Raw genomic sequence first — 288,358 nt, 5'->3', positions numbered from 1 at the left:
CTGAGTAGCTGACAATATTTCCTACCCTAATGCTAACTCAGAGACCGTTTGGAAACACAACAGGGCAAGAAATGATTCACAGATACATGCAATCTAATAATGATTGAATAAAGATACTCAAATTTAATATTTTTTTATCCACAAAGTAATCCTAAAAGTCAAAATCCAGACATTTAGAGACACTGTATAACCAAGACATCACTATAAACCAAGCTGTCTCCTCTGTGTGTGTGTGTGTGTGTGTTACACAGTGAGGTGCATTTATAGTGGAATGGACATGGGTAAGTGTAAACCTTCATAGGCAGATAAAATTCTCATATTCACTTAACATTAAATGACATCATAAATTTGGGAAATTGAGCAGTTTGTGTAGACAGACAGACAAACAGATAGACAGATCACAGACGGTTGCACAGACCTCCAAGTGCTAGCCGATGGTACCCTTATTGCTGTTAGATACCGGGATGAAATCCTCAGAGCCATTGTCAGACCTTACGCTGGTGCAGTGGGCCCTGGGTTCCTCCTGGTGCATGACAATGCCCGGTTTCATGTGGCCAGGCGGGTTTCGAGTGTGTAGGCGGTTTCTGGATGACGAAGGCATTGATGCCATTGACTGGCCCTCATGTTCCCCAGAACTGAATCCAATTGAGAAACTCTGGAACGTTATGTATCAGAGCCAAGTAGCACCACAGACTGTCCAGGAGCTCACTGATGCCCTGATCCAGGTCTGGGAGGAGATCCAAACACACATGGATAGCTGTAGTGCTAACTACACTGTGTAGCATGAGAAGGTCACAGCAGATGGAAAATTGATGTGATTGGTGTGATTCTTGACATCAGTCAGATGTTACAAATCGGATGTTAAACTGAGCCCATTCTAAGGATAATGTACACCAATCAGCCGTAACTTTAAAACCACCTGCCTAACATTGTGTAAGTCGCCCTTGTGCCGCAATAACAGCTCTCATCCGTTGAGGCATGGACTCCACAAGACCTCTGAAGGTGTGCTGTGGTATCTGGCACCAAGACATTAGCAGCAGATCCTTTAAGTCCTGTAAGTTGCAAGGTGGGCCTCCATGGATCGGACTTGATGACCAGCACGTCCCACAGATGCTCGATCGGATTGAGATCTGGGGAAATTGGAGGCCAAGTCAACACCTTGAACTCTTTGTCATGTTCTTCAAACCATTCCTGAACAGTGTGGCAGGGAGCATTATCCTGCTGAAAGAGGCCACTGTCATTAGGGAATACTGTTGCCATGAAGGAGTGTACTTGGTCTGCAACAATGTTTAGGTAGGTGGTACGTGTCAAAGTAACATCCCCGTGCATGCCAGGGCCCAAGGTTTCCCAGCAGAACATTGTCCAGAGCATCACACTGCCTCCGCCGGGTTGCCTTCTTCCCATAGTGCATCGTGGTGCCTTCTCTTCGACAGGTAACCGACACACACACACACACACACACACACACACACATACCCAGTCGTCCACATGTGTGTTCTAACACCTTTCTATCATAGCCAGCATTAACTTTTTCAGCAATTTGTATTACAGTAGCTTTTCTGTCAGATTGGACCAGTCAGGCTAGCCTTCACTCCCCACATCCATCAGTAAGCCTTGGGTGCCCATGACCCTGTTGCCGGTTCACCAGTTGTCCTTCCTTGGACCACTTTTGGTAGGTACTAACCACTGCATAGCGGGAACACCCCACAAGACCAGCTGTTTTGGAGATGCTCTGACCCAGTCGTCTAGCCATCACAATTTGGCCCTTGTCAGAGTCGCTCAGATCCTTACGCTTGCCCATTTTTCCTGCTTCCAACACATCAACTTCGAGAACTGACTGCTCACTTGCTACCTAATATATCCCACCCCTTGACAGGTGCCACTGTAACGGGATAATCAGTGTTATTCACTTCACTTGTCAGTGGTTTTAATGTTATGGACAATCGGTGTATATATAGTGTACAATCATTGGCTAGATGAGAGAAGAGACCTTTGAGATTTGTATCAAGTATTAGAAAAAAATGTAATTAAGTATTCAGTTCCAATAATACTCAACTAAAGAATACATATGCCAAAATAATACTTAAATATAGTAATGAAATGCAAGTATTCTCCACCCCTGCAGGTCAGTTATAAAGCTACAAAGCAGTAACTAACTGACAAAGCTAATCTGGAACAGAAAGAGCTCTCAGTGCATGAGTTGATTTCAGTTACGACAATTATTATAGATTATTATAGATAGAAATCAGTGTTTATGAAAAGCACACTGATTCTACATTGCTTCAGGCCCAGATCCAAACTGGAAACAGATTCTTAGAGCTTGAACTGATGGACAAAAATAATCTTGCAAACATCTTGCCATATTTGTAAGATTCAAAATGCATTTAATAAGAGATATACATATTTTTTCAGTGTTTAATAAATTAGAGCTCACCTCAGGGCCAATCTGACAGATGATGGATTATTCTACTTCATGCTGCTCAGCCTGATCTTGTTACTTTACTAAATCTGTTGGAGCCGGTCACAGATTTTGCAAATTGACTCCATGTTACCCAATTTGTTTTGGTTTGAAACATGGTCTCAAGTGAAGCATAAGGTACAATGTGCTTTTCATTTCCTAAAGCCTAATTTGAGTTTACATTTTTAATAAGAAGCCTTGCCAGATATACTGTCATGTTTTGCAATTGTGAGCTTCATAACTACTGTAACTACTGTACTTAACGCATGGTTTCGGTGTGAAGGCATTTGACAGCTGCTGATGTTTTAGTTCCTGACTATTAGTTACATCATGAACCCTATTGATTCAATTCCCTGTAAAATTAGATTGTTTCATGGTGCCAGGTTTATGTTTCTAAATAGTTTATTTCCATGGTCAGTAACAGGAATATAGCAAATGGGGTTTATATGCATTACTGTGGAGAAGAATAAGACCAGTGTTATCTGTACAGCGTTCTGTAAGAAGACGTTTAACATTTATGGAAGGAGTCTCCAGTGTTAGCGCATCGGACACAAGACTTTGAGCCTTCTGGTGTCTCAGTAACATGAAGTTGCATTTTTTTTTTTGTCTTAAAAAAAGAAAGCCTGGTGAGGGAATGACTGTTTATATGACCATGCTATAACATGACAGGAACTAACTTGTCTTGCAGAAAATTTCACATCATTAAATGTAACTATAATATATATTATATAAACTCTAAAGGCCATTAAGCAATAAGCCAAAAACACCTTCATTTACAATGCAGTCTGTAGTTGAGTCTGTAACAGACACCCATATTGATCAAGAGTGTACAAAGATATGTGTGTATGTGTATACATATGTTTGACAAAAACAATGCACACATTGACACAATGTTCTCAGATTTATTCAATAACGAAATGAATACCTGTCTCATTTTTTACAGAATGCACAAAAGAGAATATTCTAATAATAAAAACACACAAATGTACTTTCAAAAGATACATACGAATAATCGAAACCCGAGATTTAAAAATATATATAGCGTAATCATAAGGGGTCCTCAAGGTTGTTTTCTACGGTGCATGTCTTCCTGAAATGGTGCCTTTATGCGACGATCTAAAGCAGCCCCTGCCTCTTCAGATCCTCATAGGTCTTCTTGTTGACCACGTTTCCACTGGAGTCCTCATACTCCTCCTGAAAGAAAGAGCGTGAACAGAAAGGAAAAAAAAGGAATGAATGATGAGGGTAAGATGGGGGTGAAAAAAATTAAAACATGGTACCAGTGTCTGTAGTAGCAATCAATTCCTTCTGTGATTGGCGGATGTAAGAGAATAACTCACCTCTGTGTCCGGCTGCCATCTCTCTAATGCCTTCTGTGACTTCAGCTTTGACCAAACTGTGTGTGTTTAAAAGACAAAAGGGGGGAAAAAAACATGAATCTTCTTTTCATGCCATTCTTCTGGCAGTTCATTAAGCATGCATGTCTTGGTTACTTTCAAATTAAAACACTAACAATCAGGTATTAAAATTAAACAGTTGATCAATTTCAGTGTAACTGCATGTGTGTGGTGGTCTAGGAAAACCTGTTAGAGGCTGCTGTGTCTGATTTCAGGCAAATATTGAAAAAAAACTGGGTTTTTTTTTAAGCTTATAACATACTTTGAGACCTCAAACTTCAGACATTGTAAATATATATCACATTTTGCAAAGATCATTGCAGTGATTTGCATCATTGGGTCAGTCTGCCTAAAGCCTTACTAGCTCCTCATACAGCAAATGTCATGTTTTGATCATGTTTTGATCATGTGCATTGCAGTGAAACAGACATAAGTCTAATCATTTCAGTTTGTAATCAGATACCACGTGTTAAAATATGCACGATGCTTCTGCACCACAGCTGAAACAGAGTGAGGATTTTCTTCCTTTTCACTGCTGGGAGTAACCAGACTTTAAATTTCGACTTTTTTACATTCAGAATGTCTGTGTAAGCTATATATATAGTAGAATATCAAAATTTCACCATGTAAAGGGTTTTCCCAGGTCACCACACACACATATATATTCATCTAAACACAGTCCCTTCATCAAGGACACATTCAACTCTAGTATCTATTTTAAACAGTTAGAAACGTCAGTAATTGGACTCACGGGACACCGCGTCCTCGATCTGGGTGACGTTGGCAAAGTGGGCGGTGTTAGGGATGCCCAAGCAGCGCATACCATGTGCATGTCTCCACTCCTACGAGAGACAGAAATGATTATTTTGTTTTAATTCACAGTAAGCAGGAATGGTTCAGAAATATTACTGTAACACACAATGCACTGTAACAGTAATGTCTCAGATTACACACAACAGCTGCATTTAATTTCATTTGTAGCTAAATTACACCAGAAATAGGGCATGTTTTAGTAAAATATTACTTGCAGCCATCCATGAGACAAAAAAAAAAAAAAGACAATTCGAATATCCAAAAGAATTTTCATACAGGCATAAATTAAGTATTTAATATATATTGTACATGGTAACTATTCTCACTTCTGATTGGTCAGGAGGTGTTTTAAGATTTATTAATGAAGCTATACTAGAGGAAATAATGAAGTTCTTAAAACTGAAGTACGATGCTGCTTTACAACACTAAAGCTGAACAAACTCGAAAAGAATAATGAAAATTTTATTCCAAATCAAGCTGAACATAAAGCAGCTCTGTAATATCTTCATCAGAAATAAAGCAAAGAAGCTAAACTCTTCTGTTAACTTTTAAAACGAATCACGTTATTGAAATTAAAAGCAGTAAATTGCTGCGTCAGTGAGGTGAGACAGTGAAATAAGCACTCACTGCAAAGTGTCTCTGGAAGGCTTTGGGTCCTCTGTACGTGTAGTTCCCGCAGATTTCACAGTTGTAGTTGATGTTTAGGCCATGAAGCTTGTATAGCCAGTAAGGAATGGGCTAAAGAGAGAAGATCCAAAAAAATAAATAAATAAATCAGTATGAGCATGCATTATAAAAACCACAACATGCCTTAACACAGATATCTATTTATAACCAACAAACAATAATCAGTACATATCTTACAGCGCTATTACTTTGTTTGCTCATCCACAAGCAGCTCATTTCTATCAGATCATCTCGATGCAGATAACATTCGGGTCGGACAAATAATAAATCCGTTAGCTAGCCTAGTGGGCGAGTAAAAGCCCAGTCCCATGTATTGGTTGCCCAGCAACCTAAGGACGGCTAAAATGTGATAGCAAACGTAACGTAATAGTGCCATTAATACAGACGAGTATATGAATTCCAGGCAAGACAGCTATTATCCTCTTGGGATAAATTTTCAAAAGATAACTAAAATCAAGAGGACATAGGATTTATTTTACTTGTCCGCTGGGGAACTATAAATAAAAAACAAAAAAACTATTAGCCTTGATATGAAATGTGCTTGAATTTTCCAGCAAGCATGTCAGAAGATCTTCCGCTTTATTCCTCCGATCTGCAGTTACCTTGCCGTCCCAGCCCAGAGGCAGGTTTTTGGGATTGTAGATGATCTCGTTGTCCTCGTCTTCGCTCTCGCTCTCACTGGGCTGCTCTTCGTCGTCCTCTTCGCGCTCCTCGCCTGTCCGAGCCTGCTTCCTCTGGACGTTCTCGTGTGTCAGCTGCCTCTGCTCCTGCAGGATCGAGCAGTGATCTACATTAGACTACATCCAAAAGTGCTCCAAAAGTGCATGTTGTCCAAGTTAGGCATAAGCAATAGCATGTAATGACGGAAGAAAAGACAATTTCTCATTTTGCCATCCTTTCCGTACAAGGAAAATGAGGCATTGCTAGAGAGCACGTACCCCCAAAACCTCCACGTATTCATAAATTTGGGCCTCCAGGAAACCGATCTCCTTGTTACGCTCTGTGTCCCTGTAAACAGATGATTGTTGTGAATGTTGTATTCCATGTATCAAACTAAAACACAGGTGGACTTTGGGGAAAAAAATTGAAACACCTACTTTTTTGGTCCCTTGGCTTTTGGGTTTTTGGCAAACAGAGAAGGATCCAGTGACTCCAGAGATTTCCCTTTAGTGCTGAACAGTCTCTGTGCTCTTTCCTCAAGTGTGCTAAAGACGGAGAAGGCACACGTTATACACAGAATCGGTATAAATCACTGGATTCAGAACAGATGCTGGTAAGGAATGGATAGCGCACACACACGCACACACACACACGGACACACACACACACACACACGGGGACACACGGACACACACGGACACACACGGGGACACACGGGGACACACGGACACACGGACACACGGACACACGGACACTTACCCACCACACTTTAAGCCCAGAGCCATGAGAGCAGACTTTAACCTGTCCAGACCCAGTGATGCCAACTCCTGAAATCGATCACATGTTCTGTTAATAAAATAGTCCAGATGTCTCCACCTGCTGGTTGATTAAATCATTTGCTACAATGTCTTGCATAAGTATTCACCCCCCTTGAATATTCCCACATTTTGTAGTGTTACAACCTGGAATTCAAATGGACCTTTATCATTTGATTTACACAGTATGTTATTTTTAAACGTACATTTTGTTAGTGCTACAAAACTATTGTTATGCCACTGTAATTTAACCAAAAAAGCTGTTGCTAGACTCAAGACTCAAGTCTAAATTTGAGTGAAATTTGATACTTTTGGCTCATTTGCTATTTGCTTTGGTTTGGTTTTTCACTGCAGGTAATCTAACAAACCAAAACGCAAAAAAAAAAAAGTTAGCTGAGGGGCATCTAGGGCTGAAAACATCCACGTAAAACTCTTTCACTAATTGGTCAAAAATACAGCGATGGAAAAAAGTAAACAAAGCGTACAGAAATGATAAAAATCACCCAAGCATGGAGAACACAGCGCTCCTCTCAATATATTACTGAATAATATAAATAACTAGTTTAAAATATTTTGTGGGCCACATCCACTGTTTATTTTCTGTTTTTGTTTGTTGGTCCACGTCTCCAGAATGCGTGGCATTCCTGTAGTGCTACAGCTTCTGTGATGGCTGAGTTTAGCAGAAAAATGTCACACACGTCTCGTAATACACGTCACGTTTGGTACACTTTGTGCACTTCGAATTGGAACCGGACCCAGATCATCTCGCTCAGATTATTATCAGGACCGGTTATTTTGGTCCAAGTGCGATTGCTGTGTTCTCAGCTGCACTAACAAACCTCACCAAAGAAGAAAACACACCGGGGTTGGTTTAATTCAAACAAACAAAACACTGCGTATGTGAAAGCACACAATAATTACAGCTTCTGAGATATGTCTCTCAGCTTTGTACATCTGGATCCTGATATATTTGCAATTGTCACGCTACATAAAATAAATTAAGTAAAGGGCGTTAAGAGTGACAGAAACGGCTGTGTGTGAGAGTGAGTGCAAGCTTTACCTCCCAGGAGGAGAAGGCAGACAAGTCCAGATGAGCTCCAGCATGGGTGAGAGCACTGCTAGCCTCTTTCTGTTACACACACACACACACACACACACAAAGCAACAATTAAAACAATTCAAATTGTCTTTCCTTTACAGGATACCTACTAGTCACCCAAACCTTGTTTTGAAAAAGATAACTATTTTCCAAGATAAGTTATTGCAGCCCATCCTGCATATGAGAGGCATGTGAGCGGGCTGTGTGTCACCGCACTGCAAACGACCCCAAATACGCCACAGAGTAAGTAACATTACAATGACGGACTCCATTGTGCTGTACGAGAGCGCTTTTCTTCCTGTTTTCTCCAAAACAAAAAGTCGCATTGTAATGACGTAAGGCCCGGAGCGTTAAGTGCAATGTGTTTGCAGGCCGGCAGGAGAGTGGGAAGAGGGACAATCGTGCTTGCACATGGTACAAGGTAACCAGGTCTAGTGTGAGTACGCCCTAACTCAAACCCACCGGCCAGCCAGGAAAAGTGCCGTTCTCCCACTTCTTCTCAAAGTCCATCAGCACTTTCCCATACAGCTCGTTCTGATCCAGCAGGGGCTTCACTCGGTCTGTGTAACCCTGCAGGTAATCCAGCAGCATCTCTAGATACCTGCACAGATTCAAATCACAGGATTACACACTTAATCAGTTGTTTCTGGTGGAACTGTGCTTCAAAACATTGCCTGAAATCAATAAAAAACAATTAATATATATTACACCACAGCAATGCTGAATTCTCAAATTCTTCAGAAAGTGTTGAGTAATGTTCTTTAACAGCAACTCGGACAGTAGTGCTTGACGTAACACAAATCACGGGTAATAGATTAATAAATAACGATTCATCGTAATGTGTTAGCATTTCTATAGTAACGACTCATTCAGAGGGACTTTCGTAATCTCAGGCTACTAATAAACTTATAAAAATGAGTTGATATTTAAAAAAAGTAAAACAAGGTTTCTGTAAGGCGATGTTTATTTAACACTTAAAGAAGGAGTCTCCAGTGTCAGCGGTTAATATGCCTTCTGCCATGGGGAAGTCTTCATGAGAGATGGCTTTCAGGTTTCTCAGTAACATCACAAGTGTGTGTTTTTTTTGCACACGACTGTTTATACCTGCGATAACGAAAACGATAACAGGAACTCGATTTGTAGATGTTGAACAACATCGAATGTAACAATAAATGGTTAAAAAGAGTGACGTGTTGTGCACTAATGAATTAAAAATTGCGCTGTGGTACAACAGAAATACAAATCTTTAGAATGTGCAGTTATTGGAAAATAATCAACTTGGGTATGGTAACAGTAACTCCGCTTTGTGTCAGGCCATCTTGGATTATTTTCCAATAACAGCATGCCTCATTGTGTTTTATTCCTTACATCAGAACCTATTACTTGCTTACTTTTTTTTTTTTCCCTGACTCTCACAGATCCCAACACACCATTAGGGGAAAAAAAAAAAAAAAAAATTGCTGATGAAAGCGACTCACCTTTTATACTCTGCGTTCTTCCTGTCTTTGGAGATATCAAAGAGCTGATCGAAGGACGACAAATAGGAGACGTATTCCAGTTTCTAAAAACAGAGCATGAGATCAAGTCATCAAAAAAAAATAAAAAATAATACAGAAAACAGATGATTGGGAAAACTGAACTGAAGTCGTACCTCTGATCCTTTTAGATTGATGTACTTCAGGTAGCAGTCGTGGAGGTCCAGATAGCGGCCATATCCTTCCTCATCAGTGAACTCTACTAGATCTGTATAAAACCGAGTAATTAAGACTGGATAAACAAAAGTACGCCAAGAGCACCAAGAGAACTAGGATTTGTAAAATAGAGTCAAGCACAATAATCCAATCTAGATAACTAATGCTAGATAGCAAGGAACAGAGAGGAAGTACTAAGTTACTACTATCTAGTACCTCAAACTACCAACTCATTGTTCACTCTTCGTTTCAATCAAAACACTCAACTGCCTCGTGACTAGAATTGCAACCACAGCAAATATCATACGTTAGGAATAAAACAATGGTATTGGAAATTATACAACAGTCAGTTCCGCTCCACTAATCTGATTGGTCGAGCGGTGTTCCAAGAGTGTCTATATTTCCTATAACTACACTGGGATGTTTCACTGTGTGTATCACTCCACTCGTCTGTGTTCGCCACGTAAAAATTCCACTTCCTAGTTCGAAACGGTTACTACAGTAGTGTTAGTGACATCATCAGCAGACAAACAATACTTTTCAGGAATATAATTTTTGACTTAAAATATGAAAGCTCGTCAGATGAAGATGAAAAGGAAGAAGGGAAGCCAGTTTCACCAGAAGCACCTTTAACAGGAATGTACGAATTAATGTGAGCTAGCTAGCCGACATGCTATAAAGTGATTGTGGATTCTTCGGGATCTATTTCCTCTAGTGGCGCAAAAATAAACTGAACATTTGGCCATATTGTGTCTGAAATGTCACTTACTCGATATTAATTTCTTGTTTATAGAACTGTTTATAAAAGCAATATGGCACTCACAATCGTGCGATTATACTGATTATCAGCACTGTTGTGATTAACTACGGCGCTCAGCCTGCTGCTTCGTTCTACACAACACAGTATAACTGCACAATTGCGAGTGAGATATTGCTTAATTATATGGTGCATCTGCCATGTTTTTTTTTTTTTAAGTGTCTGCGAATGAGCTGTTACTATAGAAACGATAACACTTTATAACAAGCAGGTTAAAGTAAACCTGAGATTAGAATTAAAGCCGACGCTACTGTCAGAGCCACTGCAGTGTAAATCCAATTACTGACATGCACCTATATGAAGGCAGCCATGACTTACTCTGTGCTTCCTCGCTGAGGTTGTCTTTAGCCTTCATCAGCTCCTCAAACTCCACCGACATGGGCACACAGATCTGTGTGGACGAGAAAGTGTGTGTGAGAGCAAAATTCCTGATTTTGAAAAGAAAAAAAAAAAAAAAAAAACAATAACTGCAGATGCAACAGTGAGTGAAGGTGCAGTACCTCATTCGGATGTTTCCTGTGGAATTCCTTAATCTGTTTCAGCCGGTTGTAGAATTCAGCAAACTCATTTGGCCCGGATATGGCACTCAGCTCTTCCTTTCTCAAACTGGTGCGGAGAATTTGTGCAAAGAAAGAGAAAAGCAATGTTAATGCAGTGCTAGACACGATGTTACAGATCATTTAATCGTTCAGATGCAGGAAACACTTTATCCTGGTCGGTGAATCCGGGAATTATCCCAGGAACACTGAGTGCAAGGTGAGAATACGCCCTGGATGGGATGCCAGTTCATCACAGGGCATCACACACACACACACACACACACACACACACACACCCTGTGGGTCAATTTAGCATAACCAATCCATTAATCAGCATACTTCTGAAAGGTGGAAGGAGAAAAATAATAGACTCTTACCCATCTTTGTCCTCATACGCATCTCTGAGGTTTGCACTCACTTCCATGTACCTCTGTATAAAGAAAGAACAAAAAAAAAAAAAAAGTCAGTCTTCTTAATGCAATAAAAAGCATTAGTTCAACAATGGGATTAATGTTAGATTAAAAATATATATATATATATATATATATATATATATATATATATATATATATATATATAGGGACTTACGTCCAACATGGCTCGTATACGATGATCAGAATTAATCTGGTCACGCAGCTGGAATAAACAGACACACAAGTATTGACTGGTGGAACGGAAATAACAAGCATTTGCCAAAAGTGTGAAGTTCTTATTCAAAGAACGTCAGGAAAAACAAACTAGCAAATCGTCTAAAGTCTTGTCACAAATCGCACAGTCGTTTCCCATAGTGCTCTATAGTGCAAGTAGAAGCTAGTATTTGGTACTCTGTATGACAGACTTATCATTCTACTTCCATTCATTTTATATTCTTGTCACAGTGTCACTATGTCTATTGTACACTATATGGCCAAATGTTTGTGGACACCTGACCATCACACGCATAGGTGTTTGTTGAACATCCCAGTCTAGATTTAGTCCCCTTTTGCTCTTCTGGGAAGCTTTCCATTAGATTTTGGAGCGTGGCTGTGGGGATTTGTGGTCATTCAGCTACAAGAGCATTAGTGAGATCAGGTACTGAGGTCTGGGGTTCAGTCGGTGTTCCAGTTCATCCCAAAGGTGCTCAGTGGGGTTGAGGTCAGGGCTCTATGATTTCTTCCACTCCAACCTTCACACACCATGTCTTCATGGATCTCGGTTGGTGCACGGGGACATTGTCATGCTAGAACAGGTTTGGGCCTCTTAGTTCCAGTGAAAGGAAATTATAGATTATAGATAATTTTGTGCTTCCAATATGTGTGGAAATATATAAGCATCATAGTGATGTGTCCACAAACTTTTGGCCATATAGTGTATTTACATGTCTCTCAACATTTTCACACCTTATATTCTCACTTCTCTAACACTTTCATTTTCTCATGAGAGATGAATTAATACAAGTTTATCTTATGTTTCACCAAAACAATGTTTTCACTGACAACAAACAACTAAGCTCTCAGGTTTCACTCCACTCTAAAAGGTTTATTATATCATATCTTACACCAAATAGCTTTCTGTTACTAATTAATGTTCACCCAGGTTTTAGCAGTCATTCATCCTAACAGAAAGGAGTCCATTTCTATCAGCTACATTAGCCAGCTAGCTCAGCTAGAAATACCGTCGTTTTCTTGTGTAGCATCTCCTTTGTTTTGGCGTCCATTAATCTCTCCTTCTCCTCATGGTAGCGACGCTGCTGCTCTAAAATAGGCTCCATGATCACAATATTTACTTAATAACAGCAATAGGAGAAAGAGACTCGATCAGATTATACTGATCCACTCCAGTCCCTAACTAGCCGGATTATTTAGCTAGCTTACGCGCGTGCAACGACTCAGGAAGTTGGTCCGGCGTACAATTAAAACCCGGGTGGAAATAAGACGACAGCACTAACGTTCCGGTTTCATCTCAAACGTGTACGTGACAAAATATTTTAGATAGAAATATATTTGTAAGGATATTTTACATAAGTTAAATTTTGTTATTTTGCGAAAGATTAGCTCAGATATTAATAACCCTGCTGAAAATTCCATGCTATTCTACAGGACCAGCTGCCAAAACACAGGCCAAGCTGGTCAAGTTGCTAATTTAGCGTTAAATACTTACTGCACTGTAGATAAGTTTAATCATCTACATTTTTTTTTTCGATCAATCTAGTCAAGTAATCTATTCAAGGAAGCTGAGAAAATAACTTAAAATAACCAAATACACTACATGGTCAAAAGTATGTGAACACCTGATCATCACATTCATATGAGGATCTTCCTCAAACTGTTCCCACAAAGTTAGAAACACACAATTGTCTATGATGTCTCTGTATGCTGTAGGATTACAGTTTCCCTTCACTGGAACTAAGAAGCGCAAACCTGTTCCAGCATCACACTGCCCCTGTACACAAAGCGAGCTCCATGAAGACATGGTGTGTGAAGGTTGGAGTGGAAGAACTCGAGTGTCCTGCACAGAGCCCTGACCTCAACTCCACTGAACACCTTTGGGATGAACTGGAACACTGACTGAACCCCAGACCTCCTCACTTAACATCAGCGCCTGATCTCACTAATGTTCTTTTATCTGAATGAACACAAACCCCTGCAACCACACTCCAAAATCTAATGGAAAGCCTTCCCAGAAGAGCAAAAGGGGACTAAATCTGGACTGGGATGTTCAACAAACACCTATGCGTATGATGGTCAGGTGTCCACAAACATTTGGCCATATAGCGTACAACAGACGTAGTGACACTGTGACAAGAATATAAAATGAATGGAAGTAGAATGATAAGTCTGTCATACAGAGTACCAAACACTAGCTTCTACTTGCACTATAGAGCACTATGGGAAAAGACTGTGCGATTTGTGACAAGACTTTAGATGATTTGCTAGTTTGTTTTTCCTGACATTCTTTGAATAAGAACTTCACACTTTTGGCAAATGCTTGTTATTTCCGTTCCACCAGTCAATACTTGTGTGTCTGTTTATTCCAGCTGCGTGACCAGATTAATTCTGATCGTCATATACGAGCCATGTTGGATGTAAATCAATATATATATATATATATATATATAATCTAACATTAATCCTATTGTTGAACTAATGCTTTTTATTGCATTAAGAAGACTGACTGTCTTTTCGTTCTTTCTGCCTGACCTCACTAATGCTCTTGTGGCCGAATGATCACAAATCCCCACAGCCACACTCCAAAATCTAGTGGAAAGCTTTCCCAGAAGAGTGGAGCTTATTATAACTGCAAAGCGGGACTAAATCTGGAATGGGAAGTTCAGCAAGCACATATGATTGTTATGGTCAGATGTCCACAAGTATTTGACGTTGTAGTCTACATAACTAGCATCCTCAAGTGTTCTTTGTCATAACTGGCCTCTATTTAGACAATACTCTAAGTAGAATAACATTTGTGCATAGAATAACCCAAAGAGACAGATTTTAACATTATTTACTATAAGAATGAACTTGATTATACGGTATAGCTTACATGATTAGTTCCAGTTCTTAGCCGATTCTGCTTCCTCATATTTTTAATGAAAATTTTAATGAAATTTATCTTCCATTAATTTAATTAAAATTCATTCAGTTAGTTACTGGGAGGAACTGTGACTTCCTGTCTCGGCAGCTGCTTACAGTAAATGTAAATTATCTAAAAATTTATCTCAAAATGATGCTAAATCTCTTTAAGCTATTAAAGCTTTTGGAATTTACTACTGAAATTCCAAAACTCATCAGAGCTGAACTGAGAATTTTTAAATGTTTCTGGCTTTAAAACATATTTCATAATATGAGATGTGTATGCTCAATCTTGCTTAATTTCTCTTGAAATTTACATTGTTATTACTCAGTCTGATTATCCACTTAAATTAAAGATTGTAATATTTTTCCAGCCATATTTGCTTGTCTGTGAGATAAAATATTTATCAGAATAGAAAATGATTCAATATTTCAACAAAAGATTCATAGAGAGCAAAGAACAATACAAACTCAGTACCAGCCTGGACAATATATTTTGCTTAATAATTAAAAGTTTTAAGTTTAAGGTGAGTCAAAGTCAACACATTTAGGAAAATGGATAGAAAATCAGCATATTTGACAAGAGGTTTGTTTCAACTTACTGTTCACTGTTACCCCCTCTTGTGGTCAGTATCATATAGCCAATATTTTAGCACATCAATATGTAACAGGAAAAAAGAATGTATAGAGATACAAGCATGCAAACTCAACACGTGAATAAACACCATGTACATATTGTGATGTTGGTATTATAAGGTTCTTTCCCATTTATTCTGAACCCATGTAAAAGATTATAATAGTAAGCTCACGATATGTGTGGGAGTGTGGGAAAATCTCTCAGATGTCATTCTGTCTGAATTCTGGAAAACATGATGGGGAAAAAATGACAAAAATACTGGTATTGAACATTAATGATGTATATTTGACCAAATGACATCAGTGATCTTGTATAGTCTTGCTGCAAAGATCATGCTGAATAAGGATCCAGTTTCATAAACACTGTGGTAAAAACAGGCTGTCTAAAGATGTCTAAAACCTTGATAGCTACATGTGGTTTCCTAACATATATAGTAGAAGGTCAGGTTTTGTTCAAGTTGTTGAATGCCATAGCAAAATGGTTATTGAATGAATTCAGTTTGTAATCAGATACCGGCTGTCAAAATGTCTGTGATTTACCTGTACATCATCATCATTAACACAGAGAACACACTCTGTACTGATGACAGCAGACACAATTTTAAAATGCTTAAATATCATACAGGAAATGTAGCCAACACAACAAAATCAACTGAACTTATCAGTGATTATTTTCTCAATGATGTAAGATTGAACAGTGAAAATGCCTATCTGATGAGACAGATAAGAGGAGAATGGCCAAACTTGTTTGAGCTGAGAGGAAGGCTAAAGAATCAAATAACCACTCTGTACATCCATGGTGAGCAGAAAAGCATCTCACTATGTCAAACCTTGAGGCAGACAGGCTACAACAGCAAAAGACTAGCTCCGGTTCCAATCCTGTCCATCAAGAACAGAAAGCTACAGTGGGCACAGACTCACCTAAACTGCAGAGTTGAAGATTGCATTGTGTATTCAATATGTCTCTTTCTGATAAATGCTGATAAACGAACACATATAAGAGGAGTTGATGTGTTATTGGCCACTAAACTGATTCTTTTTTGGTCCGGCCCTCTTGACATTGGACCAAATGTAATGTGTCTCATTACCTAAAATGCTCTAGAGATTTGTGTGTGTGAAAATCCGAGGAGATCAGCAGTTTCTGAAATACTCAAACCACCCCATCTGTCTCTAACAACCATGCCAAAGTCTCTGAGATCACATTTTTCCCCAATCTGATGTTTGATGTGGACATTACCTCAAGCTCTTGACTTGAATCTACATGATTTATGTATTTATTTGTTTGTTCGTTCGTTCGTTTTGCATTGCACTGCTCCCACATGATTGTTTGGATAATTGCATGAATGATCTGGGGTGAAGATGTTCCTATTAAAGTGGCCGTATATACAGTGGGGACTAGTGAAAATGGTTGTATTTTGCATTCTTTTCTAATTTAATACAACAATTTTCATTACAAATTATATTATTGACAACAAATTGAGTGGAAAGTAGCAGCTTATTTATATTATAATTATATTTACATGAATTTCAGAGATTATAATCCATTTTAGGTCAAATCCATCCTTCTATTTATTTATTATTTTTTAATTTATATTATAATTTTTTTATTTATTTATTATTAATTTATCTATTTATTTTAAATGAAAAAAGAAATCCTACGTAGTCTCAGAATTTTGGAACCCACTATATATTATACTTATATATTACTATATATAAACATATATTACTATAAATAAAATATTATACTTTTCACTTTTGGGGAATAACCAGAGCTATAACTTTACTTCTGACTGAGAGTGAGAACAGAGAAATGCATTTCAGTTCAGGAAACGCATTCATATCTCTAAATATGACCATGTGAAGGGGTTTCCCAGGCCGCCACACATATTTTCCACTCTTATTATATTGTATTATATTCTAATGGCCTGATTATTCACTCTACCTAATGAGCAATCTCAGTAGCCTCTCATGATGTACTCACTCCTAACACCCCAATTCCCATGTGAGCAAAACGGTGAATAGCACGCTATTGCGTCCTTCGAGAGAACACTTGGCACCGTGTTAGAAAAGATATAGAAGAGATGAACGACTCGATAAAGTAATGATGGTGACGAGGAGTTGGATCCGAGGGGAAAAGCAAGAACAGGAATAATGTTGAAATCTGGACTGAGTGACATTCTGGCCAAATCATTCTTCAGGGACTTGTTTAGCTCGGGCCTCTCTGTGCTTAATGATACAAGTGTGGAAACTCGAGTGACACTTGAAGTGAAGTGGTGTAGTAACAGGACTGAGGCCTATGTCTGTCCTTTACTCCTCCTTGACATTTATTATTATTATTATTATTATTATTATTATTATTATTATTTGCAGTTCTACTATAGACATAGCATATGCACATTTGATCATGTTTGCACTGCATTCTCATTTTCTTTAATTACCGTCTCATTTTATTGAACCTTTCTCTCTGCATGTTTTCCTCATTTCTTGATGTGTGTATGACTTCTCGACTGTATGAAAATGATGGTCTAGTAACTAATTGTCTCCTTGGGGATGAAAACAGTTTATTCAGTTCAGATCAATATGTGAGAGGCGAAAAACTCCACTTCAGGTAAAGAAAAATATCTGTTTCAAATACCCGTGTGCTGCTCAAGACTTCATTTTGGGCATTTACATAGGTTTAATAAGCAAGGAATAATGAAAAGGAAAAATGAAAATGAGAAATGAAATGTGTCTTTCCATTCCAGGGTTTTTAGAAGTTTTTAACAATCCTAGGCCACTTTAATGTTAACAGAATGAAACAGGTTTAAGGCTTATTAAAAGGTGAGAGCTTTTAGCCTTCAGCAATTGAATGTCAATCATTCTGGCCTATTTCAGCTTATTAGTGATGCACTATTTACTACCTCTCCGCAAGTACACACACACACACACACACACACACACACACACACACACACACACGTTTGTCTTACTGTCCTTGTGAGGACTTTCCATTGACATCAGTACCTGACCTCACTAATGCTCTTGTGGCAAATAAATGCTATTTATTTATTTGTTTGTTTGTTTAATTTTAAAAGTCATAATTTTTTTAACAAAAAATTTTTTCTTCATGGGAACCAAGCTCAAAACTGTCATCCCTTCCTATCCTATTTATTTATTTAAAGCTGTGGCTTTTGTAAACAAACAAACAAACAGGAAAAACAAACAAACCTGATTTACTCACACATATGCGTTTGTCTTACTGTCTTTGTGAGTTTCCATTGCAATCAGTACCTGACCTATCTATCTATCTATCTATCTATCTATCTTTAAAGTCATAACTTTTGTAACAAAAAATGTTTTCTTCAGGGGAACTAAGCTCAAAACCTTCATCCCTTCCTATCCTATTTATTTATTTAAAACTGTGGTTTTTGTAAACAAACAAACCTGATCTCTCTCTCTCTCTCTCTCTCACACACACACCTCTTTCTCTCTCTCTCTCTCTCACACACACACCTCTTTCTCTCTCTCTCTCTCTCTCTCTCTCACACACACACACACCTCTTTCTCTCTCTCTCTCTCACACACACACCTCTTTCTCTCTCTCTCTCTCACACACCTCTTTCTCTCTCTCTCTCTCTCTCTCTCACACACACACACACACACACACACACCTCTTTCTCTCTCTCTCACACACACACCTCTTTCTCTCTCTCTCTCTCTCATACACACACTCACACCTCTTTCTCTCTCTCTCTCACACACACACACCTCTTTCTCTCTCTCTCTCTCGCTCTCTCTCACACACACACACTTGTCTTACTATCCTTGTGAGGACTTTCCACTGACAGAACTATTAATGCAGCTAATGAATGCTATGCTACACCTAGCTCTAACCTTAACCTCAGTAACCAAAGCGAAACATTTGGCCACTTATTATTTATTTATTTATTTATTTTTCAGTTTTTGTTGTATTGTAGTGACCAGCTAAATGTCCCCACAAGCCGTAAACACATCAGATATTCCTGTTCCTGTGTTTAATCGTCCGGATATTAACAGGAGCTTTTATTAGTATAATTATTAATGCGGCTAATGAATGCTAAGTGCTATGCTATGCACCTAAACCTTTCAGTTAGCCTTTTAGCTTCACTCACACACACACACACACACACACACACACACAGCGAGCGGGCGCGCGCTCGTGTGTGTGTGTGTGCGCGCGGAGGGAGGGAGGGAGGGAGGCGGTCCGCTTGCTTCTCTCTCTCTCTCTCTCTCTCTCTCTCGCTCTCTCTCAGCAGCAGAGTCTCCTCGCTGTCTTCAGCGAACTCGGACGCGCCGAACAACAGCCAGCGGATTTCCTTTTTTACATAACACACACACACACACACACACATATATATATATATTTCAGCCGTGAGGAGCTGCACACAGCTGAGCTTTAGCGCCTGACTGAGGAGATTTCCGACGCGCTGACAGGTAAATAAATACAGCGAGGTGTCGCGTGAGCAGGCTAGCTGTGTGGGGGGAGGGGGGAGTGTGTGTGTGTGTGTGTGTGTGTGTGTGTGTGTTGGGGGGTGTTTACGGTCTTGAGGCTATTAGAAGTGTTTATTGTTGTATTTGTTTTGAAAGCTAGTTAACAAAGAAGCAGGTCTGTGACCCTCAGTACACAAACATGATTTTGTCAAGCTGGAGGCGTCGGGTGTGTGTGTGTGTGTGTGTGTGTGTGTGTGTGTGTCTACGTGTGTGTATGTAATGAGTGTGTAATGTGTGTGGTGTGAATGTAATGTGAGCGCGCGCGCGTGTGTATGTGTGCAATATGTGTGCAACGTTTGTGTCTGCGTGTGTGTATGTAATGAGTGTGGTGTGTGTGTGTGTGTGTGTGTGTGTGTGTGGTGTGTGTATGTATATGCCTGTGAAATGTGTGTGGTGTGTATGTAATGAGTATGTGTGTGTGTGAAATGTGTATGTGTGTGTGATGTGTGTGGTGTGCGTTATGTGTGTGTGTGTGTGTATGTGTGTGTGTGTAATGTGTGTGTGATGTGTATGTGTGGTGTGTGTGTAATGTATATGTGTGTGTGATGTGTATGTGTGCGTTGTGTGTGTGTAATGTGTATGTATATTTATGTGTGTGTGTGTGATGTGTAATGTGTGTGTGTGTAATGTATATGTATATATATGTGTGTATGGTGTGTGTGTGTAATGTGTGTGTGTGTGTCATTGTTGGTTGGTGTTTTGATGAGAGGTTTGTTTACACCTCACGAGGATGAAATGTGTGTATAGAAGTCTGTGCTGTTCCGTTGCAGCGCACGCTACAAACCGGTACCACACGGATATCCGTTATAGATTCGGATAAAAACATTAAATAATAATAAAAACAACAACAACATCAACAACATCAACAACAACAACCCTGTGACGAGGACAGAGGGGGGGGGGCGCTGCTATCAGGGGGCTTCCTGATAATAATAAAACCCCACATCAGGCGCATTAAAGGTCACGTGACGTGATTAATCCCGGACTTGGTTGTGTCATTGTGTAACGATTCAGTCTGATCTGATCTGATCTCATCTGTATGTCCTGCAGAGATTTGACCCCCTTTCTTTCACACGCACGCACACACACACACACACACACACACACACACACACACACACACACACACACACACACACACACACACACACACCCCCCACCATCTTTTTCTTCAGTTCACACTGGAAACATCCACAGGTTATTTTTAACCTTTTAATGTTACATCAAACCAAGCCATGAGTTCAGAGGCGTATTAACAGATTTCAACAGGAGTTGATGCAATACATCGTAATGTCTTGTGCAATGATGACAAGCCGTTACAGTTCGTATTAATCTAAGAAAGTCACACTACGGAGAGTTATCACTCCTTTACTGAACTGGCCATGTCTTTATGTGTGAAGAGTTTTGTATTTAAACCGTGTAAAACACTGTATCATTGAAAGCTTTAGGACTGAACGCTTCACATAAACCTGCTGTCACTACAGAAGTCCAGCAAGGTGATGTCTATAGCAAGAAATCTGACTGAATGTGTGTGTAAAAAAAAAAAAGAAAGAAAGAAAAAATACTTTTTAGATCAACACTTGGTAGCGTTTCCGCTTTGCAGCTCCAAGGTCAGTGGTTCGATCCTGAGCTCAGGTGCGTCTGTGTTGAGTTTCTGTGCTTGTTCTAAAAACACGCCAGTATGTGAATTGGTTACTCTAAATTGCACCTAGATGTGTGTGAGGGTGTGTGTGTGAGGGTGTGTGTGAGGGTGTGTGTGAGGGTGTGTGTGAGGGTGTGTGTGAGGGTGTGTGTGAGGGTGTGTGTGAGGGTGGGTGTGTGTGCGCAGGTGTGTGTGTGGGGTGGCTGTGTGTGGGAATGTGTGCGCACGTGGGAGTGTGTGTGTGGGTGGGTGGGTGTGCAGGTGTGTGCGCGGGTGTGTGTGTGTGTGTGGGTGTGTGTGGGTGTGTGAGGGTGTCTGTGTGTGGGAGTGTGTGTGTAGGTGTAGATCTGCCTCTCTGTGTGTTCCCGAAGTATTCTCCGTCTCCGTCTCCACTGCAGCTCTGACCAGGATAAAGCGGTTAGTGAAAATGAATTTTCTGAAAACAAAACCAACGTACATTTTCATTAGTGTTGTTCAGAAAAGTGTTAAAACTCAGCAGATCCTGAATTTATGATGCGTGATGCGTGACAGAAATCACATATATAATTTTCTATTACTGGAAGCCACGACTATTCAGATACTCCAGGTCTGAATTAGCCTCTTTGAAATTCGGGTCGTGATAATTCAGGTTATAAAAATTCACGGAATAGGAGTTGACTTTCATTCATACAGGTCAACTGCTATAAATTCAGCAAGTGGAAATTCAGGGACATTTTCTGGCTTTCCTAATCAAGCTCAGTCACGATATCTGTCTGAGGTCAATGGTGTATTTGACACCGTTGTTTAAAAAAAAGAAGAAAAAAGTGTATATATTACATTTTGCATTAACATGTGCTTAACACTGTCATGTAGCACTAAAGATTTGCTGTTCAAAGCACTCTACAAATAAAAAATGTATATTTTGTATGATTATTTAACGAGACTTTATCTTTAACCAAGATAACATACTCAACTCTTGTGGAGTTAAGAACTGAAAATTTCACCGAGCAGCGTAACCATAAGTCTGTTTATCTATAAGCATTATTAAAATTCTGTTCTAATATAATCTTTAAAAAGTGATGCATTTTAAAATGTGTTATTATGCTTAGACTTTCTCTCGTGCATTCAACCTGGCGTGCAACTCCTCTAACGATTATTCCAGTGGCTGAAAAAACAAACACAAGTCCACTTATTCCAGCAGCGTAGCCACAGTTGAAGATTGGAAAAAGACCAGGAGATGTTTTTCTCATCTTCAGCTGGTGAGATTCGGTGATCCTGTGCCCACTGTAGCCTCAGATTCCTGTTCTTGGCTGACAGGAGTGGAACTCGATGTGCTCTTCTTCTGTTGTAGGCCATCCATGTCATTTGTGTGTCCTGAGATGCTTTTCTGCTCAACACGGTTGTAAAGAGTGGTTATTTAAGTTATCGTTTGGCCATTCTCTTCTGACTTTTCTCATCGAGAAAGCGTGTCTAGCCGCAGAATTGCTGCTCACTGGATGTTTTTTTGTTTTTAGACACAGTTGTGTGTGATTTTTAAAATTTTTTTTTAATACTCAAACCAGCCCCATGCCACAGTCAGAGTCACTGATATCAATTTTTTCCGCATTCTGATGCTTGATGTGAACATTACCGGAAGCTCTTGACCTGTATCTGCATGATTTTATGCTCCTAATTCGTGTTCCTAATAAAGTGGACGGTATTGGGCTAATATCTTTGATCACTGTGTCAGCTGTCAGCACCCTGCTGATTCAATACACTTATCCTTTTTCGTTTTTTAAAACAAAAGGGATCTCACATTTCCTCATTCAGGTTTTATTGCACGGAGCATAAGTTTTCCTCTTTTCACACTTATTCCCCCATGTGAAAACCACACATAATGTCATATGCGTCTGATTAATGCCATCACAGTGGAGTAATAATGAAAAGATTTGAAACGTGCCCTTTCTGTTCTCCACGGTTTGAGTTTATAGTCAGACCTTAGTGAGAAGCTCCTGTGTGATCATCTCCTTCTGGAGCAATATCCGAGCTTGTGACCTTTAAACACCTTACGCGTGTAAGGATGGCTTATTTAATAACACGAGTAGGCTACATTATTTTTAGAGCCATATCTGGTCCGTGACGACACGTTGATGACATATTGATGACACGTTGATGACACGTTGATGACAAGTTGATGACACGTGTCAATGACACATTGACTACTAATAATCATATTTGACCATTTGGGCAAGCGTTGCATTTTTGGCAGGATGTTTCATAACTCCATCAGCAGCTATTTTTAAAATCCCTTATCTGGTATTCAGATCTTGCAGCAGCTCCTTTGCTGCATAGACATTTTGCTTTCATATCTACATTATTTCTTTATATCTAACGTCTAAAAAATGTGTGTGAGCTCTGACAGGTCCATTTGCACACCAGTTTATGTTTGTATGTCATGTAATAGTGTATGTTTTAATACTAGATATTAGGACAAGTGTGAAACTTTGGTTCAAGGTGCTCTGGTTTAACTGTGTCAGTGAGTTTCATTTTAGAAAATGTCAATAATTTTTTTTATTTTTGTTTGTTTTGCTCTCCACCCATCAGAATGTCCAGTGAGGTCCAGCCGAGGCCCGATGACAGTCCCAATACGAGCGGAGGCAGTTCTGACGCCGAACAGAGAGACGTAGCCCCGTCGGTGCAGCCTGAGGAAAGGGAGAGGGAGAGAGAGAGGGAACAGGCTCCTCCAAAGAAAAAGGAGGCCAAGTTCTCCAGCAAGACACCTGCTAAACTCTCTACCAGTGCCAAGAGGTGGGTCACAGCTATGAGTATTTTCTAGAAGCATGTCAGCTAGATCACACTTTGTACAAAGCAGTGTTTCCCCATACAGTGATTAATACTGTATTAATAATTGATATGTTAATGCAGATATATTGACGACCATTGAGTCATGCACCTTCAATAACCACTCTCTCCTGGTCAGGATGACCATCTGAGTGTAGTTTGCTCCATTAAGCGAGAGGGAGAGAGGAGAGAGAAGATTGAGGAGAGTGAAAGAGATGAGTGGGAGAAGAGGGAGAAGGAGAGGAGAGTGTAAGGGAGAGGAGCGAATGTGAGGGAGAGAGAATGAGAGGAGAGTGTAAGGAAGAAGGGAGTGTAAGGAAGAGGAGGGAGAATGAGAGGAGAGTGTAAAAGTGAGGAGAGTGTAAAGAAGAGGAGCGAGAATGAGAGGAGTGAGAATGAGAGGAGTGAGAATGAGAGGAGTGAGAATGAGAGGAGGGTGTAAAGGAGAGGAGGGTGTATGAGAGGAGAGAGAATGAGAGGAGAGTGTAAAAGAGAGGAGAGTGTAAAGAAGAGGAGTGAGAATGAGTGGAGTGAGAATGAGTGGAGTGAGAATGAGTGGAGTGAGAATGAGTGGAGTGAGAGTGAGAGGAGCGAGAATGAGAGGAGGGTGAATGAGAGGAGAGTGAGAATGAGAGGAGAGTGTAAAGGAGAGGAGTGAGAATGAGAGGAGGGTGTAAAGGAGAGGAGTGAGAATGAGAGGAGGGTGTAAAGGAGAGGAGTGAGAATGAGAGGAGGGTGTAAAAGAGAGGAGTGAGAATGAGAGGAGAGTGTAAAGGAGAGGAGGGTGAATGAGAGGAGAGTGTAAAGGAGAGGAGTGAGAATGAGAGGAGAGTGTAAAGGAGAGGAGAGAGACTGAGAGGAGAGTGTAAAGGAGAGGAGAGAGAATGAGAGGAGAGTGTAAAGGAGAGGAGTGAGAATGAGAGGAGAGTGTAAAGGAGAGGAGTGAGAATGAGAGGAGAGTGTAAAGGAGAGGAGTGAGAATGAGAGGAGAGTGTAAAGGAGAGGAGGGTGTAAAGGAGAGGAGTGAGAATGAGAGGAGGGTGTAAAGGAGAGGAGAGAGAATGAGAGGAGAGTGTAAAGGAGAGGAGTGAGAATGAGAGGAGAGTGTAAAGGAGAGGAGGGTGAATGAGAGGAGAGTGTAAAGGAGAGGAGGGTGAATGAGAGGAGAGTGTAAAGGAGAGGAGGGTGAATGAGAGGAGGGTGTAAAGGAGAGGAGGGTGTAAAGGAGAGGAGGGTGAATGAGAGGAGGGTGTAAAGGAGAGGAGGGTGAATGAGAGGAGGGTGTAAAGGAGAGGAGGGTGAATGAGAGGAGGGTGTAAAGGAGAGGAGAGAGACTGAGAGGAGGGTGTAAAGGAGAGGAGTGAGAATGAGAGGAGAGTGTAAAGGAGAGGAGGGTGAATGAGAGGAGGGTGTAAAGGAGAGGAGTGAGAATGAGAGGAGAGTGTAAAGGAGAGGAGGGTGAATGAGAGGAGGGTGTAAAGGAGAGGAGGGTGAATGAGAGGAGGGTGTAAAGGAGAGGAGAGAGACTGAGAGGAGGGTGTAAAGGAGAGGAGAGAGACTGAGAGGAGAGTGTAAAGGAGAGGAGTGAGAATGAGAGGAGAGTGTAAAGGAGAGGAGGGTGAATGAGAGGAGAGTGTAAAGGAGAGGAGTGAGAATGAGAGGAGAGTGTAAAGGAGAGGAGGGTGAATGAGAGGAGGGTGTAAAGGAGAGGAGGGTGAATGAGAGGAGGGTGTAAAGGAGAGGAGTGAGAATGAGAGGAGAGTGTAAAGGAGAGGAGGGTGAATGAGAGGAGAGTGTAAAGGAGAGGAGGGTGAATGAGAGGAGAGTGTAAAGGAGAGGAGTGAGAATGAGAGGAGAGTGTAAAGGAGAGGAGTGAGAATGAGAGGAGGGTGTAAAGGAGAGGAGTGAGAATGAGAGGAGGGTGTAAAGGAGAGGAGAGTGAGAATGAGAGGAGGGTGTAAAGGAGAGGAGGGTGAATGAGAGGAGGGTGTAAAGGAGAGGAGTGAGAATGAGAGGAGAGTGTAAAGGAGAGGAGTGAGAATGAGAGGAGAGTGTAAAGGAGAGGAGTGAGAATGAGAGGAGAGTGTAAAGGAGAGGAGTGAGAATGAGAAGAGAGTGTAAAGGAGAGGAGGGTGAATGAGAGGAGAGTGTAAAGGAGAGGAGTGAGAATGAGAGGAGAGTGTAAAGGAGAGGAGAGTGAATGAGAGGAGAGTGTAAAGGAGAGGAGTGAGAATGAGAGGAGAGTGTAAAGGAGAGGAGAGTGAATGAGAGGAGGGTGTAAAGGAGAGGAGGGTGTAAAGGAGAGGAGGGTGTAAAGGAGAGGAGGGTGTAAAGGAGAGGAGTGAGAATGAGAGGAGAGTGTAAAGGAGAGGAGTGAGAATGAGAGGAGAGTGTAAAGGAGAGGAGTGAGAATGAGAGGAGAGTGTAAAGGAGAGGAGTGAGAATGAGAAGAGAGTGTAAAGGAGAGGAGGGTGAATGAGAGGAGAGTGTAAAGGAGAGGAGTGAGAATGAGAGGAGAGTGTAAAGGAGAGGAGGGTGAATGAGAGGAGGGTGTAAAGGAGAGGAGGGTGTAAAGGAGAGGAGTGAGAATGAGAGGAGAGTGTAAAGGAGAGGAGGGTGAATGAGAGGAGAGTGTAAAGGAGAGGAGGGTGAATGAGAGGAGAGTGTAAAGGAGAGGAGTGAGAATGAGAGGAGAGTGTAAAGGAGAGGAGGGTGAATGAGAGGAGGGTGTAAAGGAGAGGAGGGTGTAAAGGAGAGGAGGGTGTAAAGGAGAGGAGTGAGAATGAGAGGAGAGTGTAAAGGAGAGGAGAGAGACTGAGAGGAGAGTGTAAAGGAGAGGAGGGTGAATGAGAGGAGAGTGAGAGTGAGAGGAGAGAGAATGAGAGGAGAGAGAGGGAGTGTTTACTATGAACACTCATTCTGCCACTTGCCCTCCTCTTCACTGGAGCTGAAAACAGAAACAAATCTTTTTAAATCTTTCAGTGGTTTTTACTTGTGAGTAAGAAGTAAAACTTCAGGGTGTTAACCCACATCACACCAACCTGGTGTTGATTATTTTCCTGACGTTTTATTCCTCTTATACAGCAGCAACTTGCCAACGATTATAATGTTTAATTTATTAATGAATGGAACATTGTGCTTTTTAACAGTTTATAGTCACATTCAATGTTGTGGAACATCTGTGAAAGATGTTATCAGTTACAATAGAGCAGCTATAAACCGTCTCTCTCTCTCTTTTTTTTTTTTTTTTTTTTTCCTCGCACTCTGTCGTGTTACTGAGAAACGTGAAAAAGAAAATTCCTGTGCCGGAAAATGTAGTGACTGTTACAGAAACTTTCAATAATGTTGAAAGTTAAATAAATAAACCTTACCGAGAGCTTCACCATATTAACAATTTTCTGGCCAATCAGATTCAAGAACTCGGCAGCGCTGTGATATAAAAATAGACATCAGTTGACGTACTCTTTGGGTGAGATTGTTTGAAGCAGGCCATGGAAGCTGCACTGCGTGTTGGAAATGTGAGGCAAAGGGCAGCGTAATAAAACCTCATCATCAGCGCTCCAGCCGTTCCCCTGCCAGCCCCTGGAACCCAGAAATGTGCCGCCTCAGGAAAACCTGCTATCAAATTACACCCAGAGCAGTGCAGTTTGCAAAACGCCGCTCAAACCAGAGGTGTTTAATACAGTGCAGCGTTAAGCTGCCAAGCCTGGACGATTCCCCATCGGCTTTCTAGTGGCGTCTGGGCAATTTAATCCATTTTTATTGCTAAATATACAATCGATATCTCATAATGCATCAGATTTCTTATGTGTAGATAATGTTTAATAAACCTTATTGTTATGGTAGCTTATTATATCTTTACTGTCAAGCACTGTTTGGTAATAATGACCCTCATTGTTTCATGCTCAGCAGAGAGGAAGTGTGTGTGTGTGTGTGTGTGTGTGTGTGTGTGTGTGTGTGTGTGTGTGCGTGTGTGCGTGTGTGCGTGTGTGCGTGTGTGCGTGTGTGCGTGTGTGTGTGTGTGCGCGCTGCGGTAGTTTACTGCTTGATTATGTAAGCGGCAGATTTTGCTTGTCCCGTGTTCTTGCTGCTCTGGAGCTCGTGTTTATGTGCTCGCCTGCTGCCTTGATAAAGACCTGCAAGATTGCAAAAAAAACTCTACAAGCAATTTCTCTAAATGTTCTCCAGATTGGCATTTATGCCTCAGCTATTTCTGGGGTATTCCTGATCCACACCTTAATGTTATCCTGCTTTATCTAAAAGTCATATTTTTGAATGCTAGATTTATGCAAAAACTGGGAACAAAACACAACGAGCTGTATTGTAGTGAGAAAAGGTCAGAAAACCTCCTCACTCCAAACTCAGAATAATCAAATCCAAAGGTAGTTGTTGGGGCATCAACATAAACCGCTACACTTTAAGAATAACAGCCATGCTAGAATGTCTTAGCAAAGATGTTGTGCGGTGAATTTTCGAATCCGATTGGTCAGAAAGTGTTGATTAAGGTGGTTTTGTATGGCGGATGCTAAGCTTGTGAGATTGTGTGTATGTAATATGCCATCGTCCTATCGTGCCAACTAACGATCGCTGGTGGATGATAGTATTGCCTGTGGCTTTGGGTGGGGAGAAGGGGGCGTGGCCAGACATATACGTAACGCACGTCACATACAAGTTACATCATTACATCGTAAAAATACTGGAAGCTAGTTACGAGTCGGCTGTAGCTGCAATTGCTGGAGCTAGCTAGCTTTGAGTCGTGGTTTTTTTTTGTTTGTTTGTTTGTTTTTTGTTTTTGTTTGCTCAGGAATTCTGGGGAATTGGGACTGAGGAATTGGGACTGGAAATAAATGTGATAAGTAATTAGACTAAGTTCATTGTAAATAAAATTTATTTAAACTAATAGTATGTAATTATGTAAACTACATGTGCATGTGCTGCGTGTTGAACAGCAGCTTCTGAGAAAGAGGTTTTGTTGCTCTGCTCTGAAGTCTAAAGCAGTTTATTTCGGTTAGTATAAGATACAAACAGGCGAGAAGGAAACACTTGACACTTGAAAGACATGATGGCTATCGCGATAGTTGGAATCTAGCGGATGCTTCACATTGGGGTGCAACGCAATGCCATTATCTATATTTCTATCTACATATGTTTAGTGCTCAAAATATTACTGTCTATTTTGGATTTGGATTTAAACCCGAAGTGGGCGTGGTCTATACCAGGGATCCCAAAGCACACACCCAGTCTCAAGCTGGCAAACTTTCTAATACTCCATCTTACAGTTCGGCTCTGTATTCATATTCATTTAGGATGCATTATCTGTTTTTATTTGTATTCACTTAAACCACCCATACTCCACATAAATAGATTTAAAAAAAAATTTTTTTTAACGAGATCTTTATTTAGCATTTTTGGAAAGAATATCAGGTGTCAGTGCTTTGTAACAGTCAGAGGTGAATTTTTCCACCATGGGGAAGTCTGTAGGACAGAGCTATGTCTTTTTTTTTTTTTTTTTTTTTGTCTTATTTACTTCAAGAGAGAGAACATAAGACAGGCTGGTGAGGGAATGTAAGTGATAACAGAAACTAGCAACATTTACATGTAACTATAAACAGATAAAAAGTATGACATGTCACACTTTAAATAAAAATTGATAAATGTTGGCAGCTGTGGTAAAACAGAATGTGCTGTTATAGGAAGCTGATCAACTTTGGAGTGATAACAGTAACTCCGCTTCGTGTCGAGACGCCACACACCACCCTGTCGTTGACTAATTTCCTGTAGCCGCGTGTTCTGAGGTGTTTTATTCCGTATGTATCTGATTTTTCAGCACTGGTGTTAATACAGTAAAAAAGTCATTCTGGTTAATTACTCTTTTCGCTTATTTTTTTTTTTGTATTCATATCTATATTGGTATTCATATCTATAATGCTCAAATTCTGCTCTACAAAAATGAAGTTTTGCTGACGTTTGATGGGTAATGAGTTTTCCGTTGCCTTCTCAGTACAAGGAAACATGTTGAAATGACTGTGATAATGATATATGCAACAGATAAAGTGGATTAGGTAGAGAACGCTGGAGTATTACTGTAATAATAATAATAATAATAATAATAATAATAATAAGCCTGTTGAAACCAGGATCTTGTTTACAGTAGGACCTCTATGTATAAATAAATGTATTTGTTCTCTAAAACTTAGTTCTCTTTCCTGCAGGATTCAGAAGGAGCTAGCGGAGATCACTCTTGACCCTCCTCCAAACTGCAGGTAGGACTGCGTGCCTGTGAAACATTTAATGCTGTTGGTTTTACACCTTGGTGGATGTTTGGAAATTTTAGCAAGGTGATTTTTTTTTTTTTTTTTTTTTTTGAGCTGTATCAAGAGCTGTATCATGGCACGTCAAGATCTCTCCTCTACTTACTCATGAATATGCAGCGCAAATGAACTGCGAATATCGTCTGCAAGTCATATCTTCCACATCATCTGATTCAGTCAGTTCTCTTTTAGATGCTCACAGCATACATAAGTCCTAGTCACAGGCTATGTGGCTATAGCGTAATACATAGAAGGGAAGTGTAAAACAATGCTCTAGTTCTGGGGTCGTCAACTGGCAAAGTATTTTGGCGAACTGAAATAAGTAGGTGGAAAAAAACAATAAGGGTATGAAGGAAAAACAGCTGTAAGGCAGTGACTCTCATTTTCTAAACATGAACCAGCTCAGCTTCTGTTGCGGATCCTCTTTTCCAGCTTGTGTAATCTATCTTCCAAATTTCCCCCTGGGGAACAATAAAGTCTGTCTGTCTGTCCATCTATCTATCTAGCTAGCTTTCATTTAGCTGAAAGCAGCTCATTGGATCAGAGACTAGCTAACTCTAACCCTAGCTTCAGAGCAAGACATTAAGTCAAAAAAGCTGAGAGTTTTTACAGACTTTTAGAGATTTTTTTCATTTTCTGGTCTGAGAAGCAAACCGACAGTATAGCTTGTTTAAAAAAAAAAGCTGACAATGAAAACAATGTTTAAACATGAATGAACAGAAATATGCGTTTATTCCTTCGGCGCCAGATCCAGAATAGACGTCTCATCTATGGCTCTAGTCAGAAGTGGTAACGTGAAGCGTCACTATGAAACAAAACATAACCACTTCGAATTGTCTTATTTATAAGCCATAAACTGATCGTTATTGGCTACACATTGGAAGGTAGATGTTAGTTCCTATGTAAGCAAGGAATTTTATGTAACCGGACCCTTACGAGAGTTTCTTTTTGTATATAACCACTGACATGCTCAATTTCTTTTTCATTTCTGAGCGTTTATTTATGAGTTTATCACACACACATGATACCACATCAGCCAATTACTGCCTACATTCATTTGTGAAATGCTTCAGGCTTAAGAATTCTGTAGTTAAAGTGCCTCTCAGCTGTTTCTCTCTTTTTTTTTTTTTTCCTTCTTCGCACCTGAATGTTGACTTTGGTCCAAAAGTGATTAACCTCCATGATGATCTTATGTGGGCGGCGCTGCGAAGACGTGTAGTTGCAAGGAATAGCTCGCCACAATTTGTCCGATTGCCCTTACGAGTCCATTCAGGCTTAGGGTGTGTGTGTGTGTGTGTGTGTGTGTGTGTGTGTGTGTGTGAGAGGTTGTATTAGGCTGGGCAACAGGTTTGAGCTGTAAATTTGATTCGTCATGCATGGATACTGTTCACGGTCTGCGTTGTCTCTCACAGAAAGACGGGATGGAGAAGAATGCGCTTCTCTAGAGCTCCATTTTGTGCGATAATTTAATGTGAAGCTTCTCCTGGCCGCTCATAAGGATTCTGAGACAAGCCGCATGTCGAGTGCTCGCTGCGTTCACACAAGTGTCAGAGCGCATCGATGCGGCCACTCTGACGGAAGATATGTGTGTAATCTTTCTGACGCTTGTCTTTTTATATTCATATCCAACTGCCTCCGCTCCGGTGTGGAGAACGAGATTTTACACCCCGAGATGACACCAGAAGCCTAACTCATGAGGCTTGTGTATGTAGAAGGAATGTTAAATCCTCCCGAAAGTATGTGTTTAACCTATCCTGAAGATAGATCAGAGATTATATCATGACTGCGTTTAGGATCCTCATGACTAACAGCACACACACACACACACACACACACACACTTGCACACTGTATCTCCAGATGAGAAGAAGCCTCACTTAAGAGCTTCCGCTTGGATTTCCTCCCTCACCGTTAGGGTTGTTAGAGCGTCACGGTTTCATGCTTAGTCACAGTGTAGAATCTGACACTTACCTCGCAGTAACACTTAAAATGCAGTTCTGTCTATCACCTTCTACCCGATCAACTTCCTTATTCCTCTGATTCTCATCCCTTTTGTATCTGCCCAAAGATTTCACAACCTCCTCCGTCTGGACTCCTCCTTAACCAAACAACAGCAGCCTCCATTTCTTCACCACGGTCAAACCAGCCGCGGTAGATCCTAGAGTTCGCGTACAAGGATGCGGGATGCGGGTTTCGGAATTTGAATTCAAAAGATAATATTTGAGATAATATTCCTATTATACTACAGTGATTTGCCAATGCCTACAATTCTTAATTTATTAATGAACAACGACATTAATTTTTAACATTTTTTATAGTTAAATTTAATGTTACGGAACATCCCTGAGACTCGAGTCTTCAGGACTGGAGGTTCTTCTTTCTGTTTTTTTTTTGTTTGTTTTGTTTTGTCTTGTTTCATTAGCTTCAACAGAGAGAAAAAAGAGAGGCTGGTGAGGGAACGTCAGTTTATCGCTGCGATAAAGTAACTCACGTGTCTGGAAAATGAAAGAGCACTGCCACTCGAGACTCCCTCGAACAAATGTTAAATAAACGTCTTCTAACAGAAAACTTCACCATATCATTGATTATATGCTTTTCTTTGTTATATAACAAGAAGTTTTTAACAATAATTTTCAGTAATAATTCGTCTTAGATTATTTACCGAAAAGTCTTTCAGTAAACTATCTTAGTCTCTAAATTTAAATAGTTCAGTGAAAAGTCGATCTCGGAAATATCTCGCTGGGGGGAAAAAACAATAAGGGGTTTGAGATTTTTGTTTCTTTTTGGTTTTTGTTATATGTACAAATAGAGATGGTACAGAAACCTTGACTATCGATATCCATCTGATATTGTTTTCTTTAAAAACTACAAACCAAAAGTCAGTTACTTTGTAAATATAATCAAGTATAAATTTAATAAAATCTATTCTAACGAAAGTAAAAAAACAAAAAAAAAAACAAACAAACAGTCAAGTTTCTTTACATATAAATGTTTCCACTTCCAAAAAATACATTTCTTTTCCAAATCCAATTAAAACCTTTGCCATTTGTTACATGATCCGATATCCGATATGTTTTCTCTGATCTCATGCATGATTTATTTTTTTTTTTTTTTCGGGAGATATGGCAAAAATATCACGATTCCTGACGCCATTTGGATGATCCGTGATGTAGGTTTACTCACGAACTGACAGCAATACATCAGTGCTGCATTTTGGAAACTGTTATAAATATCATTATTAAACAAATTTATAATTTTTTTTTTAGATTTTAAAAGATACATTTTAAAAGATAGAAAAAAAAATTAACACTGAAAACAAAATTTTTACATCAGCTGCTTCCAGTTAGTTTGTAAATATATAAAAAACGTTTAACAAAAATTTAACAGTGATATTCCCATATCTCTAAAAAGCATATTGCAACATAATTGATCACAATCAATATTATTATATCGTTATATCACCCAGCCCTGTATACAAAAATGTGTGCAATGATTTTTTTTTTTATTTAATACCGTGAATTTGTGATATTTTTGTTGATTACTGTGAATATTTCAAACCGTAACACCCCTACTCAGCAGAAGGTTTGTTACGCTGTGAGCTTAAATACACTTTTTGTCCACGAGCGTCTGCTCTAATTACCATCAGAACGTGTTAATCTCTGTGGCAGAGTGAAACGGCGCTGTCTGTTAGATGGTGCGGAGGCGTTGGATGTGAGGTGAGTGTGTGTGAACCCTGGAATGCTCCTTGTTATACAGTTGGGTTTGATCCAGGCGTGTTTGCTGAGTGTGACATTGTTGAAGCGCAGCGCTGGCGTTTAACCCCCTCTCTCCCAGATTCTGAAGCGTGTGTAAAGCCCAATGGAAACGAAGGCTTTTGCTTTTTGAGAGGAATAATTTGGCATTGCACTGAAAGGAGGGCGTTGTTGACATTTCACAGCTATTTCCTCTCATTTTAATCACTTTGGTCACCCTGACGACGGCTAATTAATTGAACGCGACAGCCATGCTGGAAGAGTTTGTAAATAGCAGCACAGCAGAGACGTTATATCGGCTCCTCTGCTCGGCGTGCTCCACTGGTTTTTAACTGCCGTATCATTTCATCATGGCTCTGCTGCTGTTTGGATAAGAATCTCTCAGCTGGCTAAAGGGAAACAATGTGGGATCCCGAAAGGACATTTGCATATTCTCTCTTTCTTTCCTTCTCTCTCTTTATCTTTCTTAGTTCAGCAGTTAGACTGCTCATCACAAATAAGAAAGTGATTCAGTTGCACCACAGCGTTCTCGAATCTGATTGGTCAGAAGGTGTTGATTAATTTTCTGTAAGAGCAGCTCGGACAGTAGTGTCAGCTGTAATTCAGATGATTCTTTTAATGTTCTAATACGTTATCGCTTTTACAGTAGCTGCTCATTCACAGGGACTTGTATATAATGGACGCTCTACATAATCAAAAAGAACAGATTAAAAAATCGTGTTACAAAGAAAACAGACTCGGGAGTCTCGGGAGCCACGGGAGTCTTCAGGATAGAGGACGATGCACTTTCTGGTTTCTCATGTTTTTTTCCCACATAATTTATCACTTACTCTCGCTCTCTCATGCTCACTCTGTTCTCTCTGCTGCTCACGCTCTCACTCTGTCTCACTCTTTCACGCTCTTCCTCACTTGCTCACACTCAAGCTCACTGTCTCACTCACTCTGTCACTCGCACTAACTCTGGCTGTCTTTTCCTCTCTCTCATTCTCTTCCTCACACGCTCAGTCTTGCACACACTTTCACACTCACTAATGCGATCATGCTCACTCCTATGCACACACTCAATCTCATGCTCACTCTGATTTAGATCACTCTGTTCCGCACTCACTCACTCTCATGCTCTCTCCCCATTCACTCTGCTCTCTCTGTCGCTCACACTCACTCTGTCTCACTCTTTCACTCTCTTCCTCACTCACTCACTCTGGTTTAGATCACTCTGTTCCTCACTTTCTCACTCTGTTCCTCACTCACTCACTCACTCACTCACTCACTCACTCTCATGCTCTTTCACTGTCACTCACACTCTCACACTGTCTCACTCTTTCACTCTCTTCCACACTCACTCACTCTCATGCTCTCTCTGTCTTAGATCACTCTGTTCATCACTTTCTCACTCTATTCCTCACTTTCATGCTTTCTCCCCGCTCACTCTGCTCTATCTGTCACTCACTCACTCTCACACTCATTTTCTAGCTCAGTGTACCATGCACTCTCACTCAGTCACACTCACTCACTCACTCTTTCTCTCTTTCTCTGACATACTGTCTGTCTCTGTCTCTCTCTTTCTCTCTCTCCCTCTTCCCCCCTACTCTGCCTCTTCCAAGCCTATTCTGCTCTCCTCCTCCTGTTCTTCTCTCATACACACTCACAGATTTCTCTCCCTTCCTCCTCCTCCTCCTCCTTCTCCTCTCTCCTCCCAAGAACATACTGCTTTGCAAATTATATAACTGATATGTAATACAACATGCAATGTGGAACAACAACAGGCATTCTCGTATAAAAACAGGCATCTGATAATCTTCACGGTTACTTTCTGGTTATGATTTGCGGCGTAGAACTATAACATTGCTCATTTATGATCCTGGCAATTTAAAACATCACATTAAAAAGTCTCAGGCAAAGATTCAGATGATACGTTTCGCTGAATTGTAGTAAACACGCATGTTTTGGAAGATGACATGTCAAGACACGTCAAGATGCGTCGATAACTCCGGGAAGCACTTTGGCAATGATTTCATTAAATTGGTTAGTGAGACTGATGTTAATCTTGTTTAGACTTCAGACTTTTCAACCTTTTAAATGTTTTTAGCATCGAGATAGGGCTACACTCTAAATAAGGGATCGTTGTAGAGGCCTGGACTGTCTCTTCGACAAATGCGAGCATTCGCTTTGTCACTGTTGTCGTATCATATCATTAAGAGCTACCCTGGCCTTCACACACAGCATGGCTGTTTTATGTTCTCTTAATCAGCAATAAAAGGCAAAACATAAATCCCACACAGAGAAATGAGCCGATCTGTTTTTAGCCGTCATCTGCTAATGATAGACATTTCAAGCACAATTATTACTCTGATTTTCTTTAAGGGAATATACAATATAAAAAATATTTTAATATTTGTAACTGCCACACACACATGTAAAATGACATGTATAGCTGCAGTGTGTGTGTGTGTGTGTGTGTGTGTGTGTGGGGAGTGTGCTAGGGTGGTCATAAAGTTCACTGATGCTTTAAATTCCCTACAGTGAGCAAGAACTATCACATTTCACATTCAAATTTCATTTTACAACATCCTGGCGAGGTGGAGAAAAGTGAACTGAGCAAACAGGTGATGAGAGACGTTTTCCACTGAGAGAGAGAGAAAGAAAGAGAGAGAGAGAGAGAGACTGCTTTAGAGTTTACGCCTTTCAGCTGTAATTACAGTTTAATCGAACTCAAATTTATCCTTGTTTGCCATTTTCCTTTCAAAGCCCAAACCACTGAGACAAACAGCTGCATGCGATGGAGGAAGAAACGTCTCTGCAAAACCTCATCAAAGTGTGATTATTGAACAGACAGACGAGAGTTTGTGACCACAGTAAAGTTGCTCAGCATTTCATAATTTCACGACTTACCAATATGAGAAATGTTACCAACATTAAAAGCCACTCTTTTTGCGAATAAATGCAGGTTTAATCAACATTTTTTTCCTCACTATTTCGTTTATTTATGTTCAACATCCTCGCTCGATGTCTGACGAACTTCAAAACTCAATTCACGTCCCGCATCTGCCTCAAAAAGTTATTTTGTTCATTTAAATAGATTCAGATCTCTAACACGAACTGTGCCTTCTTCCAACAAGGAGCACATCGTACCAACGTATGAACAGATTCCGATAGAATAATAGATAGAATGTTTGCATGGCCAAAGTCATATTCAATTTAACGGATTATTAAAAGGACGCAAATTTAATTCGGATTGGCCTCAATTGGTTTAATGTATTCCGATTGAGGTGTGTACATGAATATTTTTATTCTGCTTGAATTGAGTGTAAACGTAGCTACTTGCACATTTACCCTGACCCTCGGCTTATAATATGTACAATCGAATATTCAGAAATATGGATTAAGTCTTAGTCGCTGCTGAAACGCGGTGGCAGTGGTTTCAGTGGCTTATTATCACAGGAAGTCCACTCTGCTCATTATTCATATTACGAGTATATTATGAGCCTGCTCCTGCAGTCATTTACCTTGTTCATATACAGTATATATTTTATCACTCCAGGTTTGTTTTGGTCAAAGTGGAGGTCTGTTACTGCTCCCTGCAAGTCCTGTAAAAGATTCAGGATGTAGAACTGAAGATTTCAGAGCATATTTCTGATTAACAGGCTGCGAGAAACAGGATGCTCCGTAGCTTTTTATGAAGCCCTGTTAGCAATCCGTGTCAGCAATCCTCAGGGCCCTTCCAGATGGTCCACGTTTCTGCTTCCTCTCACCTCCCTGCACACCTGAACCAATCAATCATGAGCACAAAACACCTGATTCAGGTGTGTAGGGAGCAGAAATGTGGACCATCTGGAACAGCCCAGAGGACTGGGCTGGGAAACACTGAGCTACCGGAAGATACGGCAGCAGGAACTTGTCCAAACGGTTTATAGAGTGTCCAAGCAATCAGGAAGTCTGGGCGTCATCAGGTCCTTCGTTTGCTGTCATAAACCTCATTCTGTTCTTTCGTCTTTGTTCTTGTTTCATGCAGCAGCTGGCACTCATGTTAATAACGCTTCATTTATGCGATTAGAGCTGAACCGAGAGATGGAGAAGGAAAACAGAAGTGAAGCGATTTATTTGAAGCAGTTCAGCAGTTTGATTGCTGATCTGCTTTGCACACACACACACACACACACAAGCTCTAGCTTCATCGTTTGCAGGGTATAGTCTTTTCGAATGGAGCCCTGGTTCGTTCGGGCAGGTGAGAACACAGCAGTAATGCCCAGGTGCTCATCGAAACCAGGCCCAAGTAAATTCCCGCATGGTCGACTGCAGTGAGAAAGTTTTGACCCAACAACAGGAAGTGAACCAAGCATGCTGAGTATTATAGGTTTCAGGCAGCATTTTTATGCCTCCGTCACTGACTGGGAGAGGCTTTATGTTTTCCAGTTGTCCATCAGTGCGTCCATCCGAGGTTATTGTTAGCGCAATATCTCAAGAGCGAGTGTTTGAATGTTTGTAGGATTTATATTGAATTATCATTGTAACCAGCAGAAGTATCTTGAAGTGATAAGATTTTGACATTTGAAGATTTTCAAATGTCTGAAATAGTTTTTCTTCCTTCCTATTTGTAATACAAAGATGTTGCTTACATCTTCACGGTCAGGAGCCCAAGGCCCGTTTTCATCACTGTCTATGATTTTTGCCATCAGTCCACCGATCCGTCCATTAAACCATCAGTGTATCTGTCCGAGATTCTCTTTAGTGTGATAACTCAAGGACGAGTGGTTGAATGTTTGCAGGATTTATATGGCATTATCACTGTAAACAGCAGATGAACTGATTACTTTTTGGAATTGATCCAAACAGAGTCAAGGTCACAGCAAGGTCATAGTTTTTCTTCAGTATCTTTCCTTCATGATTGAAGTATATTTTAAGGGTATTTGTTGGTGACGGAGGCATCCACGTTGACGCTGTTGCCATCAACTTCGACTTGTTTTGTCAATCCGAGCTGCTAAACTGACTCACAGAGCTGTAGCTGCAGAAATGTCATGTGTTCTGGATATTTGGACTGGCACATCAAGGGGGCTTTCGCATACTCAGTGTTTGGCCTGTTTGAATCGAACCCTTGTGCGTTTTCCTTCGAGACCGTCTGAGCGAGGTGGTCTCAGTCCAGTTTCAGTTGAACTCTTGTGTGTTTCAGTTGCAGTGAGAAACCGATTCAACCCTAAATTGACCCGAGTGCAGGAAGTGAACCAAACATAGCGTCTATTTTGGGTTGCGGGTGACTTTTTTTTTTTTTTTTTTGTGGACGTGAGCTGCTAAAACTGAGAAAGACCGAGCTGCAGAAATGTGATGTGTTCTGGAGATTTGGGCCAACAAAAAAGAGAGAGAGATAGAGAGAGAAAGTAAACAGCGGATGTGAAACCTCAATGTTTCTCCATGTTCTCTGACTTCTACGCACACTTTGCAAAAAGTTGTTTACATTTTTACGTTGTTTTAGTTTTGACCAATGAACGAAAGAGTTTTCAGCCCTACACACCCCTCAGGTTTGTTTAATTACATGTAGTGAGAAAACAAAAATCAAATAGCGAATGAGCTAAAACTATCCGATTTCACTCCTTTTCGGACTTGGTTTGAATATTGCATTCATTATTTTTATAACTATCTAATCATTTATCCAACTCCAGTACTATCTCCAGGTGATTTGTGTGCGCTTGTGTGTCTGTGTGTGTGTCTGTGTGTGTGTGAGACACACTTGGCAAGGCTCTGTTTGTCGTTTTTCCATAGCCGTATTCCTGTCCAATGAATGAAAAAGTTTTTACGGGTATGTTTTCAGCCCTACATGCCCATCAGTTTTGTTTATTCAGTGTGAAAGCAAACCCAAAAAGCAAATGAAACAAACGTATCAATTTCAGATTTGGACTAATAGATGTGAAAATGTGCTCTGAGACATCATACGACATGACGCTCGGATGTTTTATGCAGACTGAGGGGATGAGAGGGGATGAGATTTAAATTCTCACGTTTCTTTCACATGAAGTGGTGTGTTATGGTTTTATAGATTGCGTCCTGGGTCTGCACTGATCAGCCATAACATTAAAACCACCTACATAATATCTGGACCAGGCAGGCTGGCTTTCACTCCCCACGCGCATCAGTGAGCCTTGGGAGCCCGTGACCCTGTCGCCGGTTCACCGGTTGTCCTTCCTTGGACCACTTTTAGTAGGTACTAACCACTGCATACCGGGAACACCCCACAAGACCTGCCTTTTGGCCCTTATCAAAGTCGCTCAGATCCTTACGCTTGCCCATTTTTCCTGCTTCCAACACATCAACTTTGAGAACTGACTGTTCACTTGCTGCCTAATATATCAAACCTCTTGACAGCTGCCATTGTAACGAGATAATCAATATTATTCACTTCACCTGTCAGTGGTTTTAATGTTATGGCTGATGGGTGTATAGTCCAGTTCTGGAGGCAGAGAAATTCTGAGAAAGCTCATACTGAGACCCTGACAACCCTTACATTGGAGTCATGTGACTCCTGTACTTAATACACCAAGAATGCTAACTAGTAAGACAAGGTAAAGTAGATTTTCTGACTTTTTAAGTTAATCTGCTGTTGAAAACACACTACAGTATAAACGCAGTCTTTGCAGGTACATTAGGTAAGATTAGTCAAATTTAGATTAGGTAGCATTAGGCCTTTAACGGTTAAGTAGGTGGGTTTGACATTAGAATTGATTAAAAAAATCAGCCATAACATTTTTTAAACTCCTTGAGCCCACCCCACCCACGTTCACAAAGCTCCGCCTCCAGGATGTGCGGTGGCTCGTAGAGAAGAGTGTCTATAAAATGGAGGCCCATCCAAACACAAGCAAGCATTCCAGACCAGAATTCAGTTTTCCCAGCCAGTCAAGACCTTTGTTCAGAGATTATGGCTTAAACCATTATTTCTGATCATGTTGTACATATTTTCCGGGTTATTTGTACAAATAAGAAATACAAAAAAAAGACTATTGCACCTTTAATCTGTACTGGTGATTTGCAGGGCTGCTGAGGTTGCATTGTCATTGAAGGAGATTTGAGAAAATTGGCTTAAAATAGATGCAGTGTTACAAGATCACATCACATTCACATTTCACGTGGTCGAGATTTGTCTTTGTTTTACTCACCATACCATCCACCAACTTCCTCTCTCACTTTCTGATGTTGCCGATTAAAACATCCACCCCCATACGCGCCTGCATGCATGAGTGCACACACTCGTACACGCTTGCACAAAAATGCATGCACACACACTGGATATACACTTCATCAAACACATGGACGGAGCTGCACGCTTCCTCTCTCTCTCACACACACACACTCCACACACTCCACACACACACACACACACACACACACACAGCCCTGAATTCAGTACTGCTGTCTTATCAATCTCCTTAATGACTGTATATTTGCAAAAGATTATATCTGTTTCTTTGTGAGCTACAACGAGTGTGCTGTTGTATCTGATATTCACTAACTCATAGATGTTCATGTTGACGCTTGTCTTATATGCAGTATGCCACTGATTTTTTTTTTTTCAGTGGCCCGATAGAGTTACTGAATTCCTGAGCTCTCATTTTGACTCGAGTGCCTAAATGCTGTTTTGTTTTGTAGCACATCAGATCTCAACACCTAAATTTAATTAAAAATTACAGAAGCCTGAAAAGTTAAACCTTTTCATTTCTTTTAAGTAAAAAAAAAAAAAAAGTCTCCGTGATTCATTAGCTTGGAGGAACACTTTTAGAAGTGACCTGTTTTTTTTTTTTTTCTTTTTTATAAATCACACAACATTGTGTGATATAGTGTGTGTGACAAAGAAAATCAAATCACTGAGCCACTACTGATATATAGCACCAGATCAGATACAGAGCCATGCAGCTTTTATTATTTATTTCCTTTTGTTACATATATCACCGCAGCCTCCTTTCCCACACTCATTCTTTCATTCATCTTGATAAATGCTTTACCTGGCTGTCACATAAAAGTCAGTAATATCTGCAAAAGCTATGCGTCTGACATTTTCTGCTTTGTTGCCCTACTCAGGAACAGGTGAAGGGGCTTGAGCTGTTCATTTATTCACTCTTATTGCTACTGAAATGATTGACTGTCTCACAAAATGTCGGGGTTTTTATTGTTGTGCACTATACATGTGTTAAAGGTGCATTAGGCAAGATTTGTCAAATTTTAGATGGGGTTGAATAAAAGGTGAATGATTTTTTTTCTTTCAGTACTTGAGCCCGCCCCACATTCCTGCCCATGTTCACAAAGCTCCGCCCCAGAACCTACAGTGGTTCTACTAGAGTTTGCATTAAGCAAGGACTTGGGCTCATAATGATTTATGACGATGGGAAAGAGTCCTTTTGTTTTTTGTAATTAAAAAAAAAAAAAACGTGTCTGCTTGAATTGTTATGTAAAGTTGGTCATTCAAACAGTTCAAAGCTTTATATAGATTGTGTTTATGTACTTGTCAAGAAGCAGCGTTACTAATTCTGCGTCCAGCTTTATCACTTTCAGGGGTAATAAATTACTCCGTTTTGGAAAAGCACTGCCAGTGTGTATTCTGGTTTTGCTCTGTTTCTGGTTGTGAAGTGTTTTTCAAAGGACAGAGTGATTTTTTTTTTTTATGGGAGAATTATCTGGCTGTGCTGGGTGCTTGATGATTTCAGACTGAGATGGGGGCAGAGTGAAGGAGCGGTGAGGAGTGCCTGTAAAACGACTGAAACGAGATCCAGCCAAACACAGACAAGCATTCTGGACTGTAACGCAGTTTTCCAAACAGGTTTCCTCAGCCAGATAACATACTTGTGCTGAGATCATGGCTTATAATATTATTTTTTATTTGTTATTTGTACTAGTAAGAAGTATAAAATATTGACTATTGATATATTGAAATATTGAATATTGATATAGCACACCTTTAAAGGTTTAATCTATAGAGTGTAGCTTTACTGCTCAGACAAATAGATCCACATTTATCACTAGAATACTTTGGCATAAAAAATGGGTTCATAATGTTCTTGTGGCAGGAAAACAAGCTCATGTCATCACCCTTCCACCATCCAACAGCTGGTGTGAGGTGTTTTTGCCTTTCACTAACCATGACGTTGTGCGTATTGACCAAACACGTACACTCAGGTCTCGTCTCACCGAAGGAAAGCATACGAAAAAATCTTGCTCATTGCAAAGCTAAGTCTTGTTTGTTTTGAAAGCCATACTTCCTCTATCTTCTTCTGATAACGTGCTAATGGAGGCCGGCAGATCCCCAGACGTAGCTTTTTGGTCCCATGCGGCTAATTAATCCTAGTTGCATCTCTGAGGTCATTGCTGATGTGCTTTCTTCTTCACATGATGTCTTCAGACCACCAAACTGCTAAAGATTAACATATCAAGTACCTTTAATTAGAGAAACATGGCTACTACTAATCATAAAACCAATGGAAGCAGTGAAGGGTATACTCGATTTTCAGAATTGCTTGCTACATTTTGGCCTAGCTTTTGCTGAATAAAGACTGAAATTGTGAAAGCTTAATTATTTAAAAAAAAAAAAAAAAAAAAGGTGAGGACCAGTTGACATTATTATAATATCTGAAAACCATTTAATTAGGGAATCATCTTACTCAAATGACTAGTTTAGCAGCTACAAATTAATTCATGTAGTAATTTAAAGGTGCAGATTTTTTCAAGATTAGGTCTCTAACAGTTATGTGGGTGCATTTGAAATTTAATAGTGTGTTTTTTTTTGTTGTCGGTTTTTTTTTTTTTTTTCCCCTCCACCCTATTCCCGCCATAATCAAAAACCTCCACCCCCTGGAATCTACAGTGACCCACAGAGTGTCTATAAAATGAATAACAGGAGGTCCATCCAAACACTAACAAAGCATTCCTAACCCTGAAGTCAGTTTTCCCGAACAGATTTTCTCAGCCTCTTAATAAACTGGGTCTGAGGTCATAGCTTAAAATATATTTTTAAATCATGTTCTACTAATTTTGCTGGTTATTTTTATAAGAAAGAAAGAAAAAAATATTGCCTATTGCATCTTTAAGTAATGCATTTGCATGTAAACTAAGCTTTAGTTATGAAAGTGAGATTAATTTTTTTTATTGGGATGTAAAAGCTAAAACATAAAAATGTGTATGCAGAGCGCACAGAAAAAAATTATTTTTGGTTTGTTTTGATAACGTAACATGCACAGAAGGGCCATTAACCTGGAGGCAGGTTTTATTTTATGTAAGAGCATTAGCTTGAAAAGGAATAATTGTGACATTCCCATTGCTAGTTGTGAATGATTCCTTCTGCGGCTTGCTTTGTCAGTTCAAATGAAACAAGTTCACACCGGAGTGAATGTTTATGTTAAAGCCTTTGACATGCACGCTTATATAATTTTAGCTGCCACAGGTTTGTCAGCTCCATTTACAGCCTATCTGGGCTGTCAATACACTGATAAAGCTACACACTTGCACACAGTTCCTCTTTGTCTGCTCGACTGAGCCAGCCCTGTGTGTGTGTGTGTGTGTGTGTGTGTGTGTGTGTGTGTGACATACCTGAGAATAATATCAGTATTGAGCTGCTGGAGGCTTTCCTCTGGTTTAACAGTGACTTCAGGCTAATCGCCCACTGAAATCTTTATTGCATTTACAATGGCCTGTTTTCCACAAAGCAGATAAATATGTGAATACATCTTTTTTTTTTTTTTTTTAAATCATAGTAGTGCATTGTAATTTGTATGGATCAGTCTACACTCTCTTAATTAGGAACACCCCACCTTTGCTCTCAGAACAGCCTCAGGATTCCACAGTGTGTTTCTTTGAGATTCTGGTCCATGTTGAGTGCATCACATCATTCCTGCAGATTGGTCAGCTGCACATCTCTCGTTCCAGCACATGCCAGAGGCGCTCTGTTGGATTCAGAGCCGGCGGAAAAAAAGGGTATATGTAGTCAGTCAGATTTAAGAGAACATAATGTGTATTGTTTACATAAAAATACTAAGTTTCTTATCAAACCGTGATATAGTTGCGTATATTAACTTAATTTAAACAGCTTTCTATTTACCTCTTTCAGTTATGCAGAGTGAATGTAATCAATTCACGTAGTACTGATGTGATCCAGTGATATGTCGCTGTCTCACAACAGTAACGGCCCGGGTTTGAGTCTCTGCTCCGGGTGAGAGCCAAGGTTTCGTTCTTTTATTCAGGCGTTTGAAAATCCATGATCGAATCATGTTGGATTTATGAAAACACTTGATCATGCTGGAAGTAGCTGTTATAAGGTGGGAAGATTGTGTGAAAGATAGACTGTGACATTCAAAGATGCTCGATTTTCTGGTATTAAGGTGTGCAGTGTGTACCAAGAAAACATTCCCCACACCGTTACACCACCACCACCAGCCTGAACTTATGACACAAGGCAGGAATCAAGGCGACATTTTTTTCCAATCTTCACCTGTCCAGTGATCGCTGACTCTAGCCTCAGATTCTTGTTCTTGGCTTTATGATTTTATGAATTGTGCCGCTGACACATGATTGGCTGATGGGATAATTGCATGAATAAGCAGGTGTACAGGTGTTCCTAATAAACCGGTCGATGAGTGTAGTCTGAGGTCTTTCACTGTTTAAATGCGCTCCTTGTCTTGTAATGAATGTATTTGACTTTTTATAGGAATTATTATTGGCCAAGGCATTTTACAATGTTTAGTAGTTGTGCTGAATCTTATCTCCCACAATTCTCTCTCTTTCTGTCTCTCTGTCTCTTTCTATCTCTCTCTCTCTCTCTCTCTCTCTCTCTCTCTCTCTCACGCTCTCCTACTTTCTCACTCTCTCCCACAGAATGAGCCTTAAATGTGTTTTTCAAACAACAGTGTTGGCAAATCAATAGGTCTCAGCAGGATTAGAATCTGTCTTCTTTCTCCCTCTCCCGATTTATTTCCGCTCTCTTGAAGCTCCTCACCCATGTTTCAGTTCAGAGATAATGCATCCCTATCTGCAGGAATGCCCCGCTCTCTTTCATTGCTTTTAGCTTCAGCTTTTCAGTCCTTCCTTTTTTCAAAAAAAGCACACTGAAAATGTAGGAGTTTACCTTCTGTGACAAGCTAGAGTATACTTTCGGGTAAACAGCGTGTTGATGATCGGAGAAAGCAGAGGGATGATCCGCGTATGATCTTTGCTTGTTTAAGGGCATGTCTGATGAATAAAGTAGAAGTAAAGACGTGACACATGGCCTACTTTGATTGAAATGCCGAGAGGAAACCACTAACCTATATATACCAGTGCAATGCAGCATTTCGTTGATGTCGTTCTCTCACAACCCTGCATTGCTTTGTACAACCTTGATGAGTGTGCAATAAAACATGACAGAGCATGCCGTTATAGGAAAATAATAAATGATGTGGTAGGGTGAGGCGTATGATCTGTTACCACCCTGAAGTGGCTTGTTTTCCAATAACAGCAAGTGTTTTATTCCTCTTATAACCACAAAAAATGGTGAATGAATAAAATTTTTTATCCGTTTATAGTTAGTCCCGGAACGCCCACCGAACAAGACTCATATTATAGCAGCTATTAATATTTGTTCCTTCACCACCTTTTCTTCCTCTCTTAAAGTAAATGTCATTAAAAATTATGGAGAAACTGCACAAAAAAACTCTCCCATAGGGCTGGGAGATATAACAATATAATATCAACCTCGTGATATATTATGTCACGGTACACTCTTCCGAGATATTGTGGGTATTGTGATTTTTTTTAATAATTAAAAAAAACAAGTACAAACTCTGGAATTAGATTTGATGATCATTTTTTAGTGTTAAATTGATTTTTGTGCTCATTAAATAAAAGTATAATCAAACTAATTAATTAAAGGTCTGTTTTTAAATGCATGGTGGTTGTTTTGCCTTTGGTTTGGTAAGAAGCCTGTATATCATGATACATATCGGTCTTCATAGAAATGTCCTGAAACGTCATACAGTATGCTGAGCTCTGACACTGGAGACTCCTTCCAAAAATGTAAAATAAATTTAATCACATCAACAATTACACAGATTTTTTTATTTTTATAGAGTGTCTGCCATACAAGTCCTAGTGTAAGTAGTTACTATAGAAATGAATGCATTAGAATATAAAATTTGGATTTTGTTTGCAGTCGGCCATACTGTCCGAGCCATGCTGCTAGACAATTAATCACCTTCTGAAGAATTCAGCAGCTCTGTGTTGGATATAATTGATTTGTTTAGTAGAACAAAAAAGGAATAAATTACTCAAACCACCTCCACCAGGGGAATGAATAAACGTGTTCCTCTTTAGCAAAGGCCTGTTTCTCACTTCTGTCCTTTACAGCGCTTGCTCTCTCACTCTCTCTCTCTCTCTCTCTCTCTCTGTCTTTCTATCTTTCTCTTTGTCGCTCATTCTCTCTTTAGCACGTCGCACCCCCTATCTGTTTTATACTGGCTGTTGAATTCTTTATGTGCCCTTTTGTGTGTGCTTCCTGCCATGCCGTCCCCCTCGAACCCTGACCTTTATGGGGCTATCTCTCCTCCTGTCTTTCGTCCGCTTTGATGGCAGCAAACATTTTACAGCCCTTTTTTTTTTTTTTTTTTTAGAGGAGCTAATTGGAGCGTGCTTATAATCGCACTGGAGCGTAGCAGCACAGCTGTCGTTTAGCAGTGCTGCATTTTTTTGGGAAAGATTTTATTTAGGCAGGTTATTAGGCAGGTTGTAAGTGAGTGTAAATGGGAAACTCTTGGAGTAGAGAGATAATGACCATTGGCCGTGTCGGGTACAGGACATTGGATGTAGTAGTGTTGCTGAGACATGTGTTGGGTCAGTCTTGGCATTAGACGAGCACGCACACACACACACACGCGCACACACACACATATATATGTAACTCCAGGATACTGTGTATACATTAGGTGTTAGCAAAAAAAAAGTGTTTGAATGAAGTGAGAGAACGGATATTTCGCCATGTTGGATTTGTTGGAAAGCCGTTAGAATGAGTTAGGGAGTTAGGGAGTTTGAGTCACCACTGCATTGCTGTTTGTGTACCATGAACAGTTTGCTGCAGAGATTTCCTGGGAGTGTTACAGTAAAGATCAGCAAGACTTCGCTTTAGGGAAGATCTTGTTTATTTCAACAACTATGACGTTATCCTAGTCGTATAACATCCTGGCTGTTAAACATCCTGCTTCAAAACAAAATTAAGATACAATCAAAACAACACTATGCTTTTTTGGACCAAACACGACTAGTCATGACTAAACATGACTAAAAGTCATCTGTTGGAAATGCCAATTCACTGAAGGGGAAAGGACACAAGACACGTATTCGCTCCTGGTAGCAGTTATTTTTGCTTTGCACCAACTTTATCTAGCTGAACTTTGATCTGTGTGTGAGCTAATACAAACCAAGTGGGCGGGACTGTAGTCTGTTTGGTCAGTAAAAAATACAGAGCTGCTTATTACAAAAGTTCCCCTGAAATCAAAATTTCAGAGCTTTTTGTGCTTGTTCCTTAGTCTTAGGAACAACATACCATGCTAGAACTGAACAAATAGCTTTGGAGATAATCACATTTTAATTTAATCATTCGTCACTTCCAGGATAATTATCAAAAATGGTTTACGATCTAGTCAAAAGTTTGTGATCGTCCAATTAAATGTCTAGAACGGATATGTCCCGCCTCCGGAGACGGTTCTTGCTCTATAGAGGCAGCTCATTAGCAGAAAACATGGTTCTTCGGTATGTTTTTTGGCTTCCATCTTCTGACCATGGCTTAGGTGAAAACAAAATCATTGGAATGTATTCTTTTGGAAGACTGGTGTATGAGGTAGCGTTCGTGTGACAGAGGTTTTTCAGAGGTGTTTTTACCAGCTTGGGGTTCTTCAGTGCTGGAATATGGCGCTTCCTCAGACTGAGCGAGAACACAATTCCATTTTTATATACCATCAGGGTTTCTCCATCAGTACGAGTAAATAAAAAGCTCTCTTTAAACTCTTCACTCTTGTTCTCCATATTTATCTAGCTCGCCAAGTTCCTGTCACCATTTTTTTTTTTTAGACTTGGGGTGGGTGTGGCGTGGCGTAATGTCAAACACTGTTTGTGTTGGGCTGTTGTGTGAGTCAGTCAAGCACTTCAACATGGCATCACTCAGAAGAAAATACCTCAACATACAGAAAAAAATCACACCAAGAAGCCATTTCATGGTGGTTTTAGAGTAGCAGTTGCTTGGCACACATCAGGAAAAAATATCTTAAGGTAAAATTCAGGTTTTTTTCTCTCTCTCTCTCTCTCTCTTTTTTTTTTTTTTTTTTTTTTTTTGGGGCTGCTAGGATTTTCTTGGTAGCAATGTTGTTTTCTGAGTATTGGACAAACAGCTGCTATAATAGATTGTGGTGCAGTTCTTACATTTGTTTCCATTTGAATTCTCAAGTGTGAATGAAACTGAAGGTAAAGCATCATACATCAGGAGATCGCAACTTCTGTTTGTCCACTGTGCAGTAGGAATTCAAGCGTTCAAGCTTCCAACAAATTTCATCAAATGATGTGAGGTTTTTTTTTTTTTTTTTTTTAAACTTATATTGAATTTTTAACGTCAACATCGCATTCAGTACAGTACAGTTTTACTTTTTGGCATGCTAGTTTTTCATATTGCAGCTGCGTCGACAGTGATTCAGTTTATATCAAGTACATTATAGAATAAATGAAAACATTCATGTATATTTGATAATACATAGCCCAGAGTAAAAGAAGGTTTTTAAAAAAAAAAAGGGAAAATATAAAAATAAAAATCAGTAAATAATAATAATAATAGATAAATGAACAAGTAAAATAAATGAATAAGAGAAGGGCAGAGGACTTTGAGAACAAGTATGACATGGAATGAATTATTGCATTAATAAAAGCATTACAGGGGTCCTTCTCGTTAAAAATTTGGCCTCTGAAGCCATAGTGCATACGTGATTTGTTTCATTTCGTACAGCTCCCACACTTTTTGGATCCAAACATTGTAACTGATGTGAGTTATGAAACCCTGTGTAAGTTGGATAAGGTGTGTTAGGAGCAGGAAACTCTTTAAAAGGGGATTTAAGGACAACTCCTGCTTTAAAGCTGCCGTAATCCTGTTTTGTAGGAACACTTCTGTTGCATTCTGATAGCTTTCACTAAAACATGTTCTGTGGGGGGAAAAAAAAGATGTGTTTGTGACCACTGTGGGTTCTGTAACTAAACATCTGGACACAGTGTGTGGGACTGAAGTGAGGGCCCGGACCAGTTCAGTGGCCAATTCTGGCAGAAATGACCGAGATACAGGATACAGGATATAGGCTGAGTGTTCATACTTCAGGCCAGACAATTAATTGTCTTTTGAGAGCAAATATTTACACAGAATTAGACCTAAGTGTTGCTTCAGATAAACTTTTACTGCGGAAGATAAGTGCTTGTAGACACTTTATCTACACTGACCTTTTTTTTTTTTTTTATTAGACCACTTGCAGTGAGTGTAAATAAGGTAATTACAGCTTCAACGTTTTATAACAATATTAACTGCTCTCTTTTACGTGGAATTTAATTAAATGTTAGATTATCAAAGCTGTTCAAGTTCATATTATTTATAAAGACACATTCTTACAGAGCTTTATTATTTGTGAAGCAGTTACACATCTGTTGGAGGAAATTCATGAATATATTTAACAGAGAATCACTTTGAGGAAATGTAATTCATCAGCATTCTGGGATTAATTCTCATGATTAATTATCTGCTGGTAAAGATGAGCATTGGATGAGGGAAATAATAGGACTGCTCCATTATTCATGATAATATTACTGTTTTGATGCCAATATTTTAGAAATAACATTAATATTAAGCTTGTCTGAGGTAGCTTGATGAGTAGCCTACAGGGCCTCGGCAAATATTTTACTGTAATGTTTTATATTTAGAAAATGTCCAAGCATTTGTAGGAGATGTTAAGAATGCTTTCTGGACTATTAAATTGTTAAACCGTTTATTTTTTTTATTTTTGGTAAATTGTCAGCAGGAAGAATATTTTACAATATAATATCTATATTATACAAACAGGTGCAAATCTGTGTTAAGAATTGTCAGAGCATGTCTACTTTTTTTTTTTTTTTAAGCTAAATACGTTACTCTGCACTTCATTACATTGTATGTTATACGATCTTTGTCTCGTAAATTGTTTGGGAGTAGGAGATTATTCTGTGTGAATATCTCATTAAGGTGACAGATGGTCTAACGCTCTCAGAAGCGAATGCTTTACAGGACAAGAGCGGGAGCTGTAGAGAAAGCTTGTTGTGTCTCTCTCTCTCTCTCTCTCTCACACACACACACACACACACACACACGCACACACGCGCGATGTGATTCACCATTCATGGTCACCCATCTCAATTTATGAGAAACGTTAAAATCGATTCCCAGCACTGCTAAATCAATATTGCTGTTATTACCCCACATCAAAGATTTTATTTGCTTTGCTTACACCACCCCCCTTGCCTTAAAAAAAAAAAAAAAAGCAGTGTGTATGTAGAGAGGGAATGAAATAGATAGAGAATGAAGCATAGATGTAAAGCAGATGGTTTATTGGATCTATTGATGTAGTGAAGGTGCTTAGTTTCTTTTTAATCACTCAGCTGGCTAACTACTCTCCTTATAGAGCACTGTATTAATAGCTTCACCCCAAGGTGTAACACACAAGTGGGAGCTCCAGTGTGTTGCCCCATCCCATGTTTTGGTCACACAGAAATCTTTAAAAAAAACTAATGTAATGTGATGACATATGTCCAGCTAGTTAGCTAGTTAAGTGCATTGATGGAGACTCAGGGAAATGAGCGAGTGTATGAGGGGGCGACTATGGTGCCATAGTCCTTATCTTCCCCTGATAAAGTTGTTTGTGTAGCAAAATCTTGTTTGCGACCTCGACAAAAAATCGCCAAGTCATTGGCGAATGTTTCAGAAATGAGATGTTGTTCTGTCCTCGCATCGCAACTCAAAATATTATTGGCGTCTGGCTAGAGTAACTGGGAGGTGACTGTTATAGCCGGAGAGTTATATAACAGCTCTGCACTGCACTTCATGCTAATTAAGGTGTGCATGCTACTTAATCCGTCTAATAAAAATTGTTCGTTCTACCGACAGCCAGATCGTGGATCAGCCGATGTGTGTAGTGCAGGAGGCGTGGGGGTTCAGAAGGTATGTTCAAGCACAAAGCGTTCTCGTTACCTTTAAACATAGCTACATTCCAAAGGAAAACTTTTGGTTTGGCAAAAATCAGCAGGGTATATTTTGTAATTAGGGTTTATTTTGCTTGTCCACTGGGCAACTATGAATAAAAAACTAACAGTCTGAACAGGAAATCTGCTTGTCCTCGGTAACGGGCTACTCATTTGTCCACCTGTCTTCACTGCTGTAAAGACGGGACAGTGCTATGAATGAACCCATTCCTTTTGTCCTGCCAAATTCTCCCCTGGTCAAATAACCTCATGCTAATTGTGAATTTGAATCCCGACGAAGCCATGGCCATCCGTGTTGGCTCTAGAGAGCAAAATTGTCCGTGCTTTCTGGGTGGGAGGGATGGAATACACTCTCTCCCCTGTCAATCAAAGTGGCACTAGCCAATCATTGTGAGTTCATGTATGCGGAAGGGGGCGGATAGCGCTTTCCTCCAGCTGTGACACAGCATGAGCAGCAGTTTAAAGAGACTCGTTTGGCTGGCTTCACATATCTCAGAGGAAGCACATGTAAGCCTTCAGCCTCGTTAGTAGGTGTCGTGTGATAGGTGAGAGCTGGCTGGTGGGTGGGAATTGGCTGGTGAGCAAGTTGGGGATAAAATGGGGAAGTAGAGTGATTCAGCAGTAGAGGGAGTACGTGGATGCTGCTCTGGCATAGTGCAGTGTACTTTTTTTTTTTACATTTCAATTATATTTCCTGCTGCTACCAAATTTAACAATGGTGAACATGATTACATACTTGTTATAAGTGATTCAGTTGTACCTGCTGCTGGTGCAGTACATGTCAGCATGTCAGATTTTAAGGTAGTTTTAGAATGTGTCTCATTACAGCCTGTGCTACATGGTAGAATTCACTGCAGTGCAGGTTTTAATATTTTATTATAGTTTGGCTCTTAATAGAAGGAAATACTCCAGAAAACTAAAAAAGGACTAGATGTGTCATTCTGAATAGGAGACATTGCTTTGTAGGGGTGGACGAGTGATAAATGAATTACCAGCAGGCAGTAAAAGCTCCAGTGTGCGCCCCGATGTTTTGGTTACCCAGAAACCTAATTGACTAGGCTAACTAATGTAATGTAATAACGTATGGTGAGCTAGTTAACTAATTAAGTGCATTAACTACAGGAAGCGAACAAGTATATGAATGTATCAGGTAATTGTGTGTGTTTGTGACCTCAGTAAAATCTCAGCACATTGTTGGCGAATGTTTCGTGTTTGGTTTTCTTTTTTCACATCACACATGAGATATTATTCTTCCATAACAAAAATAATCGTCTTGGGGCAACCGGTGACAAATATTTCCTTAAATCTGCGTTCACAGTATCATGAGACCAGTAGCACGTGTCGCTTATTGTTTGTCTCTTGTGGACGTGTACCGTCTGTCCAGCGTTTTTCGTTCTGGCTGGTAGCCGAAATCTATATCTCGCGGCACACGATTTACTGTAGTATCCGATTTACTTTTGTTTCAAATGAATTGAAAATATATTCTAGTATTTTAGTGTGAAAATCAGGATAGGATGAAACAACAGTTATAAATTTTCTTCCATTTTTTGGAGTCAACCAAGAACTAATTGCAGGTTGGGACTAAAGTTGGGAGCGGGAAAAAGAACTAATGTCCCACCAAGAAATCCGAGAAATCATTCGAGACAGTCGTTTGGATTTGTTGCTTTACCGTGTCGTAGCTGAATTGCATAAAGTTGAGAAACTTTCAACTCATATGTTGCCTGCTGCTGAAAGTGTAGCTCTGTATCTCACACACACTCTCACACACACAAACACACACATATATGTGTGTGTGTATATATATATATATATATATATATATATACATATATATATATATATATATATACATATACACACACACACACAAACATATATATATATATATATATATATATATATATATATATATGTACACAGTATACAAAGTATGACGAGCAGTTTTGTCATACTGTGTGTGTATGTGTGTGTATGCCGTGTGTGTGCATATATATATATATATATGGCACCTCGCCTGATGTGTGTAGTGCAGCAGGCAGTGGGAACTACAGACCAAATGGAAAACATTTGCTTTTCAAAAGTCAATAAAGAGTTTTTTTTCCTTTTTGTTGTCTCTTTTTTTTTTTTTTCCTTTTTGTTAAGAACCTACTCCAGGGAACTATGAATTTTAAGAAACAGCTAAGAAATAGCTAGGACATGAAACCTGCTCTGTCCCGCACACCCGGCTTACAATTAAGTTTCAGCTGAGTTCTTCTGTGTGCCATATGAACATGATTCATCCTGCAGCTCAGATTAGAGAGCCGTCTTCACTGAAAACCACACACACACACACACACACACACACACACAGAGGTTAATAAGTAGAGAAGTGTTGTTTTCATCACTTGAACAACTTTGGAGATGCTTGTGTAGATGTATATTTAGAGTTCAAAGAGAGCTATGATACCAGTGGAGAGCCTGCTTGGATGTCAGAGAGATCTTTGAGTTCCAGTCATATCTGCTCGTATCCATGCTGCCTTTTTATTCTTGCTTTATTCTCTCGTCAAGGACTTCTAGCGTATAACTGTGTTGGATGACTAGAGAGGTTTTTTTTTTTTTCTTTCTGCAGGTCTCTAGAGGTGCAGTGGATAATTTCTGTCTGGTGCTCTCCACACAGTCTGTGCCTCATTCAGCCTGTTGGTCAGGGTTTAATCATCTTGATGAAAGGAGTGTGAGATGAAGGGAAGCATTCTGCCAGACAAAAAAGATCTTTTAAAGATGTATGTGGGCTGAAAATGAGAGGAATTAATCTTCTGTAGTGTGTGGTTTTGTGAGACTGTTTCTGAGGGTTGGAGGGATTCTTGGTAGCTGTGTGCTCAGTGTAGTGTGAGTTGCTGTGTCTGTGTGTGTGTGTGTGTGTGTGTGTGTGTGTATATGCTGCTGTGTTTGTGTTTGTGTGTGTGTGTGCATGGATGTATGGGCACATTACCATCCCTGGTTGCAGGAGATAGAGGAAAACGTCTCACACAGCAGTACAAGATTGTAAAGCTTGAGCGGTTTCACTGACTAACGCAGCAGAAATATGTGCGATAATTTGGGCTTAAGAACTATATGACAAAAGCACTAATGGAGCAGAAATAAAGATATAGACAGCAAGAAGTTGTTCATTTATTAAGCTGCACTGTTAAAAGAAGTAAAAAAGGGAACGTCATACACACTCTGGCTGCTGCACAATGAATTCAATAAATCGGTTTAAATAAATATTAGCAGATGGTGTGATAAACACTATAGGCCTTTTTTTTTTTAATAACCACAATTTATTTCTCTACCACTGCATGTGAAAGTCAGAGAAGATTTCCTCTCGAACATGCACCCTCTTTCTTTTCCTCACTCTGATTTTATTTCCTCCTGCACCAGAGTTAATGAATCAACTTCCCTATGTGTGGTGAGGACGTTCACAATAAACTTGTACACACTATATGACAGAATGAAAAAAATAGTATATATAATATTTTTTTTGCTCTGTCATTTAATAGATGATCAGATTGCAGTGCAATCAATGCAATGCAAGGTTGTGTGTAAAGAACAGAAGGACTCTCACTTGACTTGTTCTCTGGTTTGCAGTTTGCAAGAGTATGTTGTATGAGAGGCATAGATAGGGGGATTTCAGGTTCAGCAGTTGGAACAGTCATAAAAAATTAAAATATAAGTGTCAAATATAATGATTTTTTAGGCAGCTGAAGATTGGGGGAAAAAAAACACTGCCTGATCCAGTAGACCACTGATTCCTCAGATTCCTGTTCCTGGAACATGATCTGGCCTTCTGCTGTTGTAGCAAAACAAGATTTGACGTGTTGTGCGTTCTGAGATGCTTTTCTGCTCACCACGGTTGTAAAGAGTGGTTATCTGAGTTACTCTATCGCTCCTGTCAGCTCCAACCAGTCTGGCCATTCTCCTCTGACCTCTCTCGCATAAATAAGGCGTTACAGCACACAGAGCTGCTGCTCATTGGATGTTTTTTGTTTTCCTGTCTGGCACCTATAACCGTGCCAAGGTCAAAGATCACATTTCTTCCCCCTTCTGATGTTTGATGTGAATATTAACTGAAGCTCTGATGTGTATCTGTATGATTTCATTCTGCTACATGATTGGCTGATTTGATAATAGCATGAATAAGCAGGCGTATCCAATGGCCTGTGAGTGTATGCAGTCAATTATCTACTGTCTTTGGATTGCAGCACAAGGAAAAAACTTGAGTAGAATGAGTAAAGGGGTTTTCGGAGCCTTTTAATGCTCCTTTATTAGAAACTGTAAATGTTTTATTGTTGTAGATGAATATGAACAGTGAAGATAAACCTAAATGTTCACATCATGGTCTAACTAGACTGTATGAAAATAATCCAACAAAAGACGAGCTGTTTGGGGAAAGTGGTACCTGTAGCTACGTTAAATATGTGTTGGAGATGTGTATAATGAATGAATGTATCTGTATACATGCATAAGAATCTGTTGTGTTTACGGTTGAGTGCTGCTACATTGCTGGTTCCTTGTGATGTGAGAAGAGTGTTAGTGCCTCGTAATCCTCCAGTGGTTATTGTACAGCGTCCGATGGCAGCAGACCTGTCCTGTCGTGTTGCGATTCAGTGTCGTTTCCATGGAAATCCTCGCCTGCGGCAACACAGGGATAGCACATCCCCCCCTGGGAGGGGTTGCTAGGCAACGCCACCCGAGCCAGTGGGGACTTGTTACAATTGGTTTACTGCTTATCCAAAGGTCAGAGGTTGCCAGCTCTACAGCAGGGTCGCGTTCGGTTTAAAGGAGGATCGTTGAGACTGAGACACCGGTCTCAACGATCACATCAACTTGGACATCCTGACGAATCTCTCGCACTGCGTGTGTTGTACTTTCTAGCCTTCTTTGTTGACTAAATGAGGAAGGACAAAAGCTTGGCACAAGCTGACACATGGGTCTTTTAGCCTGAGCCACAAAGACCTGAAAAGAGCCTTTTCTCTGCAGGGGCCTGTGGGGATTTTGTCCTCTCTCCTCCTGCCTTTTACAGTGTCCACTCCAGCTCAAGAAGTACACAGGATCCCTGTCACACTTGTCAGGAAGCGAAGGCTACATAGCAGTGCACACGCTCTCTTATTAACCACCTTCAGCCTCTTCAGTGGCGCCTCAAAACAGTATCTGCCTGTTTTTTTTAACTACCATGAAACGGAGTATATTTCAGGACAGGCTTAATTAGTCAGAAATGTGTTTAATTAACTCTAGTCATTACATGCTAGAGACTGTAGTATTTAATTAGTCTGATTTGGGCTGAATTTGTGTTGGTTTCTGGTTATGAACTGATTTGATGGTTTATAGATAAGATTACACTTTGCACTTTTGTGTAAAGTCATGGCCAAGCTGTAGGGTCACTGGCAATGTCCTTAAAGGAAAAATCCGCTAAACTTATTTTTAGTTGGTCTATTTATACTTATACAATTTATTTATTTATTTATACAGTTAATTACCCGCAATGCTATTTGACTTCCTGCTGATTGTGGTGCCAGTGGGATTTAGCCCTTGGTTCATCTCTACCCAAAGAGAGTGATGCAGCAGCACTTTAGTCTTTTAGTCTTTAGTCCAGCTCTCTCACTTCCTCATCAGTACACTCTGCTCAGACAGATCAGCTTCCAAAACTTAAACTTTCATGAAAATACCGTCGTTAATGCGATTGTGCTCTTCTCGCAGATTGCTAACTAGTTGAGCCGAGTCTCTGTCGTAACTGCGTCGTATAGCTGCATTGCATTCTGAAATTTTAGCGTTTGTGGTCTCCACTACTTCTCTGTTGGATTTCTTGGACTTTGTTGACATTTTCTCTCCTACTGCAGATAACGTTAACTTCTCGTGGGAATTAAGACCTGAATCACTAAACATGTCACAAATTCTACAATATAAATATATGTAGTGTGTTTCAGGGGATGGTTTCCTTTAATTGAAACAAGTACTTTACATATATTTTATAAAAAATTTATAAATGTGAATTCAAATCTTTATCAGCTCATTACTCCTTTCATTGAGTATTATGGATATCATTACAGGCTTTTTGAGGTTATTACACAATTTCGTATCAACACTAAAATACTCAAGATTCATTTTGGCATTCTGCTTTTCAGTGTTAACTTCTTTACGTGTGTTTTATTTATATGAGTTTGTGTATTTGTTCAGGACGGAAACTTGGCTCGCCAAGATTAATTCAATCTGTCTTCAGTTAAATCTGACCTATTCGAGCTCCAAAATGAATAAAATCCCAGCTATAAATACAGCTTCTGTAACTGCCTCCAAGTGCCTGCACAGTTTTCTACCAGATTTTCAGCTTAAACAGATTTAAAAAAAAAAAAAAAAAAAAAAAGAAGAAGAAGAAGAAGAAGAGAAAAAGAAAAAAAAACCTACACCTACATGATGAGCTTACAGTAATTTCAGTAAGAGACAAACTTACTGGAACATCCTTTCCTACACTGAAGCTGTTCATTTATTGATTATTCTGTGTTTTTCCATTTTATGCTTTAATACCTTTAAGGCTTCCGCAAAAGAACTTTTTTTATTTGCACCAACCACGGACAGAAACAACTTTAACTCTACAGTTATAAAATGTTTCTTCCCTGATTGATTTACTTCTTTCCTCAGATCTTGGACAACTGTAGGCTGCTCTGCACTTTCCTTTTATTGGCTCGCTATTGTAACACCTTTTTAATAAATAAGGGCGATTATTGCCAGTGAATTCTTGGTTGGGTCTCGGCACTTGTGGTGTAAGGTGTGTCCAAGTGAACCAGAGCAGTAGCATTCCAATGTAGTATCATTAAGCATTTCATCTGGAATGGGTGGTATTATCCAGCTGTGGTGGCACAAACTGCTAAAACACCAAAGCCTTCCTAGTGTAGCTGTTTGCGCCATATACTGCGTACATTCGTTAGTGCTTAATTAGCGCTGTATTTTGACAAATCTTTTTGCAGGTGTTTCTACTCATCATTGCTGTGGAAGGTGTGAATGATGCTTTTCCCCTTAGGATAATATTCCCAGTTGTAGGACTGTAGTTATGTGAAAAGCATGTATTGTTTAGATGCAAAAGCTGACAGGTCTAATTAATGTTATTAGGCCTCGAGGCCCAACACGGAATTTTAAAGTGTTCGTCTGTCATTCATTAAGGTGACAGAAGCTGAAGTAACTAGTACCTTTAGTGGCAGTTACAGATTAGTCTCTCAGGGTGTTGTGGGGAATTTCAGTATCTTCTTCTATGCATATTCTTTTACCGCCATGGCATTTGGATTTGCCTGCTGGACTTGCCTGGTTTAGGTCCTGTCCTTGGCAAAATTGTTCGAAAACATATAAATGGCATCTTCCACCAGTTCGGTGTGTGTTTGAATCATTGCCTTTCGACTTACAAACTAGACATTGGCTTGATACTGCTTCTCCAATCCTGATACGGAAACCTTGAGTTCCGACTACCAATACCTTAAATTTTTTTTTTTTTTTTTTTTACTACTAAGCTTTAAAATGAGTATTTTTTAATTGGTGCACTTACTTCACTTAATATGGCTGACAAAATTCACTAAGTTGTTGACAATGTTTTGACTATGATATGTGTTTTTTATGATATGTTTCCTCACGATGGGCCTCGTTTGTCAGTTGTTGAGTAAAGTTTCGTGTAAATGTTTGCGTAAGCCAAATCAAACTAAAATCTTCCACTGGATTTACAAAAGTCTTTGGAAAGGCTGATTTTGTTCGTATCCTGTGTGTGTGTTGATCATCTGTAAATTGCAGAGCGTGTTCCTGACACAGCTGCATTTAGTGACGCCCACAAACTCCATAAAAGGCCATGTGCACAGACAGCTGGGAACATAAAATGACCGATCAGGGTAAAGCCTGAAAAACAGAAGTGGAAATTATTTTGACTCACATTTACCCCAAAAAAAAGTGTTTAATAATATACAATATTAATAATAATAAGCGAGCACTAAATCTTCCGTCAGTTGAGGCGTTTGTTTATGGCTTACGGCTCTGTGCAGACAGACCGGCCTGTCCTCCGTTTATACGGCATCATTTCTTTTGAATAATTGAGTCATTAGTTTTATTTGTCTTAATTTGTCGGTTTGTGTTGTTCGCTTTCTTTATTTTTATATTCTTAATTAATGCCAATAAAATAAAATGACTGGATTTCACAAAATGTTCTCGATAGTACTCTTAGTTCCTGACCTAGTGAACTAGCATGAGGATGTTTTTTTGATAAAGACTCCAAAGCACTTCTGTAAGTCACTCTGGATAAGGACATCTGATAAAAGCTGTAAACGTAATAAAAAAAAAAATCTATTTAAACTCGACAGTATATTCCATATATAAAAGTGCAGTAATCCATGCAACTTATATGATTTGAAGTCAATCAAATCGAGGTTTACATTAGTTAGTCTTCTTATGCATAAATTTACACACACAGGAGCACGAGTAGGATACGAACGTTTACAGGATTTTCATGAATACCAGTACAATTTCTTGTTTAAATGCACATATGAACGAATTACGAATAAATCTGTTCGGATCCAGCTTGATAAATGAGGCCCATTGCACATAAAAAAAAGATATTTTTCAAGTCTAGTTAGAATCTTTATTTTCTCTTATTACATTTAACTGTGAAATTACAGTGTATTGCGTCAAAATTGATTTTACTCCATTTCTTTAGAGTGTGTTCATTCTCTGGTTCTTGGACAGGATCTGCTTGTCTTAATAATAAAACTAGCCAAGACGCATAAATCATTTTTCGCAGTCGAGTGGTTTGTCCACCCCTGAGACACGTTACTCAACCCTGAGTTGGGCGGCTACTGTTACTGCTGCATGACTTACTTTGCGTCAATTAACGTTACGTTGTGCTACAAGTAATTTGCCTGATATGTCAGGCTACAAGATCTGATCAGATTTGTTCTTTTTTCCTCCAATATGCAGTCCAGAAATTTCTGCTGATATTGGCCTAATACTGGTGCCACCTCTATTTCAAAATTCTGCTGATGTTTTACTAGATAGAATTTGTGTTTGCTTCTGTAAAGGCAGCTTCTGGAGATCCAAATTCAGCAACTGGACCACTGTTGGCCCATCACTGAGCATACTGAATGGATGGTGCTAGAACTGGACAACTAATTGGTTCATCCAGTGCATTCAGCAGAGAATCATCAAGGGGGGTATTCAGTGTTTTAGATTTAAGAAGTGAATCTGTCTGTATGCTGATTGAGCTAAAGCATATACTTGTACTTTGTTTACTGCTGATGCTGTGGGCAGCCATGTTAGTTTGTTGTCACTTGCTGAACTCAGAGGTGGTGAGACCATCCTTAGTTCCTGAGTAGAAATTCTGAATTGAGGGGCTCATTGTTTTTCCTGTCATGTGAGAATTTAAAAAAAAAAAGTAATTGGTCTTTTGGACGACCTACATTTTATTTGGCAAAATAAAGATTACTAAAAAGAACAACTTCACGCCAAGCTGAGATGTCTTTAGGTTTCCTGCAAGGTTCCATGATAGACTGCGTGTTCTCTCAGCGTTCTTTTCAGTGAGTCTCAGACGAGCATTGCGTCTCACGTGGCAGCAGTGCTTTCTGCATCGCCGATCACTGCTTTTCTGATCATGAGCCCTGTCCTCAGTTGAGCAGTCATGACGAGGGGGGAAATACTGGGGTGACTCAGTCTTTATTTTTTGGCGCTCTGCTTGTCGTACGTGCTCAAGCCTGACATGAAACTGTACCAGATCCAGATGTCATTCTCGATTTCATGCCTGCTGTGACCAAGTGAGCAGTCAATCTGATAAAGGACTAGCTGACTGGGAGGAATTAATACATTTTTTCCTTCTTCACCTCCTTTCACAGTATTTGCATGTGTGAATCTGTTTAACATGTGCTCGAGACTTTCACGCCAGGGCCTGAGGCTCATGTGTTTTGGGTTTTGGAAGTTAATGACTTTCATTCACACATAGGCTCCAGGCTCCCCCACCACCCTGTGTAGGATAAGTGGGACGGAAAATGGATGGATGGATAGACAAGTTATTAGTGGTTAGTGTGATACCATTACCACCCCACAGTCTATTATTTTCATTTATACCACTGCACAGTTAAATGCTCGATTCTGATTGTTATTATGGAAATGATAACGTATGAAAATAAGCGCTGTAATGTTATAGCCAAAACATTCTGACCAAACAGACCTTCTGACCCATCAGATTCGAGAAATCAAGTGCGCTGTGGTATCAATTTCAATGTGCCTAATTGTTTGAATAGTTCTTTTTTTTTTTTTTGTCAAATAAATCTGGTGATTTTTTAAAAATTATTTAAATTGTCTTTAAACAGTAAAAGTTTGTGTCTGCCTTAGATGGTGTGAATGAAAAGAGCCTTTGTTTACAGCTGCAGTTTCGCTTAGGTGGACGTTAGATTTAATTTAATTTATTCTGGTAGAGGGATTTCACACAGAAATTAATAGTTGCTCATTTTGAACACGCAGTACCGGTTGTAATTCAGATCGCGAGTTTATATTAACGCGCTTGTCCTAATATGTTATCGTTTCCATAGTAACAGCTAATTCACAGGGACAGGTAATAATAAACGGCTTGTGGAGTCAGTAACTCTACCGATCTGTGATAATGCAGAGGAAAAAGGAATAATCATTCATTCGTCTCAGTGTTTTTGGAGACAAGTGTTTAGACTGAGTGTGTGTAACATGCTAAAAACACACACACACACACACACACAGCCTGAATGACAGCATGTTTATTATTCTGGCTGGTGAGAACTGGAACGCGGCCCAGACTGCAGCTGACGCACTCTGAGGACTTCACCAGAGACCTCGCTCTTTCTCTCTGTTTGTTTTCCCTTTTACTCTCTCACTCCATTTTATCTCTCCGTCTCATTCTCATTGAGTCTTTAGTACATTTGCGCTGGTTCATGTCTCTGTTTAATGATAATGCTTTCTAGTTTTCTGTGTGTCTTCCTCTCCACTGTTCTCACCGAACACTCACTTTTGGCCTGTCAGTGGGTGAGAGACTGAAAACTTGCTTTCTGATCCATTAAACATGCAAAACGTAAAGCAGAGAGGGAGACAGAGCAGGGCTGTGAGAGTGTGAAAGAGCGAGGTCTCTGGTGTGGCTGTGGCTGTGGGAGTCTTCTTGTGTGAGTGTGTTGTTTTGTGAGTGGATGCGTTTATGGAAATGGGAGTGGTGTTTTTGTGTGGGCGTGTGTTTTTGTGTGATTGGCTTGTTATTAGGGTGTGTTGCTTTGTGGAATGGCATGTGTTGCTTTGTGTTTGGGTGTGTATTGGCTTAGGGGTGGGTGTGTGTTGGTTTGTGGATGGGTGTGTGTTGGCTTGTGTTTGGGTGTGTGTTGGCTTGTGGGCGGGTGCACGTTGGCTTGTGGGTGGGCGTGTGTCAGCTTGTGGGTGGGCGTGTGTTGGATTGTGGTTGGGCTTGTGGTTGGGTGTGTGTTGGCTTATTGGTGGATGTGCGTTGGATTGTGGTTGGGCTTGTGGGTGGGCGTGCGTTGGATTGTGGGTGGGCTTGTGGTTGGGTGTGTGTTGGCTTGTGGGCGGGTGTGTGTTGGTTTTTGTTTGAGTGTGTGTTGGCTTGTGGGTGGGCTTATGGGTGGGTGTGTGTTGACTTGTAGGTAGGCGTGTGTTGGATTGTGTTTTGGCTTGTGGTTGGGCTTGTGGTTGTGTGTGTGTTGGCTTGTGGGCGGGTGTGTGTTGGATTGTGGGTGGGCGTGCGTTGGATTGTGTTTTGGTGTGTGTTGGCTTATTGGTGGGCGTGCGTTGGATTGTGGTTGGGCTTTTGGGTGGGCGTGTTTTGGTGTGTGTTGGTTTATTGGTGGGCGTGCGTTGGATTGTGGTTGGGCTTGTGGGTGGGCGTGCGTTGGATTGTGTTTTGGTGTGTGTTGGCTTGTGGGTGGGTGTGCGTTGGATTGTGTTTTGGTGTGTGTTGGCTTGTGGGTGGGTGTGCGTTGGATTGTGTTTTGGCGTGTGTTGGCTTATTGGTGGGCATTGGATTGTGGTTGGGCTTGTGGTTGGGTGTGTGTTGACTTGTGGGTGGGCGTGTGTTGACTTCTTGGTAGGCGTGTGTTGGCTTGTGGGTGGGTGTGTGTTGGCTTGTGGGTGGGTGTGTGTTGGCTTGTATGTGGGTGTGTGTTGGCTTGTATGTGGGTGTGTGTTGATTTGTGGGTCAGTAGGTGCGTGGTTGTTTGTTGGTATGTAGTTATGTAGGTTGTTTGTTGTGGTATGTAGGTTATTTGTTGCTGAGTTTGTTTGTGTGTATTTGTGTGTGTGTGTGTGTGAGAGAGAGAGAGAGAGAGAGAGAGAGAGAGAGAGAGATTAGCCCTTTATGAGGATCAAAATGTACCAAATGTCCTCATAATCACATGAACCTCACAAAAAACAGTTTTTAAACAGCTTTTATTTGAAAAACAAAAAGGTTTCCTTCTAGTTAGATATGCATTAATCATTGGCTCTATAGAAGGTCCTCACAAGGGTAGTCAAGTGTGTGTGAGTGTCTGTGTGTGTGTGTGTGTGTGTGTGTGTGTGTGTATTGAGCATTGTTGCACTAAGCTCTGACTCACTCATACAGTAATAATGAGAAGCAAATTCTCCATCTCACTTTCTCTTTACCAGAGGGGAGTTTCTGTGTCTTTCTGCGTATTTCGGTGTAATTCTCCATAAACCGGATACTTATGAAGACGCTCCTCCCTAGTGTTCACACAGACCATGATCTCTCAGGGCTATAAACATTTTCATTTCTATTTTTTTAAATTCCTTCCTCTGCTGTGACTAAAAATAACAGCCAGAGCAAGTTATGAGAGAAGAACTCTAGGGTTAGGGGGAATAAGAGAGAGACAGATGGCTGTAGAAATGAGAAGCGTTTAAAGGAAGAGGCGGAGGAGTGCTGTCCTCACGCATGTTGTGATGTGCCACTTCCGTAGTGGTTTATGGTTGTTTCTGTGTAGTGGGGAGCTTCAGGTAATGGAAACGGATGACTGATCTACTGTAAACCTGTGCTTCTGGGTTCTTTTGGGTCTGGATTATGTGGTTGGAGACAAATCATTTTTTCCATCTGGGCTGTTAAGTTCTGGTTTTCCAAAACTAAAACCTGTATATTTTTCTTTCAGAGTTCTTTAATCAGAAGACACATCGCTTCCTTTTTTATGTCGTTGGCGCCATCGGTCTACAACCAGCACTTCCTAAAAGCAAGCATTATGAATTCTCATGCTTCGCTGGAAGAACTGATTCACTTCTTTATTGTCTAAAATGTCCACAAGTAGATCTGTGATATGCTGACTGGGTTTAACATGGTGCCATTACATTTAGTCACCAGAGTTATTAATTGTCACTGGTGTCATAAGCACACGTCATTAATCACACCAGCATCAGTAAATTATTCTGTTAAATGCTTTTTTTTTTTTTTTTTTGGTAAAAAATATTTTTCTGACAGATGGAAAGGTATAATTCGAATGACACATCTTAATTATACACAAGAAAAAATAAAATTTACAAGTACATTCTTGTAATAACTTTCATAGTTTGGAGGGAAACTAGTGGTGCTGCTTGATATGGCTGCTCATTCTTTGAACTTTGACCCTTGAAGCACTTATCCACAACTTTTTCTGATTTCAAAATGCACGTTTTTAAAAATAGCTAACGCCAATGACATTAAATAGTGAATATGAAGTGCAGACTTTTAGCTGTAATGTGATTTGCATGCAAATCGGGAGAACAGTCCAGAATTTACAGCACTTTTTATATACTCTCCCCCTTTTTTAAGGGATGAAAAGCAAGGTGTGTGTTATTCCCTTATTATATAACTTACAAATAGGCAGATTAAAGGTGTAGAGTTGGTTTTGAATGTGGCATTTGCATGTGGAATCTGTTGCTGTTAACTCTCAATATGAAGTCCAAAGAGCTGACACTGCGGGTGGAGCAAGCCATCATTAGGCTGAAAAATCGAAACAAACCTATTAGAGAGACAGCAAATAAATTCGGTGTGGCCAAATGAACTACGTGGTAAATTCGTAAAAAGAAAAAAAAATGCACTGGTGAGCTCAGGAACACCAAAAGGCCCGGAAGACCACAGAAAACAACTCTGGTAGATGACAAGAATTCTTTCCCTGGTAAAGAAAAATTCCTTCACAACAGTTGGCCAGATCAAGAACACCCTCCAGGAAGTAAGTGTATCTGTGTCAAAGTCAACAATCAAGAGAAGACTTCACCAGAGTAAATACAGAGGGTTTACCACAAGATGTAAACCACTGGTAAGCCTCAAGAACAAGAAGACCAGATTAGAGTTTACCAAACATATCATTAAAAAAAAGCCTGTAAAGTTCTGAAACAACATCCTATGGACAGATGAGATATAGAATAATGGGAAGAGAAGAGTATGTAGAAGGGAAAGAACTGTTCATGAGCTGAAGTACCACCACATCTTATGCTGTGTGTGTGTGTGTGTGCCTGCCCATGGAACTGGTTACCGTGCATTTATTGATGATTGAACTGCTGACAAAGGCAGGAGGATGAATTCTGAAGTGTATATGGCTATAATATCTGCTCAGATTCAGCCAAAGGCTTCAAAACCCGTTAGATGTTGCTTCACACTGCAGATGTACAATGACCCAAAGCATACTTTGAAAGCAACCCAAGACTTTGAGCATGCATTTCATTGCTGAAGGCAAAACTGTAAGCAAAACACCAGAAGACCAGCTGCAGTAAAGGCTGTGCAGAGCATCACCAGGGAAGAAACCCAGAGTCTGGGGATGTCTATGGGCTCCAGACTTCAGGCAGTCATTGACTGCAAACAATTTGCAACCAAGTATTAAAAAAATGACAATTTAATTTATGATTGTTAGTTTGTCCAGTTAGTTTTAGTTCATTAAAAAGGGGAGGAAGACCCACATATAAAAAGTGCTGTAATTCCTACACCCTAATTGAATTAATTAAATTAAAGCTGAAGCTTAAATTGAAGCTTATATTTATGATTTAATTTCAGCCTCAATACACTGTGGTGCACAGCTGAAATAACAATAACTATGTCAGTGTCCAAATATTGAATCATGTGACTTTTTTAAAAAAAAAAAAAAAGAATCATCATTTTAAAAAAACTGTTTATCACTCTTTCTCACATCTCGTCTTTATTATTAGTCCACCTCATTTCCACCTCAGCCAAGCATAAAAAAACCCATTCCATTAAGGTTTTAATTTGCATTTTCATAATTTGTATAAAAGAGATAGATGGAAAAAGAAGCCCATGTTGTGATTTTTGCAGTGGGGCGTTTATAAAGCGTTGATAAAAAAAAAAAAAATGTTGTTTTGTGAGATGTTTTTGTGTTTGACTGTTCTTCTTTCATCAGTATGATTTTCACATGAGAGAGAGTAAAGTGCAGGCTTGGGTATCTGGCAGACATACAGATTCTAACACACACACACACACACACACACACACACACATACACACACACACACACACACAGCAGGGAAAAGAGAGATGTGGTGCCTGCCATCTCAAAGCGGCTCCAGATGTGCCGTGTGTAAAATGGCTGTGGTCAGTAGAAGGGAGCTCTGGGTAGCCAGTAGCAGTGAGGGGCATCTGAAAAAGTCCTTTCACACACACACGCACACACGCGCACGCGCACACACACACACACACACACACACACACACACACACACAGGGCTGACAGTTTGGCCCACTTTTCCAGCTCAGATCGAAAGAATAACGGATTGATGGAGAGGGAGAGAGGAAAAAATGAAGTGGCTGTGTTGTTTTGTAAGCCTGCTCCCATATGCCAAAAATACAAAGTGGTGTTGCTTTACACACAACTTCCTATCACACATGAGCACATTTATCAACATGTTTGACACACACACACACCCCTTTCCCCTTTTGCTCTGTCTCTCTTCTCTCTATCATTTCTTTCACTCATTCTCATAGTATCCTTCCTTTTATAGTTCTTTGTTCTTTTTTTCTTCTCTCCATTATTAGTTCCTGTCTCTTTTTTCTGTTCTCCTTATTCCTTTTCCTCACCCACTTATCCTTTCCCTTCACTGTCTCGGTCCACTCCACATCCCCAGCCATTACACTAAGCTGCTGAAAAAGCGAGTTTGGATCACGCTCAGCGTCTGTAGGAGGGGAAAAAAGGCCGGGGCAGCTGGCGGAGTCGTGTTTTGGATCCAGAATAAGATCAGCTGCTCCCTGCGGTGAAAGGAGGGAAAGAGAGTTGAACAGTGGTGTCCTTCTGGTAGCAGCTGTGCAGAGCTGTGTGTGTGTGTGTGTGTGTGTGCATGTGCGCCTCGTTCATTTTGTCACTATGATCTCACTTTTGGTTCATGAATAGCATGTGATGTTCAATTGGCTGTGTTTATAGGCTCTTTTCACATTTCGGCTGCTGTGTGAGTGTTAGTCATACGAAATTGCTCCAAATGGGACACGCATGGTTAAACATCGCAACAGCCCGAACACTTAAACCAAACAGGAAGTAATTATTGATACTTTAAGCGTACAGTTTTTTAATCTTAACTGAAGTTCAACACAGTTCAACTCTTTCACACAAAAATCACTCCCATTGTAAATATATTAATATATAATAAAATCAGTCCTAACAAAAGGAAAAAATAGTCACTTTATATGTAGCTTAAACATATCCAGTTCCAATTCTAATCTTTGCCATTTGTTGCAGGATCCGATATCCGATACTGGGCTTAGGATCGGTGCCATCTCTAGTCGTATATAACAAGATAAGATGCAACCATGGTACATTTTTCTTCCAATGTTGTGTGTCAAACCGTAAATCGGAGCTAATTTGAGATAGGAACTAAAGTTGTGAGTGGGGAACTGAAGAAACATCGGACCACACATGCCATAGGATTGCTCCGAGGAATCATTCGAGCCAGGCATTTGGATTTGTCGCATAACGGCGTCGTAACAAAATTGCATAAAATTGAGAAAATATCAATTCAAACCTACGTACCATGTCGCACACGTACGTAGAAAATGAACGCTCATGTGAACGCAGCGTTGACAATGCTCTAAATTCGCAACATGTTGTGTTTTCAGCGCCGGCCCAAAAGGAGACAACATCTACGAGTGGAGGTCCACCATCCTGGGTCCTCCAGGCTCCGTGTATGAGGGAGGAGTCTTCTTCCTCGACATCGCCTTCACTCCCGACTACCCCTTCAAGCCGCCCAAGGTGAGAGAGTGCATGCTGGCAAACCATTTCACTTTAACATCACTTCATTAAAAGCCATTTAAAAAGAAATTTCATTTTCACAGTTTGATCAGTGCTCACGGGTGCTTGTTTTGGGCTCTCACACAGCTCTGTGTGTGTGCGAGTGTGTGTGTGTGTGTGGAGTTTCTGACAGACCACTTCTTTGCCCGCTTATTTTTACTCCCATGTTTGCAGAATGCGGTCGAGAAGCAAACAGAAATCGTACACGATGAGTTATTAAGGATTAAAACGTCGTGTTTGTATAACGCACCACATGCAAACATTGTAGTGTATTTTTACATGCAGCTATTTTGGGCACCTGAATTTTTCAGTGGCTTTATTTGTGTTCTCAAGGTCAAGCACTATTAAGGAGTTCATTGGTAAAAGCATTTAGTTTCTTTTTGAGCTGCAGTGTTTGCATTTTAGGTCTAAAGAACTTTGAGTAATGTTCCATGCTGGAGAAAAAAGCAATCCAGGCACAAAGAAGATGAGAGGAAGAGAATGGATAGAGAGAGTGGAGAGAGAAATAGAGAGGAGAGAAAGGACAGAGAAATAAAGAGAAGGAGACAAAGAGAGGAGAGAGGGAGAGGACAGAGAAGTAGAGAGGAGAGAAAGGACAGAGAAACAAAGAGAGGGAGAGGACAGAGAAGTAGAGAGGAGAGAACTAAAGAGAAGGAGAGAAAGAGAATGGAGAGAGAGAAATAAAGAGAAGAAGAGAAATAGAGTGGAGAGGGGGAGAACAGAGAAATAAAGAGAAGGAGAGAATGGAGACAGAAATAGAAGGAGGGGGGAGAAGGGACAAAGAGAAATAAAGAGAAGGAGAGAAAGAGAATGGATAGAGGGCAGAGAGAAAGAATAAATGGCAAGTTGTTGACTGTTTGGCTGGACAGTGAGTTTATTCCTCTTCAGGGATGGCGGGTCACGCTGGTAAAAACAAAAACAAAACCTGCAGTACAGTACACACACACACACACACACACACAATAATTGAAAAAAAAAAAGCAATAGCCTGTTATTGTTTTTATGACTGAAGACAGCGGGTGACGTAAGAGCAATGCAATGAAGCTTTTGCTTTTACTGGAGTGTAAAGTTTTCTGCATGTGACTCCTAACTACTAAACACTGTTGTTTGTATATTGTATTTCACATTTTCTTTTCTTTCCGTTTTCTTTCACTGGTGTGGATGTTTTTTGTCTCCTCCATAAAGAACAGCGTCCAGACTGTTTGTTGTTTGAATTGTGCAGTGCACAGGGCAGTGAGGGTTCAGTGGTCAGGACTCTGTACTGATTTTAAATCCCTGAAACTGCCACGGATAAGCCGCTGAGCAGCACCCTCAACCTTAACTACTCACCTCAGCGTTCCTTCTCTCTGTCCTCTCTCTCCTCCCTCTCTCCTTCTCTTTATTTCTCTCTCTTCTCTCTCTCGCCATTCTCTTTCGCTCCTCTTTCTTTCTCTTTGTTCTCTCTATCTTTCCATTGTCCTGTCCTTTTTCTCTCCATTCTCTTTCTCACCTTCTCTTTCTATCTCTGTCCACTCTCCTTCTCTTTATTTCTGTCTCTTCTCGCTCTCCATTCTCTTTCTTTCCTCTTTATTTCTCCTTGTTCTCTCTATCTTTTTCTCTTTATTTTTCTGTACTCTCCTTTTCTTTATTTCTCTCTGTCTTCTCTCTCCTCTCTCCTTCTCTTTGTTTCTCTCTGTCCTCTCTCACCCCATTTTCTTTCTCTTCTTCTCTTTATTTTTCTTTCTCCTCTTTGTCTTTCTCTCCTTCTCTTTATTTCTCTCTCCACTCTTTCTCTTCTTCTCTTTATTCCTCTCTGTCCTCTCTGTCGCCTCTTTCTCTCCTTTTCTGTATTTCTCTCTTCTCTCTATTTCTCTCAAGGCGATTTTTCAAACAGAAATGTTCCATGAGCGCATACGTGTGTCTTGTTGTTTACGTGAGCTTCGAGCTCGTACTCAGCACGTTCCGCTCTCTTTGCCTGACCTCAGATCAGCACTACGTACCCGAGCTTTTAGCCTGACTTGGTCACCAGCAGTATAACAGAGCAGAGGCACTTGTTAGTGCACCTCCTCCATTCCAGTCCAAAGTAAGACCAGAGTTATTTCAGTAACTCATTTCCAGCTGGAGCTCAGAATACACACAGTGTGACATTAAGGTCTGTCATGCCTCCCACACTACAGCCCTGGTCATGACCCCAGTATTGTGTAAGTATGCTGTGGCTCTTGCTCTCAGTCACCTCAATCAGAGATGCTTCCTCTGCTGTCACGTCAGTTTTATTATTAGTCCATCCACATTGTGGAGTAACGTTCAAGAAATGTAGGAACTCTGTATGACTTTAATAGGAACACCTGCTCATTCATGCAATTATCCAGTCAGCCAATCATGTGGCAGCAGGGGAATGTATGAAATCATGCAGATACAGGTCAAGAGCTTCAATTAATGTTCACATCAAACATCAGAATGGGGAAAAAATGTGATCTCAGCGACTTTTTGTGATCCTGTGCCCACTGCAGTCTCAGTTTCCTGGTCTTGACTGGCACGAGCAGAAGCCAATGTGGTCTTTTGCTGTTATGCATTCTGCAGTGTTTTTCTGTTCACCACGGCTGTAAAGAGTGGTTATTTGAGTTCCTGTAAGCTCAGACCAGTCTGGCCATTCTCCTCTTACCTCTCTCTCTCTCTCTCTCTCTCTTGTTTTTTTTTTTTTCTTCCCCCGCACCATTCTTTATAAACTCTAGAGTCCGTTGTGTGTGAAAATCCCAGCAGATCAGCAGTTGCTGAAATATTGAAACCAGCAAAGATCACATTTTATCAGCACATTTTATGTTTGATATGAACATTAACTAAAGTAGTTTTTATTTAAAATTGTTTTCATTTAAAATTTAGTAGCAGCAGAGAAGAAGTACTATTTGAGAACTATTTGAGTGAACTATTTCCTGGGTGAAGCTAATCATGAAGCTGCACATGAAATACTCTTATAAAATATGAGTATATATAAAATATAATAAACGGAATATAAAATATAAAATTTAACACCTTTCTTGGTCATGACATATGTGTTATTTCCTAGTGTTTATGTGTTTATTTTCATTCTAAAACCAACAGAAAATAGTGAAACTAATGGGAAAGCCCCTTGTGTGTGCAGTGTGATTAAGATTCAGGATGAAGTCTGAGTGTTCAGAGCTGAGTAATCTGACTGGTTAAATGACATCAGACTGTCACAACGTTTTCAGTTCTGTCCTGCGACAACACAAAAACTCACCAAGGACAGACTGATCGACCCTGTGTTAAGATAAAAAAGGCTAAAGAAATAACTGTCAGAACTCGACAGTGTGCAGACTGAGAGTCTGCTCAAAGCACACTGTGAAAGTCTCTCCTGGTTATTTGTTTGAGCAACAAGAAATCAAAACAATACAATAATTCTATTCCTAAAATATCTCTCTTCTAATTATTCATAGTTATTCAGAGCAGCAGTAGATCTTTTATAAAGCCAGCGCTAATTCATTAATATGTATTAATCCTGTGTGTGTGTGTGTGTGTGAGAGAGAGATTTCCCTGTTGAAGGACTCTCTTTCTCTCTCTCTCTTTCTCTCTCTCTCTCTCTCTCTCTCTCTCTCTTTCTCTTTCTCTGTTTGCTCATTTCTGTCTGCCTCTGTTTGTCTCTCTCTCTGTCTCTCTGTCTCTTACTCTCTCTGTCTGTCTGTCACTGTGTCTCTCTTTGCCTGTTGTTCTGTCTGTCTCTCTTTTTGTCTCTCTCACTATCATTCTGTCTCTCTGTCTCTTTCTTTGTCTCTGTCTGTCTCTCTTCTGTTTTTCTCTCTCTCTTTGCTCGTGTCTGTTTGTCATTCTGTTTCTCTCTCTCTCTGTCTCTCACCCTACCTCTCTCTCTGCTGTATTTGTTTTTCTCTATCATTGCCTGTCTCTGTCTGTCTGTCGCTCTCTGTATCTCTCTCTCTCTGCTTGTTTCTCTCTCTCTCTCTCTCTCTCTCTCTCTATATATATATATATATATATATATATATATATATATATATATATATATATAATGTCTCTCTCTCTCTGAGATGATTTTTAATCATTTTCTTTTTGCTGGTCTTCTCCCAGGTGACGTTTCGTACCAGAATCTACCACTGCAACATTAACAGTCAGGGAGTGATCTGCCTGGACATCCTGAAGGACAACTGGAGCCCAGCGCTAACCATCTCCAAGGTGCTGCTGTCCATCTGCTCTCTCCTCACAGACTGCAACCCTGGTAAGATCCATGACCCCCTCAAGACATTCACATTATCCTGATTGTCCCTGTGATTTGTTATGAGAGCAGAATGTTTTAACTATGTGATCAGCTATTTTAAACATTAAACCTCAGTTTATCATAAGCATCTCTTAACCTTGGACTCCTTGAACTGTGAGCTGGAGCATGTTTAAAGCTACATATTCCGATGACTTTGAAGTCTGACTGCAATTCTTCATCATAAACCAAAACAGAACGCGTTTAACAGAAGCCAAAAGCCTTGAACTATTATTCACCCTGTAAGTGACTGCGATCCTGTATTCAGTCTGATTTCACACTGCTGGTGCTTTTAGAGGATTCGTGGTTCCCAGCACTGCCACTTTGCTGTTCTGAAATGGCTTTAATCCGTATTATGACTTGAACCTGATCGCTTTTTCGGCTGATTTGGAACATGAACATGTCTGTGATTTGGTTAGCCTGGAGTACATGGTGTTGGTATGTGGTTGAACTGAGCATAGCGAAAATGCAGTGCATAAGCATTATAACGTCATCTATGTGCAATCATGTCATGATGAGATAATCACATACGGTGTATCTGTTATTCAGTTAGTTTTTTACTAGGATGGGTGATATGATAAAGTAGCACATCACGATACTTTTCTAGGATACATGATATACAGTACTGTGCAAAAGTCTTAGGCATATGCAAAGAAGTGCTGTAGACCAAAGATGCCTTCAAAAGTAATGAAATTAAATGTTTCTACATTTAAAAAAATACTATAAAGAGCAGTAAACAGTAATAAATGAAACCAGGTCAATATTTGGTGTGACGATTAAAAAAAAAAGTACTCTCAAGTACAGTGTGTGCATTTTTATAAGGAAATGAGCTGTATGTGTTACTGAGCATCTTGCAGAACCAGCCACAGTTCTTCTGGAGACTTTGACTGTCACAGTCACTTCTTATTGGTCGCTTGTGTAATATGCTGCTTTCTTTACTTATTTATTTACTTTTTTAATGTTTTTGTACTGACTCGATAATGGAGAAGTCATAAAATAAAAATCTATGTAAGTGTATATATGTGTGTGTGTGTGTGTGTGTGTATATATATATACATATATATATATATATATATATATATATATATATATATATATATATATATATATATATATATATATATGTATATTAGTACACACACACTTTTGTTAAATACAAACTACCAGCATTTTTTTTATGTGAATTGTATTATAGGTTTGTGTAATATCTACAAAATAAATGATTTATCACTCAAAAAGAGAAAAAATATCTGCAATTAAATTTTATCATTGTAGTAATTATTTATTTTTTTTACTAGATTTAATGCAGCTCAGCTCCTTCCTGTAGTTTTAATTTATCACATATTATATATCGTCATATTGCCCAGTCCTAATGGACACCCTCTTACAGTTTTTTTTATTCAAAGCCTTTGGATTTAATAGTGAATGAACTACATAAAATCTGTCTCCATTTATAATTGTCATACAGTTATAACAGTTATACAATTTGCATTGTATTAGTGCTGCCTTGAAATGACTTTTAGATGCTCAACCTGTGGCCATCTGTGTAAATAAGGACCTGCTTCCCTTCTGGCATGCTAATCAATATGTGAGCAAGAGAACGGTGCAGAAACATACCATTAATAACGGCTAGCCTGCCCACTTCCGACACCATGCATTATAGCTGGAGGCAGATTAGTTCCGTCTCATTCTGGCCTCCAAATGATGAGACAACGTGGTCTCTGGCTCTGTTTCCACTGTGTACTGGCAGCGTGGCAGGCACGAGCATCTCTTTAAAAAAAAATCATCAAACAACGCTGTTGGGTCATAAAAGGACCCTGAGCTCCATATAAGAGGCAGGAGATGCATCACAACCATGCTAGTCATGTGCTAAGATCAGATTTTCACAGCAAAATAATACAGCATGACAACTTTAGACTCAGGGTTACTGCATGATTAATCCTAGACCTACGATTAAAGAAAATTACTACGTTCCAGTGCCATACTCAGTGCACAGAGATGCAGCACACAGTACAGATGTAGCTTTTCAGCTGGAAAGCATGAAATAGTTTCACGTTGTCGTAATAGTAAATGAACACGATGAACAGAGTGTCTCTGTGATGATTAGCTAGCTACATACCCGGAAGCTGTAATTCATCCTCTGTTTCTTTCCATGCCGTGTCCGTTTTCATTCGATCATGATATAACTGTGATGAGACACTCTGTCTGCTGCCACAAGTCAACAAACCGCTCTCCTTTAAATCATATATGTTGTGTTTACGTTTCGCAATCACCACTACCGTATTTGTAGCTGCCCTGTAAGTTTTGTCTAATCCTATGCTGTCCTCCTATTGGTGGTTTTTAGATGAATTTTGTAGCAGCAGTTTTACACCCTGAGATTTTAATCTAAATTTTCTGACATTTCCAGAACTTTCTCGTCCAATGTCTTTGGTCAGAGTGGCACTAAAGCGGCCACCGCTGAGCATGTCACATTGTGCGATCTAAGACTTCGTGTCTGTGACAGTAAAATCAGGCCAAAAAACGTACTGTGTAAAGCCGACTTAACTCAGGCAATTGTGACAGTTGTTAGCTCACTATTGTTTCCTAGACTATTCATGCTCTTATTTAGCCTAGATGAGGAAACTGACAAATGCATGCTACATATAGTTAGCTCCAGAGCCATTGCCACCCTTGGTAAAAATAACAAGCGTTATGAATAAATATGTATATTCTGAAGATTGAAGAGTGACCTCAGTTTCCTTGCTTTGTATTCTCCAGTCCCATCAAGCATTATAGAAGACTTGTTGGCAAAGGGATGTTAAACAAAAGTACTAAATGGAGGGCTGCCAATAATTGTGACACATGTGATTTTGTTTAAATATATATTTTTGATAATGATTATTTATTCTAATAATAGATGTACTTCAATTAGTGTTTATATTTCTGTCTTATTTCCAGTGTGAGATTAAGCTAATTAACAAGAAAAACATTTCTTCATAACCTTTTTTTTTTTTTTTTTAACCCATCTTTTACCAATAATTCTGGAGCCAACTGTATTCAGTATTCTGTCAGGCCCTTTATGATAATTAGTTACTTTTAACAAGTTGAATGAATTCTCAGAATCTATGAACATTAATGTTACTGTTAATCAGGTAAATTAGGTCAAGCTAAAAAAAAAAAAAAAATTAATGATTTAAAAAAAAGTGATTCTGAGAACAAAAAATAAATAAATAAATAAACATCTGTTGTTCATGAGCTGGTGAGAGTCGCCCTGATATTACTGTAGTAGTAAGGCTACGTTTACACAACAACGATGTAGTCAAAAACGGAAAAGTGTTTCTCTTGCATTTTCAAAAAGTTTCACGTGTACACGACAACGTTTTCAAAACGATTCGCGTTTACACATATCCGCAATAACGGCCAAAAACTCTGTATTACGTATGCCAGGCCAGTAGTTGTTCGCGCTTGCCTTTACAATAGACACGTACTACGCACGCGCATGACGTCACCGTTTCCAAAGATTGCCATATTGAGTGTTTACATGGAGACGATAACAGCGGCATTTCAAAAACTTGCACTTTGAAACCCGTTTTCAAAAATATGCGTTTTCAGTCCCCAAAACGCTGTTGTCGTGTAAACGAACGGGCAAAACGTATAAAAAGTTTCCCGTTTTTGGCTGAAAACTTTGTCGTGTAAATGGCCCCTCATTCACAATCAGTGCGGTCATACATCATATGATAGCTCGGATGCATAAAACGTAATCCTGCCCCAAATTTACGCGTAAATGAAGTCTGACTACACAGTGACAGATGGCGCTGACAGCCAGTCAGAGGAGAGAAAGAATAAGAGCATGAATGAGTAAACAAATAGGAGTCAAATTTAGGGCCAGGATATTGCAGTAAGAGGAAGACGGGTTTATCCTTGGAATTTGTATCTTTACCCAGTAGTGAAGTTGAATGAGCTAGAGAACTTAGGATAGCAGACTGGTGACTAATGGGAGGTGTTTGTGGGTTTATATGTATTTTTGTGTTTTAAACACCTTTATATTATGTGAAGAGTGAATTAATCAAGATGTCTGCTTACTCTTGGTGTTTGTTTATAGCTCTGTGTTTGGAGTAGCATGCTAACACTGTCCAGATCATTTTTGACAGATTAGATAAGAAAATACATTGAGAACACATATCAGGTAAAAGAAATACACACAATGGAAGTGAACAGAGGTGATAGATTTACTTTATGCTGCATTTTAAATAGCTAGCTAGAGTTAGCTACACGTTCTGTAATATTGTGTAATATTGAAGTAATGGCAGCATTTAATTACTTTCTCAGATTTGCAAATATTACCATATTTTGTCAGTACGCCGTTGGTGTCATTGGTATGTTGGCATACTATGAAGTGTGCATTATGCAGGTTTGGACACAGTTGTTGTATAAATGTGTACTGACTTATCACTCATAGCTGCAAGTTTGATCCCTGAGGAGCAGCATTATAACGTTATTATAGCGCGTTACATTATATCGCGTTATGAAAGTAGCTTGCAGTAGAAATTTCTACCACAGAGGGCAAAATTCCAAAGTCTTCATTCCTGTAACTGTTCGCTGTGAGACAGTTAACTTGAATTTGTAATTCGTAAACTTCTTCAGCCGGAACAGATGGTTGTTTGCAGGTTTTTCGCTCTTTCATAGAACTCTAAAACCGTGAAAGGAATTATGGGATGCTTTCCCTGAGAGAAATAGTCACACTGCTGCCTACATATGTGGACAAAATAAGGTCCATGCTGATAAAAAAAAAAAAAAAAAAATTGGATAGCCTTTTAGTACCCAGATGCTGTCTGCTCAAGCAGAGGGAGTGATATGTTCATCCTGATCGCGTACATGTTGAATGTTTAAGTGCTGGAACGCTCCCCCATTCCTGTTTCACTCCTTACTCACAGGGCATAGGCTCTGAGTGCAGGGTTGAATAGGAATATCCACCCTTCCCCCTGCGCTCTGTGCCTGTTCCCCCTGAAGGTGCTATTCATGCAGAAAAGATCAATGAGACACAGCTTATTAAAGAGGGGCCAGGGTGCAACGACAGTTAATTAACCCTCACAGGCCTTTCGTTCCCCCATCACACACTCCCTCACAGCACTATAGTGTGCTGCTGAGGAGCCACATTTGAGCACCTTTGATTTTTGAGGTCAGTGATTAGAGGTGTGGATTTGGCTGGGGAAAGCTGATCTGATTGTATTTATCATGAGGTTCGCACAATATAGAGATTGTTTACCCAGCCTCTTTATGACACCAATGTCCCGAAGTACTCCAAAAGCTCTCGAACAAAGAAGCCATGCACCTCTGCTACGGAGAGCTTCCCCATGGCCCCTCTTAACCTATGCTTCACTATTAGGAACAAAGTTTCTTTTTAAAAAATAAATAAATAAATAGATGAACACCTCCAATTTTACTGGTCTTGATCATGAACAATGAGCCTTGGTGTTGATGCAACATTGTTTTAAAAGATGTTATATAATGCTTTTAAACTTTTCAGCCAGGGACCCCTTTCCATGGAACCCTGTATGATCACAGGACAAATAAAATTTTAAGAACAAAATTTATTCGAGCCATTAGCGCTTTTTATTTCTGAACTTTCCACTCACCCAGATGTAGAAACACTATATATTAATGTACCAGCACTTCCTGGTTGTATTAAAATTAACATTATTTCCACTCGTTTTTAATTATTCAGTTGCAGATTAACCCCCTTTCAATTCAATTAGGCGTAAAACAATGACAACGTAATAATAACTATAACAACCATGATACTATTTGATAGTCATTTTCATCATTATGTGATTTCTAAAAACCAATACAGTCAGAACTTTCTGGATATTCACTCACTGTCCACTTTATTGCACCTGTACCCTTGCACATTGATGCAGTAATCAGAAACTGCTGCTCTCCTGGGATTTTCACACATAACAGTCTCTAGTTTACATGGAGTGGTGTGAAAACCGAAAAACATCCAGAGAACATTGGTTCTTTGGGCAGAAACACCTTGTTGATCAGACAGGTCAGAGGAGAATGGCCAGACTGGTTCAAGCTAACAAGAAGGCTATAGTAACTCAAATAACCACTCTTTAACACCGTGGTGAGCAGAAAAGTATCTTAGAATGCACAACACGTCTAAAAGCACAGGCAGATGGTTTACAACAGCAGAAGACCACAACAGGTACCACTCCTTTCAGCCAAGAATGGGAATCTGAGGCTACAGTGGGCACAGACTCACGGAAACTAGGCAGGTGAAGACTGGAAAAAAGTTCAGACAGTCTTTTTCCAGTCTTCAACTGTCCCAGTGGTTATTATTGCATGATAATTACATGAAACTACAGGTGTTCCTAATACAGTGTATATCACAGACCCCCATGATTTTAGTAGATTTGACTTCATCTAACAATACTTTCAGTACTGCTTCTACACCCGAGCTAATGGTACTTCCTTGTCTTCTTCTCCACAGCTGACCCTCTGGTGGGAAGCATCGCCACACAGTACCTGACCAACAGAGCAGAGCACGACAGGATAGCCAAACAGTGGACCAAGCGCTACGCCACATAGACCTTCCCATGATGCTTCAAAGCTCCATACCTTACCCTATCCCACCCTTATCCCACAACGAACTGTCCTTCGTTTCTTGTTGACTTGAACGCTTTTTTTATACAGTGTATGCATACTAAGAGCAAGTTGATCAGGATTGTACTTTTTTCCAATACACTGAATGTTGGCATGGTCATCAAAAGCTTTATTATTTGTAATGTTATATTGCTATTATGACCGTTCTGCTATTGTTTTGCATTATTGAGAAGTGCTCTGCCTGAATGAGTGGAGTGCACTTCATATCCAGCGGTTTTCTTTGGGCTCGGCGACTACGTCCATCATCGCCGAGTGAGTGGAAGATGCTCAAGACGACGTTATCACTGAATCTTTTTTTTTTTTTTTTTTTCATGAAGCGGACATTCTTTTCCCCCATAAACGATTGTTTTAACTCAGCTCCCCTCTTTGTTAAGTTGTATATGTGGAACACTATGGCACTGGCCTGTTTATCTCGAAATGCGTCGTAAAAGTTAAGCAGCCTGCAGCTTGCGTCGTGCAGCCAATGGCAGTTTGTTGTAAAATGCACATTGTGAGAGAAAATTCGACTGATACTCTGTAAGTAACTGAGTGAATAAATGATGTGTTGAGCTGAAATGTGGTTTGGTTGGTTGTGTTTGTGAGGTTGTTCTGACTTAACCTCAGCTCTCTCCTTCCCTGACCATGAGTAATTCTTCTTGTTCATCACAAACATGATGTTTTCTCTTTCCATTTTTATTGAGAGCTCAGAATAAGTGCTATCTTGAAGCGAGTGATGAGTGGAGTTTACCAGACATTCAATCTAGTGTGAGTGTTTTGGACTTGCAGATATTTCCTGTTTACCTTTGCATGTGTAATAAATTTGAATAACACCCCTGGGCTTCAGCAGAAAGACCTCAGCACACTACATGCATGACATTCAAAAATATGTCATAATTACGGTGTAAAGGCTTTGCTCACCATGTCATGTATGTTGCAGCTGGGCTAACTCTGTCGATGATGCTACGTGATGTCACGTGACCAAGCCTGTGATTGGTCTTTACAAACAAGGCGTACCCAACCCGATTCATTCCAAGCATTGCATAGGTTTTCCATTGTCACCCCTCGATTTATTTAATGGTCTCTCCCATACTACCTATGTCTTACTCCTTTTTTCCTTTTCCTTAAATATGAAACAAAATAAGCAGTTCTTACTCTTCCTCCTATTCTATCATTTATTTATGTACTTCCAACAATTCACCATAGTTTAATTTAGGCACTTTGCAGCAGCCAGGCTTCTTCCTGTAGACTTGGAAATTGTCATGAAATTTTAATAGCACCTTCTGCAGTACTGGAGCACTGGTACACGACAGCCAATGCGAAACTGCACAGAGGATGTGATCTTCTAAGCTTGTAAAGGTGGTTTCATCTTCGTGCAGCCTTCAGAGGCGTTAAGATGCACTGCCATCTCAGTTCTGGTAAAATTAACTAAGAAAATTTAAAACATGAACAGAACCACTTGGGGCAGGCTGTTGAATTCAGCAACAGAAAAGCATGCACCCTATCATTGGCTGTTTTATATTCTCTCTCCTGTCAATCACAGCCAATCACGGGCATCTGTATGTGGAAGAAGGCTGATAGCGCTTTCCTCCGAGTGTGTTACGCAGCATGAGCAGCACTTTGAAAAGATGTGAATGGCTTGGCTTAACGTGTTTTGGAGGAAACACGTGATAGCCTTCACCCTCCTTGTTTGGTGGCTGTCTTGTGACAGGGAAGACCTGACTGGTGTGTGGGAATTGACTAAGACTAAATTAAGGAGAAAACCGGGGGGAAAAAAACACTTTGTAATGACTAATTTAGCGTACAGAAAGCTCATCTTAAGCTCATACAGATGAATTGACGAGATGTACCTACGTGTCCTCTAGGGGGTTTTTAAGGGGCTTTGATTGCTGGCTGGGAAAATAAGGAACATTTTCCATACCAGAACTTTCCCCTTAGTTGAGTCAGTCACTAAGAATATGCACAGGGTTAAAAAAAAAAAAGAAACCTAAATGTTCATTCACCTTCACACACACACATTCCCACCTAGAACTGCATTTACATTGATTCATTTGGTATACAAACAAGGCAGGCTACAACCCAAGCACACAGTCAACTCTAGAAGTATTGACACACTTAATGAAATTTTGCAGACATGTAATTAATACTATTTATTTGAATACTGTGCAATTTTCCTGGAAAACATTGGTTTAAAAATGGTCACTTCTAACAATTACTATTTTGTTACTCCTGCCTTGGGACTCTATGACTTCCTGTAATGTCTAAAAAGTTAGGAATCTAGGACACTCCTTTGTATTCTCAAGCACTGTTGACTTCTGTCTTCACTTCAGACCACAGGTTTTCAGTAGGGTTCAACTCTTGAGATGGTGAAACAGTAATTCTGGTGTTGATCTGAATATATATTTGGGGTCATTATCTTGTTGAGAGATCAATGGCCTAGAGTGGCAGCTTGAGTTTGAGCCCTTGGACTTTAGCCACAAAACAGCCCCAAAGCATCAATGATCCACCACCATATATCACAGTGAGGTGGATTTTCCCTGTATCTAGTGCTCATTTTTCACTAAACATGCTCATACAGAGCCAAAAAGTTTGATTTTGGTCTCAAAAAGTTTGATTTTGGTCTGTATTTCCAGAGACGCTTGTTGAACTGAAGATGAGGCACTGCAATTTGTCACTTGCTCTGCAGAAGAGCCTTTAAACATCTTGTTTTAAAAATGCCTTCCAGATATTTAATGCGTAATGGTATTTTTAAATACTTCTGCATTTTTTTTTATATCATTACCTGACATGGGCAAGTCAGCAACCATCTGTCTCTTTGTGCTGTTCTTTGGTCGTTCCCCATGGTGATGGACAGGAAAAGGATTTTGCATATTAGCAACATCATTAAAGGAAACAGCAGACTTGCTGGAGGCTTTTTTTGTTTGCATTTATTTTAAATATTTGTAAATAATTTTGCCAGTCATTCTGAGAGGATTTTTTTTTTATGATAATGATTTTTTGTTAGGATAAAGGTTAATAGGTTTTAGGTAATTGTCGCAGTGGAAATGTTTAGTCATTGTTGAGTAATGATTATTCCATACAACCATTTTCTGGTTTCCTCCCGCCTCTGAGAAAATTGGCAGTAGGTGGACTGGTTACTCTATATTGTCCCTAGATGTGAATAAATGTGTGAATGTGTGAAAATTGTGCCCTGCAATGAACTGTTGTTCATTTCAGTATTCCTGCCTTGCATCTAGTGTTCCCGAGATCCACCATTACCTCGATCAGGATAAAGCATTTACTGAAGATAAATGACTGAATTAATGAACATCACCTGAGTTTGAATCCTGATGATACCACAATCATCCGTTGCTAGTAGTCCGAGAGAGCAAAACTGGCCGTGGTCTCTGGGCAGGAGGGATGGCATACTCTTTCTCCCGTCACTCACATCTACACTAGCCAATCGTGCATGTCTGTGAGCTCATGTATGCAGAAGAGGGCGGATAGCACTTTCCTCTGAGTGTGTTGCGCTGCAGTGTGAAAAGATGCGGTTGGCTGACTTCACATGTCTTTAGAGAAGCACATGTTAACTTCAAATTAGGGAGAACATGTTGGGAAAAAAATTTCAGCTCTGACAGTAGTGCTGGATGCAAAGTAAATCTAAAGGATCTAATTCATAATTGTTTCTATAGCAACAACTCACAGAGAGTTGTATGGTAGAAGCTCTGCATAAACGTATTGAAAAAACGGGAGTAATTTTGAATAGGCCGAAGCTTTCTGTGAGGAGATGTTTATTTAGCATTTTTGGAAGGAGTCTCCAGACACGGGAAAGTTTTCAGGATGGAGGTCTTTGCAGTTTCTCTGCATTGTGTTTATATTACTAACTTCTAGAGAGAGAAAAAATAGTAAGAGAACGACTGTTTATAGCTATTATAACATATGCGATGATAGGAATGAACTTGTTTAACGGATATTCCACAACATTAAACATAACTACAAACAAATAGAAAGTTGTTCTTAAATAAAACAGAAAATAGTAGCTTTGGTACATTCTTGTGATTTCCTATAAATTCAAAGTGGGAAAAAATGAAGGCCTCCATGTTTGGCTTTTGTTAGCTACAATCTAGCTAGCCAACTGTGATGAGTGATGTATATATTCCTCCTTAAAACAGCGAAATGTATGTTGATAAAGCAAATACTTGTATAGACAGTATAACTCATTTAAAGGTAAGAAGTGCTACTTTGTTTACTGCTGATGCTGTGAGCAGCCATGTTGATTTGGATTTGAGGTCACTTGCTGAATTCGGGGTTTGAGGAGTCCACCCCTAGTTCCCAAGTAGGAATTTTGACTTGAGAGAATGTTTTCGTTGGTTTTTCCTGGTTGTCGGTATTCGGAATTACTAGTTACAACCTCCAGTTGAATGCAGCATTACTCATTACACAGCACATTTCAGAAGAATGAAGAATGAAGATATCATCTACATGTTATTATCTACACTGATATGGTATAGAATCATCAATGTAACTATTTCAGAATAACATTATACGCAGCATACTGTCACAGCCTGACTCTCCATTTATTATCTCTGAGCAAACAGCCGGCTAAGTGCACGCTACCACATTGGGATTACTTAGAGCAGTCCTCAGGGCCTCCCAGATGGTCCACTTTTTTTTTTTTAATCCTAACTCATACAACACAGGTATAGAGTAATAATGTGGACCGTCTGGCAGGCCCTGAGGACTGGTTTGAGAAGGACTGACTTTGCACAGAGATCACACTGCTGATCTTGTTCAGGTGCTTCCTCAAGCCAGGCGCTTCATATGAGCCATAAATAAGCCGTGTCTGATCGTCTGCTACACGTAATGCAAGCAGACAGCGAGACAGGCAGGAAACAGATTGATTGAGTACTCCCTTCACCAACGTGTGTGTGTGTGCGTGTGTTGTGTGTAACAGAGCGGAAAGCCCTTGAAACCCATCCTGTTACAAATGCAAAGAACTTTGATGGTGGAGGGGGAAGAATGAGCGGTGGCAGAATTATGGGTAAATAGGGCAGTTCCTGCAGTGGCAAAAAACCCTCTACCAGCTTAGTCAGAGTGAGAAATTCTAGCAATGAAAATGGAGTTATAAAACCAAGTCTATCTTATATCATGTCAATTATTTACAATGCAAAATAATTGAGATTAGAGACACAAATGAGCTTCACATGCTTGAGGATTCTCCCGATTGCATGCTTTTTTTTCTCAGATTGTTTGTCTGAGGACTGAAATTCCCTTTTAGTTTCATATTTACAAAGACCAGTTATTTGAACACTTATCTCACCTTTCTTAGACTTTTATGTCAAATGCATCTAATACAAACTCTGTAATATAACTAGTTAATATAAATAATGTTAATTTAAAAAAAAAAGTCTTTGTGTTCATTATGAAAAAACAAACAAACAAAGTATTATGTTGAAAAAGTGAAATAGTGTTTTGACCTGAATGGAACTTAGTTAAATTAGCTTTCAGAGGAACTCTGTTGTTGCATTTAACCATGTCTTGTTTCCCTGGGGTATAAATTTGAGGTTACACCCATTTAAAATCTCTTTGTCATCCATTACAACACAAATTGGGTAATAGATTTAAAAAAAAATACATAAGCAGTTAAAAGTACCTCTAAGCAAATTAGGGCCTTGACACTAAGTTTGACATGTCTCCACACTGTGAGGACGATGATGAAGGAGGGGGAAAAGAAGATTTCCAAAGATTGTGATTGTCAAGCTTCAAAATCAACTGTTAAATATCATTTACATAACAAGCTGTTTATAAACGTTGTATGAAAGAAGCCTTTCATAAGAGCATCTCACAAAATGCAGCCTCTCCACCAAATGTCATTAGATGAGCCCCAAATTACTTTTGGTCAAACTTTTTGGTCACGTGCTTCATCAGCATGTTTGTGACAAAAGGGTGCTGCGTATGAGGTCAAGTACCTGATACGCCACTGCTAAATATGGTATTGTGTCACTGCTTTGGGGCTTTGTTGTGGCTTGTGGCTCAGGCCTCTTGTGAAGACTGATGGAATCGTGAATTCAGCTAAGTACCAGGATATCTCAGCCTAAAAACCTTGTTGCCTCTGCCTGGAGCTTAAGACTTGGCCATAAATACAGCTTTTTTTCAAGATGATAAGCCAAAGATACTTACAAATCTACACAGAAATGGTAAAAGAAACACTAAATCAATGTTCAGTCTCTGGATTTGAAGAAAATGTGAACATAATCGAAGAGGGAAGTCCACGTGTGCAAGCATAAAAATGTGAAGGAGTCCAAAATCTTGATTTTGACCAAGATCCTTTTGCAAGTGTCTTCAACCTTGTTACACATTACAGGAAGAGGCTCCACATTGCACAGTAAGCCATTAATAAAAATATAGGTACGTAAAAATATGAGCATGTCTCTTGTCAAAATTCACAAGCATCTCCTGGTTCTTCACAGGGAAATGGAGCTCAGAACTGGAGCAAGCGTGAATGGCAATAACTGAAGCTTATGACTGCTGTTTAGAGCTATAAACCTGCAAGTTACAATCATTACACACTTCTCATCTCAAACCATATTGAGTTATGTTGATCTTCTTCCTATATTGTAATGCACTTTTATATATGACTGTATATATCCAAAAGTATGTGGACACCTGACCATCACATCCATATGTAGCTTGGTTTGTTTTCTTATAGTAATTATTTGCTTATATTTATTTTCATTCTTGACTATATTTTATGTTACCATTTTAATTATATTTTTTCCTGTTATGCCTTATGTGCAGCACTCATGTTGTTTTAAATGTGCTATATAAATAAATTTTACTTGACTTGCCTTGACTTCACCAAACTGTTGCCACGAAGTTAGAAGCGCACAATTATGTAGAATGTCTTTGTATGCTGTAGCATTACAGTTTCCCTTCACTGGAACTAAGAGGCCCAAACCTGTTCCAGCATCACACTGTGCACAAAGCGAGCTCTATGAAGACACGGTTTGTGAAGGTTGGAGTAGAAGAACTCGAGTGTCCTGCACAGATCCCTGACCTCAACCCCACTGAACACCTTTGGGATGAACTTTAACACCGACTGAACCCCAGACCTCCTCACCAACATCAGCGCCTGATCTCACTAATGCTCTTGTAGCTGAATGAACACAAATCCCCACAGCCACGCTCCAAAATCTAGTGGAAATCCTTCCCAGAAGAAATCTGGAATGGGATGTTCAACAAGCACTTATGAGTGTGATGGTCAGGTGTCCGCAAACTTTTGGCCATATAGCGTAGCATTAGTAGCAGCAATTTAGAAATTGTTTCCTTTCTACCAGTGTGTAGCAGGTGGAAAAGATGGTCTACCCGTTTGACCAGCTCGGCCTGTGTTTTGGCAGCTGGCACCTTGTCAGTTTTTTTTTTCAGAAGGGCAAAGAAATAAATGAATAGATAAATAAATAAATAGTATACCACACATAGCTGAAAACTGCTGTAACAAATTAAAAGACACCTGACCATCACACCCATATGTGCCCATTCCACAACCATGGGCATTAACATGGAGTTAGTCTCCCTTTCCTGTTATAATAAGCTCCACTCTTCTGGGAAGGCTCTCCAGTAGATGTTGGAGTGTGGCTGTGGGGATTTGTGATCATTCAGCTACAAGAGCATTAGTGAGATCAGGCGCTGATGTTAAGTGAGGAGGTCTGGGGTTCAGTCGGTGTTCCAGTTCATCCCAAAGGTGTTCAGTGGGGTTGAGGTCAGGGCTCTGTGCAGGACACTCGAGTTCTTCCACTCCAACCTTCACACACCATGGAGCTTCATGGAGCTCGCTTTGTGTACAGGGGCATTGTGATGCTGGAACAGGTTTGGGCCTCTTTGTGTTTTTCCACTGAAGGGAAATTATAATCCTACAGCATACAAAGACATTCTAGACAATTGTGTGTTTCTAACTTTGTGGGAACAGTTTGAGGAAGAACCTCATATGAATGTGATGATCAGGTGTCCACATACTTTTGGATATATAGTGTATATGATTTGTACACTTGAATATACATGTTCAGACTAGATGCTAATCACTGAGGTAATACTACAGAAGCACAGCTTTGGACACTGAATATTTCTTGGATCTGAGGTGATAACACATATGCAGGCAGAGACAAGCTAATTGACTTCCATGCGTGGCTAATCACTCTTTACTTTAAAAAAAAAAAAAAAAAAAAAAAAAGGTTACTTTCGAAATTCTACGTCAGAACGTCAAAGATAAGCTGTTAACGTGCTGGAAGGTAACGTGACATAAAGGCTTATAGGCGTTTTATTCGCCTGACACGGCCTGTGAGAGGACAGTTTCCGTGCTGCCGCTGTGGGCTTGCGCCGGATCGCCACGGCACTTCCGCTCGGCGCGAGGGCGATTCCAAACACGCGCGTCCAGGCGACGGAAGAGGCTCGCGCAGACACAAAGAAAGGTAGCTGAAGGGAAAACAGGCTTCATGGGTTTCTTATTTTAAAATAGCTAAGCTTGTTGTTGTTTTTTTTAGCGAACGGCTTCAGTGTTTATCGTTAAGCGTTCGTGAAATGAGAGAGAGAGAGAGAGAGAGAGAGAGAGAGAGAGAGTCGGGTCTGTTGTTGTTGGACAGTCGCGTGCTTGAGCACGAGACGCTGTGAAGAAACCTCGCGCGCTCGGTTTATTCGACGTCGTTTAGTTAGTTTGTTTGTTTGTTTATTTGTTTGTTTGTTGGTAGAGTAAACGTAACCTCGCATGGCGGCGAAAGTTTGTTGAACTCGAGGACGGAGGAGGAAAAGTGAAGCGAATTGTGTGTGTGTGTGTGCGCGCGCGTGTGTGTGTGTGTGTGTGTGGCGTCGCCCAGTCGGTTATTCGGTTGCTAGCTTTAACTGGTCACTTATAGCGTTATTTTTTTTGGTGTCGAATCGGTTGTGTTGTTTGTGTTGACTCATAAACACCGGCTTCCATTACAGAGCAAACTCAGGGGTCAGTAGGCTAATCTCGGTTTAGACTACTGGGTTATGAAATGAATCACCGACTCTTAGATAACAGGGCTGTTTAAATTTGTCTTTATTTCTCTCTCTCTCTCTCTCCCTCCCTCTGTGTGTGTGTGTGTGTGTGTGTGTGTGTGTGTCTAAAAGAGGTTACAATCCGCATTGTGTTATGGGAAACTCTAGTGTTAAAGGTCACCATTGCTATCACATTGTTCTCCTTCTGCACACAGTTCATCACACTCTACTACTCTTATCAATGTTTTTGTTTTTCCATCATGTCAAGGTCGCGAGGATGTCGGACGAGGATTCGCGTGCCGGCTCTAGTTCTTCTTCCTCCTCCTCCTCTTCATCATCATCATCGTCGTCGTCGTTGTCATCGTCGTCCTCCGTCCGTCAGCAGTCGGAGAAAGACACACCTAGCAAGAAACGAGAGAGCAAAGCCAGCGTGAACAAAAACTCCAAACTTCTGTCAACCAGCGCCAAAAGGTCAGTGCGCAGACCTGCTGAACTCTCACACGCCATCACTAACCGCTTTATCCTGGTGGGTACGGATTCCCCTAACCCGGGAATACTGCGTGTGAGGCGGGAATACACCCTGGATGGGACCGCAGTCTCTAACACAGCGCGCTGTGTATACACACACACACACACCATACACACACAAACACGCATTGGCACCTAGAGTGCATCTACTGACATGTTTTTGGGAGGTTGGAGGTCGGGGAAACCCACACGCACACGAGAACACGCAGACAGTAACCCGAGTTCAGGATCGAGCCAGGGATCGTGGAGGTGTGACACGGCAACGCTACTCGTTACGCCAACGTGCCACCCACTTGCCGAAGAGTGACAGGAACATATTAGTGTTCCTCCATTTTCTCAGATAAGACATGCACATTTAAAAATGCTCGAGCGGTAATGTTAGTGGCAGGTAATTGAGTAGAAACCAAATGAATTGGGTCACACAGTCATCTATAGATCATTCAAGTGTGTTGAATATGACGTGTCTGGCTGCTCTAAATCTAGACTGTGCAAATATCAGTGTTGCATTTAATGACTGTGGTACAAACATGATGCCGTATTATCTTTATTCCTGTGAGAAGTTAGCGGTTATCTGCTGCCCTGATGTCACAGGAGGACTTTGCTAGTAAAATTTTCGCACTTGAGTGATAACTGTCTGGTTTTGCTCTTGGCTCTTACAAGCAACGACACAAGAGCTTGGATTCTACCTCGTCATTTTGTAGCGACGTTGCATGTAGAAGTGTGGAGACGGCAAATTTTAGTTCCAGCAGTTATTTCTGGTCCACTAATTTGATTAGACAAGCGGCGTTCCAAGACTGCTGAAATTTAATGTAACAGCACTGGGACGTATCTGTTTCACTCCAGTTGTGCGTGTTTGCTACGCGGAAGTCCAGTTCTAGCAATAGTGTTACGCTGAAACTGTTACTACACTTACTACGGGCTGCCAGTCGGTCTGTGCGTTGGCATGGCAACGCGCAACGCTCTTTCCAGATGTGGCTTCTTTGAGAACTATTTTCATTGACGGGGCAAAATTAGACACAGTGTTTGGATGTGTTATGTCTGAAGCGTCAGGTGCTCGATAATAATTTCTTGTTTATAGAATTGTTACATAAAATAAATTTTATACTCGCAATCATTCTGTTGTACTGAATATCAGCACAGCTGTGATTACCTGCTGATATTCAGGACAACAGCACTCTGGCTTGCACGATTTCGCTTAAATACGATGCAGTTGTGCCGAGTTACAACAGAGACTCGATGGCGTTAACAGTATTAGCATGAAAATTTTGGAAGCTGATCTGTTTGAGCGGAGTGCACAGATGAGATGAGTGAGTTGGACAGAGTAAAGCACTAAAGCGCTGCTGCGTCGCTGTCTTTAGGTACAGACGAGGGTTAAATCCCACTGGCACTGGCACTATTATCAGCAGGTATTCGGATGGCATTGTGGGTAAAGAAGGATAACATTACTTAAAGAGCAAAATCAAGTGTAACTAAAAATGTCAACTCGATTTCATTTAAATCACTTGTTCATTATAAAGATGAATATGCAGCTCGTTCAGGGTGGATTTCTTCTTTAACATGTTTCAGGGCAAGCTATTCCAATGCCAGAGAGAACTCTGACCAGATCGGACCATAAAAGGGCATAAGAGAAAAGAAACCTCTAAAATAGCAACCATAGATCGGCTCACAGGCATCAAACGAGCAGGGCCAGACGTTATGGCACAATGTTCTCCTGCCATCACCGTCATCTGCTAAAATGTAGTCATGATCTTTTAAAGTTCTGATGTACATGAAGCTGTAGAAAGTTTATCAAGAGATAAAGCACGTATGGATTAATGGCTTCAGTGTTTAAAGAACACTCGGCACTGCCTACAGAGATCATGAGGGAGTTCAGTACACTGCAGGATCATTGTGCACGGTTTTAATCGTTTAACATTTTATTTTTTTTGTTTGTTTGTTTTTAAATACAGGATTCAGAAAGAGCTAGCTGATATCATGTTGGATCCTCCACCAAACTGCAGGTAAGTGAAATGTTTATGGGACGAATATCCTCTGCCATCTGTTGCACCTTCCTAGCTTTCCTAAACAGTACTCTCGAAAGGAAATGTGCTTGTGTGTTCTTTGGGTAGTTAATAGAGTGTTTCTTTAGAGTGTTACATTTAATCCTTATTTACTAAGAGTGTAGTTATTCTTAGAAATCTTAACATTGAAGTGTCAAGATGATGTCAGAAAAGCTGATTTTAGCCTGTTGTCTGGAATGACTCTTGCATGAGCAATAACACTCGATCCAGATGAATCATAAGCAGTTTTTTTTTTTTCATATTTGTATTGCAGGAGTAATTAAAAATTAATCATTTACTTTAAAGGTTGGCTGGCAGCTTGTCAGCTGTTTTTGAGTAAGGTGTGAAAGTGCGGGAAAAAGTGCAGATGCATTGCTTTCGCTGTATTCGCAGAAATTGCTGAGAGATGTGCGAAAGGAGCCGGGTTCGGAGAACATTTCAGATTTTTATCTGATCTAGAACCACACATGAAAGTGGGTCAAATCTGATTTGGTGTCGACCCAGCTTAATCAAACAAACACAAAATCAGATTCGAATCATATTTTGCCACTTCAGCTTTTAGTATGAAGATAGTTTGAGTGGATTATGGAAGGATTAACCTCTGGGAGATGATGGGTCAGAGTGACCAGGATGTGCTGGTCCACAAGCTGAAGTACCTTCTGTCCAGATTTTTTTTTTTTTTTTGCCAGGTCTTGATTGTGATTTTGGCTTTGGAGTTTTAACTCGCATCGAGGTCATGAGTAACTTACTATCTCTGTGTAGACTATCAGCAACCTGGCGATTAGGAGAAGGAGCAGAAATGTCACTACTCTCCGAAATGACTTCCTGTGTTTGTTCCCACCCCGAATTAACAATGAGCTCGAGGAGCCGTGTAGAAGTGCACTGGGTTTCCTGTTTTCTGGCTTGTTGTTGTGTTGAAACCTGCCGCGCTGTGTCATATGCGTCATCTGTTTAGATCATGCTGAGCCAAAATCATTAACACACAAGCAGAGACCATTTACGCAAGGTGTTTTATTTTAGCGGTTTATTTTTTTTCCTCTCAGTCCTGTTATCAGCTTGCTTCTTAAGAATTTTGTTCACTTTATATTTGTCTCCAACGCAATTTTGTTTCCATGTAAATTGGCTGTAAAGGGCTTTGTTAATAGCTGTGAGGTTAATGGATCTGATGCCTCTTGTTTGTGCCTTTACTCTGCACTTCCAGCTTAAAGTTGTTATTTCTACACATCAACACGAGCAGGACTCGTGGTGCTGCTGAGACAGATGGCACGTTTAGGCTATCGCGTGCTCAGGTTGTAGGGGTGAGTCGTCCACAATCAGGATCCCATTTTGGTTCCAGTGGTGTTACCTTTACAAATCTGTAGGTCTATGTAAAGCAAAAGACAAAAGAGTAAACACAGCCTGTGTGCATGTTTCAGATAAATCACATCAGACAAAAAATTAAATAAAACCTCTCGACAGCCCATCGGTCCTGTCCCGGATCACTATAACGATACTTTACCTTGAGATTTAATCAATAAAATGCTTCAAAAATCATATAATTTTGCACTAAAGTATAAATCTATTTAATATCTAGTGCACAAATCATTCTTTTCCAAAACTCCTGCATTATAGCTTATTAAAAAAAGGGTACATTTTACTTTCATTTACTGAACACTGTAACCTGAACACATTCACCTGTGAAATATTTGGAATATTCCACACAATCTGAATTTCTTGAAGATCATGGGAAGAAGAAAAGTACATTCTCTCTTTCTTCTGTTTTCTCTTTCAGCTTACAACACTGTTACTTCAGTGATGAAATGAAAGTAAATTATTAATTTAAAAAATAATTCTTAGTGTTCTATAAAAGTAAATTGTAGACTCTTCGCTCTCTCTGTGAAAAGCAGCCATCTGTGATGTTGTCCGTGTTAACAGTCTTTTAACCGGTGATGTGAGGAGTGCTTTCTGCGTGCTGGTGATTTGTGTTCTGTGTTCTGCTGGTGTCTGGACCTTGACATGAGAACTGATTAGGTGTTAAGCTGCGGCTTCTTAAACTTCTAGCTGAGGCGGTGTGTGTTTGTGTGGGTGTGTGTGTGTGTGGCTACTCAAATTTCAAGTCAAGTAGGCTCTTATCATGTACAGATGTAACATTAGGAATGAAATAAATCTCCCTCAGAATAGATATGAGAATAGGATGAGATATCGGACAAGAGGATAAGCGACACAGTACAAAACTCAGGAAATACAGTAAATAAAGGCTGTAGACAAAATACGGTCAACAAACTATACAGTAAACACTTCAGAAAACTAGAGAAGACAAAACACTTTGATACTGAAAAACACGAAACTCATACTGAAAGCTTGAGAATCAGTTGATTTTGATATCTAGCCGATATATATATTTTTTTCTTTAAAAATTACGAAACTATTAAATGATTATTTTTAACTAAGGCACTTAAATACAAGAAAAAGGACATAGCTAAAACATGATGTGCAAAACCATTTAAAAAAAAAAAAATTAAAGTTAAACTCTGACACAAATCACTTATGATGTGAATATTATAAGTATAATGTACAAGTATAATACAAATCAGTCTTAATAAAAAAAAATACACTCAAGTCTCTCTTATATTTATTTTTACTTTTTATTTATATAATATTTTTTTAAAACATTTAAAATCATTTCCAAATCCAATCCATTTGTTACAGGATCAGGTTAAATTATTATTATTTTTTTTTAATTAATTAATTTATTTTTAAAATGGCAATTCCTAACTTGAACCAGATTCGATACATTTTTCTACTGGCTAAATCTTTGAAATTCTAAAATTTAATTTTTTTTTTTTTTAGTTTTTACCTTTTTTTTCCCCCTCTTCCTTTTCAGTGTCTTTTTGAACATGTTCATTGAACAGTTTTTTTGAAAGGTTTAATTTTAAATGCAGCGGTACTGTTTTGCTGGCAGTTTGTTAGGAAGCCTGTACTATATCATGATGTCTAGTGTGTATTACAGAAATGTCTTTTTCAGAAGTATTGCTCCGTATTGGTTTTTGTCATATCTCCCACCTCTAGTGCCATCTCTATTAAAGAAATAACAAAATACTTTTATTTTATTTTTTTTTTGGACTTTGTCACACCTAGCTGTGTGTATGTGCAGGATGTTTGCAGTTGCTAATTAATAATTTGCTACATGCATATAAACCATAATCACAATAAAACCCTTATTTGTTTTGTTTCGTCATATAGCCACCTTTGTTCAGTTTCACTTTGGGGCGTGAATCTATGTTTAACTCTGCCAGTGTTTGCATTCTTGCAGTGTTTGGAATTCGTGTGCAGGTGGATATATAAAATTCAGCACTACTGCTTCAGCTTTAGCGCTGGAGACGTAGACGTCTGGCATGGTTAATCCGTTGAGGCTTTACTGGGTTATAATACACAGACGCATACAGTCAGCATGTGTGGTTTAGACAGTTAGGTCAGAGGTGGCTATTAGTAGGCGAAGTTCATGTTTTTGAGTGCCGGTGGTCTCGACCCTGTGTGCACTTCAGGAGCTGCTTCTTGCAAGCTTCACCTTGTGCTCAAGTCTTTGATCGTATCGTGTGCACAGTCGTTCACAACGTCTTGTGGAAATGATTGGTTTCCTGTTCACAGAAATCTTGGTGATAGATTTCACTTAAAATCTTTTCCCCGTGTGTGTGTGTGTGTGTGTGTGTGTGTGTGTGTGTGTGTGTGTGCATTTTAATACAGCAGACTGGCTGATTCACAAGTGTTTTGGGGTTTTTCTTTTTTTGGTCATGAAAGGTTAGATGGTGCAGGCTGTGCAGGTGATGAGTTGGATAATGATGCACAGCAGGAGCATGACGTGTTTATTTTTCCCTCATGTGCTTTATTGAATGCATCATGGCATATCACAGCTTTATTATGTTAACGTTATTACTCTCAAGACACTTTTTTTATGCTTTTCAGCTCTTTTAGCTCTACTGCTCTGTTCCTTTTCTCTCTCTCTCTCTCTCTCTCTCTCTAACTTCTCTACTTTTCCCACTCTGCTCACACTACTCCGCTTTTGCACTCGGTTTTATTAGTATTTTCTTGTGCACGCTAATTAATCTGCCTAGTAAAAAATCACACTTGTGCGATATAACAATTTAATTGTCCCTTCACAATCTTAAGCCCTATTTGGATGGGATTAAATTTACGTGGGGTCATGGGGTAACTTCGTATTTTACAGGCTCTCCTCTGTGACCTTTTATTTCTGTCAGCCATGTCGGTGTTTTTCTCTGTCCTCCCAAAACTGAAATGAAAGCCAGCCTTTCTTCTCAACTTCAGTCTTTGACGACCGCTTGGACACCATGTTGCGAACGGATGATCATATGACCACAAACTTCAGGGTTCATAGAAAATACAGTCCACTAGAAACTTGCTCCTGTGGTCATTTTATTGCTCTCCGGATGCAAGAGATTTAACATCGCAATTTAACATCGGAGTCCGCTGTACGAGCTGTCGCTGAAAAACATGAGCCAGTTGACATACGAATCTGAAATCATTTAGCTTAGGTGTTTTGAACTCTCCAATATGAACCAGGTTTTTAGTCTTTAATCGCACGTTGGCCGATGTGTATAGATCAGCAGGATTTGTGCAGGTGGGATTTGGAGGCGAGTATTGATGTACATCTCATTAAGGGTATATGTTTAAGTGTATATGTTTAAATACTCTACTGGCATTTCATCCTCCTGTAGTCAACATTGTAGTTGTTTTAAACGTGACTCCTCCAAATGGACATGCAATTTAGTTACATGCCTCTAATTCCTATGTGCTGCGTGATCAGGCTGTTAAAGGAGAAATAGAATTCAACTTTATCACTATAAATTAAATAAAATAAATTTATCGCCCAGCACCAGTGCTATGTGACTGAGCTCTGGTTCTCGTTATTGTCAGTCGTTCTGCTCTGGTGGTTCTCTTATTCCCTGATTTGTTTCCTTTTTTTTTCTTCCATCTCCAACACGTGTATGCCTTTCTTTCTTTCTTTTCTCTCTTGTATTCTTTCTTACTTTCTCTGCTTCTTTCCATGTCCTTCTTGTTTTCTTTCTTTGTTTTCCACCTCCCTCCTTTTTCTATTTTTTCTATTCTTTCCTCTTTTTCTTCATCTTTATTATTTCCTCCCATTTATTACTGTTTTCTTTACTTTTCCTTCTTTTCCACCTGTATTGCCTTTCTTTTTCCTTCCTTAATTTTTTTCATTTACTCTTTTGTCATTTCTCTTCGCTCTTTGTGTTCTTTCTTTTTTCCTTTCACCACTTCACTTTCTTTTGTCTTTCTTTCTTTCTTTCTTCTTTCCTATCTGTCCTATTTGTCTCATTTGCTGCCCTCTCTGTTTTTCCTCTGTATCTCTCCCATCCCTCCACCTTTTTCCCCCTCGTGTGGATTTTGGCCGATGGGTGTCTGTCACACGTTTGGGATTCCTCACATTCCAGCGCCGCAGGCTGACTCAGGAGACAGGGACCGAAATTAAAAACAGTGTGCTGCTCTAATTGCGCTGCTTGTGGTCTGCACTGCGGAGCCCAGGGGTGTTTCATAGGCCTTTCCTGTTTTTGCTCCTCCTCAGGGGTGAGCAGCTTGACGGGCTGCTGTTGTCCAATAAAGTGTGTGTGTGTGTGTGTGTGTGTGTGCACGCATTACAAAACCCCAGGGTGCCTTGACCTTTTGCATTGTAACACTACAGTGAGCTAATGTTTATAGATGCAGTCAAAGCAGCAGCAGATCACTGACACTGAGCTGAAAGACAGGAGGGTGAAATTTGAGCTAATGTGGATTTCCCCTTTTAACACAGATTCTTCTGATTCAATTCTCTGGATCTGTTTATTCTGGCAAGCTTTTGTAGTCCAGTCGCTTGCAACTCAACGGAATTGCCTCAGAAATTCCGCTGTAATCAGACAAGAGGTTGTGTGGCCACATGTTAAATGTGTTGTGAGAGTTGGAGTCAGTCATGGGTGGATGATTGGCACCCGGAGTGTCGCGCTGCACCTGGTGAAGCGTTATCAAAGAAAACCTACTGGGAAAGCTTCTTAGGAAATTTACCTCTTGTGAAAGGTGTGAAGAATCTAGTCCATTTGTTGCATTTTATTTTCATGAAAGCATGACTATAAAAGCAGTTAATGATAAGAAATGTTGTCTTTTGATCATTCACTGAAACAGCTTTACACTTTATCTTCCTTACATTGTTTGCTTGTGTGTAAAGATCAGATAACTCACAATTCACTAACAGCTTCTTCCCCCAGCTTTGGCTGTTACCCTGCTTTATTGCTGTACTGCTGATTCCTCTGCTATTCTTACTAACATGCACTTTAAACATATCCTGCCTCATTTTCTGACTCGTATACAGGACCGTGTGCTTTTTCTGTTTGTGGCTATTGGTCAGCTGTTACTGTGTAGGTAATTAGTAGTGGATTAACATCTGAATGTTTATGAATTGAGAAAGTGTCTATAAACGTCCTGTATTTACATAGCAGTTTTCACACTCAACTGGAGATGTGAATGGGACACACATTCACACCAGATTTGAAAGTCCTGTGAAGTAAGATGTCTCGTGTGTAACAAATGAGTGGATTTGGTGTTTGTTGCCTCCAACACTTGAGTTTATAGAAAGTAGCCTGCAGGTTTGGTTCTCAAACTGGGTTCTGGGGAACTCTTCTCAGGAACCAGAGAAGCACAGACAGGGCATCCTCCATTGTATTTTTTCAGTTTTGATGCAGTGGTGGAAATTACCCAATATTTTCCAAGTTGTTCTATATATTTTTTAATGGTTTTTAGTTTGTTTTCCTCCATTACTTGAGTTAAATGGGTTTAGCCCCAACTTCTGTAACTCAAAAATGAGAGTCTAAAAAAAAAAAAAAGAAAAAAATCTGACAATTTTAATGGAGGGTTTAAAATGAGTTTAGTCAGTGGAAATTTCAAGAATAAAAGTATTCTAGCTAATAATTACTGTACATATGTAAATAATGAGCCCCATATTTAAATAGTTGGATTATGTTAATAAAATAAATCCTATTTATTTGTTTGATTTTATTTGCTTACTTTGAGTTAATTAGTTAAGTTGAATTTTAATTAAGCTTTAGTTATTGTGTTAGTTAAGTTGAGAGGTAGTTTTATTTAGTTAGGCTGAAAATTATGTTGAAAGGTAGCATAATTTAATTGAATTTCCTGCTGATTGTGTTTGCTGCAAATATTTATTTATTTTTTATTTTTTTTAAATCACTGGCCTTGATGTTTTAGCACATCTCTCCTGGTAATTTATCAGCTTCTCTTCACACATGAGCCCCCCAGATAATATTCCAGGACGTCATGTGCTAGGACTTGTCCTCATAGACCACTGCCTCAGTCTTTGAATTTTCAGGCCTGGTTTGTGTTCATACTCGACCCCTTTCTTAATAATTGTTGTTGAATTACAAAAGTGCATGTGTGAGAGGGGTGTGTTCTGCATTAACAGTGTGTGTGTAGGTACTGCATTGTGTGTGTGCAAAAACGGTTCATGCCCAAATCTCAGTCTTGCTGTTTCAGACTGTCCTGTCAGAATCTATTCAGAATCTGCTCTTACTGAACATCCTTTCAACACACTTGGTGCTGTTTTTTTTATTTGCCACTGTCTCCTCTGGCTTGTTCATTAGGGAACTAAATCTCTATCCTTATTTCTGTAAAGCTGTTTTGGGATGTCTCTTGTTAAAAATGCAGGCTCAGTCAGATGGCAGGATCATTTCAACTGTAGTTTAACGTTCAGAATACTTGATACACTGTCTGTGTGTGTGTGTGTGTGTGTGTGTGTGTGTGTGTGTGTGTGTGTGTGTGCTTCTCTGTAGATCTGTTGTGCTCATTTGTTCAGCGGATACACAGGCAGTGATATAATCTGTGTGGATGAGAGGTTTGTGGTGAAAACACGCCATTGCTCAGCTGAAGCGTCAGTTTTGGTCATGAGCAGAAACCTCAGGCTAGGTTTGAGAGATGAGTAATTTATTTTAGTTTAGTATTTGCAGTTGAGTATAGCCTAGTGGAATGTTGTTTTGTGTGTGTATATATATCTAGGAAGTTATTTTTATATCTTGAAGTTTTGTTTCACCCACCTCACTATTGCCATAGCATTGACATTTTGCTCCATTTTTTTCCCCCCCTTCGATTGTGTTATTTTTTTCACTCACTCTTCATTCTAGTGTTTCCTAAGAACAGGGCAATTATGAAACAGAATTTTTTTTTAAAATAGGTGTATATGGTTATGGAAATTTGGTGTAGTTATTGCTATACTGTTATAAGCAATGTTGTTGCTTACATTTTTCAAATTTCAATATGCTGTCCAAACAGGTTTCTAAAACAGGTTTGCCTACGCTTGAGGCAGAATCAGCAAAAGCGACATTTTCTCCAACTGAAGCCTTCTTGCTGTAAATGCTGTAGAGTTCTCATATGATGAATTTTGCCTTCACACTTACTGACGTCTGAACATTCGCCACAGCAGTTTCGCACTGGTGCACACTGCCAGACTTCGTTACATTAAATATTATAACTTTACCGATGTGACTCATGCAGGTGTAAATAATCAGGACTTCCCCACTATTCAGTAGAAGTGGTGAAACTTCTCAGATAAGTGACGGAATGTCTTCAAGGCTTTTGCAGAAGTCTGATCAGCTTTAGAGATAGCTAGACATTCTTTTGACAGAATAAAGGACTGTAACGTACACTGAAAGAAAAGACTACTGCAGTAAGTGTTTCTAAATCTGCTGCCTAATTGTGATGGGTTGCGATATTGGACAAATTTAGTCATTTTAGATTATACCAAAGGGTACTGATTACCAGGTCATCATTTTAAAATGTGGAACTCTGTACTGGGGTGTAAACCTCTCGCTTCCACACTGCATGATACGATTTCGATTTTTAAGGCAATGATTAGATATTTGAGGATACCACTGAATCTGGTATGATATGATTTTGTTTCATAAGGCAATGCTGGTCACATATCAAGCGGAGGCTAATTCAAACTGCAATGATTTAGTATTGATGCAGTTTGAATTAGCCTCTGCTTGATATGTGACCAGCTTTATTCAGATTCTGGGTTAAGCTGGCTGGTAAATTGTGATTGATGGAGAGAGACTATTTTAAGTATCAGTATTACTGGCAAATCACCTTGCTAGCCTAATTATTTGTACAAAAGTTTCACACACCAGTCCCTTTCCCTTAATCAAATTATTATCAGTAATAATCGATTCACGATTGTTGCCTCGGTTCTTTTCACTTATCGCCTTTTAAAGTGACTCATCGATCCGAATTGTCTGATCATTACACGTCTAATAGATATTTTTTTTTTCTCCACAGAAATTATCTTTCTACACAAGTATTAGACTAAAATTAGATCGTAAATACTAGCTGATGTTAAAGTCAAGCATCGCTTGGTCTTAAAATCCATGCCTCATTTCATTACTTGTGTTTTTAGTGCCGGCCCAAAAGGAGACAACATCTACGAGTGGAGGTCCACCATCCTGGGTCCTCCAGGCTCCGTGTATGAGGGAGGAGTCTTCTTCCTCGACATCGCCTTCACTCCCGACTACCCCTTCAAGCCGCCCAAGGTGAGAAGGTTCCCATGAAAAGCTAATTTTCTGCTCTGGGTAATAAGCCCAGAATACAGTGACTAAGTGCCTTCATGCAGACCTCTCACTGTGTGGTTTTGTGCTGCATTATAGTTCGGGTCCATCGCTCATCTTTCAGCCAAATTTCAAACCAATACCAAAATCTAGCTGCTCACTGCTGATGTTTTAAGATGATACAATTACAGGAGATGGATAAAACCTGCCATATTGAAGCAGTGGACCGCAGCAAGCAAATGTAAACCATATGTGGGCAATCTTCTCGGCCAGTTCTGGAGGAGCAGGTTGCTATTTGCATTGAGTGTCTGCGCTACTATTATGGCAAAAGTGTTTATTCATACAGTATTCCAATGACCCTATGGTGTCTTATCTTTTCATCATAATGTTAGCGTTTTCATGGCCTGTTTTCTGCAGCGCATGTTGAGTCTAATTTCCAGCTAAGAAGGATGAATATGTGTTCATGCTATCTGTCAACACAAGTGTTAAACCGGTATGTTTATAATGCAACAAACTGGCTGTAATGACAGTATAGTGTAAAGCTGCACTGAAGATTACAGCAGAAGGATCAGAAGAACAAAAAATTACAGTGCTGCCACATTTACACAAAGCCATGAGGTCACTGGATACTTTAGTGGTGATGATAAGCCTATTGTGTTGCTTTATAGACCTGTTATTTGTAGCAGGTTTTTGTTGGCAGAGTATTCTGGCTCAGGCTGAGTTTCCTCGCACAGTTTTCCCACTTGCTGGTACTAAACTTGTGAAGAGTTCTGGTTTTCTGATGTCAGTGATGGACTGATGCCCGTGATAAACGGGTTGAAGCAGTTCTGCATTTGCCTATTTAATATTTGATCTGCCTTTTTATTTATTTATTTTTATTTATTTATTTTTTGATTAAAACTAGTCTGGTGTGATCACCTGATCCGTGTCTCCCTCCATTCCTTTATCCTGCAGCCCTAGCCTAGCCTTTGTAGTGCTACCCCCCCCCCCCCCCCCCCCCCCCCCAACACACACACACACACACAAATGACTTTGTGCTTGACTCAATTTCCATAATGAACATGGAAAACATAGTTTTTAACCATTGTAGTTGGAGTTTATTTCACTTTAACCTAAGAATAGCAAGGGGAAATGCATGTTAAATGACTGGTCTTTAGTTTGCGCACAAACATCCGTCTCTAAAAGGATCCCCGAACACCTGAAGAGGTATTATGTTGCTTTCCATAAATATGTCAGGGATTGCACGACTATGAATGTTTACTAGTCGACTAGTAAATTCAAAAACGTAGCTGATTAGACGTCTTTTTCCAAAGTTAAAGCAAAGACTGAATTACAACATTGTTATTTTATTAGTGCAGTTAAATTCTAATAAACAGCAGTAAAGAATCCTGTAGGACCCAACAATTTGTGAGAGTGGGCAGGTTTTTAGTGTTATGACGTGGGTGCTAATGGGATAGAGAAACGCCACGTTGATTAAGAGGGCTTGAATAGTGCCGAATGGTGTGTGTTTGTGGGATTTATTTATTTATTTATTGTGTAAATAGGGATTTACAAATTTCATTCATTCATCATTAGCAGTTGTTTTATCTTGGTCAGGGCCATTGTAGTTCAAAATAGTTACTTGGTTATGTTTTAGTTGTGATTGGGTTAAAAAAAAAATTGCCAAATGTGCTTGTTGAACATCCAATTCTAGATTTAGTCCCTTTTGGTGTTATAATAACCCTCCCTTTTTCTGGGAAGGCTTTCCAGTAGATTTCGATCCGTGGCCGTGGGGATTTATGTTCGACAGCATTAGTGAAATCGGGTACTGTTTTCAGGTGAGGAGGCCTCGGGTGCAGTTGGCATTCAAGTTCATACCAAAGGTGCAAAGGAACAGGTTTGGGCCTCTCAGTTCCAGAGAAGTGAAATTGTGATGTTACACCATACAAAGATCCAACTTTGTGGCAACAGTTTGGGGAAGAACCACATGAGTGTGATGGTCAGGTGTCCACAAACTTTTGGCCATATAGTGTAACTGCAGGAGCAGGTGGGATTGCTATTTAAAAAATTAGTCACACGCACACACCTAAAATTAACCATAAATGTGATATGAAAATGAAGTTCCATTAAAAGAAAATTTTAAAAACTTTTCCTTCCACAATGTGCAGTCAAGTGTAGAATTTGCTTCGTCTAGTCTGAAATATTGCTAGACTAATGAAGTACATTTCACCTGCATTTCATTACTCTCAGCCTCACCACTGTTTTGTCAACCACTTCAGCACCTGCTGCAGGGATTAATGAAAGGAACTGTGGAAGGAACTGTTGCCACTAGGTTATGCAACCCTCTGTGTTAGTAATGATTAAAGCGTAAATGATATTTTGGAGTTTAAAAATGGCCTGGGTCAGTGGTAATGGGGAAACATAAGCTGAGGTGTGTCTGGTCTTCTCCCAGGTGACGTTTCGTACCAGAATCTACCACTGCAACATTAACAGTCAGGGAGTGATCTGCCTGGACATCCTGAAGGACAACTGGAGCCCAGCGCTAACCATCTCCAAGGTGCTGCTGTCCATCTGCTCTCTCCTCACAGACTGCAACCCTGGTAAGATGTCTAGTAATCTCCTGTTACAGTTTAATTTCTTAAAGTCCTGAAAAACCTATTGAGGGAAAGGCCTAGTTTACAGTTTTAAGTCTGCAGGAAAAAAGAAACTGTAAGAATGTGAATTGTGTGTTGCATCAGTTGTAGTTACGGGTTTGTTCTAAAGAGGGCGCAACACAATGATGTAATCCAAATAGCACATGGCTGAATGTGTGTTTGGCTGGCGCTTTGTTCAGAATCGCATGCTTTCGGTACAGAAAAGCATATAATCCAAGTTGAGGCCTTTTTTTGGCTTGCCAGACAGCAAAGAAAACTATTTTCATGTAAAAGAGTGGAAAAAAGAAAAATCTAAAGCACAGGTTCCCAACCCTGGTCCTGGAGTACCCTCTGTCCTGCACTTTTTTTTCTGAGCTTGTTTAGAGGTTTGCTTTCATGTAAAAGAATTCCTCCTGAACCGTGGATTGATAGTCCAATTCCATACATCGCTTTTGTGCATGCAGGTTTGCAAAATGGTAGCCATCGTGCTCAACCGTTTGGTGTGGGGTTTTTTTTTTCTGTCTTACCAACATTCAAGTTTTTGAATGCACAGCATGCCATCATGGACAAAAACCTACAAACAAGGATCTGTGCTCAGATTAGAATTATTTTAGCAATGCAGGTCGGTACAACACGTGCATTTTTCACGATGCTCTCGGTGCAAGCATTCGCTCCACAAACGTAAGCTATTTACAGTGGTCCAGTCTAGAAAGTTCTGTATATAGATCAATAAGGCGTTGAGTCTGCTCCACTGACCATAACACCCCTTTCTCCTTTCCATCCTGAAAAATTGAAACAGGAAATAACATGTCAAGTTCAAGCACTAACATTACTCTGCATGTGGCACAGAGAGCAGATAGCTTCCACACATGATGCAGACCACACCAGGACCCCAGACCACTGAGAACCAGGGATAGGTTCTTTGGACTAAAACAGCTTTCACACCTCACCAAACATACCAAAAAAAAAGAAGAAAAAAAACATGCAGGTGTGAAAACATCTTAAAATGTGTAAGACAGAGGTACTCCAGGACCAGGGCTGAACATGTTTTCTAAATTAATGGGTGATTAAAACAAGCTACTTTTTTTCTCCAAAGTGACTTGGAAGTGAAACAGAATCCAGTCCAAGCACACAGCTGAATAGTTGATGATGGATCTTGCTCATTTGTTCTCTGGTAGTCCTGGGATTTTAAACTTTTAGTCATTAGCGCAGAACCGTAAGAGCCGAGTTACCACAGGCCATAATGAACTGTAAACCGAAGCTAGTGACCTTTTGACTCTTGGAGCATGATGGGAATAAAAACCCAGGAATAACTTGTCTCTCATGTGGTCTTGGGCTGAAGTTGCAGCGTTGCCAGTCATGGCTGTATGCTGGAGCTCGGTCCATAATAAGACCTAGAATATAGCAGACTACATAGCTCTGGCAGTTACAGGTGTGAGCATTCATCCAGCTGTTTAATGCTCATGTATTCTGCTGCAGACATTTCGTTCTTATTATATTGTATTGAAAGTGTTTTACTTGATTATCTCTACGAAAGAAAATGTGGTGGTGTGAGGATTACCTGGTGGATTTTTCCAGATCTGAACTATTTAGTGCAGGATGTGGTTTAAGACACAGCCCATGGATACATTTAGTCATCACACCCTCTTTAGATTCAAACATGTTTTTGCTTTAATCCTTCATTTTAAACCAAGACTGTGCTCACTCTCTTTAAAGCCGACCCTCTGGTGGGAAGCATCGCCACTCAGTACACAAACAACAGACCGGAGCACGACAGGATAGCCAAACAGTGGACCAAGCGCTACGCCACATAATCACACACCGCGAGGGAAGAGTGCTACTGATGGAGGGATGGCTCGGGGGAGAAGGATGTATAATGGAGAGGGGAGGGTGAGTGGGTGGTTTGGGGTGGGAGGGGGATGGGTTCAGCTGTAGGATAGAGTGTACAAGGAGTGTTTTATGGTGGAATTAAAGTCTTATTTCCTGATATTGTCATTTAATGTGACCCTTTTTTTCCCCCCCTTTGACCCATGTAGAATTCTACTTTGGCAATAATGGATCTTAATGTGTCTTCCTTTATTTTGCTTTTGTTTTGTTTCCACTTTTGTAAATTGATTTTAGTTAGGGCTTCAAGAGGGCCATCATTATCAATCCTGATTGCGTGTAAAAATTTGACATCTGGTACAATGTCTGACTGTACAATGTATTTCTCTCCCTCTGCTTATTAAAGTTCCATTCGATGTACAGTCTCTGTCTTTGTCAGCAATGATTACTCACAGCTGCGTAACCAAATCAGCCACAAACGCATTCGACATGCTTGCATTTCTCTAGTTGAGTAACGTAGTTGTGATGGTTTCACCCACAAGAGTCCTGTATTATTCTGCTATATTGGATCATATCAGGCAAAAAAAGGCTCTCTCTAGCTTTAGTGCTTCTCAGTGTGTGGTCTGTGAAGCATAGCCAGGGGTCCATGATTATTTTTTTGTTACCCCAGTCCACCATTATCAATGTTATTATATTTATTGCTGAGGTTTTTACATATATGTTATTAGTCAGGATGCATCAATAAAATTTTTTCCATGTTTTTTGCTACTCTCTGAAAGCGATACTGATACTAAAATGAGTAACCTCCTTACTATCGATCAAACAGAGGTGTCATGGAACATTTTATTTAGCTCTGTTTGTTTCCATGGTTGACACTGTGGGCATGAAGATTGCACAAGTACATGCTCATGTACTTAAACTGTTAGGCTTGTTCTTAAAGATAACGTTACTTGGTTTAACCCTTTCATGCATAAATTATTTATACACATATCCAGATTGTTTAGATTTTTAACTTTTTTTTTTAACTTTCAATTCATACATCATGCAATTTTATGTAAATATCAAACATTAAAAAATGGATTGTCCATGTGTTAAAAAAACAACAAAAAAACAAAACTAAATCAATAAATAAATAGTATGCCAGAAATAATAATAATAATAATAATAATAAAAAAATTTAATCTTCCAATGTCCAAAGTTTTTAATGTTAAGATGATTTCAAGATCATTGCTGTACATACAAAATGTACACATGTTTAGGACTGAGGTGAAAAATATTTCTCTAATTCTAAAACATCTATAACATAGTTTGTACTAAAAAAAAAAAAAAAAAAAAAAAAAAAGGGGGGTGCTTAAGACACTTGCACTTTATTTATATAATATATCTAATTTATTAAAAGGTACTATGCATGAAAGGGTTAAATGAAGTGCATTTGCTAGCCGGATCGAGAAGGGTTGCTGTGAAGTGAGTTTGTTTCACTTCTGTACAGTTGTAAGTAAAGTACATTTTTGTCTTCATTGCACCGGAATCCCTCGTCGTCGGTGATCGTCAAGAACAACTTATTGGGTAAGAGCTGTTATTTCCACTCACCTTGCGTTGTCTGCGTTGTCTGAAGAGCACAGTCAGTCTGCAGTCTGCTTTGCTTTGATTACAATCCCTCATCATAAAATGTGCCCAGATCGCTGTCATTTCACGTCATTTATTAGCGACAACATACAGTAGGTTTACGTCACATATTATCATGTGGTAGTAGATATTGGTTTCGAGGGATTTTTTTGAGAGTCAGTATTGGACTGATATGAGATACCAGTATCCGTGCATCCCAGTATCGATGCATCCCTAGTGATTAGACTGGTACGTGAATTGAATGGGTTTAATCCAAACTCAAAAAAAAAAAGAAAAAGTAGGGCTATAAATAATGTCATCATCTTGGATTTAATGAGTTCTTGTCAGTGGATAAGCCAGGAATTGAAACCTCTGTTATTGTACACACTTAAATAAGGTTCATGAAATAAATCTGCACTGAGGGAGTGTGGTATTTATTTTACAGACTACAAAAAGTTTCGAGAAGCACTGTTTCAAATCATATAACAAATATCTGCACAGTGCTGTCACATTAACATTCCACTCTGAAAAGTCAGTTATTAAAGATTACATTTATTAGCCTACTTTTCCTTGGAGTTTAACAAATGATTTATTTAAGACTACTGTTCACATTACATACAAGTGCCAAGTCACAAAGTTGTGCAATACAGTGATATAAATCTACACAAAACTCACTTGCTCTCCTACACCCGGCTTCACAACTTGAGCAGCTCGGTAAACAAAATACTTTTTTGCCTATTGCTACAAAATTATCAAAGTATTACCTCAAAGCTGTGCCTCCTACTGCGTTGGGCTAAACTGCAAAGCCAAGCTCAGCGAGGCTTCATTAAAGGTCTGTAATATGTTTCATTTAAATGCTATTGGAAGATCAGTTAAACCTCTACTTCACATGAGCTGAAAATAAAGCACTTATGGCAGTTTTATATAGACACCCGACTGCTAAAACAGCTCATTTTACTGCTGTGGAAGCATTATAGAATTATAGATTCCTATTTTTCCTCATGAAAACACTAAATTGTTCAGAAATAAGCTTCATCACACTGATTGCAATTATCAGCCACTCTCCTACTTTTATTACTCAAATCTAAACCACTGGAGCATGTTAATGACTACTGGTAATCCAGATGTGCTTGGCTGATCGTCCATTTTCATCGTCTTCGTGTGGCAGTGACCCGCCAGGTGCTGTTATTAACTAGAAATTCAAGCTCAGATGTCGTTGGAGGGAGTTCCCTTGCTCTTGCGGCCAGGCAGGGGGAAAGCTGATTTGCTCTGAGGCTGCGTGAGGCGGCTAGTGAGAGTAGTGAAGGGCTCGATGAGTGAGCTGCGCTCAGTCACGCTCACCTCCCACAGCTTCACTTTCTCGGCCCGAGCCCACTGCTGAGCCACTTCCTGCTCCACTTGACGCTGCTCGCGCAGGTCTGCCTTGTTACCCAGTACGATCACCATCACCTGTTCATGAAGAGACAACAAGCAACATAGCTGAAAGTTCTTACTGATAATTGTGATTTATGATGTTATAGTCAGCGTCATGTGATGCGTTACTGAGTTGATTGTTTTCCAATAAAGGCATGTTCTGAAGTGTTTTATTCCTCTTACACCACAGCAATTACATTTTGCATTAATTAAAGAACAACTTGTTATCCATTTATAGTTACTTTAATGCTGTAGCCTTGCTTTTTTCCCCTTTTCAAACGCAGCTTATCATGTTGCACAGAAACAGCAAAACAGCTAAAAAAAACAAAACAAAACAGAAAAACGTCCTCCATTCTGAAGACTCCCATGGTGGAAAACTTACTATTACAAAGCACTGACACTGGAGACTCCTTCATTAAAAGCTTAAAAAAATCTCCCTACAAAAACTTCCCTGTATCAACAATTGTTTTGTTTGTTTGTTCTTTTTAAACAATATGTTTATTAACTTCAGGTTATGTGGAATGTGCATCTTCCTCAGGAACCTGTGAATGTTATTACTATAGATACAATAATGTATTAGAACGAGATCTTTAATATAAAGGTCTGGAACTACTGTCTGAGCCGTGCTGTTATAGAAAACTAATCAACACCTTCTGACCAATCAGATTTGAGAATTTGATAGCACTGAATGCCAGAGTGCTCAGCGCGCTTAAGCTGCTCGTAGCACGACAGGACTTTGTTTACTTTGACATATATTTTGTTTTGGTTCATGTCCTGGCTCCACCCACGTCTTTGGTTATCTCCTTTATGTGTCATCACCGTTCTCACCTATTTCCTTTTCCCCTTTAGTTAGTTTGTATATTTAAACCCTTGTATGTCCTTGTCTCGGGCGCACTATTGTTCCAGTGTTTGCTGCCTGATCATTACCAAGCCACTTGTCCAGTGTTTCTTGTTCGGGTTTTTTGACTTCTTGCCTGTTTCTTGTGTTTGTTTTGCCTAGTTTGCTCTGTTTGTACATCACCTGACCCATGCCTGTTTTTGGATTTGTCTGCCTGTCTCTCAATAAATGCTTTAAACTGCAATTGCATCCGTCTCACCCTGCATTACGTGACCGGTATAAACCGTAATATTCAATCTAGACCCTTTTTTAATATTTGCTATGCTTTGGTATTCCCCAAAAAGAAATTTTCACTCATCCCAAATTGAAAGAAAGCAGGAGTCCTACTGTAAGTCAATTTCCATTGCAGAATTTCTCTGAAACTACTGAGCGCAAGAACTAGACATGCTTCAACATTGAATGTTCATAAGATAATTCCCTAACCTTTCATAGCATCATACCGTATTACCCAAATACTGAGATGTTTAGCTGTAGCTGTATCTGTCCATGTTTGCATCACGTACAGGATTCCCTTAAGCTTCCTCATAGGTCATCATTCCTAGTATTTACTCACTCACAGGCCCAACAGTGGAGTCTGAAAGTTCATCGATTCTTATTCACAATCCTCTGTTCATTTGCACACAATCTGAACTGCTGAATTACTACTGTTGTTGTGAATATGCCAAATATTGATTCGAGAGGAAGCTGCATAGACGGGCCACTTTCTTGAGCCGGCGTTACTTTGCACTCTTAAGAAAGGCTGTGTGCCAATCAGAAGGCCAAATAAAGATGGACGTCTTTCTAAGGGTCCTTTGTGTAAAACTGAAGACAGCATTACATGCTTCCTTACAGGCGAAAGCAGCAGACCAACATTCAGTCAGCTTTCTTTTTGACAAGAGATCGCCTTCTTTAAAAAGCCGTTCTGTGTTTTGATGTAATGTGAATAGCTAGCTGGTGAATGTGTTTAAATTAATGTCACACAGTTATGACAAAAAAAAAAAAAAAAAAAAGACAGTTCCACTGAAGGGAGTCCTGAATGTGACTGATAAACATAATACTGTAAAGATGATATGCAAATGTAATATAGGCCTGATTGTCAGACTTGGTAGTGATTATATATATATATATATATATATATATATATATATATATATATATATATATAAAGTGTAATGTAAGGCTTCATCAAAGTACAAATTACACAAAAAGGACAGAACCATAGGTTTGGTAGTTTTTTTTTTTTTGGCTTATGGTATTCAGAAGAATCAAGGCATGAACCTGGTAGAGCATTACGGATTTGAAACTCTTAAAAAATGAATAAATAAAAAGTCAATAATGCAGCTGCCTATCTGCATATGAGTGCGTATTCTTATTACACCATTGATGAGACATGGTGATATAATACACTGGTCAAGTTTCATCATCCTGCTATTGATAGATTTTAGTTTTTAGGCTGCCGTCTAATATCACAACCAGCCGATGGTACTCCAGGATTCTGGTTTTGCTATTTGTCTACAAAGGACTGCAATGCCACAAAAACGTAGTTTATTTTGCCTTTATGGAAAATAATTACTTTTGTGTATATGTATATAATGTATATATGTATATATGGTGTATATGTAATATAATTTCTATTTTTTCCTATACTTTGTTGCAAATGATACACTGGTATGACATACCATGATAACGGACCTGTAATCTGAAATAATAATAATAAACGATTATTTCCAGGTGAACTTTGCAACTGAAAATGAGATTTCTGGAACAAACTTAAAACATAACAAAGAAAAAACATTATTTCTATGAATGTCAAAGCCAACTGCGTAACAATGACTTCCATTGCATGGTTTATGTGATTTAAAGTCACTTGTCTTTTTGTACCTCTTTTTTGTCCCTGGATTTGTCAATTTCCTTCTTCAGGACATCAACTTTCTTGAAGGACTCCATACTGTCGATGCTGTACACCAGAACAAAGCCGTCAGCCACTGAGTAGTAGTGTTTCGGCAGCTCCTGGCCATCGTGGAGCCCCCTGGTGTCGTATAAACGTAACTGTTCTCTCACACCACGGTCCGTCTCGACAGAGGCCACATAGATGTCTTCCTGGGTTTCATTTGTTTCAGCACCTAAAGATAAAGATAGAACTTTATTCATCCCAAGGGAAATTCTTGTGCCAGAGGTTCCTCAAACAGATATCACAACAATGTAGGAATAAAAGACAATATAGTAATAAATGAAGTAGTAAAAATAACCACAGTGTGTAATATGCGATTAAGGAATCCACCCCCGAATGTTGCATATCAGTATTTATAATCAGTGTGATCTACACTTTCTGCAAAAGATTTATTTAGTAATGAAATTTTGAGTGGATGCTTTTAGTTGAAACTTTTTTCATTGTCATGTTGGTCTATTTTCACTTTGGTTTTCCTACATTACTCTCAATCGGCCTCATTTATCAAGCTGGATACGAATGGATTTATGTGTAAACTGTTCATACGAGCATTTACACAAGAGACGTAGTATTCATCAAAATCCTGTAAATTCAGAAGAACGTTCGTATCCTACTCGTGGTCTTGAGTGTGTGTGAATTTATACATAAGAAGATTGACTAATGTAAACTTTGACTTGATCAACTTCAAATCATATAATTTGCATGGATTACTGCATGTTTATATCTGCAATATAATGTCGAATCTAAATTGCTTATTTTTTTAAAATTACATTTACAGCATTTAGTAGACACCTTTATCCAGAGTGACTTACAGTCACTTACAGTGGCTTTGGAGTCTTTATCAAAAACACATCCTCATGCTAGTTCACTAGATCAGGGACTAAGAGTACCATCGAGAACATTTAGTGAAATCCAGTCATTTTATTTTATTGGCATTAATTAATAATATAAAAATAAAGAAAGCAAAGCAACACAAACCCCTTAATTAAGACAAATAAAGCTAATCTCTGAATTATGACCAAAGGAATGGTGCCGTATAAACGGAGGACAGGCCGGTCTGTCTGCACAGAGCCATAAGCCATAAACAAACGCCTCAACTGACGGAAGATTTAGTGCTCACTTTTTATTATTAATAATAATTATTATATAGTATTAAATATTTTCACTGGCATAGAGGTGAGTCACAATAATGTCCACTGCTGTCTTTCAGCCTTTACCCTGCTCGACAGCTCACAGCTCACCTGACTTTGTCATGTGTCATGCATGCGTTTGGTAATTTACGGGTGATTGGTGTTTCTGAAACATTTGTAAATCCGGTGGAAATTTTTAGTTCAGTTTAGTTTATGCAAACATTTACACATGACTTTATTAAAAGACTGATAAACAAGACCCAGTGTCTTTAGGGGTGTGACTGGGCTTTAGCATTCACTTCATATCTACCTAAAGAGAAAGATGCAGCAGCGCTTTAATCCTATAGTCTGTCCAGCTCTCTCACCTCCTCATCTGTACACTCTGCTCAAACACACCAGCTTCCATAGCTTCAACTTTCAAGCTAGTACCACTGTCAAAGACATTACGCTTGTCATCTTGTAGATGGCCGAGTAGCCGAGCCGACTCTCTGCCATAACGCAGCGCAACTGCGTCATGTAGCTGCATTGCATTCTGCAACTTTGAGCCCAGTGTTTGCCATCTGCACTACTTCTTCACTGATTTTTGTGTTAAAATGATATTAAAAATTTGCGGGAAAATAGTGAGTGAGAAAATTAAGCTCTTGCTCTTCTGTTTTTTTTTAACAGCTAACAGTGAAACATGACCTTTATCTCTCATGTTTTAGCCAAACATGTGGCAGCATAAAATCATGCAGATACAGGCCACATCAGAACATCAGACTGGGGACCAAATGTGATCCCAGTGACTTTAACTGAGGCATAGCTGTTGGTTCCAGACGAACTGGTTTGAGTATTTCAGAAACTGATCCTGTGCCCACTGTAGCCTCAGATTCTTGTTCTTGGCTGATAGGAGTGGAACCTGATGTGGTCTTCTGCTGTTGTAGGCTGAGGTCTGACACATTGTACATTCTGAGATGCTTTTCTGCTCACCGTGGTTGTACCGAGTGATTATTTGAGTTGCTGTAGCTTTCCTGTCAGCTCTAACCAGTCTGGTCATTTTCCTCATCAACAAGGCATTTCTGCTCACAGAACTGCTCCTCACTGGATTGTTTTTGCACCATTCTGTATAAACTCTAGAGACTCTTGTGTGTGAAAAATCCAGGAGATCAGCAGTTTCTGAAATACTCAATCCAGCCACTAACAACCATACCACGGTCAAAGTCACTGAGACCACATTTTTCCCCATTCTGATGTTTGATGTGAACATTGACTGAAGCTCTTGACCTGCATGATTTTATGCATTGCGCTGCTGCCACATGATTGGCTGATTAGATAAGCGCATGAATGAGCAGCAGTACAGGTGTTCCCATTAAAGTGGCTGGTGAGTATTTAATGTGTTTCAGGGTGGAGTTTTCTTTTAATACAATACAGAATGTTTCAGATCTGTAATGTAACTTGTTTGGGTTCTGTGGGTGAAAAGTTGCTCATACTGAGCATCCTTTCAACACACTTAGTAATGTTTGACTTTACAGTATACAGCTGTGGAAGAGTAATAATTTATAATCCCACTATCCAGTGTCAAGCAGAAGAGGATGCGTTTCCTTTTGTGTCTGGTTCCTCTCAAGGGTTCATGTTGTCTCAGAGAGGTTTTCTTAGCTCATTAGGGATCTAAATCTCTGTCCGGATTTCCGTAAAGCTGCTTTGTGACAATGTCTATATTTAACACACATAAAATTGAACTGAATTGACGTTGAATGTTCAGGAATAAAAGGCTCCAGGTCAAAAATCAGTGCTGTGAGTCTCTGAGTGCATACTTGTGTGATGATATGTATGGTAATAAATACAAATATCAGAAAACAAACAGTTATCAGTGTTTCACCATGTGTGTATGAACATCAGGACTGACCAACGGTATGGTTTCCGTACAGTAACTGCTCGAGAATCGCTGTTTTACCAACAGAGGCCAAGCCACAGACCACCACCTTACAGCCTTTACCCATAGTGCCCTTGAAAGTACCCTACAGAGAGATGAAGAAAAAGCACAGTTAAACATTTCTCAGTGACAATCAGCAAACAGCACAGCTCAAACAGCAACAAGCTGGAACTAGCGGACATTGTAAAAAGCTTAACCTGAAAAAAGTCCCATAAAATGGTTTGAGAGCCATGATTTGATTGTTGTTATATGTTGATGTATTTCCTTTTAAGGCAGGAAATCAAAGTGACGGCGTGTTGAAGTGCTTGACAGATTTACACAACAGCCAACAGCTTGTGAGTTTATGCCACGCCCCCACCGAATCTAAACAAATTTAACAGTAGCTTAGTGAATTAGCTAAATATGGAGAACAGTCAAAAGCCTTTTTTTCAGCTGTGGAGGATTTTCACCTTCGCCTGTTGACTTTAACGAGGACAATATCCTAGATAACAAGATGCCATGGGTTGAAGTTATTCTGCATATTTTTGAGTCAAGGTCCACCATCAGTAGAGATGGTGACATCAGTGGCGATGGAGAGCCGAGGCATTTGACAAGTCTGAATAATAGTACTAACGGAGAAGCCCAGATGTTGTATAAAGACAATCACATTCCGGCACTGGACAGCCCCAAATTGTTAAAACACTCCTCTGAACCATAAACGCACAGAAGAGCCATATTTGCTGCTACAAAGTTGCTACTTTGGAGTATGATATACCTCTGGAGGCGGGACATATAGTTTCTAGAGTGGATTTTATTGGACAAATACAAGAGTAATACAGGATGAATCATCAAAAAAGTGACAAACTATACAAATAAACAAGAACACTGTGGGGGGTGGGAGCATTTAACATGGCTTATGTACTGAAACACAAACCCAGTGACACCATCTCTCTCACACACTTGCCTCATCGTAAACTCTGTCTACTTCCCAAAAGACAAAAAAACAAACAAAAAAAACCCACACACAATTGTTCAGCTCTATAGAATCTCTATAAGGAGAACAGCGACACAGAAACACCAAATTTCTCTAGTAACCTATTGTTAACTATCAAAAGAAGCTTTTTCCCATTACAAACTAATAATAGACAGCAGTAATGATGTAGTTACGTTTGAGAGAAATGTTGGTGTTTCTAGGTTGCTGATTTTTCCTTGTACTGGATTTCTATAGCACTGAAAAAGCTTAACGTGACAATGATTATCATGTTCTTTCTTTGTTTTGTTTTTTTTTGTTTTTTTTTTGGATTAAATGTCTTGTCCTTTGAGCAGTAGATGAAACATTCCACCATTAGAGTATCACTGAGGCATCAGCAGTCTTCAAACATCAGCTTGTTTGTTACAGGGTTGAAGATCCAGGCTAATATTAACCATTATTCAGTGAAGGGTGCTAACTTTGGACCCATCTGTCACTTTCATCATCATGACAATGACAAATGCTGTCATGTCAATGTTGAGCTGGACGAAGTCAAGCAATGCTGGCAATATTTGAAAAATATGGCAAATAGTTGAGCGGACAAAATAATATAAGTATTATTATGACTTAAAATACACTTAATAATGCAAATAAATGTTTTCACCTTTAAATCACACATATAGCAATCTGACCATACAAAAGCTCAAATGAAAACAGCCTGTTTGAGGGGTCAAGGTTTTTGCTATGTAATTATAAAATACATTTTATATATATGTTTTTTTCCTCTATCCTCTATATATACTATCCCTCTTCCTATTATATTATATATATATAAAAAATAGGAAGAGGGATAGTTGCACTCAGATGAGATAAATATGTCCTCAGGTGCGTGAAGCAAGAAAATGTTCAAAATGAAAATGAAAGAAAATCAGATCTACTCACTGATCTTTGCACTTTTGTCACTATGCAAGTCTAAAATAATAAATATAAATATTCTGATAGACCTTTGTGGTCTGGTTTTCATTAAGTGAGCAGACAGCTTCTTCCTTGGATTTTGTATTAGAACAATTTATACAAATATATATATATATAATGTTTAAGTATCCTGTGCATGTATTCTTATGAAATGAAAAGTGATGGTGGGACAGAAAAAAGTACTCTGTTTACAGAATGTCCCAGATAAGTGTTTATGAGACATTTGGGAGATTTGGTGTTGCATTAAACCACCACATTCATCTTTTTTTTTCATGTTCAGTGTGATAGACTGTCCATATACTCATGCTTCTTTATGTCATTTCATGCTGGAGCCATTTTCTAATGATTATATAACTACATATGGGTAGGTCAGTGGTTAGGTCAACACTAAAATAGACAGAATAATTGCAGTGTTGTTTTATGAAGCTCTGTAAAAGCAAAATACAGGATACTAACATGATAAACAACACTGAATGAAACCGAAAGCAGCCTCTGAACTGAGAAATCAGGATGTGCTCAGAGCTAAATCTTTATTATAAAAGAAAAAAGCACACATACCTTTCTCACAATGATGACATCAATCCTGTGCGACTCTCAGCGTTTGATTAAAACCTGCTCTGTTGTTGTTGTTACCGATTTTATAACGTTCCATCAAATGAATTGTTCACTTCCGGTTTCCTGTTTGTCCTTATAACAGCACAAACATACACAAACATCATACATCGTTCTCATTCACACGAAATATGAGTACTGTCTGTGCTGTTTGTTTCGTGTGGCTTTGATTAACCTTCCACTGCTGCACAAACACGATTATAAACTACATTTCCCATAGACATTTGCACCGGAAATCCCTGCAGGAGCTTTTCATAAGGCATTCTGGGTAGTGGGCTCTTTCTTTCCGGTTTGTACGCCATCACGTAAGAAAGACTTTTCCATTTTTCTCAACCTAGAATCCGTTATAAATCTTATACCAAATAATACCATCTAGAGTCCTTATTTCTTCTATATGTCCCGGAAGGTTTAGTGTTGGCCGCCATGTCGCTATTTTGCTGCTAAAACAGGGATTTTTGTGATATTTAGACTTTAGGTGTTTGTTAGCGCTGGTGTTAGCGGTGCAGTTATAGCCGCATATAGCTGGTTTATTTAGACCTGGCAGGTTTAGGACGTGTTCTGTCGACTGTTAAAGAGTTTACAATGACTACATGGAGATATTAAGGCGTATTTGGGGTTATTTAGTGTTATTTGGTGTTGTGTGTTCTCGGTGAATGGTGTAGTGAAGCAGCTAAGCTAAGTGCTGGTCCTCGCATGGTGAAGGACCTGACTCCAGCCTGGGTGGTAGTTCAGGAGAAAATACAGAGAGACTAAACATGAGCATGATTTCATTGCTCAGATTCATTTCTCTGCAAAGGAAACACACTTATAGTCTTTATAATGAAAATGTAGTGCTTCTAGTTTTAGCAAGTTCCCTCTAAACAAGCCTCCATGCAGCACTGAGCTGACATGAGTGTGGAGGTACAGCTTGTAAAGAGCTTCATTTCAGAGAAGAACTGAACTTAGGATGGAAAGATGCCATTTAAAGATCTTCATTTCAGAGAAGAACTGAACTTAGGATGGAAAGAGGCCATTTAAAGATCTTCATTTTAGAGAAGAACTGAGTTTGAGTGTTCAGACACTTCCTTATCCTTTAACACAGTCTATGAGTGGACACCTGTTTAACGGTTCATTTTTCTTTTTACAAACGTGATGAGAGAACTGAACATAAAATCCAGAAATTTAGTTTCATATAAAGAGTTTTGGGAAAAGTTCTGCAGAACTTTTGAGTGTAAAAGTGTTTACATCTGTGCCATGATGTTGATGCTTGATTGATTGATTGATTTATTAATTGATTGATTGCAGTTGAGGCATCATGGGTGCGTACAAGTACATGCAGGAGTTATGGAGGAAGAAGCAGTCGGATGTGATGCGCTTTCTGCTGCGTGTCCGTTGCTGGCAGTACCGCCAGCTCTCCGCCCTGCACCGCGCTCCCAGACCCACCAGACCTGACAAGGCACGGAGACTGGGCTACAAGGCCAAGCAAGGTGAGCACACCTGCTTAAAGCCCAGGTTTACACTGTACGATGTTTCACCTGTAAGATTTCTTTGGTCATGAGTCGGCGGTCTTGGAACGTGTAACATGAGGTGCTCTTTATGACCAAAGACATCTGAGGACATTTTTTTTTATTGTAATTGTTGCTATCAAACTCTTCGAAAAGCCACAAATAGGAGGGCAGTTTAGGATTTTGCAAAACTTATCAGATGGCTCCAGTTATCAGACAGTAGTTGTAATGGTGAAACTTAAAACGAAACATGCTACAAAAATATCTGTTTGTTGACCTCATTTTCTGCATGAGCCAGATTGATGACACAAGCAGAGTGTAGTTCTATCGCAAGTCTGTCATTAGAGGATCTTCATCGTATAACCTGGCACAGAGGAGACTTCAGTCCATTATTCGTTAGATTTTATTGGGATCTTTTACAGTGTGGAAAGTAGTTTTTTTTTTTTTTTTTTTTTTTTTTTTTTTTTTTTTTAAATCAGTGTCATTTGTGTGATCCTGTGTATTTAAATTTGTTGACAGTAGGCAAATGTTGGTATGGAAAGTTCTTTGTGGTATATTTTTCAGGTACATGGTGTTTGTTCAGCGAATGTGTGAATTTTAAGATCAAGAAAAGCTGCTCAAGTTGTCATGATGTTGTAACAACGCTCCCTGAAGTTTTTGATCCAGTTCTTGCTGCTGCATTTTGGTTGAAAATCTTTCCCATTTCTGAAGCGTGTGCTTTTCGCTTACAGGTTACGTCATCTACCGAGTGCGCGTGCGCCGTGGTGGCCGCAAACGCCCCGTGCCCAAAGGTGCCACATACGGCAAGCCCGTGCACCATGGTGTCAACCAGCTCAAGTTCGCTCGCAGCCTGCAGTCCGTCGCTGAGGTACGTTCCTCGTCATGAGCTTCTCACACTTTCAGATCTTGGAGAAATGTGTGTGCAGCAATGCTTTGCCTTTCGTATGACTTTATACACCACTGTGTAGGTTTAGAAACAATACAAGTGAACATTGTAGATAATTTAGTTAATCTTCAGAAGAAATAGGGCTTCTAGGAGGCTGTAGGATCTCAGACACTGGGCACATCTGCACTGTTCATGTGTCTCAAGACCAACACTCATGGAGGTCTTCAGTCTCATGACTTTGCTGGAACAGAGTGTTAGTTGAAAACAGCACCTGCTAAGAATAAGATACACCAAACATTACTTTCTTCATGTTGTACATGATTATTATTATTACTAAGCACATTTAGTCTTTCTATAACTGTAACACTAACAAACTGTGTAATGGCTGCAGCAGTCAAATGTCAGTCGAGTGGCTTTATTGTCTTTTCAGCCGTACAGTACACAGTGAAAAACAACATTCCTCTAGAACTATATTGCTATAAAAAACACAGAACTACATGAGACTACACAGAACTGACACTACAGTACTACAACAATGTATTACTAAGAATACAAGACTACAGCAGTGTGTTAGCATCCCTCGAATCTTCCATAAAAGTATTAGATTTATTAACTTTTTTTAATTGAGTAATTATAAGGCGTTATTGAACATAAAATGCAAATGTTCCAGCATTGTTAGAAAGAGAATACTACAGGCAGAGCGTGAATACGTTACTGTTCATGCTAGCAGTAAAAATAATAGCACATGGTTATACTGATACCTGTTGCATCTCTAAGCAACCAGGTGTGTGTATATAAGCATACTATATAAGCTATATCTGCTCCATATAGTAAACTCTGAATAAACTCAAGCGGACTTGTTGTTCAGATCTACAGACAGAACAGTATGAACATTTGTCTTCACATTTTATTAATGATATAAAAAGAAAATCAAAAATCTAAACATTTTGCCTGAATAGGAATACAATACTCTAGAGTATATCATAGCCTTCATTCTGAGAGAAAATGTTAATTCTGCGCTCAACTCGACTTTTAATTCCCAAACTCCAACCAGTTTAAAAAAAAAAAAACAAAAAAAAAAACACCACATATTGAAATTCCTACTCGTGAACTTGGGGTAGTCTTCTCAACTACGAGTTCCTTTTCTGTTTACAGAGTGACGTCAGATCAAAGCAGCACTTCTTACCTTTAAATGAGTTATACTGTGGATCTAAGTGTTTGCTTTAGATCAGACATACTAGCTTGATTAATCTCCAACATCAACTGTACAGTTCACTGTTTTGAAGAGGAATATATATACATCACACAGTTGAGTGGCTAGCTTGTTGCTAACCAAAAAAAAAAAAAAACATGGAGGCGTTCGTTCCCCCCCCCCCAATATTGCAAGCTGAATGTGCCAAGGTGGAAAATGACACCAGTACAACCTGCAAATTACCACTTGCAAGGCATGCTGAACGCAGCATTAATGGCAGCCTGTTAATGCAGATGACTTTTTTTTATTTATTTATTTATTTTAAATAAACCCAGTCTTTAAAACACATTCAGAGTACAGTAGCAAAGATCAGCTATATGTTGATGCAGTGTGTGATTTTTGGATGTGCACCAAGCAACAATATGAAAACAGCACAGCAAAAGTCAGGTGTGGCTGCTACTTAATAATTAGCATTTCCTCCAATTTTTTTAACCAACCAAAGGGACCACAGTTCTGTCTCCTGGGTTTCTATTGGCTCAAGACTGAGGCTGGTGAATTTTCAGGTCAGAGTTCACCTAGATACAGTCAACATGAAGCAAAAGTAGCTGCTACCAGAAAAAACTGACATACCATGTTTATTTTTTGTACCTCTCAGGTTTTAAAAAGGCAGAAAACCATAGTTTTTCATGTATCCCTTTCGTTGTAGCATGGTATCAAAATTATAATGTTGCTGCTAAACCTTGGATTTTTTTATTTTTAACAAAAATAGGCTAATACACATTTTCTCTTGGTGGCAGGTGTGCGAATAGTTGTAATTATAAGCTGGATTTCGAATAATGGGGCTGAAACCTCTTTTGTTTATGTACACCAGTTATTTTTAAAACTTTTGTTGAGGTCAAAATTCACTCAAGGCCCCACCCTCCTTAATTTTTCATTGGAGGTTGATAACTTTGATAACTTTTGTAATTTATGTTCTAATTTCTGTACAGATTAGAAAGGGCTAGTTTGTAATGGGGGTTAACAGAAAATGATTTTTCCTCCCAGGAGCGTGCTGGCCGTCACTGCGGTGGTCTCCGTGTGCTGAACTCCTACTGGGTGGGCGAAGACTCCACATACAAATTCTTCGAGGTGATCTTGGTCGACACCTTCCACAAGGCCATCAGACGCAACCCCGACACACAATGGATCACAAAGGCCGTGCACAAGCACAGGGAAATGCGCGGCCTCACGTCAGCCGGCAAGAAGAGCCGTGGTTTGGGCAAGGGCCACAAGTTCCACCTCACCATCGGTGGTTCTCGCCGTGCGGCCTGGAGGAGGCGCAACACTCTGCAGCTGCACCGTTACCGCTAAAGCGTGTGATGCACATCTGTACATTCATCAGAATAAAGTACCTTTATATGGTCCACTTACTGCCTGGTGTCAGTTTTTTTGTTTGTGGATGTTGTGCAGTGGTTGAAGTTTAACCCATTTTATCAGCATTGCGAAAATTTAAGTGTTTTGTAGTAGCACTGCTAAATTTCAAATGTACGTAGTCTCTTACACTCAGCAAGTTAATCATGGCAATCATATTGAGCTTTTGCTAAATTAAGTGGGTATTTCTCAGTAATGAGGTTTTCCACAATATAGGATGTGATTAGGTGAAATCTGTGCTAGTTAGCAGTGGGAGTCTTGCTGAGTGTTTACTCTCCTGTAGCTAACTAGAAACATTAGCTAGATAACCCTAGAGTCTTGGTGAAAGCCTAAACTAGCTCTTCTTTTCATATCATGTTTAAACAGCAATCCCATTTATGGGCAGCAATGCTAGAGCTGGAATATGCGTCCTGTGATAACTTTCATAATTAGTGTCCTGCCACTGCATCCCAACAAATACTGTACAAAACTGGAGCTCTCTCGTTGTGTAAAGGAGCCATTTGCAATCTAACATTTCTGTATGACCTATAATCTGTTGTTTTTACAGATATCTCAGAAAACAGATTAACAGTATTGATTAACAGGCAGAACTCACAGTATGTCAAATATCGATAAGGAGGGAAGTTGAGACATCTAGGTCAGCCTGATCTGGTGCGGTCTCCTAGGAATTGTTTGCTTTAGATAACGTAAAAGACAAAGGGGTGGGGAGACTAGTGATGGTAAAGTGAGTTAGAGTGAGTAAGACAAATTAGAATTAGCCAATTAGAGGAAGCAAATATGTCCTGCCCTTGGGACTTTAAAATCTTGGACTATAGTCAGCTCTTTGGTGATAGCTCTTGAGACTGACCTCCTATATTGCTTAGGTCTTCCTTTATTACAAAGTTGTTGTTTTTTGTGCTGATTGAGAAGTTTTGGTTTCCTTGCTTATCCTCAAACCTACATGTGAGATTGGGAAAGAATTCTCCGCAACAGTATGCACTAAATATGGCGAGTTGCTTGGGTTCAGGCTACTGTTGTCCTTATTTTTGTCCTGGAAATTGTCTCTGCCCTACAGTTACAGAGCTGCTGAGGTCCACTCCTTTTTTTATAGAAGGTAACTCGTGAAGGTATACTGTATGTACTTTAAAGGGGGATGGGTGAGATGATTGAGGAATGGGAAAGGCTTTGAGTTCTGTTCCATTTCAATTCCTACAGTTGCACTATAAAATACTTTAAGATCTACTAAATTGTAGCTGTGGTTGCAGTCTGTAGTGTTCAGGTCCTATAATGTAATTTCAAAAGCACCATATAAAAAACTGATGAGACTGCTGCTGAGCATCGGTTGGCGCAAGTGCACAGCTCTATGGAAGCTCTACCCCCTTTCCCTTAACGGAAACCTAGGAAGCAGAACAGGTTTAAACCCTTAGATGCTTGTGCTCTATTTGCTATTTTAAATATGGCTGACATAGTATATTGAGTCATAGTGGACACATGGACAAAATCAATTGAATTTCTTATATTCATGCATTTTTGCCATCCCTGGCAGGAAGGGTATCTGCAATACAGAGATAGCTGCAATCAAAAATATTTTAAGTCCATGGAGAGATGGAGGTATGTCTTGAACAAATTTGTTGCATTATGTTTAACTGATTTTCACAGAACTTGATCTTATACAGACTTTAGAAATTTTAGTGAAAATTATATAAATATACAGTCATTCATTTTCCTTCTGCTCTTCCTGGTTGGAGTCTTTGTGGCAACATGCTGAGGAGCTCAGCCCTTCTCTATTCCCGACTACAGATTCCAGCCAAGAGGATCCCCAAGGAGGAGCTGGAATTCCAAAAGCAATGGAGATACACTATATGGCCAAAAGTTTGTGGACACCTGACCATCATTCCTAAATGTGCTTGTTGAACACCCCATTCCAGATTTAGTCCTCTTTGCTGTGATGATAATCTTCACTCTTCTGGAAGGCTTTCCACTAAATTTTGGAGCGTGGCTGTGGGGATTTGTGTTAATTCAGCCACGAGCATTAGTGAGGTCAGGCACTGATGTTGGTTGAGGAGGTCTGGGGCACAATCAGCAATCAGGTCCCAAAGGTCTTTAGTGGGGTTGAGGTCAGGGCTCTGTGCAGGACACTCAAGTTCTTCTACTCCAACCTTGACACACCATGTCTTCATGTCAGGACATTGTCATGCTGGAACAGGTTTGGGTCCCTTCCAGTGAAGGGAAATTGTAATGACTACAGCATACAAAGACATACAACTTTATGGCAACAGTTTAGGTAAGAACCACATGGGTGTGAAGCTCAGGTGTCCACATACTTTTAGCCATGTAGTGTATAAGGCTGGATTTATCAATGGATTCAAGGACTTTAATGTGTAAAGGGACTATATGCATTCCATTTTTTTGTATTCTCCCATGCATTGCTGGTGGAGTTTGTGACTGTTAGATATAGACCATTTTATTTTTCACGGGAATTCACTACTGTCCTTATGGTCGGAGTGTACTTTCCCCCAGTGCTAATGCTAAGGAGCTCTCTGTGAACTGTATGGGGCTATTAGGGAACTGCAGAACGCACACCCTGACGGAGTGTTTATTGTTGCCGGAGATTTCAACCATGCATATCTCAAGTTGTTGCTCCCTAAATTCCTTCAGCATGTGGACTTTGCAACGAGAAGGGAGAATGTGCTGGATCTCGTTCACACAAACATCCCCGGTGCGTACCAGGCGGAGCCCCGCCCCACCTTGGCTACTCAGACCACATCTCTGTTATGCTAATCCCAGCATACAGACTCCTTGTCCAAGGCTCCAAACTCGTTCTGAAGCAGGTGAAAACCTGGCCAGCAGGAGCAATCTCTGCTCTTAAGGACTGTTTTGAGCACACTGACTGGCACATGATCAGAGAAGCTGCATCCGATGGCAACTTCACCAGCTTGGTAGAATACACAGCATCAGTGACCAGCTACATCAGCAAATGCATTGATGATGTCACTGTCTCCAAGATCATCATCACATGCTCCAACCAAAAGATGTGGATGACCGCAGAGGTGCGTGTGCTGCTGAGGACCAGAGATTCCATCTCTGGCAACAAGGCAGCCCTAAGAACAGCGAGGGCAGGGCATCCAGGCCCTCACCAACTACAGGACAACATCACCCGCCTGGGACAGTGATGCCTCCCTTTCAGATGCTCTGAACAACTTCTACACTTGTTTTTTTTAGGCACAGAATGACGTGACGGCGAGGAAGACCACCCCTTCTCCCAACGACCAGGTGCTGTGTCTAACCACGGCTGATGTGTGGAAAACCCTACACAGAATCAATCCACGGAAGGCGGCTGGACCAGATGACATTCCTGGCAGAGTGCTCAGAGGATGTGCAGACCAGCTGGTGGATGTTCTCACTGACATCTTCAGAATCTCCCTGAGCAACGCCTTCGTTCCAATGTGTTTCAAGGCCACCACCATCGTCCCCCTGACGATGGACAAAAAGAACACGTACGTTCGAATGTTGTTCATAGACTCCAGTTCAGCATCCAACACAACCATTCCTCAGCACCTGATTGGAAAGCTGAACCTGCTGGGCCTGGACACCTCCCTCTACAACTGGATCCTGGACTTCCTGACTGTGAGACCTCAGTCTCTCTGGATCAGGAACGGTATCTCCAACACCACTACACTGAGCACTGGGGCCCCACAGGGCTGTGTGCTCAGTCCAGTGCTGTTCACTCTGCTGACTCACAACTGTGCAGCAATGCAAAACTCGAATCACATCATCAAGTTCACCGATGACACGACTGTGGTGGGTCTCATCAGCAAGAATGACGAGTCAGCATACAGAGAGGAGGTGCAGCGGCTAACAGACTGGGGCAGAGCCAACAGCCTCTCTCTGAATGTGGACAAAACTAAACAGATGGTTGTTGACTTCAGGAGAGCACAGAACGACCAGTCTCTGCTGAACATCAATGGTTCCTCTGTGGAGATTGTCAAGAGCACCAGATTCCTTGGTGTTCACCTGGCGGAGAATCTCACCTGGTCCCTCAACACCAGCTCCATAACCAAGAAAGTCCAGCAGTGTCTTTACTTTCTCCCACCCCCATCCTAACCGTATTCTACAGAGGGACTATCGAGAGCATCCTGAGCAGCTGTATCACTGCCTGGATTGGAAATTGCACCATCTCAGATTGCAAGACCTTGCAGCAGCTAGTGAGGACAGCTGAAAAGATCATCAGGGTCTCTCTTCCCTTCATCATAGACATTTACAACACATGCTGCATTAGCAAAGCCACCACACCCCTCACACAAACTCCTGCCGTCTGGCAAAAGGTACCGAAGCATTCGGGCCCTCATGACGAATCTGTGCAACAGTTTCTTGCCCCAAGCCATCAGATTCAATACTTAGAGACTGGACTGACAACACACACACACACACACACACACACACACACACATATACATACATACTCAACTGAACACCATCCCACTCCCTTTGCAATTTTGCAGATTTCTGTATCTACTTCCTGCATTTTTTGCTGCTACTGGATTTATAAAAAATATTGTATATAAGTATTGTCATTATTATACGCTCTACCTGGCTGCTACCCCAATAACCGCTATGTCCATATATGTTATGAGCTTATCTGCTGAACTATGTCATAGTTATGTTTACATTCACAGCAATTTATTATATTGTCATTCTTTTGCATTACCTGTTATATCTGACACTTTCATGCTAGAACTGTGTACTGGTCAGCGCTACACTGTCTTGCTGTGCTTGTCCTGTTTCGGTAGTTATTGTACCGTCTTGTGCTTTTTTCACACTTTTGCACATGCACTTTATGTAGTAATGTGTAGTTTCATGTAGTTCTGTGTTGTTTTATGTAGCACCATGGACTTGTAGGAACATTGTTTCATTTCACAGTGTACTGTACTAGCTGTATATGGTTGAAATGACACTTGACAAGAGTGAAAAGAAAGTGATGACATGGAGATTTACTCATGGTCTTAGAAGCAGTAATGGACCACCTCAGCTACAAAATGAGATGTTCTATATTTAAGTGATTTCAGTATGCATTTTATCAAATTTAGCCAACCGTAAACATATGTAAAAACCATTTATACATTTGTATTAGTATACATTAATAGTATACGCCTTCTGTGCTATCTGCTGTCTGGGGCACTAATTAGTCAAAAAGGTATGAATTAAAATATTAGGATTAGATGACTTTTCAATCTCACTGTATTTTTTGGACAGGATTGGGAGCATTCCTGAGCCCCATAGAAAATGTAGACATTGACGTAAAGGTTTATGCAGATTATGGCCTGTTCATTTAACAGGCTGCATAGACAGCACAGACTTTGAGCAGGTGTTCACAGGTGCAGTAACAGCAGACTTCAGAAAATACTTGGCTACAATTTTACTCCAGATGTAAGTAATGATAGTATATTATTAGCGTATTATTATAACTTGTACTAGAATTATGGGAAGAGAAGAGTATGGGGAAGGAAAGGAAAGACTCATGTTCCAAAGCATACCACATCATCTATCAAACGTGGAGGCAGTGTGATGGCATGGGCATGTATGGCTGCTGGGGGGGGCACGTGGCTTAGTGGTCAGCACGTTTGCCTCTCACCTCCAGGGTTGGCGGTTTCATTCCTGTCTCCGCCCTGTGTGCATGGAGTTTACATGTAGTCCCTTCTGGGAGTTGTGGTGTGTGAGTGTGTGTGCGATTGTGTCCTGCGATGGATTGGCACCCCGTCAAAGGTGTCCCCTGCCTTGTGCCCCGAGTCTTCTGGGATAGGCTCCAGGCTCCCTGTGATAAGCATAAGTGGTACAGAAGATGGATGGATGTATGGCTTCCAGTGGAACGGGGTCTCTGGTGTTTATTGATGATGTGACTGCTTGAATGAAGTAGCAGGATGAATTCTAAAGTGTATACAGCTATACTGCTCAGATTCAGTCAAATGCTACAAAACTGATAGGACAGAGCTTCACAGTTCAGATGGATAATGACCCAAATGTACCACGAAAGCAACCCAAGAGCTTGGAAATGGAATGCTCTTAAATGGCCGAGTCAGTCACATGACCTCAACACAATTGAGCATGCCTTTCACTTACTGAAGACAAAACTGAAGGCAGAAAGACCCACAAACAAGCAGCAACTAAAGGCAGCTGCAGTCAAGGCCTGGAAAAGCATCTCAAGGGAGGTATTAAAAATAATCTTATTATTTATGATTATGTTAGTTTGTCCAATTACTTTTGAGCCTGTGAAAATGGAAGGACTAAAAATGTCCTAAACAGTTAATGCAATATTTTTGTTAAACCCCTGAATTAAAGCTGAAAGTCTACACTTCAATCACATCTTGATTGTGTCATTTCAAATCCATTGTGGTGGGATACAGAGGCAAAATTACAAAAATTGTTTCATTGTCCAAATACTTATGGACTGTATATTATTTTCATGAGCCTCACACACCGTCTGGAGTATTTTTAACTACATACATCTCTCTCACACACATGCAGCATAGCACAACAGTTAATTTGTTAACTAAATGCACTACAACTACCAAAACATCACAAACGTCTCAAAATAAACTCATTTATATAACCACCAGCACTGGTTTACTTCTAATAAGAACACTTCACCATTCAGAGCACAATTACCAAAAAAAAGTAAATATATGGGATTTTATTTTATTTTAGTTAGTATTGTATTTGTTCATTGTCCTTTGCTTGACAGTGTATGTAAATTGTTCTACCCATTGCCAATAGAATGGTATCACGAATAGGAAGCCATAATACAAATATAATGAGAAAACATAATATATACAATAGAAATAAATATATAGTATTTATTCAGTATATGGTTGATCCATTCCTGTTTGGTAAGTGTAGAAATTTTCCACTTTGGGGTTCAGGAATGTGGGAGAAAAAATTACTTCAATTTGAACAAACTGCAGAACACGTGGATGGTCAAATGCCATCATTTCCCTTGCAAATGTCCGAATGTTTGTTTTCTTACCTCACGCTTAACACCTTCCACAGAGGTCATGCAAAAATGAATTCAGCTCTCTGTCTCGTATGCCTTGATTCACGATTCATCTTATAGCGATACATGTTTGATTTTATTGTACATATAGTAATGATGCCTCCTCTCTCTGGCCTGGAACATTCACTATTACCTCCTTTACTCCTGCTTATGTTAACATTACTACTGCTATCTAACTGATATCCATTTCCTAACTGTCATCCATTTTGGTTTTGAACTAAAATGTAATTAGTTAGACAGTGAAATAAAATATGGAAACATTTGCCAATTGAGGATACACATGTATGTGAATTCCTGATACCTGATGTTATTCTGATGCTGGATTTTCACACTTCTACTGTTATGGCACCTGCCTGATTCATCCTCATGCAACATTTCTGCATGGAGCTTCTGCATTTGTGACTCATTTTGTGCTGTTGTTTATGGTCCCTCATTGGACCATGGACATGGATACCCTCAATATTTGCACAGGCTATGTCTCCTATATCATGTTTCAGTGAATTTGGTTGCACTGTGGTGAATGTGCTGTTCCTGGGCATTCACTACATTCCTGTCTTTTTTTAGACCAGCCTTTCTTCTTGGTCTGTTCTTAAAAAAAAAAAAAAAAAAAAAAAGGACTACCAGTTGTGACCTTAGTATTATAAAGCACAGTCCCCTCAGAAAGTATTGGAACAGCAAGGCCAATTCTATTGTTTTCACTATGCACTGAAGACATTTGGGTTTGAGATCAAAAATGAATATGAGACGATAGATCAGAATTTCAGCTTTCATTTTCTGATATTTACATCTAGATGTGTTAAACAACTTAGAACATGGCACCTTCGGTGGCAGACTACCCAATTTACTTTAAAGTAAATGAAAGTAAATAACTCTTAATATTTGATTGCATTTCTCTTGCTTGCAATAACTGCATCAAGCTGGTGACCCACTGGCATCACCAAACTGTTGCATTTCTCTTTTGCATTGCTTTTCCAGGCTTGTACTGTAGCTTTTTTCAGTTGTTGTTTCTCCGAGGAGGTTTCTCCATTCAGTCTCCTTTTCAGGAGGTGAAATGCTGCTCAATTGGGTTAAGGTCTAGTGATTGACCTGGCCAGTCTAAAACCTTCCACTTTTTTCCCCTGATGAAGTCTTTTGTTGTGTCTGCAATGCTTTTTGAGTCATTGTCTTGCTGCATGATGAAGTTCCTCCCAATTAGACTGGATGCATTTCTCTGTAAATTGACAGACAGAATGTTTCTGCAGACTTCTGAATTCATTCTGCTGCTACCATTCATTTACATTTACATTTACATTTATGGCATTTGGCAGACGCCCTTATCCAGAGCGACTTACAATAGTGCTTTGAAGTCTATCAAAAATATATTCTGATATTGGCTCACTAGGTCACAAACTAGGAATACCATCAGTCCAAAACTCTGTTGGGGATTTTTTTATTTTATTTTTTTTTGTAAAAGTTCTAACTTAAGTACTTTATGAAGAGGTAAGTCTTTAGACGTCGCTTGAAGACTGCCAGTGACTCAGCTGTTCGGACATCTAGGGGAAGTTCATTCCACCACCTTGGTGCCAGAACAGAGAAGAGTCTCGATGCATGCCTTCCTTGTACCCTGACAGATGGTGGGACCAGTCGAGCAGTGCTAGAGGATCGGAGGGAGCGTGGTGCCCCGTGAGGTGTGATAAGTGCTTTGAGATAAGTAGGTGCTGGTCCGTTTTTGGCTTTGTAGGCAAGCATCAGTGTTTTAAATCTAATGCGTGCAGCTACAGGAAGCCAGTGGAGGGAGCGCAGCAATGGGGTGGTATGGGAAAATTTAGGAAGGTTGAAAACCAGTCGTGCAGCTGCATTCTGGATCAGTTGCAGAGGACGAATGGCGCTCAGAGGCAGACCTGCCAGGAGTGAGTTGCAGTAGTCCAGACTTGAAATGACAAGGGACTGAGCAAGCACCTGTGTGGCCTGTGTAGAAAGGAATGGACGAATTCTTCTGATGTTATAAAGGAGAAATCGACATGAGCGTGTCAGATTAGCAGTGTGAGAGGAGAAGGACAGTTGATTGTCCATGGTTTCCCCGAGGTTGCGTGCAGTAACCGAAGGCGAGATCAGAGAATTGTCTAGGGAGATTGTAAGATCCTGAGATGGAGATGAATCACCTGGGATGAACAGCAGTTCAGTTTTAGTGGGTAACTCAGATGTAACTCAGAATGATGTAACTTCATTCTGAGTTACATCATCAATAAAGATTAGTGAGCCTGTTCCAGAAGCAGCCATGCAAGCCCAAGCCATGACACTACCTCCACCATGCTTGACTGATGAACTTCTATGTTTTGGATCATGAGCAGATCCATTCTTTCTCCACATTTTGGCCTTTCCATCACTTTGGTAGAGGTTAATCTTGGTTCCAGGATTTTTGTGGCTCATCTCTGTATTTCTTTTTTGTGAATTCCAATCAGACCTTCTGACTCTTACTGCTGATTGGTTTGCATCTTATGGTATGGCCTCTATATTTCTGCACTTGAAGTCTTCTTCAAATGGTGCATTGTGATACCGTCACCCTTGCCCTGTGAAGGTTCTTGGTAAGGTCAATAACTGTTGTTTTTGGATTTTTCTTCACAGCTCTCACAATATTTCTGTCATCAACTGCTGTTGTTTTCCATGGCTGACCTGTTCCATGTCTGGTTGTTAGTACACCAGTGATTTCTTTCTTTTTCAGGATATCCCAACTTGTTGTATTGGCTATGCCCAGTGCTTGTGGAATGGCTCTGCTATATTTTCTTAGCTTCAAAATGGCTTAATTTTCTCCCATAGACATCTCTTTGGTCTTCATGTTGGTTTATCCTTTTTAACATCAAATGCAGTGTTCATAGGCAAAACCTAGGGCTCAATTCAAGAGTAGACATTCAGAGCTATTCTTTAAACAATCAGTTTAACATGGCTCACCTGGGCAACAAGAAATACCTATCAGTCACGTTCCAATATTTTTGATCAGTTGAAAAAATGGGTGAGTTCAAACAAAAGGTGCCATTTTTTAAGTTGTTTAACACATCTAGATGTAAATATGAAGAAATGAAAGCTGAAATTCTGAACTATCATCTAATACTCATCTTTTGATCTTAACCCAAAATGTCTTCGATGTATAGCGAAAAAAAAAAAAATAGAAATGGCCTTGCTGTTCCAGTAGTTTTGGAGGGGACTGTACATATTACGTGGAGGGTTCTGCGAGGATCAGTCAGAATATGCCAGGGGTCCACAGCTAAAAAAAAAAAAAAGTTGAGAACCCCTGAGCTACAGGGTATAATATTCACACTATTTGATATAAATAGGTTGAATGTGACAGTAATGTTCATGGCTATGCAAATGTACATACGTATTTTTAAAAATACATACGTATTTTTAAGCATGTAAGGCGTACAGACTTTGGGTAGCTCTTTGAGAAGTTCTTTAGTCACAAATTTGCTATAATCTTACTCATCCTGCATCATTTCTTTATTCAGTGATCAGCATTTACTCTATAGGGGATTTCATACTGACATGCAGTCTAACTTTTATAGGCCATGTTAAATCATCTCAAGTCCCACTGCCATGTCCTATATGCATGTTCTAATTTTCTTATCTTACAGTCAGTGTGTCTATGTGTGTGTGTGTGATCTCATGTTGGGGAGCCCTAGAGTGCATGCTGAGAATGGTGCGTTACTTTGCGCTGTGAAAGTGTGTCAGTGGGTTACATTGACACCAATGCACAAGCGGGATGAAGGAGGAGCCGGTGAACTGGGTCACATGGGCCGCAATGAGCACTTTTACTCAAAACACAACAGTCAGCACAGCGCTACAGAGTCGACCTGTTAGTGTAAGCTATCCCTCATCTCTGGACATTCAGGTTCATTTGAATTTGGTTGTCGTTTTATCTGGAAGCTGAAAGAGTCCAGCCGTGCAGCGTTCACTATCCACGAACAAGTGTGTCGAGTCGTTTTGAATCATTCAGCATTTGTGTCGAGGAGCTGTTTAATACTCTGGGAGCTTCAACAGATGGAACAAATCTGAAGAGTAGACATTTAAAACTGGGATATCTGCCTGTTTTTTTAAATTTCAGAGACAAAAAAACAAAAATGTTCGGCGTTTAAAAACCAGTCATCACACAAGCTGGTGACATTTTCATACATTTTCATACAAAGAGCCACCAGAAAGTTTTGAACACGAAAGAAATCCAGGAGAGAAACAACTCTGTGTTGTCGGAAGACATGGAATCAACAAAGGCTGGTAAGATTATTTAATTTTTAATTTATTTTTTAAAATGAGCATGTAGTGTAATTGTTACTTTATAATTCCACTTCCTGTTAAGTAGTCCATCTACTGTTCCCATTACAGCTAATTCCAAAAATATGCATCAATGCTAATTACAAGCACAGGCGTGAACACAAAGTGTTATAACAGTGTTATCGAGGTACTGTTTGGTAGTTTGTGTGCCTACTTTATCATTTTCGACCTTAAAAACCTAACTGGGTTAAGAGTGTCAGTGCTTGCTGTTGTTATAGCCCAAGACATCTGCCTTGGACGGCATTGCAGTTGCTCAATTCACATGGACAGTTCGCCCTAGCCATGTGCAAGTGTGTTTACGCTACCCGTGCGTGCTCTCTGATTGGTCCAAAAGCGCCGTGACGTAGGTATTGCATAATTTTGCACGGCGAGGTGGTGCGGCTCTGAGCTGCGGATACACGTGAGGCGACTACAGTCTGGCTGAGAGGTGACCTACTTCTGAAGTGTGCTCACACACCACTCTGTATCTCTCCCAACCACTTTATGTATGCATTTAGGTCATTTAGGTTTAACTTTTGGGCGGTGTAAAGCTCTAAAAGACAATGTCCTGTTAAGCCAACATCATTTTTTTTTTTTTTTTTGGATGTTGAACATGACTATAAAACAACCCTAATAACACCACATAATGGCTTAAACAATGCAACCATTTTGGATCTGAAAATGTAGCATTTAATTTCATTGTAATATGTATAAAAATCCTTTAGAAACATTTTCAAGTAGCTACAATATTGTCATTAACTATTAAATATTTATTTACAGTAATTAGGCTAGAATTAGAATTTCTTCAGGGAAAAACCTGTTGAATCCTTTCCATAAAAGTACGCCTTTTTATCCACATTTCACCCTTTTCCCATTGAAGCAAACCTTCCTAACCAGAATGTACTTCATCGACTCACGTTTCTCATGTGCTTTCGAGTTGTGATAATTGTAGTCTGTTCAGCTGCACCCTTCTGAAAGGGCAATTATGTAATGGAGTTACCTAACCACAGAGAATGGAGAATTCATTCAGGTTAAACTAGGTGAGAAATAATTAAAGAAAAAAATAAACACAAACAAGCACACACACACAAGTGTAAAACTGATGTGCTTTCTTCCTGAGAGGAGAGCACATTTCTTTTCGTTTCTTTCTTTCTTTTTTTCTTTTTTTTTTAAACTGAGAATTTTCTTACTGTTTGTATGTATAGGATGTTACAATATACTAGTATGATACAATCATTTAACCAGAGGTTCTTAAATGTTTTACAGCCAGGGACCTGAACTGTAAAATAAGATAAGATTTTCGACAGACAGAAAAAACAATAAATATAACAACTTTGATAATGGTAGGTTGTCATTTCCACCACTGTAACATAATTTAAAAAAAAAAAAAATCACAAACCCCCTTTGTAGTTTCACGGACCCCATTTTGAGAACCACTGCTTTTAAAATTATGCCAGATAATAACATACATAACAGTAAGCATTGTATTTATGTCTGATGCATTAACTAATGTAGAGGTGTTTCTAATGAACATACAATACAGATTGATGGAAGTTATTATTATATTTGCTTAGTGTTCAGTAGAGATTTCTGTGCATGGTTGAATTTTATTTATTATATTTAGAACTAATCAGTTGTTAGTAAGAATTGAATTCCTTTTCCCTTGCTCAAAAATTGCAAAAAAGTTCAGTTTTTGATTTTAATATAGAATTTAGGTTCATTTTCGGGTTAAAATAAATGATGTGTGTATTACTGGGTAGCTGGTAACAAGAAGGGTAGATTAGACAGTGCCTGATGTACGGCTAATATGTGTCACTGTGTGCTTTTTTAAAAATAGCAAGAGGTTGACAGTAAAGGAGGACGACACTGTGGCTGAAAAAATCAGCAGGATTTTCAAGGTGCTGCAGTTCTGACCCAAAATTTATTTCTGTATTTGCTGATCCCATTTATTTCATCTTTAATAAAAACAGAATAAGGTTTCAGAGTGCGCATCTTAATTAGAGAATAGTCTGTAGTATAGTTTACTTGTTATTTCCAGGTTCACTCTGTTAACACTGAGTTTACTGCAGTGTCAATTTCTCATATTTGGATTCATGAGTATTTGATTTCTAGACTGTGTGATTAAAAAAAAGTAGAAACAATTACTCGTGAGTCAATTTTTTTAAATAGTGTCTGGAAAAAAGGCATTAATTTTCTGTTTTACTGTGTGCCAAGAAAAACAAAATAAAATAAAATGCTGTTTCCTCGTTTTCCCATTGTCATTTGAAAATGAAAACCGAATGAACGCAACACACACACATCCCCAGTTGTGTATTCAAAGTTGAATTCAGAAGCACAACTGAGCACGCTTCAGAGATTCAAAGAAATCCCTTCACCCCCCACCAATGTTATTCTCCATCAGGGGGCGTTATAGCCTACATCAGCTCATCGAGTTCGGCCTCCAGCCCCGAGTCGTGCCACAGCGACAGCTCCAACAGCAGCTACCAGTTTTCATCCTCTTCACCTAGTGCGTCCTTTTCCACCCGCCCCAATGGACAGCAGGTGGACGTGGCCAACTTCTCCCAGCCTCAGAGTCACAGCACGACCAAGACGCGCTCACCATCTACCGCCAAATCTGGTATCACCAGTGAGTACGCCTACTAAAGATCATTTTTAAAAACCTGTGATCTTTATTAACATATTGTTAATGACCTCTCATTTCTTTTCTCAGTCATTGCCTTAATGTAAATAAGTATAATATGATAGAATAAGTAATAATGAGACAATGAGACATGCTTAAATCCATACATTTGCACCACAGTAGGGTCCACTGCCAAGAACTATATATCAGGTTTAGGTTATTAAGAGATGACAACAATTAACACTCTGTCAGGAAAGCTTATGTTAGCAGCTGAGTGTATTAAATTATTCTGAAAAACAGTGCTTCATGCATAATTGCAGCTTGCTGCTCTATGACTCATATTTGGATGCTCTTGCAGAGATCAGTGGCCTGGTGTTGCTGTGTAAAGTGTGCGGCGACGTGGCTTCAGGATTTCATTATGGTGTTCATGCCTGCGAAGGCTGCAAGGTGAGAAAACACACCTAAAGAAGTCTGAATGTGCGATGCGATATTTCCAACCGCAAGTCCTAAGCATGACATTTTGTTTTGTTTTTTGTGCAGATTAAACAAGATGAGTCAATTCTCAAATTATATATTGCCTATGAAAACCCTGTCTTTATATATATCTTTATGTTAATCTTCATATAACAATAATTAATAATTTCATATTTTCTGTATCTGCATTATTTTCCATATCAGGAGGCAACACATGATGATGTTATAACAATAGACCATGGTTGAGTGTTTGATAATTATTTCACCATTTTAGTGTTTGAAACTGATTGACACCTAACTTTATATGAATGTCATATACAGCCTACTTTCTCCAGCTCTGCGTTTTCCAATCTCTTCATCTTCCTGTCATCTCCCTCCCTCCTTTTATCCTGTACTGAACAGCACATGGACGCTGCCAAATGCTGAACTGCCAAATAATCAACAAAATTCTGTCCCTCAGTTTAAAGCCAGACATTCTTTCTTAATTACAAAACACATTTTTCTAAAATACCCGAACACAAAATCCTGAATATTTGACAACTCTTTACTCTTTATGTCTGTAAAATGGAACAACTGCACTGATCAAATGTGAACACAGCTGTGACAATGTCACAAGAGAAATTGAATATAAATGTCATGATTTATTTATTGATGCATTTATTTACTTTGTACTTTTAGTGTTTACAAGAGGAAAAAAAGGAAAAAAAAAACTGTAAGTGACTGAAATATACACTACACTGTTGTGAGAATGAATGAATGAATGTTGCATAACAATAAGCATTCAGAACAACAGGCAAAATAAAATTCGATTTAAAATTGGTCAGTTTATGAATCAATAAAATTGTTCCCACTCTTTTCTGTTTGGACGAAAAAATTTGTGGACATCACGTGAAGTCTTCTCTGTAGCTGACCAACACGGAAAATAAAAAAAATTAAGCTCAAACCAAGGATTAATGACATTGTGGTCCGGTGTAGCCTGAATTGCATTTCATGATTTTTTGCTTCCTTTGAACAACAGCTTCCTCGTACTCTTGTCATCCTCTCCCCTTTTCATCATCTGTTTAATAGTCTTTCGTCTTCCTTTATGTCTGTCCCCTGCTACTTTGTTCATTGTACAGCACTTTGCAATCCAGGCTCCTTTAGACATTACATGGAACCAATGCATGTGATACACTATTGTGTGGGTTTTACATATGCCACTTTTACATTTTTAGACCCTTGATTCTCTTTTTGACCCCATTTTTCATTTAATGGTGTAATACCAGATTTAAGCAGTTTCTATCTGTAAGAGAGAGAGAGAGAGAGATGATCTAAGACCTAGTTTATGGCTGAGGATGTAAAGACTTTGTAGGCTCCTCAAATGTTTAATGTTTTGTAACCTTTAATGTCCATCCATACAAAAACACAAAATGTTTTTTGTCAAAATCATCAATGCAATTAGCTCAAAAAAAAAAGAGACAAATTTAACAAAAGGAGAAATCTCATTTTAAAGTATTCCAAGTTGAGTATTTTATATGTACAGCAATGAAACACATTAAAACAACTCTTCATATGGATGTCATGGAGTATGGGTTAAAAAAACAATTGTGCTACATCATATTAGAGTAGCTGAGCAGCGCATTCACAGGAAATTGTACGGTGGGTGCTCAATAAACAAATTTAAAAAATGTGTTATTTAACAATCATTGATATTAAGAGGTATTGGTTTGACATTTATGGAAGGAGTCTCCAGTGTCAGCACCATGGGAAAGTTTAAGGATGGAGGACTTTGTGCTTTGTGGTTTTTGTGGTATTAATTTTCACTGTTCATACTAACACATTTTCAACCATAATAAACTCACTAGGTTAAGTGAAAGCTATTGATGCATTCCTGTTTTAAAAGCAAACATTTTCCACTTTTATAAACTCATTGCATAGTAAGTACTTTGTATATTTACTTACAACATGGGCATTGTCGTATTGGACAGTATAAATAGAGTTTACTTTACTAGACTATTCTAAGCTGCTGGCTTGCTGTTTGAAGCCTGTCAAACTGAAGCCTTTCCACAACTGAAAAGATCAACCTGCTTCTCACAGCATTCTTAACTCCAGGAGATGCCAGTTTCTGTCAAAATAGTTTTGGACTTATTTTTATCCCAAAGGTCTGCTGTTTGTGCTCCACACCTGTTTCTCTAACTGTCCTGATGGCCCTGCACCCGTTACTGCCTATGTGGTTACAGCCACCCTGAACACCTCATTATATGTCCCTGGCTGATTTGCTCATTTCCTTTCTTTCCTGCCTTGCTTTCAACCAGGGTTTCTTCAGGAGGAGTATCCAACAGAACATCCAGTATAAGAAGTGCCTTAAGAATGAGAACTGCCCCATCATGCGCATCAACAGGAATCGATGCCAGCAGTGTCGCTTCAAGAAGTGTCTGCTTGTTGGCATGTCTAGAGATGGTGAGCGCACTCAGTCTGTGGTATACGTTTGTATATCAAATAATACTTCTCCAGGACAGGTTTGGGATATGCTTAAACTTTTTGCAAGTGTACACCTTAGCCCAAGTACCCCTTGCTGCAGACCCAAAGGTCCAGGGGGTGGACTCAGACCTGATCCAGCTCCTCCTACCTGGGGCGGAGTCGAACCAAAAGTCCAGGGTGTGAAGAAAATGTGTTTCAGGCTGGTGTGCTTTTTGTTCCATATTGCTAGGGCTGGGTTTATAATAGCAGTTGGACCAGGTCCAGTTCCACCCCCTGAAATTTTTTCACTTCACTTTTCACTTCGCCGATGGAGATGCTTTTCAGATATACCTGCGTTAGTGTAGACTAGGCCTTAATTGTTGCACTATATGCAGGTGACTATGCATACTATAACTTTTTATCAACCAGTCTGAACGCCGGATGGTTTAATAACATTTTATTAGTTAATGCCGATAAAGCTTTACAGATTACGTGTTCATTTAATTGCTGTTTAGTCATATGATTATTATAGTCATTTACCTGACTGCCATTAAGCTAAAAATAGAGTGTTGTAGTCTAGTCAGATTTCAAATGATCATCAGTATATAAGCATCCTTTTGAGACAGTATTCATCTAAATGGTTGAATGATTGGAGTGTACTGATTGTTATTCACAGTAAAACTTAACTGTTTATATAAGAATGCTGTGTCTGACACTTGACTTTTACCATTGCCCCAAATGTTAACTGAAGCAAGTGTCTACATTCTTAAGGCGCACTGACAGATAAAGCGTTAATCCCTACGTCAAGCCATGTCATCTGCATGGTTTTGGCACACTGAGTAGCTAACCGTGCCAAAAAAACCACTTGTTGATCGTGTTTTAAAAGCATTTGGGCTTAACTGTGCTTTTGTGGGAATTCCGCTGGCATGGTTCCTTTTATTGATCAGAACGGTTCTGCCCTACAGAATAAAAGAGGCAGCTGGCAATTGTGGTGTAACGTGTGATTGTGGAAGGAACTCTGAGTACTTACACGGAATGTTTTTATCTGTAATGTGCAGTAAATTAAGGCAGGATGCAAGTGTGTGATCAGAGTGTTGTTTGTTAGAGACAGGCAGATAACATCATACCGTGCATATCCATAATCAAAACTGAGAAAACATAAGCAAGGGTCAAGGCCAGGAAGTACTACACATGGAAACTGAAAGCACTCTCAGATTTAATGAGACTGAAATGAGATGAGACTTGGACACAACTAGACAAGAACATAAGAGGGTTTCAATAGATAAACTAATCAAGGGCTGAACAGAGAGCAGGTGGGCACGATCAGGGAATATACCCCGATACCACAGGACAGATGCAGAGATGTATCAAAATCAATACAAAACGCACATGTTCAAACACAAGCACATGATGTAAACAAAACCACATGATTTATAGCGCATTAAACAATGCCACATGCTGAGATGGGGAATTCATGACAGTATCTCCCATGCTGAAGGACAAGGGTTAAGGAGAAACGGTGAAGAGATGTGGTCTGAAAACTGTCAAGAGACTCAAGTGAGATTTGGGAATATATTCTCCACCTTGTCTAGCTAAACTCGCCTCTGGGAACATATTAAATCTGGCTGTGAAATTAGAAATTGTGTGAAATTAGTAGTTAAGATATATCTGCGCATTAGTATGTTACATGAGTTTTATTGTGAACCCAGTTGTGATGTCACTGACATCCTGTTTTTATCCCTGATATACAGATTTAAAAAAATTGCTTATTGCTCTAGCTCCAGTATTTTTGTCTGGCGGCCTGGAAACCCACCAGATGTCACTGTGATTAAATTCCTGCAAAAAAGACAAAGAAGAAAAATCCGCATATAACATACTTTTGACACCTCTTCTTTAAGAAATGATTAATGATGTCATGAATCATATGAACGAAATGTTTTTATTTATTTTTTAATCTTTAAAGACTATTTTCCTCATGTTGATCATGATCTAACAAACAAACAGTAAAAACAGTCAGATATCCAAAAGTTTGCTAGCTAAGTGTGAATTTCTCACACAGTGAATGTCACAAATGTAGCAAATGGACATAAGCCTAATCATTTCCATCTGTAATCACATACCGGCTGTCAAAGTGTCTGTGACGCTCCAATGCCGGATTCGGAATGAAATCGTTAACTGCATTATTTCCCTTTTCCACTTGGGGCTTAACCTGACTTTAAAACGTTACTTGTGATTGACGTACATGCAAAAGAGAAACATTTCAGTTCAGAAAAGCCTTTAGTTTTAATATGGAGCCTGGATGCTGACAAAAATATATGAAAATGAACTTTATTTTTTTGTTATTTTAATTTATACATATTTTTCAGCTGTGTATTTAATAAATTTGCATTTTTGCAGATGTTTTTTTCTTTGTTGTGAAGTTTTCAAGGTTAAGATTTGCCTTTAAATACATAAAATCTGAAAATGCAGTTTATATTTTAAAAAAAAAATCAGAACCCTGAATACATAATCTCAAAAATACAGATTTTATGAAAATTAATCCATACCCCAAGCAAGCTCAAAACAAAGAAAAACAACCATGACCAAACACACTAAAATGTAAATTGATTAATACACGACAGAAAAAAAGATTTTATTTAATAGAATTTATTAATTAATTTAGAAGTCTCATATATTCTAATATATGTCAGCTTCCAAACTCAATATTTTCAGAATGATATGCAGTGGAAAACATCAGAATTTGCCCATTTGAAGAATTTTCCCAGGACGCTACATGAATAGGAAGCTTGCTAAGAGAGAACAGTTTCAAATATGTCTTTGTTTCAAATGGTTGCAGTATTGTTTTAGCAAGATAATATATTCAGGATGATGGCGTGTAGCACAGTGAACTGCATTGTACTTTTATGTGCTCCCCAGCTGTGCGTTTTGGAAGAATACCAAAGCGAGAGAAACAGCGCATGCTGCTAGAGATGCAGAGCGCCATGAACAACATGATGAACAACAGCCAGCTGCATGGCAGCAGTCCTCCAGTTTCCAGCAGCCAGACTCAGCCTTGTCTGGCAAAGCTCGCCTCTGGGGCCACACCCCATGCTCCTCCTTCCTTCTCTCCTGCCTCTTCCCCTCAAAGCAGCCAATCCGAGTTGAGCAACGATCCTGAGCCTTCGCTCCCGATGGACACAAGCCCAAGTTCTGACTCATCCAGTGCCACAGACAGTGGAGAAGAAGAGGTCATCGGCACAGGGATGAGGACAGGTCACGAAGTCGAACGCATCATGGAGGACACACACGAGGTCTGGAACCATCATAACAACATAGCTACAGTAACACGCCAGCGCCCACGTTTACACTGCTCTCCTCAGGATCCTCGTGAATCACCACAGGAAGATAATTCTCTCAGCCGGTGCCCGGTTAGAGTGAGCAACAGTGCCTCCAGTGCCCAGTGCCATGTCCAGCTGCTCGCCAATGCTGATCCCAGTCACTGTTCTGCCTCTGTTATTGGCCAGTCGCTCCGGGCGCACAACTCCAACGGAACCCGAGCCAGTGGGAGCTACGCTGGTCCAGCATGGAGTGGAGGCAACAGGATGCATCTGGTGAGTACATCTGCCTTCTTAAAGGAAATGTAGGAACAGTACTCAATTTTTTCAAAGTATACCATACAATTTTTACGTTAGATTTACGTTACTAGTTAGTAAACTAACATGCATTTGCCACATGGGTCATTAAATTCCAAAATGTCTGCTGCTTCCTGTACCAGGTGTGTCCCATGAACACTTCTCCCTATGTGGACCCACATAAATCAGGCCACGCTATCTGGGAGGAGTTCTCCATGAGCTTCACTCCGGCTGTAAGGGAGGTGGTGGAGTTTGCCAAACGCATCCCCGGATTCAGGGAGCTGTCGCAGCACGACCAGATTAGTCTCCTCAAAGCGGGTACTTTTGAGGTATGTGCTTCTCAAATGTTTAGTTAACTTTATTATTTATTTAACTAGATACAAGGGTTTCAAAACTCAGGGTTTGGTTTTTATCCTTGGTGTGTATATAGATATAGATATATAGATATATAGATATATAATGTGAGCATATGACATGAGTTATGTTATGTATAAAAATGCGAATGTGATGTATTCCTGGGGCAGGTGCTGGTGGTACGTTTCGCATCATTGTTTGACGTGAAGGAACGCACTGTGACCTTTCTGAGTGGGAAGAAGTACAGTGTGGAGACACTGTGCTCTATGGGTGCTGGTGACCTGCTCAACTCTATGCTGGATTTCAGCGAGAAGCTGCGTGCTCTGGACCTCAGTGAGGAGGAGATGAGCCTTTTCACTGCTGTTGTACTCGTCTCTGCAGGTACTATTTACATCCTATTTTGTCATTTCCCCTCGCACTCTGACAGACAGATAATACATGCCTGCATCCATACACACAAACATCATTCATCCTATTAGGAAAATGCCGTTGGTGCAGCAGTGAAGATAAATCCAAAAATCAATTACAGTCCGAGTAGTGATCAACAGCCAGTAACAAATCAAAACAAAGTAGAAAATAAGTAGAAAAGTAGTAAACTAGTAGTAATCAATACTACGCTATTCCCACCCCTCTACACATGAATGTACTTGCTTCTTATGATTGTATAGCTGCTTAGGCATTTTCACACTAAACTAAACAGGTTTCACAACATAAATTGTAAAAAATTACACGATCACATGATTTCCCATTCTCGTTCTGTCTTACTTCCCATCCCAGAATTATCTATGAAAGCACAATGAGAAAAGGTCAATTTTTTTTTAGACAGGATACTCTATGTTTAAATAATTATACGTCTATAACTGAACAGTGTAAACATTTTACATAACAGGTTCCATTAACTCCCATTATTTAACATGTTAGTGAACAACTAACATATTTAAACAATAAACCAAATTAGCCATATAATCAGAATCTGCATAAACCAACATTTATCCTGTTTATACATGAAATTAAGATACGAAGCAACACCTTAATTAACAGTTGGTTGCAGTTGGTAATTTGTAAAATTAAGAACTGAGGCTGAAAAGCAAATTATAATATTTATACCCAGAGATCAGAGTTGAGTATATTATCGTCATTTATGAACATGCTCTAATTTAATTTTTGCTAATTTATGTGAATTTATTTTTAGTTATGGACTGAATACACGCAGGTGTGTTTTATTAACATTCAAACAAATATCAACTAATACATGTGTAACTTTGTAAAACCTTACTTATGGTTTATTAATGAAAAATCCATAATTTATTAATTAATGCAGTAAATATTGTTAGTTTAGGAAATGTAAAATGTTACCATTTGTCCATATAGTACACAATAATAGAAGGGATTTATTTATAATCGCACTATCCATTGCACCCAGATGAGGATGGGTTCCCTTTTGAGCCTGGTTCCTCTCAAGGTTTCTTCCTCATGTCGTCTCAGGGAGTTTTTCCTTGCCACCGTCACCACTGACTTGCTCATTAGGGATAAATTCACATATTTACAATATATTTTTTGTGAATCCATTTATTTCTGTAAAGCTGCTTTGTGACAATGTCCATCGTTAAAAGCACTATACAAATAAAATTGAATTGAATTGAACCGTGACACATGACACTGTAAGATGGTGTAAGTGTTTTTTAGACAAAGTACAATTTCTCTGCACTGCTAGCTTAAAAAAACAAACAAAAAAAAAACAGAAAACCCCCAGTAATCTGACATCTGATTCATCTCACTAGTTATCAGGTTTAGTAGAGGTTTTTTTTAAGCAGAGAAATCACCAAACTGTACTGGACTCCAGCCCTCCAGGAAATAAAAAATGCCACTTTAAAAAGGAAATAAATGCAATGCATATTTAACACAGTAAATGCAATTAGAGAAAATAAAAACAGCAAAAAAAAAAAAAAAAAAGGTTATAGTATATACACTGCAAAAGTGATGCAAGTGAAGTTATCTAATATTTTTCATTACGAGATTATTATATAACAAAGATAACATCATTAATGATATTTCTAGACACATTTACTAATTTCAGGCTTAAAACTGTTTAAATCTATAGTCAGACAATTTTTCTTCTTTCTAGAAATAAGCACTTAAAATAAGCAAAAATATCTGCCAAAAGGATATTACCATTTTAAGCTTGAAATGAGTACAAATATTTAAAATAGGCTTAGTAACCTTATGAGCTAATAAATAGGAATGTTAGTTGAATTTGGCTATATACAAGATACAGTATTAATACTTGCAAAGGTTTAAGAAACTGATCCCAACACACTGGTGTTTCCTCAGACCGTTCAGGCCTGGAGAATGCAAAGTCAGTAGAAGCGCTACAGGAGTCACTGATCCGCGCCTTGCGCAGCCTCATCACGCAGAGCCACCCGAATGAGAGTGCCATCTTTACCAAGCTGCTTCTCAAACTGCCTGAGCTCCGCTCGCTCAACAACATGCACTCGGAGCAGCTCCTGGCCTTCAAGGTCCAGCCATGAAACGCAGTTCTTCTCCTTCTGTAACTGTGCTGTCCTTTCACCACCAGAACCTCCAGATTCTGTACAAATCAAATCTTTCCACCTCACAAATTGGAGGCCTGATGTAGAGGTGGAAGGGAGCAACAAGTTGAGCTCAGTGTACTGTAAAGGTGTAAGGTGTGAGTTTTGTGATAAAGTAGGACTGAAAAGGAAACAAAATACAGAGGGGCTGTGATTCTTGGGAGAGACTATGTGTGCGTATGCAGTCCTCTTTCAGAGGCACCTTCTTGAACTTCATTTTAGACTTAAACTGTTTAACTGTCTGTGCAATATGTGACCCATGTTTACTGTTCATGTTTTGGTCTTTTTATGGTTCGAGAGATGCTGCTGTCTACATACTGCAATGCTGTGTATGATGGTGGATATAGGTACCATAGGAAAATGTTTCTTTCACTTAAGTAGTTGGTGCCTATCACAAACCTATATTTTTTTTGGAGTATGGTAATGGCGGGATATTTCCTTACATGCTTTGTTACGCTAAACACAAGTAAAGGAAAGCTAGTACCAGAGATAAGATGAATAAGATGAATGTGGAAGAAGCTGCTAAATTCAAGCTTTTTATTATAATGGGTTGTAAAATGGTGCAGTGTCACTGTTTTTACCTACAGAAAGAGATAAGAATGTTTAACAGATTATATATATATATATATATATATATGTATTTTTCCTAGTTGAGTACTTCTAGCTGAGTAAAAGGACGTTCATTTTTAGTTTAGCATAATGGTGCAGCTATGTATATGTTTTGTGAACAATAGGACTATATTTGGTAGAATTGAATAAAAAAACGCTCTGGCAGTGTTTCTACGTTACAGGGATTTAGAAACAAACTTGATTAAGTTAGTAGCCTGCATGCACTGTCCAGTGATTATCAATGGGACCCAATCAAAACATTCTGAAAATTAAGTCAAACACTCCCTGATGGCTGACACTATCGGATTGTATATATAAGGACAGAATTTATCAATGCTAAAAATTAGAAAACATTTTTGTCTCTTTTGCTGAGGGGTTAGGTATGAAAACTAGAGTGAGACATTAGTCCTGGCTGATGTTTTTTTACTTATTCAAGTAGTGATTTCAATTCTGGACAGATGGGTGACAAATTAAAGGAAAAACCGGTGGCTCTGTTATGCTATCGGGGCATTTTGATGGCATGGTCTGGGTCTACATGTCCAGTGGGAGGGAAGGGTCATTTCCAATCAATACAAAGTCTTTTTCTGACTGATCACCTTAATGCTATGATGAAACATCTCCACCACCAACATCAAAACCTGTTGGAAGGATGGTGTTCATCCTTCCAGTACAGTTCCTGAGACTCGAACAATCTATGTCCAGGTTTACTGAAGCTGTTCTGGCAGCTTGTGGCGGCCTAGCACCAAAGGCACTTTATGTTGTTTTTTTCCCTTTAATTTGTCACCTGCCTGTATTTCAGTTTTGTTATCTTATTTTTCTTTTTTCTGGTCAAGTATGTTCAGTACAAATCCTTGTAGAGTTATTTTTGGCTCAGTTTTCAATTAGTTGTGCAACATACAAGCATATCACATGACAGACCGAGAGGGAGCTTGGAGCAATCACAGGAGACAAACAAGGTACTTGAGCACGTATTCCATTTTCTGACTTGTGCTATCACTTGAAGAGGGATAAGACTGTGTAAGCTGAAAATATTCTTATCTGATTTTTGGTTTGACTGAAATATCAAACTTACCTCATAATGATTGTAGTGTTGTTGACACTTGATTGTATTTGCAGTGAAGAGAATAGCAGTGGCAGTGAAGATGTAGTTTTTCAGTCATAGTAGTGTTGATTACATTAAAATTTCCTTGTAGTTTGTGTCCTGAGGTACTGACTGCATTTAAGCTTCCTCTCAGTATCCATCTTGAGCATCTGTCAGCACTGGATTGCCAAAAGCTGGTCTGTACTGGTTTTTATTTGTGAAAATGTTGCAAAATACCTAGATTTATATGTGTAAGATATATATACAGATAATATATATTACATATAAAATAAAAACTATAAATAAAACTCTTCCTTCTGATGTGTTCACTTCATTCACAAGTTTTTGCCCACGGCATATGGGCTCCAGCTGTACAATGATAACCCACTTCTGAAATGCCCATAACTCCAGCAAGCTTAGCGGGATCACTGCTGTCAGTCCTAGTTTTCTCAACCCATGCCAGAACTGCACATGTGGCGCTGGCACAAGCATAATATTATCCACAGTATATTGGTGTAGCATGAGGCTAGATTCACTGGGAATACTAAACTACATTGGTTAATTTACAAAGTGAACTGATAAATTAATTTAAATAAAAGACAGGACTAAGAAAGCGCAAAAGGTTTTGCCCGAGTGCTTACATTCTCACTTCACAATTAAGGCATATGTAATGAAGAAGCTGAGCCTGAGGCATTGTTAACCATAAATCTCAAAAGGTGATTAATGATTATTCATTAGGCGAAGCAGACAGATGGAGCTCAGTAACTAGAAATGAATTTAGAATAGAATAAAATAGAATAAACCATAAAAGATCAAACCAAACATAATAGAATACAAAAAACAGAGGAGAATGCTTAGCGTTCACTTTATTAGGAACACCTGTACACCTGCACATTCATGCAGTTATCTAATCATGTGGCAGCAGCACAGTGCATACAGTCATGCAAATACAGGTCAAGAGATTCAGGTAATGTTCACATCAAACATCAGAATGAGTAAAAAGTGTGATCTCAGTGACGTTTACTGTGGCATGGATGTTGGTGCCAGATGGGCTGGTTTGAATATTTCATAAACTGCTGATCTCCTGGAATTTTCATATACAACAGTCTCTAGAGGTTACACAGAATGGTGTGAAAAACAAAAAACATCCTGTGAGTGGAAGGTCTGCAGGACCATTACAGTTTCCATTAAAAACCAATACGAACTTTATGAGGGTTTCTATTTTTTTTTTTTCAACAGGGCAGTCTTTCTTGTCCAATAGCAGACCACAAGCAAGTTTATTAAAAAAAAAAAAAAAGTTAAGATAAGGAGTGCTCTCCTGACGCAGAAATCATGCGCAGAAAGCAGATAGATCAATGTCAGTATACAGCCATTACATTGTTCTTTGTTTGTATTCCTGCTTTCTCATGCTATAATTAAGCTCATTCGATCATGCAACTGACACAAAGACAGCCAAACAGAAGCCTCCAACCAGAAACCATACCAATCTTAACAACCCAATTACAAAGTATGTTAAAGTCCTTTTAAATGTCATCATTGGTGAGTCTGAATGTTTTCATTAATATGCAGCACTGACTGTATTATATGCTTTACTGCTGGACTGTTTGATGATAGATTATACAGCACTGACTGCTGGACTGTTTGATGATAGATTATGCAGCACTGACTGCTGGACTGTTTGCTGATAGATTATGCAGCACTGACTGCTGGACTGTTTGCTGATAGATTATACAGCGCCAACTGCTGGATTATTGGCCGAAGTCCTAACCTAGCGCCAATTCTGGACTATTTGCAGAAGTTCAAATGCAGTTCCGTCTTCTAGACTGTTTGCTGAAGCCCTAAATTAGTGCCGACTGCTGGAATGTTTGCTGAAGTCATAACACAGCTCCAACTGCTGGACTATTTGCTGAAGTCCTAACACAGCACCATCTGCTGGACTGATTGGGGGCATATTGTGAGTATTTGGTAATCAATCTGAGGTGGTCCTTTTGTTGGTGTTTCCATGTTGTTCTAAGCAAGCAAAGCGAGAAAGCAGCTGTTGCGTTTGTTGGCGAGTGAGGCATCCATGTTGGGTGGGGAGGCATCTTTCCTTCTGCTATCTGTAATGATCTAACACCTTGCCATATATGTCTTGTGCCTGTATTCTTGAAGTGATCCTCAATCTGCTGCCTGTAAGTGGTCTTGGCCCTGGCGGCGCTGTATGCTGTGGTATAACCTGATTTGAAGGCAGTGTTGGCTTTCAGCAGAATTTTGAATCTAGGGCATCACTTAAGAGTCTGGTAAACTGTGCAGCATCTTGATATATGAACTGCAGATTTCACAACCAAAAACCTTTAACAATATGTGTAGGAATTTAGTGCAGGTTTTAGGACACCTTAACAAAGCTGAGTGATTTTACATTTTAGGGTACTTTATTTTTTATTTGATCAAAGTTTTATAGCTAGTGTGTAATTTTTTGCAGTTTTCATTAGACTCAACCAAAAATTTAGTGTTTTTGTATTTACATCACTTTTTCAATTAAAATGGCTGTGCAGCTATGGTGACAAAAACAAAATACAGATACTTTCTAAAATTAAAGTTTTTTTGTTTTTGTTTTTTAAATTAAAGCATCTTAAAACCCATATTTTGTTTTTACAACAATTTCTAAGCAGCAAAGTCAAATAGGCTGCAAGGCTGGAGCACTGATCTCTTGTGAAAGCTGGTGGCAGATGGCAGCCTGGAGCTATGCGAGAACACAGTGAGCTGAGTCAGGCTCTCAGAACAGCAGGATTGCTGGAAGCTGCCCCATTTACAATCATCTGTGACCAGTTCAGTGAAATATATCAGAATGCCTTTATCCTTTTCCAAAATCAGTTTGGTTATTCCTATTTGAGTTACTTTTAGTTGGTGCCTGACCTCATTCTTGGTCTTCTCATTCTCCTCTGACCTCACTGATCAACAAAACCCTTCTGATGTTTAACTGAAGTGGGATTTTATGCATTGTGCTTCTGCCATATGATTGGCTGATTGGATAGTTGCAAGAATATACGTGTTCCTAATAAAGTGGCCTATGAGTATGTTTGCTTTGCAGTTTTTGAAGGTTGAAGTTGCAATGCTGAGCCATTAAACACTGCATTACTGATAGAAATTGTGTGTTTCTATCAAGATTGCCAGATCATATCTCACAAGTATGGGACAGTTTTCTTAATCCAACTGATCTGGAAAAAATATTATTTTGCTGATAATTGGTTTAGAAATGTCCCCATTAGAGATGGTTTTCTGTCAAACGAGAAAGATTTAATTTGATTTGCTTAAACAGTCAAGTCAATCTGGCAACCCTGATTTCTACTTGACCATTAGTGCTGTAACAGTGTGGAAATCTTAGATATGGAATGAATTAGAGTAGATTTGTCATTGTTTATGTTCCTAGCCAACATGCCCATGTGGGCTCCATATGGCTTTAGTGATGGGCTGGCTTTTGGCTCCAACTAGGCCACACAAAAGGGCCCATAAAATTGAACCGTGGGCTCTATATGAACCCCATTTTTGTGAGACAGTGTGTGGGCCACTAGTGAGGCCTAGGTAGGCTACAAGTGGGCCACCATCCCCTAGCCCCACATAGGCCCCTTATATTATTATAATGATGTGGCAAGTTGTGGGGCCCTTATGGGCGAGATGCACAGGAAACCTGGGTCCGGAAACCTGAATATCTTATTGTGTGAGGCGTTTGTATTTAAAGAAACATGAATTAAGATACAAAATGAGGTAAGTCAGTTTGTATAAGGTAAATAATATTTTTATTGCACTGTGAAGTCATCCATTGTATATATATTTATATACTTATATATTCTCCCATTTCCCACCTAAACTAATACTGTTTCCTTTTCTGGACAAAACGTAAAGTGTAAAATGGAAAACGTAAGGACAGACTTATTTATGAGCAAGTTGCCAAGAATTTCTTTATTGTTGAACATGACTTCATGACTGAATATTGCCTGTTCTCCAAAATTCAACTTGAAGAATAATCTACCATTTCTGGGGTGGCCATTAGGGTGGGCAGCGTAAACTGCAAATTTCTGAGGACTGCAATGTTCACTGCATTACAGAAATCTGCAATTGCCATGTGCAACCATAAGATGTCAGCAGTGTATAAACAGTGTTAACAAACCAGTTGTTTGTGTGAAATGAGGTCAGCTACTCAGCCAGATCCAGTCTATCCACAGAAAAAAGCACAGAAATAAAAAGGACTCATTTTTGAGTAAAAACTAATAAAAATATAGTTTTATTGGTCAGTCAAATACTTTTAAATTTTTTTTAAAAGTTTTTTTACAACTATAAACACAAGATTTTGAAAAGACATTACAGTTAGCAAAAAATGAGATCATGCTTGTTAAATGTTTTGCTACGTTATTTTAGATTTATTCCTCATAATTTACATGATGTAATATTTCTAATTCATGATTACAATATTAACCAGATAAGGATCAGAGGGAAAACAAACAGAATGTTTGCTTTAGGAAAGAACGTGTGGGTTGGACTGCCTTGTCAGAGATAGCTTGGTTATATTAAACTGTTTAGCCCAGAGGGACTTCAGCATACACAATGTTCAGCTGATTTGCTATAAAGAGACTGGTTCCCGCTCATGAAATTACATTCTGTTAAATATGAACCTGACCTCACATATATGTGGATACCTGTCCAGTCACACCCATATTTTCTTGTTTAACATCCCCTTCCAGATTTATTCCCCCTCTGCTGTTATAATAACCTCCACTCTTCTGGGAAGGATTTCCACTAGATTTTGGAGCATGGCTTTGGGGATTTGTGCTCATTCAGCTACAAGAGCATTAGTGAGGTTGGGTACTTATGTTAAGTGAGGAGGTCTGGGGTTCAGTCGGTGTTCCAGTTCATCCCAAAGGTGTTCAGTGGGGTTGAGGTAAGGTTTCTGTGTCTTCATGGAGCTCGCTTTGTGCACTTATAACAGCAGAGGGGGAATAAATCTGGAAGGGGATGTTAAACAAGAAAATATGGGTGTGACTGGACAGGTATCCACATATATGTGAGGTCAGGTTCATATTTAACAGAATGTAATTTCATGAGCGGGAACCAGTCTCTTTATAGCAAATCATTGTCATGCTGGACCAGGTTTGGGCCTCTTAGTTCCAGTGAAAGGAAACTGTAATGCTACAGCGTACAAATACATCCTATACAATTGTGTGCTTCCAACTTTGTGGCAACAGTTTGGTGAAGAACAACATATGGGTGTGATGGTCAGGTGTCCACATACTTTTGGCCAAATAGATACCTGTTATTAACATTTATTATCCATTTCCAAAGATGTATTCTTAAGATATATGTGTGTCTGTTATCTTCTGGTTTTGTCCACTGCCTGCCCATTTGGATGTAAATGTGCATTTGCTCTTGATAACAATATGTAATTGTTTAAACGCAAATAATGACAGCAAATATGGACTACTGACTGTTACAAATTATTTGGTTTGGTATAAACATGGTACAATAAAAGGCCTCAGAACTGACATCAGCAACAAGAAGTCAAAATGTCAAATGTCAAAACTTTTATAGACGCTTTCTTGCCTGTAGTCCTTATAGCGACCTCTTGTGGAGATTCTTTAGCCTGCTAAATGTCAGGGAGATGGATGACATGTAAGCAGGCAGCCAGGTCTATACAAACACAACACATCTTCCAAGCATTTCTCAAACCATCTTTATTCCCAGAGCCAGTTTATTTTAAATACAAACATTACCATCGTCATCATTCTCATTCGTCATCAGTTCTTTCGCTGTTATTTTTACATTCACCATCAGTCATCAGATACAGGCTTGTGATCTTTAGTGCAACTTTTCTTGCAGGGTACCCAAATTGCATCATGGCTTAAATCTGCAAAATTTAACTTTAATTCCAGGCTTCACTGTCTCACAGTGGCCTTGTGCAACACATTAAATGCAGTTTAAAAATCTCAACCTTTTACATTTAGACTCACCTTTTTTTTCTCACTCATCTTCACAGTAGGACAGAAGGATTTACCGTGAAGCTATAGGTCTGTGGGTTTGTGAGCTAACAGACATTTTAGGAAAAAAGTCCCAGGATCACACTGGACACTCATTCAGATTAGATTGCTAAACTTAGTTTAGCACTCCCTTAAATTAAATCCACAGTTAGCTCATTCACCTTGTAAACCAGCCTCACTGTACACCCTGCGATCTGCATGATATCAAATAAAATTTGTTGCCTAAACAATATGACAAAGGATAAACAGAATGCATTATCCGAGACTGTTCTTAAATGTACCTCACCTGAATTTAGTTTAGACAGTTGAAGAGGGAGGTAAGTGCTATATTTTACTATAAAGGCCTTGGGATTATTGGGGTAGAGGTGTGTGTGGGACCGTTGTTATTCCCAACCCAAACGAATTCTGACCAATCCTGCTCACTCCCACAGAAAGTTTGACGAATCCTTCCTGCTCCTACAGAAAGTTTGACGAATCCTGCATGCCCCTACAGAAAGTCTGATTATTCCAGCCTGCTCCTGCAGAAAGTTTCACCAATCCTGCCTGCTCTTTCAGTAAGTATGTCTAATCCCACCTGCTACTGCAGAAAGTTTGACCGGTCCCACTTGCTCCTACAGAAGGTTTGACCAATCCTGCATGCTCCTGCAGGAAGTTTGACTAATCCCACCCACTCCTGCAGAAAGTTTTTAAGTTTTTCGCTCCCACAAAACATTTGACTAATCCTGCCTGTTCCTGCAGAAAGTTTACCAATCACACCTGCTTCTGCAGAACATTTGACCAGTCCCGCCTGCTCCCGGAGAAAGTTTGACCAATCCCCCCACACCTGCAGAACGTTTGAGTAATACCACCAACTCTCACAGAAAGTTTGACTAATCCCACCTACTCCTGCAGTGTTTGACCAATTCTGCCTGCTTCTGCAGAAAATTTGACTAATCCCACTCACTCGCAGAAAGTTTGACCAGCACCACCTGTTCATGCATAAAGTTTGACTAATCCCATCCACTCCTGCAGAAAGTTTAATTGATTGCACCTGTTCCTGCAGAAACGCTGACAAATCCTGCCTGCTCCTGCAGTATGACTAATCGCCCTGCTCCTGCAGAAATTGTGACTAATCCCACCTGCTCCTGCAGAACTTTTGCCTAATCCTGCCTGCTCCTGCAGAAATTCTGACCGATCACATATGTGCTCACAGAAAGTTTGACTAATCTCATCTGCTCCAGGAAAAAGTTTGACTAACCTCACCTGTTCCTGTGGAAATTTTGACCAATCACACCCGCTTTCACAGAAAGTCTGACCAATCCTACTCACTCCCACAGTAGGTTTGACCAATCCTGGCCCTTCCTGAAGAAAATTTGACCAATCTCATGTCTTTCTGCAGAAATTTGGACCAATCCCGTCTGCTTCATGATATTTTTAAACTGGTTGTGTTGCCCAAAATATAAACAAATTTAAGTACTTGTTTAAACACAATGGCCCTGTCCAGAATAAAACAGTTACTGAAAGATGGATGAATGAATGCAAATAAATGTGATAAAAAATACACTTCCATGTTAAAGAACGTGGCCTTTATTTGTTCTACGAGCTTCATATCAGACTACCTGCAACTTGGATTTTGTTGGGCCCCATGGGAACCCAATCCCGATACACACCTCTATTCATGGGGCATTCATTCAGGATGAGTTGCTTTCTGACACTAACTGGCTCATTCTTTTTGGAATGGTGAGAAGTAACACTGGAAAGAATTCACAAATAACTCTGTCTAACATATTTAACCACCTTATCGACAGTAAGAGATTTTGCTAGGCTTCTGAGAATAGAACTTTATTATCATTGTTGGTGAAATGGGGAAATTTATCATTATATGCAAATCTGTAAAAATATCTGCAGAAAATATACAACTTTCATACTGTAAAATAATGCATTTTCACCTCTTCACTGTAACTGTAAATGGACAGCTCTCTCTGTACATCCAGATGGGTGGATCTGCAACCTGGGATGACGTTTGGCTCTGTCTCAAACCACATACTACCATACTTAATAGTGAGTAAAACTAGTAAACTGCCTGTGTTGTCGATCTGTTTTGACACACTATATAGTATAGTACTATGTGGAGCATGAGAGTTTAATACATGACCTTAATGGAAGTGTTCATACAATCATAGCTAATGGTGAATGGTCGCAACCTATTAGCATGATGTCATTTGCATAATGCTAGCAGGTGGCTACTCGAGTGCATTCACTGTTAGCAGTACTAGAATTTCTGCCTGAACTATTCATTGAATACCAGCTGAACATCTCTGTTGCACCTTTCTCTCTGTCCCTCACCTCGCATCCTGATTGTCTGTGCATTTCCTCTGAGTCTGTGCTTTGTGTGCACATACTAGTGAGTGTGTGTGTGTGTGTGTGTGTGTGTGTAGTCATAAATAAGCCGAAACACTGGAGCAAATCTATTGCTTACGAAAGGCATCACTTTTTACAGAGAAAATCAAGCTTGAGGCAAATTGTTGCGGTTGTTTTTTTTTTTTTTTATACAAAATGACCAGTTATCATTATTTCCTAATGAACGGTAGAGGTATGTGATGTGAAAAATGTTTCGCAGTACAATATGATGTCAGAGGATGATGTCAGAGGATGATGTCACTTAGGGAAAAAAAAGAACATAACAAAAAAGACAAACTGAAAGTGTCTCCTCGACATATCCTCTATACCTCAGAGGTCACATTGTGTTATGAAGCAGTGGGCCGTTCATGCCTCACTACTCACTGCTCTGTGTGTGTGTTTGTGTGTGTGTGTGTGTGTGTGTGTGTATGAATCATCCAAATTCTGAGGCTGACTGAAAAGAGGTATAAATAGACAAACTCATAGCACCAACAAGTCCGAGCGGATACATCACCTTTGCCTAACTTGTGAAAATATATAAAAGGGATAAGAGTTCCTACGAGGTAAAGAGACAGTCACAGACGGTCCGGCAGAGTGAAGGATCTGAAGTTGGATGGGCATAGAACGGGAAAAACATGCCTTCGGGAACACATGTTGTAGTAATCCTCAATTTTTTTGGCACCTAAACAGTGGCAATCTTCAATGAAAGCATATTTTGGCGTCTAGATAAGCTTCTGCGTGCTTTGATCTGTCATAGTTTCGTGGGAAATTGCACTCATTACCTCTTACATTACATCCTTTCTGTGTTCTGATGTTTTGTGAACAGTGCATGAGAACTCATCTTTGTGTGTGTAAACTTGTGAATGAATGAAACTATTTTCTCAAATCACTTTCTCAATCCGAGTTCATGTAGGTAGTGTGAAAATCTTAAGGAGCAGAGGTTCATCTTGTGTGCAGGTTTTTTATCTTTCCCTAAGTGGGAGACAGATCTGATTTCTACTAGATGTGGAATGTTGCATGATACAAATGCATAGATCACACAACCGAGTGCGTGATGAGCCAACGCCAGCGACTAGTAGATATACTCACTCACCAAACTGTACAACAAAAATACACCTCGAGTAACTGAGAACAACAATGTACAAGACAGAGAGAGAGAGAGAGAGAGAGAGAAAGAGAAAGAAAAAAATGCTATTCACATGTACCCGCATCGTAAAAGGAATGGTCCGTCTAGAAATGAGGGCCGAGAGCTACTTTTAAATCTGTGGAATGCAACGGCACTCAGTAGTGAGAAAACAGAGTTCATTGAACATGTCCGAAGGGGGCTGGGTGTGGTTAAGAGCCACTGGCGTATGGTGTCACATGATGATGGGCGGGTTTGGTCAGTCCTCAAACACCTCAAGGAAGAGGGGAGGAAACAGCTCGGTGGGACACTCGACCTTCATGTGCAGGAAGCGGCTGGCGTGGCAAGCGCCGATCATGCGCAGGTCTGTCACCTTCATCAGCAGCTTGGGCCAGAAGTGCGCCACCTTGTGCTTGCGATAGTTGACGTAGTGCTCGAAGGCCAGCAGGAACTCCTCCTGGCAGCGCTCGATCCGGTCCATGCTCGTCAGTCCCGGACGATCTGCAAAGGACATAGAATATTAACAATCTGAAAATATGGAATCCAGCAGGGTGCGGAAACATTTGCATTTGCTTACGTGGTCAACTCCAGAATTGTTGCAATCCTTCATTAAAAATGAGCAAAACAATATAAAAAAATTTGTAACATGCCATCTTTTTGGATTTTCCGCTGATTTTCTCTCTAATTTCGTCTTCGCCACACCACCAGTTAGCTCTCCCCTATCATACGACAGCTAACAACTCAAGAGAGTGAAGGCTAACACATGCTTCCTCCGAGACATGTGAAGCCAGCCAACCGCATTTTTCATGCCTAGGGCGGCGTAACATACTTGGCAGAAAGCACTATCTGCCCCCTTCCACATGCATGAGCTCACGGACGCACGTGGTTGAGTAGTGTGGCTGTGATTGACAGGGGGCAGGGAGCACGCCATCCCTCCCACCCAGAGAGCCAATTTTGCCACTGGTGATGGCTGTGGCATCATCATCATCATCAGGATTTGAACTTGCGATCTCTGGCTGAATGGGGCGAACACTAGCATTTTAAGATTTATTTTAACACAGTACATTTTACACGTGCAAGTTTGCAGGTTAATTCTGCAAAGCCGGTTTGAGAATTATTAGCACTTAACTTTCCAGTTGTAGTTCCAGTGATGTTTGGAGGTACATTCTTTCTTGAAATGCTTCCAAACACTTTGCTAGAAAGGTAGTGTCTAATAGTTTATTTTGAAGCTTGACAACTCCAAGAATCAAATAAACTTTAACTGTGAAACTGGGAGCTTTGGGGTCTTGTTTTCCTCTCTCATCAATCCTCCTCACTCAGTGTCTCAGTGTTGTTATTCGCTCACAAAATATTAACTCTGAGTAGCCAATAATGCTTAAACAGTTTTTTGCACAAAAATGCACTACCTAAGTAATAATCCAGACAGATGACGAACTATAGGAAAAATCAATATAAAGTGCCTTAGTAAGACGTTGGGTCAGGACAAGTCGCCAGAACAGAATCAGTGTGGCTTGGAATCAACTGTACAATTCTCGAGGAATGAAAACTATCCTCTTGGTGTACGGCGTGCACTCGCCCAATTGTCGTGATTATGGGATTCATGACCATATCAATTTTTTCACATCTCTGTAAACCAGTGCCTATGATGTTTGCACTGAACTGTGCATTGATCTTTGTTAATGAGAGGTTTATGCACTACAGCCCTACTAAAATATTCCTCGCTAAAGACTGTTTGTCCTGCATTGACATTCTCAGTCACCTTAAGAAGAGCTGCTCTTCTGTTTTTCTTTACATATTGCACTAATGCATGAATATTACTGCCATTGAATGTGTGCTTTGGACTCTCTATTTTACTGATAACTTTCCCCTAGACCTAAATACATATTTCAGTGTTTCTATTGAAACATAGCCAGTTGAGCGTTCTTTGTTACTGTGCTCAAACCTTCCTTCGAAGTTATTTAGATCTTTTCCCCTGCCATCTCGATCCAAAATCGAGGTCAACTAGGTCCAATCGGTGTTTTATACACACCACAGAGCAGTTAGTTTAACTGCAAAATATCACTCATTTCATGTAATTCATTTTATATATTCATTTTGCTCATGTTCATTAAGGGTCTCAGTGATTCTGGAGTAGAGCTGACTGTAAGCAGTACGGAAGGATATAAGCACCACAATTAGTGAAGAAAGGTCATTTGTAAAGTACTTTACAAAATCAGAGCAGCGTTTAATTCTCACCTGATACCAAGTAACTTGATTGATAGTCATTGATTGGGTTTTACGGATCCACATGGGACATATCTGTTCACGTGAACTAGATACAATAGCAGCTAACTGTGAGAGAGAGACTGACGCTGCAGTCTTTAACTATTGATTGTGATTATCGCTGCTGAAGTGTAATCACACTTTAATCTAAGTCGCTGAGTGGTTTCCCTTGAGTTGCCTGTGTAATCCTGGGTAATCGCTGCTGGGAAGGTCTGCCATAGCTGATTTAATGCCTCTTAAATACATTCCCGGTACAAATCAAAAGCTATATGGAAGAACAGGGATTATACACTTGTGCCAGAAGGTTGGAGAGACTAACATTTAGTGTCCTCATACACAGCTAAACTTGTCCTATGTGAAGGCATTATGTGTGATATACTATTTGAATTCACAATTCAAATATTTTTAGTTTTCATTTGATTACTTTTGATTGAAATTTTTTAAATTAAATTTTCATTTTCAAGTGGGAATTTAGAATGTTCAATCCCTCTACTGCTTGAAGCAATCACAAGGAAAACACTGACAGGAATCCCCTTTCTCCACCTGACCCCACCAATCAAACTACACACGCCTCATTAGTCGGTCTGCTATGCTATGGTTGGGGGTGGAGCTAATTTCAGGGCCAGAAATAATGCAACTACTCAAATACACTGCATGACAATATTATGAGTCAGATTTTTTAAATGGTACCTTTGAAATTATATGATTATAATAGGTCTAGGTAGGGATCTTTAGGGACTTAAAGATTCAAGTATGTTCGGAGTGTAATTAAAATTGTTGTTGTTAAATTCTGGGTCATCAATTGGGTGATTTCCTAACTCAAGGACACTTGATTCAACTTGCCAGTTAATTACCAGATTTAGTAAAAACATGTTTGTCAAACTTTCTGGTACTCTGTCCCTCAACCACTGGAAATGATGACCCCCTGAAGCAGTCTAGAACACCAAATACAAGTTTCAGTTTTGTTCATGCTCATGTTCATGCATGTTCACTTCTTTACCTCTCCAATGCTCAGTGAGTGCCAGTGTGCTGTTTTTTAATTAACTTGGTTGAATACATACCTGAAGAGAGCAGAATGACAGCTTGTAGCAGCGCCACCTCCGAGTCGTCTAGGTTGAAGGAGGACAGAGAAACCCCAAGATCAAAGATGGCATCCGAGACCACACCTAGGCCACCATTCTTTAGTTGGCCACGTGTCACTGCCATCTCGCCATTGAGAGTGAGCGTCTCGCTCTCGGCGTCATAACGCACGGCTGCACGCAGAGACATGATCTCCATACAGCAGCCTTTCAGCAGGATGATCTGATCTTCACAAGGCAGCTGGAGCACAAAACCAGCATTAAATGTGTTTGCAACACATCACATACACCACACATTAAGCCTCGTGGGTTATATTTTAAATTAAATTAAAATAAATTTAAAAAATACTAAATATTATTTTTCAAAAGTTAGCTCCCAGAAACTGCATGTTGCAACATTTTTAATACTCCATTTAATTTAATTAATTTAATTCCCAAGTCAGTCCTAACTTAGTGCCCATTCCATTGTAAGAGTGTATTCTAACATTTCATAGATCAATCTCACAATACTAAAAAAATACTTATTTATTTTGGCTTTCCATTGTTAGCAAGGACACCGTTCACGAGCTGATAGGAAATGTAATTCATTGCTATTAAATATTTTGCATGAACACAAACGTTTGGTGAGTTTAAGCTCCAGTGGAGTTTTGTGAGTGATAAGTGACATGCTACACAAAACAATGAACTACTATTGTTTTAATTTTTCATGAAAAAATTATAAACAACTTTCCAGAATTGTACAACCTAGACAAATTTAGATAGTAATGTTTTATTGACTGCAACATTTTTGCACCTCCGCTACTCTAATGAATAGTAAAAAGTAAAAACAACAACTATAGATACATCAATACAGATACTGTTATCTTTCACTTGTAAAAATGCTCCAATACTAAGATCTAATACAACGTGACACTATGTGATATAAGCTAATCAACAGATGATGCAAAATGACAGCAATTTGCACATATTTCACAACTGATGGCAATTATTGCAAATCAGACCTCAAATATTAGGAGAAGGAACTACAGCAACTACAGCATCTACAATACAAGTACCCTGAAAAACATCGTTTAAACAGTATCTTTAATAGAGAGTAAGAGGATTTAATAGGACGGCTGTCGTGAGCGTGCAGAGCAGTATCAGCGAGGGTAGTCTTTTAAAATGAGCGCAAGGTACCATGTATTGCATAAATACAAAGGCCATCAGATCTGGAGTGTGTAGCAGTGAAAAAAAGTGTGCAGAGGAACTCTTGAGTGAGCACTTCAGTTCTGCGAGCACTGAGAGACGCAGGTTTATTCCTCAGGGTCTACAATCTGCTTGTGAGTCAAGGTGCAATTCACAGAGGGTTACACACATCTTAAATGAACAACTCAGCATGGGGAGTTCATTGTTAGCAGCACACAGCAGGAACCAACATGTTCCATGACACCCCGATTAATTAATACTAAGTAGGTTACTAATTTTGGTATCAGTATGAGAATCTGTAGCGACGAGAACCAAAAATCAGGTACTAGTACTTGTACTTGGTCTGGAAAAAAAATAGTATCAATGCATGGGGTGTTTGACAATAAATCTAAATTGAGTAATTCTCCCCAGATTATTTACATTTTTTTAAAATGATTGAGTAAGCAAGTAAGGAAATAAATAAATATTTTATACGTTTCTATGTTTAATTTAGATGGCGCCTTTCTGAAACTCACGGTTGCTTTACAATTGACTGCGAAGTAGTCAAACTCACCTCACAGAACATAGGCAGCTTTTTGGCGAAGTCCACCACTCGGGTGATGGCCGGGGTGATGATTTTTGTAAACTGACTGAAGGCTTCGATGTCCACCTTACTGCCCTCCGGTGTGCTGACGATCGTCCCCTGACCTATGTCTTCAGCCTGAAATGACAGGAAATGGGAGGAGCAGGGTGCTTAGCAACAGTGTGACTGGCAGCTAATGCACCATTTCCACTTGGACATTTACCACATCGGACACATTAAGTCCTCACTCCCTTCTAAATAGCATGTGAAAAGGACACAGAATCACAAAGCACATTGCAAAAAATGAATAAATAAAAAAAAAAGTTTGAGGTGCCCAAGTTATTCAGAAGAAAAGGAGGAGGAGAAGAAGAAGGAAACTTAAAAGATAGGACGACCAGAGGAAGTGGGAGCAGAGCTGTTGCTTATAGATCCCTCTGTTATAGTGGTGTCTTTGACTAGGGTTATTCACTGATATAGTGAGAGTTTTGGGGTTTTTTTTCTTGGTAAATATACATTATGCCCTTCTGACCAGGAATAACGTGAAAGATGAAGCATGGAAAGGCCCAGATTGAGGAAAGAGCAGACAGGGGTGCTGAGTACAGCGCAAAAACCCAGCCTTTGACCTCTTTCTTTCTCTTTTGGCCATATTTTTTCCCCGTTCCATCGTATAATGCGCTCAGTACAGCTATCCCTTAAGCTTTCCTCTCCTGTGTACACCCTCAGTCTGACACAGCGAGCACAGCACTACACAAACATGGCAAACAGATGCTTCAAGCAATTAGCACATCAATCTATTCACAAAAATAAAAATGAAATAAACAAAAAAAAGACAGAATGGAAGCAGCTGACAATTTCATAGAGCGCCTTTTTGGTAAAAAAGTAAATAAAAATAAAAATCACAACAGCTCAAATGTGTTTGGTCTATTGGTTCTTACCTTGGTTTCCTTCACCCCCACTGCACTCTGGTCAGAAGTATAGAATAAATTACAAGTTATTTCATTAAGTAGCATTGCTTCCTCGACCTGTTGGGCAATCAACAGGGATCGTGAAGTTTCAATGAAGAACCCGAGTCAAGCCAACTAAAAGAAAAACAAGTTGAAACTGAGGACAGATGAGACAGTGCAGACAGAAACAAAGTGAGGTCATGGGATTGCGTGGTGTTTCCATGGAGTTTAGGATGTTAGGCGCCGTTATCAGATACACAATGGCCAAATAAGGGCAATAGTCACGGATAAGATCAACCCGTTTCAGATATCTACCTTATTTCTCAAGCTGGTTTGTTAACACAAAATGTACGTGTCCTACTGTCACTGTAATTCTCCTTTATCAAAATAATGTCCGAAATATAATTTGAAAGCGTATGGGTTTGTTACTAGATCTGGCATGGAAACCCACAGCAAAGTCCTGAGACAGACATCAATCTGTAGAGGACAGTTAGAATTCAAAGAAAACGCGGGAAAAGCAAATTGGTTAGAGACCGAAAACATGAGGACAAGAGGAAACGGAAAATCAGAGGAAGGCAGAAAAAGAATTGAGCACTTCAGTAGATTTATTTGGTTGAACTGACTGAGGAAAACTGAGTTTGAGATAAAGCAAAAGAGGCAGATAAAACTGTAAAAAGATGTTCCATTAAAGTTAGTGCTGCTGCCTTTGTGGAACAGTCTCCAGCGTCCAGCTAACACTCCCCCACTCTACAAGATACAAAAACATGGACATATTAATACAGGGAAAACAGTGAGGTCAGGAATTGGGAAATATGTGACAAATGTAAGGGGTGTAATAACTGGGGAAAGGGAACTGGCAGCTGGGAGCTGGAAAGGGAGAAACAAGAAATGGGGAACTGGGAAGAGGTGTCTGACAGGTGGGAAATGGGAGGAATGAACTGGAAAGCATGGTCTGGCTAGTGGGAAATGGGAAGAGGGGTCTGGCTGGTGGGAATTGGGAAGAAGGGTCTGGCTGGTATGAAGAATGAACTGAGAAGCACGGTCTGGCAGGTGGGAAATAGGGAGAATCAACTGGGATGGGAAAAATTGTTTGTTAGGGACTGGGATATAAGAAATGGAGTTAGGGACAGGGAGTCAGGAAAAGAAGAGTTGGCACTGGGGCTGGGATGGTTGGAAGTGGAAAGCAGTGGCAGAGAACTGGGAATTGGGGACAGAACGTACTGTAGGAACTGGATGGAACACCGAACAAGACACAAAACATGACTGTGATGCTGATTTGGGGGAGGAGGTGAATTCTCACCAGGAATTTGCGCTTCTGTTTCCAGTGGTTGCCCTGGGCGTTGGTGGTCATGTGGGCCTCAGTGACGATGCGGATCAGCTCCCATTCCTCCTGCGACGGCTCAGGTCGCTCCCACACCATCTTCTGCAGCTCCTCACGCTTCCGCCGCTCGCGGTTCTCCTCAATCAGCTTCCGTTTGGCCAGACGCTTGCTGTCATCCAGCACCACTGAAGGAAGGGAAAGGTGGATCGATTGATTATTTTATACGATTTTAAATGGACGAGGTTAAAGTTGACTCTTGATAATCTCAAGACTTGATGCATGATAAAACAATATCAAACAAGCACAAAAACCAACTGATGGACCGCAGCATATAAAAGTCTGCACCTATCAAATATTTGTGTAGTAGACTGGCTGGTCGAGTTTTTATCATGATCCAAGACCAGCACCACCATGGTGATGTACTGTACTGTATGTGAATTCACTCTATCATGTGAAAGAAACAGAATTCTTCTCTGTTTCTTTGTGTTTTGGATATAGTTCCAGAAATTGGCTATTTTTTAGTTAGCCTTCCTTATCTTCTTTTAAAAAAGAATCCACAAGTCATATTTCAGGCTTCATTCTAAGCTCATGGTCACGGATTATTATTTTATGACCACGAGGTACCAAAGTTGTGGACATGAATTGTATAACTTGATTGCATAATACATGGCCTTGAGGTAATTATATGACGCAAACAGGCGAGAATTTGCTTAAGGTGACGTGGGCTAATGGTATATCCATGTTCCAGCACGAGAGACGTCACTATGTCTTTATGCGTCATTCCAAGATTGAAATATAGTGTAATATTATTAATCATCTCCATACTTTGGTTCCTGTTGCCACAATGGTCTAATTCATTTGATGTCCCCGTGCTTCACTCATTTTAAATAGTTGTTATAAGAAATTAAATTTGTTGCTGCAATATATTCATTTGTGGTCACACATTATTAAAAAAAAAACACAATGTCATCTCAGAGGCTCTGTACATGCCTCTTTTTTTGGACTCTCAGCGGCACTCTACTTCCAACTCCACTTTAAATTTTTTTTTAAAAAAGTTGATGCCGTAAATTAGTGCTGATAGCTGCACATGAGTAACACTGCTGCAAATTACCACAGGTTAGTTCATTTAATGAGTTTTTTTTTTTTTTTACGCTCCTAGTTTACTGTTTTGTTTTCAGCCAGCCAGAAATTTCACGAGTCTTTAGTCTAGAGTCAAGTCCCTACCTTGCGTATATTACGGAGTTTCCATCTCTGTAATATACGCAAACATTTTTATTTATTACAGTATATGTATGCTTCACGTAAGCCTGTTGCATTTAATATTCTATAAGTACCCAGAGAACACTCACAGTCGGTAGCCATTCCTACAGCAATGCATTTCTTGAAACGGCATTCCTGGCACTGGTTCCGCGTGACTTTGTCGATTACACATTTCCCCTCGTATTTACACGCATAGGTCGGGTTCAGGTTCTTCTGGATCGTACGCCTGAAAAAACCCTGGAAAAAAGGAAAACATAAATATTACGTATTCTGGCTGTATTTCTTAGCAAATCTGTGAATAAACTGTCATACAATAAACTCTCTGATAACTATGCAAGATAGTAAGACCAGTCTAGAGGTGATATTAGACATTGTACTGTTTAAGCCCTGTTTAATGCTTGATTCTGAGTAGTCTATAACAGTAACAGTAGTCTATCTATAACAGTAGCTCTAACTACAAGGTTTAAAGCAATGCGCTTGTTCTAATATGTTAGTCCTGTAGTAACACATTACACAGGGACTTATATGATGGACGCTCCTCATAAACAAATTAAAATGTGTAATTGTTGATATGGTCAGTTTTGGTGTGAGGAGATGCTTATTTAACATTTTTGGAAGGAGTCTCCTAACAGTTAGAACTGAAGCTATAACTTTAAGTCTTCTGGACAGAGAGCTTTGCGGTTTCTTGGTAACATGACATATGGCGTTTTTTTTTTTTTTTGTCTTATTAACTCAGAAAAGAGATAAAAAAAAGAGAGAATGGTGAGGGAACTGTTCATAGCTGGTATAATGTGATAACAGGAACTGACTTGTTTTGCAGAAGTGGATAAAAAGACGTGTTGTTCCATAAAAAAAAAAAAAAAATAAAGAATTTGCTGTGGTAAGAGAGGAATAAAACACTTTTGTCCACAGTACTGATTCTTACCTTGCAGCCCTCACAGGTGATACACCGGTAATGGTATCCTGTCGCTTTGTCTCCACACACTACACAAAGTTCGTCCTTGTCCAGGTAACTTGGTATGTACCCTGAAAAGGAAACACAAACAGCAAACATCTACATTAGGAATAAGGAATTCATACATGTGGCACTGAAAAAATATCAGCATGCAGTAATGTTAAACTAATTCAAACAAAGTGATTTTCTTAAGCCTTTTTTTCCCAAAAGGAATTAAAGATGCTTTAAATATAAATAAGTAATGCAGAATAATGGAAGAGCAGAGCAAAAAAGTAAAAATAGTTCAAAAGTGACAATAAAAAAAGCCATTGTTATTAGGAATATATGTAACACAGGACGACTGAGCCTTAAGAGCAAAACAAAATCTCTGGAAACTACTAATCGTGATTCAAGTACCACATAAAGTACAGATCGATAAAGTGGTGTAAAACAAGCTAAGCTAAATCCTCAGCGCTCAGGCAGTGGGAGATTTTGAGGCACTCAACTTCACGGGAGCTCCAGAACATGAATCAATAATGCTTATGATCAATAAGAGCACATAAGGTCATTGCCCCAGTAAGGCCAGGCCATCTGCTCCTCTACATGTGCCCCAGCTGGCATGCTGGGAAATCAATACATTATACAATGCGTACAATACAAACCATAAAAGCATTATTATCTAACAACATATCCACCACACATATAAACACATATACACCGTGCAATGGATCTAATAATGCTTTTAATCCTTAATTATAAGCCGATAAATTTGAGCTGGAGAAGGAAAATTATGTTCCTGCCCTCAGGCTGTCCAACTTCACTCTAAATGGCAAATAATTACTTTTAATGAATGTTTGTGAAAGCATTGAGAGTACATATAATAAGGAAAAAAATAACACAAGCAAGCCTTTTGGGAGTCAAATTTTAAGATGTTTAGAATTATTAATTAAAAAAAAAAAAACAGACAAACCCACAAATGTCAAAGACAAACACTACTTATAGCTTTTTTGGTGTATCCCACATAAGCCACAACACTTTAATTCATTACCTTTAATTTAAATGCTATACTATAATAATAATAATAATAATAATAATAATAATAATAATACATCCACTGCTAAGGATGTAACAATATACAACAATAAAGAAATCGGAGATGTAATACTGTTAATGGTATGCCGTGCTAAATCCCCCCATATACTAACTAACTAACTAACTAACAAACTAACTAACTAACTATATAAATAAATAACAGCACAAAATAAATTACAAGGGTACTGGGGAAAAGTAGCCTATTTCTTAGAACAATTAAGAAAACTGTATTTCTACAATGTTAAAAAAATTGTAAATGTCTGTTTCTCTAACCAAATAAGTAAATACCTTTTAAAGTATTTTTAAAATTCATTTAACTGCAACTCATTCAACTGCAGTGATATATTTCATTTCATGCATTGTTTTTTTTTTTTTTTTTTTTTTTTTTTTTTTTTAACAAACGCAAATTTCAAAGTAGACGCCAAAAAAAAGCACGATATTGGGTTTTGCAGTTATCACAATGTAATTTTTTTCCATCTCTACCCACTACTATGTGAGTGCGTCACAATCTAGAAGTGCTTCCTCAATACCTTTCTTATGCGGCACCTGTATCCACTGCATCTGAGAAAAGTCTGGCCTGCCATCAGAGAAGTAATCAGGCTGCTGGTAGTGGCTAAGTGGTACATCCATGGTGCAGAACTCGCTCTTAAACGCTGGGCTGTTGCCTGGATAAGTGCCCGGGTACATGGCAGGGTATGGCTGGCTCGGCGGCCAGGCCTGCTCCATGCAAGGAGGGTTGTGGTGTAGCGGCTGAGACTCGCAATGGCCAAAAGTGGATCCGTCGCCACCGTACATACAATATTCACCTCCGCCGGGTACCGTGTAGCCTCCGACCATGCCATGTGGCATCTCATACATGTCCGGCATACAGTAATTCATCTCTACGCTTTTTTAAGGCACAACAATAACAACAGCTGTGTAGTTATTACCACGGAAAGCTCATAAGTTCTAAGGTTTGAGAAATGGATCGCGGATCGACGCGTACAAACAAATGTGTGCTGTTATTAGTGCTTAACTATTCAATGGGAATACTGTATCACGAAAAAACATAACCTTAAGTCTCTGAGGTCCGACAAAAAGTTTGTTGGCAGACGTGCATAAGAACTATTCCTTACATTACACTGTACTTCTGAAAAAAAATAACATTAAGTGTTCTGAGCTTCAACAGATACAAACTCTTGGATACGTATCAGCAAAAAGGTCGGGCAAAAGCTAATGGTGTGAAAAATACCCAGAGGACACGCGGCTTTATATATGAAGGATGACCCACCCCACCTACCCCTCGTCCGGCCAAATTGGGAGGCAGATTTATGACAATGTGTTCTTCTAATCTGACTCTGGACACAAAAGCTTGCTCAGATTAGAGCCAAGTGTAACGTTCTTCACCAGCATCTTGACGGTGCAATCAATGAGAAGGATGATTGTTTTATTATTTATATTAATAACTGTAATGAACAAACTCCTACAAACGCTTACAGTCAATCCTCCTGAAAGCCAAAGTGCCTAGTTACACTCCATGATCTCATATGATGTGAATCTGCGCTAATCCATATTGATATTATTCTGGATATCAATAAATGGTTCTGAAGGGATACTTGTGACAACCACTTATTGCTTTTTTAATGTCAGCTTATCTGCTGTCACTGACAAGAAGCTCACTCTTCAATCAAACTGGTGTATAACGCAAGAGCTTGTTCACAGTTTAATGACTTGTGTGTTCCTTCATTAACATGAGCATGAAGAGTGAATACTACTGATAATATACTGTACTGACAGGTAAAATTTAAATATTTCATTCCTTTAAGTCCTAGGAGTTGTCGGAAGATGCTATAAATTTTCTGTAAAGTTTCGTTGTAATTAAGAATAATATAATATAATATAATATAATATAATATAATATAATATACAATTATGAAAATTACTAATGTACTGATATGAATAGACTGAAATGCAACTGTTTTTAGTACAAAAAAAAAAAATCAGACAATGTTGTACAGTAATTTTTATTTGCTTTCAACAGATTTCAGTAATGCACTTGAATTTTCTTGAATTTTGTAGTTAAATATAATTCTGAAAGAGAGGAAACATTGACAGTCTGTTTCTATATCACTGAAAAAAACGCAATCCATTGGTTCAACAATAACAACTACGAAAAAACAACAACAGCGGAAAAAAAAAAAAAAAAACGATCATGGATGTAGACAGCCATGGCTAAGACAATTAAGTGATAAGCACGGAACAGCTGTTTACAGCAGGGGCCTCTGAGGCAAATCTGCTCCTGATCACAAGCTTAACTCAGGTTTAACTTTTTGATGAGGTGATGTCCTCACATGTACAGGGTATTTCTACAAGTACTTCAACCGATAAACAACTTCAGACACGCAATGACGCTACATAACACTGTCTTTAGTCGGTCCTCATTAAATACTTGTAGCCTCATCAAATACTGCCAAGTTTTTACGGGAGACTCTTGAATTCAAAGTTCAATAAACAAATGCACATTAACTTATAAAAGAAGAGATAAAATGAAAGGTGGTGTTAGAGTATGGGTCACAATTCGCAGCAAGTACTCGACAAATCAGTTAATGCAGCAATTCCAGGCCAGAAACCGATAGCCAAAGTGTAATAACTATTAGCTAAACTCTAACATTACCAATGATGGACCAGTGGTTCGATGGAATGATGGTCTTTCCAACCAGCCTTCTTGATGGCTGATTATTTCATTACTTAATTCACCAATAATTTATTAAAATGATCCAGTACCAACCATTTATATAATGTGGTCTAGAAAATCTAATGTCCGATGGACTAAAAAATGGCAATGCATCAATTCACAATACACAAAACATACTCTTACCTTCGTCTCAGAACTACTGATCACACTCAAAAAGGATCCTGAAGGTTAAACAAGTGACCCTTCTAACTTGAACAAGCAATTGAATATTCCCACAGCTCTGTAGGCAGGATGAGATCTGAGTGCTCGCTTCGGTAGTGAACCTACAAGTGAGCTTTTCCACCCATTTATTCCCTCTTTAATCGATCACTTAAGGTCTCAGGGGTTCAAAGCTGGTCATGTACAGTTTTTGGACAGCAGGCCCTCACAGCGTTGGGGATAGGGCCTGGTTTGACATGGCGTCCTTAGCCAGATGTCCCCAGGGACATGGTGTTACCTGAAAAGAACATGCTGCCTGGGCCACTTTGCATTGAAGGCCTAAGGGTGAATCAAGGGAAAGCAAACAAAACACGGGCTCGTCCCGGGGAGTCTCCAAAACCCCACCTAGTCATAATTGGACACAGATTAGACTCTGCATACTGCTCAAAGGAATGGTCAACATAAGGAACGACTCAATGCGTCAACGACTCAATGAGTGTCAGTGTCAATTATGTTTCAGTGCACAATAGCCAGAAGAAGAGAAGAAGCTTTTGGTATTGATCAGTGGGGTGGGATGATTAATCATCTGACAGTAAGCATTGGAGAATCATAATCATATGTGCAGTCTTCTGGCACAAAAACATATACTCTAATCTGCTTAATTGTCCTGTTAAATCTTTTCTTAACACATCGCTTATTGCCAAGTCTCAGATTATCGCTAATTATTATCTGCATTTTTTTACTAAAATACAATGCCTAAGTTGAGATTAAAGACCACTGTGTGCAGAGATTATTCTTCAAAATGCATTGCATTCTTTGGACTGATAATGCATTATTATTCATTAGCAAAGCCATGTGTAAAATGTGGAGATATAAACCAGAATACAAAATCATACTGACTGGATTTTATTGGAGGGATCACTGGTTTAGCCAGAAAAATATATTTAGGATGTGTTGGTCTGGACCTATTAAACTTTTTTTTTTATTTTTAAATTTAGTGTTTTGGAGGAGACAGGTGGAGTGATCTCATTTTGACAGATGAGATCACTCTTGACAGATGAGATCACACACACCTGTACTCGAGTATGCACCAAAAAAACTGAACCAGTCCAGAAAAACAAACAGACAAAAAAAAAACAGGGTTCCTCATCCTCATCTAAAAGAGCCCTGGTTCAGTCTGTTACTGGTCAGAACAGGTTTATGTTGCTGTGCATCTAAATGATGTGAAAGGGACTACAGGACCCTCATCTCCTGCCCATTTGGACACTTTTCAACAGAACAAGCACACAGAATGATGAATATGACAGCCAGACTCTTTATGTTAATAAATAATAAAAAAATAATGACCACCTCTCCCCATAGAGCATGTATTATTTATTGAGCATATGTAAATCAATGCACATTCATTTGTTTGGCTTAAATAACGGGTCTGCCATCTCCATAAGCATGTCATAATATTAGAATGTTATTGACTATGGGTACTGATCTAAAATAGGTCTGTAAGTGCAAGTACAATAAATATTAATACTGGCACATTATTAACTGCTAGTTATACTTTTCTTTCTTTTTTCCCATTACTTTTCTGTAATAAAAATACACCTGCATGAAATGCAGAGGAAAAATGAGAACTGTTAAGTGGCCATCAAAGCACATGCCGCAAAATTCCTCTCACATGTACAAACAATTGTGGTGCACTTAAAATTCATTATAATGTGAAACCAAGCGAATATCGCAAAAAAAAAAAAACCCACACTGGTGCATATGAAATATGTAAGATCATCCTCAGAAACAGCATTTTTACATGCTAGACATGAGTGCTGGTTTCAGTATTTCAGAAATGGCTGATTTCCTGGGATTTTCATTCACAACTGTCTCTAGAATTTATACAGAATGAAGCGAAAAACAAAAAAACATCCAGTGAGCTGCAGTTCTGTGTACAGACATGCCTTATTGATGAGAGGTCAGACCAGGTGATGTTTATATAGCATATATTAAAAAGTACATGTATAATATGTGATTCTGAAGCTGAAAAAGTCTTTGAAAGGGCATATTTGAATGACTGTCACTTATTTCTAGAAGACAAAGGTCTATTAAAAAATCTGAAGTTAAAAACGTCCGGAATAAGCACTTCCTATACGTAAGTATCATTTAAATTAAATATAACTATTGTTTTAATGTTTAAATTCAACATACGTCTTTCATTAGAATCAATGGTAATAGTAAAAACATCATGCATCAAGCATGTACATCTACAAAAACAAATGCAACCAGTATTGCATATGATCACAACCAAATGGTGAAGCAGATTTTGTGTGAGTCAGCCCCCAGCTGGCTTATAAATCAGATTCTGGGAAGACATTTACCAACAGAGACAGCATCTTTTGTCTCTTTATAGTTGGTGCCTCACAGAAGACCAAGCGAAGAGTCTTTAATAGCACTTTCCTGCTTATTGTTTCCTAAAAAGCATACCTATCCCCAACCATGCTAATGACAAACACACCAAAAAGGTTCAAAACAACTCAGGACAATGGGGACCATACTGTTGGTGAATCAGGGCTTAATTTGGATTACATCGCATGTAAAAGTTACACGTCAATGATGCAATAACAGATTTGGGGCCTCTAGAAGAAAAACAGGTAACAGATTTGTCCAACAACAAGATCTGACCAGTAGAGATTTGAATAACATTAACAGACAAAAATGGCAAAGTAAAGAGGATAAAAAAATATTTTTATTAATAAAATATGAAAAGGAAAATGAATATGAAAATATTATTAAGAAAGTTAAAATTAAGTGATAATAGGGCATTCCTATTTTTACTGTTATGTTTAGTTACTATTAAATAGATTCTTGTGGTATATGAAAACTAGAGTCTCTTTTAAATTTGGCCATAATAATGAGCCAGACTTCGTTTTAGGAAGAAAAAGCTAGACAAAATGCTTCCTAAATAGACAGCCTCCTCGAAAACAGAGGTAATGACAACAGTTCACATCATCCACCGTAACATTATCATGGATGTGAAATATTATTAAACCACAGCTCTGTTGAATTCGCGAATCTGATTGGTCAGAAGGTGTTAATTAATTTTGCTCTGTAATTAAAAACATAGGTTAATATTAATGTGCTTGTTCTGATATGTTATTGTTTCTATAGTAACAGCTAGTTCACAGGGACTTGTATGCCAGACACGCCACATAATCTAAGCCTAATAATAAACAAAGGGAAAACAAATGCAAGGAACGAATGTTCATAGCTGCCATAACACAAGTAATATATGTAACTCAGTAACTAACTTGTTTCACGGATGTTCCAGAAGATTGAATGCTACTATCAATGGTTAAAAAAAAAGAAAAAAAGAAAAAAAAGACTTTATTTAATTAATAAAAACATTGTTAACATGGATGTTCAACAACATTAAAAGTAACTATAAATGGATAAAATGTACTATGTGTCATTCTTTAATTAGTTAAATAAAAGAAACTGAAATGTAGTATAGGAAGAATAATACACTTCAGGATGTGATGTTACTGGAAAATAATCAACTTTGATGTGTGAAGAATAGCTCATCACATCACCCTGTCATTGATTATTTTTCGATAATAGCATGCGCCCAAGTGTTTTTTCCCCTTTACTGTCTTTATTAACATGCTGCAAGCTACATTATTTGGCTGGACTGTATCTTTTTGTTGTGATTGTTTAATGTTTAATATTTTCAGACACAGACATTGCAAATACGTGAATCTTTTGTGTACCCGTATTAACGTGGTTCGCTATTGCATCTGGCTAATGTTATCAGCTCGTAAAACTACGTCATAGCAGTCTAGGATGGGCCTCTTGTTTGTGGCTCTGAGAGTGTGTTTAATCTTCTCTAATTGCGAGAAATATATTACCTCTGATCAAACACTTAAAACGAGTGGAGTGGGGGATGTTGAGTCCATGCACAAGTATGCATTACCCACTGACCAACTCTCAGGGCCAGCAAAATGTGCATGGTTGGTCTGACAATTCTTAAATTATTTTTTCTTTTATTCCTCTCTATCTGTGTTTCAGCTGTATAAACCTAATCACATCCCACTCCTGTATGTGCTGAAAATTACTGCTGGGCTTTTAACCAATCAGCTTTTGTTCTCCAATACATATAAACAAAGTCTGTGCTAAGTTTCTCAGGTCCTTCTGAATTTTCATGAATCTCCCATTAGTTTATTTGAATTTGAAATGAATCTGACTCTCGGACTCACCAGCCAATCAGGTTATTTTATTTGTACAGGTGTATTCGCTCAGATGTCGTACAGCCGACTGCCTTTTAGCTGGCACACACAAATCCTGCATTTTAATTTAAAATGAATTGATACATCAATCTGTGAAAGTGTCATAGAGTGTTATTTTTAATGACAAAATTAACAAAAAAAAATGACCTGACATTTTCAGTGCCACTTTCAAGTTTTTTTTAAATCCATTTTTATCCAGCTTGGTTTAACTAATATTGTTAGTGGATATTCATACACTATAAAAATTTGCCGGTAAGCTTCTGCAAAAATGACAAGCTCGTATAACTTTAAGTATAAAACTGTACTCTGTGCTATACTAGTACTCTGTACTAACTGTACTATACTGTAATTTAGCTTCACCTCACATCGAAATATAATTCAACTAGCATTAGTAACAGAAATGCTTCTGCCATTGCCTTCACCTTGCACATAGCTGTATTATATATGTACATATATCTATTCCATTTAAGCCTATTGTGTCTACTGTACAGTGTTAGATATTCTTTCATATTATTATTATTTGTAAATTTTATTATTATATGTCTTATGGGTATGTGTGTTCTGGAAGCTTCATACCAAGTCAAATGTGTGTGTGTGTGTGTGAGCACACTTGGCAATAAAAGCTCATTCTGATTCTGATACTGAAAAAACATACAATAAAGTCATTAATCAAGCCTATGTAATTATGTGTTACTGTATCTCATACCATGACTTGTAATGAAGTATGTCCAATAGCGAAAACGTGATAAAAAACAGTTAAAGATGATCGATTTCTTCAGGGCAAGCCGGATTGCTGTAATTTACTGGAAATGACTAAATGGTATCAGAATGCATTACAATATGACTTCAATTTATTGTAAATTGTTCATATGGGACGTTATTGTCAAGTTTTGCTATAAAACTGAGAGCAATTGTTTACAGCGTAAGCCATTGTCGTCTTTATTTGAAATGCCTCAAGGCTGTGTGTGTATACGAATGTGAGAATCTGTGTGTGTTGTACTGAAATACTGAAACATCCAAAGAATAGATGCTTTTCTGCTCTAAGCCCTAAAAACTTAATGTGTAAGAAAACAAATGGTTTCTGTAGATTAACATGGCATTCAACTCTGAAACCTTGACAAAATAAGCATCGTAATGGTGTGCTGTAAGAGCAGGACTTATCAAGTCCAGTAAAACAAAAACATGTGGACAAGCACGAGGATGTCTGTGTCTCTGCTGGGAGCAGATGGCACTCGTGTAGAAGCATCACACTGATTCTCTCTTTTGTGTCAATACTACTCACGCAAGAACGCTGTCATAATCCTATACACCCCAGTCACTTGCTATCACACACACTCCTTACACTAACATCGAACAGTGTGATATAACTAATTTTCTCTCTAAAATCCACATTAAAATGGCATCTTGCCTACCAAAAACATGTCCTGTAATCTTGACTAATCTTGACCAAGATGGCGGAGCTTACTGTGATGCTGTTTCCTGTATTAGGTGTTTTAACTGACTGCTGTGTATAGTATACAAGCAACGCTGGGAGTGCGCAAGACAGCGTGCTTTATGTTCGGGTTGTCAAACCCAACATTAATGGTGGAAATGATGAAGGTCAAAGGTCAGACACCCACTGTGCATGCCGTTTTCAGGATGCCGTTTTCTGTCGTTTTCATGTTTCATTGTGGATTGGAAACTTCTGGAAAACTGACTGAAACTTTAGTTTGGTAAGAAAAAAAAAGTTTTTAAATTTACCTGTGTTACTGTGAACTAGGCCTCATATACCCATACAGTATGTGCACACACACACACACACACACACACACACACACACACACACACACACACCAGACTCCCTGATCCTGCCCTGGAGGTCTAATATCCTATAAAATTTACCCTTTTAGTAGTTATCTATATCTCAGTCTTACAAATAAATTTCGAAAAGAATCTTCAAAAATACAATTTTATAAAATGAAATTATATTATATGTGATATGTTTGATATTTTACACTCCTAATACACACTGCTCTCTAACAGCTGAGTCAGTTAGTATGGTGTGCTATAGATTATACATTATCCTCTCTGCAGCTTTCCATTAAATTCATTTATACACCTTTTTATATATACTGTACTTATGTTTACTTACTATGTAAATACTTATATAACATATCGCATTGCTCTAAGTGGCTGAGACGACCAGAGCAGAACAAACCCACCCACACTTCAGCAAGAAAACTAGAGCTCTGCTCAGCACTTAGTTTACGTTTGGATGGAAAAAGCTCACATCCCACCTGCTGCAGTAAAATCTACATCATAAACCCAAAAAGTGTTGCCTCTGAGGAGCAGTACTTTAATCCTGGCTCCGCTATTACTTCTCAGACACTAATATTAGATATTATCCCATAACTAGTATTATATATTATCTCTAAGACAGACAGCACAAAAGTTTAAGTTAAAGCAATGAATAAACATCCATATCATTTTACTACATTTCAAGAAAAGTGACAACTGCAAAACCGTCCCCAAGCCCTAACTTCAACCGTAAGTTCAGACACAATTTGCCTAATAAATTTAGGCTTTAAGCTGTTTCTGCTCAGATATGCTAGCACAGTTGGATTAAATCTCATGATTTCCTCCACATATTCAACAAATATTAAGGAAATAGCTTAATAATAGCTATTCCTGTAAAGAAAGGCTAGTGCTTGCCAACAAACAAACAAACAAACCAACAAATAAATAAAAAGTAGCAAACAAAACAAACAGCTATATAAATAAATATACAAGTAAATAAACAAATAAATGGATAAAGAAACAAACGAATAAACAAAAGCAACAAACAAATGGCTGAATGAATAAATAAATAAATGGATAAATAAACAAATGAATGAAAAGCACCAACCAACAACAAAACACCCAAATAAGTAAATAAACAAATGAATGAATAAATAAATGCATACATAAATTAGCAAATAAATAAATACATTTACAAGTTTACAAGGCTGCAGGCCTTCACACACACATATACAACACATATAAAAACCTCCTTTTTCATTGCCACTTGTCAGTAATTGCAATGGCAATATTACTTATACTAACCACCAATCATTTCATCAAGACTATTTCAAAATAAATATAGCCTAAAAATGGCCTTTGATTGCTTCTCTTGAGAATTTTTCTCAAACACTTAATGATTATTCTACATTATTCGATAGAAGTGCGGTTCAAATAATTATCATAGCGCATCTTAACATAAATAACATGGAGGGCTTTTTCATCCTCGCTTTCCAACAGCAACAAGAAAAATCCATGAACTAAGTCGACTCTGCGTCACCTCACGAGGACTGATTATAAATACTATGTGCATTCAGAATATGGTTTTATAAGCAGGCTACTTGCCAGCCAAGGCTGTGAATCTGATTTGAGGGCTCTCCACAATATTTTTCATAACCTCTATATTTTGACATCTGTAGAACTTGGGATTGGGAAACGGAAATGTAATTTTGTTGTAAATTTGTTGTTTTTAGCGTAGCCGGTGAAAGTTAGCTGGCTGCTTGGCTGTTATTTGAGTCTTCATAAAATGTCTCAGAACAGCCAAGTGAAACTAAACTTGTGGCAGAAACAAGAACATTATTAACAAAATAAACCGCTCAGGAAAGCACGATGTTGCTGTAACAGTCAGGGACCATGTGTCGAGACTGAGAGTGAAACCTCCTGGCTTGAGTAATAATAAATACACACACAGTGATGTGGTTTAAGAGTTCATGGTGGTTTAGCATCAGGCACATACAGACGGGTGACAAATTAAAGGAAAATCTAGTGACTCTATTACACTGTTCTCCCCTTGCAGTAAGCATGACTGCAAATTAATAAGTTCTTCGGACAGATCTCCACTGCTGAAAGATTTCTACCGGAATGACCCCGCCCCCATTCACAGGGATGAGGACTCACCAAATAGTTTCCTGAGGATGAAAATGATATAAATTACATGCTATGGCCTTCACAGTCACCAGATCTCAACCTGACAACACTATGAGAGATTTTGGAGCCATGTGTTAGACAGAGTCTCGACCACCATCGCTAACGATGAAACACCAACTGAGGGAAAATCTTTTGGAAGAATGGTGTTCATCATCAATTCTAGAGGATTACAGTATATTACAAGAATGCTGTTTTTGTTTTTTCCCTTCAATTTGTCAGCTATATAATTCTGAGGAAGAATCCAAAGAATCCAGGGAGTTACTGTGGTGTAGAAGTTCATTATCGTACGCTAAGTTTCCAGAGAAACATAATATTTCTGACAAAAGTGCTTCATCAGCTGCAAGCTTCTGAGATTGTAGGAAGTGAAACCAGTAGATAGTCACAGTGGTTTGATGAAAGTGTGCCCACTGTACATTCAGATTTCTGTTCTTGGCTGACAGGAGTGGAATCCAATGTGGTCTTCTGCTGTTGTAGCTCATCCACCTCAAGGTTCAGCATTGCTGTGCATTCTGAGATGCTTTTCTGCTCACCACAGTTGTAAAGAATTGACCCAGTCTGGCCATTTTCCTCTGACTTCTCTTATCAACAAGGTGTTTCTGCCCACAGAACTGCCTTGTCACACCTTTCTGTATAAACTCTAGAGACTGTTTTGTGTGAAAATCTCACGAGATCAGCAGTTTCTGAAATACTCAAACAAACCCGTCTGGCACCAACAACCATGCCACAGTAAAAGTCACTGAGATCACGCTTTTTCCACATTCTGATGTTTGATGTGAACATTACCTGAAGCTCATGACCTGTATCTACATGATTGTATGAACTGAACTGTTGCCACATGATTGGAAAATTGCATGAATGGGCAGGTATACAGGTGTTCCTATTAAAGTGGCAGATGAGTGCATTCTGAATTGTATTTTCTTACGCTGACCTTTCTTTACTTTTCTTTCATCCATCCTAACAATATTCGATCATTCCACCTTTTCTATGCAAACATCTAAATTTCTCGTCATGGCCTTACTGCTGTAACTTTTACATTTTTTCAACTTGTGCATATTCTTTCCATTCCTAAACACTATAATTACTAAAAACATGCTTTAAAAAAGATTATTTAAAAAATATTAATTGTCCCAGTCTTCAGGGGTAAAAGGATGTCACCTCGCTTTAACATTATTTGTAAAATTTTTCTCATATTTAGATATTCGCATTAATGCTTATTTACAGTTTGCCAGAATGCACACATCCCATGCACGCCTTCAAGGACCTACTGCACCATGTAATGAGTTTGCTCTATTCCATTTCAGTTGAAAGCACTGCTTGAAGCGATACCAAGCAAAGCCTGAAGCCAAAATAAATTTCTGACTATACTTCTTTTGATGCTTTCTGCAACACCGGCTCCCTTGAAACAAGTAAACAAGTATTTTTTTTTTAATTCTGTGCCTCCAATACGTTTGGAATGTTAGAGTTCCTAACATTCTCTAAATGCTCTTCTTTAAATCTTTGCCAGCTTAAGAACCGTTCACAGAAATTCCTCCTTTCTTAAATCATAAATATGCCCTCATCAACATGTGATTACTGAGTGTTCATCAGAGGCTTTCAAACCTGTTTACCGTTTTCAAAAAGACCTATTTTTCATTCATCTTCAGTACCCCGCTCTTCTTTATCCCAGTGTTTCTCAAGGTTTGATATTTTATTATCTATAAGGTATTGGTTTGTCGCTTGAATTTAATTAATTGAAATGTCAACACCTCTAAAGGCAAGCTGGCTTGCGCTGCGTTCTGTGAGTGTAAATTTCAGGAATAAAAACCTCTATGGATCCAATAAATTGCCAAAATAATTCATTGAAATAATAACCCTAAAGTTTAGTTGAATTATTTTCGTAAATAAATTTGTACCAAGGGGATCTGTGGAATTTATTTTTACAACCAAGTTGGTCCCCGGGTACAAAAATTTGAATGTGTTTTTTTAGGCGATTTTGATATTTTAACCCTGATCAGGGTTGTGGTGGATCTGGAGCACATCCCAGGAACACTGCGGATACACGCTTGATCGCAAGACTTTATAACTTTGTAATCCTCAATACAGGGTCGTATACATCATTTTTCATTGTCTCGGTGACCTAAAGAAATATTTATCTGATACGGTCGCACAATGCTCTTGAGGACCTTGTCCTAAAACCTGCTGATTACCTCCTAGTGGTCTCAGTACGGAAAGCAGAGGCACTTTGTGCTTCTAGCACCCTCTAGAGGTGAATCCCTAGAAGTACCCGAAACCTTATAAAAAGGTCAGTGGGTTTTTTCCGTCCATAAAAAGCATAATGATTTCCAGACATGAGCAGGGCTGGCCTCTGCAAATAAGTTATGAACTACTACTACTGGAGCCCACTAGAGTAATACTTCACTCAGCAAATGCTCAGTCATATGATGGCGAAAGCACATCATTACACAACAATCCATCTCTTTCCCAATAACACTTGCACCTCCAGCAAATTTTAATGGAAAAAATGTGATATCCTGATCTCTGGGTCTTCTCTTTATCAGAAGAATCTAACTATTAAAAATGTCTGTAGCTGATTTTCACTAGTCTTGTTATCTCTCTCTCTTTAAACAGTGCCGACTGTAATTCCCTATGGGAAGAACGACTCCAAGACTCCTTTAATGCTTTTACTGGAAACCACATCAGTTACGTTCACAAAAGTTCTCACTGTAATAGACTTTTATTAGGCGAGTTAATGAGATCTATGCAACATGAATTAGTAACATAAAATGTATGCATGAGAAAGAGTGTGATTTTCTTTCTCTGGCTCTTTCTCTAAACTGACACACTGTTTTTTTCCACTCATAAGCTGCTGACCATGATGGACACTCCAGAAAGCAGAGGGAGAAAGAGGAAAGGAAGGAAAGAGAGTATGCCAGAGTGTATGTGTGTGTGTGTGTGTGAGAGAGAGAGAGAGAGAGAGAGAGAGAGGGAGGGAGAGTGATCTGGCTCACTTTAAATAGAAAGAGAAACAGAGAAGGACAGAATTACTGCACCACTCTGCATGATCTTGTGTTACCAGCGGGGGGTGCATTTGTCTGCTTTCCCTAAAACAAATATACTTCATTACAGTAAAGTGCAGAAAATGAGAGTGCAGACAGGAAGGAAAGTGGGTGTGTGCATTAAAGAACAACAACAACGAAAAAACAAGTCAGAGAGATGAGAGCAGGGGCGGCTTTATAAATAGACTAGCGTAGAGTGGTTAAGCCACGCCCTCCTGTCTACAGACGATAAAGATATAAGATCACTCCAAGATCAATCATCCAGATTATTTGCTGTTTTAAAACTGATCATTCTGTACTTTTGCAGACCCAAGTGCAACAACATCGTAATAAAAATACACACAATGGTATGAAGAAGCAACGCTAGGGCTGATTTCTTTCTAGCCCAGATTGTAGATTCATGCAGCCGACCAGTGTCGTGTCAGGTGATTACACAGTGAAACACTGCCTGGATTTATTCTCCTGATGTTTTTCAACCACAGCCATGGCACATGATCAGCGGTGATTGAGAAGACGCACGTGAAATAAATAGCGGGTATAATCCACAAAAACAAGGTGGATTATTTACTTTATCATTATTTTTTTCCATGTATTGCCTTTGAGGGAGAAACTGAAAGTAGACGTGACTAAGCACACGTTGTCTAATCAAGGTACAAATGACACAAAATGACAGATGACACAATCATTAAGTGTTTCTTGGTTTGAACGAAAGAGTTAAATTTCCTTTTATTATGTTTGGTGTCAAGCATTACAGACTTGAAACACTTTAGTTTGGAAATCACAAATGCAGCTGCCTATAAGTGTGTGTGTGTATGCGTGTGGAATAGTTTGCTCATGTTACACATTGCTCAACCCTAATAGATTCATTGTCGAACTATTGATAGACTTTAGAGTTTCCTCCTATCGAATATCACAGCCTGCTGTCACTGCATGAGAAGACGACTAGCTTTACTCATTTCCTTTGTTCATCACTGAGCCTGCATTATACACATCATCATCCAAATCACGTGGTCAGAATGATCACACAGAATGATCACACATAATAAAATTCAGGCACTAATTGCAGTCTAAAACTGTCATCACACAGACCACAGAATGAGTGATCAAAAACCGCAGTGTGTGTGTCGAGCGTGTGCGAGTGTGTGTGAGTGTTTCTTTAAGAAAGTGCCCTTTAGCCACTTTTGAAAATTGCTCCAAATTGAAAATTCACCAAATACAGTGTATTTAGCTCTAATTGCAGGTAGTGTGTTTTGTGTGGGATGTTTCATATTAGTGTATTTGTTTAGCTAAGCATTAAAATTAGTGGTGAGAATTAAGATTACAAGCTGAATCTAAACCATGCCATTAAGCCCTGTAGCTAGAAACAATGAAATAAATAGAAAAGATTGTCAAAGCAGGACTGTAAAACCAGTTATTATCCAAAACACTGCCAGTGGATAATGTTATGTGTGTGAAACAGCTTTTACTGAACCAGGACAGGAAATCCTTTTCACAAATATTAACCACAGGACCAGTCAATGGGTACAGATTTACATTCCTCATTCTCATAAGTGCCTGCTTTTCTAATTCAAAGTAGTTATCGAGTAATGTGCTTTTAGGGAAATGCATGAATTATAAGCCAACAGTTTAACATGTTCATGTGGGTCAGCATTCACTGAGTGCTGATAACGATATTCTGCAGCATGGTTTGTAAACGGGCAGACCGTGATCTGGATTTCTTCCACCAGATCAAATCAGATGAATGAAAAAAGCTGCTATAGTTAAGCAACTCCAGTTTGTTCAATGCATGAATTTATTTTAATTATTTAGCTAAAGGTGGTTCGTTGAGAAAAGAGTTTTCACAGATTTCTACTGTTTAAACACCAGAGGTCCCAATCTGTGCAAGCCACAGAGTTAAAGTATTATACTTTAAGTGTTAAAGTACAGATAAAGTCGGCATTTTAACCAGCTTTGGAGCTCTATTTTCGGTTAAAATGATGCCTCAGGCCCTGCTAAGGAGCTCGGTATGTTTCAATCGATCATTTTCCCCAGGCAAGAGACTTTGTTTATTCAATAAAATTTATAAATGTATTTATTTTTTTTTAAGATATGCTGAACCTGTAGAACCTCTTTTGATTTATTTAGTTTTATACAGAAAAATGTGCATTGTTTTGCTTGGTTTATGATTCAGAAATAAAAAAGGAGTCTTTTTAGTCATTCAAATTTTGTTCAAATTATTCTGAGAATTGAATCAAATTTGTATCGTCAATCGATTCAAAACATGAAAAGAGTGTACCATTACACCCCTGTTAAATAAATACCCCTGCATTATGGGATACAATTGAGTTCTAGTTCTATTAAACGCTAACATTTGTCAAGGCCTTTAATGTAACCACACTATAGACTAAATTTCATTTCAAACATTCCCCGAGGACTAGACTAAGAAGATGGAGCTGATGGAGTGCTTACCTGACATACTGCTCCGGATCAGGGCCTAAACATCATTCTCACGTTGCTTACGGACTCCTCGATATCTGATAAACGAAACAGAGTAAGATAGGGTCACACAGAAATCATAACTATTATAGATGTGAATGTTTAAATCTGAATTAGATTGATAGATAATCAAATATTCAAAGGCAGATTTCCAATCAGGAGACAAAGTAGGCGATATTGTGTTTGAGAGAGCAGATAAGTACGACCTCTGCTTGTGATTCTGCCCACCTGATATCTGGGTCCTCTCCAATGAGGTTCACACCAGTGTAGCCTGTAAAACACAGATCAGAAAGAGTAATGGACAGGCCAGTTCAGAAGCTCTCAAAACTATAGACTGTAGTACACCTGCCCATTCATACAATTACCCAATCATCCAAATCATGCAGAATGCATAAAATTATTCATTATATTACATTTTTACATTAAACATCAGAATGGAGTGACTTTAAATGTGGTATGGTTGTTGTTATCAGATGGGCTGGTTTGAGTTTGAAATGGCTGATCTCTTGGAAATTTCACACGCAGCAATCTATAGAGTTTACACGGAAAGGTGCGTAAAACATTTACATTTACATTTATGGCATTTGGCAGACGCCCTTATCCAGAGCGACTTACAATAGTGCTTTGAAGTCTATCAAAAATACATTCTGATATTGGCTCACTAGGTCACAAACTAGGAATACCCTCAATCCAAAACTCTGTTGGGGAGGTGTTTTATTTATTTATTTATTTATTTGTGAAAGTGCTAATTTAAGTACTTTATGAAGAGGTAAGTCTTTAGACGTCGCTTGAAGACTGCCAGTGACTCAGCTGTTCGGACATCTAGGGGAAGTTCATTCCACCACCTTGGTGCCAGAACAGAGAAGAGTCTCGATGCAGGCCTTCCTTGTACCCTGAGAGATGGAGGGATCAGTCGAGCAGTGCTAGAGGATCGGAGGGAGCGTGGTGCCCCGTGAGGTGTGATAAGTGCTTTGAGATAAGTGGGTGCTGGTCCGTTTTTGGCTTTGTAGGCAAGCATCAGTGTTTTAAATCTAATGCGTGCAGCTACAGGAAGCCAGTGGAGGGAGCGCAGCAATGGGGTGATGTGGGAAAATTTAGGAAGGTTGAAAACCTTCAGTCAGTGGCAAACATCCAGTCAGTGGCAGTTCTGCGGAAACGCCTTGTTGAGGAGAGAGATCAGAGGAGAATGGCCAGACTGGTTCGAGCTGTCTAACCACTCTTTACAACTATGGTGAGCAGAAAAGCATCTCAGGATGCACAAAATGCCAAACCTTGAGGCGGATGAGCTACAACGGCAGAAGACCACATCGGATTCCACTCCTGTCAGCCAAGAACAGGAATCTGAGGCTACAGTGGGCACACGATCACCGAAACTGGGCAGTTGAAGATTAGTTTTTTTTTTTTTTTTAAGTGAACCTGTGTCCAATACCCAAGGGTCCCTAGTTCAATCCTGAGTTTGGGTTATTGTCAGTGTGGAGTGACACATGTTCTCCTTGTGTCTGCAGAAATTCCTTCTAGGTGCTCCAGTTTCCTCCAACCTGCCAACAACATGCCAGCAGGTGGATTGGCTAAGATAATTGCCCCTGGGTGTGAATGATTGTGTGAATGTGTGTGTATGGTGTATTCCCGCCTCACATCCAGTGTTCCCGGGATAGACTCGACCTCGACCCTAACCAGGATACAGCGGTTACTGACAGTGAGTGAGAGAGAGCGAGTGATTTTTTTTAACACTCTTAGATATTTCCTTATCATTTCCTGTAATGATTGTTCAGGATCTAGGCCATGATACCGCATGAACGGTATTCTTCAATCATCGTAACATTTATTGTTTTATTATACTTTATAAAACTGAACAAAGAGTGACTCAACCACACAGGCACTTTTGCCAGTGTAAACATTCACGGCTTGTCAGTAAACTGTTGCACACGGCGCTGGCACTCGTGTGCCTTTGGCTCCAAATTATATGTTAGATTAATGCATGCTAATGCTTTCAGATCGGATGGAAGCTACAAGTGATAATTACTGCTTCCTTCAGTGGATTGTGTTCATGGGAAATACAGTACCTTTTACATTCACTGTATTAAACATTACACTATGTTGTACATAAAGCTCATATTATCTGAAATTTACTCACTATACTACATAGTACTACATACATACATTCATACATCCACACATATACATATAACATCTGCATTAAATGTGCATGTTTTTATATCCTGGTGGAGACCAAATGTCCTCATGAGGGTATGAATATCTGATGCTGATGCCTTTTTACAAAAACTACAGCTTTTATTTAAACAAAATAAACATTTCCTTTAGGTTACTGATTTTAAGGTTAGGGTAGCATAGCATTAATTAGCTCATTAATAATTATGTCAGTGGAAGGTCCTCACAAAGTTACAAACGTGCGTTTGTGTGTGTGTGTGTGTGTGTGTGTGTAAAAAATAATTAAGAGCTGTTGAAGATGGTGTGTTTGGCATCATGTTCTGTCATGCTTGAAAACTTGGCCCAATTCTTAGCGGCAACTGAAAAAAGCAAAAAACATAAGCAGACGAGGTGCTTAAGGTGATTGATTGGCATATTAAAGAAGAAATGTGTGACCAGTGCTTTCCAGAAGAACGATAAGGAGTAAGGAATAACAGAAAGGGAGTGAAATGAGTGAGGGAATGCAAAAACTACGAAAGAAACAATTAAAGAGAAAAGGATAAGAGATTTGGGCAAAGAAAGAAGAAATAAGGAAAAGACAGAAACTGGGGACAAACGGTGGAACAGAGCGAGGGAGAGAGAGGGAGCAAAAAAGGGAAAACTAGACAGGAAGAAAAAATGACACACAAATGACAACAAGGGGACTGTGGAAAAAAAAGTGACAGATTGGGAAGAAATATAGCACATGAGCAAGAGAAGAACAAAAGAGTAAGTAAGAAATAGAGAGGGGGCAAGAGAGAGAGAAAAGAAGGGATTGAGCAAGGAAGGATGAATAAGAAAAAGGCAGAGAGAGAGAGAGAGAGAGAAGGAGAGAGAGAAAGGGAGAGGACCGAAGAAAGAAAGAAAGGAGAGGAAAAAAGAAAAAGGCCGAGACAGACGAACAGACATGGAGGAGTGTCAGGAGGCAGAGTGAAAGAGTGTTTCGGTTTTTTCCCCGGGGCTGAACTCTCTGCCCTGCTGTTGTTACAGGCTGAATTTTTGGCACTGAGGAAAAGGTCCTGCCTGCAGGCCAAGGAGTACAAGTTCAGCCAGGACACACACACATGCACACACACACACACACACACACACACACACGTTTGTCATACTATCCTTGTAAGCACTGTGCAGTGACATAATTATTAATGCAGGTAATTAATGCTATGCCTCCTCTTAACCCTAAGCCTAACCTCAGTACCCAAAAGGGAACAGTTGATTTTTTAAAAAAAGTTAATTTTTTAAAGAGTTCGTTATTTTTAACTAAAATTTGCTGTAAAAAAAAAAAAAAAACAGTTTTCCTCATGGGACCAGCCGAATGTCACCACAAGCTCAAAACTATCAGATATTCTTATTCTACACTGCAAAAATGACATCTCAGCATGTGAAAATATCTTGAATATAGTCCAATTTATCTAGTATTTATTATTACAAGATTACCATAAACCAGATTATTATATTAAAATAGTCTTGTTCTATTAGCTGATAAGTTTTTGCTAATTCTAAGCATTTATTTCTAGAAAGAAGCAAATTTATCTGCCTGTAGAATACAAATGTCTCACAATAGGTTTATTCATTTTATATTTGGTTTATTATAATCTTATAATAGGAAATAATTGATAAATCTGACTATATTCAAGATATTTTCACTTGGTAAGATGTCAGTTTTTTGCAGTTTATTAAAACCATTTAGTCCCCACTAAGATATAAAAACATACCCCAAGTGAAAGTGAGCAATATCGATATTCGCTCTCTCATCCAAACCCATCCGGAACCACAGAAAATTCCCACATTGTTTTCTTTTCCGTTTCAAACTGAGACAAACACGGAGCCTCTGACGATCAGGTGACCACTCGACCCTCGGCCAATTTCATTTCCAGCACCAGAGATTAAAAACGAGCTGCATTTTTGTTAATATTGAATTAAAGCGTGTGGAATCGTTTTCGGATTTTTTTTTTTCTGTCTTACTCATTAGAGTTTCATAAACACACCACACACACACACACACACACACACACCAGACACACCCACAAAGAAAAGTAACTTGGAAAAGGAGGGAGAGAGAAAGAGAGGAAGAAAGAAAGGAGGTGCATAGTGAAAGATGGAAAGGAGGAAAAAGAAAGACAAAAGTGACAGTAAGAGAAGGAAATCCTTTCTCTAACGCATTCATGCTGTTAAACAGGTGGCTTATTTTTTTATTTTTACTTCGCATGCAGCAAAGTATTTTATCTAGAGTAACACACAGATTAATGGAAATACCCCTCAAAGATAGAATTACACTAATGTGTATGTGTGTCTGTGAGTGTGTGTGTGTGTGTGTGTGTGAGTGTGTGTGTGTTTACATCTTGATAGGCACCAAAGGAAAGGAATATCTAAAGGTTCTGACCTTGTGGGGAAGAAGGTAGTAAGACAAACAATATTTTGTGTGTGTGTGTGTGTGTGTGTGTGGGCACACTCATATTGCATGGATGGAGTTCTTTATCTTTTTCTTGTTTTTGCCTCTTCTAATCACAGCAGATAAATTAGGAGCAAATGGATTTCAGTTTCCAGTAGAACACAAAGAGAAAGACAGAGATGGAGAGAGAGATGGAAGTAAAAAGAGGAGGTAATATAAGGAAGCATGTGCTGATGATTTTGGCTGTTATTAACAGGAAATGGCTTCGTATCAGAGATATGATATTCATATTTGATACATTTTGAAGTGCCACGTTGTCTCCTTGGCACCTTCCCCTCACACTCTGCTGTCTATAGTAGACGTGCTGAGATTCAGATTTCATATCACGATAACTGTGTAATGTTTTATTAAAGATTACAACATTATCCCAACAAGGGATTTTAAAAATGATGACATTCCTATCTGTAATTGTCCCAAGGGGCAGTATTTTACCTGAACAAGAACCTCGGCGGATATCAGATTAAAAAAATCTTCAGCTATAAGACATTTACATTTGTAAATATATCACTCAGTCATGGTGACGTTTGTGGCATCCATGTTTTTCATACTTTTATACCAGTCTGGATTGATACGTTGAATTAATGGTCGAAATGTTTTGAGATGCTTTTCCGCTCACCACGCTTCTAAAATATGGTTATTTGAGTTACCATAATTTTCCATAACTGGCCATTCTCCTCTGACCTCTCTTCTCCACCCATGGAATGGATGCGCTCTGGATGTTTTTTTGTTTTTCCAAACCATTCCGTGTAAACTCTAGACTAAACCGCTGTGCGTGAAAATTCCAGGAGTCCAGCAGATTCTGAAATACTCAAACCAACAAATCTGGCACCAACAACCATGCTATAGAATGAAGTTAATTCAGTTAAAGGATAGATATTTTCAGTTAATTAGCAAGAAAAACAGTTTACACAACTTTTTTTAAAAAAAAAAATCCATCTATAATCCATCAATAATTATGGAGCTAACTGCGATGTACTATATCACAGCCACTCTTTGCAGTTCACTCGTTTAAATAGTTATCAACAGACTATTGAATTTTTCTTTGTCCCCATTCATTCATCAGTGTGCGTCATTCGGCGTGTGAGCTGCTGCAGAAGTGAATCCACACACACACACGCACACACACACACACACACACGCACAAACACACTTCAAAGAAGCTCAGAGTACTTTTTTTTTCTTTCAAAAAAGTACAGAGGACCTTCGCTTCAGAATGAGAAAGCAAAAAATAGCTTAAACCCTTTTTCTGAAACGGAAAAAAAAAACCTCCACATGAAAAGAAAAACATCCTCCACAGACCAGTTGCCACACACACCCACACACACACACACACACACACACACACACACACACACTAGTTTTATATAACGCCATGAATTGCTATTCAAATGCAATGATTCAAACTGATACTGGAACTGGTTGTGAGTTCAAATCCCAGACTGACGTACAACGATGAATAAATAAACACGAACAAATACGACTCATGCCCAAGTTGGTAACAGGTTTTTAGGTTTTTAGGTTTTTGGCAGGTAGAACTGCTGAAAACACCAGAAATGTGAGAACACCTCGCTCTAATCTCGCTGTGATGTTTTTCGTCAGGTGTAAAACAGGCTCTGCCATGCCACCAGTATAAGTAGTTACGCTAAGCTTCGGGCAATTTAGGCTTCAAAAATTACACAGCAATGGTGGAACTGGGAAAGCTGCCATGTGGACTCTAAAATAGATTTAAGGAAGCTGCATATAAACAGGACAACATTTGCTGGTCAACATTTATACCAAAAATGATACCACACTTTAGCAGGAATATGATGATGTCACTATTACACATTCATATGAATTCACACAAGCCAACTTGTATATAAAGTTATATACAATCACTCATTAAAATGACTACATTTTACTGAGATGAGTCTGGCATAAATGCAAACTCTTCTTGGATGTAAACCTTTTCACTGCTTAACTTTTTATCATGTCTTACGACAACAAGAGTGTCAGTGTCCAGTCCTGGAGAACCGCAGCACGTTATACCTTACTAACATAACTGAATTTGGTGTGTTAGAAAGGATAAACACAAATATCTGTGGAGTTGTGGCTCTCTAGGACCCGAGTTTGACACACATGGCTTATGATATTCTGTCCATATTGCATTAAAAATCACAACCTTTTTAAAGATAAGAAAACGTCCACTGTTATGGACATGTATGTGTCTACATAAAAACACTTTCTGAAAAAAAAAAAAAAGCCCTTAAATGACTGAACGAATATGAATTAAATACAAGAAATATGTTACTGGGGCATGTATAATGCTGTCCAAATCCTAATGAAAAAGGCTGATCACAGGTTTAAAGGAAAAAAATTATTTATCATGTAAAGAATAAAACACTTCGGTGCATGCTATTTCAGGAAATCAATCAACAAAGCCTGACCCTGAAGTTGATTATTTCCAATAACACCATGTCCTGATGTGTATTATTCCTCTCATTTGCCAACAATTACAATTTATAATTTATTAATAACCAACATCATACTTTCCCAAATTTCCCCTTGGGGAACAATAAAGTCAATCCATCCATCCATCCATCTATTCTTTTTTATCTGTTTATAGTTACATGTAATGCTGTGAAATGTCATTAATGCCTGTTATCACTAATAGCTATAAATAGTCGTTCCCTCCCCAGCCTCTTCTTTTTCTTTCGACGTTAATAAGACAAACAAAAACGACTGAGACTATGGTTATTACAGAAACATTAATGGATATAAACCTGTGATCTGAATTACAGCTCGCTGTCAGAGTTGCTGTTATAGAAAATGAATCAACATGTTCTGACTAAATTTAAATTTAAATGAAATGTAGTATTTAAAGAGTGGAAGCAAATATAAATGTCTCACATTCCTTTTACTGATGATGTTTTGAAGTCTATGATATAGTATATTGTAGTGTATATAATAGCAGTGATCAATAGTACATGCCTAAAATACAATACTGATAAGGCTTTGGCTCTTCTATAACACACTATACTGCTGTGAAATGAGCAGGATGTACAGACAAGTGACAAATTAAAGGAAAAAACAGCATAAAAATATAAGGTACTGGGCCACCATGAGCTGCCGTGCACCTTGGTATAGATTCTACAAGCCTCTGGATCTGTACTGGAGCACTCAACACTGCTCCCATGGGGAATCAGGCCATAGAATATGATTTACATTGACATCATTTGCATCCTCATCAAACCATTCAGCGAGACCTCATGCCCTGTAGACGGGGGTGGAGTCATCCTGTAAGACACCAGTCCCATCAGGGTAGAAATGTTTCATTAGAGGATGCCGGGGATCAGTCAGAAGAACACTGTGTTGATTTGCAGTCACTCTTCTCCATGGCAGCAAATTAAGGGCCTAACAGAGCCAGCAGCTTTTCCTTTAATCTGTCAGCAGTGTGTATTAAACTGCTGCAATGCAGTACAGTTCAGATCCATCTTATGCAGTCCTTGCACTAAATTTACAGAAATGCACCACAGATTTTTATATATTTATAGCTTAATGATATATAATAGATCATTGGGATTGCTGGGGATGGTGCCGCTTGGAGGCCATGGAGATGGCTTGGGGATCTCATATGGGGAGTTGTACTGTGATGGCTTGGGACTGCGATTGCTGTGGGGGCTTTGGGGTTGCAGTTGCTGCGAGCCGTTTTGCACTCAGGTCTCCATCAGTGGACAGAGGATAGGTTCAACAAACCGGACTTCATGTGAAAACTGTAATGAATTTACTGGTTGCACAATTGCACTATTTGTCCATGTAGTACACAGTTATAGAAGGGATTTATTTATAATTGCGCTCTCCGTTATCACCCAGATGAGGATGGGTTCCCTTTTGAGTTTGGTTCCTCTCAAGGTTTCTTCCTCATGTCGTCTCAGGGAGTTTTTCCTTGCCACCATCGCCTCTGGCTTGCTCATTAGGGATAAATTCACATATTTACAATTTAATCTGATTTAATTTAATCTGAATGTATTTATTTCTGTAAAGCTGCTTTGTGACAATGTCCATTGTTAAAAGCCCTTCACAAATAAAATTGAGTTGAATTGAATTAATATGTGTGAAAAGTGTGTGAACACTTGGTAAGTCCAATTCCTCTTACGGTCACGGCAAAAAGAAAGTACACCCTCCTTCATTTGTATATTTTTATTCATCAGGGCCTAAATAGCAATTGTATGGGTCTCAGCAGCTTCTATAAAGAAAGGAGACAACAACAACAACAACAACAACAACAACGACAACAACAACAACAACAAATACACAACAGATTTCAGTAGTAGTCTATTCTTCCCAAAAAGTAAACCAACATTTAGACACTGGCTTCAGTTCAGGTTTTCAGGTTTACCTTTTGGAAAAAATGACATCTGTTGAAATCTGTTGTGTTTTTTTGTTGTCTGTTTATAGACATTGGTGAGGACCACACAGTTGTTATCTAGGCCTTGATTAATAAACCTAGGTCTTTTCTGTTGCCTTATACACTGTGCTGAATTGTGCATGTCCAGTTAGTCCGATTAGATCATGTGAAAGGAGTCAAGCAGGCGGTTGAGCTCAGCAGCAGAAAACTATGCTGTAATGCAAGGCTTCCTATTACTGAGAGGGAGGAAAGATTCAGCTTCAGCCACTTTTAAGGCCAGTTTTAAATCATCATCTGTCTAATGGGTTTGAATGTCTGCCCAAAGATTGCCTAGGCTGGTGTGTATACACAGGATTCTTCCATCCATCTCTCTCTCTCTCTCTCTCTCTCTCTCTCTCTGAACTCTATTCTCCTCTTTAAACATATCAAAATGACATTCTCTTGGTAGTAACACACACACTAGCCTCCAGACTCTTTTCATTATGTTTACCACTTTGTTCTCACATCCTTAATATTAAATTAATTTTCACTGCACTACATATTAACAGGAAATGCAATCGAATCCAAGCCTAACAACCCATAAACATGATGGCAGACTTGTTTTCTTTTAATGTGTCAGGAATTACGTCATGCACAACAAAAACTGTTGGAATGTTTGCACACACACACACACACACACACATACACAAAATACACAAACACACAAACACACACACAGAGCGAGAGAGAGCTAACAATGATTTGCTGCTGAGGCTGAATGAATAATTGAATAAACAAATACATATTAAATGGACCATGTTTCCAGAGTTGCCCTCGGCCATGTGAGAAACAAAAGAACACGTATACAAAGCGCTCACCTGCTGCAATGCTATCAGTCTCACCACCTAAACATGCACACTCAACACTAGACTAGAGTTAGTGGAGAAGTGAGCTTTGGAGCTACATTTATTTTTCAGCATCAAGAGAGGCAGAGAAGTGTGTGCGTGTGTGTGAATATGTGTGTGTGGCTTTGCATTTAAAACCTCATGGGTCATGAGGTCACATCTCCAGCCCTCGATAACAGAAATGTTTTTAGCGTTCGACTTTGATTTTCCTGGAACAAGCCGGCAGAACGATCAGTGACTTATGCTCATCTAAATTTGATCAAAAAGGGCAAAACCGAGCTCAGAGTTCATGCGTCACTGGCCAAGAACGTTAACAAACAGCTGCATGTACACTGTAACCAACTTCAGTGGAATATTCTCAGCAGGCAGAGAGAATTGTGAGCTAATTGAATTTTTAAACAGGGACAGAAAAAAGATGATGCATAATTCACAACGTGTAATTCAGACGTCAGGGTCTAATGGAGCGAACTATACTATATGCAACAATTCTCCTCACACTGACACTCACAAGGAAATAATCAGTAAGCTCCATGAGTGGAGTAAAAGATTAAAGGTGCAATAGGTTATTTTTTTATTTCTTACTAGTTCTGGAGAAATGTACACAATGTAGCACATGATCTGAAATAATTGTTTAAACAATGGCATTAGCATGAGTGTATTATGTGGCTGAGAAAACCTGATCCAGACTGCTTGTCTGTGTTTACATGGGACTCCTTAGTATTCTTACTCAGACACCCATAAACTCCACCCCCATCTGAGCTCGGAAAGGAAAACATGGAGGAATCCAGTAAGAACCTGAATACTTTTACTGTGAGCAAAAACCACACAGTGCTTCCAAAAAAAACCTAATTACAATACACGTAGTATTGTAACTTCTCCAAGGTTTTCCAAAATGTGAAGGAAATGAAGCTGGACGCAGAATTAATGACTTTACTCCTGGACAGGCATGTAAACTCGGTTTTTACATAATAAATAAAGTTGATCGCTTAGAGAGCCAGGTAAGTTAATGCTTTGGATGAAGCACCTTCATAGAAACCTATATAATGCTAGCTAACTCCCATGCAGCTAACAATGCTAACTAGCTAACTCTAGTAGCGTCAGCAACTCATTCACAGTCCTTACGAAGAAAAACAGGCCGGCGAAGGCACTCTTGACCATTCTCACATCAGCAAATCATTACGAGCTGAAATTCACGTGTTTATAGTGTTAGAAGTTGGCTATAGTGCCGTCTATCGTATGGCTTAGTGGGCACTTGAGTACTTGGGTAACATGATCAGATGATAATTCGCTAAGCGTAATGTAATGCTATGTCAAAAATTACCAAGTACGATATGAGCTTAATGCCAGCTACAGTAGGTGTTTGTCTACTTGTGAGGTAATCATATCTTCTCTCATGTTATCATCTATATTTACATAACAAAGTAACATTTACATTTACATTTACAAAGTAAGGCAATACCCTTAACAGCCTTTCTCACTGCGTAAAAGTGACACTATTGATGATGCTTCTTAGTAATGCTAGCTCTAACTGAACCGTCAATTCTGGGGGCGTGGCTTTGTGTACATGGGCGGAAATGGGAAGCGGGTTCGAGGAGTAAAAAAAAGATTCCCGGTGTTGTTGTATTTCACCTACCGAACCGCTAGAGCTCCAATCATGGCTAATCTTAACTAACACACCTTTAAATGAAGATCTTTATTACTGACATGACATTTCAGGCGCCGTAATAAAGGCTCCTGTGCCTCTGGATATTCCTCTGGATCATTTGAGATGTTTTTTTAATGTCTGACACTCTAGTATATAGACAACTCTAGATATGAATCTTTGGAGCTTTACATATATTTGAATGTGAATTAGTTTCTCAAGTGCATTTTTTCATTTGTAAAAAAGTGTGTTCAGTCATAATGGATTTCTCTCTCTTCTATATAAAGGTTGCCTTGGCACATTCCCATAGCTCCCCTGCTGGTAAAAAAAAAAGATTAAACATGTCTTCCAGGGCAATGGTCCATTTTTAATGTGTGTGTGTGTGTGTGTGTGTGTGTGTGTCTGCAACTGTCTTAGCAGCACCTTTATTTGTAATGAGGTCATTAAGGGCAGAACTTCAGGATTTCCGTTATTTCAGATGATGAAATACTGCGGCAACATCCAGTGGAACAGAAAGCACAAAGGCGAGAGGAAGCCATGCTTATCTACAAACCACAACGTCCATCCTGGCAATCAAGACTGATTCATAATTGCAGAATGACTTGTAGCTGAGGAGTATATCACAGACTGGTTCAGGTTGTGATCTTTAGAATAAACTGAATAAATAAATCATCTACTGCCACTTCCTTCCTGTCTGAGAGCATGCAGCGCTGAAACTGGATGAACAATAAGAGCAGACAGTCATTAAAGTTCTCTTTCACTAAATGAAAAAGGCAGTAAATTTGACGTGCCGTTGTTTTTTTACCAGCCAAACATTTTGGTTTCAGTGGCATCCCTAATAAATACAGTTAACTGATATTAAATATATACTTGTTTAATGTTAGCTAAGTTGATTGACATATTTTATTTCGCATTAACGAACACTAAACATTCTCCATTTATCTTGAAAGAAAGCAATGACAGCTACTAATGTGAGACCAGGAGAAGTGGGTGGAGCTTTCTTGGGTCAGTTCATAACAGAGAGTTCAAAACACCTACGTAACTGTCAGTCACTCCAGATTCAAATGCAATCGAGAGTACTTCTGAGTGAAAACTCGTAATAGCGTACTCCTACGCAAAAATGACTCGTCGCTCGCTAGTACAAACGCGGGACTATGGCCTATACTATGAATTAGGAATAATACTAGTTTTTAATTAATAACAATAATAATAATAATAATAATAGTTTTTAAAAGTGTGTGTCTTAACTTTTCTTGACTAGAGATAAGTTAAAATAATTACACATTCTGCATTGGAGTATTTTTTGCGTAGAAGTCAGCGCTGTAGTCATTATACTGTCTTGTACTGTCTTGTGCTTTCTGCACATGTTTGCACTTGTGCACTTTATGTATAAATTTATGTGGTCCCTTGTAGTTCTGTGTTGTCTTATGTAGCACCTTGGTCCTGGAGAAACGTTGTTTCGTTTCACTATGTACTTGTATATGGCTGAAATGACAATAAACTCCACTTGAACTTTATGAGTTTTCACTCAGAAATATGCTCATTAATGAACACTAAACATTCTCCATTTATCTTGAAAGAAAGCAGTAACGACAAGAAAAATAAGTCGACATGAGAGCACCAACCGAATCGTTAAGCTACTAATGTGAGACCAGGCGAAGTGGGTGGAGCTTTCTTGGGTCGGTTAATAACAGAGAGTTCAAAACACCTACGCAACTGTCAGTCACTCCAGATTCAAATGCAATCGAGTGTATTTCTGAGTGAAAACTCGTAATAGCGTACTCCTACGCAAAAATGACTCGTCGCTCGCTAGTGCAAACGCAGGACTATGGCCTATACTTGTTTTTAAATAATAATAATAATAATAGTTTTTAAAAGTGTGTGTCTTAACTTTTCTTGACTAGAGATACGTTAAAATAATGACATATTCTGCATCGGCGTGTTTTTTTGCATAGGAGTACACTATTACGAGTTTTCACTCAGAAATACGCTTGACTGCATTTGAATCGGGAGTGACTGACAGTTGTGTAGGTGTTTTGAACTCTCTGTTATTAACTGACCCAAGAAAGCTCCGCCCACTTCGCCTTGTCTCACATTAGTAGCTTAATGTTTCGGTTGGTGCTCTCGTGTCGACTTACTTTTCAAAACCTTCACACTTTTTTCCATTTTTACATTCTATTTAATTTGTTTTATAAAACAAATTTAAAAGTGGAAAAAGTGTGATGGTTTTTGCTTGCTTTACATGCTACATGTCTAGCTTCGTATTCACTATTAGCAGATTAGCAGAGCAAGCTAACTGTCCTAGCTACAAACACTCGCCAGAGACACCGATCTGTGCTACTTCCTTCCAAGCTTTGTTTTATTTCATAACATCTCTATACACATTTAATGAAAGGTCATACATGACAGAATAAGAAGGAAACCACGGTTGTAAGTTTTTCTTCCATTTCTTGAGTAGGACATAGGAACTAATTGCAGGGAGGAAATACTAAAATTGTAAGTAGGGATATGAGGGGGAAAAAAAGACATTTCACACGTGCTGTACAATTTGTCCAAAGCATCATTCGAGCCAATTATTTGGATTTGTCACTTTGCATAAAGTTGAGGAAATCTCAACTCACATGTGGTTTGTTGTGCTGTGACTCTGTTGCTTGCCACTGTTACTAAAATCCCAGCTCCATGTCATGCATGTACGTAGAAAATGAACAAAGTCTGTAGCTTTCTAGCGTGAACACAGGGTAAATGCTTGCAAATGATGTGGTACATTCAGTCAGCTCACTAGATATACACTGCATAGATCAGGTGCACAACTGCACTTTATTAGTTCAAAAATAGCACCTTTGCTAACATGCTAACTTTTATATAATCAGGGGTAGACAGATGAGTAGCCTGGGCATCCTGGACAAACAGATTTTGTGTCCAGGCTATAATTTTTTTTATCCGTAGTTGCCTTCAGACAAGTAGCTTTAGCAACTTAAAGGAAAAAACTTTACTGACTTTCGCAAAACAAACGTTGTCATTTTATATAAATGCTTAAATGTAATCCGCGTCATGTGATGTGATGCACCTCAGTGCTGTAACTATAGCGCTCACTACGGAATCCCACCGCCTGCTGCACTACACACATCGGCCGAGCCACAATCTGGCTGTTGGTACAACGGCTTTACTATGCGAATAAACTCTTCTGAATCAGGAACACACAGGCATGTGGAAACAATAAAGTTGGGAGCAAAGCTGGCATACTATATAACTCTCCTGCTTACTACATGCAGTCACCTCACGGTCAACAGAACTTGAACATTCCAGCTAGGTACGAATAATATTTATGGGGTCAGAGGACACAGCACCACATCTCATACTTAAAACATTGGACAATGTCTCACTGACTTTTTGTCAAGACAGAAAACATGATGAGCTACATTAGATAGAGATAACCATAAACATGATTGTTTCCCTTAGTCTGTATTAATGCAATTAACAATTTAATTGTTATTAAATTGTTAGCTACCATGTTTTAGCCTAGTCAATCAAGTTTCCAGGCAGCTTTTATCTCCCTAGTGGGCTTGCTAATGAATTTATCATTTGTCCATACCTGATATTCCAAAAGACTGAGATAATTTGGGGAAATATATCATATTCTACCTAGAAAACTAACTTCTAAACTCCAAAACATGACCCAGTTTTCCTACCTGCTTGCTTGACAATAAAGAAGTGAGTCATTCATGAATTCATTCATCATCTCCACCACGTACTACTGTCCTCATTCCCTCTTTCCTCCACTGTTTCTTTCTTTAACTTTCTGATAATTCTTCGGTAAGTTCCCTTCATTTTGACAGCATCACATGCACAATGATTTAAACTAATTTACAGACACGCTACAGCAAAACGGGGCCCCTTCCAGAGGGGATTTCCTACCAGTACAGATCTCAAGGGGGTTCCTGGTTTTTGACATTTCCGCACATTTAAGTGATTAGCTGTGCAATGCTCTAGGCTGCTACAGATTCTTATGTTGTGAAATGAACATGCTGTTAGTTCTTTGGAAAGAAACAGTGTATGGAAATGTTGCTGCACTGAAAACGATGGCTTTGTATATGTGAGTAATGTTTGCTACTGAGTAAATGACACAGAGATGTCATTTTATAGACCAAGACTGACCTTTCAGTACTTCCACACTTTTCTTCCATCCTACCGTGATCAGAGTAAACCATTAGATTTAAACAGTGTAGACCGATATTAATGAAATCATATCATTTCATTTCATTAATAATAATCATATTAATGAAACTTAAAACTTACTGAAAGTGCAGTTTTAACGGCTCGTCTACGAACAGTGGGCCTCATGTATCAGTCGCTGAGTAAAGCTGTGTGAAAGGCTAAAACGAAAAGTTTCTGACAGATTTACAAACCTTTCGGAAAGGCACGTTGATCAACTGTAATGTGCAAAGCGCTTTCCCAACACAGCTCATTTGCATTTAGTGACGCCCACAAAACTCCAAAAAAGGTCAAGTGCACAGGCAGCTGGGAGCACGAAATGAACAAGCAGGGTAAAGGTTGAAAAACAGAAGTGGAAATGATTTGAACTCACTTCTGTGGCAATAAAAAAACGTATTAGTATTTTATATATTAATAATTAGTGAGCGCTAAATCTTCCATCAGCTGAGGCGTTCGTTTACGGCTTACGGCTCCGTGCAGACAGACCTACGTTTATATGCTGACATTTCTTCTGTCATAATTGAATGATTAGTTTTATTTGTCCTAATTTATGAGTTATTTACGCTTACTTTCTTTATTTTTTATATTCTTTTTTACATTTTCTCAATGGTCTAATGGTTTATATTTCAATGAGGATCTCAATGGTACTATTAGTCCCTGACCTAGTGAACTAGCATGAGGATGTGTTTTTGATAGAGACTCTTACAGAGAGCACTTCTATAAGTTGCTCTGGATAAGGGCGTCTGTTAAATGCTGCGAACGTAATAAAAATAAGCGATTTAAACTCAGTATATTCCATATATAAAAGTGCAGTAATCCATGCAAATGATATGATTTGAAGTCGATCAAGTCAGTGTTTACTTTGGCTAGTCTTCTTATGCATAAATTTACATACATACACTCAGGAGCATGATTGGGATATGAAAGTTTTTCCACATTACAGCTTTTACCACAGTTGTACCACATTTCTTCCGTTTGTATCCGGCTTGAAAAATGAGGCCCAATGTCATTTCAGCCTCAAACAGAAATGGACCTGTGTTAAATGCTGAAGGGAGTGGTGCGGTAGTGTACACTATGATACATTATTCAGCACTGAGCACTTTACTTTAGAGATAACACAAGGAAGCGAAAAAACTACAGCTAACCCACGACAGACCATAAAAACTCAATAATGGCCCTGTCGCTTCCATTATTCAGCTGATGTACACAGGTAGAACATGCATTATTGATTAATATGATCAGAGCTGGGTTAGGGCTGGGTGACTCAAATGGGCAGAGTTCTTGGGAGTAATGGTGATATGAGCATCTTAGCCGAAATGTGGGAGTCCCACAGGGAGGGAGATCAAAGTGTTCAAAAAAGCAGAAAAGGCAAAGTGCATGCACGTGCACACACACATGCACAAACACACACACATGCATGCACGCACACACACACGCACACACACACACCCCTCATTTTCCTGATGCTCTTGAAAACTGTGCCAGCTGTTGGCCCCAAATGTGACCAATTAAAGCAGAGAGACATGGAGAGAGTGACAGTGAGAGAGCGATAGACAGAGAAAGAGTGGTAGAGAGAGACAGAAACAGAGACAGACAGACAGAAAGTGATAGAAAGAGACAGAGAGAAAGCGACATACAGAGAGAAGTAGAGCCATACAGACCAAAAGAGGTAGAGAGAGAGAGAGACAGAAAGGAAAATATAGACATAGATAGACAGAGCTAGACAGCTAGACATAGAGACGGACCGAAGAGATAGAGAAAGAGAAACATAGAGACATGGAAAGAGAGAGAGAGAGATACAAAAGAAGAGACAGAAAGACGGAGTGAGACACACAAAAGAAGAAACAGACACAGACAAAGAGCTACAGAGAGACACAGAGAGAGAGAAAAAGGTAAAGAGAGAGAGAGAGAGAGAGAGAGAGAGATGGTTTTCAGATGTACAGTAGTGTATGAAAGTCTTAAGCCATCCATTAAAATTATATTTAAAGCAATTTATCAGGTCAGTGTTTGTATATTTGTGAACACTGTATCACATTAGATGAAATGCAAATGAATATCACTGTTATCAAATTAACATTTTTCCCCCCCAAACATTTCATACTTTGTGATGTTTAGTCTACAAGAACACAGGTTTGGTTACAAATCCTCTCCTCAAGGCAGCTGGGCTATTCCAGCCCCAGCACACCTGACTCAGCATAACTACACACTGACTAGGCAAAACAAGCGCGCTTTGTGGGAAGTGTAACAGTTAATCCAACAGTGCAGGTGTTAATTCAACCCTGGAGAGTCTGCGTGTTATTACAAATAGTGGGATGCCTCGAGGAAAGGTATGAAGATGGCACACACTGGCACTGTGACAGACACATCACTGTAGGTTTGTATCAACAAGGATGATACTGTCAACAAGAAATAGCTCACCGAAGCTGCTTACTCAGCATCTGGCACCAGAGTCGCTGCTTCAACTGGGATATGAAGCCTGTTAAGAAATAGTTTTATAAGAGTTTGTTCAGCAGCTAAGCAGCTTTTCTTCTAGAAAGGAAACACAGAAGATTTTGTACAACACTAAAGCCTTTGAGTGAAATCCCAGGCATATGTGCGAGTCTCTGAAATGCCAAAAAAAAAAAAACAAAAAACATAATGGGCCTGATAGATTCTAAAAATTAACATGACATTTACTCTTCTTAAACTTGTGGACTCAATTTTTTATTGTAAATATTTGTCTAGTTCCTCTCAAAGCTTCTTCATGTAGTCTCAGGGAGTTTTCTTTGTCACTGTCGCCTCTGGCTTGCTCATTGTTGATCTAGATTTACATATAGATTACGGTAAATTTACTTCAAATATTGTTTAAAAAAACAGCCAAGTAGAGTGTCAAGCCCACATGTGGATTGCTTCAGAAGAACCATGATAACAAACTGCAAAGATAAAGTACATTAAAGTCAACTTCAGCTTTTTTTTTATTTGAACTTTAATGACAAACACTGCATTAGAGAGCAGCAGAGATAGAAAGACTTTCGTTGGAGATTTCTCATTTACAAAAGTACCGGCACCGTACGCCTGAAGGAGAACTCATGAGAAGAACAGTGAGTAAACCTGTATGCAGGTTTCCGTGAAACCCGTGTCATAGTAGGATGTAGGGGATCTACAGCATTACACCATCTCAGAGCAACCTCCATGACTCACACACACCTGCAATTAAAGGAAGATCGCTGAGGAATATCAGCATAACAGACCCCCTACACTAGAGCTGAAAAAAAAAACCATTTAACAGTCAAATATTCACGTGAATTTATTGACTAATCACCGTAAATGTGGCTTATGCGTAAGAACGGCTGTACCACTGAGATTTTTTGTTTATTGCTCTTTTTTGTTTTTCAATGCTATATGTATCAGTCATGCTTTCACAGGTTGCAAAATTTGCACTCAAAATGACATTGAACCTTTTTTTTCCCACTTCATTAGGCTTCTTGTTATCTAAGCAAGATGCCTGTATGAAATCAGTTTTTCTGTTCTTTTGTCTTTAAAACTGCTTAACAGACATCACAAGTTTGTATCCTGACGATGCCACAGCCATCCGGGGGCCAAGGACACAAAATTGGCTTGCAGTCTGGGTGGGAGGGATGGAATACTCTCTCTCTTGTCAATCACAATGATACCAGTTAATCATGGGAGTGTGTGAGTTTATGTACGTGAAAGAGGATGGATAGTGCTTTCCTTTAAGTGTGTTACGCTGCCATGTGATGCAGCATGAGCAGCAGTTTGAGAAGATTTAGTTGGTCGGCTTCATGTATCTTCGAGGACGTGTGTATTAGTATTCACCCTCCCTGGCTGGTAGCTGTTGAATGATGTGAAGAGCTGGCTGGTGGGTTGGAATTAGCCAAGACCACATTAGGGAGAAAATGGGGGGGGGGGGAAACTGCCTTAACAGTGTTGGGGCTTGAGAAAACAGTTTTGCACACAGTGCTATGTGGTGCAATAGTACAAGTGCTGGCTTCAATATACATTCTAAGTACACTAAGTACATGTGCTAAGTACATTATAACACATTTCTGTTGTTGGTTAAGTAAATGATGCGTCACATATAAAAATCCACGTCGATAATTGTCGCCACTCTAACCCAAACCCACTTACTTGAAATGGCAGAGCTAAGCATAGCTGAAGCTTTGTGGAATCCCTCAGAAAGGTGAAGATCAGGCAAGACTTTCTTTAAGCTTGGAAGATTTTACCATAACACTACAAATTCTGCATTTGGAATGGCCACATAATTATTAAAAAAAAGAAATTCTTGTAATTGGTTGGTAATTATTTTAGCTTTATTGTTATTTATTCTAATGATATGTGGTTTTATTTCAAGCAAGCAAACACTTGCTAACAAGATACATTGCATAATCTTCTCAGGAGGCCTAAGACCACCTGCCATCCATCAGGTGCAACTAGCCACAAGCTATAATATATATACAAGCTGGCGAGAGGCAATGAAGCAGTTTGCAATTCAGAAGACCGCAAACAAAAGAACAAAGCTTATTGAATGAATAAGTCTCTGCGTAACTGGGTTGCGTTATTCTTGTTCAACAATAAACCAAACAACCACAAAAACACAAACACACACACACACACAGATTTAAGCCAAATATAGCAAGAGAACAAGAGGATCTCCATTAAAGTGATGATGTCATCAGAATCTTTGCACACTTCACCCACTTCCCTTTTGACTCGTTATGGCTGTCACACCCATCGAATTTGCCTCCTCAGCTGTGCTAGAACTTATCGATTTTACTTCCACAGAATCACCGAGAATTAGAAGAAACTCGCATATGAAAAACTGAGTTTTTCCGTTTAAATGCAGAATTACACAGAAGTGTTTTTCATCTTCAGGAACTGTTTTATCCTGGTCAGGGTTGTCGTGAATCCGGAGCCTATCCAAGGAACTACAGGTGCAAGTCAGTGATACAGCCTAGATGGGTTGCCAGATGATCACAGGACTGAACACACACACACATGCACATGCACTAAACATTCACATGCTGATGCACACCTAGAGTCGCCAATCTACCCAAAGGTGTCTTTTTCTGCGGTTGGAGGAAACCAGAGAACCCAAAGGAACCCCACATGGACACGTGAAGAATACGCAAAACTCTGTACAAACAGTAACCTGAGGGACCTGAGCTCCAGGATCACTGTGTCATCCTGCATACAATTTGCCTTAATTTGCCTAGTGTTTACTTACCAATATTTACTTTGAAGTTGAAGATTTTTCTCGGAATAGCACTACTGAAATACACTTTAATAATTTGTATAATTTACATAATAAAAAGCAATGTAATTTTTAAAATAAAATATAATAAAACAAAAATATTTAGGTAATATTTGGGATATAAATGGGGGAAAAAATCAAATCAGAAAAACTAATACGAAAAATAAAGAAAAAAATTAAACTGAAATTTAGGTAAAAAAAAATTAAATGCACTCCACAGGGCCCTTAGCTAAGCCTGCTAGCTACTTCCATTAACTCATCTGCACCAGTGACACGCTGCACCAGTGAACGAGTGAGCATTCATCCTCCCACCATCTCCATGCATTTAGTTCTTCTTGTGGTAGGATTAAATCCTGTTATTTAATATGGAACACTCACATGGCGACAGGGCATGGGGACGTGGGACGGCAGATGGTGTTTTCATTACAAGGGTCTGTCTGACGGAGGAATAAATCAACTGACTTTGCTTGCATGCCCTCACTGCACTTATCACATTACACTGTTTGCTCATGCCACTGAGGACAAACATGCACAAACAAAAAAAAAAAAAAGTCAGTGCAGTGAGCCGCCCGATAGTTTGCGTCATTGAGAACACTAAGACATGCCTGTTGATGAATTTAATATACAAAAGACACAAGGCATAAATTGATTACAGTGATATCTTTCCGAACCCTAATGCAATCTGGGTAATTAGTGTTGGCGGACATTGTGTATTTCGATTATAAAGAGATAACACACAAACCAGAATTGAGCGGTTGCTCAAATCGACAACTCTGTTCACAGCTGGATACTGATGTGTGATATGGTTTATGAAGCTAAATTTAGTTCAAACTCTGTTCTCCTGCCTCAGCTGTCTATCTCAGCAATAGTAATCTAAAAAATATTAGTGGCAAGATTTAAAAAAAAAAAAAAAAAAAGATGTTTTCGTGCACTGATGTTGCTGGCGGCCATGTTTGTGATCTCCATGGCACCGCATGCCTCCGGGCAATGACTCATACCGAATTATTCCAACAGACTGAAGTGAGCAGCTGACGGCCTGTGTGACACTACTGCGTCATTCTCCGTCCTGACTCAGGGTCTGTATATCTTTTACGCTTCTAAATATTTACATGACAATGAATCTGAGACAAACGGATCCAAGATCAGCACCACTCTTCATATGTTTGAGATTTAGCAGCAAGTTTTAAGTGGTTGTGTACATTCTCAATGTAGAGTAATGATTCAGTCATGCAGTGGAACATAAACAGTCTGTAATGATTCGCATGGAAATGAATGTACGCAAGGCAAACTGTTCTTACCGGACAGAGCTGGGATCCTTCCGTCCTGCCAGGATTAACGAGCACTGATCACTGTATGCATAAAAATCTACAAAAAAAAAGAGAGAGAGACATATACAGTTTAGCATGAAACTCAGACAGTAGTTCAGTTCTGGCTGTAATTCGAATCACAGGTTTATATTAATACTCTTGCTCTAGTACGTTATCAGTTCTATAGTAACAGTTAATTCTCATGGACTTGTTAAGGCGGATGCTCAACATAATAATGGTATTAATCAGATTAGAAAATTTGCTAATTAACAAAGAAGAACTTATAACTGTTGACGTGAATTTTTCTGTAAGGACTTGTTTATATAACATTTATGGAAGGAGTCTCCAGTGTCAGCGCTCAGTAACGCTCAGTAAGTTTCCCGCAGTGGGGAAGCTTTCAGGAAAGATGACTTCTGGTTTCTCAGTAATATGACAAACTGAATTTTTTTGGTCTTATTAACTTCAACAGAGGGGAAAAAAGCTTGGCTGTTTATAGCTTCTGTAATGTAAGTAATAATAATGGAATGTCTTATGGACGTTCCACAACATGTAACTATAAACGGTTTAAAAAAACCCCGACATGTTCATTAATAAATTAAAAATGGTAATCTTTCGCAAATTCCTGTGGTACAACACTTCAGAATGTAATCAGCCACTTCACTGTGTTTTATTCCTCACCAGTAACATCATAAACATAGAAATTGTTAGAAGACTATTAAGATATGGAAACATAATGTTCTTAGTACTGCAGCCTGTAGTGGCATGAAGACACCCACTCGGTGTGTGTATTGCATCATGGCAGCATGTACACACAAACATGCACTGCATCAGTGTCTGTTAAGGCTTGTCGTGACTTCACATGATGGTAATTTCTTCTAACTGAAAGACTGATGTCATGCAAGAATCTCTCCTAACACTTTAAGCTTTCAAACCGCAGCAGGGACTTAAGCTGACGACTCCACTTGGCACGCTCAAGTGCGCAAAGATGCCTTTGCTACTAGAGGAAACAGCTGAGGGTGTAACACAACTCTAAACTCAGCACCTCAGCTCTTGGTTGTGTAAACTGAGCGGATAAATGAGGTCACGGTTAACACAGAGGTTCAACAGTAAAAGTTCAGATTCTCATGCTGATAACTGACCAAAATGCTGACCAATACTGGACATTAAATTTAGCATGTACATATCCTGCTATCTTTCATTTAATCATGTTAGCATGACTAACTAATACATATCTAGGAACTAACTGTGTCTCTTGCATTACAGGACAGATTTCATATTGTCTGATTTAATTGTTAAATGTAGGGAGTTGATTCCCAGAGTGTGGTGCCATTTCGCTCTCATAATTTAAAAATTTAGCTTTTTAAAAAAACTATTGAAACATGCATTTAACATTCATTCAAGCATGCATTCAAAAAATGTGGTAACCCATCTCAGACAGCAATATCTCCCCTTTTATGACGTTTCTTTGTTTGCAATTTGATCTTAAATCATTGGCATAAGGACATTCTATACTATTAGTATTTTTTACACTAGTACTTTAATTAAATATATAATTTAGGTAACAGGGTTCAAAGTGACGTAATCAATCAATATCAGTTGAAAATAGAATTGAAAAAAAAAAAAAAAAGAGAGAATTGATTTTTCTTCTTCCCAAGATCTTCAGGAAATGCAGATCATCCTGTTGAACATGTGACTTGTGGAATGTTCCAAATATTTCATAGGGTTGAATGTTGTGGGACATTAAAATGTAAACGTTTCATAACCTATAATGCATGACTCATGAAAATCTAACAGTGTGGACATCCAAGGTTATTGAGACCATGGCACACAACTGTCTGAAATAAAAAGAGAAGAAACTGGCTTTCACAAGTATCGAAAGCACCATGACCATTAGGAAGTTCCAGTTGATTGGTGGACCAAAAAATATCACACGGTCAGTCTGATGGTGATTCTCATTGATAAATCAGGCCAGTTGAAACTTGTGATAACTAACCATTAAGTAAAAATCTACCACTATGCAGAATTATTTAAAGCAAAGTAACATAATCACCAACTGATGGCTGCACACAGCGAGGGGAAATAAGTATTCAAACACTTCTGTTTTTATTACTTAATATATTTCCAATGTATGGAAATATAATGCCTTTGGAGTGGAAAAAGCTACACAGTCATGGCAAAGACCATAAACATCCCTGTCAGTACAACTGGTTCGATAATATGCAGGTGGAAATTTCATGGATTTACAGCTTTTCCTCCCTCCGGGTAGGTGCGCCACACAAGATTTCATAATGTGCTCTCAGATTAATGGTAAGGAAGGTAAGAGAGAGAAGCCAGCAGTCACTTGAAAAGAGTTGCAGGACGACCTGAAAGCAGCAGGATCATTGAATAATAAGCAATAAACTGTACCCGAAAAGAGATGTGCAGAGATTCCCGACTAAAAGCATTTCGATAAATCAGAACTGTTTTGGAGCCGTATACACCAGTCTGATGAAACAAAGCTGTTTGACAATAAATCAGTGCGTCATGTTTGGAAAAAAGAAGCGTTGCTTGTAGGAGCCTAAGAACACAATACACACACAGTGAAGTATGGAGATGGAAGCATCTGGGGCATTACTCGTCACTGACAAAACATGAATGGAGCGATGAACCAAGACATATTAGGGGAGAATTTGATCTCACTTGCCAAGAAACTGAATCTGGGGAGAATATGAATGTTTCAACAAGAGAATTATCCAAAAAATAACTCAGCAAAAATTACTCAACAAGGCACACACAATTAAAATGTTATTGGTCACACACACAACCATATATAGTACGACGTGCAGTTAAATGCTTTTTATGACTGTCCGGTGACATAAAAACAGAATTTATTTGCATAGAAGTAGAAAAAGAAAAATCTAAATATATAATATAAAGGATATAAAAGATAGATGGCAGAAAAAATATGGATTATATATGGAATAAAGTGTAGATACACTATATTACCAAAAGTATTCGGTCACCCATCCAAATGATCAGAATCAGGTGTCCTAATCACTTGGCCTGGCCACAGGTGTATAAAATCAAGCACTTAGGCATGCAGACTGTTTTTACAAACATTTGTGAAAGAATGGGCCGCTCTCAGGAGCTCAGTGAATTCCAGCGTGGAACTGTCATAGGATGCCACCTGTGCAACAAATCCAGTCGTGAAATTTCCTCGCTCCTAAATATTCCACAGTCAACTGTCAGCTTTATCATAACAAAATGGAAGAGTTTGGGAACAACAGCAACTCAGCCACGAAGTGGTAAGCCACGTAAACTGACGGAGAGGGGTCAGCGGATGCTGAAGCGCATAGTGCAAAGAGGTCGTCGACTTTCTTCACAGTCAATTGCTGCCCAAGTACAGTACGCAGAGAGCTTCATGGAATGGGTTTCCATGGCCGAGCAGCTGCATCCAAGCCACACATCACCAAGTGCAATGCAAAGCGTCGGATGCAGTGGTGTAAAGCACGCCGCCACTGGACTCTAGAGCAGTGGAGACGCGTTCTCTGGAGTGATGAATCACGCTTTTCCATCTGGCAATCTGATGGACGAGTCTGGGTTTGGAGGTTGCCAGGAGAACGGTACATTTCGGGCTGCATTGTGCCGAGTGTGAAATTTGGTGGAGGAGGAATTATGGTGTGGGGTTGTTTTTCAGGAGTTGGGCTTGGCCCCTTAGTTCCAGTGAAAGGAACTTTGAATGCTTCAGGATACCAAAACATTTTGGACAATTCCACGCTCCCAACCTTGTGGGAACAGTTTGGAGCGGGCCCCTTCCTCTTCCAACATGACTGTGCACCAGTGCACAAAGCAAGGTCCATAAAGACATGGATGACAGAATCTGGTGTGGATGAACTTGACTGGCCTGCACAGAGTCCTGACCTGAACCCGATAGAACACCTTTGGGATGAATTAGGGCGGAGACTGAGAGCCAGACCTTCTCGACCAACATCAGTGTGTTAAGTTCATATGTGAGTCAAGGCAGGTGACCGAATACTTTTGGTAATATAGTGTATGTGCAGTTGTATGTGCAATACAATGCTGTCTAACATCAGGCTGAAAAAGCTAACATATATAATAAAAATATGGGATAATACGCGTATATTAACGGGAATGTAGGGGGTGTCGGTGTTGTGCAAACAAATATCTTTGTTTATGCTTATGAATACACCCTTTTTTCATATTTATAAGAACAAAGTCAAAGACATTACGTGTATCATTTTGATGTGGATATACACACTGGAAATATACTAAAAAAAAGTGTCCAATTACTTATTTCCCCTCACGGTAAATCAAGGCCAAGTAAAAAAAAAAAAAATGTACAAAAAAACAAAAAAACCTGACATTTTTTATCAATTCAATTCAAATACAGAGGGACTCATTCAGAATTCTGATAGTGCTGAGAGGTGCAGCTCAGACTTGCACTCATTTCATGTCACTCTATTCAGTATTCCTCACGGTCGATGCCAGTCTCCGAGGTGCTTTTGTAATTGGTTTGAACTGAGATGCCCGCTGTTTGAGTGGGGGCCCGTGGGTGTCTCAGCACCGCTTTGCCAGTCTTTCTCCTCTCCTCGCCAGCAGTTTCCATGGTGATCGAGTTATATCTGGAAGGCTGAACACAATATGTGGTGGCGCTTTGCTCATGAACTCATTAGTACTTTGAGCCGGTGAAAGTGAAGCATGAAGAAAGTAGTGTCGAATGTTGCGGTTGGAAGTCTATAGATCTACAGGCATATTTAAAACATTGTTTTATGAAGTGGGATCTTAATCTCAGTGCTGAGTGAGTGTGCTTTGTAGATCGTAAAACTGCCTCAATCAACATTTTATAATTCGGGTGTGATTTGGGTGCAGTTTGAGTCTCACTGATACTACATTTACAAAGATGTACATGAAGTAAAGGTACACAGCGTCTTTTACAACAACCTGTGTGTATACTGAAGATAAATAACTTAAAACTATCTACAGCATTTCTGTATGTCCCATCCCACTGTAACTACACTTTTCCTTGAAATATAATCATTAAAATACTACCAAAATTGGTGATTTTTTTTGCATTAAAGTGTGAATTCATTTAACATCTCGTGCTTGAAACATTCATTTCAATAAGTCATCCATTACAGGTTATGAAAATGATTCATTATAGCGTCTGACAACATTCACTCAACCTGAACACTTTCATCCGCTATGAAATTTTGGGAAAAATCACACATAATAGGAAGTTACTTCATTTCTAGATCATCATGAAAAGAAGAACAGTTCTCTAATTCTTTTTATTTTTGATGACATTACGTTATTTACTGATGAGATCATTTTGAAAGTATAACCCACTTACCCAAATTATAGACTGAAAGTAAATTATGTAAACTATAAAATGTCTGCAATGTTCTTATGCCATTAGCATGGATAGCAGTTAAATACATGCTGTGTATTTGCTAATTCTTTGCTAAAAACCTAACTCTGTTACTAATTTAAGAGCGAAATGCAGACACTGTCAGCAAAGAAACCTTGTAAAAAAAAAATAAAAAAGAGGTATTCTTGCCTGAGCCTAGGCGTACCATATTTCTGTATGATTAACTGTATGTTTTGTTAGATTCCTTGTTTAAAAAAATTATTTTAAGTGTATTTATTTATTTTTTTAAAGAATTTTTAAGAGTTACATGGGTAAATGGCAATTGTGGAATCAGAGTATTTAGAGTTGTGCAGATGAAAACCTTAATAGAAACAATATAAATACGAAAACACTTTCAAAAAAAAAATAGCATTTGCTAAATATACTGTGGTAGTAGGGCTGGGCAACATGGACAAAATCTTATATCACGATATGGATAATTTCATATCTTGAAACGATGTAAACTCACTGCCCACTTTAAAAGGACCATCTGTATGCCTGCCCTTTAATGCAGTTATCTAATCAGCCAATCATGTGGCAGCAGCACAATGCATACAATCATGCAGATACAGGTCAAGCGTTTCGGTTAATGTTCACATCAAACATCAGAATGGGGGAAAGTGTGATCTCTGTGACTTCAACCGTGGCATGGCTGTGGTGCCAGATGGGCTGGTTTGAATATTTCAGAAACTGTTGACCTCCTGGGATTTTCACACACAGCAGTCTCTAGAGATTACACAGAATGGCGCGAAAAACAAAACACATCTTGTGTGCAGAGGGTCTGCAGGCTGAAACCCCTTGTTGAGAGAGATAAGAGAATGACCAGACGGGTTTGAGCTGACAGGAAGTCTGTAGTAACTCAAATAACTGATCTTTTTGCAAATAAGTTATTCAGAAGAAGCAAAAGTGGTTCTAGACTATCCAAGACATGGTTTGTTAGGATGGAATCATTCATTCTGCCTTGAACTGATAATAACTAAGCGTGCACCATTAGCACTAAAATAAAAAAAAAAAAAGTAAATAATAAAAATAAAAAGCTTGAGCGATTTGCTTTCAGTTTAACGTATGTTTGTGTACAGGGCTATACATAGCACAGCAACACACATATCCATTCCTGGAAGCAAAAACTATCCATTAAAAAAAACATATGCTTGTAGTTGAAGCTCTGGAGAATCGTCAGTAAATCCCAGAGTGACTGGAGTCTGTTCATGAGACCTCGCCCTAACCACCGTGCCACATACTGTACCGAGCTGTGCTGTGTGTTGGGTGGGCACTGGGGAGGAATGTTTAAACCAAGATTACATCTGAAATGCTGCAAAAACAGTAGAGAGAGCCTCAGATCAGGTATGGAAGTTTCATGCAGGCCTCAAGCAGAAATCAGGTGAATATTCAAAAAGAGAGACACTTGCAGTCATATAAGACACAAAGATGGCAAAACTACAACTTTGGTTCAGTTTTGATTCCTCTTTGTGTGAAAATCTTAGTCCCAAAGGTTGGAACCTGAACATTTTCATTCATACTTTAAAATCCAAACGCGGTTCATTCTGGGAATCCTGCAGGTTTTAAAATGGCAGTACATGGATGTTTGCAATGGGCAATATGACTACTCTGTGGTACTATGATGTACCACGCTGAAGTTGATTATTTTCCTATACATCACACTTTTCTCCTTGACAAGGCATTTTTTTTATCCATTTATAGTTACGTTAGTTCCTGTTATCACTTACTTTACAGCAGCTGTAAACGGCTGTTCCCTCACTTTCTTTTAAAGGTAATAATAATAATAATAATAATAATAATAATCAAATGTACCCTGTCATGTTACCAAGAAACTACAACGTGCAAACTCCTCTGTCCTTAGACCAGTGGGTCCCAAATTAGGGGTCGTGACCCCTTGATTCACAAATAGGGCCATGAGAGAAACTTATAGTCACCTGTTTTGTTTTCTTCATTTATTTTACAAATTAATATTAGGAATATTAGTCTAACTATGAAGAAAGATTTAATGTGTTACTATTCTGAAATGTTGCTGCGAGTTACAGTCAAACAAGCCACGTTTAAATTAAAGAGCTATTCTAGTCTATTCTGACTCGCTGCACTAGCGTAGGAGTTGGACAAATTGGACAAATGTCTCCATCAGTCCACCTCTGCTAGTCCCTCGAGTGATTCTGACTCACTGGAACAACAGCACCCAAGAAAACAAAGACAAAAATATACATATAAAACATTTTTCGAATATGAAGTCTGGATTATAAATCCAGAATAATAAAATGTAGATTGGTCAAGGCTTGGGGTTGCAAAAAAATTCAAAATGTCCATTTAAACCTTAAAGGAACAGCTCTGACTCTGACTGTTACAAAGCACGGACACTGGAGACTCAATAAGACTCAATGATTAGCCTTTTTTCTTTGTTAATTAACAACACATTTTTAAAATCCATTTATTATTAGGCTTAGATTATGTGGAGCATCCATCATACACGTCCCTGTGAATTATGTATTACTATATATATAAAAAAAAAAACAGATTAGAAAGAGCAGGTTAATATAAACCTGTGATTTGAATTACAGCTGGTAGAGAGGTGCTGCTATAGGAAATATATTCAACATGAATTCAACAGCGTTGTGGTAGAAACGCCATTAATACTGTATATTGACAGAATGGATAGGATATTACTCACTGCTGTTTACACGTATACCTACTGTACTCTGAAAATTCGGTGGTTTAGAAAATATGACAAAAACTGATTCTGATTTTTACACAAAAAAATCTAATTATTAGAATTACTGAATTGCTTAAATTTCTACTAAATGAATTCATGTAAATATGCAGCTAAAACCCAAAGTGTATGTTTTACTTACTTTCCTGGATTAAATTTAATATTATTTTGCAAGTGCTCACAAAACTAGAAAAACGGAAGTAACGTTTACTTGAATCGCTTGCACACTAAAGTGGTTTTTGAACTAGACTTGCATATGCGTTTGCACTTTAAACCTTTAATTTGGAGCGTTATGGATGGGTTGTTTTCAGTATTTTTTTGTTCTGGGTTGGATTTAAGTCATTGCATTATGAAATGTTTTGAAAGATCGAGTATTTCAGTAAAGTTTTCTTGGTTCACCCTCTTTGTGTTTCTCAGTCAGGTGTATGGTTGGTGTGTACAAGTCAGTTAAGTAATCATCTTGGGCTCTGCAATTTTAGTATTTATTAAGGCTGATGGAAGTGCACTTACCCGTTGGAGTGCTACTTCTGGTTAGTTAGGTGTTAGCGGACATTAAGTAGTAACAATAACTTTTAGATGATGTTTATCTTTGAAAGTGTTGACATTTATATAGTTCGTCTGAGCCTTTTCGGGCATGAAGTAGCTTTTTTTTTTTAAACAAAGGAACAAAAGTTTGATTTACTTGTTTTATTTGAGCAACTTCACTCAAGTTTGAGTAAAAATTACTTATAAAACAAGAACACAGCTAGTTAAATTTACTTACATTTATATGAATAATCCTTGGTGCCATGTTAACCTTACTTAAAATATGCTTAGTTAAATTTACTACAACTTTATATGTGGAAATTGTTACCATACTGCGCTTGAGTAAATCTCGCTCCAATATTTTTTCAGTGTAATGTCAAACCCACTGTGCGTAATTCAATGTATTTGCATGTCCTTTACAGATGCAAATACATTGCGATAGTCTATAGGTCAAACACATTCAGGCCATACGGACTGGTTTACCAAACTGGTGGATATGATTCCTGACTTAAAACATGTCTTTATGCTGTAAATTTTCTGATGGAATTGCTTTCATGACTATAATGTCTGACAATGACTTCTATGAGAACAGAATCAAATAATGAGCAGCAGTCAGAGGAGGATCATTTCAGGGTAGTGTAATATAACCAGTTACAGTGGTACACACTTACATTCCTCACCTTTGTAATTTGTCATCAACCCTATCTTGCATAAATTATTAAAAAAAAAAAACACACATCCAGATACTTTTTTTATATTTTTATATGACTTCAAATTGCAAGTTTTTTCCCCCCTAAACATCACTTATATTAAAAAGGAGATAGATGTGTAGGAATACCATGAGTACCAAAAATAAGAATCAAATAATAACAATAAAAAATAGATACTCTTATGTGTTTAAAACATTGTTAATAGTAAGGTTTAAAATATTTAATAGTGATTACCAAAATTCTAGAAAATATCTTTAACAAAACATAGCAAGATTTTAATACAGAAATTAGTACTGTTGCATGATACAGTTGATTTTGGACGTAAAAAAAACTTAATAAAATCACACACACACACACAAAAAAAAACATAACGAGTTTTTAAAAACCTATGGCTTTGGAATCTGGTACAAAAATAATTTTGTTTACTCAATTTGGAATTCTGTGTAAAAAAGTTTGTGTGTGTGTGTGTATATATATATATATATATATGTAGAACAGCAGAAATCTGCAACATGGTTTATGATAAATGACATTAATGGTCTAAAGTGATTTGGAGGTGATTTATAACTTATATTTTCCTTTAAATTGACTGTCCATAAGTGTGGACATGATGCATGAAAGGGTTAAATAGATTATTAGTTTCACTGAACAATTTATACTACAATATTTAAGATGAATAAACTGGAAAACGATATGTTGGTAAAAGAACCAACAGTGACTTGGTAAATTATGGCTTTAGCCTTGCACTAATGAGTACTGGTTTTTTTTTTTGTGTAGGTTTCCAGATCCAGATGTCCATTAGTTGGCTCTGGACAGTAAATGGATGCTTAGGTGAACCAGAGGTCAGTCCTAAAGCTAAAACAAAAGGCCCCATTGCATTTGTATTTGCTTTACAGCAGAATTGATGCAGTCTGCAGTTATAACTAAGACCCTTTTTAATAGCACCCACAAACAAGGAGAGCACAAAGGGCTGAAACGCTTTCCCAAAGCTTTCCCAAATCCTTACAGCTTATTGCTTAAGTGTCCATGTTGCAATGTATTACTCAACAATTTTTCTGGATCTGTTAATCACACGAGTGTAGGACTCATTTTCAATACTGAAATTGTTCAGTGAACTTTCGCCAGTACAGCCAGCATCATAATCTGCTTATTTAATGGCTTGCATAGCACAGGCCCTAAGGAATAACTGCCCATTAGGAATCAGCAATTGTGGGCAAGACAATGTATATTACATCACCAATGTTCCATCTTTCTATTCCAGCTGAAGATGGGTAAATTTGATATTGGAAATGATGTAGCTACAGCCAAGAAAACCCATAGCAACCTTTGTTTGACCCCCTAAACTACCAGGTCCTGTCAAAAGATCCTGACTTGCTTTTTTTTAAAAAAAAATAAATAAATAAATAAAAAATACCTTATTAGTCTTCCAAAGCACTTATTCTAATATGTTATCATTTATACTAACAACTTACACAGGTACTTGTACGATGGACATGCAACAGAAACAGATTTTAAAAATGTGTATAATTGCTGATATTGTGATGAGATGTCTATTTAACATTTTTGGAAGGAGTCTCCAGTGTCAGCATTTTGTAACAGTCAAACGTTAAGTGTTCTGATACAGAAGAGTCTTTAGGACGGAGAACTTTGTGCTTCGTGGATTCTCAGTAACATGACAATCTGCATTTTTTCTGACAAATGTTTACAGCTTTTACAACATATACGCTAAGAGGAGCTAACTTGTTTCGCAGCATTAAATGTAACTTCAAACAAATAAAAAGTACAACGTGCCATTCGTTAATTAATAAACACCACCTAGTCGTTAAATATTTTCCTGTAACGGCACACCCTGTTGTGTTTTATTCCTTTTGTAGTTGCTGACTAATATGCTTTAAGATGAATAATTAGTAGTTACTGATTAATAAGTTTACATATTACATTACACAGATTACTCAACAGTTTAGTCATGGGCTAAACTGTTTGTTTCCTCATTACAATACATCAAATGCAAAATAGCCGTATTATTTTTGTACCTATTAATCCTGTATTTCTCGTTGCACGCTAATGTCTAGTTTCTGTTCTATTACACTTTATTATGCTGCTGCTGTAGGTCAGATGAATTCTGGTAACTATTCCACAGGATCAATTATAGGTTTAGCAAGACTTGATTATAACCTCCACCCAAGTATAATGAAAAGAAATAGGAATTAAATAGAGGTGAAGTTATGCACCGGGTCTTGTTTTTCACAATCCATTTTGGAAGTGGAGCTACTGTTTTTCCTCAACAGAACTTTTACAAGAACTTGACTAGAAGAGTTGACTAGAACTGTTGCAAAACAGAGCAAAACCACAAAGGCAGAGACTGAACATGTAATTCAGCATGACTTTTTTAACGTTTGGCTCTGTGCAATTTGCAAAGAATAGAGCAGAGGTAGCGACCATAATCGGAGAATGTGCAAAATAATAATAATATTGTGATTAGCAGCATATGCTTAGTGTTTGTGCAAAACAAACAAAAAAAACAATGTTGGAGCTATTTTTAAAGCTTGACATAATTGTAAAATGTAGAACATCACAAAAGCAGAAATAGGGCAGGACAGAGCCACACCTCTTATCATATTTGACACTCAAAATAACACGCAAGACTGCTATTACACCCCATTACCGTAGCACTGATTTGCAGCGTTGGAAGACTAAAGCATGACTCAGGACAGAAGAACAGACACAGATAAGATGAAAATGAAAGGATGAATGGAAAGGAAGAGTGGAGGGTGATGGAGTCTGAAAGAGACAGACAGACTGAAAGATAGACTCTCAGAAGGAGAGAGTGACAGTGAAAAAGAGACGGCAGACATGGTACACACAGTGCCCATGGCAGTGTTGTAATTAACCTCAGAGAGCCAGACTTTAGCCCTATTTAGACAGGATTAAATTTACATGAGGACCCAATTCCAGTTCCGTCATTTGCATGCACTACTCCATGATTTCATTTCTGGCTGCCTGTTTTTCTCCTGCCAACCCGCAGAAAATTAGATCACATTACTTGCTGTTTTGTTTTTTTTTCCTTTTACTAACTCTGCGTTGGTCTGATTTCAGGTAGACGACGCTGTGATTCTGTAAGCATATGCTGCTTCTTGCATTGGGAATAAGTTTTTCTATTTGCCATATTTAGTCACTTATCCATATTCAACACGCGGCAGATCGCAAAAAGATAAATGCTTTGGAAAAGTCTCAAAAATGTACTTGGGTCTGGGCTGTATAGCTTCATGTCATACTATCTACAGTACATTGAGAGCCTATTATCAGGAAAAAGAAAACAGAATCAATCAGAAAAGCGTGCTCATGCAAGCTGATTAAAGGGGCCATGGCCAAGGGGCTATGGTGCAACAGAAAAGCGTTCACCCTATCGCCCGGAGATCACGAGTTCACATCCTCTTTTCATGCTCTGCGTGGAAAGGATAGCGCTTTCCTCTGAGTGTGTTACACCGCCCCGTGATGCATGAGCAGCAGTACAAAACGACACGGTCGGCTGGCTACACGTGTCTCAGAGGAAGCACGTGTTAGCCTTCGCCCTCCCTGGTTGGTAGCTCTCGTATAATAAGGGAGATTTGACTGGTGGGTGGGACCAAAAGGGGAAAAAAAAGCCACATGCCAAAATATCTTGCAACTTTTATGAGCATGAGCATTTGTGATATGCTCCTTAGTACTTTACTGTCATTATGTACTTCTTTTTGAGATCAAATTTTTATTGTTTTCTCAATAAATATCTTTTTTTAGGAATACATTTTGGAATATGTGCATTTTAACAGGAATCAAACCATTAAACACTCCTCCTACAAGCTTCATCAGATTCAAACCAATTTTGTTCGGTATGATGTCAAGATCTCCATCATGCTAAATTGCAAAAGAACTTAAAATAGCTAGGCAGGAAACTCTTTGCACACTGTGCAAACAGGAAGTGAGGCATAATTCCACTGTACATCATGCAATGTGACTCAAACATGCCAACAGTGACTCCTGAAACAGATATTGCTGCACCCTTAGTGCTTGGGCCTGCCAGTCGCACTTTGCTATTTGTAACTCCTCATTGTGTGAGTCAGGGTTTTTGAAATAGGCATAAAGCTTGTTTCATAAATTTGACTCCATGTAAATGAAAATTGTAAATTGGTTGTATTATATTCGTTCTTCCCGGGACTCAAAAGAGTTGTAGTGCTTTTGTACTTATTAATCAGGAATTTCTTATTGAACACATGAACGTAGAGGTTCTGATGCAGTACAGTGTGTTATGTTGTTGCTGCACGTTGGAATGAATTTTGGTTATTACTCCATAGGATTGATTGAGAGGTGAAGGTGAAGTTATGTTTGGTGTCTTTTTGGAAGTAGAGCCCAAAATCTGTTAATACCTCAACTGTGAAAGATATTTGATAGTTTGAAAAGGCCATTGTTAAAATGTAGCGTCAACTGATAAAACCTTAATAACTATAATAATGTTTTAATAGTCTGTGGTATGCAAAACACTGCCACATTTACCACATGTTAAAACCAGGCAGGTTTAATTTATTAGTTGCTTTTAGTAATTGTTATTAAGATACTTGTTATTAATTAAAAAAAAATATATATATATATATATATATATATATATATATATATATTAGACTTGGCATTTTAGGAATTATGCCAAATACAAACAGGATTTTTAACTGAAATACACACCAAGTGCACAATTTATTTCACGTAGCCCATGTAACAATATAACTAGAATGTATCAATGAGTAAAAGAGAAATATTTATAATAAGTAGTTATAATGTACTACATCTGGCATCTAAAAAAAAGCAGGCTGTTCTAGCAGTTGTCCTACGTCAACTGATGTTCAGTGGCAAGACTCTTTAATAACAGAAATCTTACTATAATATAATGAGTAAAGGGGAAGTTCATTATTTATGAAGTTTACTGCTCATAAATAATGCATTTTCAGTTGTGAGGAAAAGTTTGTGCGTTTCTGCATAAAGCCTGAATGTAATGCGCCAATTCATTACAGAGCAAATGGTTTACATAAACAGGTTCATTGAGGGAAAATGATGTAAACCTTTAAATTTAGTAACTAGTGAAACTTCCTTGGCACTAATTACAACCAGACTTTATAGTTGCTCTTCAGTCCTGTACAAAAGTGAAAGCTGTGCGTGAACAGACACACACAACAGGCATAACGTTACTATATGACTCAGATTTAGCCATTTTTTTCACTGATTTATATCTGTGCTTTGAATCATTGCTATGTTCATGGAATAACCTGTCCCTGGCAATCAGCCCTGCATATTTTTCTTTTTTCTTTACTGTAAATATGGACTTCACTGAAATTCATTGGGAAATCAATGACTACAAATATATTTTCAAGTACAAGAGATACATGCAGAAGTACTTGAGGATTCTGCAGCTTGGCCTTGTAGGATACACGCGCTTGCTTTTGGTGAGATTTTGTCTTGGCTGTGCACGGATACAGATCAGAGTATTTAGAAATCATTTCATAACAGTTTCCAGTTGTAAGCACATTAACAATTTTTTTTCATTGAGGTCCTCTAAAATCTTTTTTGTTTGATTAGGCATAACGTGCATATTACCACAAAATTCTCTTCTATAATTGCACTATATGACAGAGTATATTTTATGTAGCAGGGAAGATCAAATCCACTTGTCTCCTAATAGCCTCTTTTATTAATCCTGCAGCTTCATGGACATTTTCCAACAATGGCAAATGATTAGTATTTAGACCAGTGGTTCTTAAAGTGGAGACCCCCAAGGGTCCATGATTTTTTTTTTAACTTGGAACTCACAACCCAACATTATCAAAGTTCCAGTTTTTGGCCTGGTTGACTAGCCCGTAAACTGAATGGCTTTATACCAAACCTCAATAACACAAAAACAAGTAGGGCTAAAAATAATATCAACTTGGACCTGATGTGTTTTTTCAGTGAAAAATTCAGGAATTGAGAGCTCTATGCCTCCAACAAACAGAAAAAATATTATTGTACACATTTAAATAATGCTCATGAAATACAGCTGTACTGCCTGGGTCTGTGGAATGAATTTTACAGTTAAAGGGGTCCTTGACTACTAAAAAACAACAACCTTTTAGCCACTCATACAGAATTCCAATTTTTAATCTAAAATATAGAATTGAAATTGCTAAAATGTGATCCTACAGCTGTGTGATTCATAACTACTGTATGATATGAAAGCATTAATATTTTGTTTGATGGCTAGGTATTTTGCAAATTAAACAACGTGGACATGCGTGTGATTAGCCTACCGCAAAATAAATGTATCAAAACAAAGCGTCTTGTATAAACACTATGACACACCCTGTTGCTCTTAAAAAAAAAAAAAAAAAAAAAAAAAAAAGTACCAGGGTGTGTCAAAACCACCAAATAAGACAGCATGTGTGCACTCATCTATTCTAAAGAACTTCACTATAATTTACTATAACCATTTTCATATCCAAAATTCCACAGCCTGTGCAAAACTAGTAACACAACCCTGAAATCTGACAACTTGCAGCGGTTTACAGTACCAGAGCTGCAAACACTAGCCGCGTTGGTCTAGTGAATGCACCCCATATGTGGTCCATATGCTCTGCCTGCTCCCTCTGACTTCCTCACCCAGTGTCAGTAACTGATTCATGTCTGCCTGATGAAGAACAGTCTATCCTTGCAACTGCACAATCTGTCCACATGTGTGCATACAGAGCATCGATGTGCCATGACAGATCACTTCTCCCTGCTGAAATGTTCCATGCATGCGTGCCATAGTTCTGTTTGTCTTTTGCAGTCTATCTGCCTTCGTATCACTCAAACACCACCTCGTTACACTCACTACAATCAACTACTACATGAATAAAGAGTCTAGTCTGATATGCAATACAATACAGAAATATTGCCAGACAAGTAAACTGATCAAATTGCTATTTACACTTTTTACACTTTAAAGTGATTTGGCATCAGAGGAACAATTCTTGCTGATTGTTGTGTGTGAAGGTGGTGTTTCTGTAGTCTTTGGCTTAACTTTGGTAATGGATGTTGTAAAACTGCTTCAGCATCAGCATCAGCATGCGGATACATAATCCAAGAATACTAATATTTCCCTATATATAAATATTCATCCTATCCTTTCTGACTGAAATGTATACCTGTATATACGCTCACCGACCACTTTATTAGGCACACCTGCACATTCTTGCAATTATGCAATCAGCCAATCATCTGACAGATTCAGGTCAAGAGCTTCAGTTAATGTTCACGCTAGATACCAGAATGTGGAAGAAATGTGATCTCAGTGACGTGGCACGGTTGTTGGTACCAGATGGGTTGGTTTGAGTATCTCAGAAACTGCTGATCTACTGAATCTATTGTTTTTTTTTGGGACACAAAACAGTTCTGAAGGTCGAAATGCCTTGCTGATGAGAACCTCAATTGAGAATGGCCAGACTAGTTTGAGCTGACAGGAAGGCTACTCTAACTCAAATATTCACTCTGTACAACCACGGTGAGCAGAAAAGCATCTCAGAAAGCTCTTACTAACTTCAAGAGTGAAAAAGAGTGGTTGGTAGTAATAATTGCCAAAGCATACGTGATAACAGGAACTAACTTGTTTAGAGAATGTGCAACAACAATAAATATAACTATAAACTCATAAAAAAGTACAAAATTGTTCATTAATAAATTACAAATTTTAAGATTTGGTAAATTGCTCTGACTAAAACATGCCAAGATGCCATGCTGTTATTGAAAAATGATCAACTTTAGGGCGGTAACAGTAACCATGCTTCACACCGGGCCGCATCACACCACCCTGTCATTGCTTATTTCCCTAAAACAGCACAGCCTTTCATGTTTTATTCTTTATATGTAAATAATATACTGTATTCAAAGCAACGTAATACACTGAATGCATCCTACATGAATAATCACAACATTTAAGAGTTTTTCAGTTGAGAAAATCCATGAAAATACACTGATGTACAGGATTTTACATTTTCATATGATGACCTACAACCTTCAGCTATTTACTGTGCAACCTCCCATAATAACTGCAGTAATTTACTGAAAACTGTTTATACCAGGTTTATTCAGGATGAATGTTTAATTACCAAGTTAATCAATCTACTTTGAAATGCATCAATGAACATACATTAATTGAACTATTTCAGTATTTCAGCTTGATAACTGGAATTATACTGAACTGAACAAAACTACCCCAAGGTCTCCTTTCATGTGATATACCAACAGCTCACTCATATTTCAAGAAGCCTTCACACTATAAAACATTCATAAATCCAAAAGAGTCTTTATAAAAACAGAACTGTGGGAATGAAAGGATTATAATCAGTGTATTAACATCATCGTTTCACTAGTGAACAAGGGTCCAACAAGGCATTTCAAGCTTTAATATAGCAGATGGTAATCGTCTGAGGAAAAGACAGACATGTCTTTTCCATTTTGACCAGTGGTGACATTAAAGCCGTGGGAATTTAGCCATTAGATATCAGATCACATGAATTTATGAGGGCAGGACGGTTGCACTGTGGGTAGCTTTACTGTCTCACAGCTCCAGGGTTCACGGTTTGATCCTGAGCTCTCTTTACTGGTTCCCCTTCAGGAACTCGAGCTGCGTCGAAACACTATGGGAACGCCTTCAGCGTGACCGCGCTAATCACATGTGTAATCAGTCCAATAGATGGGCGAGATGTCACGGGCAGAGTGACGTAGCGACCCGGAAGCATAAAAGCCCGAGTGGCAAACGCTGCGCTAGCTTCTGAGAAATGAGGCAAGCGCGGCAGGGATGCCGGAAGTGTGGCACTGAGACGCAGCGTCTCGTTCCCTCAGGGAACCATGGTTACATGCTTAACCTGGAGACGTTCTACATGGCCTCATGGGTTTCATCCGTGTTCTTCGGTTTCCTCCCACTTCCAAAAACAAGTCATTTGGTGAATTGGTTATGCTAAATTGTGTGTGTATGGTGCCCTATGATAGACTGGCATCTGATTTAAGGTGTATTCCTGCTCAGTATCAGTGTCCTGGGATAGGCTCTGGATCCACCACAGCTCTAACCAGGCTAAAGCAGTTACTGAAGAATACTGAATTAAGCCAAGTTTAGCAATGAACAGAAATAGGAATTGTGCAAGTACATTGTTGTTCCCTAGTGTACAGACAACATAAACAGACCCTAAATGAGTTATAAGGTCTGAAACCTCAGCCAATTTAGTACCTTACAATCTGAGTAAACCAACAACCATTACAATAAACGTGGAATGGAGTGAATACACACACGCTAAAACAACACAGCGCAAGCTCAATCAGATCGCCCTGGACGAAGAGGTACAACGGCTCATCAGGACATTCCACAGCAACAAAACAGGACGTGTCTCAATCCAAAAGGAAAGGGAGGGTAGAGGAGAGGCAGAGTAAGCTGGCATGATCCTTGCTCTCATCTTCATTGGCTGTTATTTGGACTTCCCCCATCCCAAGAGAGTTTGTCCCATGTTGCCCTGGCACAGTCAATTGAACATATGTGTTGATGAGGCTATTATGTAACCCACTGGCCTTGGCTGCTACCCTCACCTTCATTTTTTTCCTCTCTCTTTTTCAGCCACTCTCTCCCTAGCCACCCATCCTAATTTTGTCTCCAATATTTGCCCAAGGGCTTTTGGGATTTAGCTCATACACAATTTATGTGGCCACCAAATAAGGGATTATTTGCAGTTTTATTTTATCGTGACACCTTTCTTGTAGCAAATTTGCATAATATCATTTTAGGTGTATAATTATAGGTGATATGGCATACACTATTCAACATGCATTATTTTGTTATCATGGACAATTCATGATACCGTCACTACCACTAGGTAGGCAGCATTCCTAGGAAATGTTTGTGTCCATGAGATAAAGGTAGCTCCAGAAGGACTTCTAAACTTCCTTATTTCTTCCATGTATCCTTCTCAGTGAAAGTAATTCTACATTTCCCCAAAAAAACCTAGCAGTCTTTTTATCCAAGCTTAGCTAGCAAGATTTAAAGTAAACAAATTACCCAATGTATTTATACGTACTCATATAGAATTAGCCATGCAAAAGATATGTAGCTTTGTTTATTTTTAGTTCATGTCCAAAACACAAAAAAAATTTCAATAAAGTGAAGAAAGTCATGGCTGTTAGTTGTTGGATGGTAAGTTTGCATTAAAACCACAAGTGCATCGAAGAAAAGTTTAGGACGTGTGTGAGTATTAGATCTTTACCACCAATATTTTAGCTTTAATATTTAGATTTACAATGTTATCATAACATTGGCCCTCATTTACCACATTGGATGTAAATGAATTTATTCGTAAATAGTAAGCAGGAGTACTTACACAAGAAATGTGGTATTCATGAAAATCCAGTTAGTTTGGAAAAACATTTTTATCCTACATAAGATTGTATAAATTAACATATAAGGAGACTCACTAATGAACATCGTGATCGCTTAACAGGCTTCAAATCATATAATTGGCTTGAGTTACTGAAATTTTTTATATGACAAAATTTAAATCGTTTATTTACTTCAAGTGCACACACAAATTTGGTGAAAATTTTGTTAAACTTATAGTTTCATGAGTTTAGTTTCACGAGTTAGTTTCATAAAACAAATCCATAAATGAAAACAAATAAGGCTAGCTATTAAATGAAGACAAAAAATGGCTCTGTATATAATGCGGAAGAGTTATTGTGTGTTTACGGTAGCCAATGCGCCACAATGGCTGAGCTGCAGTGGTGGAAAATTTGGTGCACTCCACACTTAGGAAGCGTTCTTTCACCATTCATCATCATTTTGTCATTTTCAGCTCTCTGTGAACTCTGCCTTTTATGGAATTTTGTGGCCGTCACTAGATGTAAATTAGATCTTCCCATGAATATCTAATTTAAGGGTGATTTTTCAACATATACATGTGTGCACGAAGGAAATCAGGGTTAACAAAACTTTTGTAAATCTGGCAGGAATATTTGTGTTCCGTTTGGCCTACGAAAACATTTACACTCAACGTTACTAAAAGATAGATACATGAACACCACTGTATTTAAAAAATACAACATTACTACAAAATAATTTACATAAAACATCCATGAAACTCACCCAGTGAACAGAATTACAGGAGTGCCATATACATCCTTGCTGCCTTCAAATTCACCCAAAATAAGCTCTCTGATAGAGCTGCTCTGAACGGGGCAGTCTTTATCTCTAACGCGCATATGCTGCTCAAACATACCTCCTCCTGATTAAACTAAAATGGACAGTGATGATAGGTTCAAGTGTCTACATTAATATATACAACAATAACATGCATACTGGATACCAAAATGTACACTGTAGAACTGCATTGGGCATTGGGTGTCGTGTCCTTGTATGATCTTTACCTCCATCTGAACCTGCTGTTGTTCTTCATGAAGCCTGTCAGAGGGCTGAAAATAGCCCCACACAGCAGCCAATACCCCCTGCTCCTCATTACACATGATCTGTTTACCGTTCACACATGAAGTACCCTTCACCCCAACAAAATTTGGGCGCTTTATTTATCCCTGGCTGATTATTGTCTATTATGTACCAGACGTGTGCTGATATTGAGTTTCTATATTGCAATATCATGTCATACATTATTATCACTTATACCACAGTGCTGTTCTCAATTCTGATTGGACAGAAGGTGTTGACAAATTTTTCTATAACAGCACAGATCTGACAGTAATACCAGCTACAAGGTTTATATTAATGCACTCATTCTAATACATGATCATTTCTATAGTAATGACTGAACGCACTACATGAATGGGAAAAAAAACAGTGTATTTGTTCATGTGTATTTGTGTCAGTGCTTTGTTTCTAGGTAACAAGACAAGCTTTTATTTGTTTTTTTTGTCTTTTTAACATCTAGAGATATAAAAAAGAGATGCTGGTGAGGGAATGACTATTTATAGCTGTTAAAATGTAAGTTATAACAGGAACTAACTTGTTTCATGGACATTCCACAACATTAAATGTAACTATAACTGGATAAAAAGTATGCCACTCTGTTCTTTAATAAAAAGAATTGTAATTGTTGGCAAATTGCTGTGGTATAAGAGGAATAAAGCACTTCAGCTGTGATTTGAAAATAAACACCTTCAGGGGGGTAATAGTTCTCCACAAACCACCCAATCGTTGATTATTTTTCTATAACAGCCTGATTTATTCCTTACAGAAAAGACTGATATATTTACCTAAGCAGCATTTATCAGAAACTGAACCTTTAGTGTCATGCTTCATAACTTCCAGCATGAATAAATTTGTAGCATGAATGTGATATTATACAAGGAGATACTGCCTTCAACCTTAGCCACAATAATATATAGAAGACGGCTGTCCTCTAAGCAAACGTTGTCCAAAGACATAAGAGAACTGACTTTTTGAAGTGTCGATGAAAACTATACATAGAGTGTCTGTTGAAAACATTCCTATTTTAGATTTGGGTTTAGGCAGGATAGATTCAGCTCAGTTCCTGTTTTCTGAAGAACACACAGCACACCCAACAAGCTGAAAGTGAGAGCTGTCTGTCACAGCCAATTATTCCCTGAAGTGCTCATCTGATGTACCAATACAATATTTTTCTGTCACCTTCTCGCCCTGTTTTTTCCTCCTTCTGTCATTTGGAGCTTGAAGGCCAGCCAACTCGCTAACAGCATGCATCTCACATTTTTTGGCTAGCGATACATTCACATTTCACCTCCTTGGTTGCTTCTGAATTTTACACAGAGCCATACAAATGAGCTGAGGACTTGGAAGGGCGGTTGGCATGTTGTCTTGTCCCTAACTAGTTGTGACAACTTGCCTTTGTAACACTTTAATCCAAGGTGGGGGAAATCCACAGAAATATCGCACATGGGTCGCATGCAGCAAAAAAAAAGAAAAGAAAGAAAGAAAAAAAAAAAGGTCGGAATACAGAGCTATAGAGAAACATTTTTTTTTTCCTTTATAATAGCTTTTATAATAGATGGTTTCATTAATTATATTAGGTCTAAAATCTTTGCCCTAAATTGTCCAAAGGATTTGGTATGTCATCTAATGTGTATCTTATCATCTTGGTGTATACGGTGTAGACTTTCTATGTCTCTTATCTATCTCCCGCTTGGGACACCTCCACAGTGTTAGCTAATATTTTCTCTGACTTGCACACATAACTTCGCCAGACAAATAAATAATCTTTTTTATAGGTGTATCCAAACACTAATAAATTTACAAGGATCCCAATAAAACAATATTTCTGCAACATAAATTAAACAGATGACACACAGCACAGTTGCTCTGCATCTTGTTGCTTATGAAAAAGGAAATACAGCTCTCCTCAGAAAAACTAGACAGCTCTGATGAATTAGCTTTCACTTGGCTTTGGCCAGAATATGTCATACATGACATGCTAGCAAAGCGGTGGAGTACTTTCAGCTTCACACCTTCACATCCCTGCCTCAAACTGATAAATAGTCACCAAGAGAGTGTGTGAAGCCAAAACTGTTCCTTCGCTAGCAGGAACTGAAACATGTTACTGATGTTTTTTTAGCTTTTAAACCCTCGTATATGATTCTGGCAACATTTACTGAACTAGATTAGCCACCTTAGCTCTGTTCTTAGCTGATCTCAATTAAACTACTTACTTCTTTTGTGTAGCAATCATAATTTAAAGCAGCTTAATACTTAGGAATAAAATGTTTGGTGAGGTAATGACTTAGCATGGATTATCTAACAATGAGCTAATAATGATTAATGTTTTTGTTGCTAGCTATATTTAGCTAGTTAACTAGTTTTTACATGAACAGTGTATATCTAACAAGGGCTCAGCACAGAATTAGGTTTACAAGAACTAATAAATGTTGTTAATGTTTATGATTAGCTAGCTACAGCTCAAAACTGTAGCTATAGTAAGTTATAGTAAGTCAGCTAAGAACAGAGCTAAGGTAGCTACAGCAAGCTAGTAAAGATAGTAAATAAGATATATGTAGTAAATTAGCAAAGATGGTAAAGCAGAATTATATATTAAATGTGAATGAAAGCCCACTCCTACGTTTTGGTTGCCTGGAAACCTAATTGACTAGGCTAATAAATGGTTGCTAACATAATGTAATAAAGTATGACAAGCTAGGTAGCTAGTTAAGTGCATTAAAACAGACACAAGTATAAACATTCCCATGTAGTCGGCCAGAGTCATTATCCTTTTCAAGTGTTGTTGTCGACAAAAAGTCAGCATGTTGTAGCAAAACGTCAGCTGTGGTGTTTTCTCTGAACATCACAAATAAAATTATATATTATACGAGTCTGGATAGAGTCGTAATTAGTTCTTGGCATGTATTGTGGGGCGACCGTGTTGTGCTAGCTGGAGAATTATACAACAGCTTTATACAACAGTTATTTCTGGTCCACTAATTTGATTGGTCAAGCGGCATTCCAAGACTGCTGAAATTTAGTATAACCGCACGTTTCTCTGTTTGTATCCACTCATCGAAACACTGCGCCCATCTGTGTTCAGCATGTAAAACTCCACTTTCTAGTTTGAAACTGTTACTACAGTAGTGTTAGCGACATCATCAGCAAACATGACAAATGATACTATTCAGGAATATAACTTTTGACTTAATATAATATAAAAGCTCGTCAGATGAAGTTGAAAAGAAAGAAGTGAAGCCAATTACACCAGAATCACCTTTAAATCAAAGTGAGCTAGCTCACCAGCTAGCCAACATTCTGTAAAATGAATGTGGCTTCTTCAGGATCTATTTCCGCTAGCGGAGAAAAAATAAACAGAACATTTCTCCATATTGTGTCTGAAATGTCACTTACTCTATATTAATTTCTTGTTTATAGAACTGTTGATTAAAAGCAGTACCGCACTCGCAATCATGCGGTTATACAGAATATCGATGCAGCTGTGATTAACTACAGCGCTCAGCTTGCGGCTTCATACCTACACCGATTCACAGCTGTGCAGATATTCTGTATAACTACACAACTGCGAATGAGATATTCCTTAATTATGCTGCACTTTATTTTGCTGGTTTGTCAGTGTTTCTGAATATCTGCATGCTTCTCATTCTGAAACGATTGTATGTCATTGTATGTCAAAAAGTCATTTTAATTGAATAAGAAAATTACATTTTTTAAGCCGGAAAATCTAAAGCATGCGAGGCCCTTAAGCATACAGTTGTTTAATACCCAATCTGACCTGCAAAAACAAATTGAAGCTCGTCTTGCATTTGACGTTTTTAATGCCCCCTTTTTCCTGGACTTAAATTTGTCCCTGATTATCTCACACTATCTGGCTGTGTAATAAAGGAAATAACTAATTAAAGGAAAAGGATGCAAGAAAAGGAAATGAGTATGGGGGAATCGAGAACAAACGTATTTACCAAATAAGACGTCAAATGAAGCTTCACTTTAAAGAGAGTTTAGAAAATTCACTTATTGAGTTCCCAGCTGTTATTATTATTATGCAGAACAGTGATTACACACCAAATTATTCTTAATTAAAACATTATTGCACATGCATGTCACACAGTTAAACGCTGGTGTTTTAGCCTAAACACGGTTCGACTTCTCCAGTTTAAAGCAAGGCATAATAATTGACTTTCATGCAAGAATTTTATTTGTACCCATTGTTTATTTAATGCATTATGGAAAAGTAATAGATAATGGAAAAGTCTATTTTTATAATTTCTTTTATTATTTTTATGAATAGTATTTGTGGCTTGTATTATTGTATCATTTACTGCAATTTGAGGTGGAGCATTTACACTGCAGACGCATAGGAAATGCCTGTTTGTCCTCACTCTCAAAGTCTCCTATCTCCTCTCTCCTTGACACCTCTGACTGCCTCTTATCATTTGGTACATCCTTAAAGATGGCTTTAAACTTTGACTGATACCCAAATCACGGGCTGAAGGAGGTAGGATCGAGGAATCAAGGAGGTAAAAAATGAGTGTTTTGGGAAACACCCTGGGTCAGGTTGGAGGAAGCAGAAAGGCACTGTGTGTAAAGAAATGAGCTGCAGCGAGATGTGTGAACTCATGAAATGCAAAAGCAGAGGTTGCTTGTGTAACCATGAGGTTAACACACTGAAAGTGCGTTTCATGAATTGTTTAATCACAGCCACAACATCAGCAGTGTGTGCACTCGGGGCTCCTTCCACAGTTTGTTTTACTGAGAGGTTTGAGTTTCAGGCCCGGAGGCTCCTCACCACAGACCTCACACCTCTCTTCTGCTCTCCAAACCACACATCAGAAACGCTCTAATCATACAAATCCACGACTGCCCATGCAAAGCCAAATAAACACACATAACCAGCTCCTCACCCCTCCAACCCTGACTGGTGTGGAAGACCTAAAATCAATAAATCCCATAGTCTTAATGTCTAGTGTTTTCTGAAGTCCATGTGAGTTACAAGCAATATTTCACAGAAGCAATGTTTAATCATTTAAATGTTGAATGAGGTCAGTTCTAGTAACTTGGCTACCTCCCTAATCTTCCACCCAAGCTCCAGATTGTTGTATATTTTTCTGGGAGGCCACCACTGGCTTTTGGAAGCTTTGACTCCAAGTAATACCAATAGCTGGAAGACTTCTCTGTTAGCAATTACAATATTACTTATGTGTATTAGACATCAGTAATGCTTTAACTGTGTACCCCTGAAACTGTGCACATGATGCCAAATAAACACCCATGACTTACTCACTAGGGGTGTGTGATATGACAAAAAAATCATATCACAACTCTGGACGGTATTTCTGCGATATATGATATGCAATGCATTATATAGGTTTGCTCACAAACTGCCAGCAATACAGTAAAAAAACAGGTTAATAACAATACCTTTTTTAAACTATTTATATAATAACATTTTTTAATCAACACTGAAAAAGAAAAACTGTCTGTAAAAAAATATGTAAGAAAATATTCACATTTTACAGTTTTATAATTATAAAAAAATGTAATATCCATGATAAATCACTGTACATGCCAGTCACAGGACTAACAGACAAAGTAACATATGTTAAATCTGAAAAGAAATGTTTTATTCATTACTCCATTATTTTGGCACTACCAATATATTAGTTTTTTTGCTTCATGAGTCTGTGCCCCCATCTCAAAAGTCTGAATCCCTATGATGCTACAGCCATCCATGGCCATGAGCCATGCCGCTCCCTAACACAGCATGAGCAGCAGTTTGAAAAGACGTGGTTGTCTGGCTTTACGTGTCTTGGAAGAAGCACGTGTAAGCCTTCGCCCTCTCTGGGTGGGAACTGTCATATGATGAGAGAGCTGGCTGGTGGGTGGGAAATTGGCCAAGACTAAATTAAAGAGAAAATGGGGAGAAAAAAAAGGTGCAAACTGAATATAAGACCTACATCTTCACCAGACACTTGAATTATCACTTTGTTAATTTAAAAAAACACTTGTCTTCGTAGTTCCATACTGTACTAACTTCCTTAACAGGGTTTTTAGACAGATGGCACTCTCAATCCCTGACCTAGTGATCTACAAAACACTTTTGTGATTCGATCTGGATTAGGGCGCCTGTTAAATGTATTAAATGTAAGTACAAAATGTGCTCTGAGCACGAGGCCTGAGCACGCATTCAGACTTTACTCATACAACACATGATGCAGAAAGCATAAACCAGCCATACAATACATACAACCATCATACAAACACAACAGACACATCACACAGTCCTTTTGCAGAATGAAAAGCTGGATAAAGCTTGATGCGTACCTACTGTGGGTGACGCATGACTAAAAACACTTCAGAAATGCATTAGATGTCAATTGGTCTGTGATATATTGATACATGATGGACTCCAAATGCTGAAATGGAGCATCCTGTGTAGCAACCTACACTAAATAGGAAGATGATAGAGAGCAAAGAGGTGGGACTTAGGATATAATAAAGTTCTTCGCACAGATAAGCCTGTGTTTTCTTCTGCTACAGTAAATAATCTGTGGAAACAAACACAAATAAGACTCATTTTATTATAGTAATATATTAAAGACATAATAGCCTTTTGGCCATGATTGAGAAATTGGCTTGACATCCCTTCTCTAAAACGATTTAGTCCTATCAAATGGAATAAGTAGTCCGAGACAGTTAATTCATTTCGAATGATATCTGATTAGAGTAGATTTTTAGTTTAACACGCAGCAGGAGAACATGAAGCTATGTTTTCACCCAAGCATTTTTTCCGTGCATTATTTAATTAGGAAAAACAAGGCTCCAGATTGTCACCAAAATGTCATTACACTGCAGTCGAGCTCAGTTCTTTTTCTTTTTGTTGCCAAAGAGATTAATGCAGATGATGACAACAAGTCTATTAACTAGTTATGTAGCAAATGACAGACCTGACAAATCGTAATATAATTAATAAATATAATATGATTGTGCAGAACAGTTGTAGTCTACTCAAATAATCCTGATCTGATGACGGGGTGTGCTGTTATAGGAAAATAACACAACGATTCCCAAGTGTTAATTTGCCGACTGTTACAATCATATTTTTATGCGTTTAAAGCTATGTTAACTGTTGTAGAACATCCAAGAAACACCTTATCGCTTTTAACACCTTATCACGTTATAAAAACTATAAACAGTCGTTCCCTCACCAGCCTCTCTTTTTTCTCTTTCTTTAAGTTAACTTTAAGTTACAGCTTTACCTCTGGCTGTTACAAATCTCTGGCACTGGAGACTCCTTCCAAAATTGCTAAATAAACATCTCCTTACAGAAAATTTCACCATAGCCACAATTATGCACATTTTTGATGTGTTTATCTGGAAAATACACTATACAAATAATTATGAATGAGCTGTTGCTATAGTAACAATAACATATTAAAGCAAGCATGTCAGTATAAACTTGTGATTTGCCTTCTAGCCAGAACTGCTTTTAGAGAAATTTAATCAACAATCTAAGCAATCAAAAATTCAGCAGCACTGTGGCATAAGGCCTATTTTAGGGATTTCTAAGAAGAGCCAGCATCTTTCCTGTAATGCATACACCGGTCTTTTTTTTTTTTTTTTTTTTGCAAACACAAGCACCCGCAGTAATCACTTCCAGAAAAATCTCCTTCTTTAACACTGAAAGTATTAACATTTTGCCTGATTATTAAAGAGTTTTCCTTTACAATTTCTTTCAGCTGTTTTTGGTTCACCAGAGTCCCTGAATAGGACGCAGTGCTCGTAAACACAGTGCAGCACACACACTTTCCATGATTGTCACGATGGCGAAATAGGGTCTCAGTGCTCAGAAAAAGACAAGTCAGATGTGGACTTCTTTTGAATAGTGCATATTGTGCCCAGGGATTTCTCCTCAAGCTTGTTGTCTGGCAGCTGATCGCTACTGCACACATGTGTAGCCGTTCCTCTGTGCATCTGTGTGTGTGTGTGTGTCTGCATTTGGCCCTCTCTGGCTTGGAGTGATCAGTGTTAAGCAGAAAGACCGTGCCCTTGTGAACAGCTGGCTGAAGAGAAGGAAGTCTTTGTCTACTGGAGACGCGAAGAGACCTCGTCTCTTACGACTCTCATCTGACGCTAACTGACACCCTGTACTAACATAACAGCCACAGACACACACACATGCACAACACATGTACGATTAGGAGCAGCTTCAAACAGAGCTGTCACAAAGCCTACACACATGCACACACAAACACAACCACACAAGCAAATATGCGAACACTGATCCTTACAGACGCCAGGACTGCAGCATCTGACACCTTCTCCTAGAGCTCCATCTACAACCGCAAGAGGGATGGTTTAGCTTCTCTTGCAAATATTGAATGGCACGTTGGACCACAGAAGTGGGATCCTATTTCCAGGGGTAACTCTGGCCTTACTGGCCTTCGGGCTATAGCTCACAATTGGTTCTGGATTGAAGAGCGAAGGGAAAACAGCACACAGCACAAAAGCCTATCTGTTCCCACTGTAGTCGGCTTTCAGGCCACTGCAAGATTTATTTCTACAGCTTTCAGTGACTATAAGGCCAGTTTTATTGCTATTAGTCCTGCTCTTTTAGAGACAATATGGAGGGCTCTTGATGGAAGAAAAATAAAACCGCTATCGACAAGAAACAGTGATGGGTTTGGACCCGTTTTTAAAATAGCTTTTTTCTTTTTTTCCTTAGGATTTTTCTTTCGCCTTTTTTAGGAAAGCAATCATTTGCCATCAAGTGAAACATTCCAATAAACTGTTTTGAGTTTAGTCTTGGAGTCTATTCATGATTGTACTGCGAGTGTATTCAGTTTCTTTTCCCCCTCTATTAATTGCTCACATACGGGACACGCTTCAGAGTCATCACAGAGTACGAAGATCCTCTAAAGATAGACATGCGATCAAAGAAAATGACTGTTTTCTGCTTAAGTCATCAATCTGAGCTCAATGAGAAAACAAGGTCGCATAAACAGAAACAGTTTTCAAGTGAGCTTGATGTTATAAGGATCTTTATATGTTCATTTGCATGTTTTGTTTATGTTTCACCATTTGCTGCTACCGTATTTGTAGCTGTCTCGTGAGTTTCACATAATCCTACGGCATCCTCCTATTGATGGGTTTTAAACAAGTGTTGTAGCGGTGACACTTTTCACATAGAAATTTTTAATAACAACAATTTTTCTAACAATGGGTTCCCAAGTGGCGCAACAGAAACGTGTTAGCCCTATTGTTCCGGAGATTATGAGTTTGAGTTAAGATGATGCTTCAGTCATCCGTGACTGGGAGTTAAAGACAGAAAAACTGTCTGTGCTCTCTCTCTCTCTCTCGCTCTCTCTCTCCTGTCAATCATAGCACCACTAGCCAATCACAGACATCTGCGAGCTCATGTATGAGGAAGTGGGCGGATAGCGCTTTCCTCCAAGTGTGTTACGCCGCCCTGTGATGCATTCGAAAAGACGCGGTTGGCTAGCTTCACGTGCCTCGGAGGCACCACGTGAAAGCGTTCATCTTCCCTACCTGGTAGATGTTGTAAGGGAGACCTAACTGGTGGCTGAGAATTGGCCAAGACTAAATTAGGGAGACAATCAGGTAATATCCAACAAAAAAAAAAAATTCTAACACAGCAGGAACTTTGTCAAAAGGTTGCCTTTGAGTCACAATGGCACAAAATCAGCATGTCACATTCTATGACCTGTAATCTCAACTCACAAGAAAATTATTATTTTTGCCTTCGACAACATAAAATCATACAGTGGCTTAAAACACAGTCTGCCATTTTAAAGTCTCAGCTTATTAGTTTAGTCACCAATCATAAGGCGTATTAATCAGTTACTACTATGAATTAACTAATTAAACTAATCAGAAAGTAAAGGAAAGTACGTCTGGATTCACTGCTGATTCACTGTCTGATGCGTCCTGGGAGTTTAAGGGATTAAATAAGATCCACAATAACAATATTCTGCATGATGAATATTGTGATATATTATATGACCAAATATTGGCACGTGTCCATCACCACCGACCAGACCAAAAGGTGCCGCCACAGAAAGCAGACGTAGATTTCTCTCCGTGTGAGTGTTTGTGAAACTTGATCTGTGCTTTGTTACCTGATTTCTGTGTTACAGGTGAGTAGATTTAGTGCTGAGTTTGTGTGAATAACTGCACATTAAAAAGACATATAATACATTGCCCTTCCCAACACACTGGAAGCTGTAAGAAGTGAGAGGTTATTGTGTGAGTATTATTTATCCTTGCTTAAGCTGGGTTTACAGCGCTGTTGAATTCTTGATTCTAATTGGTCACAGAGTGTTGGTTAAGTAAGAAATATTGGATGAGCGAGAGTGCGTTATACTGAGTAACGACTGAGAAACAAGAAATTAACACTGAGTAACTGACATTTTGGAAACAATATGGCCAAATGTTTTGTTTATTTTTGCTCCGCTAGAGGAAACAGATCCTGATGAAGCCACACTCACGTTACAGCACGCCAGCTAGCTGACTAGCTAGCTCACATTGACTTGTACATTCCCATTAAAGGTGCTTTTGGTGAAATTGGCTTCCCTTCTTCCTTTTCATCTTCATCTAACGAGCTTTCGTATTGGAAGTCAAAAGTTATATTCCTGAAAAAGCTCATTTGTCACGTCCGCAGATGCTGTCGCTAATACTACTGAACTGACTGTTGTACAAATTTCTATAACAGCATGACATAAGGACAATAGTTCCAGGTTTATATTAATGTGCTCTTCTAACATACAACATCTTACACAGAGACTTCTGGTTTACGCTCTATGTAAACAGATTAACAAACGTGTAATCATTCATATGGTGAGGAGACGTTTATTTAGCATTTTTGGAAGGAGTCTCCAGTGTCAGCACTTTGTAAAAGTCATAGGTAAAGCTGTAGCTTTGGCATGGCATTCTTTAATAATTAATAATTGGAAAATAATAAACTTTGGGTGGAAACAGTAACAGTAACTCTAGTCATATCACACCATTCCAGCCTTTTATTTTCCAGCATGCATGCCTTGTGTTTTTTTTTTTTTTTATTCCTGATTTATTTTTGTTAAATATTTTATTTTAAGGTTATTTAAACTGTTTTTGCAAAATGGTTTTGTCTGTTTTTCGCTTTCATAAAAATACCTAACTGGATCGTATCTGGTTGCCTTTTATTTGGCCTAAAAGTAGAAAAGATAGGAGGTTGGGAGTGTTTCTTTTACCACCTAGACAGGCTGTAACAGAGCCCCACGCCAAGCTGGTATATAGCAGAGTTAGAATAGCGTGTGTAAAGTGTGTGTGTGTGTGCCACACTAACATGAGCCACACTGTGAATGCAATGTTGGAGCTGCAGCATTTTCTGCTTTCTTACTTGGATTTTAAATCGTGGAGCACAGCACAGGCACGTGGAGTCCATAAATGCAAAGCTTAGAAGCAGTGGGCCAGAAAGTTTCTGAAGAAAAGTGTGCAAGAAAAGGTGCTAGCAAGAAAAATACCACGGGGATTTGGTAGGCATGTGGTATCCTATTCAGTGTTAGATCTCACAGGAATCATTAGCACAAAATCTACTTTTTTGTGCTAAGGCACTGCGATTATACGAGTTTATACTTGCTTTTAACTATGCGCATGTGCATATTCTACAATCATACAGTACACGAACACAACACAAAACATAACCTGACGTATGCATGTGGTGCGATACCACAGTAAATGGTTAGCGTAATGTGACATACATATATATATATATATATATATATATATATATATACACACACACACATATATAAAGGAAATATATATATATATATATATATATATATATATATATAGATAGATAGATAGATAGATACACACATGCAAGCTGACATTTAATTTATTTTATGTCAAAAAGAATCTTTAAAAAATTAACACTGAAAAGTAGGAAAAAAATCTGCAAAAATTAACATATTCCAATTTTAGTAAATATAACATTTAGCAAATTTTAACATCAAATCAGCTACTTCCAGTCAGTTTGTAATTAAAATATTAAAATAATTTTATCCACAATATCTGAAAAGCATATTGTGACATAATGTATCACTATATATCTGTATCAATATAATATATAATTTATCACTATATCAATATATCACTATATTATACTGTCATTAAAAAAAGGCATGTAGCCTAAATACCTACTGTCTTATGCACCAATCTTCTAAATCTTCTACACTGCACAAAATTATATCTTAGCAAGTAAAAATATCTTGAATATAAGCAAATTCAACTAATATTCCACTTTTTCAGATTGTTTTTAAACAAATATGTGATTATTAAACCTATTTCTAGACATTCCGTCCTTCATGCAAGATATCTTCTCTTGCTAAGATAACATTTGTATATGCAGTGTAGATTAGTAAATACTGTTAATTATAAGGATATAGTTTCTATTTGAGATGCAGATCATGACAACAATCATGCAAAGGGTGAAAGGATTTTAAGAAGAAGCTCATCCACATCTGTTCACAACCCCTCGCTGCTGCACAGTGACAAACATGTCCCAGAATAGTTGGCACGAAGTCAGAAAACATGTTCGTTGACATGGAAACCTGAAAAACAGGGATGTGTCTCACTTTGTCGCTTTCTACCCTGCAGATGTACAAAATGTACGCAGGCGAGTATGTGAAGAATGTCACTCACTGAGCAGTTGCGCCTGCATGTGCGTGTCATGAGTAACCTCAGCTTAACAAGAATGAAGAAAGATTTGTTCTTCTGTCATCACAGCACCCATGCTTGACCCCCACTTGACCCACACTTGACTTCGGCTTCTGTGCCAAAGGCTTGTGGATATTAGTTAACTTCCTTGTGATGGAAACTTAAACTTCAAATTAAGCATTCAACTTTAGTCAGCATTCTAACTAGTTGTTTAAATCTACTGGAAAAGGCTTAGTCATAGAGATTACGCAAGGGTCCTGCTTCTGCAGCCAACACACAAATATGACTGCCAATCAAAGGCATAAGGAAATGTTGGGTATGAAACAGACAATGTATTTTCTCAATCCAAGTGGGCAGAGGTAAAGTTCTGCCCACCATGTGTTTCACATTTTCACCCATCCAGTGTACAGAATTATGGGATTGCCTTTAAAGGCAATACTTGTCTTTAAATTTCTCCAAAATATTGTACTTTGTCTTATGCTGCCTCTCTGAATTGCATAACCACTGTCGAAAAATGCGCTCCCCACAGACCTTGAATGGAACGGGATACTGATGATATTTTGAAGTACCCATGGAGATACATAATATATCCAATAACAGGCACATGCCTATTTGGAACTCCTGGTGAGACCAAAGTGTGCTTCTACAGCTAACACACTTGTGGTGAACAACTGATCTTTGGCATATGGATTAGATTTAACAGTAGAGATGTGAGGCGGCTGTGACAGAGGAAACTGACAGCACTATCAATCATAACACAGGCAAAAATGCAGGAAGTACTTTCTGCACATGCAAAATAATGTGCTAGCTATAGGACACAACATACAAACACTCACCAGCTACAACAGGAACACTTGTACATCTGTTCATTCATGGAATTATCCGATCAGACAATCATGTTACAGCAGTACAATGCATAAAATCATACAGATAAAGGTCAAGAGCTTCAGGTTAATGTTCATCAAACATCAGAATGGAGAAAAAATTGTGGTCTCAGTGACTTTGACATGTTTGTTTTGCCAGATGGGCTAGTGTGAGTATTTCAGAATCTTCTAGGACATTTCCTTTCATGCAGTTCATTCTCTAGAGTTTGTACAGAATGAAACGAAAAGTGTTTCTGGGGGTGGAAATGCATTGTTGACAAGCGAGGTCAAGGGAGAATGGCCAAACTGGCTTTCAGGCTTTAAATCAGCACTCTTTACAACCGTGGTGAGTAGAAAAGCATCTCTGAAAGCCAACACATCGGGTCTTGAGACAGATGTGCTACAACAGCAGAAGATCACATCACGTTCCACTTCTGTCAACCAAGAACAGGAAGCTCAGGCTACAGTGGGCACAGGCTCACTAAAACTGGACAGCTGACGTTTGGAAAAACATGTGACAAGTTGACATGTGAAACTCTGTGTGTTCTGAGATAGTCTCTCTACAGCAGAGGTTCTCATAGTTTTGCAGCCAGGCACCATTTCAGTTACAAAAAAAAAAAAATCCATGCACATATTTATTTTATGAAATATTCAAATATTAGGCTGAAGAATAAAATTCTGGCTATTTAAAAAGCTAGAGAGCATTTTTTTTCCTGAACTTTCCAATGACGGAACTGTTATTTATAAGCCAAGTGGTTTACCAGTTATTAAGGTTTGGATTAAAACCCATTTAATTTGAGTGGTGAGTCAAACAAGCTAACATCTATAAGAACTCAATATTATTTACATCAACTTCGATAATGGTGAAAAATCACAGACCCCCTAGCTATGATTCATGGACCCATGAGTCCCCAGACCCCATTTTGTCAACCACTGCTCTATAGTGTAGTTAAACAGTAGTCTTTTGTCAACTTTTTGGACATTTATTATCATTTGAATGAAAACACACCTATACAGAGGACTCCTATGTTCTCCCTGTCTGTTGTCTCCATTTCTCCTCCCTGTAATTCCCCCCTCCAAAATCCCCCAACCCTGCACGTTAACTTCTTGGCCGAGGTACAAGTCCTCGTCCAACTTGATCAAGGAGAAGGCTTATGTAACCACGCGAGGAGGAGTTGCCTTATGCAACATACCATGAAGTTCCACTACTACATTCTTTAAAAGTGAAGTGAGTTAGCCAAACTTAAATAAATAAATAAATACGTAAATAAATAGCGCACACTTACGGTGCAAGACAGGCTACTCAACTGCCAAGACACTACTTGGATTAATGGTAGATACACACATATTTATCTTATGTAAAACTAGATCCTGTGCCATTACTGCTACCTGCGCCTGTTGTGGCAAGTCTACATAACTAATGCAGTACAGCAGCAGCACATACTCGGTGCATTATAAAAGGGTTTATTGAATTCCATTCCCACCCAAGCTATGTCTTGAATCGATGTTAGAGAGAGCATGTAAGGACTGCGTTTTACAGCAGCCGTCCGCAGACGGATTACATAAGCATGCTGCTGCCTCTGAGAGCTCTCTCTGTGTATGTGTGTGTGTGTGTGTGTGTGTGTGTGTGAAAGAAACCCTGAATAACCTCCATCGATTCAGTCAGAACTACCAGATTAAAGCAGCTTATTTAAAAAGATGGCAAGAAAAATGACAGAGATTTGAGAAATCTTTGTGTATACTCCTTAGCGTTAGCGCTCAAAAGAATAATAAGCCCAAAATCAACTTGTCCTTTCATCATCTCGCATTTCACCACCACAAAAATGTCATATGTCATAACTCATAAAAGCACTCATCTGAAATACTCTACATGGCAAAAAAGGAAAGAGCTTAAAAGAACCATGTATTTCTCTCATTTCTGAGCTACACTGGAGGCAATGACAGCTCCTCTGTTGGACAAAGTGCTTCCATCTGCTTAACACTGACTGACATTTTGCATTTTTCCCTTTTACTCTCAGTCCCCTACACACCTGAGCCAGGTATTCCATGTTTTTCATAGACTGTTTTAGCTGTTAGAGCTGAGCGAAAGAAAAAATGTGGACTTTCCAGGGTCCCCAAGGATTGGTTTGGGAAATAGTAGAAGCAGAAACACTTACATGAACACAGGCCTCTTTAAATGCTCATAAAATAACAAACCTTTTAGTGTAAGAATAAAAAAAGCAACCATGACTAATAACAAGTAATTACAATTCAAACTACCCAGAAGCACTGATATAATATTTAGAGGTGGATTAATCACAACTAATCAACCTCTGGACTCCTTTTATACATTAATGAAGGACATTTTCAGCAATTCTGTTGTAAGTATAGTAGTAAATTATTTGTAGCAATTTTCATTACTCACTATTTAACCAGCCAAATGTGCGTGTAAAATTATTATGCGTTAACAGCATCATAGCGATACATTATGGTGAAAATGATCACTTTTCTAAACAAACAAAATCACTGCTTAACTATCATAATTATCATAAGTTTGTTATAAAATTAAATGCATTTATTTATTCTGTGTATTTATTTTTCTAGTTTATTCAGTGCTTTATTGTTACTGTTATTCAGCTACATTTCACATTTCTTAAGATGCCCAAGATCCACGGATCATTTTTGTATTGCAGCATATCCAACATAGTTCGGCTCAATCCCTTTTCACTATAGGTGCTCACTACATAGGGTATTATTGCAATATATGACCAACAAATAAAAGATGTTTGACAAGCACACATTAAATATTACGTCTCTAAGCCATACTCTCGTACAGTGTGAACATTTTTTTTTATTGTAGCTTGAAGGTGCAATAGTTGTTTTTTTTTTTTTTATTCCTTACTACAAAAAACCTGGAAAAATATGTAGAACATGATTTAAAAAATCGTTTTAAGCCATGGGCTTAGCACAAATTTATTCTGTGGCTGAAGAAACCCTTCACTCCGCTTCCATCTCAGACTGAAATCAGGAAGCGCCCAGTGCAGCCAGATAATTCTCTTGTAAGCCAAAAAATTTTATTCCGTGTTCCGGAAAAACTAAATGACAATAAACATAGTCACACCAGAATACACACTGGCAGTGCTTTTCCAAGATGGAGTAATTTATTACTGGTGAAGGAGACGCAGCTAGATGCAAAATTAGTCAATTAATTAAATGCAATCTTATTCAACACCACCCACTTAACCATTAGAGACCTTGCCTAATGCACCTGTAGCTTCATCTGATGAAATGTTCTCTGTTTTCACTAAAGTATTGGCACACTTGGCTTTGTTTAGAGTCGCTTGCCATCATTACTGCAGGTCTCAAGAGAAGCCCTAAGTCCTAAGGTACTGAAGTGGCAATTCTAAACACATTTTAACAGAGAAATTAGCTCATTTCGAGGAGTATTTACATAACAGGTATCCGATTAGTTGACGGTTTATCCTGGTCACTACTTTACAGGGAGTATTATACCACAGCGTTGTGGAATGCTTGATTCTGATTGGTCAGACGTTGTTGATTAATTATGTAACAGCCTGATTCGGACAGGAGTTTGACTACAAGGCAACACACAGTCTTATTTACTTTAGTCTTACTAACTTCCAGAGAGAGTGAAAAAAATAACTAGAGGCTGGCGAAAGAACAATTGTTTATAGCTGTTATAAAGTAAGTGATAAAAGGAACTAATCTGTGTTGTGGATGTTCTGAAATGCTAAATGTATCTATAAATAAATAAACGTATGACATGTCATTTTTTAATGAATAAAAATGGTTATCATTGGTCAATCTGGTTCATTCATCTGTGGTATAAGATGAATAAACATTTCAGAACACACTTTTATTGGAACATAATTAACTCTAGCTTGGTAAGAGATGATAACTGGGGTTTGAGTAGGCCCACATCACCACCCCGCTGTTAATTACTTTCCTTTCTCAGCATGTTCCATCGTGTTTTATTGCTTACTTAGAAAATCTTCTAGTTGATAGAAAAGAAAGCAATGAAACCTGATAGCAGAGTCAGAGTGAAGATGCGTGTTAGCAGAGCTTGATGAATTCTGTCTGCTGTATAGATGACCAAGTCTTAGCTCTGAGTGGGATTTTAAAGGGGTCTGAACATAAAGCCAAACATGACAAACATGACAGTGATTACGGCACCCTACAGATCCTGTGCTGGAGAGCAGCGTTCTTTAACTGCTTATTTGCAGCGGAATTGTCTATAGATGCCTACCAATGAATCTGTCTCTAGAGCACAACAGAATACTTTAATTCTTTTCATATTGTGCAAGAGTTTATGGTACAATTACAGTCATGTTGTGCTCGCACACAAACACACACACACACACACACACACACACACACACATACTCGCCAAGTTCTCCAGGTTTGTGGATGTTACCTAGGAGACACATAAGAGTTCCATTAAAAACGGTAAACCTCGATTTTGCTGGCTGTGCCAATTTCGTTGTTAGTATAACGAACATCAGCCCCAAGGGTTGGCAAAGGGCCCGATGCAGATTAGCGTTAGAAACCTACAGAACAGGGTGGGACAGATGGAACAATCTTTGAAGAAATATATGCAAATTTTTTTGTTTTGGTGATGACTGGTAATAATTTTTTAACTTGATAAGAGAATCTTGGTATTACAGACTATGTCCTTCTGGTCTAAAAAAATGTAAACTTGTATGTCAGTTCTCTAAATGTGCGGTGCCCTGAATGAGCCTCCCAGTTCAAATGTGTGGGAACAAGAGGAAGGGAGGGGAAAGAGGGATGGCCGGACAGGGAGTTCAAACGAACGCTTGCACAGCTCTTTCTCCATTAATTATTCATCCTCTGTCCATCCAGCAAGTCTGAATTTCCTCTGAAGCTCAAAACATCAACCAGTGACTAGAACTAGAGATTTGTCTCTATCTGTCTTTCTTTCTTTTCATCTTTGGCTCATCAGGGATCTATACACCAAATGTACCAAATTACAAATATATATTTTTAAAAAATGAAAAATGTTAATTAATGTTTAAAATAGTTGTTATTTTTAAGAGAATATCTGATCATTAGGATACACAGCAGGACAAGTTGTAAAATTGGTGTGTGTTGTTGCAGAATACTGTTCACAGAATAATAAAGAAGAACTGCACTTTCCTAATGATTTCATCAGCAACAATCCCACAAGGAGCCCAAGAAGGAAGGTTTTGATAGATATCATCTTGAAATACTTACTGTCTTCCCAGGACAAAGTGTTTTGACCCAATTAAAATCTTTAGTGAAATTAATGTGTGACTGGAAAGAACCTTCAGCTTTTCCATCTGTGTCTACACTGCTATCTAAAAAGGTTGTGATCTAATAGTTTTTTTTATAATAATTTCTTATTATATCCAATTATACCACTGTTATGTCACTGAGTGATCTGTATAATTAAACTGATAAGTGTGAATCTCTGATGCATTTTGGGTTGATGCCAGAAAGTAGCAGAAGCAGTGGTGTATTCAGAGATTATCAGTGAATTATTTAAGGCATGATCTATCATTAATTAATCTCGCCATATTGATAACGTTAATAGGCATAGAAAGTAAAAAAGATTTATGACAGTTCCACTGAAAATGATTAAAATAGATAGATAGATAGATGTTTCTGATCATAGAACTGGGGTGTCTGAGGTGGTTAAATGCAGAGAATTCGTAATGATGACTTCATTGACCTTTTATGGTCATCATTATAGCGCATCTACTGCACAAAACAATGCTATTTGATGTAATCACATTATTGGAGCATACATTTATTAATAGAACAATACAATCATGATATTGTAGCATATCTGAATATAAAGTGAGATTTTATACTGCTGTAACTTTCATTATAATAGTCAATTTAATCAGCGTGCAGGATTAAATGTACTCTTTTATTCTGATTAACGGTCATTCTATCTGATGTTCTATCTGATGTCCTTCCGATGACAACGTGACCGAGCCTTAGCATTTATATTTTATAAAAGACTCTTCTAAAGCATCAAGTATTGAAACATGCACTAAGGTGACTAACGTAATAGAGATCAAAAACATTTCTCCAATGAAAAGGCAATATTTGGCTGTAAAATTGCAGAGATGTCTCTTTACACTAGAGTTATCAGACCACCATGAATTTGTCAAATGAACAGAAAGTATTTAACAGGAATGAATAGAGCAAAGCACCAGCATTGCCAATAGAAATAACATCACAGAATAGCATCAGTAAAGGGTCAAATACTCCTAGCTTTCCATGATCTGGAAAGTGGCTTGGCTTGTAGTTATCAAGGTATGTAAGAACAGTGTCTGAAAGCATGTTTCATACAGAACTCATTCATTTACGGCCGTATTCAGAGTTGAGATGAGCGTGAGTAGTGAGGATTTAATATCAAAATTGCGCACATGTATTCAGACCTCAGACGTAACTACAGACTTAAATGCTATTCAGGAGTTACAGTTACTCTTTATAGCAGAGCACATAAAAGAAACAAAAGCATCAAATCAAAATAGTAAATTAAAAGCATGATCAAAAAATCAAATGCAAAATAATAGCATGTGCTAGATTAAGTGCTATTCTATAAGCTGCCAAATAATGAGGGTGGAATCCATACTGTTTAATTAAAACCAAATTTGCAGTGATTAATGCGATAATTACTACTAGAACCACTCATGCAGAAATACGTATACTGGCAATATAGTAGACTTTTATTCGTTGATATTTTTCTTTTTTTTTTTTTTGCTTTTACATTACATTGTATTACACTTGACAGCAAAAACAAAACGATATTTGCTTCTTCTCCTTAATGTTTTTTCAGGCTTAAAGGCTCTCAGAAACCTCTATTCAAGAAAAAAAAAACATACAATCTCCGGGGCTTGACTATTCACTCATGTAAATATTGATGTAACTTAAGAAATTAAGTCGCTGACTCTGAATATGGTCCCTGGTGAATAAATCGCTAATGAATGAGTGATATAGAGGTAGCAGATGTCCACTTGGTTTTAGCGGCTCCTGGTTCCCTGATTTGTGAATTTATATGGTTAAACTTGGCATGAGTCAAACCAAACTACTTTGGAAACAAATTATTATGTTGCTAGCTAGTGATTGCATGTGGTGGTACCAGATTCATAAATGTTTTGATAAAAGGTAACAACAATTTCATAACATTTTATTATTTTTATGATATTTAATATGTAATAAAATGTTATATCATTCATACTGATAATACATAGTACGTAGATTTTCGCCTTATTATCCACCTCTAACCAGCTCAATGATTGGCTTTGTTATTAAATACACTGATGATTGTGAATAAAGCTCATTGTAAAAGTGCGGTACGGAAACAGAGTTCAGGTCAGGTCATCAGCCTGTTATTGCTAAAATTTCAGGTAGAAAAGCATCAAAGAAAACAATAGGAAAGATAGAACAAAGTGCATCTTTCCAGCATTGGCAGAAAAATGTCCTTTCTGCCTCGCCTTCACAAAAGCCCATGGAATCTCACCCCTACACAATCCCGATAGCCGAGTCTCTCTCTTCTCTGTATCCACCACATACACTCGACCTTGAAACACTCTAATTAAATAATGAGGTAACATAGTGTTCATCTTTCCTTTGATACATTTAATCCTCTGCAATATTGAGATCACCCTATATAAATCCATGACCATAAAGATATCAGCTATGAGCAGAAACAGTAGCGAAGCATTGGGTCATGAAAAAGAGGAATCTGAGCTTAAGAGTGAATTATGGTTCTGAGATGCACCACACCTGCTTGGTAGAAATGCTACATTCCAAAACCTTAATTCACGTTCTCTCTCCTTTCCAAAATAAAAGATGTCTTGAAGTTTTTTCTTCTCCTATCATCTGGTTCTCTATCATTCAGTTAAACGGATAAGGCGACTCAGATAAGAATTTTTTTTTTTTTCAAGATTATACCACAATTATACCACTTGTGGTACCCCAGTTGTTAGGAATCATTTAGCTCTTTGAGCAGTTAGCATGGCAATCATCACAAACTTATTTTAAACTCTAGCTAAACCAAAACAATTGTTTTAACACAAACTTGTAACAGAAACTGTTTCACATTAGTCAAATATCACACAAGTCCAGGAAAAATGGCACCAATCTGATATTTTCAAATGAATTATTTTCCAGCAGGAAAATAAAGATGAATCCTGTAACAAGCTAACATGCTAATATAAAATGCTATTATATGCTGTTATTGTTATACAGGAACATTGTATTGATTTTTTTTTTACTCTTACAGTGGTTTTTTTTTAAACTAGAAACAGTTTGTCAAATGACTAAACATTATACAATTTTTTCATTTAAAATTGTCTAGTTTTGCACACTAGCATTGCCACCTCAGAGTTCCAGGGTCTCCGCTTCAATCCTGACCTAGCAGCTTGATGTCTTGTTCGTACATTCTCCATGTTTTTTGTTTATTTGTTAATTTGAAAGACTTTATTTAAATAAGAAAGCTGCAGTTTTGTGAAAATCATGTTGATGGCTATATACAGTATTTCTTCCTGTAGGGTAGTATTGTGTGTATTGTCTTAGCAAGAATGTGTTTTAGATGGCCATCTTAACTATGCTTCAATTAAAAAGCAATAATGTTAAAGCTTAGTAGCTATATCGGATATTGGATTGCTGCTGGTGTTGGCTGATACGCAGTAACGGTAACGATATCAAAAAAGAAACCATGGTATTACGCCATCTAAAAGCCCAGCTAAACTGCAAGCATCAATAGACAATGAATAATAATTTATTACAACTGTAGTGATGACATGAATAGCAAGTTTGAACAAAGTTTTCCGTTTTCTGTGTGGTGCTAGCTCTAGAGATCCACTACTCTACACTTAGCAACAATTAGCAACAACATAGCAACAAGAAGAAGCTAGTTGTAGAATAAGGCTGCTAGTACCAACAGGATCAGTAAATCCTTTAATCACTGAAAATTTAAAAACAGCAAAAATATTTAGCTCACTAGTAATTAAAAGCTATTATTTATTTTCATATTACCTAAATGATGCCATGCTACATTCTAAGTTTTTACCTTACAGCTAAATTTATTAAGATATAAAACTCTAGCCTATAGGAGTTTATTAAATGCTGAAATACTGTCATATGAACTTTAACTTTTTTTATCTGCCCTTGATACATAATGACAAAAATGGCTTGAAGTCCTTATCCGTTTGCCTGCTGGATATTAATTCATGGATGTCCTTAAATTTATTAAATCTAAATGAGAGTAAAACAGCAGTTTTAGTGTTTGGGCCTTCAGGCATCTCAGGCAGCTTAAATTATGATTTGGGAGACTTGGCATCTCATGTTTAACCCTCTGTGAAAAATTTTGGTGTTGTATTTGATTCTGCACTGAAATTTGACAAACGCAGTATAGATCAATGCAGTAGTTAAATTTAGCTTTTTTCAATTAAGACTCCTAGCAAAAGTTAAGAATTTGAGAGAGTAGTACATGCTTTTGTTTCATCTCGACTTGACTACTGCAATTCATTATATATAGCGATAAGCCAATCTTACTGTTCAAAATGCAGCTGCTAGACTTCTGAGTTGTACCCGGAATTATGAACACGTTACCCCTGTCTTATTCTCTTTACATTGGTTGCCAGTCTGATACAGAATTGATTTTAAAATCCTACTTTTTGTTATTAAAGCTTTGAACGGACTGGCACCGAATTATCTCTCTGACCTTTTGAGAGCAAATATGTCTGTGAGACGTCTAAGGTCATCTGATCAGAGATTATTGATGGCTCCTACGTCTAGACCGAAGTCGAAGGGCGACCGTGCTTTTGCTATTGCCGGACCCAAACTGTGAAATAGTTTACCGTTATCCCTTAGAGGCATTTCGACAGAATCAGAATTTAGATCAAAGTTAAAAACTTATCTTTCTGAAGGTGTAAATTTATAAATGTTCTTTGATGTACCTCTTTATCTTGCATTGCAGTTTATACATCATAGCTGTATTGATGTATTTTTGTGATGCTTCATTTATTATGGTTGTACAGCACAGTGGTCAACTACTGTTGTTTTCATTGTGCTCTATAAGGAAATTGATTGATTAATTGATTGATTGATTGATTAAGAATTAAAATTAGCAATTTAGCATAACCATTCAAGCCTTACAGCTTGACTAGAGCACGGATAAGAATAAGAGTAATAGAGTAAGAATAAGAGCACCAACAAGAGCATAAGTTTTAAAATGTCTGACATTAAAAATAACCAAAAAAGACAAAGGGGGGAAAAAAAACAAACAATGCCAACAAAGAACATTCTTGTCAGCAGCAAACACAATCTGTTATTCACTTCAATCCACAATTGGCTCAGTACCTACTGCTAATGTGGAGGAAGGTGAGGTTTCAGCCATCTGAGCCAGGCTCAATTCCGAACTAAAACAATTCAGTTAGCTCAGATGGGAGAAAGGGAGGGAGGGAGTGATGAAAAGGAGCCAAGAAGATGAAAAGTCTCCTTTAAATAATCTAGGCCCATGTGCACACTATTTGCATGGACAAAAACAAGCTCTCTCTTCTTTGCATTTTTCAGCACGTGTATTTTGCTTGCCTAGATTCTGTTCAGAGCTAATCTAATTTGCGTGATGTGAGCTTTTAACTTGGAGCCTCATACTGAAGGCAAACAAACAGGCCATTTTTTTCCTTAGCCTCTAACAATCCACATGGTAAACACGAGTTTTTCTTTTTTTTTTTCTTGAGGTTTTGATTTCTTCTCCACCGCAAGCAGGTGTCCAATGAAAACATATCACTTTTAGAAAAACACAATGACAACAAGGAGGCTGTGAGAGCATAAAAGGACAACAATAAAGTAGGAGTGTGGAAAGATATAGTACCTATGTCCCAATAATGTGATTAACATGCCCTCGACTCTCTCTCCTGACTACACTTATGAATAGATTTGTCCAGTAGGTTTTCACTGTTTTGAAAAGGAAATTCCATGAAATTGCAGGGCCTGATGGGAAAGTTCTACTCCTGAATCCTACAGTTATACTGGCTTGATGCCTCAGCCCTCCGAATGGTCAGATGAAGAACTTCACTTCAGCTGACGAGGTAATGGAAAGGCCTCTACGATGGTGGTCATGATTCCCCACAAGAGGAAATAATGATAATGGGGTGAGTCTATGAGGGTATATATAAAAAAAACAGTATTATACATCAGAATATGATGTGTTAAAAACACTTTTTCAGGATCAAGAGTCCTCACTGGGTTGTACGTCTGTATGTCAGTACATTCACACCCGTGTGTGTGGGTATGTGTGTGTGGTTAGCTGGACAGCTGTGACCCATCACCCGAGATGGCTAGCTAGTTGTTATGAGAAGCCTTGTGTTGCGGCCAACATTCAGACATCTTCTGGCCTGCCAGCTGTTGGGTGCATTCTGGCAAAGCTACGATCAATTCTGGTGGCATGGTCATTCACTGAAGCTAGAAATCCATGGTCATTCAAATCTACAATGACTTTCACACATGATAATAAGAATAACTACAACCGCACATATATAGGATATATAATTTACAAGGATCTGGATCTCCTACAATAGCTTCTGGCTCTTTTCATAGGACATTAGCAACAAATGGACTTAGACTTATAGCAGGGAAAGCAATAAACCCAGCAGTGCTTCAGCTCAGGAGGAATGCAGCTGATACCGCTGCTTCAGAAAAACGGTGGAAAACTGAGAAAATTGAGCCATGGATATGAGTCAACCCCGAAGTCTTAGGTTCTCACAATTCTGGTCTGTCATACGCTCTTTCTTTGAGCTGCACAGCGCATTCTATCACCTAGATGGAATTCGGCAATTTCAGTTTACCATCTAGAGACATGTAATTTCCTTTCAGCGTTACCACAACGTAAATGCAATACAAGCTATGTCTCGGTTGAATCACATAACACCAGCCAGCACTAAAGGAAAACAGGACTGGTAGATCTCTATAGTTATTGATTTGCCAGAGTAAAACAATTTTCAGTGGTTGGAGCTCATAACCCACACAAACACACACACACACACGCTCATACACACACGCACACGTTCGGATATGTAACTATTTTTTCATCAGAAACTCACCACAACCTCCTACAATTTGGCTGATCATACATGTATGGCTCCTTACGTCACCCACAGCCATCAAAAAATCAAAGCATGCACCAGTAAACAATGCAATGTTTGACTAAAAACTCAACAAATCAACTTACCCTGACAGACAGGACGACATTAACAATGACACAGACTCATACAAATCTAAGTTGAGATCAATTGGATATCACAATTAATTTATACTATAAGCTACTATCTAGTGAATTTTTAGATTAACTCCACAATAGACAGTTGACACAACATGCAGTCATCCAGCATACAGTCTTGCAGCTTGTTTTGGAGCAGCTTAAGACGCACCTTTCTTCAGCTGTGTTTTACCCAGCAGATGTGTTTCCCGTCACTGTGGTGCACACGCATTTCTGATTACGAACATTAGCCACCCTATCATCCCATTTTCCCTCCCAATTTTTTCAGTATATCTTACAACAGAAATGGTTCTGTACATCGACATCTTCTGCCCCAATAGCACTCAGACTGCAGTAACAGCACCTCTTAATACTTCAGTGTGACTGTGTGGGCCAAGCTGCTGCAGGCTGAATATGTAAATATGTTGTTGTAGTGACATCACAAACATGAAGTAATCGTTCTTTTTTTAGTTTTCATACATGGATGGTATAGATTTGGGAAAATCCTGTATACTGTATGATTTTTTTTTTTTAAATGTTACATCTAACTCTTTTCAAAGAAGCAAGAAAAATCTAGTGTGACTTGTGATTACAAGACTGAGCTGTTGGAGATGCATTCCCGTGTCTAGATCTTGTGATCTCCCTGGAGAAATTTCAGATCACGCCATCTGACGCAATGCAACTTTGTGGTACTTCTGGACAACCGACGTTACTTCTTCATATTGCTAACTGAACTTCGTCAACCAGGTTTCTCCTTTACAGAATCAGGAGGATCCGGCCATTTTTCCCTACAGAGGCCACTCAAGTGCTTACTTGATCCTTTGTTATCTCAGAATTTGAACTACTGCAACTTGCTCCTGGCAGGTCTTCCCTCGTGTGCCATCCAACCCTTGCAACTAATCCAGAATACAGCTGCACAACTTGTTTTCCAATCTCCCTGAGTCTCAAACATCATCCCGTTGCTGTGTTCCTTCCACTGGCTTCATGTAGATTTGCGTCAGATTTAAAAGAATTGCGTAAGATTTAAAACACTCATGCTTGCCTACAAAAGCAAAAATGGGCCAGTCCCCACACATCAAACCCCACTCTGCACCATGTCAGGTTTGAGCTTCTGGCACAGCTCGACTTGACCCTCAAGGTACAAAAAAGACATTCATCGAGACTCTTCTCTGTACTGGAACCTAGGTGGTGGAATGAATTTCCTCTGCCTGTCCAAACAGCTGAGTCACTGGCTGTCTTCAACAAAAGACTGAAGCCCTACATTTTCACCAAGCACTTAAATGACCATTATTTTTGCATTCCATTGTTTTTCTTACTGTACCAATTTGTACTAACTCCTGTTCTGACAAGGTTATAGCTTTCCTAGACCGTGACCAAATTTAATAGCATGAGGATATTTTAGATGGCTAAGAGCATCTGCCAAATGCTGTACATGTAAATGTAAATTGTAGTCTGGAAAAACTGTCTGGCTTGCAGTCTTCACTCTTGTATTCTGTACTGGTGATCCCTTGTGTAGTTTCCTCTGATTATCTGTAAATCTTATATTTTGTGTACTACTATTATTAAAAAGAAACATGGTTGAATGTATGATGCTGTCTGTTCCTAAGATTTTGAAAGCCCTTGGCTAATGTTCTTGGATTTAGTTACATCTTATATTTAGTTAAACCTCAAAGAGCTGTACAGCATCCAAAACCTGTAGCCAAGGGCAGCACTCAGTGTTCTTTTATCTTCTGATATGGAGGTCCATTCACATACATACCAACGCCTGTTTCCTGCTACAACATGTTCTTCCAACTTGTACATGTTGCCTGAGTTTCAGAAATACACCTACATGGATAGGCTGAAGAAAGCCAAAACCGTTGTTGTTGTCAGATGTAGGAGACATCACTGTAATTAAAGACTGTATGTACGCGATCAGAGGTGCTGAGCAATGAAGCCAAAGAAAGCTCCTTATGGAGTAGTCTCCACATCACGAATACGTCTTCAAAAAAAAAAAAAAAAAAAAAAAAAAAACCTGCTTAATCATGGAAAACTCAACACAAGTATAAACACGTCCGATTCCAGAGTGAGCCCCACATGATAGACGGCTTTCTTAAACACTTTGTGATGAAAAACTTTCCACATGGATTTGCATGCCCTTTGCATGCATGTGGTCCTCGTATTATCCTACTATCAGGGCCACAGGGCATCCACCCAGGTGGAGCAAGACTGCAGCGTGTTATGAAGTGGAAAGGATTGTACGTAACACCAGCAAGTCACTTTTGGTTGACACAAGAACTGTTGGGAAATAGAGGCCAAAGCGATGGCTGATGGCTGCATGAACAGTAGTGCCACCCACCTACAGGCACCAAGAATTAAAATACCATTGATTTCATCTCCAGTAACCACTTTATCCTGGTCAGGGTCACGGTAAATGCAGAGCCTATCATGAGAACTCTGGGGGCAAGATGGGAAAACACTATGGATGGGATGCCAGCCCATTGCACACATGCACATTTACACCCTCATTCACACCTATTTCTCTTTCTTTTCGAAGGTGGGAGGAAACCAGGGAACCCTGAAGAAACCCAGGTGGACATGGGGAGAATATGCCCAGAAACTCAGCACTGATCATAACCGAAAAAAGCAGACCCTTTTTCTAAGTTGTATAATTAACTGCTGTGGAGAGCAAAAGGCACCAACATGACCTCATTAAGAGTAGAAAAAAAAACGGAGAATAGATGTTACATAGATAGGCAGATAGAGAGAGAGGAAGAGAGAGAGAGAGAGAGAGACACACACACACACCATGTGATGTATCTGTCCTATCTGACAAGGAAGGAGTTCAAGACCCCGGAAGCCTTATGGGAGAATCATGAGCGCTTAAAGACCCCAAAATGTGTGTGTGTGGTGAAAACTGTAGTGCGACTGAAAACTTTTTTACTTCAACAATTCAGAAGAAATCTGTGTGATGAGATTGTGTGTCTGAAACAGAGGATTCCTCTAGGCCACTGATAGCACTACTGGAGTGTTCGCTGCATATCAATACGTGATAAAGAACGGGAAAGGTCACCAACTCAAGATAAGCCTTATAATAACACTGAAAGCGCTAAAGGTTATATGATAGCCTAATATTTCTCTAATAGCCTTATGGGGTTATGTGGCCTTGATACAAACGTATTTAAGCTATAATATTGCCAGTATTTATGGGTCTAGGTCGAGCTGTTTTCAGTCTTGTTTGTCTTCAAACTTTACTGTAAACTGAATGAGGAATCTTGATCCCATTTTTAATCCCATGTTCTCCCTGCATTCGTATGGGTTTCCTTCAGGTTCTCGGGGTTCCTCTCATTGTAATGAAGCAATCTGGTAGGTGGATGCGCTAAACTGCCCCTAGGTGTGAACGAGTGTGTGCATGGTGCCCTGCCCTATTTTGGGGTGTATTCTCCTGCTTTGCACCCAGTCTTCCCAGGATATGCTCCAGATCCACTGCGACCCTGACAAGAATAATGTGGTTACTGAAAATGAATGAATGAATGAATATATGGAATATATGGTGTGTGTGGTGTGTGTATATACATAAAGTAAGGTTTTAAAAAATGATCAACCACTGGTTTCTCAAACCTTGAGCAATGTGTCCATCAGAAAGTCACTGAGTTCAGTGAAAGTAACCACAACTCTCATGGCTCTAGAGTGTTTGTGGTCAGTAAGGGACATTTCAAATGTTTCAGAGTCTACATGAAAATTCAGAGTTTTGACTACACTGTGAAATGGCCGACCTAGAGAACTTCAATCAGATCCCTAAGGTTCGACCAAAAACAACATGTTTTCAGTGTTAGTTCATATTAAGAAAGTAATGCTGATGAATTTCATATCCCATAACTGCTTAACCTTCAATCATAACATTTGATTCTAGCAAGATGCTGTATTCATAAAATACATTCACCAACCACTTTATTAGGAACACCTGTACGCATGATCATTCATGCAATTTTTAAAACAATCAATCATGTGGCAACAGCGCAATGCATAAAATCAGGCAGATACAGGTCAAGAACTTTAGTTAATGTTCACATCAAACATCAGAATGTGGAAGAAATGTGATCTCAGTGAGCTTTGACCATGGCATAGTTGTTGGTGCCAGATGGGTTCACTGAAACAGGACAGGTGGAGATTGGAAAAAGACCAGGAAACATCTTTTTCAGTTTCAGTGAACCTGTGTCCACTGCACAGTCAGATTCCTGTTTTGAAACCAATGTGGTCTTCTGCTGTCGTATCCCATCCGCCTCAACGTTTGCCGTGTTGTGCATTCTGAGATGCTTTTCTGTTCACCATGGTTGTAAAGAGTGGTTATTTGAGTTAACATGTTGCTGCTGTCACATAATTACCTGATTGAATAATTGCATGAGTGAGCAGGTGTACAGGTGTTCCTAATAAAGTGGATGGTAAGTGTATGTCTACCTGTACCTGACTTAATGGGGAGGTAAATAAAAAAGTAAAGAGCATGTTCATCCTGAGAAAATGTTCCCTACCTGCCTACCGCCTACCATCCTATACCACAGCATATAAACAGGTTCTATAACAATGCACTCAGTCTAATACGTTATTGTTTCTATAGTAACAGCTTAGAAAGGGACGTACATAGCAAACACTACACATAAGCATATTAAAGAAAGTGTGTAATTGTTGATATGGTGAGGTTTTTCTGTGAAGAGCCATTAATTTGGCATGTTTTTCAGGTCTCTCCGATGTCAGTGCTATGTAACAGCCGGAGGTAAAGCAGTTAACTGTAAGTTTTCTGACAACAGAGTGTGCTTTGTGGTTTACTGGTAATGTGACAAGCTGCAATTTTTTTCTCACTGACTTCAAGAAAGATGGAAAAAAAAGAGACTGTTCATATCAGTTAGAACGTAATAACACAAACTAACTTGTATTCATGGACGTTTCACAACATTAAATGTAATGGTAAACGGATGAAAAGAATGACGTGTCGTAAAGTTTAAACAAAAATGAAACTTTAAAATTAATCATTGGTAAACTGCTTTGGTATAAGAGGAATAAAACACTTTGGGAAGTGCGTTTATTGGAAATTAATAAACTTCAAAGCGGTAACAGTAACTCCGCTTCACGTCGTGCGACATTGCACCACCCCGATGTTGATTATTTTCCCATAATAGCACGCTCTGTCGTGTTTTATTACTCACACATCATTTAACTAATATTTGTACTTGTCTAATCATTAACAGGAGATTTCAACAACTGTACACAAACAGTATCTGTTATTTCCAATTCCTTATTCTACATGGTACATGACTTACTGGAAAGGTCTGCTCTTTAGAACTTTTAATTATATATGTTTTGTTGTTTTCCTGATTCAACAAGTAAGAAGAAATGATTTCCTTACAATCAAAACAAGAGTGGGCATATGTGCCTTTAGGGTCATGTCTACTGAACCACACCTGCGACATAATCAGTAGTATACGTCATAATAATTACATGGTGTACCAACTGAAACCGAATTGCACCATTACTGCGAGAGCAAGAGAAGACTTTACGATGAATAACTGAATAAGCCTGCACGTTTCGCTTGGAGAGATCGAAATTATTTTTTCTGAAATGAAACATATAGATTGTACAGATTCAAAGGAGAAGGCTCTATTATGCTGTAGGAGGAAATTTTCTGCCATTGTTGGGGGAGCAGTCACTGCAAATCAATACCAAGTTATTCTGACTGATCATATTTATCCTATATGAGGAAAAAGGGCATGAGGGGTCATTGACTGGTTTGATGAGTATGAAAATGATGGCAATCATATTGGAGCAACATATTAGAACACCATACTTAAAACACTAATTGAGGCCACTTTCCAAAAATAATGTTGGCATGATATACTCGTTGATTAGTTCATAGAATTTAAAAATTTTAACAAAACTGAAGCAACAGTGAACTTAGCTCACAATTTTCAGAGGAAATACTGCATGATATTATAAATAAGATTCACTCAACTTCAATTTGTTTATGACAGAATTATTCAATTTAAAGTAATCCACCTCCTACACTGGACAAAAGCAAAATTAGTAAAATTTTCCCCAAGTGTAGACTCCTCGTGTGATAGGTGTGGAGTTGGGATAGCTGATCACACACACACCTTTTGATCAGGTCCAAAACTTGTTAACTACAGGCAATTAATATTTAATTTTCATTCAGGAGTGCTGCATATATCCATTAATCCTTCCTCCATTCTAGCAATATTTGGTTTAACTCTACCAGAGCTCTGCTTGGATAACAATGTAAAAAATATGATTGCTTTTAAATATGATTGCTAGCTAGATGTCTTATATTGCTTAAACGGAAGGACAGATCTTCACTTACTTTTAGTCATTTGGTTAGTATCGTCTTACACTAGAGAAGATTCGGTATTCTACGAAGGCTGTAGTCAAACATTTTTTCCTATTTGGCAGCCAGTGCTGACATACATACATACAGAAAAAATGGATCCAACTGAAATTTTTGCCGTTTGAGTTTTTTCCCCCTCGTCGTTCTCATTTAATGCTACATCTGGCCCTGTGAGGCCATAATTATATGTTATAGAATAGAACATTTTATTCTATTATTCTTCTTATTTTAGTTATTTTTTTCTCTTCTCACTGAAATTCTTTCATCTGATTTTATCTAATTTTGAAAGCAGAGTTTACAGATTAAGATTGTATATAAGATGATGTGCAGTAATGGTGGAATGGGGAGCTCTGTTGGAGCAAGAGTATTGGGTATGTTTTGTCTTTATCTGTTATTATTATTATTATTATTATTATGAAAAATAACAATTAAAAAACACCAACTGAGGGAAAAACCTTTGAAAGATTGGTGTTTATTCCTCCAGTACAGTTTCAGAGAATTGTAAAATCTGAGCCAAGATGCACTGAAGGTGTTCTGGCAGCTTGCGATGGTCCAACACCTTACTAACATTTTTTATGCTGCTTTTTCCTTTAATTTGTCATCTATTTATAGGTGTGCAAAGGGTCTGTTAAGCTGTTAAGACTGTTAAATTTTCATATTTGGTTCACACCAATTTGCAACAAGTGGTATCAAAAAGGAACTTGTATTGCAAAACATGTTAACTGAAATTATTACTGTTGTGTATTAGACCTGTTTTACAGTTGTAAGTGGTTACAGTTTCAGCACATGTACAATAATCTTGTTCTGTATGTGGTTTTAATCAAGAAAAAAAGGGAGTAGGTGGTTTGTAGCATTTTTTTCCCCCGATTAATGCTTTGAAAATTAGAATATGAATTTTGCTTCAATTGCACATCACTATTGTTGTAAAAATTTAAGAAAATGCACAAAGAATGTACAAAGAAGATTAGCGTACATTCACATATATAAAGGGACGTTTCCTTGTCTCCAGGATGGTATCATCAAGGCTGATCTTTTGTACCTTTAGCATGTATTTTGTACCTGGGAAGGTGTATTTGATGTACCTGTAATTAGCTTTTACAGTAACTCATTAAAGGTACATCAGTAGTACATAATGGCCAATTATGTACCTCAAATTATTTTTAAAGGTATAGATACATACAAAAGATGTACCTTTAATGGTACCACCATAGCTACAAGGAAAACTACAGTCTTGAACCTTTGTACTGTACCAGTATCTTTATTTCTAATACTGTATAACTAAGAGCAAACACTCTGGTTACAAATGATCTATGTTAAAGTCACATACTACAATCTAATTTGATTATTCTGCTAGTGATTTGTGTAATGCCAATCAAGATGATGGTGTAGGCAAAAGCTTACTTACCAAGCACACAACTCTCTGACACTGATAAGATTAAACTTAATCTTAAGCATATTATAAATCAGCATTGAACCAATCTAGCAAAGCCACTTTCGAACACTTAGTTTTTAAAGCTCAGAGAATTTCTCCATCCAAACACAGTGGTGTGAAATTCAGGGTGCTTTTTAAATTAAAAAAATAGTCTGGACTCTAACATCAGTGAAAGAACCTACTGTTCCTGCAGAAATATAGAAATGTGCTAGAATTTTAAGGAAGTTACTGGCTCTGTGTAGCAAATGCTGAGGTTTGGAAGCAGAAGGTAAATCAGATCTCCTGAGATTTGCGGTTAACTGGGAGCTTGTGAAAAGACTGGATGAATCTTTAACATCTGTAAATCAAACATGCAACTAGATGGAATGACAGAATAATTACCACAATGCAGAACAACATTCCCGAATGATGGGAAAATTCCTGATGCGCTTGTTTTTGCGGCTACAACCCATTAAAGCACAATACACCAAATGAGCTGTATTTGGGTTGGGCTTTCTGTAAAGCTCTGGCATCGGCATGTTGGTGCTTCAGCAATACAAAAACTGGGTTTGAAAGTGTTTTAGTTGTGCTAAAACACAATAATTGATATCAGTAATCTTGTTAGAAGAAGATGGGAGCAGGTTTTCTTTGTGCAATCCTTACAACAACAAAACTAGCCACAGTAAATCAATCTTGTAATAATGTTTAATGTAACACAGTTTTGCAGGTAAAAGAGCTGCTTATAAAACCTAGTGTTTCAATTCATTGCTTGAATTTAATGGCTTTAATGGCTATTTAACGGTCCCAGTCACACAAATCAGGATAAGTTCAATGATTTACATAGTTTAAAAGTGTGTGAGCAGCTTATCTCAGCAAATGATAAAGGTTTTCAGAATCTTTATAAATTAGGAAATGAAAGGAAAAAGAAAAAAGGTAAGGAGATTTTAATGAGCAATAATAAAAATCCATGATGCGTGACAGGGTTTAATATAAACCTGTGATTTGCCTTGGAGTACTACTCACTACTGTCAGAGCTGCTGTTATGGAAAATGCATCAACACGCAGAACACAATGGCACTGTTATATAATTATTTCTGTACTGATGACCACAAACCTAAAGCGGAACTAAACACCTAAATAAATGAATATGAGAGTAAATGAACAAACTGACCAGGGATAGCATGGAACAAGCTACATTTGACAAAAAGAGACAAACATTGGGAATGATTTTAGTCATTCGTGTCTGTTCTCTGACTAACAAGAAACTTAAAGTAAGGCACAGAAACTGACGTTGCAATCCTAGACTGAGCTAACAGCATAAATACTGAGCAGTCATTGACTCAGGTTTATGCAGGAACATGAATAAAAAATGCTTGACAATCATCAAACCAACCACCTTAAAAAATGAGGGCACTCTTCAATTTATTTCAATTTATTCGCAGATTGTGACTAGCCAAATAAAGCTATTGAGTTCTTATTATGTTGTCCTAATAGCTCGGCCAAGATTTTTTTAAACTTAAAATGTGGCTCTTATCCAAAGCACACCATTTTTACACTAAAACACTGCCAAAACAAACCAAATCCACATAACCTGCTGCAATTATACATTTTTTAAAGAGTGAAAGAGTGTTGGGTTAAATGCTAGAATGCTACCTCATTGCCAACACTCAGCAATTTGAAGATTAAAATACATGAAACATGCCAATAAACAGTAAAATAAATAATGTTCAATTGCGAAACATGTTAGTTCGTGCTATCATTTATGCTGTAGCAGTTATAAACAGTTGACTTCCCTCATCAGCCTGTCTTTTTTTCCCTCTCTCTTGAAGTTAATAAGACAAAAAAAAAAAAAAAACGCAGTCTTCTATCTTGAAGACTTTCCCATCTGACTGTTACAAAGCACTGACACTGGAGACTCCTTCCAAAAAAGGTTAAATAAACGTCTCGTTACAGACAGCTTGTCCAGTCTATGTTTATATGTTTTTCTTTGCAAAATAACGTCTTTCCAATCAGTTTTTTATTATTAGGTTAATATTATGCGGCGTGAATGCAATACAAGTCCCTGTGAAAGAGCTGTTACTATAGCAACAATAATGTATTAGAACAAGAGCATAATATAAACCTATCATTTGAATTACATCCAGCACTACAGTTGTTTATAATTCAACAACAAAGCAAGCTAGCTAGCTCATGTTAGCTGGGATTTTCTGAGAACTAATGTTCTAGCGATGTTTTTTTTTTCAAGTCCAGGGTAATGTGGTAGGTAAAAGATGCTGGTTAAATGTTTTCCTGCATTAACGGAAAGGTGAAAAAGATGTTAAATAGTGTAGGTTTCTGCAAAACACATGACTTTCATCATACAGCATCTCAAAATCGATGAAAGTGCGCTCCAGGCGTTTTTATTCAGATGACTTGGAAATGCACACAACACTGCTACGTTAGCTACTTTGAATGAGCAATTTATGTTAGCAAACATTTTGCATCCTCTTTGCCTCTCTCTGTCTTTCTCTCTCTCTCTCTGTCTCGGCATCATTTGCATTTCCTAAGAAAATGCTGAAAGGAAGTGAGCAGTTCTGGATTATTAATCCACTTATTATTTGGTAGTTTAACAGACTCAAATGGTTAACTAGAGGCAGAATATTATGCTGTGAGCTCTCCCTCAGCATGCTGTATAGAGTTGCCTGTCACAGCCATACTGAAAGACATTGTTCAGACTGCGTGTAAACAAATAGCTCGTACAGACAATAGAGAGGCTTAATATCACAAAGCAGCGTCGTGACGTCGAGGAGAGGTCAACGTCTGGGGGAGGTGATGAGTAAACATATTTGCAGTTAGCTCTATGCAAAGAATATGGTTTGCTTCTTTGGCTAAGCTTCAAACTGTAGACAGAACAATATGGTTTGGGTTGGTAACAAACTTAAAAAGGGATATCAAGTTTTTGGACACTTTATTCTTGATTTCAAAGGCAAATTGCTGGTTTCCCAGTGTTACCTTTGCTACACTCTGCTAGGAAAAATGCTAAGTGGTCTGTTTTTGCTAGTCAGAAGGGGTGTTAGCTAGCCAGGGGCCATATTCATAAACCATCTTATCTTACCACTTCTATTGTAACTGGCAATAAAAGTTCCTAACTAAGAGTTTCTCCATCAAATCTATTCACAAAACAGTTAACAGGAAGCTTTACTTATGGAATACTGAAAGATGATAGCATGTTTCACTGACATGAACGTTGACGTCAATGAAATCCCAATGCACCATGTCATAAAAAATAAAGAAAAACTACATGAAAAATGAAAATGTTGCCGATTTCATAAATGGAAACAAACAAATTTCAAATATATTTGGGCCATTTTGTCAAATGTGATTTAAACACACAATCATTCATTCATCTTCAGTATTCGGAGTCACACATTCACACACACACACACACACACACACAGGGGTAATTTAGGGATAATTTCAAAACACCTAGGCAATGCACCTACTGGTGTATTTTTTTGAGAAACGGGAGGAAACTGGAGAACCTGGAGGAAACCCATGCTGACATAGGAGGAACATGGACAGAAACCCACAGACCCGAGCTCACGATCGAACCAGGGATCCTAGAGCTATGCATCTGTATTTTAATGTTCATTAATTAGATTACACAAGCTGTCTACCCTACACTGTAGTGTATCCTAAGCTTTAGAGCTTGTGAACTGTCACACTTTCCGGAAAATCCGATTCTCAGAATCCTCACTTCCCCTCTCTCTGCCAAGTACAACTGCTCCAACTCGCCGGAATTCTAATCAGATTCACCTGTTCCTCTTCGTTTTTCTGGTTTGTACTCTGTGTACGGATTTTGATCCTGTTGCTTTTTTTTTTTTTTTTACTTTGCCTTTGATTGTTGTTTTTGCCCTGTTCACATTGTGTTTTGCTTTTTAAACAAACTGTAGCCTGCGTACGTCTCGGCTAGTCTAATCGATGCCTGCTATGAACATCTAATGAAAAACATATTTGTCGTGAGCATTTAGATTTTTGGTACTTTGTAGTATGAAATGAGCCACACATTTCATTTTTATTGTAAACAGGTTTTCATGCGCGTGTTACGTCACCTCTGACGTGATTGAATTGTTAACAGCAAGGGAGAGAGCATTCATTGTTTTATGTAAAACGCATCTCACAGATAATATTTGCAGATCGTCTCTGCTATATAACTAAATTTTTTTATGTGACCAAGTAGCGGAGAGTCGTGTAAACTTTGATCTTCGTCCGAACTGGATTACTTAATAGATAAATAGGTGACTGCCCTTACAACTCCACACTCATTGAAATCCTCCATACCTTATAAAAGCACATTGTTGTCATTATACATGAACTTGACTATGCTGTTAATCACTGACAGCAGTCATTCAGGATTGTTTGTGATTTGATCTTAGTGAGTTCTCTGTTTTTGCAGAATTAGGACTTGTTTTTGCATAAAAAGGCTTTGTGATATGGGTGATTAAACAATTGGAGTGCCATTTATATCATCTGTCTTTTAAAAATTAAATATTATCAATAAAATTGAGTTAAACCATCTCAGGCAAAGAAATCAAAGGTCTCTTGGTTGCATTTCGCTCTTAAATGAGTAACAGAGATGAAACGCTGGGTAACAGGGTAACAGGGTTGAGGTTTGTAGCATAGAATTAGCAAATACATAATAGCATCCATGCTAATGCCATGAAGCCATTAAGGAGATTCTAATGATTTACTTAAAATTTGCATCTATAATTTGGGAAACAGGGATATACGATGCAAGTGACCTCAGTCAGTATCACAATATCATTAAAAATAAACAAGAGGAACAGTGAGAGAACTTAATTTTCTTCCTCCCAGGATCTTCAGGAAACTCAGAGGATGCACCTTCATAACCAATAATGTTTAAAATGTCTTTTACCTTTATTTTACCTAAATATCTGTAAATGTAATATCAGTGGAACACAAATGGCATGCCAATCATGGAATCACCCATTTTAAAGAAAAATCCTTAGGTAAATATCCCGAAGTCCTTAATATTAGGAGTAACTCATCCAATTTTAAAGACGTTTCTCCTAAAATGGACCTACTTTTAGACTCGAGATCCTTTGTGAATACGGCCCCTGACTGGTAAAGCGATCTTTGTATTTTGTGTTACACAATCATTGAATAGCTATATTTAAATGTAACTCATAAATAAAATGTTTCTAACTCGAACTGTTGCTTCTCACATGTTTAATGTTGTAGATAAGGAGATCCATATAAAGGCTAGATACAATTCTTTCAATAAAGCACATTTGGTTACTGGTTAGAAGTTGCACCACACCTTCAAAAGCTCTGACCGAGAATTGATAAACTATTCAGCCAGCAAGTCCCAAAGAGAAATCCTTCCATCCATTTTCTGTACCGCTTATCCTACACAGGGTCGCGGGGGAGCCTGGAGCCTATCCCAGGGGGACTCAGGGCATAAGGTGGGGGACACCCTGGACCAATCCATCGCAGGGCACAATCACACACACTCTCACACACTATGGACAATTTAGAGATGCCAGTCAGCCTACAACTCATGTCTTTGGACTACTTTGAAGTACGGGGAGAACATGCAAACTCTGCGCACACAGCGCATTGGTGGGATTTGAGCCCCCAACCCTGGAGGTGCGGGGCAACAGTGCTAGCCACTAAGCAACCGTGCCCACCAAAAGAGAAATATTTGCAAGATATTTCGCAAGAATATTTCGCAAGAACATTTGATTTTACAGGCTTTAAACACAAGTTTTAGTAACTGTACATTTTCTCTAACTTTGTTATAACTTCAGGGTTAGAACATTATGTACTAGTGTGAGATATATATATATATATATATATATATATATATATATATATATATATATGTGTGTAATATATAACATAGATGTACAAAATGACACCAAATTAAAACCTCCATACTCAGTCTCTATTTCTGTTACTTTTTCTCTTTACTATATTATAATTGCCACTGTGAGACTTTCTGGGTTTAATATCACACCTGCAAAGAAGAATGAACAATGCAAACTCCCATGGCAGCTTTTCCCCCCCAAAGCAGCTGGTGTTATTACCATACAGCCCCGTACATATACACACACTGCAGTTTCTATCAGTAACTAGTGGGCATGACTGCACCGTTTCAATCAGTGCTGAACAGCATACAGCGTTTTTAATCACTTTCTAATTATCGTTACCAATAAAAGCATTTGTAACGTGACATTTTTGTGCCATTTGTGACTATTTTCCAGCCAAAGCTTTTCTGCGGCAAATCAAACTTACATTGATAGATTTTATTTTCACATGAATGAACTCAAAACGTTCTTCATTAACCTTGACAGAAAGCGAGGGCGTCGTATCTTTCAAGTGAGAAAATCAAGCCATAAGATTACTAACGTGAGAAGATCTGTATGTGGTATTTAATATTTCAGTGACAAAAGCTACACTGAAGCTGAATGAAATGCAGAGCTAGTGTTTAAAATTAATGCTGATGCTTGACCAATGATATGGCACCTATTATTGAACAAAACGGCACAAAAAGCGTACTTTTTTGTTATTTTGACTCTCTTCAACTCTTACAGTGGTATTTTGACCCTTTGATTCTTATAGTTTTTTTTTTTAACTCTTTGACTCTTATAATGTTATTTTGACTGTACTTGATTCTTATAGTGATATTTTGACTCCTTGACTCATAGGTTTTGTTTTTTTTTAACTGTTTGATTCTTATAGTGTTATTTTGACTCTATTTGATTCTTATAGTGTTATTTTGACTCTATTTGATTCTTATAGTGTTATTCTGACTCTATTTGATTCTTATAGTGTTATTTTGACAAAGTGTTTTTATTTACTCTTTGACTCTTATTTTGACTCAGTGACTGTTATAGTGTTTTTCTGACACTTTGACTCTTATAGTGTTATTTTGTCTCTTTTTGGACTGCATGTTGGCTTCCATAAATCTTTGCTTGTATCTATAAAGAGCATCTTAATAGTTTAAAAACATAAACTCAGAGAACACGATTTTTTTCCTCATCAAGTGAATCGAGAGCACAAGGCCTCTACCTAAACACCGCCCCTCTGCTGAACCTGAGCTTTTAATTGATTCCGCCATCAAGTCTGACCATCTGTCCATGTGCTTGGGGAGAGAGGACTGTTTCTTCTGTCTTTTTTGATTTTATAAATAAAGCAAGTAAGCGAGTAAAAAACTCCATAAAAAATAACCTCCTTTGTGGGTCTGGCAGCCACGCTAAATGTCCATGGAATACGCAAAGAGACCAAATCTAATCAGTTTCTGCTTACATGAAGTAAAAAAAAAAGAAAAGAAAAAAAAAAAACCTCAAAGATATCCAATGACCTTTATGAATGTCCTGTTACACTACCTTTTTTCCCCTAGTTTTTTTAATCTTATTTCACCTTCAAGTAAACATATTCTTATCACATTTCAGTATAATAAAAAGGTGTGGTTAAGGTGAAGGATAAGCTATCTCAGATATCACTAGGGTATCTCTATAAATACACACACACACACACACACACACAGATTAAACGTAGTACACCACGTTTCCAGACGTGATAATGGTTGATGATGTAATAAGCTGTTGTCACATTCATTACAAAAACCCCAAACTTCAGTCTGGTGCTAATGCTAATGCTGGTCGGGCATTGTTCTGTCATTAATGGCAAGATTGAAATAAAAAGTAAATTGAGTTGCCAGTTTATTAGGTACACCTCCATTGCGCTTCAGTGCTTTTGCAAATCTGACCTAATACAAGTCTTTCTTGAGAGTAACATTGTTGTTCTTCTTTCGGCTGCTCCCGTTAGGGGCCACCACAGCGGATCAGTGCTCTGCATATTTGATTTGGCACAGTTTTTACGCTGGATGCCCTTCCTGACGCAACCCTCCCCAGTTTTATCTGGGCTTGGAAGCGGCATTGGGAGTGCACTGTCATATGCAACCCTAGTGGCTGGGGTTGGTGCCCTGGCCAGGAGTCGAACCCGGGCCGTGGCAGTGAGAGCGCCGACGCCTAACCACTAGTCATGCAGGGACCCCTCTAGATAATAACGCATAGTATATAAATGCTCTTTGTAAGTATTGTTAGTGACGTGAAAATCAATTGGGCAATTAAAGTTTTTTCAAAGATGTTTTGAAATTGTAGTAAATATTAATATTTTAGTCATAGATAGACAGATAGATAGACAGATAAATAGATAGATTTTCAAATAACAGCACATGCCATGTTTTAGTCCTTATACAACAGCAAATCAGCAAGGGTTACAATTATTTTATTCGTTAACGAACGACACGTCGTTTTTTTAGCCATTTTATAGTTGCATTTAATGCTGTGGAATCTCTGTGAGAAAAGCCAGCTTCTGTTATCACTTATGTTATTACAGTCGTTGCTCACCAGCCTTTTTTTTCCCCTCCCTCTCATGAGAGAACCCGAAAGCACAAACTCCTATGCCCTGCTCACTGATACAAAGCGCCAACACGACAAGATAAGTGGTACAGAAAGCTTCACCATATCAATGATTACACGTTTTTTTAATGTTTATTAGTGCTTGGATTATGTGGTGCATTTTCCATACACGATTAGAAATATGAAGCTGTGTTCTGCCTCACAGCCGGCACTACTGTGAGAGCTGTGCTGTTACAGAAAATTAATCAACACATTCCGACCTGTCAGATTCAATAATAAAGAAGGTATAAACTCCTTTATGTCACCGCTTTTGTTTTGAATAGGCTTGTCAACCAAAAATATCCAGACAACCACAGCGCTGTGGTCAGAGACTGACCTGCTGTGCATGATACACTTGTTCCAGCGCCACAGTGTATCAAATTACTACCATAGCAGCGTCACTGCTGTGCTGTGTAGGTGCATTATCCAAATAATATCTGGTCAGGGGCCTTGTAGTGGTTGCTGCTGGCTGACAAAGCGTGTATAAGAACAGATGGCCGTAGTCAGTAATTGTACACCTAGAAATTGAGGTTTTATGATAGATGAACCTGATGAAGCAGCCAAGGTATATAAAGAACAGTCAAGTTGGTCTGTGGTGATGCAGAATATGCGTTGTTCGTGAATGACTCTGCTCTTTGACTCAGCTCATCGATTCAGAACATTGAGAGCCAACTCACGACTCACATTTTTTTGCAGATTTGGACAAAGCTAATACTCTTGCTTTGTACTTTTATCAACATACTTCCATGGAAACCTCAATTCTATGTTTGAGCTGTTCGTTAGCATGAATGGTGAGACGAGTCTGACTCTCAGTTGTTTGAATGAGGCAGCACGAGAAGAAGGATCCTTGTACAAGATGTATGTAGCCTTGTGTATGTACATTTGTAGTGACCTCTGTAGTGAATTTACAATTATTTAAATAGAGTAGGAGACGTTAACTGGCGGACCAGGGTCAGGATGCAGACGCTGCAAATTATTTCACCAGACTGATCTGAGCATTTGAAAAATACCGCAGCAGAGTCGATGTATGCTATGCTAAAACTGAAAACTCGCTGTAGTTCAGCGACTCTTGTTTCTCTAGACACCAGTCACACACGTTTATGTAAACTATTTAACCAGAGACTCGCACTGTAGCTAGTCAGATCAGCTCAGAAGTTTCATATAGTTTTCGTGTTATTTGCCGTCTCTGGTCTGATTAGCAAACTGACTACATGTATTGTTTAAAAATAAGTTGACAATTAAAATAATGTTTGACAATTAAAGTAATGTTTACAAATTAATAGACAAAGAACAATATGTTTATTCTTCCTGCATCAAATTCAAAATGTATCTCATCTGTTCAGGGTCTATGACGCTAGTCAAAAGGGGTAACATGACGAAACACAACATAACCACTTCTTTATAACTATATACAAATAATTAACAGTTAACGGCTGTCGACATTCATCCGTACGACATTTGTAAGCAAGAAACTGTACGTAAATGGACCTTTACGAAGCTGAATATCCCTGAAATAGAGTTTATAACATGTAGTGCAAAGTAATTACAGGTTAATTAGAAGGTAAATCTTATATCTTAGGCAATGAACAACAGCATCTTATCAAAATATCAAAAAAAATTGTCTGTTTTCTTTTTTTTAATGGAAATGAGTCATTTGGGAGTTGACTCTTATTGCTGAACTGAGCCAAATGATATGATTCAGTAAAAAGATTCAGAATTCCCATCACTGGAGCAGAATACAGTCATTTTGAGCACAGCCTCTCCCTTCAGCGTTTGACCTCAAAAGCCCACCTTGGGTGGAGAGACCTATTTTTGTGACCCAATCCCAAATAAACCCTTCCTCCCTTCATAAGCACACTACTTAGGTTATGAAATTACACCATACGTAGTGCACTATAGTTTCCACAAGGGAGTCGTTTAGGAGTGAGCCGTATGTGCGCTCGCGCTGAATTCTCTGACACACTGCCTAGTTGCGTAATCCTTATCTACGGCAGCGCGCGAGGGACACTAAGCAGGTTCAATTCCCTAACTGCGAACCGCGAAGTCATTAATTCTCGAGTTTCACCACTCCTGTCGCACCCTGATAGTATTATTCAGCTTATTGTCCTGGGCGACTTCAGTTTGTTTCGCTTTGTAACGCGCATTTCCATACCACACTCAATAACAACATATATATATATATATATTTAAATATATATATATATACACAGAGAGAGAGAGAGAGTTAGACAGTAGTGTCATGATATGCTTGCGTGCTAAATATCGCGAGACATTTTCACGAGACATTTTTTTTTCTTGAAAAAAAAAATGCTAGAACAACTGGCACGGGTGCACTGTAGGATAAAGTTGTGCATACTCTTAGTGAACTTAATGGCAATGTTAATAAACAGTTTAAGACACTTGTAACATGTGTATATTTCATGTGCACACAGAATAACTTGCATAGCTCAAGCAGGACGCATGAAAAAAACACTAATATTTGACATCCTCCATTGCTGAAAAAGCTTTCTGAGCAGCTTTCCTCTGCGAAACTGACACCTCCAGCGCCGTGCAACCACATCCGCTCTCAAAAACGGCACAAACATTACGCGCTTCTGAGATTAAACACAAACAAAACAAGTGATGAACTAAACCAGCAAGTGAAATAATGCAGCACGCATGTACACATACACGCGCGCGCACACATCCACACACCATGAACTAGCGGAGCAACCTGCGTTTAATCTTCCTTTTCTTTAATCGGAGCCCGGTCAGCTTTGACAACCGTCAAACGTAAGGGATATGACTCACCTCCAAAGCCTGCGGAATGAAACAGGTCCAAAAAAAGTGCCCTTGTTTGTGTCTTGTATCAGGAGAGTCCAGAATTGGAGGACCGCTGTGTCCTGGAACGACCCTGCGGCGCGAGAGAGAGTCAGGGCCGGTCAGGTCTAACACGGAGCCGGGCGAAGCCGCGCGCGCACACTTACACTTACACACACACACACGCACACACACACACAAGTGCAGCTCTCGCTTTCGATCGCTATGAGGAATCAGAGAGCAGTTTTGTTTTTTCTTTGCGAAGGATCAGATTCTTATCGCAATGCTCTGCTCCAGCAATCTGGTTGACTTTAATGACTGAAAACAGAACCAGGCTAATTCATCCTGCAGGTTTACTGATACTAGGTTTTTTTTTTGTTGTTGTTGTTGTTTGTTTTTTCAAGCAAGAACAGAACCTGAGTTACAGTTATTTCATTCTTTCATTCATTCATTCATTCATTCATTCATCCTCAGTAAGTACTTTATCCTGGTCAGGGTTGCAGGATCAAGTAAGGTGGGTCATCTGTCCATCACAGGGCACTACACACACACACACACACACACACACACACACACACAGATGCATTCACACCAATCCGCATACCAACATGTTTTCGGGAGCTGGGAGGAAACTGGAGAACCCGGAAAAACATGAACAGAAGAAGAACATGAACTCCGCACAGACAGTAACCCGAGCTTAGGATCGTACCGGGTGTCTGTACTAACCCTGATCCACAGCCTAAATGTGAAAATATCACTATATTCGGTCAGGGGTTCAAGCACCAGCACCGCAATACTGCCACTGTTGGGCCCTTGAGCAAGGCCCTTAACCTTATAATAATAATAATAATAATAATAATAATAATAATATTAATAATAATAAAAGTTTTATTTATATAGTGCCTTTGCACAGCTCAAGGACACTTTACATTCCAGACTAATAGACACAGGGGGAAAAAAGGGGGGAAAACACAGAGGAGGACTTAAACAAACAAAAGAGCAATGATATAAATATTTCAGCTGTTAGGGGATGAGCCAAAGTACTGAAGAAATAAATGTGTTTTAAGTTATGATTTGAAAGTCGAAATAGAGGTGACAGTGCGGAGGTTCTTAGGGAGTGAATTCCAAAGTTTTGGAGTCATTACGGCAAATGATCTAGCACCCATGGTGGAGAAGCGGAAACAAACGTGGTACAATGAGTAGGCCTGTATCAGAGGACCTGAGAGTCCGTGCTGGGATTTAGGGATGGAGGAGCTCAGAATCTATCTGCTCCAGGGGCCCCGTGTCATGGCTGACCCTGCGCTCTGACCCCTGCTTCCTAACAAGCTGGGATATGCGAAGAAAAGAATTTCACTGTGCTGTAATGTATATGTGACAAATAAAGGCTTCTTCGTCTTCTTCTTCTTTGTTTTCTTCTTCTTCTATAGTTTGTTTCCTGTAGGCTTACAAGCACCCATTGAACCCACTAGCAACCCACTAGTGGGGTGAAAGGTGAAAAACTATAGGCACCGGCATCTGGATGGGAGCCCACAAAAATTCCAAAACTCCAGCAGAACATCTATGTAAGGAATTAAACATGCCAGGGCATGCCGTTATAGGAAAATAATCAACAAAGGGCTGGTGTGATGTGGTCCAGTGCGAAGCAGGGTTACAGTTACCACCCTGATGTTGATTATTTTACAATAACCCACATCTCAAAGTGTTTTATTCCTCTTATACCACATAGATTACAAATATTAATTTATTAATGAACGACAAGTTAAACATTTATCCATTTATAGTTACATTTAATTTCCACAAATTCCAATTTGTGGTACATCCGCAAGACAAATTAGTTCACTTATAGCAGCTTCGCCAGCCTATAAATACAGCTTCACTAATTCAACAATGTTTCTTTGTTAAATAATTTTTAAAATCCATTTATTATTAGCCATAGTTTATTATATACAATTAATCATCAACCTTCTGACAAATCAGAATTGAGAATTTAACAGCACTGTGGTATAAATGTATTTCATTCATACACAGATGAAATTAAAAGTACTGTTTTTCAGGAGTCCAACAATTTCTACATTTGTGCCTATTTGGATGGCATTACTGTAGCTTGGAGTTAGTGTAATAATCATGTACTAAGATGAGAAAGCTGATATCTGTAAGACGTCAAATCAAGATCTGTTATTGCAAAGTGGACAGGATTTTATCTATTTTGCTGGCTTTTATAGACGATTTGTGTGGTTTATAGGCTTAGAACTGCCAAAAGATTTCCTCTTAAACTTTTTTTAATACAAAGGTCACTATGTCAATAACATCTCGTTTAATCTCTCCTTTCTCACAAACACCTCACATGCTGTAGCATAAGTAAAGTAGGAATTTATCTGTTTGCCCCTGCCTGTAGCTAATAACCAATTCATATTTATGCGTAGTCTCAGCCTTCACATTTCTCCTACATTGAATATCACAGTACATGCAGTAAAATGCAGTGTATATTACACCCGCACAGGATATAGCCTCTCCGTTCCATTTTTTGTTTCATCAGACGCCTAGCAACCGTTTTTTTATTTCAAGCATTTTCTGGTGGCGTCTCTATTCGGAATGTCCCAAATTTAACAGGTTTGCTTTGGGTTCGCTCCAAGTGTGCTATATATCAGCACTGGCAAGATAACCGCTGAGTGACGCTCCTCCACTGCCTGGACTTTGTCAAAGTTATGGGAAGAGAAAGGACAGAATATGGTAAATACCTGTAAAAAGTAAGAAATTATTTTTCTCACATCACCACCTCTTCCACTCTCAGGTTGTATGAACAGCAATACACGTACATAGCATGCACCCAGTTAAGATATTTAGTTAGTCTGTAAAAATGATGTGTACAGTCTGCCTTACAGCAGGTTAGGGAATATATCTATAACTTTCAGGTTATAGATTAAGACTAGCCTTTTTGGTAAGGTTCTCCTGAGATAGAACAGTGTTTAAGTGCATAGTAGTGGTTGTATTGTTTGATTTTTTTTTTTTTGTTGACTGACGATAATTGACACTGGTTAGTGATTCACTACTATCTAAAGTGTTGCATCAGAAAGACAGGCAAAGTGTGTGCCAAATCTAGGGAATAAGGTCCACTTTATGCATGAATAACTACGGTCATCAAACACTCCTACAGACAGCATAGAGATGTGTTATAGGCCTATAAATCTTTTCAGTCATTCAGGTCAGTTTAAAATGTATAGTAATAGTACAGTAGTGTATTTATTATAACTTCATTGGGACATTTCACTGTTTGTATCACTCTGCTTATCTGTGTTTCTCACATAAAATCTCCAATTCTAGCAGCAGTCCCACTGAAAACGTTACTACAGTAGAGTTAGCGACATCTTCAGTGGACATGGCAAACGATACGTTTTTCATGAGTGTAACTTTTGACTTAAAATATGAAAGCTCGTCAGATGAAGATGAAAAGGAAGACGCGAAGCCAATTTCACTGGATTTACCTTTAACGGGAGTGTACAAATTAATGTGAGCTAGCTAGCCAGCTAGCGGATGGGCTGTCAGTGATCACAGCTCCTTTGGGATCTATTTCCACTAGCGGAGCAAAAATAAGCAAAACATTTGGTCACATTGTGTCCAAAAATGTCACTTACTCAATATTAATTTCTTCTTTATAGAACTGTTGTATTAAAGCAAAATCGCAGTCACAGTTGAAGCACTGTGATTAGCCATGGCCGAATCACAGCCGTGTCGATATTCAGTATAACTGCACTCTTGCTCATGCAGTACTGCTTAATTAAATCTCTCTATGATTCACATATGATGCAACATCATGAAAATGATTAGGTTCGCCTGTCAGTTCATTTTCTCTGGTTGGTAGCTGTCATGTGATAGGGGAAAGCTATCTGGTGGGTGGGAAATGATTGGCAAAATGACCAAATTGGGTGAAAATAGGGTAAAAAAGAAAAGACGGTTCACCCAAAAATGAAGTTTGAAGGTGTAAATTTGTGTTAAACCACCAGCTTAACACACAGTGACCAAAGTACACTCTGAGAAATAAAGGTACCAAACTTTTATATATCTTTAGTAAGTATTTTTTACCTGGAAATATGCATGTTGTAGTAAGTATATTTAAGTAACCTTTAGAGTGACGCTTTAATGGTCCTTACTGTCTAATTATGTATCTAATTTTTTTATATTTAAGCTTCCAGGTGAATCATACTGAATATGCTACCCTTGATGGTACTATCATGAGAGTGTAAAGAATAGAGCAAGGCAACAACAATGCGTGCAGGATGCAAGAATGTAGTCAAAGCATATTCATTAGGGCTGAGCCAGTATTCGTATTCAGTACACTGGGAAGGGGTAAAAAAAACAGGCAGGTTGAGGATTTTAAATGAAAACTAGACAGGTGTAGCAAGAGATAGGGGTACTCATTAATTACCATGTCAACAGGGAACCAAGAGCAAGAAACATGAACCAAATATGGAAAGTAGGTGCGAAAATGGGACATACAGTGCACAGGGTATGAAGAAGGGGTGGAGCCAGAATCAGGGAGGGAAGTGACCTAGCTCATCCCTATTGCATGGACAACGAGGAGGTGGGTCAGATCTTTGAAGACCTTAGAAACACATACAATATTCTTCCAAATTTTTTTTTTAAAAATACCTTCAAGTAAGCAGCTTTATTCATTCAAGAAACCACTCTTTTGACATACTGCCATTATTCTCACTAGAATCAGATCTTGATTCTTTATAGTTTTATGGTTGGGAAATCAAAGGAATCATCCAACTGTTAACTTCAAGCCTGGCGGAAGAATGTACAGGAAGAAATATCTGAGGAGGAATGGATGCACACACGCCTGGAGACCCAGGTGCAAACTTTCAACACTAATCCTAAGCTTCTTCAGTATAAGTGTTTAAACAGATTATACAATACTCTATCCAAAATGCATTTTATCCCAAATATTACGGATATGTTGCAATAAGTATAAACAGGACAAGGGTACACTGTTCCAACATGTATGGGAATGTCCAAAGATCCTGGATTTCTAGAAAATGGTAATTCACTCAACCCTACTGATTACTGACAAGAATATCCCTCTTAATCATAAATTATGTATGCTTTATATCTTCCCAGATGGATTTAAAACTAATAAAAAAAGAATCATTTTGTTTTCCATGTCTCCTTGCAAGCAAATTGGCTCACTCCTGAAAAAAGAGGAAAATCCTGGTGTATCACAGTGGCTAAGGGGAATGATATCAGTCCTTGCATTAGAAAAAATAACATCTTTTGTTAAGGGCAAATTGAAAGAATATAGAAAAATATGGAATATGTTCCCGAATTTTTAGAAAAAGAGGAATTTTACCTTGATTTCTTGATTTTATGATGCTGTTATGCACTTCTTTAGTCTGCTGTACAGCTGTACAGAGAAGCCAGATGTGGAACACTAATACGCTAATAAAGACAGTGTTAAAAAAAAAAAAGAAAAAAAGAAAGGAGGTTGGTCAGAGCTGATATCATTGCACCTGCAATGATACTGCAAGACCTATGAGCAGGGAATCTGAAGTGGAGCCTAAAGGATAAAAGATAAAGACATACCCAGGGATCAGACAAGATAGGAGTCTGGACCAAGGACACTGCAACAAGGACTGAGGATAAGGAATGGAAAACAGGACCTGGTCAGTGGCTGAGACAGACACAGGCAAAGGTGCATAGCTTGAGATAGTATTTAAGTCAGAAATAGAAGCTGAACAAATGCTAGAATAAGATCTAAACAAGAAACCTGAGCAACAATGGACACGATACTAGGAATGGCATCGATGTCCATAGGCAAATAGACAAACTGGTCAGGTTGCAACACTTGGGGCTCATTAAGGACCATGGCAACGAGGAAAACAAGAACAGGAAACATTGACCAAATAAGGAGAGTGGGTGGGGTGGGAGGTCTGGGCACACACAGACTCACTTATAAATATAACATCTTTACATTTTCATTTTATTTCACATATTTAGACATGGCACAGCTCCAGGTCTCCTTATTTGATCCTCATCTTCTGCTGTGTGGAGTTCCACATGGTTTCCTGCGGGTTTTCTCACACCTTCCAAAAACATGCTGGTAGGTGGATAAGCTGCTTTAAATTGCACCTAGGTGCATGAGTGTGTGTCCATACTGTACTGATCCCCAGATAGGCTCCAGATCCACCTGAGCAGTATAGAGCTTCCTGAAGATGAATGAATGAACCAACATTTAGAGTTCAATGATGGTCATGTGATCATCATAGGTGTGAATCCTATAGGTTTCACACCTATAATCATTTCCCTGATGAGTGGTGACATGACTTTAATGCTGCTTAATAATTCTACTTTTTTATTATTTTAAGTTCAACCACTTTAAGTTACTATAACAAGACAATTCAAAATGACCTGGATGATTATCATAATTAGAAATAACTGTTAATATCCGGTTATTGGAAATGCGGTCAAATCAGATTTTGCCTGAGATTTACCAAGTGAGCACTGGGTAATACGAATTAAACTTCTGCAAATATTTCAAGTAATGGGGCTTCTCGTGCTTTTGGTTTTAACCACTTGAATTTTTTCCCTCAAGCATAGAAATAATGGCCTTTTCTGTTTTATCCTTCACATGCAGAGAAGCTTTGAAGCTTGTGGGAAGGATCAAATAAGCGGTCATGTGAAGATGCAAGTGGGTAATAAATTGAGATGTGATGCAAGATAATATAAAAGTAATAATAAACTATAAAAATAAAAAAAATAAAAATAATAAACTAATGAAGTATAAAGTAAAAAGTGCACGCTAATACACGCTTGACTTGCTCTTGGCTTGCTAATGATAATTTGTCAAAGTGTGCTCCAGCTGGGTTTGAGACATGTATTCTGTTTTTGTTCTCATATCTGGCATATTAATACTAAAACTACTACATTTAATTTATATAGCATCATTCTTACACTGAAGGTAGCTTTGCTAATTACTTTAAAGGAAACACAAATGCACAAAAAAAAAACACTATGTTGAGTTTATTCCTCTGGGAGATGTAGCTGCGCTTATATTCAGGGGTAAGAATATGCTCTTCTAGGAAAATACTTAACGATGGTGTGGTATGATGTGTCCTGATGTGAAGTGGACATTGATTATTTTCTAAAAACCACATGTTCTGAAAAGATTATTCATTCAATTCAATTCAATTGTATTTATATAGTGCTTTTAACAATGGACATTGTAACAAAGCAGCTTTACAGAAATATATTGTAAATATGTGAATTTATCCCTAATGAGCAAGCCAGAGGCAACGGTGGCAAGAAAACACTCCCTGAGACGATATGAGGAAGAAACCTTGAGAGGAACCAGACTCAAAAGGGAACCCATCCTCATACGATTATAAATAAATCCCTTCTATTATTGTGTACTGTATGGACAAACAGTGCAAACGTGCAACCAGGAAATTCATCACAGTTTTCACAAGAAGTCCTGTTGGTTAAAATCTATCCACTGTCCACTGAATGGAGTCCTGAGTACGAAGCTGCTCGTGGTAACTGCAACCCCAAAGCCCCCACAGCAATCACAGTCCCAAGCAATCAAAGTACAGCTCCCTATATGAGATCCCCAAGCCATCTCCACAGCCCCCAGGTGGCACCATCCCCAGCAATCCCAACTGTTCTTCAGGCCGTCCATATGGGGCCACCCCCAGCAGCAGCGATCCATCTTCAATGATTCATCTTATACCACAGTAATTTGCCAAAATTTACAGTTCGTCATTTATTAATGAATGACATCGTACTTTTTAACTACTTATAGTTACATGTAATGTTGTGGAATCTCCAGGAAACAGGTTAGTTCCTGTTATCACTTGCATAATAGCAGCTATAAACAGTCATTCTTTCACCAGCCTTTCATTTTTTCTTTCCCTTAAAATTAATAAGACATAAAAAAATATAGCTTGACATGTTACCAGAAGGCACAAACTCCTCTTTCCTGAAGTCTCTTCCAAAGCGCTGACGCTGGAGACTCCTTCCATAAACGTTATACAACATCGCACAGAAACCTTCAAGATATCAATGATTACACTTTTTTCTGTGTTAAATTACAACACATTTTAATCCATTTATTATTGGATTTAGATTATGTAGAACATTTGCCATAAAAGTTCCTCTGAATGAGCTGATACGGTCGAAACAATAAACTAATAGAACGAGTACATTAATATACACCTGTGATTTGTCTTGTAGCCAGAACTCTTGTCAGAGCTTCTGTTGTAGGATATTAATCAACACCTTCTACCCAATCAGATTTGAGAATTCAACAGTTAATGGTATAAGGTGATCGAGGTTGTGAATTCAAATCCCAAGTTGGGGATTCCAAAAAGTGTCCCATTTAACCCTTAACTGTTAGTGAAATTGTATCGTATTTCAGTTGGAAGTCATTTTCGAAAAAATAAATATGATGATTACAATTACAAAACCATTCACAGACCTGCAACCAAACCAGGTAACAGCACCACAATCACCACATTACACTGAAACATGGCTTTTCACTCTGTTGATGATGGTGCGTGTCTTTACACTGCTCCAACCCCCTGATTCTCCACTGGTGCTGGATATTCTCCGCTATCCAAGACCAAATGCACATCCAACGCATCCAGGTGATGCATTCAGGAAAACAGAGACGAGAAAAATCTCAGGTTTTATTCCATCAGTCATCCAGTATAGTAGTATAGTATCTAGGATAGTTTGAGCTCTTAAACAATACTCAAAAAAAGAGAACATGAGCTCCTGCAACCTTTTATTTTTAGACCAATCAGATCATAAAAATAGAAACTGCTCAATGAATGATACGTGAGCACAGCACGTGAGCCCAGCGCACAGCATGTGAATCAGCTAGAGTACCAGTAGCAGCTTTTTATTTCAAATCTTTCAAATCTGGCTACATGACCATGGCCCATGCGGCTTTTATGTGCATTTTCTCACCCAAGTCTCTTCCTTTGGTTTTAGAGAAAGAGGCTTAGATGAGGAAGAAAATAGTCGTTTAAAAGCTTGAACCGCTTTTATTGATGTAAGGAAATTTTTTTGCGAGTTTCCCATTGTTCCATTGTCCTCTTTCATCATCTCTGATCCGCCCTGCTTGATCTAAACAACAGGCATCCGGATCATTCCGCCACAGAGACATTCCTGTAACACTTTATAGAGGACAATGGAATATCACTTTATAGTCAAATTATGATGATATATGCTGGTATGGTTGTACCATGATACAGAAATCTGAAATGATTGTACTGTTAATCTTACACTGGCATGGATATAGAAATGAAATCACTTGCAGTATGCTACACACATTTTACTGAGTCACCACAGCGCTGTTGAATTCTTGAATCTCATTGGTCAGAAGGTGTTGAATAATTTTCTATAACAAAAGGTCTGACACTAATTCCAGCTGTATGGTTTATATTAATGCTTTCTGTCCTCCAAAATGTTATAATTTCTATATTAACAACTTACACACAGACTTGTATGGCAGACGCTCCACATAAATGGTTTAAAAAATGTGTAATTGTTGATATGGTGAAGTTTTCCGAGAGGAGACATTTAACATTTTTTTGGAAGGAGTCTCCAGTGTCAGTACTTTGTAACAGTCAGAGATAAAGCTGTAACTTTCAGTAAGCTTTCAGTACATTTTTATATATTTGTGTACGCTGGCAGAACTTAATAATGCTCTACTGAGTCTAATGCTTTATTCTGAAAATGAGTGCAAGTGAAACAATTAAATGCAGTTCAATTCAGTATTACTGGTGAACAGCATCATATCTATACACATAGGTACAGTATGAAAAAATACTTTTTACAGGTGACTAGATGAAACAAATAATATGAAGTACAAACCACATCAAGCACAGCAGTGGCAGTGTATTGTGCAGTTATCCGGTTGTATAACAAGAACCACATTGTGCAGTGTAAATATACAGGTGTATAACAACAACAATAATTAAAGCTGAATTAAACAACTTATCACCAAGGGCTGCTTGTCATATCAACCAAAGCATAAAAGTGCTCAGCTGTTCTCATATTCGTTTCATGATTAGAGAAGCTGAATATTAAACCCAATCTTAGTGACCGTGGAATATATCGTCCTCTAAGCTCCACTATGAATCTAAGAGGACATTTTATACTGTTCAGCAGGAGTGCTATTTGTGGTGTAAAGTACACACACACAGTGTGCCTGTGTGTGTGTGTGTGTGCGCGTGTGTGGCCACTTTGACCTTTTGTACTCCTGGTATGCCTATAAATAAACAGTCTTGAGTCAGAGGTCCATTCCAACAAGGCCCTAGGCTAGCAGTCTAGTGTTGCTTTATGAAATGAAAATCTTCACACTGATAATTGTTTAAGGTGGAGTATGTAGATCAGGTATCCGCCCCAGTTATATAATGTCCTGTAAGAATTCCCTTTCATCCTTTAAGACCAGAAGACTGAGCTCTTCGCAAAGCACATAAACATACTGAGACACGCTTCGGTTGTGTTTTCATGTAAATGTTCAGTGTAGGCATGCTCTCTTTTGCCCGCGCTTAGTCTTCCATTTTTATTCTCCATTCTTCCTTTTGTGTTAAGGTTCTCTGTGTGTCTCTGTGCTAGTACTAGTAATCACTCCAAGCCTCATGTTTAGTTGTTGCGCTCCCTTTTCCTGCTACAACTGGTGTTTTGTCCGTAGGGGAAGGTGGTGCAGTTCAACAAATCTTCATAAAATCCTCATTCACAATGCTGTATATTTTACATTCCACTGAAATACTAATTACCTCTTTTTAGTGAAAAATGATTTTTAAGAACATTGCTATTTGACAGTTATAAGATGATGTTCCATTTGATTTGGTTGTAATTTTTCACTTTGGTGCAGCATGCTCACATTAAGCTCCATAGAGTTATTGCCCCTAGTGTTCAAGAATGTAAGGGAACTACAATAAGTGCTATTAGAGGCCCACTGGAGCAGGAATCATGCTGCCCCATTCTTGCTCTATGAACATTTTCAGTGGAGCAGGAGTAGCAAACAAAACAGTTAATCACAGGGTTAACAGGGTTGCCAGGGTCCCTTTTTTATGCCAAATTTGCCTAGTTTAAAACTATTCTGTGGCTGCTAAAATCTCTCCAAGAATCAAAAATTAAATGAAAATCTAATGAATTTCCAAAAAGAAAGGCAATGAGTAAACACATACAGTGTATCTTTGATGTACAGAACCATTTCTACTGTAAAATATGTTGTAAAGATTGGGAGAGGGAAAGACTGATTACAGAGTGGATAATGTCCATACATTAGAAATGTGTGTGCACCACTGTGACCTTGTTTTACATGCAAAGGCTGAGAAAAAGAAGCAAAACCTGTCCCCCTTTTCCAATAACTGAATGTTTTGGTTAGTTTTAGGTCTTTTATGTGATTTATGAGATGTAGTTATTCTGAAAATCTGCTGAAACCGTAAATGTGCGCCTTGCACACGGGAAACACACCTGCTGCATCAAACACAACTTAACAAATGTAGCTCAAAATAAGCTGCTAGACTATAAACTGAATGACATTATGTTAATTATATTCATTTTGTTTAAGGTTATGTCAATAATAATGTCCTCCTAACCCACCGAAATCTATGGTCATGAGCCGCTGCTGCTTGGTTTAACATTCAGCTTGTATAATCATGAAAAGAACACCATGATAAGAGCTGAGAACTTTGATACTTTGCTTGATATGGCCAGCAGCCCTTGGTGATAAGTTGCTAATTTCAGCTTTCATTGTTGTTGTTGTTGTTGTTGTTGTTGTTGTGTACCTGCACAATTACACTACACAGTGTGATTCGTGTTATACAACTGGATAACTGAACAATACACTGCTACTTTATTACGTTTAACAAATTAATATGCAGTATAATTTGTAAAATATGTGTCACAATCCACAAGAAACAAAAAACATTTACATGTTCTGAAAACTACAGGTTAGAGCATTTCAAATTCTGGTTAACACTCTGGTTTCCAAGTGAAAAGGGAAAACTACATTAAAAATTACATTTCATTCCATTAGGCTTATGTTCATTTCACTGTGGTGTGTATTAAGTATCCCAAAACTTGACCAAACTGTGAGAAAGGCACACTTAGCTAGCAAGGTTTTAGACATATTTGCCGGCAGACACCAAGGTTAGAAAGTAAATAAAACAATATATATATATATATATATATATGTAGAGATATGTCTGTTTTGACCTGATTTTTCATTGTTTTTTTCCATAATTCTGGAATTTTTGCAGGATGCTACGCATATACTGGTAACTTGTAAAAAAAAAAAAACAAAAAAAAAAACCAAACAAAAAAAAAAAAACGTTTAAAGTCTCATTTTGCTATTCCGCTGTACACTATACTGTGTGTAATAAGATCAGATCCCCAGTTTAGTTGCTAGACTGCGTCTTGGCATAACAGTTGCCTGGAATGATATTCATTTGACTTTCCTCAGCATTCATTTAGACTGAGCAGCATGTTTCTGTCAAAACCAGTGGGCACTTACACTTATCCCTCCATCTTAGGCTTCATCCAGCACTCGAGAAAGCAGAGCTGGATGTAGAGAGGCACTGTAGAGGCCTGTCCGTCTATTTCTACACACAAGCAGCAACATGGCCATTTTTACATTTTTTACATGTCTGTTTGTGGCAAACAAACAACATGGTTTCTTATAAACTTATTCACTTATTCATGGTTTCTTATAAACATATAGAACTCTTTATGTGTCTCAAGACACATAAAGAGTTCTATATGTTTATAAGAAATATAGTTCTATATAGAACTTTGATGGTGTTATAATGTTAGAGACAGACATTTTTGATAAGCCTGTACTGAATTAGACTTAATGAGATAGCTGTTGCTAATTCTGAAGTTTACTTGGCTCTAAAAGAGGCAGGAGGTTTTCCAAACTTGAAACCCAGCCTTGACGTGCAGACTACAGTGCCAAAGCAGCCCTCTGCTTCCACCATGTGGTGGGTCTAACAGAGGACCAGAAACATACATGCCCAAGCTTTAGGTACACTAGGAGACTATCTTGATTGAAAAGTGTAAAAAATATAAAATGTATTTCTGTAGGCCACATATCTTATGATTAGAAAGCTGTATGCTTTCCTATTTATTCGACAACAACAACAACAAAAACGAACAAAAAACAACAATGCACAACTGGGAACACATAACTCTGTTGCAAGAACACTCTCCCCAGCATGTGTGTGTGTGTGTGTGTGTGTGTGTTTGTGTGTGTGTGCATGCGTGTCCAGGAGTATTTATCTTTTTGCCATGTGATTACCTTGCAGTGTAAATCAATCTATGTCACAGTTAATTATGATTATCTATTATATTTACTGGTGTGTTCTAGTGGTGTAACATAATGCCATTATCTGTATAGTGCTCAAAATATTCATTTCTATATTTGTTTCTGGATTTAAACTGGAAGTGGGTGTGGTCTAGACCGGATGTTTTACCACTATGCACTCCGGAAACACTGAAAAAAAACAAAAATGCTGGGAATAAGAATGTTTTTCTTATTTACCAATGATAACAAACAGCAATTTGCAGAACATAACTTTATTCAACTCCTGAACATGTACAGGCCATAATAGGTCACAACCAGATTCCCTGTGGAACTTTCTGGCAAGATTTCTATCTAATGTGACCGAATTACATTAGATAGCTATCATTACAAGTTACGTAAACTAGCTTTCTTTCAAAACAACGTCTTTCCCAGACCAAGAATCTGTTGTTTATGGTTGACAACAGTAGGCACCTACATTCCAGAAAAACAGACAATTCCCTGGACCTGCTTTCTGAATCTACTATAAAGCTGAGATGCACTTACAGTGCTGTCAAAATAGGGTCCTTCCAGCTGTGTTTCCTTATAATGCCTGTATGATTTTCTAGGAGGATTTTTTTTTAATAACAATAGAGAACATTCCTTTAAAAATGACAAAAAAAACATGTGCAATGAAAGTTCAAGTCAATATTTTTAAAGTAACTAAATAATTAAATGATTTATTTGGGCCAGTTTGTATTGAAATATGGTAGAAATATGATTTTATTTTGGAGCAAGATACAGCAGCATTTAGGTCAGGCTATTGGAGCAAACCAATGACAATAGACAAAAAAAAAAAAAAAAGAATCTTGAGCCTCCTATTCTTAAATGATTGTTGTCTTTGTCCCGCCAGCTTCATACGTGTACCCTTAGTGAGTATGAAGTATGACAAAATGAAAGAAATGAAATGAGACATCTCCTTTTTGGCTTTCCAAAAAAAAAAAAAAAAATACAGAACACTGTGTATTTATTATTCGTATCTGTATTTGCATTAGTTTAGAGCGCATTATCTGTTCATATTCACTTACATCACTAATACAGTATGTACTATTATATCACGTTTATATTCACTGACTGATGATGCTTTGTGATCGACTTCATTCATATGAATGTCAACATTCATATGCAAGCCAGACACATCACCCTTACTCATGCCAAACTATACAATTCTCTAATGTGACCAGTTCTGCAGCACTTCTTTTGCTTCCCTGTCTTCAAATACCTAGACACTTGAATAGTATTTGGTCCTTTCAGATAAAAAAGTCTGCCGATTGAATAAACAGAAATGTAACTCTCACAGAGGGTGAGAGCATATAGAGAGCATCCTGAACGGCTGTATCAGTGTCTGGCACGGGAATTTCAGCGTAAGCAGATAGTGAAAACAGATGAGAACATCAGGATCATCAGGATCTCTCTGCCCTCTATCAAGGAAATGAACCATAAATGCTGTATCCTTCATCATTGTAGATGGCTTCATGGATTTTATACCCTTGGCAAAAGATATCTAAGCAGACAAGGTGCTATTACCCAACAGATGGTCAGCGTCCTCAATGTCCTGCTGCCTCCCAACAAAGCAGACCAAAACTTTCTGCATTCTGAAACATGTTAAATATGTTTATATTGAAAAATATTGAAATGTCTGTGATGGCCTTAGTGATTCTGGCACTAATGTGGTCGTTGGTGCTTTATTTTCTTTCATTATTCCTGTGAGAAGTTAGTGGTTGTGTACCGCTCTGACATCACAGGAGGACATTGCTAATGCAGTTGCAATGGTGTTTAATAGAAGAAAAAAATTCTCGCTCTAGTTTGCTGTTTTCTCCTATAAACAAAATACCAGCTTCTTTTCTCAGTCACAATTTTCAGCGATGTCATATTAATGAGAAGTCCAGCATAGAAATAGTGGACAGAAAACACTGGACTCAAAGATGCAGAATACGCCAGAGCTTTATGATACAGTTGCAGCAGAGACTCAGATTGGCTACTTAGTGATCTACGAGACAAGAAGAGAGGGACAGCTGGACTAAAGACTAAAGGACTAAAGCTCTGCTGCATCACTCTAGGTTGAAACAAGGGCTAAATCCAACTGGCACCACTATCAACAGATAGTCGAACTGCATTATGAGCCATATGGAAAACCAATAATAAAAGGTGAAAATAGAACAACATGTCAATGAAAGAAGTGAAACTAAAAAAGGCAAAAATCTTGGATGCCATTTAAGATCACGTATTAATTATAAAGATTTATACGCAAGTCATTCAAGGTAGATTTTTTTCTCTCTGTAGTGCACCCTTTTTATCACTTAAGATAAAAATCATAACTCTACAAATCTTTGCTTGTTTAAGGCCAGTCTACATTCACACGCAACTATCACTTTGTATAGTACAATGCTTTTTGGCAATGTCTATATAGCCACAAAGTGCCACAAAGTGTCTATATAGCCACAAAATTGAACATCAGTGCCAAAGCAAAGCCAGATGTAGATCTACAGGGTGTCTCAAAAGTCTCCATACATAGGAAAAACTTTTTAGCAAAATGTCTTCCAAAATTTTTCATACTTACTTT

General features: G+C 38.7%; 7 protein-coding genes across 16 annotated transcripts; 4 read left to right on the top strand and 3 right to left on the bottom strand.

Annotated features, from left to right (window-relative positions):
* Window positions 1-3,346: 3,346 nt before the first annotated feature.
* On the bottom strand, window positions 3,347-12,872 carry sf3a3 (splicing factor 3a, subunit 3). Its single transcript, XM_026942446.3, has 17 exons — window positions 12,631-12,872; window positions 11,565-11,612; window positions 11,354-11,406; window positions 10,938-11,043; window positions 10,756-10,828; window positions 9,581-9,672; window positions 9,408-9,490; window positions 8,392-8,530; window positions 7,891-7,959; window positions 6,775-6,842; window positions 6,453-6,560; window positions 6,294-6,363; window positions 5,958-6,122; window positions 5,296-5,406; window positions 4,607-4,697; window positions 3,799-3,854; window positions 3,347-3,652 (listed from the first exon to the last, which is right to left on the bottom strand). The coding sequence occupies exons 1-17, from the start codon at window positions 12,724-12,726 to the stop codon at window positions 3,575-3,577; spliced, it is 1,506 nt and encodes a 501-aa protein (XP_026798247.1). The 5' UTR covers window positions 12,727-12,872; the 3' UTR covers window positions 3,347-3,574.
* Window positions 12,873-19,415: 6,543 nt separating this feature from the next.
* Window positions 19,416-81,130, top strand: LOC113543865 (ubiquitin-conjugating enzyme E2 E2). The gene is made up of 6 exons (XM_034301768.2): window positions 19,416-19,615; window positions 23,877-24,080; window positions 30,326-30,376; window positions 69,498-69,630; window positions 73,747-73,894; window positions 80,403-81,130. Exons 2-6 carry the CDS (start codon window positions 23,878-23,880, stop codon window positions 80,498-80,500), a joined length of 633 nt encoding a protein of 210 aa, XP_034157659.2. The 5' UTR covers window positions 19,416-19,615; window position 23,877; the 3' UTR covers window positions 80,501-81,130.
* Window positions 81,131-88,327: 7,197 nt separating this feature from the next.
* On the top strand, window positions 88,328-106,560 carry ube2e1 (ubiquitin-conjugating enzyme E2E 1). 3 transcript variants are annotated; one of them, XM_053231597.1, is made up of 6 exons: window positions 88,328-88,396; window positions 89,811-90,013; window positions 92,020-92,070; window positions 101,555-101,687; window positions 104,134-104,281; window positions 106,031-106,560. In XM_053231597.1, the coding sequence occupies exons 1-6, from the start codon at window positions 88,343-88,345 to the stop codon at window positions 106,126-106,128; spliced, it is 687 nt and encodes a 228-aa protein (XP_053087572.1). In that variant the 5' UTR covers window positions 88,328-88,342; the 3' UTR covers window positions 106,129-106,560. The 3 variants fall into 3 exon arrangements, with proteins under 3 accessions (XP_053087572.1, XP_026798087.1, XP_026798088.1); XM_026942286.3 differs by lacking the exon at window positions 88,328-88,396 and adding an exon at window positions 88,789-88,995; XM_026942287.3 differs by lacking the exon at window positions 88,328-88,396 and adding an exon at window positions 89,223-89,519.
* A 1,590-nt stretch (window positions 106,561-108,150) lies between these two features.
* nkiras1 (NFKB inhibitor interacting Ras-like 1) lies at window positions 108,151-117,649 on the bottom strand. The gene is made up of 4 exons (XM_026942241.3): window positions 117,506-117,649; window positions 114,997-115,108; window positions 111,915-112,156; window positions 108,151-109,192 (listed from the first exon to the last, which is right to left on the bottom strand). The coding sequence occupies exons 2-4, from the start codon at window positions 115,088-115,090 to the stop codon at window positions 108,950-108,952; spliced, it is 579 nt and encodes a 192-aa protein (XP_026798042.2). The 5' UTR covers window positions 115,091-115,108; window positions 117,506-117,649; the 3' UTR covers window positions 108,151-108,949.
* A 74-nt stretch (window positions 117,650-117,723) lies between these two features.
* Window positions 117,724-122,526, top strand: rpl15 (ribosomal protein L15). The gene is made up of 4 exons (XM_026942240.3): window positions 117,724-117,864; window positions 118,844-119,025; window positions 119,775-119,911; window positions 122,166-122,526. Exons 2-4 carry the CDS (start codon window positions 118,854-118,856, stop codon window positions 122,469-122,471), a joined length of 615 nt encoding a protein of 204 aa, XP_026798041.1. The 5' UTR covers window positions 117,724-117,864; window positions 118,844-118,853; the 3' UTR covers window positions 122,472-122,526.
* Window positions 122,527-133,284: 10,758 nt separating this feature from the next.
* On the top strand, window positions 133,285-147,926 carry nr1d2b (nuclear receptor subfamily 1, group D, member 2b). Of its 2 annotated transcripts, XM_034301578.2 has the most exons (9): window positions 133,285-133,803; window positions 136,241-136,465; window positions 136,818-136,906; window positions 137,612-137,645; window positions 139,228-139,372; window positions 142,289-142,962; window positions 143,127-143,312; window positions 143,508-143,718; window positions 145,669-147,926. In XM_034301578.2, the coding sequence occupies exons 2-9, from the start codon at window positions 136,370-136,372 to the stop codon at window positions 145,863-145,865; spliced, it is 1,632 nt and encodes a 543-aa protein (XP_034157469.2). In that variant the 5' UTR covers window positions 133,285-133,803; window positions 136,241-136,369; the 3' UTR covers window positions 145,866-147,926. The 2 variants fall into 2 exon arrangements, with proteins under 2 accessions (XP_034157469.2, XP_026797999.3); XM_026942198.3 differs by lacking the exon at window positions 137,612-137,645 and having other exon boundaries at window positions 133,288-133,803.
* A 5,370-nt stretch (window positions 147,927-153,296) lies between these two features.
* thrb (thyroid hormone receptor beta) lies at window positions 153,297-272,718 on the bottom strand. Of its 7 annotated transcripts, none has more exons than XM_026942419.3 (12): window positions 272,436-272,718; window positions 206,691-206,757; window positions 202,560-202,617; window positions 184,606-184,648; window positions 184,351-184,415; window positions 166,664-166,764; window positions 165,828-165,975; window positions 164,458-164,663; window positions 163,149-163,235; window positions 162,205-162,351; window positions 160,449-160,707; window positions 153,297-157,626 (listed from the first exon to the last, which is right to left on the bottom strand). In XM_026942419.3, the coding sequence occupies exons 5-12, from the start codon at window positions 184,355-184,357 to the stop codon at window positions 157,385-157,387; spliced, it is 1,197 nt and encodes a 398-aa protein (XP_026798220.1). In that variant the 5' UTR covers window positions 184,358-184,415; window positions 184,606-184,648; window positions 202,560-202,617; window positions 206,691-206,757; window positions 272,436-272,718; the 3' UTR covers window positions 153,297-157,384. The 7 variants fall into 7 exon arrangements, with proteins under 7 accessions (XP_026798220.1, XP_026798221.1, XP_026798218.1 ...); XM_026942420.3 differs by lacking the exon at window positions 272,436-272,718 and adding an exon at window positions 227,222-228,001; XM_026942417.3 differs by lacking the exon at window positions 202,560-202,617 and having other exon boundaries at window positions 272,436-272,717.
* Between the last annotated feature and the right edge of the window lie 15,640 nt (window positions 272,719-288,358).

This window comes from Pangasianodon hypophthalmus, chromosome 29, assembly GCF_027358585.1.
Source record: "Pangasianodon hypophthalmus isolate fPanHyp1 chromosome 29, fPanHyp1.pri, whole genome shotgun sequence".
Lineage (NCBI taxonomy): Eukaryota > Metazoa > Chordata > Actinopteri > Siluriformes > Pangasiidae > Pangasianodon > Pangasianodon hypophthalmus.
Note: the sequence above shows the minus strand (reverse complement) of the source record. Positions and strands in the feature narration are given on the sequence as shown.

Bases quoted from the DNA above. Each gene is read 5' to 3' on its own strand.
- LOC113543865 (XM_034301768.2), top strand. From the start codon at position 23,878: ATGTCCAGTGAGGTCCAGCCGAGGCCCGATGACAGTCCCAATACGAGC. The intron at 24,081-30,325 runs GTGGGTCACAGC...TCTTTCCTGCAG, and splicing joins CTCTCTACCAGTGCCAAGAG to GATTCAGAAGGAGCTAGCGG. The intron at 69,631-73,746 runs GTGAGAGAGTGC...GTCTTCTCCCAG, and splicing joins ACCCCTTCAAGCCGCCCAAG to GTGACGTTTCGTACCAGAAT.
- thrb (XM_053231415.1), bottom strand. From the start codon at position 166,792: ATGTTTGCTGTTTGTGTTTCCTTTTCAGGGTACATACCAAGTTACCTG. The intron at 165,976-166,663 runs GTAAGAATCAGT...CCTTTTTTCCAG, and splicing joins TCACCTGTGAGGGCTGCAAG to GGTTTTTTCAGGCGTACGAT. The intron at 164,664-165,827 runs GTGAGTGTTCTC...CCCTTCCTTCAG, and splicing joins TGTAGGAATGGCTACCGACT to TGGTGCTGGATGACAGCAAG.
- nkiras1 (XM_026942241.3), bottom strand. From the start codon at position 115,090: ATGGGTAAAGGCTGTAAGGTGGTGGTCTGTGGCTTGGCCTCTGTTGGT. The intron at 112,157-114,996 runs GTCAGTCCTGAT...CTTTATCTTTAG, and splicing joins GTACGGAAACCATACCGTTG to GTGCTGAAACAAATGAAACC. The intron at 109,193-111,914 runs GTACAAAAAGAC...CTTCATGAACAG, and splicing joins AATCCAGGGACAAAAAAGAG to GTGATGGTGATCGTACTGGG.
- rpl15 (XM_026942240.3), top strand. From the start codon at position 118,854: ATGGGTGCGTACAAGTACATGCAGGAGTTATGGAGGAAGAAGCAGTCG. The intron at 119,026-119,774 runs GTGAGCACACCT...TTTCGCTTACAG, and splicing joins GGGCTACAAGGCCAAGCAAG to GTTACGTCATCTACCGAGTG. The intron at 119,912-122,165 runs GTACGTTCCTCG...TTTTCCTCCCAG, and splicing joins GCCTGCAGTCCGTCGCTGAG to GAGCGTGCTGGCCGTCACTG.
- sf3a3 (XM_026942446.3), bottom strand. From the start codon at position 12,726: ATGGAGCCTATTTTAGAGCAGCAGCGTCGCTACCATGAGGAGAAGGAG. The intron at 4,698-5,295 runs GTGAGTGCTTAT...TGTCTCTCGTAG, and splicing joins CCTTCCAGAGACACTTTGCA to GAGTGGAGACATGCACATGG. The intron at 3,653-3,798 runs GTGAGTTATTCT...TCTTTCTTTCAG, and splicing joins GATGGCAGCCGGACACAGAG to GAGGAGTATGAGGACTCCAG.
- nr1d2b (XM_026942198.3), top strand. The intron at 136,466-136,817 runs GTGAGTACGCCT...ATGCTCTTGCAG, and splicing joins CGCCAAATCTGGTATCACCA to AGATCAGTGGCCTGGTGTTG. The intron at 142,963-143,126 runs GTGAGTACATCT...TTCCTGTACCAG, and splicing joins GAGGCAACAGGATGCATCTG to GTGTGTCCCATGAACACTTC.
- ube2e1 (XM_053231597.1), top strand. From the start codon at position 88,343: ATGGAGCTTCATGGAGCTCGCTTTGTGTACAGGGGCATTGTGATGCTG. The intron at 90,014-92,019 runs GTCAGTGCGCAG...TTTTAAATACAG, and splicing joins CTGTCAACCAGCGCCAAAAG to GATTCAGAAAGAGCTAGCTG. The intron at 92,071-101,554 runs GTAAGTGAAATG...TTGTGTTTTTAG, and splicing joins GATCCTCCACCAAACTGCAG to TGCCGGCCCAAAAGGAGACA.